The following is a 271,473-nucleotide window of genomic DNA, read 5'->3' as shown; positions in this document are numbered from 1 at the left end:
AGTTTCAGAGAGAAATAACTTCCTCTTATTGTCATTTTGACTTTGAAGTGTTGAATGGGATTTACATATGTTCAATATTATTTATATATATTACAGGATCAATTGCCCATAATTTTGTTAAAAAGTTCAATAAAGAAATTTTATAAGTGTTGAAAAACAATGTGAAACATAAAGAAGAAAAAAAAGGAAGCAATGCTTTTAATTATTCATCACAATGAAATATACATTGCTATAAAAATATACATTGTCAACGTGCTTCATCAGATACACCAATCCCAGCTAAATTTACATGAACATTAAAATATATGCATTGTCAACGTGCCCCATCAGATACACCCAACACAACTTATGGTACATGGCTATAAAAATAAACATCGTCAACGTGCTCCAACAGATACACCCATCCCAGCTAAATGTACATGACTTGAAAAATATGTATCGTCAACGTGCTCCATCAGGTACACCCAGCCATCCAAACACAACCAAATGTTTTCAACGTGCCCTATCAGATACGCCCAACCAAACTTACATTGCTATAAAAAATAAACATCGTCAACGTGTCCTTACAGATGCACTCAGCCCAGCTTACAGTACATGGTTATTAAAATATGTATCGTAAATGTGCCTCATCAGATAAATCCAACCCAGGTAAAATTACATGGCCATTAAATAAGAGGTGGAAGATAAAAAAAACCAAGATTTATTAGAATGATAAGTTGAAACGAAATGACAATGCAATGGCAAAAACGTAAAAACTAAAGGACAATCAGATGTCTACAAAACACATCATAAAAATCAACAAACAGAGGAACAAGGAACCCACATTAAACCGGGTATGATCTCGGGTGGCGTCCACAGTGTTTATCCTGGTATCTATGAAAAGTTTATTGTTATTTAATGTTCCGACTTATTAATGTTTGATATCCCTTTCGCAACTCTTTCATCAAATCCAAAGACAATATTTATCGTGTCAATTCATGTTATTGTAAATCTGGTTATAACATTTTAGTATGTTTGAAATCAAAATAACATTGTTGTATTTGATACCTAAGCTTTATAAAATTCCGGACACGCAAAGGTACATTGCCGGCTCATCTGCATGTTCGACTTTAAAAGTAAAAGGAACATTCAAAACGGAAAGTCTCTAATCAAATGGCTAACTCGATCAAAAGCTCAAACTCAAATTTATAAATAATAATAATAATAATAAAATTCTTTATTTAACGATGGTAACACATTTAACAATTACATGTTAATCTTCCATGAATCCTTCAAAAACTATTAATACAAATAGAAAACGGACAAAAATACATACAAAATAAAATACATAATACAGTTAAATATAGCAGCTTAAATATTGAATAAGCACATACATTGTATATGAATTCAGTAGAAGAAAAAATATGCATTAGTCTCATGCATCTTTATTCTGTTCAGTTAGAAAATAGTTTGAACAGTTGGTCTTAAATGTATCTAAATTATCTATTTCTTTAATATTATTTGGTAAATTATTCCCAAATAATATTAAAGAAATAGATAATTTAAATACATAAATCAACAAAGTGAATACAAATCAGAGGGATGCAAAGTTTGCGAGTCAGGAACTAATATTTATATTAAACGTTGACCACCTAGGCTATATTGGCTCTAGGTGGTCGAGTGGTATAGTGCAAGGCGATTTGGTGCCAATATATATCAGTAGCATGAGTTCGAATCCCGGCGAGGGAAGAACAAAATATAAGTTCTTGTCCATTCGTTTTTGATGCGTTTTGTTTTTTGATTTTGCCATGTGATTATGGACTTTCCGAATTGATTTTCCTCTAAGTTCAGTATTTTTGTGATTTTATTTTTTGCAAAGCAAATTTACAGATCTAACATTGTGGAGCTAATGTCTACCTTGTTTGATCTATGATTTACATTGAAGTTTACAAAATTATCTACCTTGAGAAAATTGAAGCCTGAAATCACATGACAGTATTGATAGACCTTTCGTATGACGAGAAGTTATTCAGCCGAGTGATATACATACCTATGACAATATTTGTCAAGTTACAGGTATCTGTATTTTTTTAATTGATCAATCTGAATTTAATGTCTCGTTTTATTTTACGTTAATAATGTACTTATTCAAAACACATACGCAATAATTTTACCCTAACAACGGTTTCTATTTACCAACGTACTTCCTTGTTTTGAAAAAGAACGATAATTATTTCTACATATAAAATTTTCTACAAATAAAAAAAAAACTAGAAGTAAATATTGAAATAGTAAATTTTTAAGTCATTTTCTTCTGCTTATTTTATCCGCAATCTCTGAATTAAATATATTGGACCAGTTTCATCTTTTGTTCTCAATCGAAAGTTCTGCCACAGCCATCAATAAGGAGGATGCCGATTCAATATACACATTATTGTGTTATTACCAATATGCTAATTAGAAAATGGTAATTATTTATCAGCTGAGCTGAGGAGGTCGGTTTAAAAATTTCACACCCAAAGGTTATGTTCCCCCCCCCCCTTTATAATTTATTTTTGTGAACAACATAATGACACCCTTAGAACTATGTTTCATTAGTATGACCCCCCTTCCCTCGGCCCCCCAAAAAACCTATCCCCATTGATTAACAGTGGGAAGAAGATGATGACTGCGGGCTACACAGTGACAGGCAAATAACTATAAGAAGTATGTTCATTCTTGAAGGCCGTACGGTGACCTATATTTCTTAATTTCTGTGGCACGTATGTCTCTTGTGGAGAGTTATCTCATTGGCAATCATACCACATCTTCCTTTTTTTATATTGACACTATCTGTTACAGAGTATGGCAGAAAGAGATTTTCCTTGATTGCAGTCATTTTCTTTCATTTTTTATAACACATTCTACATTAAATTTGTATTATTTCATATATGTTGCTTGGACTGATTAATTTGAGAAAGATAGTAAAAGTTTGTCTGGTTAGCAGTCATTAATAAGTGATATTCAAATATTTATATATATTATTTTTGGGCAGTAAGAGCATATGAAATATAAGGTAATTATTATATTGCCTTGATGTCCATCATGACCTCCAAAGTTCTTTGTTTTGAAGCTGCTGGAAATGATTTTGGTTAATATTTTTTAGTCTTTATTCTGCTTTGAGAAAACCATGAATGAATTAAATGTAACATCGATTTTTTTTCTGATTTTTTTTCTGCAATATGAAAATCTGACACATGCAAGAAGAATAACAATAACAAAAAAAGGATTTAAAAGAAAAATAAAGATGAGTATGTACTAAAATCAATGGAATGACGTAGAAATAAAAAAAAAAGTAAACCTTTTAGTTCCATTTCATTTGACTGCAACCCAAACTTTTACAAAATGTTAAAAATTTCCATGTCGATTTTTACTATATGTTATGAATGAATGTGCATTTAAATGCAGTCTGACTGATAATTATTTGTGAATGAAAAAAAAAACCATAATAAAGAGGGGAAATGTCTCAATTCATTAATGCCTTTAGTAAAATTTTTAAAGTTTTATAAATGTTTCGTGGACTTTAATTTTCAAATTTTACAGTTCTAAATGTGTAACTGAAAATAGCACAAATCAAATATCAGTGATTTTATGGTTGTGGTCCTTCATACATCAAATATTGAGCTTTGTTTGATCTTATCTATATAGGTTTAAAACATTATGACAAGGACATTTAATTTCAATTCAATATGCAAATGATTTTAAAAATCCCCGAGTTTATTGTTTTGTGTGTATAAATGCAATGCTGCCTTACAAAATAGACGGCCCTTCATTGAAACATTACATATTGTTTTTCGATATCGACATCTTTGTAATAATTTGATCAATTAATGATATCTATTTACACATGATTTTTAAATAGAATGTTCACTTCTTTTACAGTCATACATATATCCCAAGAAATACCACCGAACTGATTTTTATCACGTAGAAAGTTGGAATACAAATGTTCCACTGCAGGTTCAGACACTCTTTATGTTTTATACAGTTGTTTAAGATAAGTCGGGTTTTAATTTTTCACATCCCATGGACAATGAACCGTAACAAATGAGTGATTATATACACTACCTTGAAAGATATTCTTCTAATAACAATTTCTATTCAACTTTCATTGTTTCTATAGTTTGGTTCTAATAAAAATCCTACAATTAATGTTCGTCTTTATGGAATTTCAAACATGAACCAGTATAATAACAAATACGTTGTTTTAGGTGGTAAAGTATGTCATCCGACGACCTTCTCTGTGGACCCTGTAGCCATGTCAACACACAGAAACATGCACAGAAATGGTGTACCAATTGTGAAGAAGGTTTCTGTACTGACTGTGAACAGGTTCATAGATCAATGAAGGTCACTAGAGATCACACACTGATATCAACCGACGATTATCTTAAAATCGAAAATGTCCACGTCAGTTTGAAATGTGATACCCATGGCAAGAAGTTTGATCTATACTGCAAATCACACGACGTAGCTATTTGCGTTGCCTGTTTTCCCTCCCTACACAAACGTTGTTCTGATGTCATTCCCCTCGACGAAGCAGCAAAAAATGCAAAGAGATCGACAGCCCTTGACGACTTAGAAAATGCAATCAAAGTCGTTTTAGAAAACTTGAAAGTTTTTATCAACAACCGCCACCAGGCTATGAACAATCTTAAAATAGAAGAACAAAGCGTCAGAAAATCAATCTGTGAAATGAGAGCTAAGGTTAACAAGCATTTGGATGGACTAGAAAATGAAATGTTAGATGATTTGTCTCAACGGTATGAACACTGTAAATCAAAATATGGAGAAGTTCAGAAGTATTTGAATAAAACAGAAAAAGAAATCAAGTTACTACAAGAACAAACATCCCAAATGAAGTGTGTCGGTTCCGAGCTACAGGTATTTCTTGGCACTCGTCAGATCAACAAATTAATCCATAACGAGGTACAAAGCGTCAAAACAATGACGAGCACATTACAGGATTACAATATAGGGGTTGAGATTCATCAAGGAATAACTTCGTTATTAGAAAATGTCGGTAAATTCGGCAAGGTTAAAGTTGAAGAAAACACTATCAGTTTACCATTCAAAGATGCAAAGGTCGACCAAGCTCAGATAGTACATACACCAACCGGTGAATCTTTTGATCGAACTAGGCTTCTATTGCGACAAAAATTCAAAATCAAAGACAAACACAAATACACGAGTGTCCGCGGATGTGGGATTTTACCTAACAGTCATTTATTGATTGCCGATTACAATGGAAACAAAGCAATAATGGAGTATAGTGATGATGGAAGACATATCCGAAACATCACAGTCTCTGACAAACCGTTCGATTTGGTGATTATAGACAGCGATGGCCTGGCAGTTTCATATGGTAACAAAGCATATATGGAAATTATAAACATTATAAACAATACAGTTTACACGAGAGTAAAGTTCGAATGCTTCCAGAGTTGCTATGGAATTTCATATCAGAATGGAAAAATGTATATGTTAGTAACTAATGAAGGTATTGTGGAGATTGATATGTCAGGGAAACGACTACGTACAATAGGTGGGAAATATACTAAAGGTGGTATTTATCATCTCACTACAACAAACGACAGAATATATTGTACCGACAGTATTAGAAACTCAGTATACTGCTGTAGTATGATGGGTGAAGATATCTGGACATTCACTGACCGATCTCTTACTGATCCCTGGGGAATATCAGCTGATGGCGATCAGAACGTGTTTGTGGTAGGGAGTGATTCTAACAACCTGATGATGATACAACATGATGGGAAAGTCAGTAAGACATTACTTACTGAAGCCGATGGTCTGGACTATCCAGCCCCAGTATATTACAATAGCCACAAGAAATTACTGTTGGTTTGTAATGTAAACGGAGATGCCTTTCTATATAATGTGTTATAGTAAGAGACAGAATAATCATACATGGACTGAAAACGCGCCTTTTACAACTTGTATCTCGTTGTAAAGAAAACTCTTTATTGACTTAATTTGGATTTATGGAATGGATGTTGAAATATTTTAACAATTACTTGTAGTTTACGCTCGATAGGATTTAACATAATGTAAGGTATGATCAATGTCAAAATAAAAAAAAAAACCAATCCAAATCTAATTATATGTTTTACACTAGTCTTTTTTTTTATCAGAACACTGTGTAACACTTAAATCTAAAATTAATATTTTTTATATAATGAAGTTGCGCATACGCCAGCCTTCGTGTGATTGGTAATGACCAGCACAGAATCGTTCGTCACTACGAGGGAACTGTATTCCGTATGATAAAATTTTTTAGATCTTGATGTATTTGTTAATGGTAAAATATTAAAATTTTTTCTAATTTAGTTGTGATCTCACTCAGTACTAAATGTAAAGGTTATATGTGCCACTGACACACACATCATTCCATCGATAATAAGAAAGGATCCTTGTAAAAAGTAAAAAGAAAGAGAAAATAGATAATAAACAAAAACTTCATTACTGATAATCTATTACACTATACTTAAAATATTGATAGTGAGTTTGAAAGCTACAATGATCAATTTTCTTCTTTGGAAAACAGCTATTGATACAACATCAATATTATGGTCAACCGAAAGATTATCCGTTACAGAAAAGTGTCATTGAATATACCAATCTGCTTATTTGATAAATCAAACGCACGTGTCATCTACATAAGGCATATCAATGTCGCTTGAATCAATTTAGTTTGAAGACCAAACTAAATACGGACTTTACCATAATGTGTATCAACCGATAAGTCTTACAAAGTGGTGCAAAAATTATCGACGGCGATCTATGTATCGGAGATGAGCAAAAGGAAAATCTAGGACTTGGCTTTTTGATACGGATATCGTGTCGTTCTATCAACCTATGTATGCAAGAAATATTCAAATGATAATTCCGTTATTATTTGTTTGCTTTATAAATAACAGTAAAATGAAAAACTTGGCATTGGGTTACTAATTTAGATAAGCCAATCCATTTGAGTCATGAAACTATTGCCTTTTCTTTGCGTCTGCTATCATCGTCCACAATCGGAACAACTCGGCCTTTCTGGTTGCACGAAGAAATAACCTCGTATGCATTAGGCGGAGGAATCATTGTCCGGAAAATTTTCCGATTCGATTCAAAATTATATTTTTTCGACTGGACTGGTACATTTTTTTTACCACTACTGATTGAACTTGCTCCTGTCCGGAAAATTTTCCGATCCGATTGAATTTTATATTTTTTCGACTGGAATGGTACAATTTTTTTACCATTACTTATTTACTTTGCTCCTTCTTTCGCGCCAAAATATTTGGCAGAGTTAAAGTTCTTGATTACTGTGATATGTAACCAAATTATAGCGCCACCTGGAGGATAGAACTTCTTTGTGTCGCGGATCACTACAATTCCGGCCAACAAATTAAGAAGAATTTCTCCGTAGTGCATACGAGGCTATTGTACTGCGTAGCGAGAATGGCCGAGTAGTTACGATTGTCATCGTCCATAGTCCTTGCAAACTTAAATCATCTGGGAAGATACTTGAGGGTATCTTGTTTTTGTTTTGAATTTTTGTTTTAGTCGATTGCTGTTATCTATTTATAGCCAAGACAATTAAAGTATTGACATTCCTATCTACAGCCTGGCATTACTGAAAGTATCATTCGTTTCCTTATAAAAGCTTTCATCATTTTGACTAAATCATACCAGTCTTTATATCGAAATTGTGTCCAGTGTAATTTAAATAAATATGAAACAATTCAAAAGAAAAAAAAACACACATTGACATTATGCATGACAAAATAATAAACGAAAAACAACTATGGAATAAAATAAAATTAACGGTATTACCAATTTTCTTGCACCAGATGCGCATTTCGACAATACATGTCTCTTCAGTGATGCTCGTGGCCAAAATATTTGAAATCCAAAGCTTATACTAGTATACAAGATGAAGAGCTATAATCCAAAAGGTCAAAAAAGTATAGCCAAATCCGTGAAAGATAGCAATGAAGAACAAGATAATGTCTTTGAACATGCATAATTAGAATAACGTAATAAACCGATTTGTAAGCGTTCAATCCATCCAGTGAGTGTGATGTAACAAATTTGAGAATATTTGCAAACATAAGTTCAAAATATCTTGACATATATCAGATCGTAGTAAACAAAAACACGTAACAAAGGGGCAAACGATATCAGAGGGACATTCAAACATATTAATCGAAAATACGTACTGATCTGGGAGCACTCACAGTTATAACATTTTGTTCAAAGGTGATGTAGATCAACGGTGATTGACCTAATGGGTTCTCAAAAGTAAAATGTGTTGTCAGTTGGTTCTAATTTGCATTATCTCCAGTTTCAGCAAAGAATTGCTAGATCTATATTATATCATTTTTTAGGCAAGGAAAATCCTGGATAATCAAATGTCGGTTATGGAATTTCAACCAAAGATAAAGAACTGGATCTTTCGTCACTGCATTGGATACCTAAACTACAAAAGTGTCCTCACAAACAACGGTATATTGCTGGGTCTTCTATGTGCTCCACGAAACATCTTTCTAAATTATTAACATCTATTTTATTAGCAAGTTATTGTGAAACTGCCTATATTAGAGGTGGCGTGAATCAGATGTGGATATCAGATAATTTCAAAGATTTTTTGGAGTACATACAATCTAACTCTCTTTTATCTTGCGATAGTATTAAAACATTTGACTTTTCTACTCTTTACACAAGTATTCCACATTCCAAACAAAAAGACAATTCAACAGAGGTCTTGCTTTGTTTCATAATAAAGAATGGCCAACGTAGACACAAGTATCTTGTCTTAAGGAGGAATAAATCCAACCTTGTAAAGGATCACTATGATGCAATCAAACAAATCTCTGAAACCGATATTATCAAGATGTTTGATTTTTTAATTGACAACACATTTGTTAAGTTTGAAGGACGTGTTTTTCAACAGACTGTCGGCATTCCAATGGAAACCAATTTTGCCTCTCTTCTTGTCGACTTGTTTCTTTATCATTATGAGGCTGACTTCATACACGAACTTCTTAGGAAATGAAAGATAAGAAGTTAGCATTATCCGTTTAAAAGAACTTTACTGTCCACTATATAGACGATTCTCACTTAATACATTAACATTTGGTGACTATGTTGAACACATCTATCCAATCGAACTAGAGATATAGGATCCAACAGATACTGTTAAGTCGGCCTCATATCTTGACTTACATCTAGAAATTGACCATGAGGGTCGATTGAAAACAAAATTTTACGACAAAGAGATGATTTCAGCTTTCCAATTGTGAACAGCAACATGTGAGATAGTGGAGCAGGATCAGCGTATCCCTCCGGAGCACATGAAATCACCCTCAGGTTTTGGTGGGGTTCATGTTGCTTATTCCTTAGTTTTATATGTTGTGTCATGTAAACTATTGTTTGTTTGTCTTTTTTATTTTTAGCCATGACGTTGTCCAAGGTTTTTGTTAATTTAACTAAATTATTGTCGTATTTATAGCAGATATACAAAATGCAAATGTGAACCTATCAATTATTTCTATTAACAACTGTTTATTTATATCACTTGATTGAAAAATATTGAAATGTTTAATTATCAGTTTTTTGCAGTGTCATTTTAAAATATATGGTCCCTTAGGTCTGTTATTTTAATTTGTAAGTAATGATATAAGTATCGGTCATGAAGGTTGCTATATGTGTCCTATTTTGTCATGATTGTGGCAGAGGTGTATTTTCAAAGTCTTTAGTTTTCTATGTTGTGTTTGAATTCCTTTGTTTGTCTTATTTTCTCATTTTGCTTTGTCGTTATCAGCTTATTTTCGACTGATGAGTTCGAACTTACTTATGGTATCTTTCGTGTAACCAGCAGTGGCATTGACCCAGTGGTGTAAATAGTTATCAAAGGTACCATGCTTATAAAAGAAGACTCATAAGTGACGCTCAAATCAAAATAGTTATAAAGCCACAAAAGTAAAAAGTTGACGAGCATTGAGGACCCAAAATTCTATAAAAGGTGCCAAGTACGGTTGATGTAATATATGCATGGGATAAGAAACAGGAATTTTTTAAAATTAAAACATCCCCATTAAAACCTTTAGCTTAGTAGTACTACCTACTACATAATAGTAACAACCGAAAACATCATATGAAGTATCAAAATCTTTACATAAAAACTGTCAGAATAATAGAATAATAGAACCCATCAGGATTATCAAAATAGAAAGACATATTCCAATAATATACTGTAACCATGGTAACAAACAACCTGTTAGAAACTTTACTTCATATGTTTTATTTATAACAAATATTAAATGATAAAATGGAAAAAGGCTTCACAACACTTCCAGTGGCGGATCCAGGTTTTAGGTTATGGTGGTTCATACTTAAATTTGTTTTATGTAAATGTATCGAAATATTCTTCTGGACAATACATTTTTTGCTAATTTACCTTTTACCCAATTTAGGCTATTATAAAGAAGCAATAACATTTTGTTTTTGAATTTCCAAAATTCTTATCTAAACAAGGGATTGATTCCAAGAGGTTATAAAATTTATAAAGACAGAATAAAAATAGAAACAAAATCTGCATAGCCAATTACTTGTAAAAATTATGAATAGAAAAGTAATCTTTAAACAGGAAATCTAGAAAAATTGAGGGTATGTTCAAGGATTCCAAAAAGTAAGCAGTACCTCATAAGAAATAATGCCCATCAAAAACGATAGAATTTGTTATACTTGACTAAGATAATAATGACCAACGATGGTTTGAATCCTCGACAATCGTAAATGTTTAACATTATTCATGCTAAACATGTCAAAGTTCTACCCTTCCGGAGCACTTGAAATCGCCCCGAATTTTTGGTGGGTTAATCTTGAACTTTCTATACTTTAGAACAGAAAGTCCCTGGGTTCATGTTGCTTAGTCTTTATTTTTCTATATTGTGATTTCTGTACTATTATTTGTCGGTTTGTAGTTTTATTTCTAGCAATCACGTTGACAGTCTATTTTCAATATATGAGTTTGACTGTCCGTCTGGTATCTTTCGGGCTTCCTTTCTAGCTATGACCTAATTTTACAATCTGGTTTGTCATTTCCCATACTTAAAAAATAGTGTAAAAACTTCAAATATATTCAATAATGTGATTAAACATTCAATTTTAAAATTTCTTATGAAAACTCAATTATGCAGCCTTTATAAAACATTAAACTTGGACTTGTTTTGATACCAATACATTTGTTTAAGGTACTACAGAATGTCATCCAGTATGATTTGTGGACCCTGTAGTCGTGTCATTTGTTTAAGGTGCTACAGCATGTCATCTAGTATGATTTTTGGACCCTGTAGTTGTGTCAACAGACGTAATCCTGCACAGAAATGGTGCACCAATTGTAGAGAAGGTTTCTGTGCTGACTGCGAACAGACTCACAGGTCTATGATGGTAACTGCAGACCACACATTGATATTAACTAATGCAGTACACGACACTGAAAATGTTGCTGTCATTATGATTTGTGATATTCATGGCAAGAAATTTGATCTATACTGCAAAACACATGACTTAGCCATTTGCGTAGCATGCCTTCCGGCAAAACACAAACATTGTTCTGATGCCGTTATTTCTCTTCATGAAGCAGCAAAGTATGCAAAGACATCGTCAGCCCTGGATGATATGTATGATTCAGTCAACGTCGCTCTAGATAATATGAAATATTTTATCAACAATCGAAATGTAGCTATGCAGGATATTGAAGTACAAGAACAGAGCATCCGAAAATCAATCGGAGAAATGAGAACAAATTTAAACAAACATTTGGACGAAATTGAGAAAAGTTTATTGGATGAGCTGTCAGAACTGTACACGAGCTGTAAATCAAAGTATGGGGAAGTCCTGAAAACTTTTCATAAAACTGAGAATGAAATCAAGTTGCTACAAGAAAAAACTTTACAAATGAAACATCTTGGATCCGACGTACAGGTAAGTTTTGGAACTCGTCAGATCACCAAATTGATCAATGTTAAGATACACACCGTCAAATCTGTGGTGGGTGTAATGCAGGATAAAGATAGAAATCCACCCAAGAATCACTTCTTTGCTTGAGGGTATCGATAACTTTGGAAAAATTAAAGTTGAGGAAAAAAACTCCAGTTTACTATTCAAAGAGGCAAAAGTTGGCCAAGCTCAAATAGCTCATACACCAGCCCGTCTTTTGTTTAATAGTACAGGGATACGATTGAGAAAGAAGTTTAAAATAAAAGAGACAGAAGATGAAATGAAAATCTACGGATGTGATATTTTACCGAACAGTCATATAATATTTGCCATATACTCTGAAGACAAAGTCGTAATGGAGTACAGTGACGATGGAAGACATATTCGTGACATATTAGTCTCTGACAAGCCTTACGATTTAGCAGTTATAGACAGTAATCTAATTGCCATTTCATACGATGATTTTATGGAAATAAAGAACATAATAGACAACAACGTTCAGACAAAGGTTTCTTTTGATTCACCATGTTGGGGAATTTCATATCAAAATCGAAAAATTTATGTCAAGGTCGACGATGAAGGAATAGTGGAGCTGGATGTGTTAGGGAACATATTACGTACAATGGGAGGGAAGTTTGCTGACGCCGGCTGGATTTTTCATATAACTTCAACAAACAACAGAGTCTACTGTACAGACTTCTAGAAAGATGCAGTATACTGTTATAGTATGACAGGTGAAGATATCTGGACATTCACTGACCCATCTCTTATTAATGCCAGGGGATTATCAGCTGAAGTGGAGAGAAACTAATAGTCTGGTTATGATTAAGCATGATGAGAAAGTCAGTAAGACGTTACTTACTGATGATCTCGATGCTCCAGTTTCTTTGCACTATACCAAAGATAAAAAAAATACTGTTGATTTGTAATCAATATACAGGAAAAGTATTCCTATATAGTGTTACAAAGGAATCGTGTGTCTAAGTGAAATGGTAAAATGATCGACTTAAGATACGATCGTTTTATGCATCTCTGTCTCGGGCAATTCAAATCATATCGAAAAAGTAAAATCACAAAAATACTGAACTCAGAGGAAAATCAATTTGGAAAGTCCATAATCACATGGCAAAATCAAAAAACAAAAAACAAAACGCATCAAAAACGAATGGACAAGAACTGTCATATTCCTGACTTGGTACAGGCATTTTCAAATGTAGAAAATGGTGGATTAAACCTGGTTCTATAGCGCTAACCCTCTCACTTTAATAACAGTCTCATCAAATTCCGTTACATTTACATGATGCGTTAAATAAACAGTCACAATCAATAAAATAGTCAACATATGGGAACATCAGTCATCATCGTATAACAATTTAACAGGACACAACAACATCTACTATCTACGAACACATGGATTGATTTGAGTGTCTGACGTCAGAAAAATTATATACGTCACATAAATTTGTCGTTCAATGTGCATACAATAGTTATCCAAAGTACCTGGATTATAAACAATTTTAAATTTTACATAGGCAATGAGCGCAGACAGGGTTAAAAAATCTAAAGTATGTAAGAATAAATTACAGAAATCAAACTAGTCCAAAAGTTATACATAGAATTTATGAGAATCCAAAACTTTTAAAAGGAACAATTTAACAGGACACAAAAACCTATCCACGAACACATCGATCTACTTGAGTGTCCGACGTCAGAAAAATTATATACGTCACATAAATTTGTCGTTCAATGTGCTTCTTTTCTAATTGGTGATTTGAGAACGGTTATCGATTTTTACAATTAAAATTGACTCGAGTTATGTGTTGACAGCCTCCGAATTCTTCAATTTTTCCCTAAATGTGGTATTTTCATTTTATTTAATCAAAGCCCGCAACATCTATTTTTCCATTTCTATTCTTAACGGGGGAAACAAGGTGATAGAATGTGAACGAGAAAAAGTTTATAATTTTTTTTAGAATCAACAGCAAATTCAACAGCATACAGTTAAAATAAGCATTTAAATAAAGACAACAGTAGTATACCATTGTTCAAAACTCGTTAATCCATAGACAAAAAACAAAATCGGGGTAACAAACTAAAACTGAGGGAAATGCATTAAATATAAGAGGAGAACAACGACACAACATTAAAATATAACTCACACAGTGTTTATGCTTTAGAGGTGAAGGTATTCAATATTTCAACAATATACTTGCTGGTAACTTGGTGGTTATGATTTTTGTTTGCATTCTATGTTTCCGTAAGCTACGAGAAAATATTAAAATGCTTAAAAATCATCCAAATAAGGAAGGCTAGAATGCATATAAAAAGGTGAAGGATTCTCACCTTGAAAATTTTCCTTTCCATATTTGATGACATGGCATGTGACCTCGGTAAATCAGTCTCAGTGAAAATGTCCAGGTACAATCATGTACTTCAGAGAAGAATAGCTCGATTGTTATTTAAGAAAAAATTCCAAACTTTAAAGAAAATTCTAAACCGAAAGTACCGTATAGCGGGTTATTTTCGCGGGGTGTAAATTTTCGCTTATTTTCGCGGATAGAACAAAATCGCCAAAATAACTTCCGCCAATTTAAAAGTGTACATGCAAAGGTAATGTTAAAAATGTTGAATCCGCCAAAATAATAACCACCAAAATTTTTCGTATACCATATTCAATGAAAATCGCGAAATTTTACACCCGCGAAAATAACCCGCTATACGGTACTTTATTAAATGGAATAAAACAGAAGCTCAAAACACATCAAACGAATGGAAAAAAACTGTAATAAAAACCCACTGTTATAGTATGAATAATTCAATTTGCCTGGTATGAGTGGATACGTATATCAATGACTGGACTTAATATGCTTAATTGTTTTTCATTTGTCGTGTTGGGAAATTAGTAGCTAACCATGTTGTATGGGCTATGTTCATTGTTGACGGCCGTACGGTGACCTATAGTTGTCAATTTCTTTGTCAATGATTTGGTCTTTTCTAGAGAGTTTTATCATTAGCAAATTAAAAAGTTATTCCTGACTATGCATAGTCAGGAATATATATACCAGTTGTAATTCACTCGTGTGATGTGTTTGAACTTTTTAATATTCTCATTGATAAGGAATTGTCCGTTTTGAATTTAACTCAGAGTTTGTTTTTTTCGTGTGTTTTTTTACTTTTGATGGAAACACTGTGACGTAAAAAGTAAATAAATGACAGAATCGATATTTTAAGGGGTATTTTACTACATGTTCTTTGAATTTCCAGATTTCAATAACTTGAAATTTAAACGAACAAAATGAAGTCAGAAAAGAAACACAATTAACAACGAAATGACTAGCAAGCTTAAAACTAATTCTATTTAATATAAGGACAACAATGTTTGAAAAAAAAACCATGCATTATAGGTAACAATTTCAAAAAAGTCGAGATAGTGTTGATATATTAATCATTATAAACACAAATACATATGTAAATGATTATCAAAGGTACCAGTATTATAATTTAGTACGCCAGACGCGCGTTTCGTCTACATAAGACTCATCAGTGACGCTCATATCAAAATATTTATAAAGCAAAACAAGTACAAAGTTGAAGAGCATTGTAACAAAGAAAACAAAAAGGCATACAGACAAAGCACATCAGCAAAAATGCAAAGCAAGTATACAAATATTCACAATAGCACAATACAATAACGGGATGTAAAAGAACAGAGCCACGTCATATGTAACACAGAAACACAAAAAACATATAGACAAAGCACACTAGCAAATCATGAGAGACAAGAACACAAACATTATACCACAGAACAATATCATAATGACGGGGTGTATATAAGCACAGAGCCACGTCACATAGATATCATGTTTATTTTTATTTTGTCCAAGAACACACCCGTGATATCGCGGGTCTGAGTCTGAATATAGATATGCGTAAATAGATATAGGAAGATGTGGTGTGCGTGCCAATGAGACAACTCTCCATCCAAATAACAATTTAAAAAGTAAACCAGTAAGCCTTATTTTAATATTGGTATTGTCATCTGATAAAGTCATGCCGATTATAAGATGCACAGTTTTCTCTGCTTTTATCATCTTTCTGTTTGAACCCGTCGACCTGGAACTTATCAATTATTGGTATTATTAATTTTAATTTGGAAAACAAAAGGGCCTGGAAAGTTTTTTAATCAACACCATTGTCCTAATGAGTTAAAAATAAAGTTGAATTCTTTGATTCGCTGTTTGACTTCATTCCGGCTAACAAATTGAAAACTGTATACGCTGTACCTATATGCCTTATTCTAAGTCCAGATTTTTATTATTCGTATTGTCATCTTAAAAAGTCATACTGATTAAAATACTACAATCGGGAACAATGTGACAACGATTGAATTTAGTAGTGTCAACCCTGTGATTACGACTCGTGTATATAGCAAAATCCTAAATACAGCGTTTGGTGGTGCGCCTGTCAGATACAGAACGTCCAGATAAGGTAATAGGTAACAGGTGAATATACTATTGGTGTCGGTATCGGACTCGACTCGGAACTTCTCAATTATTGGCAATATTAATTACGTGGAAAACAAAAGGGCCTGGAGTGGTGTAATTTTTAACCAACAGCATTGTACTATATTCGTTATCTATAAAGTTGAATTCTTTGATTCATCGTTTTACGTGATGACGGCTGACAAATTGGACCTCGTCATTTTAGTATTATAGATGTTTTATCTGGTATTCTTCCTTCGTCCCTGTTAACTGTCATGGGTTGTATAGTTTAACGTGCTGCATTTACTTTATATCAAGTAAAAATATTCAGAAGTATTACTTTACAATTTAAAAACTCATTTTACATAGATAATATGATAGCAAAATAAATGCACAACTAAGATTAACAAATGTGATAACTATTTTAAACAAATAATTTTATATTGAATTGGATGTTTATGCTTTCTATTAATTGCATAATCAGTATAATACATGTTTTTATTATGTAATCGAATGATATATTCTTATGTTTAAACTCACATCTGGTGCAAGAAAATTGGTACCGTTAATTTCATTACTACCACTGGGTCGATGCCTCTGCTGGTGGACTATAAGTCCCCGATGGTATCACCAGCCCAGTAGCCAGTTCTTCGGTACTGGCATGAAAATACGGATTTTTTGTGTTATTCAAATTTACTGTTTAAAAATATTAGAAAATTAATATAAATTAAGGAATGTATCTCCCTCATGCAAAGCTCTGATTCCTTTCACGGATTTGGCTATACTTTTTGGACCTTTTGAATTATAGCTCTTCATCTTTTATATAAGCTTTGGATTTCAAATATTTTGGCCACGAGCATCACTGAAGAGACATGTATTGTCGAAATGCGCATCTGGTGCAAGAAAATTGGTACTTTTAATTTTATCATGACAATGCTTCGTATTAAAGATGACTTGCATAAACAGTAGAACATATTTCATATTTCATAATCGTTTGTTTTAGTTCTGATTGAGATTGTGACACGGTGATGACTGAGGTACCCCTATTTTGAAAATTGTAACAATTGTATCGGTTTTGTTCACGCATCGATGTACATATAATAGAATTTGATGGGACGATCTTATAAGTGAGAGGTCTAGCGCTATTAACCCAGGTCAATCCAACATTTTCTAGTTTTAAAAATGTATGTACGAATCAAAAATATGACAGTTGTTATCCATTCGTTTGCTGTTTTTTATCATTTGATTTTGCCATTTGGTTAGGGACTTTCCGTTTTGAATTTTCCTTGGAATTCATAAATTTTGTGATTTTACCTTTTTTTTATAGACAAGGAAAATAAATTAAGCAAGGAACAGTTCTCACAAACTCAGAATATATTTCACCAGATTAATATAGGAACACATTTTTCAAAAAGTAATATCACAAAAATACTGAACTAAGTGGAAAATCAATCCTGAAAGACCATAATCACATGGCAAAATCAAATAACAATACGCATTAAAAACAAATGGACAAGAACTGTCATATTCCTGACTTGGTACAGGCATTTTAAATGTAGAAAATGGTGGATTAAACCTGTTTCTATAGCGCTAACCCTCTCATTTTAATGACAGCCTCATCAAATTCCGTTATATTTATATTGATGCGTTAAATAAACAGACATATTAAATAAAATATTCAAAATATGGGTACATCAGTCATTATCGTATGATATTTTTGAAAGGGACAATTTGATAGAACAAAAACATCTTCTATATACGAAACCCTTCATCAAGTAATTTGTGGAACTTATTTCAATGTGATTGAAAAAAAATATATAAAAAATAGATGAGAAAAGAGTTCTACTAGAAATAATTTCCTGTGATATTTATTCCACTGAAACATCCTACATAGAAATAAATTTTGGCTCACAATGGCTTTGGCTATACCTCATTCTGTCACCAACAGCACGACACAAATACTAAGCGCCATGTAGAAGACATATGTTTTTAATCTATGTATGACCATTATAATACTGTGGCTTTTATGAAGCACTAAATAAAAAATCTATAAAATAGAAATATCTGAAGGCAATCGAGATTTGGTATTCATCAAATTTTCTTTGGCAAATCTCAATTTTGGTTAAAGTGTAAACAATACACTGAATTTACATATCGATCGAAAAAAACAATTGTTAGGTCGTCACTAAAAAAAAGTGTGAAAAAATGTTCACAAAGGCAATCTTATTATGTTTTGAGCGAGCAGTATTTCTTTAATTATTTTAGAAACGGGAATTTGAAAGGAATGCATCTATATTTATAAGTTTTAAAATGTAATATATATGTAGTAACGATTGGTATCAGTTAAAGTCATTATTTGCGTCGTATATGTGTCATATAGTAATAAGTATATATTTACATGATCATGAATAATTCTAATTGTCGTTATTCATTACGAAGTCTTTTAATTTGGAATACTACATAGAACTGACTGGCACATACCCAGTAATATTCCAACTATACTTATATATAAAAGGCTGTATTTACCAGGTAGGATGGGAATGTTTTTTAGTTCTTAATGATTAACTTCAATATAAAAATGTGTGTGTATATTGTATTTATCTATATTTATTTTATTATGAATTTTTTGTGTTGGGAGGAGGGGGGAGGTTAAGGGGTCTGTACCTTATTTATCTATATTCAAAAAGACTCTTGCCATTTCTTTTAATATCAATACACGGAACATATTTTAACTTTAGTTAGCAGGTCATTATTCGAGGAGAAATGTCGAAATACATTTTATGCACCGCTACGACATGAAAAACAATTGTTTATCTTAACAAATAAAATCAAAATAACAATTAGGTTTGCAGTTTCATAATCTGATATTTTAATTACAATACGTCCCGGTAAATGTAGTAAATGAAGTCAAAATATGTCCGATCTGTCTCTTTTAGACATCAAAATTCAACTCGACAGCTCTCGTGCCACTTTTATCTACCTCACACAAATTCGTAGGCACTTTACATGCAGACAGTCGGTTGTTATAATGTAGGACGTTTACACTAGTCAATTTGAAGGACCTTTATAGCTTGGTGTTCGGTGTGAGCCAAGGCTCCGTGTTGAAGACTTTAATTTGACCTAAAAAGGTTTACTTTAACAAATTTTTGCTTGAATTGAGAGTTTTTTCATTGGCACTCATATCACATCTTCTTGTGGTAAGGGTTAGTGTTAGGGTAAGGGTAAGAGTAAGGTTTAGGTTAAGGGTTAGGTTATAGTCTACGATTTTTGCTGTCGTATATTGGTATCGCGTCAGCGAAGACATATGATTTTCGGATAACAACTTTAGTATAAGTAAATTGAAATTGATGAAATTTATATACAAGGTGTTAAATCACAAAATGAAAGTTGTTTCTTTATTATAATGAGGCTGACTTCATGCAGGAACTTCTTAGGAAGAAAGATCAGAAGTTAGCAATATCCTTTAACTCTACTTTCCGCTATATAGATGATGTTCTTTCAATAAACAATTCAAAATTTGGTGGCTATGTGGAACGCATCTATTCAATCGAATTAGAGATAAAGGATACTACAGATACAGTTAAGTCGGCTTCATATCTTGACTTACATCTAGAAATTGACAATGAGGGTCGGTTAAAAACAAAACTTTACGACAAAAGAGATGATTTCAGCTTTCCAGTTGTGAACTTTCCATTTCTAAGTAGCAACATTCCAGCAGCACCTGCATACGGGGTATATATCTCCCAATTGATACGATATTCCCGTGCTTGCATAATAGAGGGTTGCTGCTCACAAGGAAGCTATTAAACCGAGAGTTCCAAATGGTGAAGTTGAAATCATCCCTTCGTAAATTTTACGGACGCCATCACGAGTTGGTTGACCGTTATAGAATAACCGTTTCACAAATGATATCGGATATGTTCCTTACGTCGGAACTACAATCCTTTCCCTTCCATGAATGTGACCTACCGAATTAGACTATTTACCGGATTTGTAATCACATAAGCAACACAACGGGTGCCACGTGTGGAGCAGGATCTGCTTACCCTTCCGGAGCATCTGAAATCACCCCTAGTTTTTGGTGGGGTTCGTGTTGTTTATTCTTTAGTTGTCTATGTTGTGTCATGTGTACTATTGTGTTTCTGTTTGTCTTTTTCATTTTTAGCCATGGCGTTGTCAGTTTGTTTTAGATTTATGAGTTTGACTGTCCCTTTGGTATCTTTCGTCCCTCTTGGAAATGATTTTTGGGGTTATTATCTGAACAGTTTAGGTATGAGGGTCCAAAAAAGGGATCTTTCTGCAATTAAACTAAAAGGTTGTTAATCGAAAGGGAAGGCAGGGATAGAGTTTGGGGTTAATTGCCTTAAACGTTCAGGAATTAAATAATTAGTGTTTAAGTGTATGGACCTCTCTGAAATTGTACTGCTAGGTACCATATCATAAGGAAAGCTGGGATTGAGTTTGGTGGTAATTACAAAAAAGAGTGGTTAAAAAAACTGTGGTGGGGAGGGTTTTTTTTCATATGATTTAATTTTTTTTCTTCAAATTTTCCTTTTTCACATTTATTATTTTTGATTAATATATAAAATCAAAACAATACTCAGTCTAATATGGCAGGAGATACATATATCAAACATGGTGTGTAAATTATTGAATGAAGTATTGTGCAATAGCAAGAAATCTTCAATTGCATAGTATTGTTCTATATAACAGTAATGCGCAAAAGCAAGAAATCTTCATCTGCACAGTATTGCACAATAGAAAGAAATCTTCAATTGCACAGTATTTCGAAATAACTAAAAATATCCAATTGCACACTATTGCTATATGACACAATACTGCCCAATATCCAGAAATCTTCAATAGCATAGTATAGCTCAATAGCAAGATATATCAAATTGCACAGTATTAGTAAATAGAAATGAAATATATAATTAGCACATCAATGTGCAATAGCACAGTTTTGCACCATATTACAGTATTGCGCAATAACAAGAACTGTTCAATTTAGAATTGATACAAATGTATAAACCCATCTAAAAAAATTTAGATCTTATACCAATTTATTTTCTGTCAGAAACCTATATTATGTCCAAAGTTTTATCACAATCCAAATTCAGACAGTATCATTCTTATGTCTAAACTTGAACACACTGTTTAAGGTTCGACCTCTGCGGTCGTATAACTTTCCACTCGCCGAAGCATTCAATAACCATTATTATTTCTAAAATATTAAAGAGGCCAAACATTGTATAACCTTTGCCTAAGCCATGAATCGTAAACAATTCAATATATTTACTATGCATAGATATTTATCTATTAGTAAATGCCATTTAAATGAACATATTTCAACAAATATATAACAATATTATGAATCTATAGATCGTCGATTAAAACATTTACAAAACTGCTTATGAATAACGGGACATAAAAAGATATAGGGTATTCGCTATATTAAAATGCAATCCAATAAATTTAAGCCCAAGTACAAATTAACAAAAGAAAATAATAAGAAAGAAACAAGATTTAAAGTCAATGTATTTCAAAGGTTTAAACAACTCATCAAAGAAGGATGACGTTGATCCATTATTTTGTTAACCCATCAGACACATTAATAGTTATCCCACAAGGACGCGGTGTGTCAGTGTAAGATCACCCCGATGGCCAGAGGCCAGAGGGTGATCTAACACTGACACATCAAGTCCGAGTTTACATCCCAGCTGTTTTAGATAAGACTAGAAAACATTTACAATTCTAAAATCTAGTTTAGAACGCCACACAACCATTATAATATACTTAATATATTACTATATTATCTATATTCTTTAAGACCCCCGAACACGATGAGTAGATATCAAACGATGTCAACTTGCCCCACTTGCCACTTTATAAAAAAATTCGCTCCACTCTTGTTTACCGACCCGACAAACTTTTGATAAAGTGAACAATCAAATTGAACAATCATTCTGACAACTCACTAATTAACGAAAAAGGTTTAAACCCCGCTGAATAAAGGTCAGCCAACTTGCCCCACTTATAGAAAAGATCTTGCTTCCTTTAACTATGTTAAATTACTGTTAGTTCGAATCCAGTCGTCATGTTTTAGTGGTATGTTTTGTGGCTCGATATGCTAAAGGTCTTGAGTTCGAATCCCAGCATATACGCTGAATTTTTCTACGTGAATTTTGATTGATAGTCTTTTCTGTATTAGAAATTATAAGTTTTACAGTGGATTTGATATTCGCGCCAAAATGTTACAGAACAAAGGAAAATATGCATAAGAAAGAAACTCAAACTAGGGTGATCTGGTAGGTCGACTCATATCACCTCTGTTAGAACAAAGGAGCTGGGATATAATGGTTAAAAGGTGAGAGCGCCATTTTGAAAGTCGTGCGAATCCAGTTTGAATATTTTGCACGAACTAAAATTCTTTCACACGATTATTTCAAACGGTTGCAATGTATATGAAATCTACGACATTTCTTAAGGGGCTTCGTTATTTAATAGTTATCCCACAAGGACGCGGGGTGTCAGTGTAAGATCACCCCTATGGCCGGAGGCTAAAGGGTGATCTTACACTGACACACCAAGTCCGAGTGGGATAACTTTTTTACATCCCAGCTGATTTAAATTAGACGAAAAACCATTTACAAGTAATAAAATCTAGTTTAGAACGCCACACAATCATTATAATATACTTTATATATTTATCACTGAACTAGTATATATTTGTTTAGGGGCCAGCTGAAGGACGCCTCCGGATGCGGGAATTTCACGCTACATTGAAGACCTGTTGGTGACCTTCTGCTGTTGTTTTTTTATTTGGTCGGGTTGTTGTCTCTTTGACACATTCCCCATTTCCATTCTCAATTTTATTGATATATAACTATATAATGTTTATCCTTTATGACCCGAACACGATGAGTAGATCTCAAACAATGTCAGCTCGCCCCACTTGCCAATCGGCCCACACTTTATCGCCACTTTATAAATAAATCGCCCCACTCTTGATTACCGACTCCAGATCACCCCTGTTAGAACATAGGAGCTAGGATGTAATGTTATTTATTATACATACTCAGTGTGTATCATTGCCATCGGAAATTGGTAACGAACGGAGCGGAGAAAAATGAAAAAAGAAAACAAGGAAAGATTTCATTCAATTTAAATCATTTCTACTGGTGTGACGAGGGTAGCGCTTACAAAACGATTGTTTTTAATATATAGTTCTTTAAATTATTTGGCCGATAAGTACAAAATTATGACAATATTTTGTGTTATACCCAAAACTTGCCCTTAGTACCGGAAAATTTCGAGGTCGATCGTCGTCTGTCACCTTATTGGCAAGATATTCCTCTGTTTTTCATTATTTTCAAGACACACTTTTTGATTATTATAGTTGGGCATCATATTTACTGCTATTTGTTGTTAAAAAGATTTTTTTTAAAGAACATAGACCATACATGAAAGTCTAGGGTATGACAACTTGCTAATTTTAAAATATTTATTTGCCGTACTTTTAAAGAAAATAAAGTATTTTTTAAAAGTTCAAATATCTGATTATGCATTTGATAAAAATACGATTTGCTGACAGCATTTAAGATGTATACAGAATATAAGGCTAGAACACAGTCCTATTACATCTTTTATGTATACAATAAGAATACGGCATTTACAAAAGCTGGCAATTGTGAATCAAATGTTTCAAAATACGAAAGGCATGTCACTGTTTTACTGACGTTATATTGTCTCTCATTGATCAACATTTAAATTAGCGGCAGTCGAAGGTTGCTGTATGACATTTGTTCATGTATTGTGACAGATATTTGACATACATTTTTGACATAGCTGACGTTACAATTATTATTAGCAGAATTTCTACTTATATAGCAATTATTTAATTGATGTTATGCCAACGTGGCTTTCTTTGTCACTATTTAATTATAAATTACCTACTATGGTTACTTTCCGAAATAAGGTCAAAATGTTGTATTAGTTAATGTCCCATATATAATAGAGAGATCACTTTGACATTGGTGATAATAAACAATCTTTAAATGACCGGAGAACTGTTTCAATTATCCAACGGTATACATAGTGATTAAAAAAATCATTATCTTTCTTATCTAAATAAAATTTAAATAATAATTGTAACGTCAGCTATGTCAAAAATGTATGTCCAATATCTGTCACAATACATGACTTTGTCATAAATCAGACAACTTTGATACGGTATATGGGTTTTGATCATTGTGAAGTGTGTATTGACCAATAGTTGGTCAAATCCATTTCATTTGGACTTTGTTGGATAGTCCTGTCATTGAAAATCATTCAACATCTCCTCATTCAATTAATGTTATTAGTCTTATTTGTAAGAGCGTTTATGTTGTCATTTCAATGTTATATTTAACTTTGCCATTAAAGTGCGAGGTTTGGCATGCCACAAAACCAGGTTCAACCCACCATTTTTATTTCCCTTTAAAAATGTCCTGTACCAAGTCAGAAAGATGGCCATTTTTATATTATTGTTCGTTTCTGTGTGTGTTGCATTTTAATGTTGTGTCGTTTGTTTTCTCTTATTTTTGAGGTATTAAGATAAGACGTGGCACGGTACTTGTTTATCCCAAATTCATGTACTTGGTTTAGATGTTATATTTGTTATTCTCGTGGGATTTTGTCTGATGCTTGGTCCGTTTCTGTGTGTGTTGCGTTTCGGTGTTGTGTCGTTGTTCTCCTCTTATATCTAATGCGTTTCCCTCGGTTTTAGTTTGTTACCCCGATTTAGTTTTTTGTCCATGGATTTATGAGTTTTGAACAGCGGTATACTACTGTTGCCTTTATTTACATCCAATTTATGAACAAAGTCGAATAGAGGTATACGCAACGACGACACCTGAACGAAATTAACGGCATATAAAGATTTTGTATACTTGGAAGCCGGTAAGGCTTTAATATGGACAAATTATCGTTACTGAAGACTTTCTAAACAGTGAATACTCTTTATATTAAAATATATTGTTTTGCAATTCGCCGTACAATAAACAAACACTATTTTGGTCCATATACTTTAAAAAAACATCTTTTTGACAACAAATTTCAGTAAATATGTTGTCACATCATCTAAATCTAAAAACGTGTCTGGAAAAACAATGAAAAACTGTTTAATATCTTGACAATCGGGTGAGAGACGACGATCGAACTCGAAATTATCCGGTACTAAGTGGCAAGTTGTGGAGTATAACACAAAATCTTGTCATTATGTTTTACTTATCGGCCAAATAATTCAAATAAGCTGTACCCTTGTCCCACCAGTATAAATGCTTTAATCTAAATGAATTCTGACCTTGTTTGCTTTTTCCCACTTTTCTCTGCTTCGTAAGTACCCAATTTCCGGAGTCGATGATACACAGTGATACTGTAATAAACTTTTGTTGGCGTGTTTGTTTGTTTTAATTGTAATTGTGTGTTGAACGATGAATTCTGTGTTGTATATATAAAAAAGAAGATGTGGTTTGATTGCAAATGAGACAACTTCCCACAAGAGACCAAAATGAAACAGACATAAACAACTATAGGTCACCGTACGGCCTTCAACAACGAGCAAAGCTTATCCCGAAAAGTCAGGTATAAAAGGCCCTTATATGACAATGTAAAACAATACAAACGAGAACACTACCGCCTTATTGGATAAAAAAATAAACGAAAAACAAATATGTCACACATAAACAAACGACAACCACTGAATTACAGGCTCCTGACTTGGGACAGGCACATACATAAATAAAGTGGCGTGGTTAAACATGTTACCGGGATGTCAACCCTCCCTCTAAACTGGGACAGTGGTATAACAGTACAACTTAGGAACGAACTATATAAATCAGTCGAAAAAGGCTTGACTCGTCGGATGGACAAATACACAAGTGGACGTGGCAGGGTACTTGTACATCACGACAACAAAAAGAAGCTAGGAACAGATCTGAAAGAACTCGCAGTTATCTGAAAGCTAGTTCAAAGCCACTAACAACTTATACAAACAATCATGTATCTATTAATAAATACTAGACTGTGTGTGTTTATACAGTATTTGGCTGCTTAAGCTAAGATATATAAGTACGTTAAAAGAGGGATGAAAGATACCAAAGGGACAGTCAAACTCATAAATCTTAAACAAACTGACAACGGCATGGTTAAATATGAAAAAGACAAACAGAAAAACAATAGTACACATGACACAACATAGAAAACTGAAGAATAAACAACATGAACCCCACCAAAAACTAGGGTGATCTCAGGTGCTCCGGAAGTGAGTTGTTGACCGATTATGTTTTATTTTTCCAATATTTGTTGTTATAGTTCAATGATTTAATATTGGATGTAACGCGTCTGCTGATTGGCTGGTGTCGTTTTGTTTATCATATCATTGACACAATTGTGTCATGTTACCATGACGTGTTCATGGTTTTCGCCAGTTTAAAATGTAATTTTCAATTAAATTATATTAAAATATTTTGTCAGTCTATTCAAAATAACCTACAAATGTGGTGCGAACTGTTAATTATATTAACGGTACCAATTTTCTTGCACAAGATGCTCGTTTCGACAATACATGTCTATTCAGTGATGCTCGCCGCCAAAATTTTGAAATCTAAAGCTTATATAAAAGATGAAGAACTATAATCCAAAAGGTCCAAAAAGTATAGCCAAATCCGTGAAAGGAATCAGAGGTTTGCATGAGGGAGATACATTCCTTAATTTATAATAATTTCTAAAAAAAATAACCCGCAACGCGCGTTACTCAGTGTGCACTACATTTTTAATGCTATTTCTTCATAGACAGAAAAAATATTACAGTCATTTCTTAAAAAAAACTAGATTATGTACTGACGTTCAACTTGATTTCTGTCTTCCCGATAATATTTCCTTCACATTCTCATACAAGATCATTCACAATTCAATGGCTGTAATTGATGACCGTTACCTATTCTTTATGATTATTTTCCCCAATATACCGAATAACGGCCTTGTTTAAAATGAATGGTAAGGTGCAAACATGTGTATTATAATTAGGACTGAAAAAGTGTTAACATAAATTGAATAGAAATTGACAATGATAACAGATACAAATATCGCAACATTAAGAATTATTTTTTGTTTGTAGACAGATCCTGTAATATTCTGTAATGGATGCACTGAAATTACCGGAAAGCCGCTCAAAACTTTTTGATAACTTTGAATATGTTGTGGCGATAGATATTGGAACTATTTACTCTGCCTTTGCATTTGCTCATAAAGATGACATCAACTTTGATACAGGTGAAATGAATATAATATGCAATCAACCATGGCATTGCGGGAAAGCAAATCTTATTTCGTTGAAAACCCCGACATGTGTGTTGTTAAACGATAACGCTGAACTGATGTCATTTGGTTTTGACGCAGAAAATAAATATGGCTAACTAGCGGAGACAAAAGAAAAGAATTATTTCTTTTTTAGGAGGTTTAAAATGAATTTATATCAAAAGGTAAGCACTACATATGTTCGTTTTTCTCCCAGCTAGGTATCTCACATATCAACTCATTGAAATGGCTACCATTCTGGACGCCTCCAGGTGCGGGAATTTCTTGCTACATTGAAGACCTGTTCGCGACCTTCTGCTATTGTTTTTTTATGGTCGGGTTGTTGTCTCTTTGACACATTCACCATTTCCATTCTCAATTTTATATCATTCAGTCCAATCCAATTGTATACGGTGAATAAAACAAAGATTGTCAAAATAAAAGGACGAAAGAAGATTCAGAATAAACCACAAGGATAATCAAATGACATTATAATAAAAAAGCAAACTTGTGGTATCAAAAGTAAAAAATATCCATTGACGGTAAAATCTTTCCAAAAAAAGGAAGATTAAGTTGCTCTCCTGATCAATGGTATCAAAAATGATGATCTTGTGGTTGTTGTATTCATTACGTTTTAACAAATATACCATTCTTAATTGCAACAAGTACTAATATCAAATGAAATCTTGTTTTAATCAACACAAACGAAACAATAAATATCTATATTCTATTGTTATTCCCTTTTTATTGAGAAAAACACTCAACTAATCAGGTGGTAATAAATGGGTTGAAAAAATAGGAAAACTATTTTGTAACTCTTATAATGCGGACCTACTTAAGTTATTCTTTTTTCTCTCGTATTGTTTACATTTTATCACAAAACAAACCACTCTGACATACAAGTATTTTCATTGATTGATGACAGTTTATGGTTTTAATTACATTTAATGTACCACTTATTAATTTAAACCTAAGAAACAATTCTTATTTTATTAACACTTTAAAAAAAATAACCCATTTAGCGACGCTAAAAACAAATAAAAGACCTCAATTCCTAAAAAATAATATGACAATTTTTTACTTTTTAACAATGCTGCCCAAAATATTAATACTTGGTTTTGATAATCACCATGTGTAAGGTAAATAAAATCCATTACGATGTACAGCAATAACCAAATGTCCAATTTCCAGTGAAATGAAGAAAAGACTGCATTTGTAAACAACAGAAGAACATATTGAATTTTAAACTCTTTTGTTATACAATTTTACGAAAACAAGCGAATGTTGTGTAAACAAAAGTTTACAACCCAATATAGTACTGCAACTGACATCGAAAAAGACGCTTAGTTTACGAGTTTAGTGGTCCGGAATAACACACGGCTGCAAATTGTTTTAAATGTTAGAATAATATCTATTTTTAATTTTCGTCGGGTCGTAAAAAGTTTCTATGGTCACATTTTTGTATTTTATCTCTTTAATGGGGGTACCTCTTAATTTACGGTTTTGGGTAGTTACCTTAAAATCCAAAAATATGTTTTGGGTTAATTTTCCCGCTATTTTCGTAAATATGTTCTATGCACATATCATCAAGGATCATCGGAATGATGAAGACATAAATATAATACCATCTCCAAGTAAAACTTTCAAACTTAAGGTTGGCTGTTTTTTTAGATAGAAATTTAACGCGTTTTTCTTTGAAAACGAGAAAATGTATAATTCAAAAACAGTATTTGACATTTGAGAGGATAAATCATATTAATGCGATACTGCATGCACATTTTTTGGGTCAAATTCTCAACTATTTTGTCAAAAACTCAAAAATAAAAACATCATTTGTACCTTTTTTAATTACGGAAATTTCTTATCCGTCAATCAGCTCCACCATTTATTTTTTCCTTCACAATCAATTTGATATTTTAGATGTGATTATGTAGATTTTGTAGAAGAAGTTACTTTATTTTTGATTGATTTGAATATATATAGTAGGTCTTTTGTGTTTTTTCTGTAATTAAGTTATAGTTTTGTTAATAAAAGTTGGACTTTTTATAAAAGTTAACCAAATCCTTCGGATAAGATTTTTTTCCGGATAATGACTATAGTTGATATTGTGTGAACATACATATGTTTGTCAATGTTTAACCTCAGAGCAACTATGATGCATGCAAGTGGTCGGGGAAAAGTACTATTGAAGTTTCGCTGAGATTTGGCGTTTGGCAAGGGTATGCTAAACCCAACTTCATCAGTGATGTTATGAGACTTGCACCAGAAGGCAAAATTGGTGCGTCTTTAAATTAGATTGATTAATTGATTGTTGATTGCGTAACGTCAAGTGGCAAATAATTCATGCATGTTCAGGACGAGAACAAGTTAACAATAAAAACAATAGGTTGGTCTTGTCATAATAGAGGCCATTCGGGGTGATGGTCAGGAAAATTAAGACTGCCACTGGAAAATGATGGGTATACTGGATTGGAACAGAAATTTTCCATTGATACAGGCCACCTACGGACCCCTCAAAGAGTTGTTGCAAGAAGGGGTTTTACGTGCAAAGAACGTAGCACTCCCTTTACACAAGGCATTGGAATTAACGTCCCCATTCTGACCGGACGTGACTGCGAACTTGATACATCCCGCACAGTCAAACGGATGCCCCACTTAATTTTCTTGCCGGTCGGGAGAAGACCAAGTGACCATATTTCGTTTCCCCAGTCACCCTTGGGGAACTTTAAATAAGAAACAACAGAAATCCATATATGTGATCAAACTGAACGACATGTATCTCACAACCTGAGACTTTTATACAATCTCGCGCTCAGCTTGGATTTGGAAAAAAGGGTTTTGTATAAAAGAAAAGCCTTTAAAAAACACAGAAAACTACTCAAAACTGAGTCCTCTAAACGTGTTGACAGTCTTTTAAGTTGTGCTTATTATTGTAAGTAATCATTTATCCATGCATAACCAAGTACTTATTGAAGTCAACACTGTGCAATTAAGTAAAACAGATACTGAAAAATTCGAATTTGAACTTACTGTCAGTTCATTTATAACGATTGTTTGAGATGTGATTTGTTCTTCCATAAGAAAAGGCCTTTCTCATGTAGCACATCCTCTACATATGCCGATTACTTTTACCCAAGATTGTCTCTGATACTTACCAAACTCCAGAACTAACTAGATATTGGAACACCTTAAGACACAGGGAGACCAAGGAATATGAAATATAGAGTATAGCTCTGAACTCAATATAGGGGATGCCATATCTGCTGCAGGAAAATTGAAGTCTATGTTAAGACTTTCAGAATAACACCAAGGTGTGTCTGAAAATATCAAGGATACATTAAAAGAAGAACAATTACTCAACCCTGCCCCCAGTGCTCTTATGCGCTATGTCCTAGTTTTGGTTTTTCTATGGAAATGATGCCCGCATAGCTTCTTAATATATATATGAAGATGTGGTATGAGTGCGAATGATACAACACACTATTCAAGTCACAATTTATAAAAATAAACAAATATAGGTCACGGTCCGGTCTTCAACACGGAGTCTAGGCTCAAAAGTTCATTTGTTAGTTAATTAATGAAAAATACCACAAAGGCGCTTCTCAGTGAATCGTATATTGTCCCTAAAGATAACAAAAATTCGGAAATGTATGGCTATTACAAAATCAATCGTTTCTGTAGCAACATTCGCCCCATTACATTTGGGATTGGCAGTGCAGATGTATCATGCATATGCATTTGGGAATATGGGTCACGAACATTGATCGAAACTTTGTACCCACATTGCTTTTGTGTTTCCTATGCAAAGGTAAGACTTTATCTGACGATTTTGAACGAATCATGACGGTATTTTCGCTCCAGATAGCATGTGTACAAAAAAAAACTGTGTTCGCTATGAACAAACTCTGTCCTGCGCCAAACTTTTTCTTATAAAAAAAGGGAAGTGTCTTGTAATGCTAATACGCGTACTGAATCCGCATATATGATGACTAAGAGATTGATTCATGTCCCTATTTAATGAATATTTGAGCTATTGTGTGTCACTTTTATATAAAAGTTATATAAGGATCATGACTGATTTTGAATTACATCATTAGAAAATTGGCATTGCATTGTATAATTTTTCATCCTAAGTTCCCTTCAAAAATTAATGAGTTTTTTACCAAGATTGTCCCACTAAAAAAATGTTATGCACCAAACTTACTTTGTTTTACACTTTTTTAAAACTCGCATTCGCCTCGGGTGACTATAGTATATTTTGTGTTATAACTGCTCTGTCCAGACTTTGCAAATACACAATATGTATATATCTATAACTAGAAACTAATTTCCACAAAATAAACAACCTCTAAGATGCAAAAAAAAACCTTTTTCAGCGCTTGAATTTTGTTTTTTTCAAAGATAAAAAAAATATTGAAATAATTTGATAAACTAGTGTTTTATAGTTTAGAAAATAATTCTGTAATATACTATAGTGAAACACTATAAAAAATATGAAAGTTTATGGATGTGAAAAGGTCAAGGCCACTTCTTCTTTTGCTGTTTCTTAAATGTAAAAAAATCAGAAGGTTCCAAATCAACGCCATTTTGTAATGGCAGCTCTTCATATAAATAGTCAAATTTATCGTTTTAACATCGTTTATAGCATATGCTTATGAGTGAATTGTTTTTGTAGCATTCTCTGGAACAAATATCAGAATATTTCTCCTTTTTTTCCTTGTGGTTGAAATATTGATATCTGACCTTTGACCTCAATTTCACAAAATTGTGACCTCTGGATTTTTACGACCCAGCTTTTCTTATTGTACACGTTTTCTTCTTTCCATCGATATATAATTTAGGTGTGTGTTCTTCGGGACCATTAAAGTTAAAAATGAACTCTGGTTGCAGTACTAATACGGGTATATTGGTTCTATCATAATTAAACGTTATTTCGACTCCAATTAATGACAACACTCTATATGTGCTGTTATATATATATATCTTAAACCCCACTCTATCCTTCTACAAGGGTTACTGTCCACTAGTGATTGTTATGTAGACGATACGCTAGTCTAAGCTAACAAATTATAAGCCTGATACTTTAATCCCTTTTTTTCTTATCTTTTTTTCATGGTTATTATTGAATCATATTAATTGATTAAGTCTTTGTTATTCTCCATATACATAGCTATAAAAATATATTTGCTTTACAGTTATTTTCTAGAAATAACTATTTTTTTTTAATTCAACTCTTATATCCACGGTTTCACAATAATTGTTGTTAGCAAAAGCTTTATTTTCACAAATACTGTGACAATAACATGAACACTAAAAGGAACAAAAAGTATAAAAATATAACAATCTTCAAGAAAAAATCCAAAAAAACTGACAAATGCAAACGCTGTCAATGGAATAATTGGAATATTCCTAAGTTACTACAGGCCGCATCATCGACAGCATCCCCGTGAATGAGAATAAAATACATGTTATGTTGTACGGTATTATTGCCAATTATTGATTCAGAAAAAAGTGATTAGATACTGTTCCTTTGTTTTTTAGCCGTGCATATACTGGCTGTGTGTCATGAATTCATACCCCACATCCTTTGTTTTTATGTCTTATTTTCAATGAAACAATTTGTTCTGTATAGAACACTGATACCTGTGCATACGGATGCTATTCATGACTAACCTGCAAACTGTAAAATAAATTAAAAAAAAAAACAGCTGTTAGGAACAGAAAAATGTAATCGACTAGCACGGAAAGAGATGATTTAATATTCAGGAAGTTGTGAAATGACATCTATTTTTTTTTTTGTAGATTCCATCGGAAGGAATGGACTTATCTGATGTAAATGGTAGAAACTGTATTCTCAAGGTCAATTTTGGCGTTAAAGATTAAATTTTTCGAAGAAATGAAAGGTGAAGCCAGTGTAAAGGATGAAGACGTTCAATGGGTCATCACAGTTCCAGCTATATGGTCAGAAACAGCAAAGCAGTTTATGAGGAAATGTGCAAATGTGGTAACAAACATTATTAGCATATTTATTATTCACCAATGATTTTATTTCTTACATGCGTTCATTTGTTCCAAGATGCACAAAGTAGCTAAGCTTTTGCCTCGAAGACGACCAGTTTTAAATAACTTATTTCAGTATTATAAACTTTTCTATGGGATTTCTTTTTTCGCAGCAGTAATTAGCGGTTTGGGCTTTGCTCATTGTTGAAGGCCGTACTGTGACCTATAATTGTTAATGTTTGTGTCATATTAGTCTTTTGTGGATAGTTGTCTCATTGGCAATCATACCACATCTTCTTTTTTATATGTATCATCCACCCATCATATGCTCTTACATATCGCAATTAATGCGTTACATTATTGAATGTTTGCACTATACAAATTCCTCAATGATCTACCTACGAACACACTGCTCTAACAGAGTTATGGGAAAAAACGAATGAAATCGATCGTATAAAAGTCAAATCGTAGACCGAAGCGATGTGTCTGTGTCTCAAAATACAAACGACTTATTTAGGCGAACATTCTATCTGTTGATACCAGCACAGTTGTCTGATACATAAATACAATCAGCTATAATCTATAAAAAAAGGATATGGTATGATTGCCAATGAGACAACTATCCAGTAAAGACCTAAATGACACAGATATTTACAACTAGTCTGGATTAACACTACGGATGATACATGCACAGCAAGAAACGCATACCCGTTTACACATCCTGTTTCGCATCTTATTGCAATCAGTTTTTTTCTTCGTCCTAGATAAATCTTGTTTTACCAATTTTGAAAATGTAAATTGGGGGTTATTCTAGGTGCGCCTGAAGAGTAGGTAAAACCTTCTCCATATATACAAATATCCAATAGTTATTAACACAAAAAAACAAACGTTTGTAATTCCAGTTTTTTAAATTTATGTAACACTAACAAAATATACCAGATAATAAGAAGATTTATTTCCAACTTCAGCAGATCATTTTGTTGTTCAACCACTATGTATCAAATTTATTCGTTCCGTTTATGTTTACACGTTCACTCCAGTATTATCTACATTAACAATGCCTGTACATAGTCATTAGTATGACAGTTGTTATCCATTCGTTTGTTGTGTTTGAACCTTTGATTCTGCTAGTTGATTAGTGCTTTCCGTTTTGATTTGTTTGTGATTTTTCTTTTTGTTAATATTGTTATGCCCCATTTATGGGCATTATGTTTTCTGCTCTGTGCGTCCGTCTGTTCGTTCGATCGTCCGCTCGTCTGTTCTTCCCGTTTCTTGAAGAAAAAAAATTGGTCGAAGTAGTTTTTGATGAAGTTGAAGTCCAATCAACTTGAAACTTTTCTATATTGTTTATTAAAAAATTTAGATAGTAGTTTAGTTATAGCAAAAAGATTGAAACAAGACTCACATTAACAGTGTTCTACTATAAGTTCTACTTGAAAGGAATAAGACCTATCATAATGTACTACATACTAAGGAGAGCTGTGCTTAAGTCGTGAGCTCACCGGACAACTATTACAAATATTCTTGGTTCGATCCCCGTTACGGGGATAATATTTCAGGGACTGAATTTTCGGCTCTCTCTTGACACCATTTGCGAGTATGGTCTTTAGAAACGAAAAAAGTCCGTCCGAAAGGGAAGATACATATCAGACCCATGTTAAGAGATACATACACTTAAAGGACATCCTTGTAGATTTCGAAAAAGAGCGGGATAATGCCGCAAGGCAGCTCTCGCATCGCAAACTTGTTACAGAATCCACTATAAATAAATACGTAAAAATTAAACTGCAGATTATGAGTATCAACAATATGGAAATAAAACCATAAAAAAACAGCAGCGCGTTTGCTGACTAGTAATTGTCAAGATATATATTCTGTGGTTTTATGGTATAGTCAATTCTTCGTTTCATGATTTACTTTACTCTATCTGACCTTATAAAGGAGGGGCGAATTATATCAAAAGGACAGTCAAACTCATAGCTCGAAAATAAACTGACAACGCCATGGCTAAAAACTGAAAAAAACAAACAGAAAAATAAGAGTATAAAGACACAACACAAAACAATAAAGACTAAGCAAAACAAACCCCACCAAAAGCTATCATTGAAGTGATTGATAATGTTCACATTCTATTGTTTATTGCATTTCTCACTCAATAATAGTATTTGTCGCAAATTACGATTTTCAGGCTGGAATAACTGACAATCACTTGATAATTGCTTTAGAACCGGAAGCTGCGTCAATTTACTGTCAGTATGTAAAAACAAGAGGAACTGATGATACTTTCAAAGTGTCAAAACCTGGAACTCAGTACATGGTTGTAGATCTTGGAGGTAAATTTAATATGCAAAGAGAACAATATCAATCAGAAAAAAACAAGATAAATGGACATTTTAAAATAGTCACAAACTTGTGCAATCCTAAAGCCTCGGTCACACCCTATCGGATAGCACGAACGGACGCCTAACGGATGAACACAAAAGTTATCCGTTGACAAAATTATAATCTGTTTGGAGTCCGTTGATGTATTGACCGAATAAAACGGACGTGTAACGGATGCATAACGGACACACACCGGACAGAACGGATGTCGAACGTACATGCAACGGACGAGTACCGCATAAAACGGACATCTAACGGAAGCGTACCGGATAAAACGGATGAACAAGATATACGGAAAAATCAAACGCGACAATAATAATACATGTATATCGCATGAATATTCAAAATATTTCTGTGCAACTGGTTTTGGTTTGTTCTTCAAAATTCCACCAAAGGGCAGTGTCTGGCCTGAATAAAAACTGCTTGATTGTGAAGAATTCATATACTCTAAGATCGATTATGAAGATAAGTATTAACGAACCTTAAGAAATCTGACATACCAATAATTGGCATTTCTGACGCTAAATTTTCAATTGACATTTATCCGTTTCAGATCCGTTCATCGTCCGTTTTATCCGTTATACGTCCGGTAGAAGTCCGTTTGTCATCTGTTCTACATCCGTTTTATCCGTTGAACGTCCGGGAAAAGTCCAGTGGTGAATTCATCTTCCAGACCTCTAACGGATGCATAACGGATACAAAAAGGAAACGAAACGGACGAGTACCGTACAAAACTGACGCCTAACGGACGTTCAACGGACATTTTATCCGTTGGACGTCCGTTCAAAGTTTTGAACATGCTCAAAATTTTCCAGCGGACAAAACTAACGTTGACGGATAAAAGGTGCGATTAACAGACATGCAACGGATATGGACGGACGTCTAACGGATAAGAACGGACGTCTAACGGACATGAACGGAGTAAAAAAAGATATCCGCTAGGCATCTGTTCGGTCTATCTGGTAAGGTATGACCGAGGCTTATCGAATCCCCATAGCGGTGCTTTCAGATTAAAATGTAATTTGGAGAAAAAAATTCTCCAAACGAAGATGAGAATAACATTGCAGGGTATATATGAAATCTCGTAGAATTCTATCTTAATGTATTTTTTTTAATTTTTTTTAAAGTTTAATGCATTATTTCTTTTTAGTTATATATGCATTTTGATAGAAACAACTGTTATGTATTTCTTTTTCAATCTCAGTTTACTGAAAATTCCTGGAATCCTGCATGCAATAGTATCTCACATGTATAGAATTGACAAATCCATTTTAAGTTTTTATAGAAATGCAAAATAATGATCATGTAAGAATTATATACTAATATCAAGCTGTTATTCATGTGATGTGCTTCAATTCTCTCTGTATGACTGACCATTTGTTCTAGAATTCAAATATAGCGATTTCAAGTACGTTTTCTCAGGAAATAAAAGTTCACAAAAGAAAAGACAGACAACATTACATATAGAAGAACATAAATAATAAGCACTGACCTACTCAAAAATAAAAAAAATAATGTGATATGATTGCCAATGAGACAACTCTTCAAAAGAGATTAGAGACCCCGAAATGACAAATGTAAAACATTAAAAAAAAACGACTTCAATTCCAGGGTTATCTCATAAAATCACAAAAATACTGAAACCCGAGTATATTCAAAACGGAAAACCCCTAATAGATAAAAATAGACTTAGTTCATGTGTTTATGTTGCTGAAATATTGCTAAATAAAAATGAAAAGTTCACAATAAGGAAGCTGAAATAATTCCTTTTTCGTCGTGTTTGTCAGCAACAGACCCTAATTGCAAATATATAGATGTTTGTAAAATCTTGAGACAGATTTAACAGTATATGTCATATCATTTATTTCTATCTCAATACAATTAAAATACAGTTGTTTGCTTTATAGGTGGAACTGTGGATATAACGGTACATGAAAAATTGAGCAACGGTCACTTGAAGGAAATTCACATCGCAAGTGGTGATGAATGCGGTGGAAATTCACTAAATCAAAGTCTAGTTCAGGAAATGATTCGCAATTTTGGTGGACCTTTTATCAAAGAAATTGAGAAAAACTATCCGAAAGTGTATTTTGATGTCCATAGAGAATTTGAAGCTGCTAAGAAAGCATTTGATCTAGATTCAGATGACATGTCGATAAGTTTGCCAACAATCTTTATCGAAGCTTTGTGCAAAGCAATGCATTTAGAAAGTTTACAACAAATATTAAATCAAGGTCCACATATAGGCGGATTACATTTATCGGCTGGGAACTTCCTTCATATAAGTTCTGAATTAGTGAAGGAGAAACTGTTTGACCCAACGGTTGAAAAAAATGAACAATTAGTCTCGACAGTAATATCAAGCACAAATAATGCTAACATAACTAAAATTCTTTTAGTTGGTGGACTAGCAGAATCAAAGTATATACAGGATTTTTTTCGTTCAAAATTTCCTCTTCAGACTGTTATCATTCCGAGAGAAACAGATTTATGTGTAGTCAAAGGAGCGGTTATGTTTGGACATACACCAACACGGATTTCACATCGCGTTTCAAGGTATACCTATGGATCAAACTTTTCGCCTACATTTGACAATTCAGTCCATGATGAAAAAAGAAAAAGAGTTATTGACGGAGTAGATAGGTGTATTGGTGTATTTGATATATTCTTCAAAATGGGAACTGTTATAGAAATTGATACAAATGTCAAGCGGACATATGTAACAGTTGACAAATTTCAAAAGAGCCTTGATTTGTCTTTGTTTGCTTCAACAAAGGAAAACCCGACTTATACAAACGAAGAAGGTTGTACTAAAATAGGAGATTATGTTTTAGTTCTGCGGAACCCGACTGAGGAACTAAAACGAATAGAAGTGAACATTGTATTTGGAAACACTGAGATATCAGTACATGCGCATGATGCATCAGGGAAACTCTGTGGCATATCTTTTCACTACCATGACAATATTCCATAAAAATCGGAAGAAACTTCAATTATTACTATGTTATAACTATAATTGTTTTTTAAAACAATTAGCATTTAAAATCGGAGCAAATTTTCAAATATATCTATGCGTCTATGTAATAATATTTTTTATTGGAAATAGGGAGAAATATAATATAAATAAAAAAATAAATTTTGTAAAATTGAGGCAACAGTAGTATACCGATGTTCGAAATTGATAACAGGGGAATTTTCAAAAGAGTCGGGGTTTCAGAAGCAGCAAATCTGACGACCGAAGAAAATTCAGTTTATTTTTATCGTTTTTAAGTGGCCAGTCCCTTTAGAGAAGTTACGAAAGGAAGTTAGAAAAATTTGTTACAATATCTGATTTTTTTTTACATGGCCTTCTTTGTTTATGAAGATATCGTGACTTCATTTGGACAACGGGTCGATCTCATCATCAGATAATACCATTTTGACAATTTTCCTGTATTTGCATATTTCTTTATCATGGTTGCAGATGATATACATCTAAAAATAGCAACATTCACTGGAACAGATTAAAAATAATATTAAAAGACAAAAAGAAAAAGCACCTTGCTAAATTCTTTAATTTTACTTTCCGATATATTGATGATGTTTTATCATTGAACAACCCATACTTCAGCCAATACTTACATCTCATATATCCCAGTGAACTTGAAATTAAGGATACTAGTGATACTAGAAGGACTGCTTCATACCTTGATCTTTTCCTCAATATTGACGTAGATGGACGACTTCACACAAAAATCTATGATAAACGGGACGATTTCAACTTCCCAATTATCAATTTCCCATTTCTCAGCAGTAACATACCCTCTGCCCCTTCGTATGGTGTTTACATATCACAATTGATACGTTATTCACGTGCTTGTTCACACTATACGGACTTCATATACAGGAGTGTGCTCCTTACGCAGAAACTGCTCCAACAAAGTTATGAGGAGAACAGATTAAAATTGACACTCCGTAAATTTTATGGACACCATCACGAATTGGTGGATCCATATGATGTCTCTTTAGCCAAACTAGCTAAGGACATTTTTACCACATGGTAGATTGTGGTTTGTCATTATGTCGTCTAATCTTTTAATTACCAAACGTGACTTATTCCCGATTGTGACTGTTTTGCTGAATGTGAATTCGCATTACTATAAGACGTGTTTCTGTACTTGTTTATCCCGAATTCATGTATTTAGTTTACATGTTTTATGTTATATTTGTAATTCTCATCAGATTTGTCAAATGTGTTGACGTCTTCTAATTATAGTTAGGTGTGACGGATAGAAAAAATAATCACCTCCTCTTTATTAATTATATTAAATTCATAACAAACTGGACATATATATATTACAGTTAATTGCTATTAATAAGTATTGCAATATGCATTTTGTTTAAATGAATTATCAGTATTTAGTTCTAATGCAATCTTAAATCAATTCTAATTCTACCTCATTTTTGAATGATAATTTTTCATATGTGACGTCATGCTGTTTTTAAATTTCATAAATTCAAATGTGGCATAACGTTTCTGCCTTTTCGCCATCGTATGTGACGTCACATTTTTTAAATTACGTTGACGCCTGGACTGATTCGGATGTGTGTCTATTTTGTGATCAACTCGGGTTTAGTTTTCTGTAATTAGTTAATACTTTAGTTTTATTATGCATATCTCTTTCATATTCATTTGTTATATAGTGTTCTATATAAAAAGGATGTTCTTATCCCGTGCATAAAAACAACGCCGTATTTGTCAAAACCCTTTCAACTTTTGATCTTCAGTGCTGTACAACTTTGTACCTTTTACACGTTCGATCTTTTATATCTAGGCGTTATGTATTCAGGTTTAGTTTTCTGTAATTAGTTAATACTTCAGTTTCTTTGTGTATATATCTTTCATATTCATTTGATAAAATTTACTGTTTGCAATAGCATGAATTGTTCTATATAATAAGAATGTTCTTATCCCGGGCATAAAAACAATGCCGTATTTGGCGAAACCTTTTCAACTTTTGATCTTAAGTGCTGTACAACTTTGTACTTTTTTCACTTTCGATCTTTTATATCTGGGCGTCACTGGTGAGTCTTGTGTGGACAAGGCGCGTTTTTGGCGTATTGAATTTTAAACCTGATGCTTTTTGTCATCTATTAATCATGTTTTTCTTTGTCTAATATGTTCTCCTATTTATTTGTATTGTAGTCCTGTAATATTATGTTGTCATTTCAATGTTATATTAAACTTTGCCATTAAAGTGCGAGGTTTGGCATGCCATAAAACCAGGTTCAACCCACCACTTTTATTCCCCTTTAAAAGTGTCCTGTACCAAGTCAGGAAGATGGCCATTGTTAAATTATTGTTCGTTTCTCTGTGTGTTGCATTTTAACGTTGAGTCGTTTGTGTTTTCTCTTATTTTTGAGATATTGAGATAAGACGTGGCACGGTACTTGTCTATCCCAAATTCAAGTATTTGGTTTTCATGTTATATTTGTTATTCTCTTGGTGTTTTATCTGATGCTTGGTCCGTTTCTGTGTATGTTGCGTTTCAGTGTAGTGTCGCTGTTCTCTTATATTTAATGCGTTTCCCTCGGTTTTGGTTTGTTATCCCGATTTTGTTTTTTGTCCATGGATTTATGAGTTTTGAACAGCGGTATACTACTGTTGCCTTTATTTAACAACTATTTTGATTTCAACTCTCATATGAGCTTATATGTTAGGAAAACAAAAAACAGGTATCTGTATACATACGAGTATACAATGTACAGCTTTGCAGAAATAAAATTGAGAATGGAAATGGGGAATGTGTCAAAGAGACAACAACCCGACCAAAATAAAAAAAACTCAACAGCAGAAGGTCACCAGCAGGTCTTCAATGTAGCGAGAAATTCCCGCACCCGGAGGCGTCCTTCAGCTGGCCTCTAAACAAATATATACTAGTTCAGTGATGTACACCGATGAATCTCTTGTCTACTCAAGAGGAATATCAGTTGACCGTGGTCAAAACGTGTTTGTTGTAGGAAGAGATTCTAACAATCTGATGATGATACGATACGATGGGAAGGACAGTAAGACCTTACTTACTGAATCTGACGGTCTGAACAATCCAGTCTGTATACATTACAACCAGAAAAAGAAATTATTGTTAGTGTGTAACCAAGAAGATGGATATGTGTTTCTGTATAATGTTTTATAGAAAAAATATTCATTTGAAGACTGAAAATGTGCCTTTTAATGTGAAGGATGTCTATTTCCTGTACATCTAATTTTAATTGCTGCTGTGGTTTGACAAATGGGATGGTATTGAAACGGTGATTTCTTTTTTTCAATGTTCAGGATTGTTTTGGCAAAAGACAACTATAAATAATGAACTGTGAGGCGTGGTTTGCTTTACTAGACATGTCGTGTCAACTTTCTATAACTTACAATAGTTTTGACAGTTGTTGTCCACTTTTTGGATGTGTTTGAGCTTTTAATTTTGTCGTTTGATAAGGTACTTGTCGTTTTGAATTTTCCTCGGAGATCAGAATTTTGTGATTTTGCTTTTTACTTTCAGTCAGGACGTGGTTTTACGATTTATGTGACTTTTTGTGTTATTATCTGTCCATACCGAAGCTCCGCTCCCGCTCGAGAAGGCTGGATTCTTCTAACCCACAATTCGAAATCTGAAGCTTTGCAGAAGTCGTTCGGTAATTTTTGTGATTCATGTCGACAGGTGAACTCTAATTGCGACAAAAAGACTACAGATGGTCGCCTCTAAATCTCAACATACAGTACAGTTATCTCATAATTATACGATTCACATTCAATCAATATACAGATGACATCAAGCATAATTTTTTGTTGGGTTTGATTTTCTCGCTGGGTTTCCTATGGCAGTTTTTGCATACTAGTGTTTTTCTTTGTTCTATTCAATTTTTTTCAATGGCGTTGTCAATTTTATCTTTATTTATATTTTAAATATCCCTTTGATATTTCAAGCCTCCAGCTTTAATGAGATGCCCGCGTAGTTTTAATCACTGTAAAATCCGATTAAATAATGTGAATATGTATCTTTGTAATTTGTTGATATTTCGATTTTCCATGGAACAATTTGAATATGAAGGGAACATGTCAGCAGGTTTTTAATTTTTTTTTACACAATTTCTAATTCAAACAGTCTATTGATATTGAATATATATATATATATATATATATATATAAACAAGTCTAAATTGAAAACTACGTTCAAACCTATGACTGCGTTGGATAAAAACCGCAGTTTTTATACGTGTGCATGTCAAACAAATTTCGTTGTAGAAGGGTCTAAAAACAGCACAAACAACATTTTCCAAAAGACCAAAAGAGTGAAAAAGTATATTTAAACAAAACGCATTTGACTAACAGGTCGAACAACTGATGTTCTTTAACCCTGCTGACTGCCATTGGCGATTGCCAAATAAAATTGATCACAAGATGTAACAAAATGGATCCTAATATAAATTTAATACGTCACAGAAAGAAAAAAAATTGTTAACTTGTGGACAGGATGTTGTGCCACAAACATTCGGTGTCAATATTTCTTTAGTACACCATATCCGGATTTCGACAATAAATGTCTCTTCAGTGATGTTAGGGATCGAAACGGTATTTGGAAGGCCACATAAAAAGTACCCTCATTTTTAGAATAACTCTTGAATTTTAAGAGTCAATATATAGGATGAACGGATCATATAAACCGGAGGGAAAATATGATACATGCCCAAACAAAAAATATAAACAAGTCTAAATTGAAAACTACGTTCAAACCTATGACTGCGTTGGATAAAAACCGCAGTTTTTATACGTGTGCATGTCAAACAAATTTCGTTGTAGAAGGGTCTAAAAACAGCACAAACAACATTTTCCAAAAGACCAAAAGAGTGAAAAAGTATATTTAAACAAAACGCATTTGACTAACAGGTCGAACAACTGATGTTCTTTAACCCTGCTGACTGCCATTGGCGATTGCCAAATAAAATTGATCACAAGATGTAACAAAATGGATCCTAATATAAATTTAATACGTCACAGAAAGAAAAAAAATTGTTAACTTGTGGACAGGATGTTGTGCCACAAACATTCGGTGTCAATATTTCTTTAGTACACCATATCCGGATTTCGACAATAAATGTCTCTTCAGTGATGTTAGGGATCGAAACGGTATTTGGAAGGCCACATAAAAAGTACCCTCATTTTTAGAATAACTCTTGAATTTTAAGAGTCAATATATAGGATGAACGGATCATATAAACCGGAGGGAAAATATGATACATGCCCAAACAAAAAATATAAACAAGTCTAAATTGAAAACTACGTTCAAACCTATGACTGCGTTGGATAAAAACCGCAGTTTTTATACGTGTGCATGTCAAACAAATTTCGTTGTAGAAGGGTCTAAAAACAGCACAAACAACATTTTCCAAAAGACCAAAAGAGTGAAAAAGTATATTTAAACAAAACGCATTTGACTAACAGGTCGAACAACTGATGTTCTTTAACCCTGCTGACTGCCATTGGCGATTGCCAAATAAAATTGATCACAAGATGTAACAAAATGGATCCTAATATAAATTTAATACGTCACAGAAAGAAAAAAAATTGTTAACTTGTGGACAGGATGTTGTGCCACAAACATTCGGTGTCAATATTTCTTTAGTACACCATATCCGGATTTCGACAATAAATGTCTCTTCAGTGATGTTAGGGATCGAAACGGTATTTGGAAGGCCACATAAAAAGTACCCTCATTTTTAGAATAACTCTTGAATTTTAAGAGTCAATATATAGGATGAACGGATCATATAAACCGGAGGGAAAATATGATACATGCCCAAACAAAAAATATAAACAAGTCTAAATTGAAAACTACGTTCAAACCTATGACTGCGTTGGATAAAAACCGCAGTTTTTATACGTGTGCATGTCAAACAAATTTCGTTGTAGAAGGGTCTAAAAACAGCACAAACAACATTTTCCAAAAGACCAAAAGAGTGAAAAAGTATATTTAAACAAAACGCATTTGACTAACAGGTCGAACAACTGATGTTCTTTAACCCTGCTGACTGCCATTGGCGATTGCCAAATAAAATTGATCACAAGATGTAACAAAATGGATCCTAATATAAATTTAATACGTCACAGAAAGAAAAAAAATTGTTAACTTGTGGACAGGATGTTGTGCCACAAACATTCGGTGTCAATATTTCTTTAGTACACCATATCCGGATTTCGACAATAAATGTCTCTTCAGTGATGTTAGGGATCGAAACGGTATTTGGAAGGCCACATAAAAAGTACCCTCATTTTTAGAATAACTCTTGAATTTTAAGAGTCAATATATAGGATGAACGGATCATATAAACCGGAGGGAAAATATGATACATGCCCAAACAAAAAATATAAACAAGTCTAAATTGAAAACTACGTTCAAACCTATGACTGCGTTGGATAAAAACCGCAGTTTTTATACGTGTGCATGTCAAACAAATTTCGTTGTAGAAGGGTCTAAAAACAGCACAAACAACATTTTCCAAAAGACCAAAAGAGTGAAAAAGTATATTTAAACAAAACGCATTTGACTAACAGGTCGAACAACTGATGTTCTTTAACCCTGCTGACTGCCATTGGCGATTGCCAAATAAAATTGATCACAAGATGTAACAAAATGGATCCTAATATAAATTTAATACGTCACAGAAAGAAAAAAAATTGTTAACTTGTGGACAGGATGTTGTGCCACAAACATTCGGTGTCAATATTTCTTTAGTACACAATATATATATATATATATATATTCAATATCAATAGACTGTTTGAATTAGAAATTGTGTAAAAAAATATATATATATATATATATGTTGTCCAACTGTCAACATACTGCGTTCTGCATTAAATGTGATTTAATTCCACTGCATATATTACATTACTTCGTTGTAATAATCAATATTATTTTTCACATTCAAAACTTACTATTCCTGTAAAGTATGAAAATTAGGCCATCAAAATGTTTAAACAGTTAATTAACCACTTTTTCCTTGCATGTAACGTTTGGCGATATTTCCATTTAAAGGTTGTGTACTTTGTTCATGCGTTGATCTGTTTTCATAATTAAAATATTTTAAATTACAACGTTAAAACTGTTTGGGGATTGACTTTTGAAAAATTATACCAAAAAAAAATTATTCATGATATTGTGGTTTTTATATTTGTATATGTAACTTTTGTATCAAATAACTTTGGTAATACTGAACAAAACTTTCATTGTACATAAGTTAAAATAGTTTGCAATATGTTTTTAAAATACGCCATAAAATCACTTTATGATAATATGATAATTTGTTGACTACGATAACATTATGCAAATGTGACTTTTAAAGGAAAAACATGTAAATAAATTATAATTTGTAATTATATATATTGTTATTTCTTTAAAGAATAAAGTAATATGTGTAGATAGTAGAATGGAAAAGAAATATATTTTTATGGTGATTATAATTTTCTCGGAATTTACCGTAATTCCTGGAGCCTTACGTGTGTACAAGAAAAGTAAGTCAAATTAGTAAAAAATCCCACCAGAAAAGAAGTTATCACAGTTAAGCAAATTTGTCTTATTTCCAACGCCTTTTTCAAATCTGATTATAGAATGTTAATTTGTGATGGGGAAAAGAGAGAGGGTTAAACGTACATTCGCTCTTATGTTGTTACACTACTGTCCAAGGTTAGGAGGAGGGTTGAGATCCCGCTATCATGTTTAACCCCGCCAAATTCTCAATGTATGTGCTTGTCCCAAGTCAGAAACCTGTAATTCAGTGGTTGTCGTTTGTTTATGTGTTACATGTTTGTTTTTCGTTCATTTTTTTGTAAATAAATAAGGCCGTTCTATTTCTCCTTTTAATTGTTTTACATTGCTATTTCGGGGGCTTTATTACTGATTGCGGTATCGGCATTGTTGAAGGCCGTACGGTCACCTATAGTTTTTAATTTCTGTGTCATTTTGTTCTCTTGTGGAGAGTTCTCGCATTGACAGTCTTACCACATCTTATTTTTAATATCTTGTTTCTAAAAATACCTGTAAAAGCCTATCTTGTTTCTAAATACCTGTAAAAGCCGAAATTAAATGAAAGAACAGTTATTTAGTGACCAGATGCAGTTCTTCAAGGGTTTAATTTGGCGATAGTTGAGACAAATACTCGATAATAAAAGCTTATTAACACGTTTCCATTGGAGATAATGCTAATATGATTTTTATCAAGGACAACGAAAACAAAGCTACTATACTAAGACGAAATAACATCTTGCATGGTTTTATGTCAGAACAATTTTCTAAAATTGTCACATTTTTAAAACTTTCAGTTTTAAACTTCCTTTCATTTGAAAAGCTAAAATGCTTGAAAGCAGTGTTTAGATTTCCACATTGACTGTCTAATTACACATTTCAGTTTTAAAGTGTAAAAAAAAATCACTATATTATTTGAACTCATAATGACTACCACATTCCAGGAAAATGTCTGGTATATAATGATTTTTTGTAAAGTAGATATATTCTTTGAAGGATGTTCAACACAATTTGTGTAATCAGACAGTCATGATGGAAATCTAAATACTGTTATCAAGCATTTTAGCTTTTCAAATGAAAGGACTTTTTTTTTGGTGTAATGGAAAATAAAATAAGTAGTCCTTTACATATTTTGTTGCGATTATGTTTTTATCTTTAACAGAAATACTAATGTTCCATATTAATCTCACATAGCATTTTTCTTGTAGTGAAATGTAGATCCAATGATTACAACCCCATTCGTCAGACTTGCTGTAATGGCGTAGTATCTACTCCTGCTGGATGGTCATGCTGCAGTACACAAGCTTATAATCCAGAGTTGTCTGTCTGCTGTCAGGGTGTTGTTCATTCCAAGAATGGCTCTTCATGCTGTAAAGATCAGGCTTATTATCCAATATTAGAAACATGTTGCATTGATGCGCTGTACCCGGTAAGGAATGGTCCTTGCTGTGGAAATAATATTTATGATCTGACTACCGAGAAGTGTTGTGAAGGATCGATAAACCAGAATGTAGAACCAGAATACAAATGTTGCGCAGACAAGGCGTATAGTCCAGCATTAGAAACATGTTGTTTTGGTAAACTGTTTTCACCAGAAGGATTGAGTTGTTGTGGAGACCAGACATACATCCCTCAGGATGAAACCTGTTGCAACGGCACAGTTACTGAACCAAGAGGTTCATCGTGTTGTGGTAAATTTTCATATGATCCAGCCGACCAGACGTGCTGCAATGGTGCCATTAAGGGTGCAAACTTTGTATGTTTCGGAAATACGCAGGAAATTATATCAAAATACGTTTTACCATAGATTTCTATTATTTCCCTTTAGTAATATCAATTATTTACTATTTGTTGCAAAGCCTAAGACTTTCCAGTCTGTTTTGCAAATATATGATTTATACTAAAACCGTATAAATCTAAATTGATGTTAAAACACATTATTAAAGAAACAGTTTTTTTTTAATTTTGTTATTTGAACAATTATATTTATCTGGAAATCTGGAATTTACATACAATTTTGACGGATAATAGCAGACTGAAAAGGATACTTTTTCAAATTAATTCTAGTAACATGCATCTGATGTTCAGTAGTTGTCGTTTGTTTATGTAATATATACGTGTTTCTCGTTTCTCGTTTTGTTTATATAGATTAGACCGTTGGTTTTCCCGTTTGAATGGTTTTACACTAGTAATTTTGGGGCCCTTTATAGCTTGTTGTTCGGTGTGAGCCAAGGCTCCGTGTTGAAGGCCGTACTTTAACCTATAATGGTTTAATTTTTAAATTGTTATTTGGATGGAGAGTTGTCTCATTGGCACTCACACCACATCTTCCTATATCTATTTGATTAACATGTAGATATCTAAATGTTTGAGGCAGCTATGAATAAACTAGTATATCTTTTTTGTTGACACTGAAGTTGTTTATATTATTCATAATAATTCAAATACTTTGTACACAACAAATGTACTTGAAGATGATGATAATTTTTTTTTGCATTTGACCCCTTTTCACATTATTATACAGGAAACAAACATTGTGTTTAAGTTTGTTTGATATATAGACATGGCACAGACACTTGACTAAATATCAACAAAAGGACGAATTATGCGACTCTTTGTTTGGCTACTAGTATTTTCATTCAATGAATTGGCAATGTTTAAATGAAGTCATACTTATTTATCATCATCCGATGTTTTTGAAGAACATACAAATACCAATACAATTTTTGTCTGATGCTTGATCCGTTTCGGTGTGTGTTACATTTCAGTGTTGTGTCGTTGTTCTTTTCTTACATTTCATGCGTTCCCTCGGTGTTAGTTTGTTACCCCGATTTTGTTTTTTGTAATTTATGAGTTTTGAACAGCGGTATACTACTGTTGCCTTTATATATCATTTTTTGGGTTATCAAATTGCTCATTAAGTATCTTAACATTCTGTATGATATACTGCATATTCAGCACAATATTTGGGGATCAAAATAGATGGATAAGTCAGATTATTATCTTTACAATACCAGTATGACGTAGAATCGAGCAGTTCAGTCAATGAGACCAATAAGGTTGATCAATATTATTAAAGTTGATGCGACTGTTGTATAAGTGAGAGGTTTAGCGCTATAAAACCAGGTTTAATCCACCATTTTTTACATTTGAAAATGCCTGTACCAAGTCAGGAGTATGACAGTTCTTGTCCATTCGTTTTTTATGTGTTTTGACCTTTTGATATATCTATTTATTCATTACGTATTAAAAAAATGTGTATCTCACTAAGTTATTTCTCAAATAAAATTCATATTAGTTTTTCATCAGATTGACAGAAAAATTATAATGGACTCGGTGGTAAGTGGTGTCATCCATTCCATCAGTCATAATTTCATTGATCAATCTACTGGGGTCACATTTGTGTATAAATTAAAACTTAAAAATATTTCGTCAAGAAGTATTCATAAATCATATAATTGTAGGTTTACATTACCCACATAAGATCAGGTACAACATATAAATTGTAAATTGAAATTCTTTTAAAAGAAAGTCTTGTTCCAAGTCAGGAAAATGGCCATTGTTATATTATAATTCTTTTCTGTTTGTGTTACGTTTTAACGTTGTGTTTCTGTTGTGTCATTTGTTTCCTCTTATATTTGAGTGTTAATTCGCATTGCTATAAGACGTGTCACCGCACTTTCTATCCCAAATATATGTATTTAGTTTTGATGTTATATTTGTTATTCTCATCGGATTTTGTCTGATATTTAGTTCGTTTTGTTGACAACCAAAGTTGAAGTGTACTGAATGGACAATAAAAATTATTTCGAATACACTAATAGCAAGAGAGAAACTGTGAATAACATTAAAACAAATTCATGGTCCATGAAAACAATTAAAAAACAAAGTAGTTTCATATTAGATCTATCTACGGCAGAAGTCTTTAAGAATATCAGGTAATTATTTTTCATTAGAATACAAATTGACCAAACGAGTTGATTTTGTTGTTTTTCTTTAATTTCACAATATTGTTGTCTATTTGTATACAGATTGTTATAGCTTATTTATCTTAACAACGGTTTCTGTTTACCAATTTTTACTTCCTGGTTTTGGAAAAAAATTGAACTTCGTCTTTTGAAACTGTTTTTGTTTCTGATAAAATGTATCCGGTTAAGCGCTTGAAATACACTTCTTTTTTGTTTTCATTATCTTCACTTTTCATTTAATTTGAAATATCTTTGTCTAAATTATGTTCTCCTATTTATTTTGTATTGTAGTTCTGTTATATTATGTTGTCATTTCAATGTTATATTTAACATTGCCATTAAAGTGCGAGGTTTGGCATGCCACAAAACCAGGTTCAACCCACCATTTTCTTCCCATTAAAAATGTCCTGTGCCAAGTCAGGAAGATGGCCATTGTTATATTATTGTTCGTTTCTGTGTGTGTTACATTTTAGCGTTGCTTCGTTTGTTTTCTCTTATATTTTAGTGTAAATTCACATTGCGATAAGACGTGTCACGGCACACGTCTATCCAAAATTCATGTGTTGGGTTTTGATGTTATATTTGTTATTCTTGTGGGATTTTTTCTGATGCTTGGTCCGTTTCTGTGTGTGTTACATTTCAGTGTCGTGTCGTTGTTCTCCTCTTATATTTAATGCGTTTCCGTTGGTTTTAGTTCGTTACCCCGATTTTGTTTTTTGTCCATGGATTTACGAGTTTTGAACAGCGGTATACAACTGTTGCCTCTATTTAAATGTTAATTCATGTTTATGTATTACCTAAAATTATTACACCAGGTCTTTCGATATCTCAAACTATAGTCAAAATATTTACTATAGTGGAGAAGGTTCACGAAGGGTCAAAATTGGCCCTAAATTGTTTATGTGTTTCAAATCGGGCCAAAAAAGTTACAAATTTCAAATAAAAATACTTGTGATAATACTATTAAGACACAAATATACTTTTCTTTACATTTTTTGAAGATATGACTCCTTAAGCATGTTAAATATGATGACTGTGTGCAATTTCCAGACATAAATGCTATAGAAACACTTTGGCCGCTACTTAAGATAAAAAGAAAATCGGGATTGTGCTTGATGTTCATATCATACGGCTTATGTTCTCCGCATGGAATAAGAAAATCCTTAGTATTTAGAAAAATTTATACTTTTGCAAACAGTAAATTTATAAAAATGATATATAACTAACTAACTACAGAATGAAAACGAATATGTAAAACAACCTAAATCAGCACATAAAAATGGCAAAGTCGAACAACGTATTACATGTTAGCCTCTATGTTATTGTTGGGTCTTTTTTGCATGCTTTGAACGACAAAATTATTGTATATTTCTACCTGTGTGACGTGTACATTCTGACATCACGTCAAACACGCAACTCTACACCAGAGTATATGTAAATCTAGCCATTCAATTACAGGACTTAACATATTTCAATCTTTCTGCGATGATTAAGCATACATAAATAAAATACAAAAATAAGTAATAGGCGATGAACGTGGTTGTTAAATTTGATATATGCTTCTTTGTTAAATATTTGTTTGTTTTGTTCTGATTGGGATTGTGACACGGTGATGACTGCTGTACCCCTATTTTGGACCATTTTACTTATTCTATATTAAAAAGAAGATGTGGTATGAATGCCAATGAAACAACTTTCCACAAGCGACCAAAATGACACAGTTATTAACAACTGTTGTGTTAACACATCGTTGTCAATATAATAGACGTTGATGCGACTGTCAAACAAGTGAGAGTTTTTGCGCTATATAAAACCAGGTTTCAATCCACCATTTTCTACATAAGAAATTGTCTGTATCAATTCAGGTATATGACAGTTGTTGTCAATTCGTTTGATGTGTTCTATCTTTTGATTTGCCATTTAATAAGAGACTTTCCGTTTCCTCGGAGTTCAGTATTTTTGTTATTTGACTTTTTATTGAAACATGGAATTGCTCATTAGTACAGGGCTAAATTAATAAAATGTCGGAATGATATAGTACAATAAGAAACCTAAAGAGTAGATCATTAGTCATTTTCATAACATCTTTTGATATGATCCTTTAGACACTAAAAATGCCTTGCTATTCTTGTCAACGTTTTGATTTATTTGGCATTCTATCACTCTAAAGAACTGGTAGTTATGAATTTATTCCAACTAGAGTCAAAAGTCTAACAATGATTTTGCTATACATTGTGGTTTGTGTAGGTCGTTTGTTATTTGAAAATATATAACATTTTTTCATTCCCAAAAAAAGAAACATATATTTTTTTAATAAGGCAACTAAAACAATATCAGAACATATCCGAAGAAAAATCTGCTAAGCTTATCATCATGTTTTATAATAACACAGCGTTTGCTACAAAAAAGGTTTCATAAGTTCAAATATATGTATTGAATATTTATTCTCACAGGAATTTTAAAACGAACAACAAGATAACGGATTTTATAAAGTAAAATTAAAAAAAAATGAACTCCGAGGAAAATTCAAAACGAAAATTACATGTAGATGTTATAAAAATGATTTTAATACTAAGCAATTTGTTTTAGGTTATACAGTATGTTATTTAGCATTTTTTGCGGACCTTGTAGTCCTTAGAACTTACGTACCATTGCACAGAAATGGTGCACATATTGTGAGAACGGTGTATGTGTTAAATGCGAACTTGCTCGTAGGTCAATGGAGGTGAATGCAGACCACACACTGATATCAGTCGACCAGTATCGTTACATTAGAGATGTACCTGTTAACTTAGTATGTGATCAACATGACAAAAACTTTGATCTTTACTGCAAAATGCATGATGAACCTATATGCAGAGATTGCTTTTCCTCACAACACAAAAAATGTTCTGATGTCGTTATGTCATTTGATGAGGCAACGAAAAATGCAAAACAGTCAACAGCCTTTGAGGATGTGGTTGATTCAATCGATGTCGCATTAGTTAACATGGAATATTTCATCAATAATCGCTATGAGGCGGTACAAAATATTGAATTAGAAGAACACTCTATTAGAAAAAAGATAAGTAACATTCGTTTTAACGTAAACAAACATTTGGATGAACTTGAGAAACACCCTGTTTGATGAGTTATCCAGTTGGTATGAAAAATGCAAATCAAAATATGGAAAAATTCTGAAAAATTTGAATGAAATAGATATAAAAATCAAACTACTACAACAAAAAACCTCACAGCTGCAGAGTGTGGGGTCCGATTTACAGATATTTCTTGGAACTCGTCAGATCAACAAATTGATCCATGAAGAGATTCAAACTGCCAAAGCAATGACGAGTTTGATCCAGAATTATGCTTTAGAGGTAAGAATGCACCCGGGAATCATATCATTTTCTAGAGAATATCAATATTTTTGGAAAAAAATAAAGTTACGGAAAACACCACCAGGTTAACATACAAACACGCAAAGGCTGACCAAGCTCAAATGATCCCTTTCAATTTTCCAGTGCTTCAATTGCGACGAAAGTTCAAAATCAAAGGAAAAAAGAATGAGATGAATGTTTGCGGATGTTCGATTTTACCAAATGCTAATGTGTTGTTTGCCGATTATGATGGAAACAACGTCATCATGAAGTATAATGAAAACGGAAGGTACATTCGTGACATTCGTTTGATTTGATAGTTATAGACTGCGACCGTATTGCAGTTTCATATAGAAAATATGTTGAAATATTAAACATAAAATTCAAAGTTCTTCCAAAGGTACCTTTCAAATGGGCCTGTTCGGGAATTTCATATCAGAATTGAAAAATTTACATATTAGTCGTAAAAGAAGGTATAGTGGAGATAGATATATCAGGTAGCCGACTTCGTACAATTAGTGGAAAATATGCTGACCCATGTGTTAACTATATATGCACAAAAAAAGACAGAATTTATTGTACGGACAGTGACAATAGCTTAGTATACTGCTGTAGTATAACCGGTGAAGATATCTGGACATTCACTGACCAGTCTCTCGACGGTGTACAAAAATCAAAATCTGTTTGTTGTGGTTAGGAATTCTGAAATCCTTATGATAATTTAATTTGACGGGAAGTTGGCAAAACGTTACTAACAAACTCTGAGGGAATTGAAAAACCAATCCCTCTGGACTATAATAAAGATAAGAATGTATTGCTGATTTGTAGCCAAGTCAAGGGAGAAGCATTTCTTTATAATGTTGTATGAATATGTTCATACTAAATACTAGTATGACAAATATGTGTTCTCCTCGAATGGACTTCATTCCTTGTAAACATCATTTGTTATATATGTTTTTCAGTATTCAGAGGATAAAGTAAGAAATCTTTATATTGTCAAATGACCTAGTTTCAAGGATTGCATATATCCATGTTGTACTTATTTTTTCTTACACCTCGGCACATTATGAGTATTATTTTTAATATTGTATGATGGCAATTAATCCTATGAATTAATTATAATATTAATTATTTAGTAATTATTATTGCATAAATTCAGTCATCTTCACATAGTAAAATGTTTACTGCGAGTACTCTCAAATCGTACTTTCTTGTTAATTTGACCTGTTGATACTATTTGTTATTTAATGTTAACTTGTATTTAGTCTATACACCAGCTTTGATTGTTTTGAATTACTATTAATTTTACTTCTTCGTACTTTTAACGTCAAAATTGTCTCCTTGCTTCTTTTATACTGTATTTACATTATACTTACGGCACCTGTCAAAGTTGATGTTTTTTTTCTGAAATTGTTTAGCATTACACAGCGGTATATTACTTTAACTTTAATTTGTAAACCCTTACTTTTATTAACTTTTTATTTACTTTGTATCGTAAATCAAATGTATTTGTTCAGTTTATGCTTATTTGTGAAACTACGTTTTTTTATTGAGTTAAGCCATTCTGTTTCTTTCTATGTTGTGATGTTACACTATAGTTTCAGATAAGAGAGAAGGTTCTGTACCACTGAAAAATTTAATCCCGCTGCAATTGCTTGCACCTGTCAGGAATCTGATGTTAAGTAGTTTTCATTTGTTGATATATATATATATATATATATAGGTACCAGGATTATAATTCAGTACGCCATATACGCGTTTCGTCTAACGGCTAAGGTAATCTATGCCTGGGATAAGAAAATCCATAGTTTTTCGAAAAGTTCAAATTTTTGTAAGCTTTCATAAGTGTTTCTCGTTTTTTTAAAATAGATTAGACCGTTGGTTTTCCAATTTAAAGGGTTTTACATAAGTAATAATTTGTGGTCCTTTTTAGCTTGCTGTTTGATGTGAGCAGAAGAAACCCGTACCCTGAATTATAATGGTTTACTTTTATAAAGTTTGACTTGGATGGAGAGTTGTCAACATACAGTCCCTTTTGTTAAGTAAGAACAGTAAGAATTATTTATGTGACTCATTCGTTTGAAAGTAATCCGGTTTGTAGACGATACTACTCTATTATTGATGTTTTTGTCAAACAAAATAAAACCGTGTTTCTGTTTCATGCTCTATTGAAACCTATTTAAATCTTTAAACATTATATTGTAAGAATATAAGTTAAATTAAAGTTATTTTTACTATCAACAACAAAAAACTATTTTATGTCAACAAGGTCCTGTTCACATGATATTATATGAATATTAATTCATTCATCCTATATCATAAAATGAATGTCGTCAAATGAGTGATATTATCCGACTTACGAAAATTCATAGAAACTTAAGGAATATTAGGTCTAGGTGACAACTAAAGGTAAGATACAAATTCAGTTTTATGGCTACAACGGCTTAAATTGTGTTATGTTTATTTATTAGATTAGATGATACCAATTTAAAATAAATCACTGATGTTTATTTAATAATGCGAACATATATTGAAATATAGTGTGGAATCGCATTCCCATATTATTCCGAATGTATTCAAAAAAGTAAATTCACAAAAATACTGAACTCCGAGGAAAATTCAAACGGAAAGACCCTAATCACATGGCAAAATTAATTGACACAACTGCCATAATCCTGACTTGGTATAGGGAAATTTCAATAAATGAAATGAAATTTAGTTTGTGTTGATTTTGTACTTTCTGGAAAGGATGAACGCAAATATTACCACCAAATTCATTAGAAGATATAAGATTTAGACATAACGACCATGTCATATTTAGATGTGCAGATGTTTGAAGACGAATGATTATTTTGTCAAATAGTTTCAAATTGGGAGGTGTTTTCGAAAATGATTAAGACTGACGAACGTCTGGCAATGAATGGACATATCTGGGAAAATCTCAAATCGACCCCGATGCATGTCTAATCACATATACCAAAGACAGCTTTTTAGCTCACCTGGCCCATCACTTTGCGTCCGTCGTCCGTCGTCCGTCGTCGTTAACTTTTACAAAAATCTTCTCCTCTAAAAAAACTACTGGACCAAATTAAACCAAACTTGGCCACAATCATCATTGGGGTATCTAGTTTGAAAAATGTGTGGCGTGACCCGGCCAACCAACCAAGATGGCCGCCATGGCTATAAATAGAACATAGGGGTAAAATGCAGTTTTTGGCTTATAACTCGAAAACTAAAGCATTTAGAGCAAATCTGACATGAAGTAAAATTTAATATGAGGTCAAGATCTATCGGCCCTGAAATTGCAGATGAATAAGACAACCTGTTGTTGGGTTACTTCCCCTGAATTAGTGATTTTAAGGAAATTTTGCTGTTTTTGGTTATTATCTTGAATATTATTACAGATAGAGATAAACTGTAAACAGCAATAATATTAAGCAAAGTAAGATCTACAAATTAGTCAACTTGACCGTAATGGTCAGTTGACCCCTTTAGGAGTTATTGCTCTTTATAGTCAATTTTTAACCATTTTTCGTAAATCTTTGTAATCTTTTACAAAAATCTTCTCCTCTGAAACTACTGGGCCAAATTAAACCAAACTTGGCCACAATCATCATTGGGGTATCTAGATTAAAAAAGGTGTGGTGTGACCCGGCCAACCAATCAAGATGGCCGCGATGGCTTAAAATAGAACATCGAGCTAAAATTCAGTTTTAGGCTTATAACTCAAAAACCAAAGCATTTAAAGCAAATCTAATATGTAGTAAAATTGTTTATCACGTCAAGATCTACCTGCCCTGAAATTTTCAGAGGAATCGGACAATCTGTGTTGTTGGGTTGCTGCCCCTGAATTTGTAATTTGAGGGAAATTTTGTTGTTTTTGGTTATAATCTTGAATATTATAATAGATAGAGATAAACTGTAAATAGCAATAAATGTCGGCAAAGTAAGATCTACAAGTAAGTCAACATGACCGAAATGGTCAGTTGACCCCTGTATGAGTAATTGCCCTTTAAAGTCAATTTCAAACAATTTTTCGTAAATCTTAGTAATCTTTTACAAAAATCTTCTCCTCTGAAACTACTGGGCCAAGTTTATTATAGATAGAGATAATTGTAAGCAGCAAGAATGTTCAGTAAAGTAAAATGTACAAACATATCATCACCAAAACACTGTTTTGTCATGAATCCATCTGCGTCCTTTTTTAATATTCACATAGACCAAGGTGAGCGACACCGGCTCTTTTTTTGGGGGGGTTTAATTCGTATGCCTGCACCTTAACGTATACTATTACTTTAAATGCTACGTTTTATCAAACTATTACACTGTAAGGAGTCAAATGTTTGTTTGTTAAAGTCGGTAAGTAAAACTATTGAAGTGATAATATGATAATATCATTCATTTTTAACACATATAAACGTGTAAATTCTTCTTAAATATTTCCTGTTTACAACTACATTGGTCGTTAACTGAACAGGCTAAGGGATCCTGTTAAAAATAAAAACCATATTTTACCTTTGATCAACAATTAGTTTTCAATATATTTCCAAACTTTAAAACCATCTAACTCTATACATGAAAATCAACCTAATTAGTAATCAATAGGTTACACTAAGCGTTTGCATTGTACAAAACACATGCGCATAATAGATTTAAATTATTATAACAATGTTTAATATTTGTACATGTCAAAATATGTTATTATTTTGGTGAAGAAATCACTTAAACAGTTTTCATTTAGAAAAAGATAAGAACGTGTACGAATAATCATTCTACCTTCGCTATTTGATCTAGTATTGATATTTACCTACTCATGTAAGTCGCAAAGACTCCAAACATTTTGACAGGGGATGATAATGGTGGTACGATAGTATTTTTTGGTTTATTGGCATAATAGTAGCTTTAAGAATGTTCATCTCTTTCTAACACTGCTCACAATTCTTCATATACAGTTAGTACTTTCGATACATATTCCGAGATTTATTTGCATATATATTATGACCGTTTACAGTTTGGGCTACTTTTACTTTGTGTTGAGTGTTCTTGTGAAGGCCGTACGGTGACCTATAGTTGTTAATGTTTGTGTCACTTTTGGTCTTTTGTGGTTTGTTGTCTCATTGGCAATCATGCCACATCTTCTTTTTTATATATTGTGTTTGTTAGCTTCGAGCATAATGAAAGAGACACTCATTTTAGAAATAGGTATCTTGTTAAAACAGATTGGTAACTTTAGTGTTATACTTTTCTGTGCGGTTTTTTGTTGTTTTGTTTTGAACACGATTGAATTTTCATGACCACTTTTGAGTTTGAATATCATTTAGGTATATTGCACCGCTCTTTCTTGCACCTTCTCACTTATTTGACGTAAGAGATCATCGATAGGTTTGACTGTTTGTGATGCTTAGTATTTGTAGTGTTTTGTATATTTTTGCCTTTTCTTTATATTTCCTTTCCACCATGATATTGTAAATTTCTCTACGACTTTTAGGAGTTTTGAATGTTCGATGGATATTTTTCGCCTCTTCTTTAACTGAAACGCAACTCATCATAGATACCTAACATAACATCGGGTACGCAAGGCGCTCGTTTCGTCTCCATGAGACTAATCAGTGGCGCTAGATTAAAAAAGGCATAGTCGAGACAGTGTTTTTAGATTTTTATCTGCTGATTCAAGAATGTTATTAGTTGTAATATAGATACGGATTCTCCCTTATAAGAAAAGAAAACAGTGGTATAAAGTAAAAACACAAAAATACTGAACTCCGAGGAAAATTCAAAAAGGAAAATCCAAACTCAAAAGGCAGAATCAAAAGTCCAATCAAAAGTATACCGCTGTTCAAAAGTCATAAATCAATTGAGAGAAGAAAAAATCCGTGCTACATGTTAAACCCAAGGGAAAAACATCTCCTTTAAGAGGAAACCCTAGGAACAACAGAAAACTGAAGTGCAACAATTTTTTATAACAAATGCCATATTTCTGACTTGATACAGTACATTTGAAAACAAAAATGGTGGGTAGAACCTGGTTTAATGGCAAACCAAATCTGCTGCTTATATGGCAATGTTAAAAAATATCGCTAAAATTACAACACTACGTGACAGGAATACAGCACAAACAAACGCAAGAATACTCATCACAGAGAAACGAACAAATACGTAATATAATGTTCATAATCACATGTAAACCACAAAATAATAACGAATATCTTCCATTGACGACATACAAAACAGGACATCACAAACAGTGAAGTATTTTAGTAAGGAATATTTAATCTGGAAATCTATACAATTAATTGTAAAAGGTATTTTCACGATACTGATTCAAACAATTATAATGGTATAGAATAAACTGATGAGTGTTTTTTATCAATTAATCTTAGATCTTTTAAGCAATGGTGTGTGGTTGAATTTCAAAAAATGTCAAGCGGTCTTGTGTCATTTAACATTTCCAAAAACATTCTTTTTTATTCATTATTTCTTTATGTTTTATACTTTTCATACAATAATACAAAAGTGATTCAAATTTCGATATGGTTGCTTTTTAATTTTTAATTTTTTTTTTTACATATGATACGATCGAATGCATAATACGCATAAATATGGACCACTTGAATATAAGTAGGTATTTAATAAACAAATATGTTTGAACTTCATGACGCAAGCGGGACGGGATGAATGCATTATTAACACATCACGCGTTATCAAAGTTGCCTTTTTCCTATTAATGATTTATCGTGTTTTCATTGCAAATTGGAACCTAACTCTTATAATATATGAATCCACAAATAAGGAAGAAAATACTTTCGTGTTATATAGCTTTAATTTTACAAACGCTTTAATTTACATATCTGTCGATGTTATTATCATCTTTCAAAAGGTGGTATAACTATCACGTTTTGGTTCTTTATCTTTTGTATGAGTTAAATACCCAACTTATATTACACTTGAAATCATCCAGATAATGTTGTCACAATAAAGTATTCCGCAATGAAGTTAATATTTTGAATAAAGATGTGGCATAAATCTGAATTCTGTGATTAATAGTTGATAGAAAGTCATCATTTGAACTAATTTACCTGGCTTATGTTAATACTGGTAATATTGTTTTAGGTAAAAAAGTATGTCATCAGATATTCTTTGCGGACCCTGTGGTCGTACCGACAAACATGGAAATGCACAAGAATGGTGCTACAATTGCATGGAAGGTTTTTGTCATGACTGCGAGCAGGTTCACAAATACCGGAATGTCACTAGAGATCACAAATTAATACCAATTGACGACTTTCATGAAATAGAAAATGATCGTGTCAATATCAAATGTGATAAACATGAAAAAGTGTTTTACCTTTATTGTAAAACACACGACGTTGCTATTTGTGTTGACTGCTTGCCCTCACAACACAAACATTGTAATGCTTTTGTCATTTCTATACACGAAGCAGCAAAAAATGCAAAGAGATCTACAGCATTTGAAGATTTAGATGATTCAATAGGCAATGCTTTAGATGCAATTAAACATTTCAACAACAGTTGCAATGCAGCTGAGCGTAGTATTGAACTGCAAGAACAGACTGTCAAGAAATCAATTCGGGAAATGCGATTTAAAATAAACAAAAAGTTGGATGAAATTGAAAAAAAAATGTTAGATGAGTTGTCAGAGCAATATGGAAATTGTAAATCAAAATATACAGAAGTCCTGAATCAGGTGAATAAAATGGATAAGAAAATGCAGGGACTCCGAGAACAAACATCCAAACTGAAACATATCGGATCTAACATAAAGGTATTTCTCAGAACTCTTCAGCTCAACAAATTAATCCAGAACGAGGTACAAACCGTCAAATTGGTGACTACCACAATAAAGGAATACAAGTTCGGTGTTGAAATACATCCGAAACTTATTTCATTAGTAAATGATGTTGATAACTTTGGAAAGATTAAAGTTGATGAAAAAACCATGAGTTTGTCATTCAAGGATGCAAAGGTTGGCCAAGCTCAGATGGTACAAACAGCTGCGGATCAATCTTTTAATCGTACAAGGCTACAGTTGCGACAAAAGTTCAAACTCAATCGAAAAAAAAATGTTTGTGCTTGTACAGTTTTACAAAACGGACAGTTATTAATTGCAAATGTCCATAGCTACGTGTATAGCGAAATAATGGAGTATAATGAAGATGGAAGGCATATCCGAGACATACCAGTACCTGGGAAATTGTTCGATTTGACAGTTATAGACAATAATCGCATAGCAGTTACATATGGTAATCATATGATGATAATGGATATCGAAAACAACAGGGTTGACACAAAAATAACCTTCGAACGGAGGTGTTTAGGAATTTCATATGAAAATGAAATAATTTATGCATTAGTCGTTAACGAAGGAATCGTGAAGTTTGATACGTCAGGGAATCGATTATACACCATGTGTACAGAATGTAAGTTTATTGATACGGGAAATGTTTTCTGTATAACTACAACAAAAGACAGGATATATTGTACCGACTATTACAATAATGAAATCTATTGTTGCAGTATGACAGGAAAATACATTTGGACATTTACTGACAAATTTCCTTTCGATACTCAAGGGATATCAGCTGACAGTGAGCACAACCTGTTTGTTGTCGGGAGAAATTCTAACCACCTGATAATGATAAAACACAATGGGACAGTCAGTAAGGTCTTACTTACTGAATCGGACGGTTTGAACAATCCAGTCCCCGTACACTATAATAGAGATAATAAATTACTGTTGATTTGTAACGAATCAAATGAGGATGCGTTTTTGTATAGTGTTGTATAGATATTGGAAAGGAAATATGCATTTAATCTAATTTAATTTTTTTGTACGTGGCAGAATTCATGTTAAATGTGTCTGTTAAAAAAACATATAGAACTATTCAAACCAATCATTGTACGTTGGAAAGGAACATGCAACACTATAATCAAATCTTAGAGAATGTAGCGAAAAATAATCTGTTATACATACATTATGATATATCATTCAATAAATTATTTGTCTAAACAGTTTTTGTTGCAGATTCAAGAACTTGGTGTTTAGTAGTGCCGTTTGTTGATGTGTTTCTCGTTTCTGTTTTTTTTTATATATAGTATACCGTTGGTTTTCCTGTTTAAATGGGGATTTTTGCGCCTGTCCCAAGTCAGGAGCCTCTGGCATTTGTTAGTCTTGTATTATTTTTAATTTTAGTTTCTTGTGTATAATTTGGAGTTTTGTATGGCGTTCATTATCACTGAGCTAGTATATATATTTGTTTAGGGGCCAGCTGAAGGACGCCTGCGGGTGCGGGAATTTTTCGCTACATTGAAGATAGATATAGGAAGATGTGGTGTGAGTGCCAATTAGACAACTCTCCATCCAAATAACAATTTTAAAAAGTAAACCATTATAGGTTAAAGTACGGCCTTCAACACGGAGCCTTGGCTCACACCGAACAACAAGCTATAAAGGGCCCTAAAATTACGAGTGTAAAACCATTCAAGACAAGACCTATTTGTGACTTTCTACTGTTGTCTGTTCTATGGTCGGGTTGATGTTTCTTTGACACATTCTCCATTTTCATTTTCAATTTTATTACACTTTTTTTCATTTTTTTGGGGCCCTTAAGTGTTTAAATCCGGTGTGAGCCAAATTCCGTGTTGAAAACCAATCATAGTATACTTTTACATATTGTGACTTGGTTGGAGAGTTTTTCCATTGGCATCATACTACATCTTAATATATCTATTAAGCTTGTTACAAATTAGGAGACGTAGTGTGATTACCAATGAGAAAACTATTCACCAGAAACCAAATCAAGTAAATGTAATCAATTGGAAAGAACCGTGCGGCGGCAAAAAATGAAAGCTATAAAAAAACGCCATGACGCAATTCCAACAAATTACATCAAAACCACTTACGTAAAAATATGAAAATATGAAGATGTGGTATGATTGCCGTTGAGACAACTCTCAACAAGAGACCAAATTACACAGACATTAACAACTAATGGTCACCGTGAGGCCTTCAAAAATGGGCAAAGTCCATACCACATAGTCAGTTATAAGAGGCCACGAAATGAAAAATGTAAATTATTTTAAACGAAAAACTAACGCCTTTATTTATGTTAAAAATAATGAATGAAAAACAAATATGATATACAGCAACACACAACAACCACTGATTTACAGGCTTCAGTCTAGGGACATGTACATACAAAATCTGTTGGGTTGATATCGTTTGAATGGGCACAAGCTGAAGCACATATTATAGACATGAACCAATTACAATCACTGAAAAAAACATTCTCCTGACTTGAATTAGGCTCATCAAGAATGTGGCGGAGTTGAACATGGTTATGAGCGCTCGAACCTCCCAGTATTTTAATAGTAAGAAAAGATAAGAAAGAATTGTAAAATAGTAATTACAATTGGCTAAACTTAAAAGATCCGAAGGAAAAAATGTTAACACAAATACCAATTCCAAATGCAAAGTCTACAAAAACGACAAAATCAAACTTTATCAACCAACAGAACGATTGAAAAACAATTGCTATATTCCTGGCTTGGTACATGCTTTTTCTGAAGAAATGTGTGTTAGATCTAGTTTAAAGATAGCGGAATCAACTTTGTGAATAGTTCGATGCGAAATTAGATGAGCAACTCAAACAGACATATAAGATAAATTCGACAACAATTGCGATCCAGCAGACAAAACTGTGTATACATAAGTCACAGACAAGAAGCACAAATGACTTGAAAATAAAAAAAACCTATAAGGATCCTATAACTAATCTAACAAAAATATTGCTGTAGTTAATCTGACATCTAGTTGATTGTATATTGACAAAGAAGTCAAAAAAACACATTTGATAGTACAAAAGAGGTCAAAAGATACAACAGGGACAGTACAACCGCATGTTTTATACACTGTATAGATGAAAATTAAAATAACAAAAATACTGAACTCAAAAAATCAAATCGGGAAGAATCTAATTATGGCAAAATTCAAATTACAAAACACATCAAAAACGAATGGACAACAATGTTCATTTTCCTGACTTGGTACAGGCATTTTCAAATTTAGGAAATGGTGGATTTAACCTGATTTATAGCGCTAAACCTCTCACTTTGTATGACAGTGTCATCCAATTCCGTTATTTTTACAGTGATGCGTGAACTAAATAACATAATAAATAAACTAACCAAATATTGGTACAGCAGTCATCATCGTGTTATAATTAAAAGGAACAATTGCTTCGCTTGTCTGACGTCAGAAAATTTTATACTTCACATATTTTTGTCATTCAATGTTTATACAAACAATTAAAAAATTTCCCATAGGCAAGCTAGCATATATATATACAGGGTTTATACCACTGTCCCAGGTTAGGGGGAGGGTTGGGATCCCGCTAACATGTTTAACCCCGCCACATTATTTAAGTATGTGCCTGTCCCAAGTCAGGAGCCTGTAATTCAGTGGTTGTCGTTTGTTTATGTGTTACATATTTGTTTTTCGTTCATTTTTTTACTTAAATAAGGCCGTTAGTTTTCTCGTTTGAATTGTTTTACATTGCCTTATCGGGGCCTTTTATAGCTGACTATGCGGTATGGGCTTTGCTCATTGTTGAAGGCCGTACGGTGACCTTTAATTGATAATGTAGTGTCATTTTGGTCTTTTGTGGATAGTTGTCTCATTGGCAATCATACCACATCTTCTTTTTTATATTTAAAAATTAAAATATGTAAGAATTAATTTCAGAAATAGAAATTTCCGGCCAAACAACTCGTGATGGCGGCTGTACCGTTTTCCAAGGGATGACCCCAAATTGACCATTAGAACTTCCTGGTTTATTATATGACTTGTAAGCAGTAAACCTCTCAAGAAATCATGATAGAAAATACCAGCTCTCGAATAAATTATAAACTGGGAGATGTATGCTACGTTTATAGCACTGTATTTGTAGTTATAGATAAATATATGATCGTGCAATGACATCCAAATGACTAATAGATGATAGTGTAACTAAGGAAGGAAATGTATATAAGTCTGTACAATAACATTCCTACAGGCAATTACTTTTAAGATTGCTTACTCCATATCCGTTGATCAAACCACCTATTTTAATCCTTCACAGGACTATGAGGAAATACTTCGATTCCAGTACACTACTTGGGGGAAAATATGTATACAAGAGTTTGAATAATGTCTTAAATGAATTACATTTAATAGATAAGTTTTTACATGAGGCTTATGAAAATTAACAGACAAAGTTTTATTATATTCAATACGACGATAGATGAAGAAAAATGAACAATTGGAGGAATAAATTAATGAACACCCCAAATTAATTCTACAATCATTTGAAGGTTTTATAAACGTACAATGTAATGAAACTGATAAAAAGGTCAACACCGCAGCCGGCACCATGGAACTCCTTTTCTTTATCAAACGCAATCAATATACTGTACTATCTCTTACCACTTCTTCACAAAATCACTTATAGACGCTAGGGAAATATAGAACCTTTAATAACTATTGACATTTGCTCCACCTTGCGTTCAGATAACTTGTTTCACATATGTGGCATTTCAAATTCATCACCCCTAGTTTTTGGTGGGGTTCGTGTTGCTTAGTCTTTAGTTTTCAATGTTGTGTCATGTGCAGTATTATTTGTCTGTTTGTTATTTTCATATTTAACCGTTGTCAGTTTATTTTCGATCTATGAGTTTCACTGTCCCTCTGGTATCTTTCGTCTCTCTTATTTTATGTATTACAGCGACCTGTTTCACAAACAAATCGACGAAAGGGATCGAAAGTTATAAGTTGACTTTTAGGGAATATTTGTTTCAAAGATGATAGCAGATATGTTACTTATGACGTAACCACAATCCCGTATCCTTTTCCATAATGTGACTAATTATACTTATTTCCGCGTGTGCGTTTACATGAGCAACACAACGGGTGCCACATGTGGAGTAGATTCTGTTTACTCTTCCGGGACACCTGCAAAAACTCCAAGTTTTGGCTTTGTGTTGTTCAGTTTTTAGTTTTCAATGTTGTAATTTGTTTGTCTTTTTTAGCCATGATATGGTCATTCTATTTTCGACATACCACAAAAATGCACCGAGTATCTATTCTTTTTAAAATTTGATTAGATAGTGACGGCTATTGCTTACGCTCATATCTAGATGAATGAGTTTCTGTTCAACCAATGACCAGTTCCTGGAGAGTTCGAATCAAGAAACCCGTTTTGTATGAGAAGTAATTATATTTTCGTTTGAAAACGAGATGCACTGCGTCAAATTCATTTCCTTTAAAAGTACAAAAAAATATTTCTTCTGTAAATAATCTGTTTTCCTCTTTCAGACTGGGAAATATCTAACAGAACAGCTGTCTGCTAAATCACATGGCAAAATCAAACGACAAAACACATCAAATACGAATGGACAAGAACACTGTCATATTCCTGACTTGGTACAGGCATTTTTAAATGTAGAAAATGGTGGATTGAACCTGGTTTTATAGCGACAAACCTCTCACTTGTACGACGAAATGATTTATGATTTTGTGGTTTCCCTAGCATAATTAAACTTTTACCAAAACTGAACAAAACTTTCATTGTGTGAAAGTTAAAACAAATTGAAATAATTCTATAAAATCACTTTGATATGATAATTTGTTGACAGCAATTACATGATGCAGATGTGAATTTTAGGTTAAAAACATGTAAATAAATTGTAATTTAACATTATATATAATTATTTTTTTTAATATTAAAGAAATGTGTGTAGATGTTAGAATGGGAAAGAAATTGATTTTTTGGAGATTATGATCTGCTCGGAATTTAAAATTGTTCCTGGAGCTCTACGTAAATACAGGAAAAGTAAGTCAACTTAATTTAAAACATAGTAAATTGTCATCCACAGTTAAGCATATTTACCATATTTCCCAACCTCGTATTAATAAGTTCAAGTTCGTTATAGAAAGGTGATTTGGAGAGGGAAGAGAAAGCGAGAAGATTATAAACGTACATCTTGTCTTATTGATAACTGTAAACTTGAACCGAAATGAAATGCAAGTACGAGAGACGAGATGCAATTTGTTAATGGTTTTTTTAAAGGTAATATTTATTTGAAACTTGAGAGAGAAAAAGTAGTGACTATTTCCTTTCAACTAATTGGCAACAGTAACTCTACAAAAGAAGTTTAAAAACGCCTCCATTTGAATTATTGCCAATATATGTTTTTTAACAAGGAAGAAAACTATACCTAGGGAAACAACATCTTGTTATATCAATTTCCCAAAATTATCACATTTAAAAAAAATAGTTTTAAAGTAAAAAAAATAATCACTTGATTATTTGAACTCTGGTCTGGTATAATAGTAGTTTTCGTAAAGTAAATATTTTCTTTACATGATATTCAACACATTTTGTGTAATCATTGTTATCAAAATGAGACAGTCATGATAGAAATCTAAATACTACTATCAATCATTTTAGCTTTTTAAATGTAAGAACTCTTTGGTGTAAAAATCTCATCTCTAAAAAGATTTTATGCAATATTTCTCGTTAAGAATAATTTAATCGGTATTGTTAAAGAAACCGATACCACTTACAATTTCTACCTCATAATTTTTTTTATTGAGGTATTATGAATAATCATCCAAACCGATCTTCCTCCGTACAAAAGTTAACTTTTTGATTGTTAAAGAAATTTTTTAAGGGGGGTCAGTGAAACTTTTTTAATTGATAACAAAATAAGTAGTCCTTTACACATTTTATTATGATTGTGTTTTATCTTTAACAGAATTAATGATGTTCCATACAAGTCTCACAAAGTAATTTTCATGTAGTGAAATGTGGATCCAATGATTACAACCCCATTCGTCAGACTTGCTGTAATGGCGAAGTATCTACTCCTGCTGGATGGTCATGCTGTAGTACACAAGCTTATAATCCAGAGTTGTCGGTCTGCTGTCAGGGTGTTGTTCATTCTAAGAATGGCTCTTCTTGCTGTAAAGACCAAGCTTTTTATCCAATACTCGAAACATGTTGCGTTGATGCGCTGTACCCGGTAAAGGATGGTCATTGCTGTGGAAATAATATTTATGATCCGACTACCGAGAAGTGTTGTGAAGGATCGATAAACCAGAATGTTAAACCAGAATACAAATGTTGCGCAGACAAGGCGTATAGTCCAGCATTAGAAACATGTGGTTTTGGTAAACTGTTTTCACCAGAAGGATTGGGTTGTTGTGCAGATCAGACATACATTCCTCAGGATGAAACCTGTTGCAACGGAACAGTTACTGAACCAAGTGGTTTATCCTGTTGTGGTAAATTGTCATATGATCCAGCCGACCAGATGTGCTGCAATGGTGCTGTTAAGGAGGCAAACTTTGTATGTTTTGGAAATAAGCAGGAAATTATATCAAGATATTTTGTGAAGTGAAGGCATATTCACGGACTACGTTTTATACATAGCTTTCTATTATTTGCATTTTTTTATAATTTTTTTTATGTACTGTCAAAAACATAATAACAATTTAAATATACAATTCCTTGGTCAGATTGACAGATATATTATAAAGAAATCTGTAGTAAGTTGTGTCATTCATTCCATCAGTCATCCTTTGATATATCAATCTACTGTGGTCATATTTGTGTATAAATTGAAATTAAAATCTAAAAATATTGCTTCAAGTAGTACTTATAAATCATATGTTTGTATTTTTATATTACCCATATTATAGTTACGGAATTAAGTACAGTAAAAAATATAAAATCATCTGGTAGAAAAATTAATTGCCTTGGAAGAAATTTAAATCGTTTGAAAGGATTCGCCATGTAACTAAACTAGATACCAGAATTGAAATTGTGTATATACGCCAGACGGGCCTTTATTCTACAAAAAACTCATCCATGACACTCAAACCAAACAAAATTAAAAGGGCCAAATAAACTAAGAAATTGAAGAGCATTGAGGAACAAAAATTCCAAAAAAAAAAATGCTGTATACAGCTCAGGTAATCTATTCCTGGGGTAAAAAAGCCTAAGTATTTCTAAAGTTGTTTTTTTTGTAATCATTTAATGTATAGTTATGACCATATTAATGATAGTTTATGTCAACATAGACGCACCGACTACTGGGTTCATGATACACTCGGGGAATAAAAACTCCATAAGTAGTTGCATCGACCAAGTGGTTGTAACAACAAATCAGATAACAGGATTGAAATGTTCTATATACATCAGACGCAAGTTTCTTCTACTCAATACTCATCAGTAAAGCTCATATAAAAAGTTGAAGAACATTGAGTGAGGACAAAAATCATTCAGATCTTCCTAATTATTCCTAAATCTTTTGTATAAATGACCTGTCTCTATGTGTATTATTTTATTACTGTTTCAGTTCTGTCTCACATCTCTTATTATCTATAAATGATGATAATAAACAAATACTTAAATCGAAATGAAACAAACTGAAGTTATGCACCAAGCCAATATGGCTACCAAAGTAGCGTAAAAAAGTATAAAACTGCTTAATTACAAGTTGAATAAATAAAAAAAACACCATAAAACTAAAAAAAAATCAAACACTATCACTCAGCCAAACAAGAGAAAATAGTGAAAAAAATCTGTCAAATTTATGACTTAGTACATGCATTTTAGAGTTAAAAGCTAGCAACACCTCCAACTTATATATCATAAAATTGAGAAAGGAAATGGTGAATGTGTCAAAGCATGGAAGTGGCTCAAATATTTTGGTCGCAACGTCTGTTTATCTAAGGTAGGGGTTTATACGAATACGTTAACAAAACCACATTGCCCACTAAAATCAATGAGTTTTCTCTGACTTTTCCTAAATAAAGTGGAGTTTTACAGCAGAGCAGAACTTAAGTGCTATTTGATTATTACCCAGGCTGTTTGCAACCATTCTGTAGCTATTTATTGTGAATCGCTTAAATAGTTTGACAATAAAGTACCAACAGGAAGTGACTGACATGACTGTCATAGATTCTAGAGAGTATGATAAATGCTGAAAGTTGTTACAAAAAAGCATACATCTACGGCTATAAATATGTTGCCATGGACTTGTGCTACAATTGGATATCAATTTTTATAGTTGGCTCCAATATTTTGGTTGCAACGTATGTTAATCTAAGGGAAGCATTTATACAAACATGTTAACTAACTGACATTGCCTGCTAACGTCATTGAGTTTTATCATTTTCTCCAAGGGGAATCATCAGTCCAGTAGTCATCACCTCGGTGTTGACATGAATATCAATTACATGCTCATTTTTATACATTTCCTGTTACAAATCTTTGAATGTTTTGAAAATCTGAGGATTTTCTTATCCCAGGAATAGATTACAGTAGCCGTATTTGGCTCTATTTTTTTTGAATTTTGGGTCATAAATGCTCTTCAACTGTGTACTTGTTTGGATTTATAACTTTTTTGATCTGAGAGTCATTGATGAGTCTTATGTAGACAAAAGGCACGTATGGTGTATTAAATTATAATCCTGGTATTAGTTTTTCAAATTGATGTATTTTTCCTTTCAGAATCGAAATAAGACATGCAAGGCGTTATTTTTTGCAATTCAATTAAACAATTCATATTTGTATGTTTCTTTTATTCAGACATTCACAGACTAATGAACACACATTCAGTGGCACTGTTGAGTTCTACATTTGTCTCTAACTATGTACATGATGTAACATCACATCATTATTAACATGTCACATGATACTTAATAACCAATAACATAACAACTATAACAAAGTCACTGTTCTTCAGAAATGTAATGTTAATCTGTCAATGTCCATCAGATCATCTGTTAACTGTAAAGAGAAAAGGGAGGTAATTCACTATAATGATAGTAATTAAAACATAAAAAAAAGTCAAACATAGAATTTACTTACAAATTTGTTTTCAAAACTCAGATAAATGATTTATACGCATATTTACGAAAGTGGGAATCCCTAAATGAACCCATTACATATTTACAAATTTCTTCAGACATTCCAAAGTTCAAAAGTAGATTGCATTATTGAGAAATATTTTTGTAGTTTATACTTCAAATAGTAAATTGTATTTTACCTGTTCAAGAGATGTTCCAATACGTTTAGCAATCTCAGTTTTCTCCATCATACTGAGATGTAAATACTTCCATAACAAATCACCATCTAAAATATTCTTTTGAGGATTCCTCAACTCTTGTCTGATACTCTGTACAGCTCTAAAATATTAAAAAAAAATACATTCTAAAATTTCAAATGAACAGGTACAACAAAGGTTTATACCTTACTTACTTTAATCTTCCACTATGTTGATTGTGTAGACAACATCAAAAGTTGTAAAAACAGAAATAAATAAATGGAAACTGCTATGATCCTGCTTCCATATGACATTAAAAAGGGACATAACTCAAGAACAGAAAGGTGCAAACTCAAATTCAAACTCAAATTTTGGATTGTACAGACACACCTACATAGACAAGGGTTACACTTAATGCCCCTATCACTTAGCTGCATGGGCATAAAAAAGATAAAAGAATAACCTCCAATGTCCACCACTGTTACACATATGCTATCTGTCCTAATTTATTAAGTTATTTTAGTTCATTTTAGTTTAAACAATATTTATTAATAAACAATTTCAAGACAAATATTACAATGTTACATAAAGTACAAATATGGGATTCGGAAACAAGTTTGGAAAAACTTTTATAAAGTGAAGTGAAAGGGTGAAAGCAATTTCATGATAAAATGGAGGTCCAAATTACTAAAAGTTGCTATTTGTGGGGGAATTTCAGAAGTCTTTTCCTATACTATGACAAACATATTTGAAATAGACCTCATTATGTCTCTTTCTGTTTAATGTATATTTATGCCATTGTTGTTGTTTTTTTGTAACTTTACCTATAGGTCCTTGGATTAAGTCCTGCTATATGTTGAATTTGTGTCGTCATGGCATTCTGTAACATGAGTAAACGTCTATATACTTTCTCTGAGATTGGCAGAACGAACCCAAGTGTTCCATCTAAAGAAGCTGAAAAATAAACAGGAAATATAATTACTTATACATCGAAAAATTATTCTAGTCAAATATTCAGAAAAGGATTATTGTAATCATTTTTTTTTAAACTAGATATAGGCTTTGTAAAGTATTACAAAAGTCAACCATTTTCACAATAACAATACACTTCTATACCATCTGTCCTTTAGGAATAATTCATTTTAATTTTGAAGACATCATTGTACACTACTCATGATTCACTGATGTAATAATAGTTTTATTTACAGCGCTTTGGTTATTTTGAAGACATTATTGTACACTTCTCATGATTCACTGATGTAATAATAGTTTTTTTCACGGCGCTTACAGTGCTTTGATTATTTTGAAGACATCATTGTACACTACTGATGATTCACTGATGTAATAATAGTTTTATTTAGCGCTTACAGTGCTTTGATTATTTTGAAGACATTAATGTATACTTCTCATGATTCACTGATGTAATAATAGTTTTATTTAGCGCTTACAGTGCTTTGATTATTTTGAAGACATTATTGTATACTACTCATGATTCACTGATGTAATAATAGTTTTATTAACAGCGCTTACAATGCTTTGATTATTTTGAAGACATTATTGTACACTTCTCATGATTCACTGATGTAATAATAGTTTTTTTCACAGCGCTTACAGTGCTTTGATTTTTTTAAGGACATCATTGTATACTACTCATGATTCACTGATAATAGTTTTATTTACAGAGTTTACATAAAATATCAGCTTGCTGCATGAGGATCATTATAACCTATTTCAGAATTGCCAAAGTAGCATATGTAACCTACTTCAGATTTGAGGGAGAAACTGGCACATTTAACACAGGTAATAGTGTAATGCTGGCCTCCCCCTTTTTACCCACATATTTTGTGTGTATTGTTCTTAAACCTAATAAGGTGGAATAATTGCTAGTGAGATTTAATAACATGTATTTTAGTTCATATGACTTGAGGATTGTACAATAATTGATTGTTTTGGGTGGTAAAAATATTGTGTCTAGTTCGTACAACGTTGTTTTGGTAGCCGGGGCAGAACGGAAGTTTATCTGTACTTCCCACAAGAGCTTGAAATCGGTCTTTTATATAATTCTGGGGGGATAAACAGTTTGTTGGACAATTATAGCATTGATAAGTATAATAATATTAAGTCCTTTATTTTGTAAGGATAAGGATTTACTTGCGGTGACAACTTGCCAATTGGTCACCGTAGTGTTGATATCGATATTTTGGTTGTTAATTTAGAATAATAACCTTTGTGGTTCAAGTATTATGTTATCCAATAGGTGTAGATATCACCAAGAGTATAAAACATGTTGGTTCTAGTTATTATTCCGCTGGAAAACATCTTTATTCTGTGAAAACATCGTGTGTTTACATTCTCAGTTGTTCTGAAGGGAATTTCCCTAATCAGAAACATGGCTGCTGATTGGTCGTTCGCTAGTAAGAACGTTAGTGATTGGCTGATATTGGTATAAAACTAAAATCAATAACAAAGGGAGGCAGTCACTAGATAGATTGTTAAGTAGAGCGGTAACTTCAAAAGTATAAAAAGAATGTCCGAAAACACAGTAGATTTAGGAAAAGTTAGTAAATACTAAATTGCACCCACTATAGACTTATTGTCATTTATTATATATATATATAAATATTTAGTACCCTTATTGGTGCAAATATTTATTGGTGCAAACTTTAGGTGCCAAATCGGGAGCAAATCCTTGGTGCAAATATTTATTGGTGCAAACTTTAGGTGCCAAATCGGGAGCAAATCCTTGGTGCAAATATTTATTGGTGCAAACTTTAGGTGCCAAATGGGAGCAAATCCTTGGTGCAAATATTTATTGGTGCAATTGATGGTTTAGGTGTAATTCCTGGGTGTAAATATATTGCTTGGAGCAAATAATGTTTTAGGTGAAAATCCTTGGTGTAAATATTGCTTGGTGCAAATAAATATATAGTTTTGTGCAACTCGTTTTGTTAGGTGAAATTCCTAGGTGACAAACTTTAAGAAAGTCAAGTATTTAATATTTATTACGGAAGCTTTATGGTAGGAACGATTTTGTGATTACCTATAAAGAATTGTTGATTGTTGATTGTATTTATTATGTCTTAAGGAATTGAGACTTATTATAAACTGTGGGTTAGTGAATCTGGTTGATTTACTTTAATGTGATCGAGTTTAGCGCTACACATTGGTAGTTTAATAATATTTAGATAGTGACAGAGTAAAGTCTCTGTTTAGGTTAGTTATAGATAAGACCAACCATACTAGGAACCGGACTAGGCCAGGAACAGAGCTGTACCACTACCAGTCCAGCATTTTTATAAATAATAATAAAGCATCTAAACTGTTCTATTTCATGTATTTTATTTCACGAATATTTAGTAAATATACAGTAATAACAAAACAAATATAAAATCAATATCGGTAGAGTGTTTTGGTCGACGGTAAACCAACTAGACGTCGACCCTAATATTTTATCCTAATATACATACACACAATAAAAAGATCCCTTTACTTTATGTTCATTGTGTTCTCTGGTGTCCGACTCTAGCACCCGAGAGGCAGTGTTACAATAGATGCTTGTCCCAAAAAACTAAACAGAAGGTGGACAATGACATTCAGCATTCTTATTACCTGACATTTCTTTAAAATGCAGTCACTTGTTGGCAGATACATGTACTGTGAATTCATTTATTTTAGTGGGTATCAATTTTCGTTGATTGCTGAAAATTTGCATTTTTGTTGATATTTGATTTCATGGTTTTGCCAATCTCTGTATACAAAGCATATTGAAAATATGATATTGGTTGAATATTGTAATTCCTGGTTCACCTCTATCCATGAAAAATTGGTATCCAACGAACAATAATGAATCCACAGTACAAATTTTGGATCCAAAAAAAACTATTAGAATACAATAGATATAGGAAGATGTGGTGTGAGTGCCAATGAGACAACTCTCCATCCAAATAACAATTTAAAAATTAAACCATTATAGGTTAAAGTAAGGCCTTCAACAAGGAGCCACAAACCTGTTTCAGAAAACATTTCAAGTACCAATGAAAGTATGATTAACCTATATAATATCTTACCAAAGTATGTAATATGTTTCCTGTCAGCATTGTATGCCCTTTTATCTACAGCTGGATCACTACGACATAGTACTCTAAACATGCTGTTGATGTGTGAGCCAACATTAAAATCAGCCTTCCGAAGCAGACGTTGGCCTCCTATACTCTCTCTAGCTGTTAAAACAAGCAAAATATATCTGATAGATAATATAATTAAAATCAGCCTTCCTCAGAAGACATTGCCCTCCTATACTCTCTCTAGCTATTAAAACAATCAAAATATATCTGATAAATAATGTACATTAAAATCAGCCTTCTGAAACAGACGTTGCCCTCCTATACTCTCTCTAGCTGTTAAAACAAGCAAAATATTACTGATAAATAATATTTTTAGAAATTCAATGAATTTGAAATTATAAATTTGACAAAAAATGTGGCCAGAGTTTTTAAAAATAAAAAAGATGTGGTATGATTTTGCCAAAACCCGTATACCAAAAAAAAGACATGACAGACAGCAACAATCTTATTACAACAATTCTTATTGCAAATCTACTAATTTCTTGTGAAAAATGATGCATTCATGCTGTTATTGAAAACTTAAATTGAAATCTGTCTCATGTTATTATGAGATATATCTACCTTTTATTTGCAACATGAGTTTATATAAATAACAAGAAAACAACTCCAATGAAAAAATATGTGTATATAAATGTAAATCAGCCCTTATTACACATACCAGTAGCGTGTGTGACTATGTAATTACCATATTCTTTTGCTTGCTATTCTAAATGGAATATGTAACATTGTAATCAAACATTAGTTATAACATCATAATTTTATCTCTTCTATTTGTACTATCCAAATCTCTACCAATGAGATTCTTTATAATGCCGAATCACTTGATATTATACTTATCAATTTATTTCATAAGAGTACCATGACAGGTGTTATATGTGAAGCAGGAGCTGACAACTCTTACAGAGTACAATTAATTGGTGGGGTTTATTTTTCTCAGTTTTTTAGCTTTCTGTGTAGTGTTAAATGGACTTGTTTAAACTTTTTGTCATTTCTAGCCATGGTGTTGTCGTTTTCTTTTCCACTTATAAATGAGTTCAGAATTACCCATGATATCTTCCCCTATTATTTAATGTTTTTTTCCCTTTTTTTAATTAGGTTTTAAATTAACATTACATATACATACCTTCAGGATGATATGCATACATTAATATGTTCTTCATTTTGTCTGAAACTGTAAAAAATATAACATCAAGATACTAAGCATTTCTTGCAATTATCAAGGGTTCCATTCCACCAATATTTTTGGGATAAATCTGGTACTGAATGCATAATTTGATTGGAATTACAATGTAGATATCAGATAACAAAAGCTATCTTAAAAATGATAAAATTTCAATCACTAAAGTAATAAAAAATTTAGTTAAACTTCAGGGTTTGATGGGGTCCCAGACTCATGAGAATAACTTCTAAATTAAAAGGAATTTATTTGATACGGTTAGCATGTGACATGTAATAAGATTGTGTATCATACTAAGAAACTTGCATTGTGATTTTATAGTGTTCTCACTATTCATTTTTTTTGTGTACATGTACTGGAATTAGAAAATGCATACTCAGCTTGACATAGCTGGAGATTAGAAAATCCATACTCAGCTTGGCATAGCTGGAGATTATCCCACAGAGAGATCAATGCAAAATTTAAAAAAAGCTTAACAGTTGTTTATAAAATAATCCAAATTGAAAAATGTTTGAAAAAAGTAAAATCACAAAAATACTGAACTTAGAGGAAAATCAATTTGGAAAATCCATAATCACATGGCAAAATCAAATAACAAAATGCATCAAGAACGACAGGACAAGAACTGTCATATTCCTGACTTGGTACAGGCATTTTCAAATTTTCAAAATTTTGAAGAGATTTTTCCTGATATTATCCCATAATTGTTTTTAAAATATGTTTTAAATGGCATACTAAAAGTATTCTACTAATAAACATCAACAGTAGCAATGTTCAAAGCACCTGAATTAAAGTTATGACATAATAAAATTTGAATGTACAAGGGGAGATAATTCAGATTTCAAAAGATGTCATGGCTAGAAACTTACCTAAGAAACATAGCTGTGAATTATCCACCATATATTCTGCTGTATATGTTTCTAAGGGCTTTATATCCTATAAATTATATAGATGTCAATTTATATATTTTAACATCATGACTACAATAGTGTAATTCAACTGAGTGGCTTGTACTTAAACTTGTTTAAATAAGAACTGTTATGGAAAGTCAAGAACACAGAATATATGTGTTGTTAGGACAAGAAAATATAAGTAAAGATTATTTATGCTCTGAGTGAAATAAGACAATTTATACAAATAGTAAACTTTTATTTGAATGCATAGTGAATTTGTGGTATATATCTATTCTTTGGATTCTGAGAAACTCCACAGGAGATTTTGCCACATTCCTACTTGTATCTGTACAAGACATTTGAAACTTACCCTACTGACAAGTGACAGAACTTTAAGTTCCTCCTGATATCTATATAAAGCGATACTTTTGATGATATCCCCTGCTAAGATGATATTTTTAACTGTACTTAATGTGTTGATGTAAGTGAATGTGTCAATGAAGGCCACACCTATCAGATCATTGTCCTTCAACTGCCATATATAAAGCTGAAATGTACAGGAAATATTACAGTGACGATGTTTATAGAGCCCATAAATTTAGATATGATACATCTAAACTCATTGATTCTTTGCATAAACTTATTCTTAGAGGTTATTAATTAACACATAGTTATAAAAATGATTAATGAATTGTGCGAAAAACAATAAAAAAAAAACCAATGACAACCATTGCATTATATGCTCCTGGCTAGTCAGGCACATTAGATATGGCAGGGTTAAACATGAATGTGTTTTGCACATTATGGAATCTGGAATTATTAAATATAACTAGTTGTACAAACAAATCTTACTTTAAGTGTAGATAAAAACTATGGGTATAACAAATTAACAAATGTTATGACCACATCACGACATGTACCTTTTGACCTATTGCTGTAAGTAGAAATCCCTGTATCTGTGCTAGAGCTGTAACTGGTCCCTTCTGTTCCTTGTCATACAAAACCTGAAATAAACAGAACAGGGTTTCAGTCTTATAATAATAATAATAATAATAATCTTTATTTCAAGATGGTATGCTCATTTAGTACAAAGACTACTATTATGGTCTTCTCGTTTAATAGTCTAGATTTCTTTGATTGATTGATCGTTGTTTACTTGATGTGGCAAAACTACATGTATCTTAGATATTTCCCTTATAAATTATCATATCACTTTTGTGTGAATCATTTATGCCTTGTGTGGTAAAATAAGAATGGGACAAATAAACTATTAATTAATGGTATAGGTATACAGACATAAAAATAATCTAAAACTAAGTAATACATATTTCAGTTTTTGTTATAAATGTGTAAGACAACAGTGTATAAAGTTCCATGAATTATTCCAATTAGACAGACATCTGTAACCTTTTTGTCTATTTCACCTTACTCAAGGTAATATCCCAAAAGACAAATCTGGTTACTCTAAAATAATCAACTTAAACGAATTAGCCTTTTACCTTAATTTTGTGTTTAGTGAGAGGCATTCCCGGTTCTGGTACAACTTCTATAACATCCAGTATTAAAATCTGAAACCAGGACAAATACAGCATATTATTCATCTATATATAATATCAAATAAAATTTATTATAAATAAAATACATGTCATAAACAATTCAGTAATAAATAAAATTCTTTCAATTGGAGTTAATAATTAAAAATGTTTAACTTGAATTTGCAGGCTTTCAAAATTTTTATACAAGAAAATCTTCAATACTGAAGCTCTTTCTACAATTATATAGATATTTTTAAAAATGTTTTTAAAACAAAACAAAAACCCGTTTCAGGCTTTAAAACCCACCATGGAGGATGACGGTTGGCTGCTGAACGTTCCAGCGACAAATTAATATGCATATTCAGGACAAGAACATGTTAATGTAATTTGAATATTTACCCTGCTTTTTACGAGACGGACACACTGAGACGTATTTTTGACATGCTAGTTCACAAGGCAGCAGTCTATTTGAAGACATGTCACCCTACATGGACACTTATTTCTGACTCCGAACAAAATAGTCTTTGATCTTACACCATAATGCTGCTTGCTAAGTGGAGAAGCAGCAAATATCAATTTCAAAGTCTGGTTCAAACTTCAACCTATTCAAGGTTTTCTAACTCACAACCTGATGCACTTGAGGTGAACAAGCTACTACAAGACCACTGAGGCAGTCAACACCATGGACACTTACCCTGCCTCTAGAGATATTCTCCTCCCCCAGTGATAAAGTTGTCCCCATACATAGAAATGATTTAAAACCATGTACATTTTCCTCTGACCTCAGCAGAACATTCTTCATGGTGGTACATACTTCCCATTCCTGAAGGACTACACTGTAATGTTACAAAAATAAATCTCAATCATATATTTTGATAAAAAAAAACAAAATAGCATAGAACTAATAAAATGTACAGCTGCATAATGCAAAAAAGCAGTGGTGGTGTTTTGATGTGATGTTACACTACTATTTCAGAAGAGGGTGAAGATTTGTACCTATCAAAGTGTTCAAAACCTGCTGCATTTGTATGCACCTGTCCTAAGTTAGGAATCTGAAGTTCAGTAGTTGTCGTTTGTTGATGAAATTTATTAGTGTCTCTTGTTTTCTTTTTATGTTTATTACATCATTGGTTTTTCTGTTTAAATGGTTTTATAATACTTATTTTTTGGGGCCTTTACAGCTTGTTGTTTTTAATGTGAGCTAAAGATCTGTATTGAAGGCCGTACTTTGACCTTTAATGGTCTTCTTTTATAAATTGTGACCTGAATGGAGTTGTCTCATTGGCACTCATACCACATCTTCTCATATATGGCTTACTTTAATATGAAAATAAAAATTTACTTTTACAATAAGGGGAGAGACTTTAAAAAAGAAATTAAAATCTAGCGTTTTCATTTTTTACCAATTTGCTCTGAAAAAACATCTTGAACAATTGGCTACAAAGGAAACATGTGAAATAAAATTGTAACCATGTTTACCAATAATAACCCTTTACCATCTACTAACCTGGTGTTAGGGACAACTTCCCAGGACGTAGGACTGTACAATTGTAAGGCGTAGGTGTTCAACTGTGGATAGATAAATCTTTCATCTGAAAAATAGGTCAGAATATAATTACCATTCTTAGCAGCATTTGAAGAAGCTTGAACCAACTTGGAAACAATGTTTTTGTTTTTCTAACATTCTTCATATATTCTCGTTTTGATATTTTTTACTCAGTTGCTAAGGTAAAAACATACCTTTTGTTATTAATTATATATAGAGAAAATAACCATGATAAACAGTTTAAAAATAATATTGCAGTGGTTGTTTTAAAATAATTCTAAGAAGGTATGAAGCACAAATATTACAATAGTTTTGACAGACCTTTTTCTAATGTATCCCAGTCTCTTTCTTCAGATGTTGTTTTTGGAAGTTTGTTGCAGTTTTCTGGAGTACTGGTGACAACTGCATAGGTCTAGTAAAAACATAATCAGTTATAAATAAATTTGATGAATTTACTGTCTTCTGATTGGTTAAAATTACTAGTTTTATTTTCAATGTTGTAAATTTTGATGGCGACACGCCCACTCTGACGTTTAGGATTCATACGCCAACATATGTGTACATTGTTTTAGTTAATACAACTTATATAATAAGTTCTTTGAGCCTAATTTTTGATAGAAATTTATTTATAATGAATAGCAATAATCTATTTTGATTTTATTGAATCATAAAACTAATTTTTGACTCTTCACATTTTACATAATCCGCTTTGCGGATTATTCAATGTGAAGAGTCAAAAATTAGTTTTATGGTTCAATAAATTCAAAATAGATAATAGCCATTCATTGAATAACATATCAAATCTGCTTTAGATAAAAAAAAAAAACACCAACATAATAACCTTGCTTTTTTGGTAATACCTGATATTATTTCTTTCTTACAAGTTTGTTTAAAAGAGTCTTTTATTAACTATTTGTACATAGGAGTCACTACCAATCACAATCAGGTTCAGGGAGTTCTAAACAGGATAACTATGTCAGACTTTTACACATAATAAACTTTTTGTTTAGATGACTTCAAGATAAATCACATATTTGTACATAGGATTGGACTGGTAATTTTATTGAATTGATTTACATTTGTCATTTCAGGGCCTTTTATAGCTGACTTTGCAGTATGGACTTTTACTCATTGTTAAAGGTTGTACGGTTACCTATAGTTGTTATCCTGTGTCATTTGTTTTTTTGTTGGGAGTTGTCTCATTGGTTATCATATCACATCATCTTTTTTTTTATAAACAAAGCTAATGACATAAAGAATTATAACTAAATTAAGTATTTTAACACATTACCTTACTGTCTGGATGGTAAGCTACAAAATGTGGGGTGCATCTCAAAGGTATTTTCCTCACTGCCCATGGTGCGTCATATGTTAAATGTGTTGGTAATACAGTGATTCTCAACTCTCCCTGCAATCATAGAAACATTACATCTTTAGAATACTGTAACAGTAAGATAGCTTTATTTCATATCAGCCAATTAAGTATTCTTAGTTCAGGTTCAGTAACTAGGATAATTTTTTGACACAGATTTTTTTACCATTGTTCGCTTGTAATTTTTTTTTATTATTCAATATCCTAATAGGGCTGTTCCAGATTCCATGGTATGGGAGGGAAAGGGGAGGCATATTTTTGTAGAATTGAACTTTTTTTCATTTTTCTTCTTTTCCTCAAAAAAAAAGGAAGAAATGTAACTACCCACAATACATTAAATTGATTCCATGCTTTTCAATCTGAAACAGTCATAATAACAGTCATGATTTCTTTTGTATGTTTGTCTATATACCTTTTCTTTAAATCATTGATGGATATCAGAAGGTATCAATATACCTGTTTAAAATCAAGTGTTTTCTATATATGAGGTGTGTCTGATAGAAAACAACCTTGACATTTTATAGCCTGTCTCTGACCTTGACATTTTATAGCCTGGCTCTGACCTTGACATTTTATAGCCTGTCTCTGACCTTGACATTTTATAGCCTGTCTCTCTAAGTTGTGATGTAACACTATTATTTCAACATAAGTTTATCTGAACTTGGAACCTTTATTTACCAGTTTGTTGAAGTAGAGGAAACCTTTAGGACAGTTGACATTATGGAATGATGAGAAACATGTGATAGGACCGTCAACGATCATGGGATGGATTCCTAGACTTACCAGTTTGTTGAAGTAGAGGAAGCCTTTTGGACAGTTGACATTATGGAATGATGAGAAACATGTGATAGGACCGTCAATGATCATGGGATGTATTCCTAGACTTACCAGTTTGTTGAAGTAGAGGAAACCTTTAGGACAGTTGACATTGTGGAATGATGAGAAACATGTGATAGGACCGTCAACGATCATGGGATGGATTCCTAGACCTACCAGTTTGTTGAAGTAGAGGAAACCTTTAGGACAGTTGACATTGTGGAATGATGAGAAACATGTGATAGGACCGTCAACGATCATGGGATGGATACCTAGACTTACCAGTTTGTTGAAGTAGAGGGAACCTTTAGGACAGTTGACATTGTGGAATGATGAGAAACATGTGATAGGACCGTCAATGATCATGGGATGGATTCCTAGACTTACCAGTTTATAATAATAATAATAATAATAATCTTTATTTCAAGAGGGTATGCTCAATTAGTACAAACACTATTCTCCCTTGAGGCCCTCACACTCCACTCACAATGCAATTCACACAATTTCTTCATAACAAAGAAAAACATTAGAAAACATAAATCAAAGTTGATACATAGTCATTTAAATATTTCCTGGATTTTCAAGTAAAAACTTAAAGCAGTTTGTTTTAAAAGTATTTATGTTTGACATGTGTCTTAGTGCTTCTGGTAGTTTATTCCATAAAGTTGGGCCAGAATATGAAAAAGATCTTCTAAATGTGTTTGTTCTTGCCTTTGGTATATTAAGTAATTGGGTAGTATTTGATCTAAGTTGCATTCCATTTTTATTTGAAACATAGGAGATTTTGTTAGACAAATATTCTGGAACAGATCCATATAAACATCTATGAACATATAAGGCCTTGTGGTAAATCACACGATCAGTAAATCGAAGCCATGATAACTTTTTAAACATTGTATTAGATGGGGTATCATAAGGAAGTTCAAGAATAATTCTAGCTGCTCGTTTTTGAAGTTTATCTAATCTATTTGTATTTTGGTCACTGGTGTTTCCCCAAATTGTACAACAGTAATCCAAAATAGGGAGAATATAACCATTAAAGTATAACTTTCGTTTTTCAAGGGGTAGGGATTTCTTTATCCTAGACAAAAGATTTAGCCTTGTACTGATTTTTGTGCACAAAGTGTCAATTTGGGCTGACCACTCAAGATTTACATCAATAAAAACCCCAAGGAGCTTTTCACAATTAACATCTCTAATGTGTGAGTTACCAACACTCAAATTTAGAACATGGTCTGTTTTTGCTAGTTTCTGTCTAGACCCAATAACCATAGATGTAGTTTTTGTTGGATTTATATACATCTTATTTCCCTTGCACCATTCTTCAATTCTTTCTAAATCATTTGTAATGCTGTCCTGGATGGTATTGAGACTATGACCTGTGCAGTAAATGGTAGTATCATCTGCATAGAGGTCTGCTTGAGATGAGGTTATATGAAGGGGCAAATCATTAATGAACAATAAAAATAAAAGGGGGCCTAATATGGAGCCCTGAGGTACTCCAGTTTTTATTTCTAGTGCCCTTGACTTAATTGTCCCATTTTCCACTTGTTGGAATCTATGAGATAGATATGATTTAAACCAGTTACATGATGAATTTGAAATTTTGTAGCACTGCAGTTTTTGAAGAAGGATAACGTGATCTTCCAGATCAAATGCTTTTTTAAAATTTAGGAAGATAATACCTATAATTTCTCCATCATCAATTGCTTTCAACCACTGATCAATAAGTTTTAGTAAAGCAGTATGACAAGAGTGGTGGCTTCTAAATCCAGACTGACTTGCATGAAGGAGCTTATATTTTAATAGGTATCGGTATAGGTGTTTGCAGACATGCTTTTCAAAAATCTTTGACATAGTAGGCAAAATAGATATTGGTCTATAGTTGTCGACAGTATCTTTATGACCCTTTTTATGGCTTGGCATGACACGGGCATTTTTAAGCTCTGAAGGAAATATACCAGCAGTGATACTCCTATTTATAATATAAGCTATTGAAGGTGAAATAACTTCTGATGATAATTTAAGAATGCGAGGACTTATCTGATCAATGCCCGTTGCTTTTGCAACATTTAAATTGCTAAGGCAGTCCTTAACTTCTGCAACTGTTATCAAGGGGATGTAAAACCAAGTATCTTGAGGTACTTTTGCTGCTACCTCCTCATAAATCTTATTACTATCAAATTTGTATGATTGAGATGTTGATAGGCTATCTTTTGGGGCAATATTTATAAAATGTTTGTTAAAAGCATAAACTATATGCTGAGTTTCTGTGATAACACCATTGTGTGTCTTAAGTTGGGATGGAAAAGGAGAACTTTTTGTTTGGTTGAGCCCCTTGACATATTGCCATAATTCTTTTGGATTTTTAGCCTGTTCAATGGATGTTTTATAAAATTTGTTTTTTGCATCATCTATAAGTGATTTGCTTTTGTTCCTCCAGAACCTGTATCTGTCTAAATCATGCTTTTTATGGTAATAATCCCTGTTTTGTCTGGCAGTTAATATTTCAGGGGTTAACCATTCTGGCCTTTGAACATTTTTGACTCGCTTTGTTTTTATTGGAGCATGCTTATTTAAAACATTATTGAAAAGAGAATACCAGATATTTAAAGCTTTGTCTGTGTCATGTTCTTCTATCACATTATTAAAAGGTTTACATTGAAGTTCCTTTATAAAATTCTCTTCATTAAACTTTTTAAAACACCTATAAGTTATGATCTTGTGGCTAGAATCAGGTATTTCTTTAACATTTGTTTTTCTTGTAAGGCACACTGGGTAATGGTCACTTAAAGCCAAATAAGGAACATATGTTTCAATTATATTATCGAACTTATTTGTATAGATATGGTCAATGATCTTTTTACTTTTATCTGTTACTCTTGTTGGATTATCAATAAGTTGTGTAAGACCATGGCACTGTATCATATTGGACCATTTGTTGTTACTACATCCTTGAGCATAGTCAATATTTATATCACCCATAATAATAATTTCTAAATCTAAGCTTGATGCTTTACTTATTTCTAATTCAAAAGCATCTATCCAGTCTACTTTCATATCTGGTGGTCTGTAAACTGAACACAAAAGAAAAGGTTTTGTGGATGGAAAATTGATCTGAAGCCAAATTGATTCAACATTACCAATCTCTAAGTCTTTTCTCCTTTCATATGCCATTAAGTTGTTTATATAAACTAATACCCCACCCCCTGTTTTGTCTTGGGTTTCATGTCTATCTTTTCTTATTGTGTCATAACCATTTACTTCAATTAAATTATCACCTAATTCTGGATTTATGAATGTTTCACATAGACCCAAAATGTGTAAACTTTTCTTTTCATTAAGGGTGAGTCTTATTTCCTCAATTTTGGGCAATATGTGCTGAACATTGAGATTAGCTATTTTTAATCCCCTTTTTTGAAGACCAAATGAATTAAGCAATTTAGGATCATTAGTGTGTTTGCATTCACTTTGCAGTCCACTTCCTTTCTTACCAACTATTTCACTCTTATTTGCATTGACACATGCATTAGCCTCAGGGAGAACTTCCATATTGGTAATAACACATACAGAGTCTACATTATTGTTAATTAAGGATTTAGAACATGTTTCATAAATGTCAATTAAAAGATTATCATAATCACAAGCACATGCCACTTTGTTACATTCATGACAGATATTACTTAACACCTCAAACCTTGAATATGTTTTTACAGTAATTTCGGCTTCCTTATCTTTGCCACATCCCTAATTGTTTTTGCAATTTTTTAATTTATGTCCCAGATAACCACATTTATAACACTCAATTTTATGCACAATCTATCCTTGGTGTTGCTTCTGCTATGAAAACTTTTGTCTCTGGTGACCTATCATGAATATTCATAACAATTTCCTTTAAATCCTCTTGAACGGAAACCAGATCTCTCTTTTGACTTGCATCATTTCCACCTGCTTGTATTATAATCTCACTGCAGTTTTCAATGTTGGTATTTTGTAGTTTGGTTCTAATATCCCTTAAAATTGCACCTCGGTTTGTTGAGACTTTAATACTACGATCCAATCCTCTCAAATTAATTCTTTGCAGGATAGAACTGCCAATTATAATTTTGTTCTTTATTCCATTTTCATCTGTACCTTTTGAAGTTCGGACCGATTGACTTGGTACTGATTTATGTTGCTGTTGAGGACTTTTGATTCTGTTAACATTTTGTGCTTCCTCAATTGTATGCTCAGTTTGCACTGATATTTCATGCCTACTCATCATAAATAAGTCTTTGTTAGGCTTTTCTATTTCTGTTTGAGTTGATGAGTCTCTCATTTCATTTGAACACTGAATTTGCTTATCAGTAAGAGTTGGGGTGTTATTAGCTTTCTCCATAAGAGTCGAAACCAGTTCTTTTAATTGATCTATTTCCGATCTTAACATTAGTTCCAAAGACTGCTTAGCACAGGGTGTTGAAGTCAGTTGAAAAGCAGCACTAGGATTCAATTTGTTGTTCTCTACTTCAGATTCATTAAAAGAACTTGTAGCTGACACCATATTTGAGTGTTCACTTATGTCGAACTCTAAATGTTTCATTTCTGTTTGGGAACTATCCAATTTGAGCTCTTGAGCATTATTGTCTTTTGGTTGAGATGCAGCTTCAAACATCTCTGTGTTTTCATTTACTTTTTCAATCAACATTTTTGCAATGTTGTTGAAATAAGTGTCAATCCACTGTTTGCAACCTTTTCCTTGGACATGAAAAGTACATGTTTGTTTGTATATATGAAGAACTGTCTTCTGTCCATTTATAAAGGTGTTAGATACAAGACCATTATTTTCCCTGTCTTCAAAAAGTGTTTGGTCAAAACTTGTAAATAGAATATTTTGGAAAATATTGAAGATTGCAGGAGCTTTAAATGTAATGACATATGAGCATGATCTGTCTGTACAATCTCTAAAGTCATAGTACTCACAATCTTTTGTGTATTCATTAACTTCCTCCAGATTAAATCCACTAAAATCTCCAATAAATGATGAAATGTTTTGGAAAAATGATGTAGTTATATCCATGTTTACTTAATGTTATTAATTTAAATCATGATTTGATCCTTAATATCTATAGTAAAAGCACTTGTACTGGAGCTCTAAAAACACATCTGTTCACCTTGACAGTCACAATAAACTTTGTTGAAGTAGAGGGAACCTTTAGGACAGTTGACATTGTGGAATGATGAGAAACATGTGATAGGACCGTCAACGATCATGGGATGGATTCCTAGACTTACCAGTTTGTTGAAGTAGAGGGAACCTTTAGGACAGTTGACATTGTGGAATGATGAGAAACATGTGATAGGACCGTCAACGATCATGGGATGGATTCCTAGACTTACCAGTTTGTTGAAGTAGAGGGAACCTTTAGGACAGTTGACATTGTGGAATGATGAGAAACATGTGATAGGACTGTCAACGATCATGGGATGGATTCCTAGACTTACCAGTTTGTTGAAGTAGAGGGAACCTTTAGGACAGTTGACATTGTGGAATGATGAGAAACATGTGATAGGACCGTCAATGATCATGGGATGTATTCCTAGACTTACCAGTTTGTTGAAGTAGAGGAAACCTTTTGGACAGTTGACATTGTGGAATGATGAGAAACATGTGATAGGACCGTCAATGATCATGGGATGGATTCCTAGACTTACCAGTTTGTTGAAGAAGAGGAAACCTTTTGGACAGTTGACATTGTGGAATGATGAGAAACATGTGATAGGACCGTCAATGATCATGGGATGGATTCCTAGACTTACCAGTTTGTTGAAGTAGAGGAAGCCTTTAGGACAGTTGACATTGTGGAATGATGAGAAACATGTGATAGGACCGTCAATGATCATGGGATGGATTCCTAGACTTACCAGTTTGTTGAAGTAGAGGAAGCCTTTAGGACAGTTGACATTGTGGAATGATGAGAAACATGTGATAGGACCGTCAATGATCATGGGATGGATTCGTAGACTTCCTCGAGTGGTCATGAAGATCCAGTGGGGGTAAGGTCCACACACAAATACCTGTAATTAAAAATATACACAAAATTAATTTTTACATAACAGAAGTATGCTGAAGAATTAACGACAAATTTAAACAAATCATTTTTTTTTTAATTCTCTCTCTGTGCTTTGGTGATATATAATTATCATGTATTTTTCTTAAAAAACCTTCTGGATGTATTCTTTGTTTTTTATTGGAAGTAAGATAAATGATATTAGTCCAGTATCTTTTTGTCCAAAGTTCATAAAATTCCATAATATTTAACATATTTGTTGATGCTTACAAAAATTTAACAAAAGACTGAACCAAAATGTTGGCAACACAGTCAACAGATTCTTGGATCCCTTAGTCTAGATTCTGTAACATTATATATTGCAGGCTTGTCAAAATAGTAGTTCTATCTTACCCCACTGTAACCTGCAACATCTTCAAAATATCTGAGCCTAGCAACTCTTTGTTGTCGTATCGTCTCGTCAGGCAGACCCTCGTCTTCTATACGTTTCTTCCTGGATTTCCTGTCTTTCATTATCAGATTATGCTGCACTTTTTTAAATCGTAACTTTAAATGATTATCTATTGATGCTTGGAAGTATGGAAATGCTTCATACATATAAAAGTCATCTTCAATTCTGGCCTAAAAGCAGAAAAAATATATAAATTGTCTTCACTTCTTTACAACATAGATGTCATTTAATCAATGTGAAAACTCATTTAAACCCTAAATAGTTAATTTACTTTGTGTGAATATTTTATATTTGTTAACAGCCAAGCTATATATTCTGACATTGGCAATCATACCACATCTCCTTGTTTTTAGATCATTTAAACTGCAGGTAATGTCAACTAATTGAAATACTTAAAAACCAAGTAGTTAATATTTGTGTCATTTTGGTCTTTTGTGGATAGTTGTCTCATTGGCAATTATACCACATCTTCTTTTTTATAAGATGATTTCTTCTATTTTCTACATCTGTGTAAAGTTTCATTAACATCTGTCTAGCCACGAAAGAGGTGTTGCATTAACAAAAAGACTATTACAACATATTGTAGTACCAAGTATTCACAAAGTGAATTCTATTATCTCCCCTTTTTTCAGAAAAGCCCTTGATTTTATTCCTTTTTCCTCCTCAAGTAGTATTCTACAACTGTAAAGTTTCAACAATATCCATTTTTCCTTACTTTGATTCTGATCAGTAGAAAACACCATCTGTCTCACAGAAGATATGTTTAGGTTTTTTTTAAGTCCCAATAAACATCTCCATAAATACCAACTAATTAATACAAACATGACAAATAAATGAAATTTTGACACAAATTTCACCAATAATTTGAATCACATGGCCATTCAATAATACTTTAGAACTATTCTGATACAGATGGAGATATACTTACCATTAAATAAGGTCTTGTTTTACGATAGCCCAAACCAACCATTAAAATTTCTTTTAATGCTGGCATCTCTCCAAGTAATTTATCACTTCTGTCTGCAAAGGACGATGATCCTGTGCTGTAAATACAGATACAAACATAATGGTTATTTATACTAATTGCTGAGAATCAATTATAGTCCTATCAGAAGGCAAAGTTTCATTTTACCCTGTCATTTATAATATTTAAGTCATTATTTCCTATAATTGTTAATTATTTTTTATAACTGTCAAGGCTATCTTTCTAAAATATAAGTGTTATCTGAACCCTATCACACAAGCAATCAATTGCAGAACAACTCTCAGTCAACATACAAAATGATGACAGAGACAGAAAGGTTAATCACTATTTTAAGACAGCATTTGTAAACAGAATATTCTACCAATAAATTTTACACCCTCCATGGTGATCTTTAGATATAGACCATCTCTTACTTAGATAGATACCTGTAACATAGTTTATTTGATATATTCTTCCTTGTTTTCAAAATTCCAATAGGGAACATACTTTATATAATTGTATAAATAAACCAATTATATGAAACATTTCGGCCTGGCATTGGAAACGTCTCATAAAATTGATTTATCAATACCTTTAATATATTCTTTTCAATACTGTTGTATTATCATGTATTCAAATTCTAATCAAAACTGCAGAGTATATATCTCTGGTACAAAAATTATCAGCAATTACTGGGGTACTATGTAAATCTTACCTGAGTTTGTCTTTAACCTGCACACTATCTACCAGAATCTTCTGGCCCATAGGGAAATTCTTAACATAATAAGATAACTTAAAGTCAGGCATACTGTATATCTGAAAATAATAATACTTATATTTACTTTTCTTCAAAAGATTAGTTGTCAATTCCATAGTGTATTTCTATATATAGTGATGGTAGTAAGAGAAATTGCTGAAATCTATGTCATATGAAGGATAGTTGTGTAATTGGCCGTTTCAGAATCTAATGCATTCTGGGTAATATTTTCGAAAGCATACACCAAAATGTTGTGATTGGATAAAAATGTTCCAAACTATTGAAATTCAACAAATGATGTGACATTATTTTCATTTTGGTGTACGAACAATGAGATTACCCATAGTCCTTCAGTTTCTGAAAAGGCAAATTGGCAATTATACAAAATCTCCTTATTCTATATTGAATATATCATGCTAAAATAATCAGTCATTTTTTTTTTAATTATTTTCAGATTAATTTAACCAGTAATTAGACATTGGTCCTCATCTTTATCAAACTTAAAATTTGAGATTTTTCATCAGCATGTATTAAACATGTATAAGATCATATGACACGGTACCTCTAAGACTCCATTTTCTCTACAAACTAAGGCCCAGTATGTTGGCTTTACGTCATTCTGGAGACGGGAAGACTTTGTAGGACTGAAATAAAGATTTAAACAAAAAATAATGTTAATGAAACAATAAACAAGAGTAGTTTATATTACAGTATAAAAGAAAATTCAGGAAAAGTTTAATGAAAAAATTAAGGTTTAAAGGTTCATAATCTGAATGCCAAAATGTAAGATTTTGAAGTAAACACTTTCTAAGGATTTGAAAGTTTCTGTAATTTTATCAAAATATCAAATTATTGGTCGATTGATTGTTGTTAGCTATACATTAAGTGCATATTCAGTACAAGAACAAAACTGGGCCCAAACTATGCCTTGCAACAGGCCACATATCTTTTTCTATGTCCATCTAAATTTTCTGACAAAATAATTCCAAGACAATTAAGTCTGTTAATAGAATTCATTAAGAATTCACCTAACCTTTTGACCTCTGTCTGTGAGGTATCCATTGATGAGGAGAAAACTGATGTATCTGTATCACCATACAATAACTCATCTTCATCATCAACATTGCTGTAAATATAAATTTTTAACTCACATTTTGATGCAAGTATCTTCCCTTCCATATATCAGAAATTATTTGTATGTGTGTCTTATTTTCACTATATTTGAAGGCATTTTATCTCTAGATTCTTGTTATCAAAAACTTGCTCTCAGGTATCCTAGCAAGATGGTGCCATAATATAACTTCTACTGTAAACCAAAAGTTTTTTATGTGTACTTTTTTTTAGCCTATATATATCTATTTTAAGTCGATTTTTAAGCCATTTTTAATTGTTATTTTATAACTTTTTATGCACTCATATAAGAAAAGATCCATATTGATATTTCTGACTGTTCATATTCATAAAACTTTTCTACTTATGAAAATAAATAGCTAGCAAAATATAAGTTAATTAACATTGTTCTGTTTGTACCTGGAATCCATATTATAGACCTTTTCAATGGAACTTCTATTAGGTTTTGTCTCAACTGGTGCTGGCACCTCGTTCTCATTGACAGGTTTGGTTCTAAATAAACCGCTTCTATCTTTATAAGTACACAATGTTAAAATCTTGGAGTGCTGAAAAGAAAGAAGTATACATTATTGTTTTTTTATCACGTTTCATTCACATAAATTATATCCATAAAATCAAATCTTGATTTTTTTTATAGGAATATTGTCAGTACAGACATATTACAAAAATGTTTGTACTATTTTCCAAGATTCCAAATTAAATGAAAAACTGTGTTCTTCAAAAAAATTACCAACTTATCTCATTTTTATATCTTCGAGATATTCAAAATCAATTGATTCCTTCCTCCAAAAAAATAAAACACAAAAACGATAATTTAATAGTTGTTGATCAACTTTTTTAAAGCTTAAAAAAATATTAAAACCTTCTTCTACTAGTTTGTTGTAAATACCTGAGGAAGTAAAGGCTTTGTCATTGAGAGGCGACTGTTCCCACTAACTGCATCTTGTTTTAAGGTCAACAAGAAAATCATGCCTGCCTCTGTCATTAACAGTGCATAAGGGTCAGATACACTACAGTGACAAATAGTTGATGTCTGTTCTACTGTCAGGTACTGCAGCTGTTTTACTGTAAGTAGAGAAAAAGTGTGTTATACTACATGTACAGATTTACAGAATAAAATAATGCTGATACTACCTATACTTGCAAATAACTACAAATTCATTTAAAAGAGTGGACACACTGAAATGCCTTGCCTGATTTAATTGATGTTTAGTCTTTATGATAAAGGTATTATTGCTACAGGTATTACATAAATTGTTAATTTCAGAAATTTCAGTAATATATGACAAAAGTTTACACACTGAAATGTCTTGACTACTTTACTTATCATAATTAAACTCATCTAAAATATGAAGGTTCTTCTACAAGTATCACTAAACAGAACATTATCCACGATTCAGGTCAAAGGAACCCCACCAGACAGACATGTACACCTTACAATCATACACTACATTAAATTTAGTTATTCTATTAATTGTAGTTTCTGAGAAATAGACCTAATTATATATTAAATAAAAAAAATAAAATAAAATATAGTTACCTCCCTCTAACAGTCTCACACCAGATGGAGACACTTGTATGATGTATTTGTCGTCACCAATGTTTCCAGCAAAAATTGTAGCTGTCTGTGTACTAAAACCACTGTGATCTAATTCCATAATCTCTTGACCAGTCTGTAAAATCTATAAATAAACCAAGAACCATTTTATTCTAACTTTTAATGCTAATAGATGCAATTAGTAAATATATCTTTAATACTGTATAGCAGGGTTATTTCCATGGATGTAAATTTTTCGCAGATAGAACAAAATTGCCAAAATAAATTCTGCCAATTCAATAATGTACATGTATACAAAGGTATTGATATAAGTTTTGAATCAACCAAAATAATAATCGCCAAAATATTTTGTATACCTTATTCAGTGAAAATCACGAAATTTAACATCCGCGAAAATAATTTGCAATACAGTATTGTCCTTACACATATGGAAAACATTTAATTTATAATATATCTTTTTCAAATTGCATGCGATTGATTGATTGGAGATTAATGTCACTCACAGCACTAGAAAGCTATTGCACAGTTAATATTGGTGAAGGAAGCCAGAGTGTCTGGGGCGAACCACCGACCTGATGTAGAAAAAACAGCCGATCCTAGTCAATTGCATGTTTGAGGACGATGACTTTTTTTTTCAAAGATTAAAATGTTATCTGTTTGCTAACTACCCTTTTTAACATTTTCATTTGTATAATTTCATGTCTGGAAATCATAATTGTGTAGGAAACTGACATTTATTTGCTTGTTTAGAAAACAACAGTTTTTAAACAATTAGAAGTCAAAGTCTATCACATATTGATAGATTTAAAGTACTTCTAAATATTTCATAAGTGACCAAATTGTTTTCATCAAATTCTAGAGCCAAGAAAAATGATGATTGACTAACTTGGCCATCTTAAACAAAACTTTAAATGGTTTTTTTTTCTTTTTTGAGGATTATCTTACTATACTTGAATCTTCACGACTGAGGATTAAGAAAGCATGACATAGGATTATCTTACTATACTTGAATCTTCACGACTGAGGATTAAGAAAGCATGACATAGGATTATCTTACCATACTTGAATCTTCACGACTGAGGATTAAGAAAGCATGACATAGGATTATCGTACTATACTTGAATCTTCACGACTGAGGATTAAGAAAGCATGACATAGGATTATCGTACTATACTTGAATCTTCACGACTGAGGATTAAGAAAGCATGACATAGGATTATCTTACTATACTTGAATCTTCACGACTGAGGATTAAGAAAGCATGACATAGGATTATCGTACTATACTTGAATCTTCACGACTGAGGATTAAGAAAGCATGACATAGGATTATCTTACCATACTTGAATCTTCACGACTGAGGATTAAGAAAGCATGACATAGGATTATCTTACTATACTTGAATCTTCACGACTGAGGATTAAGAAAGCATGACATAGGATTATCGTACTATACTTGAATCTTCACGACTGAGGATTAAGAAAGCATGACATAGGATTATCTTACCATACTTGAATCTTCACGACTGAGGATTAAGAAAGCATGACATAGGATTATCTTACTATACTTGAATCTTCACGACTGAGGATTAAGAGAGCATGACATAGGATTATCTTACTATACTTGAATCTTCACGACTGAGGATTAAGAAAGCATGACATAGGATTATCTTACCATACTTGAATCTTCACGACTGAGGATTAAGAAAGCATGACATAGGATTATCTTACCATACTTGAATCTTCACGACTGAGGATTAAGAAAGCATGATTTAGGATTATCTTACCATACTGGAATCTTCCCGACTGAGGATTAAGAAAGCATGACATAGGATTATCTTACCATACTTAAATCTTCACGACTGAGGATTAAGAAAGCATGATTTAGGATTATCTTACCATACTGGAATCTTCCCGACTGAGGATTAAGAAAGCATGACCATCTTTGACAGAATCTTTGTCTTCCTGTTCTGTGTTTGTTGTTTCTCCTTCAATACTCGTCTGAAAATAGTTCTTATTTCATTACAATATAGGTATTTATGTTTGCATGTAAAATGAATTAAACTTTTTATTTCATTTTCAAAGTCCAAATTGCTTGGCGCTCTTTTGACTTAACTATAGATCCTTATACATGTTATATATGTTATTTTTATTAGAAATAAAAATATCATTGAATCTATCACACACTTTTTATTCTTTTCCAGATTTAATTTGTCTGTCTCTCTTTAGTTTCAGTTATATACATACAATACATAAACAATAACATACATTGCTCCATGGTACATGCAGTAAAGTGAACAACCTTTTCATTATTAACATTTTTTACTACTGCCATTTCAAATATATTGTTAATTTATCCCTTAGTAAACAATGTGCTATCTACTTTTATCCCTTTTTATTGCCTTAATTCAAATTATGATGTTATGTTCTTATGTTTCTTATTTTTTTTTTCTAGCCTTTTTTAAATGTTTTCAATGATACCTAAAATTACCTGCATTATAAGTTCTTAAAATGTTTTAAAATCCTTTACTAATTGTGACCTACCCTGCTTCCCCCTTCTTCCTCAGGTAGCTCTCCCTTTACAGTCCACATGTCTATACAACCTGGAAGTTCAAAGGTCGTCACTATCTGGGGCCTGATTGTTCTCTGTAGGACAGACAGGGCACCATTCTTACTGTAACCTGATGTTGTAACCAGTTCTATATCTGGATTATCTGTACCACTGAATTCCTCTGACAGAAAAGCTGGTTCCCCCATTACAATATTGGCACATGGTGCTATGTTCCAAATGTTATCACATACCTACAGTCAAATTTTGTCTAAACTTTATATTCAAACTCATTTTATACAAACCCCCACATTAAAGTTTTATACATTTTAATGGAAAAATTTACAACCCTTGAAAATATACATGATTATTAAAGGGTTAAATGCCTTTTTAAAAGAATATTATGTATTATTTGTGTGTGACTTGGTACAGTTTAGACACCTATAAACTCCTTTAAAAAAGTGTTTAATCCTTATACGAAAAAATATTCTAAAAATGGAGCCAGTTCGAGTTGTTATTATCTTTGACATTTTACATTGGTTACCGATAGCAGTTCTGTCAATATCATCTATTGAAAAATAAAAGCCTTCAAGAGCAACTACCCCAATCATATCAATTTTAAAGTATTCCCTAATATTCAAATTATTTCAGTACTGTGTCTATGTTAAAATGTTGTAATAAAATCATATTAGTATTCATGTATCTTACCTCAAAGGAGTAACTTGCAATAGTTGTTCCTTTTGGGTTTTCAGCACTACCGTAAACTTCTAACTCATATAAATTTTCAATCTGTGAAACATCTGATGCTATAAAATTCAAAAAGATCATATCAAATCAGTTTTTTTTTCATTAGATTTTTGTCGAATGAAGTTATTATCTGAAACATTTTTAAAAATTCAAATGCAATACAAATGTGTAAAATGTTTTATTGGTTATTAATTAATAACTTTAAATTGCTGAATCTTCAGTTCTCTGTGAAGAGTTTTCTGGAATGTATTTCGTCTTTGATTTTTTTTTCACACAGTAATTTCTGTTTATTTTTTTAATTATGGATTTTAATCAACACCTTGGTATTTTGCCTCCACTCATATTTTGACACAATGAATAAAAAATAATGGTAAGGAGTGGAACATGTTGTAAGTTACTGAAAGCTTGTGTATTCTCTAATATATTTTATTAATCTACAAACTATTCCTCTAAACAACATATGTAATGAACATCTTACCCACTTCTGATTCCGTTACTTTCTTTTTCTTAGTTGGTGGTTCTTCCTAAAATTCAAAGAAATGAGGATAGAGAAATGAGACAAAGACTGAAAATAACAAATAATAAACAGAATTATTACCAGAATAAAGATTGATAACTTGATTTATGTTTAATACCCTCTTTGAGATATATGGCGTTTTTCATGGCAGTCAGTCTATAATGATGAAGAAAGTAAGAGTGACCACTGATCTTTGGTACGAAAACTGTCAATTCTAGCTATATACTATACATTGCTATAGTCAATTAAGATTGGAGTCAAACGCACCTGTCATGTGCGGGATTCAATTTGACAACCTTAGTGTTGACAGGTTAGTGATATAGTAAATGAACTATTTAGATATCTGAGCCACCTTACCATCAAAACTTTAAAAGATATCATTTTTTTATCCAACATATATAATATACAACAGTACAGTTATCAAACAGTAAGTTCATATATATGAATGTAATATAATACAACCTATTAGAAAATGTATAGAACTTGAAAATAACATTTTGTTTGGATTTTATAATTGTATCTGATTAAAAAGGACATACAAAAAAATTTATAGAGAATTAATAAATAAAAGAATTAAAAGATGATTAAGAAAAAGAAAAAAAAAAAAAAAAAAGAAAAAAAAACAATATAAAAAAAATAAAATTCAGTTTGATGTCTGCTGGTTTTTTTTATAGTTGCCAAATTAGCTTGATTAAACTTGTCAAAACATTTATTTTTAATTGATATCTTCTTCTCCAAAATATAATGATGCTTTATTTTTTAAATCAATGCTGTTAAACTTAATTCTCCTTTAAAATATCGTGTATTATATATATATTGTTTAATCCAGAGAAAAATATTGTTTTGAGGGTCACCTTTGTACATTCGTGATAGATTTCCAAACAAAAAAATATTCTGTGTAAATGGTATACTAATACCATTATGGAGAAACCACATTTCAGTTTTCTCTATAAATTGTTGTACATAATAACAATCCCACAGTATATGTTCAATTGATTCAAGTTCAGTCTTACAAAAAGTACAATATGGGTTTTGCACAATCCCAATTTTGTTTAAAAACGTATTTGTTGCAAGAATTTTATGATTAATTCTATACTGAAGCCATTGTAGCTTAGTATTTTTTGTAATAGCAAATGGTAGTTGAAAAATCTTTTTCCAGTTTTGATTTTCTAAAACTAAAATTGCTTCCCATCTTTTTACTCCTGTAAGAACAGTGTTTGGTGACAGGTATATTTAATTAACGGGCACAATTTTTTCTTGATTAAGTATAATTTGTTAACTTAATGGCCATTTTATTTTATGGTTATAAATTCTGTGTACAAATCTGGGGTTGTACTTCCTTGAAGACTGAAATCTATAATTTGCCTGTACCTTTGAAATCCATGAAAATTAGTTAATAATATAATCAAGTCTACAGCAATTTAATTTATCTTCATTTTATTTTTTATAATATATCTACCTTTTTTGGTTCTTCTCTTAATTCTATTATCTGATCCTGTGCTTTCTCTGTATATTTGAGCAATAAAGAATTCCCAAGTCTTGATCCAAGGAACAAAAACCCTTCCTCACAAACACAAATCTAAAATATATAAACAGAATTATCAATACAGTCAAATCTAAATATTATTTTTATCTTTCGTATTCATTTAATAATATATCTTCATCTTACTGGTAAATGGTTATAATCTCTAATTACATTTAACTTTGAAATTTGAAATACTAAGGCTTTTCTAACTCAGGAATAGATTACCTTAGCTGTATTTGGAAAATTTTCTAGGAATTTTTGATTCTCAATGCTCTTCAACTTTGTACAATATTTGGCCTTTTTAATATTTTTGATTCAAGCGTCACTGATGAGTCTTTTGTAGACGTAACATGTGTCTGGCGTATATATAAAATTTCAATCCTGGTATCTATGATGAGTTTATTTAAATAACTCACTGATAAAGATTTTTATAAAGTGAAAGGTTCCATTTGGATACAAATTATAAGATCAAATCCCATAATCTCAGTGTTTCTGATTTAGACTAAAGAGTTGACTCTGAATTTGCGATTCTTTACACATAAAAATTTTACGATTAAAATTGATTGTAAGTTAGACTGAAATGTGTATGACTATCAAGTATTTTTATGTTGTCATCTCAATGTTATATTTAACTTTGCCATTAAAGTGCGAGGTTTGGCATGCCATAAAACCAGGTTCAACCCACCACTTTTATTCTCCTTTAAAAGTGTCCTGTACCAAGTCAGGAAGATGGCCATTGTTATATTATTGTTCGTTTATGTTTGTGTTGCATTTTAACGTTGAGTCGTTTGTGTTTTCTCTTATTTTTGAGATAAGACGTGGCACGGTACTTGTCTATCCCAAATTCATGTATTTGGTTTTCATGTTATATTTGTTTTTCTCGTGGTGTTTTGTCTGATGCTTGGTCCGTTTCTGTGTTATGTCGTTGTTCTCCTCTTATATTTAATGCGTTTCCCTCGGTTTTAGTTTGATACCCCAGTTTTGTTTTTTGTCCATGGATTTATGAGTTTTGAACAGCGGTATACTACTGTTGCCTTTATTTACACTTAAGATTTTTGTGAACAGAGCTGCTTACGCCAGATTAAACCTTTTTGAGGCCTTTTTTTATGTTTGATAGAATTCAGATTCTTGGCTATCTTGTAGGAGGCATCTTGAAGAGACGTTACTTGTTTTAAGTAGGTAATCAAATTCGTAATCGTTAATGATACTTACACATGTAGTTAGGACGCTAGCTGCTGATTTATCAAAGTGGAAACTTCTAACACTTCTCATGCCATCAACAACTAATGTCAGGACATAGCTAAAAATAAAAAAGTTACATTACAAAATCCTATATCAGACTTTAGAAAACTTAATTATTAGCTGTCAATGATCTCGTCCACTCAGTTCACAAACAAATGCAAAAACAGATGTCTTATTCATCATGTCTGTTTACAGTTTTTATAACAATCCTACACTGTCTTTGAAAAGGAAGCCATTTACTCTAAATTACATTTTTATAACAATTCAGTTTTATCAACCCCATCCCATCTCTGATTCAAAATGTTGATAACTTTACTTAAGTTTATATCCTATAAATTAACTTTTCTGACCTGAGTGATTTATTTTTTTCTATTCATCTATAACACACATGTACATTGTCATATCTATTCAAATGAGGTAACCTGAGGGATTTATTTTTTTCTATTTATCTTTAACACACATGTACATTGTCATATCTTTTCAAATGAGGTAACCTGAGGGATTTATTTTTTTCTATTTATCTTTAACACACATGTACATTGTCATATCTATTCAAATGAGGTAACCTGAGGGATTTATTTTCTTCTATTTATCTTTAACACACATGTACATTGTCATATCTATTCAAATGAGGTAACCTGAGGGATTTATTTTTTTCTATTTATCTTTAACACACATGTACATTGTCATATCTTTTCAAATGAGGTAACCTGAGTGATTTATTTTTTTCTATTTATCTTTAACACACATGTACATTGTCATATCTATTCAAATGAGGTAACCTGAGGGATTTATTTTTTTCTATTTATCTTTAACACACATGTACATTGTCATATCTATTCAAATGAGGTAACCTGAGGGATTTATTTTTTTCTATTTATCTTTAACACACATGTACATTGTCATATCTATTCAAATGAGGTAACCTGAGTGATTTATTTTTTTCTATTTATCTTTAACACACATGTACATTGTCATATCTTTTCAAATGAGGTAACCTGAGTGATTTATTTTTTTCTATTTATCTTTAACACACATGTACATTGTCATATCTATTCAAATGAGGTAACCTGAGGGATTTATTTTTTTCTATTTATCTTTAACACACATGTACATTGTCATATCTATTCAAATGAGGTAACCTGAGGGATTTATTTTTTTCTATTTATCTTTAACACACATGTACATTGTCATATCTTTTCAAATGAGGTAACCTGAGGGATTTATTTTTTTCTATTTATCTTTAACACACATGTACATTGTCATATCTTTTCAAATGAGGTAACCTGAGTGATTTATTTTTTTCTATTTATCTTTAACACACATGTACATTGTCATATCTATTCAAATGAGGTAACCTGAGGGATTTATTTTTTTCTATTTATCTTTAACACACATGTACATTGTCATATCTATTCAAATGAGGTAACCTGAGGGATTTATTTTTTTCTATTTATCTTTAACACACATGTACATTGTCATATCTATTCAAATGAGGTAACCTGAGGGATTTATTTTTTTCTATTTATCTTTAACACACATGTACATTGTCATATCTATTCAAATGAGGTAACCTGAGGGATTTATTTTTTTCTATTTATCTTTAACACACATGTACATTGTCATATCTATTCAAATGAGGTAACCTGAGGGATTTATTTTTTTCTATTTATCTTTAACACACATGTACATTGTCATATCTATTCAAATGAGGTAACCTGAGGGATTTATTTTTTTCTATTTATCTTTAACACACATGTACATTGTCATATCTATTCAAATGAGGTAACCTGAGGGATTTATTTTTTTCTATTTATCTTTAACACACATGTACATTGTCATATCTATTCAAATGAGGTAACCTGAGGGATTTATTTTTTTCTATTTATCTTTAACACACATGTACATTGTCATATCTATTCAAAGAGGTAACCTGAGGGATTTATTTTTTTCTATTTATCTTTAACACACATGTACATTGTCATATCTATTCAAATGAGGTAACCTGAGGGATTTATTTTTTTCTATTTATCTTTAACACACATGTACATTGTCATATCTATTCAAATGAGGTAACCTGAGGGATTTATTTTTTTCTATTTATCTTTAACATACATGTACATTGTCATATCTTTTCAAATGAGGTAACCTGAGTGATTTATTTTTTTCTATTTATCTTTAACATACATGTACATTGTCATATCTATTCAAATGAGGTAACCTGAGTGATTTATTTTTTTCTATTTATCTTTAACATACATGTACATTGTCATATCTATTCAAATGAGGTAACCTGAGTGATTTATTTTTTTCTATTTATCTTTAACACACATGTACATTGTCATATCTTTTCAAATGAGGTAACCTGAGGGATTTATTTTTTTCTATTTATCTTTAACACACATGTACATTGTCATATCTATTCAAATGAGGTAACCTGAGGGATTTATTTTTTTCTATTTATCTTTAACACACATGTACATTGTCATATCTATTCAAATGAGGTAACCTGAGGGATTTATTTTTTTCTATTTATCTTTAACACACATGTACATTGTCATATCTTTTCAAATGAGGTAACCTGAGGGATTTATTTTTTTCTATTTATCTTTAACACACATGTACATTGTCATATCTTTTCAAATGAGGTAACCTGAGGGATTTATTTTTTTCTATTTATCTTTAACACACATGTACATTGTCATATCTATTCAAATGAGGTAACCTGAGGGATTTATTTTTTTTCTATTTATCTTTAACACACATGTACATTGTCATATCTTTTCAAATGAGGTAACCTGAGGGATTTATTTTTTTCTATTTATCTTTAACACACATGTACATTGTCATATCTTTTCAAATGAGGTAACCTGAGGGATTTATTTTTTTCTATTTATCTTTAACACACATGTACATTGTCATATCTTTTCAAATGAGGTAACCTGAGGGATTTATTTTTTTCTATTTATCTTTAACACACATGTACATTGTCATATCTATTCAAATGAGGTAACCTGAGGGATTTGATTGTGAACTGTGTTCTCAGTTTTTCTATTTACTACTTACAGTTCTCCTCCTTTGAGTGACAGAACCAGTCTATCGTTGGTCATAAAAGCTGCCTGTGAACAATCTAGGGCTATTCTGATGCCTTCTTGTGTTCCTGGGGAAAATGTCAATGTATTTACATTAAAATAGTAATTTCAAATGAATACAAATCACAATAAATATGATAAGTTAAGAGGTTTCCATGGATGACAGGTTTCCAAGTACATCTCATGAACACTAACCTTTTCATTGAATGTTTCTGCTTTGTTTTTACTAAAGATTATAATTAGATAAAACTAAAGTATAATTCTAATTATAGTAAGTACGGGCAAATGTCAAACAAATACCTATTGTCACGATGAAAATAAGGAATAGTTTCAGGTATATACCAATAATAAGTTTATTTAAGAAGACTTTCTCATTTGTACTATACATAAATCTGAGTGTCAGCTTTGACTAAATAAGGGTATGAAGATTCTAATGTAAAGGGTATAAATCATTTTTTTTATCTAATATAGGATTTCGCTATATTTTTTATAAATGAACTTTATCTTGTACTTAATAGAAAAATGAAATTAAAAAATGGGGTCACTGTTCATTTAAGCTCACAATCTGCCTCAGGAAGAAGCATACATTTTTGTTAATGTCCTTTTTTTCTGTTGAGCTAATAGGAGAAATAGAGGTAATAAAAAAACAAATAACCTAATTACAGAAATCGTTTAAATTTTAAAATTATTTAGTTTATGTATAGCTTATTTGAAAAAAAACCCAATAATAAACAATAACAAAAAACATAGGTCACCAATGAGTTAAAAAAGATATTTCAAATTTAATGCAAAAAAATTGCATTTTTTTCACCAAAGGGAGATAATTTGGAGCATTTTCAATGATATAAACATTTTAAAAGTCATCTGGGCCCAAACTGAATCGATTTTTGGGTTGATTTTTGTAACATATCATAAAGTAATTAAAGAACCTTAGTGAGCACGCTCACATACCCCACGTCCCCTCATTGTCATTGGAGAAATTAAATAAGTGTAAGAAAAAAAATTGTATAAGAAAAATTAATTTTCTGCCAATATGCACATCTAAATAGTATGTCCTTATTATCTACAAAATCTCATGAAATTCTGTTTTGAGGTTTCAGAGGAGTTGCAATGACAAACTGTTGCAGAAGTACATTGAAGCAAATAAGTTCAAAGGGGCATAACTCCTAGAAAAAAAATTGAATCGCAATTTCCCGTGGATATGCACAACCACATAGTATGTCCTTATTATCTGAAAAGGTTTTGTGAAATTCTGTTGTGTGGTTTGATAGGAGTTGTGAATACAAACTGTTGCAGTAGTACATTGAAGCAAATAAGTTCAAAGGGGCGTAACTCCTAGAACAAAAATTGAATCACAATTTCCAGACGATATGCACAACTACATAGTATGTCCTTATTATCTTAAAAGGTTTCGTGCAATTCTGTTGTGTGGTTTGAGAGAAGTTGCGATAACAAGAAACAGGACTGACGGACGGACGGACGGACTGACAGACGGACAGACTGACGGACGGACTGACAGACGGACGGGTCAAAAACATTATACCCTCCGCAACTCGTTGCGTGGGGTATAATAACTAATAGTGTAATAAATAAAATTTGTAATGAAAAAATAAAGGTTTAATTTTTAGCTGAATTTTTTGTACCCACGAGCCACCTAAAGTGTAAAAACTACTTACTCAATGGAAATAATGTACTTGATGATGCGATGCTGTTGAGGGCTACACCGTAAGGTGGCACACTCTGATTGAGATATAACAATGAGTTAACAGCCACAACCATTACACCACCTAAAATATTTACAATAAATAAATTCAAAAGAAATCATTAGACTGGCTTATCTAAAATTTTAATACAAAAAATGTCATAAGTTTTATATGCAATCTTGAACAAAATATTTAAGCAATTTTATTGGGTTTGCATCTCGCAAAAAGTTTAATTTTTTAAAAAGCATCGTAAGTATGAGAATTCTCTTAGTTTCAGAAATAATTCCCATTTTTTCAAACTTTTTATAAAAGTAGTGTCAGTAGAGCGATGTACAAAATAATACCATCATCATTTCGCTTCAATTTATAAAATGTCCTCACTGTTCTATTCACATGACTACAATGGCTTAGTGCAATGTTTTCTGAAGTGTAATTGTGTGAACTGTTTGTGTCATTTTGGTCTTTTGTGGATAGTTGTCTCATTGGCAATCATACCACATCTTCTTTTTTATATTACTTTATATAACTTGTTACACTGTTACCATAGTAACTTACCAATAGGTTTAGGTACAGCCATAACTTTACAACAATCAAATGGTAGATTGTTCATAGACCAGATGACAGGATTGACTCGCTCCTGTATGTTCAGAGAAATAGCTGCAATACAACATGTGTCTGCTCTGACTGCTGTCCTCCTAAAAATACAAATAACGTCAGATTAAAAACATTAACAATTTTAAAACAAGCATCTTTACAATATCAGAGCAAAGTCTCAGTAAAAACATTAGCATGCAGGAAAACAATTATCACATATCTTCTTTCAATTTGTTTTTTCTTCAAACTAAGAAACAGTGTATTAGTGTATTTTTTTTTATCAGAATGTCTTAACATATATATTTGATTCATTAATTGATGATAGACAAACTACATACATTTTCTGAAGATAATCTGCATAACAGAATAAGTTTATTAAAACTGTATCAAATCATATACATTTTTTTTTAGGGATCCTTTCTGATCCTGGAAAGATTAATATAAAAGCTGTGCCAGTGTACATACCCAGCCCATGTCTGGAAAGATTTATAGAATAATAAGTTATATAATATGCTAGTGTACATACCCAGCCCAAGTCTGAAAAGGTTCATATAACATAAATACAGTTGGTTCATAATAACCATGCAGAAACTGAAAATCTTTAACATTGGTGATCTTTTCATCAAAACTTTTGAGATCAATGATATAGGATGACATGATAGGTGATTTCCCTCCTCCTGAGATATCTGAGTCCTCTATGACAGCGTCTCTACGGAATGGCAGAATAACAAGTCTTGTTCCATAAATTAACATTGCTGCACATCGCCCATCTGGATCAACTCTAATTTCTGGAATGCTGTATGTGACTGCAAATCCATCCTATTCAAAGAAAACAAATATTGACATGTGTTTTAGTAGCCATTTCTTAGGCATAATGTAACCAAATCTAAGCCTGTTATATCAGTCCAGATATAAAACATCTTGGATGTACCTATCTTCGATAACAGTCCCTAAGACCTGAATCTGATCAAAAGTAATTCCATTCTAAAAGCCATGACGCAAGTTATTTACCCTCATAACATTTTTATATTGTATCCATGGAAATAACATTTACCTGGAAAAAGGTAACATTTTAATCTCAATCTGAGACCCTTCCTACAAGCTATTTTTTTCTGTAATAACTTCTCATTCAAAACAACTATGAGTTTAGTAAATATATTAACTTATGTTTGTAATAATTTACCACAGCTACCGTATAGCGGGTTATTTTCGCGGGTGTAAAATTTCGCGATTTTCATTGAATAAGGTATACGAAAAATTTTGGCGGTTATTATTTTGGCGGATTCAACATTTTTAACATTACCTTCGCATGTACACTTTTAAATTGGCGGAATTTATTTTGGCGATTTTGCTCTATCCGCGAAAATAAGCGAAAATTTACACCCCGCGAAAATAACCCGCTATACGGTATTACAAAGGACTAATACAATGTATAATGGTGAAGAAATAAATCATATAAAAAACAAACTGCTAACTACATCCTTTTTTTCTCAAAGACATACAAAAATTCTCTAATAAGACTCACATAAGGGACTATAGAATGTCCTTCTGTGTGGTGAATTTCTCTAATAAATTATATAGAATTACCTTCAGTGCAGGTTCCTCAAAATAATGTAGAGATGTTGTTTGGAGATCATGGGTACTAGGGTCATACTCAACAACCGATAACTAAAATAGAAAAATTATTGGCTAAATAAAACAATGAAATCATAGTGGAATTAAACATTGCAAATACTGATGACTGAAATAGAATGATCGGCTGAATAAATCACGTTCCAGATCTTACATTAACCTCTCATGATTAATTTATCCCTTTGAGAATATAATGTTTTATTAAAGAATATTCACCATGATTTTAGCAGATAAATAAAAAAGTCATATAGTCATATAATAAACTTATTTATACTGGAACTAGCTGTCTTTATTTCCTACATATAGAAACATAGCTTTACTTTGTATAATGTCAATTTCGTCATGGAACACTTTCTCCACAATAAGGGGTCCATTAAAGGATGAAAATAAGTTTGACATTTGTTTTACTATTAAAAAAGCTATCAATGACGTATTAATTTAAGTTGCAGTATAAAAACAATATTAGGCCAATGTCATAAAAATATAATCTTTTTTGTATTCGGCGCAAAACTAGAGAAGGGCTCGGTGGAACCTCACCCTTCCCCAGTTTCTCAGCCTCGTACAAAAAGTTTTTATTTTCCTGACATTGAATTAACCCTTTCAACTCTACACAAAAAAATAGAAAAATGGCTGCTGCTGCTGCATTTTTTTTGTGTTCATTCAATAGAACAGTATTTTCCTTTTCAGACTGCTGTATCTTTTTTATTATATGAGATACAGAGAAAGTTATTGCATGAAAAATGCTCAGGAGAGCATGAACTTTAATGTTGGGCAATTATTTTAGTGAAATTTTTATCAGGTTACCTGCATTTTCAGGTAATTAACAGGTAAAAGGTGTAATTTATTACATTTGTGTTGAATTTTGAATAAAAAACTACTTTTAGTCTTCATTTATTTCGTTGTTTTATCTGCCATATTATAAAATAATTACATTAGATGTATGTTTCATTATAATACGTTATTCTGATTGGCTAATTGCACATCACATGTTATTCCGTAAGCAATTGCATGAGACAATAACATTTCATTCATGATGACACGAGGTCCCACAATAAAGTGCACAGGTGAATTTAAAAATTAAACTTCATAAAAATCGTGTTTTTATAATCCTAGCTAAAAAATGTAATTATAAGTATTGAATGCTTCTTTTTGTAACTTTATAGGGTTGTAAAAGCGTTGACCGTGCGTTCATTTTTAGCGCTTCATACAAAATGTACTTCGGTCAACGCTTTTACACCCCAATAAATTTACAAAAAGAAGCATTCAATTCTTAAGAAGACACCAGTTGCCCGATTCCATAGTGTATTGTACCATATATAACGTTTTATGTAATCAGGGCAAAAATAAATAGCTCTGTCTTAAAAAAAATCAGTCAACCTCTGTTTCCCCCCCCTTTTTCTACGTCTCATATTTCCCACACTAATTAAATGTAATAAACACATTGAGTTAACTAATCCTCAATGTTAGTTTCGCTATAGAAATGCTGAAATTTTTCCATATTTACAGCTTCGTTTCCGATTTCTGCCATTTGCATTTGTCAAATATTTGTTTTTATTTTGCTTCTATTTTCCTTCTACTGCATGATTTTGCTATGAAAATTGCCAGGATTTCAAGCGCAAATGAGACCTTGCATATCCTAGATATAAACAACGAAAAATTAGGGAGATCCCGAATGAAAACCCAATAGTTTAAGAGTCCTAATGAAAAATCCGTTTTCATCGCGGCATATGCCGTGAATAGCAGTGGCGAACGGCGTACGTCATCGCGGCATATGTCGTGTATAGCGTTGAAAGGGTTTATATTGTATATATATTTACCTTTGCGTCAGAAAAACTTAGTAGAAGTGCATCCCTGTTAGCTCCTGGTAACTTGACAAACTGTAGAGACATAATGTTACCAAACAAACTGAAAGTGGCCAAGCATTCAAGTTTCTGTTTTTTTCTTGTCTCTACAAATAGGTTAAAAGAAAATGTATAATTTCATAGAATTTATTGACAATTGTATCGTAACATTCTTTCCTTTACAACATTACTTTCATCAACATTTATGTGTAGTACTTAAAAGCCTAAATAGACCATTGGTTTTCCTGATTGAATTGCTTATACTGGTAATTTTGGGTCCTTTATAGCTTTCTGTTTGGTTGGAGCCAAGGGCCCCCAGTTTAAGGTAGTACTTTGACCTATAAGTGTTAACTTTTAAAACATTGTGACTAGGATGGAGAGTTGTCTCATTGGAATTCATACCACATCTTCTTATTCAAATAAATTCCATTTCAATCTCATTTCATTTTTTTTCAATATCAATGTGTTTGAAGATTTTTTTTTATTATTATTAATGAGGTACTGACAACACCTAAAATCTGTATGAAAAATTTTCCACATATTTGTGCCATTATTTTGTATGTTTGGAGCTGCTATTTTTTCATTGTATAAAAACAAATGGCAAACAAAAAGGGATCAGAATTTGGTTACATTTTTACTCATTTATACTTTTATCTAAAAAGTAAAAACACAAAAATACCGAACTCCGAGGAAAATTCAAAAAGGAAAATCAAAAATCAAAAGGCAAAATCAAAAGTCCAAACACATCAAACGAATGGGTAACAACTGTCATATTCCTGACTTGGTACAGGCATTTTCTAATGTAGAAAATGGTGGATTGAACCTGGTTTTATAGCTAGCTAAACCTCTCACTTATATGACAGTCGCATCAAATTCCATTAAATTGTCAACGATGCATGAACAAAACAAACATACTCAAAGAGTAAAAATGTCAAAAATAGGGGTACAACAGTCAATATTGTGTTATCATCTTAATATCTCTACATAAACAACAAATGTAACAAAGAAGCACAAAAAGGCATACATTAATTTAACATTCTCATTTTGCTTTTCTTATACGGCTGAATTTATCTATGTAAAGTCTACCCATAATGATAGAAGGTTTCATAACTTATATGACTTAATATATGTCATAATTGATATACCTACCCTGATTTTGATCTGTAACATTCTTTCCAGTATCATCCTGAAAAATATGAACTTCAAATGTAAATATAACAACTTAGAAGATTAAAATGGTTTACTATTTACACAGTTTGTGCCTGTACCAAGTCAATTTTTAAAACAGAACCATGTGTTGTTTGTTGTTTTGTTTTATTGTATGTCTTTTTCTCAGAGGTACCAAAGAAGTCAGTTGTTTGTGTTCTATGTTATTGGTAATTCCTGCATTGTTATACTTTTTTTATTGTAATTAAAAGATTCATACTTTCTATTCTGATGTACTAACATTGAATGTTTTACTACACCCCCCCCCCCCCCCCCCCCTCCCCAACCCAACACCAAACAATACCTGGTACAAACCTCAGTATCTGGATTAAGTCTGTAAACATTAAGTTGGTTGACAGCTGCTATAACTAAGTTTCTCTCTGATGTGTTGAAGAAGTTGCAATAGACACAATGTTCTATGCCTGTTGGTGGGTGAGTCTGTTTGTATACAGAATACATGATCTATTGATCTGAAAAAAAGGAAAGTAAAAGCATATGAACCATTATCAGATTATACATTGATTATACTTGAGCAATGAAATCACCCAAACTTAAAAAAGTATTGTATAATACTCTCTGGGCCAATGTTCTACTCCAAATTTAAAATAATAACTTGGAAAACAACTGACCTGTCATATATAAAAATTATACATCATACAAAGATAGAAGGCAGCATTCTCAGATATTTGGCAAGAATTTAATCTTCATTACCCACTTATATGTGCATGTTGTGTGTTTTAATGTTAAGTTTATCTTATTTATATTCTCAAGAGCTTATGTTTGTATTAAGATATGTGAACTGAATAAAAATAAAACTTTTGTATGCATATAAAACCCCTCCTGTTACAATTGCAATACACCATATGGCTATTCCTGGCTGACCCAAGAATCTGTTCAGCTTGAACTATTGACGTCATACAACAATCAATTTTTCATCATGGCGTCAAAAATTTTGAATTATAATGTCAAAGTTTTACTGGAACCTGTGTGATTTGTAGTAATGGCGACCAAATACTGTAAATTCAGAAATTATTGTGAGGTTTTTATCAATGCGAATAATGTGACTGAGTATGCTGAATGAGTATCGAAATAATAAGAACTTGCATTCTTACATCGGATTGCAAATGATCCTGTCATTGCAATAATTAATCACATGTATTTGTCAATTTTACTAAAAATCGTAATATAAGGACAAAGTCCCCTATTACAGAAGAAAAATCAATAAATAATTTTTTTTAATAAAAATCGGGAAAATTTCCTTGGAAATGTTATCATGGTTATGGTATTTACGTTTCTTTTTTTTTTTTGCAAATATTTAAATTACAAAAAAAATCATTCATACAGACTTCGGTCCCATTCACAGGTACTACCTGCCTCATGTTCATAAATGCACCCAATTTCTGAATTTACAGTAGCAATAACGTGTTTTGTTAACGTGTATTGTTCGTAGGTCCCCCCCCCCTTTTCAGAATCCTGGGTTCACAACAGCAATATCGCAATGCTATCATTGAACTCCTTCATAAACACCTCATTTCGAGATTGTTGCCCTTCTAAAGGTTGGATATACGCAAATTACACCCAATCGCCTTTATACAGTTTTAAACTGAGCTTGCCGGGTACACAACAACCATATTTTTTTATTATTTGTACATGATGTTCTTCGAAAAAACACGTGTCATAGAAATGACCTACTTGAATGAAGTTGTGGGGCACTAAGTTTCCATTTTATTACTCAATATTGAAGTCTGTGTCCCTATTTTAAACACAATTTGTGAAGAAATTTTTTTTTCATGGAGGTCGCCATTTTTTGTATAAAAATTGTTTCGAATTTAGAGAAAACAAACTTTGAATTCTAAAGATTTCCCGCAGATCATCTAATTATTTAATATACAAAACATTCTTTCTTTGTTTAATTACTACGACTTCTGAAAAAAATACGACAATTCGGTTTAGCGATAAGCTGCTAAAATTTTTAATAATTTTTGGGAGCCATAAGAAAAACTTATGATCTGAATCTGAACTTGAAGACTGTATAGTTTTAATCAGGTAAATTATACGACAATCGCTTAAATGACATTTAAACAAAAAAATCATTATTTCATAACCATGCATGAAAGTAAATATCACAGTGGGAAAGCCTAATTTGGCAGTCGTGTGACAAAATCTATTCTAAAAATAATGAAAAATTAACCTAAAAAACTGATGGATTATAAGTTGTTTTAATAAATGTAATTTATGAAGCACAGGCTACGGTTTTGTTAACACACGTTACAGGGCCACCACGAAATTTTTAGATTATGTCCCCTTTCCCGCATGACCCGAAGGAAGTACATGTAACTCTTCAATGTCACTGGCTTTCCCACTGTCAGTATGGGTATCAGATCCGTTCGCGCCCAATATACTTTCGCACCCTACATGTTCGCACCTCGCACGTTCGCACCCAAGGTCCGTTCGTCAGTATGCATGGTATGACAGAATACACCTTATCGCTATTACCCTAATCGGCCGACTGACCCAGCCGCTTGACCTTTAACGTACACAATTGTAAAGCAAAATTATATCCGGGTGAAACTTGATCCGGAGGAAAAAATGTCACAGGAGTTGTTGTTATTTTTTTATCCTGAGGAGAATATTTCCATGGGATATTTTTTCCTTTGCCGTGAAATTCTATCTGGGTAGTTAATCTATTGAATAGTCCTTAGCAAAAACTTATTTTTTACAAATACTATGAAATAATAATAGTGTATTTGAATTAAACATATATTGTAAAAAAAAAATGTATTATAATGGGATTCATTTTACAAATTATCATTGAAAAAAATTCATGAAATATTCAAGTAAATATCATTCTTTTAAACCATAGATGGGTATTGCATCTATGATTAAACATAAGAAAGAAAACCAGAAATAATTTCGAAGATCGTTATTGTGAAATAATATCATGATTAAATAAGGTAAGCGAAATACATGTAAAAGTCAGTTGTTTTCAGATCTCAGTACAATTATAAATTAAAAAGTAAAGGTAGAAATATAGTTGCATTACTACTGTTAACAGTAATTGAAGAATCTGATTATGATAATATTTTTGTCGAGCCTTCGACTTTTGTCGAAAAAGCGAGACTAAGCGATCCTACTTTCCGTCGGCGTCGGTGTCGTCATCGGCGGCGTCCACAAATATTCACTCTGTGGTTAAAGTTTTTGAAATTTTAATAACTTTCTTAAACTGTACTGGATTTCTACCAAACTTGGACAGAAGCTTGTTTATGATTATAAGATAGTATCTAGAAGTAAATTTTGTGAAAATAAAATTCCATTTTTTCCGTATTTTACTTATAAATGGACTTAGTTTTTTCTGCGGGGAAACATTATATTCAGTCTGTGGTTTAAGTTTTTAAAATTTTAATAACTTTCTCAAACTATCCTGGGTTTGTACCAAACTTAGGCAGAAGCTTATTTATGATCATAAGATAGTATCCAGAAGTAAATTTTGTAAAAAAATAAATCCATTTTTTCCGTATTTTATTTTTAAATGGACTTAGTTTTTCTGCGGGGAAACATTACATTCACTCTGTGGTTAAAATTTTTAAAATTTTAATAACTTTCTTTAACTATCCTGGGTTTGTACCAAACTTGGACAGAAGCTATTGATGATCATAAGATAGTATCCAGAAGTAAATTTTGTAAAAAAATTAATCCATTTTTTCCGTATTTTACTTTTAAATGGACTTAGTTTTTCTTCCAGTTAACATTACATACAGTCTGCAGTTAAAGTTTCCAAAACATTTATTAGATTCATTAACTATCCTAGATTTTTACCAAACATGGACAGAAGCTTCTTACAATCAAAAGATAGTATCAAGAGGAATATTTTTATTGATTTTTTTCCTCAAATTTTGTTGAGTCTGCGATTTACAGCAAAAGTAGGCGAGACACTGGGTTCCGCGGAACCCTTACAAATTTTTAACTATATAAATAGTTTTGTCTGAGGACATAGATGTTGCATATGGAAATCAAATAAATCATAGCATAACAATATATTGGAACAAAAGCAATTTTAACAGCTGGATGGTATTTACCTGTTAAGTTTTATCTGTTTTCTTAAAAAAATATGTTGTAAGTCATCTTTTTATATAAATGAATATGGACCATAATTTGGTATTCGGCCTTTGGTTTCTTTTTGTATCCTTTTTTATAAGTTCTAAAATTTTAACTTTTATTTTATGGGTTGTGTTGGTGTTAGAATAGTATGAATGGAACAATTGAGTTTTTCGAGAAAAAATTAATACATTTTGATTCACCGTTTAACGACAGGAACCAAACAGGAAACCAATCTTTATTTTCTTTATTTTGCACAATATAATTCAAAAGGCATAAATAAACACCATTACTAGTGTTACTTGCTTCATGTTAATATTTAAAATCTATTTTCAATGTTATATTAAAGTTTTTTTTAAAAGTGACAGGAAACCATAAGAAACCGAAAGCATATTTTTAGTTTTATTTTATTGCAAAATCTGCTTAAAATAATCTGAACAGTATACTTTTTCTTAAAATCCATCTTAAATGTAACAGTATTACATGTATTATAAAACTCCTAAATATGTGCTTGTTTTGAAAACAATTAGTACAATTTATTCAGAATTTTCCATATTTTCTTCATTGATACAGGATACCATAATCGTTGTATCTTGATGTTTTGGCCAAAAAAATATATTTATATTTGGTTTTGAAATTCCAGTTATATAAAATTTATTCCAAATCATTGGCAATGTAAAATTCTTTAAATCCAGTAAAGAAAAAAAGTTTTAACTTTGAATTAAAATCTTTAAAATAGGCACCATGTGATATTTGTGACCTGTACACAATCTACATGGTTTCCACATTTTAACCTACTTAAGTGGGCTAAAATCAATAAAGTACTTCCTTTCAAGTCATGCCTGGTAAAAGTTTACTTTTCCTTTGACAAATTTATTGCGTTTCTGAAAAGTGTTTGCAGAACATGAATAGAAAAAAATAATTATAAATTGTGACAAAGTTACCAACTTTGTACATTCCAAGTGTAACGGTATATTAACATGCATTTTTCATTTAATTATCTTTATTCACCTAAAATATCCAGTAATATTTACTGCTGAAGCAAAATCAATCCAACGAACATCAGCACCATGATAAGAGACGTAATTGCGATTGAATTTTCCAAGGACCCTTTACATCGTTATTGGGAAACGTAGTGTGTTTAAACGTCGGTCAAATTTGAAATCGATTTTGTCAAGTCATTGGGCATTTATTTTCACACAAGATCGTATGTAACATTATGCACATAGGAAAAATAATAGACCCCCGGCGCAATCTCTTTGAAAATTGTATTTTCCTCTTTTAAACAAGACGAAATACGTCTACAGATTATGTTTGCTAACATCCCGTTGGAAACAAAAACAATGTTTAGACCTAGTATTTCGTACATCCGGCCGTAATGGTGTGATCACATGTTAGTCACATGTTTCACGTATGACCGAAAATGATTAGAACTTAAGGACAAAAACAATTTTAATAAATAACTGGACTTCTGTTTCGTGTGAAATGTAACACATAACGATAACGTCATTTTCTTACTTAATTATTACGAAGATCAAAACAAGAATGTAAATCATCTCTGATTTACCTGTTTGAACATCTCGCGAGAGTTCATATTTGCATATTGTTTTTAAGAATTCTATTACAACAAAGCAGATTACATCATCTATATAAAATTTGCGTTATGAAATCGGTCACAAAAGTCACGCCACTGTTCTTACATCTGCTACATAAATACTTATAGTTCTCTGCATTTTCTTCTCACTATTCTTATTGGTCGATGTTCTTTGTTATTTGAAAGCAAAAGTTACGAATTTGCCAGTGATGATTATCTATAAATCAGTCAGCGTTATGCTCTTCCAAAGCAAAAAGTAGCGCGAGAAACGACACAAAAATACGGTTGTAGAATCTTTGAAATTCGTATATTTCAATTTTTTTTCTAGGGAAGAGTAGCATACACTTGTATGTTGATAAAAATAATGGCATCTTTAGATGTAGTTACAACTTTTCTTACAGTAATTCACATTTTATCACTTTTCTATAGTTATAGGAAACGGAGCCCAATAGCAAATTATGATCCAAATACAAAAAATAAGATTCAAGGAAACAATTTCACTATGAAATAGATTCAGGAATATAATTATATTAATATCTTCCAAATATAAATTGCTCATAATTACCTCCCTTTGATAAATTATGCAAATTTGTTCTACCTTTTTGAAACATTTTATAATTATAGTCAGGTATATATTGATTGTGAGTAACTTACTTACTAGTTCATTGGACTATATTTCACAAGGTTCTGTGAAATATTGTACGGCAAATATATACCGGTAGATACTATCCGCATCACACAGATAGATTTTCACTCCTCTGGAACAAATCTACCTGTGAAATACCATGCCTGGAAAAAAATTACTGTAACAAATTATCCTCAGGATAAAATATCACAGAGGAAGAAATAAACTGTTACACAATAATCACTTTTCGATTGTGGCGTCTGATGTTTTGTTTAATGACGTCAAAATTTAATGGGAACCTGTGTGATATCCAGTAATGGCGGACAAATAGCGATAAGGTGTATGGTGATGGTTTTCTGTACATACATGTATCATTTTTTTTCTCAAGAACTATGCATGATGTTACAGCTTCAACAGATCTGCTTCATTGATTTTTTGTTGAAAAAATAAGTCATTAAACATAATGTCAGCTAATTATAAGCCATGTAAGCACTTTCAGACCTTCTTGCAATCTTCAGGCAACACCTTATCACTATTTTCGTCATATATAAAACAATTCAAAATCTGTTGTCAGTTTTATCCTATAATAAAATTAAACATATTTTATCAACATGATCATGATTCATGATGATCAAATAAATGAATTTATATTCTCATCACAACCACCATGACCACAGACTAATGAACAATGACAGACCAGTTCTGGTCTAATGGTTGTTCTAATTGAAATTTATCTTCACTGTCCATTTCATCATCTGAATAATTTTTATAGACTGCAAACAATTATTTTGCATTGTATACATTGTAATGCTATCAATCATGTCATTGTCTGTTTGGTCGTCTGCATCATCGTCCGAAGACACATTTAGTTTCTGGACATAACTTGTCAGCAGCTTTGTTTTATTGAATGGATCTTTATAAATTTTTACCAGAAGGTTTAATACCACTAAAGGAAGGTTGGGATTGATTATGAAGGTTATGGTCCCAATAGTTTTGGAATTAGGGGACCAAAATAAGCATTTATTAAGTTTTCAAACAATAACTTGTGTTTAAGTGCATGAATCTCTCTGAAATTATACCACAAGATTCCATACTATAAAGGGATAGTAAGTTTTGATTTTGGGGGTTATATATGGTCCAAATAGTTTAGGAGTGAAAGGCAAAAAAGGGGGCCCAAAAATAAGCATTTTTGTAGTTTTCAAACAATAACTGTGTTTAAGTGTATGAATCGCTCTGAAATGAGACCACAAGATTTACCTCCCTAACACTGCTTGTAAATTATGTATAATGAAATGTCAGGTTTTTGTCTAATTGCAAAAAAAGGGTGGTGGTAGTAGTTTTCAATTTTTTTTCTTTCAAATTTTTTAAATAGATTTGTAAGATCTTGACATTTGTTTTGTGTAAGAAACCCATATAAGGTCAAAAATTTTATCACAATCCAAATTCAGAGCTGTATCAAGCTTGAATGTTGTGTCCATACTTGCCCCAACTGTTCGGGGTTAATCCTCTGCAGTCCTATAAAGCTGTGCCCTCTGGACCACCTGGTCTCAGTTGTGACAGTAATTGTTGGTTTCATCAGAAGGCTCCACACGGATGGCTCATTGAAAAAATTATATGGCCATCTGTAGCTCCCCATTTTGGTTTGTTTATATATATATATAAATGTATAATAAATTTCATAAACCAGTACAAAATAAATAAGCTGCACATAAATCTGATGACCAATGTAAAAATGTGCGGACATCAGGGGTGGATCCAGCCATTTTAAAAAGGGGGGTTCCCAACCCAGGATAAAGGGGGGGTTCCAACTATATGTCACCATTCAAATGCATTGATAGGCCGAAAAAAAGGGGGGTTCCATTCTATTCATTCTATCCATAAACATTTCCAGAAATTTATCAATGTAATATATGTCATGTATGTTCAGATATTCAAGACAGAAAAATAATGTTATACTTATCAAGAAAATACATAACTGTTGCAAGGTGCAGGAATATAATATCTATTAAAATATCAATTCATATGTCATTGTTAACCTCATCTTTAAAAATTGGAGTTATCATCATTTGTCTAGAATACATGTAGCTGTTAAATCAACTACAACCAATGCAGCAATCTTTACTGTTCAGTGCTTTCAAGCACATTGGTCATCGGGACCACCACTAGCCTTCAAAGTACTGGTCAGATTCTCATTTCCGCAGTCTGGACTGAGAGGACCGAAGGTTTTCGTGAACTCAGCACATTCTTTTCCAATAAAAGCTTGCCAGATTTTCTTGCTGTGTTGAAGACCCATTGGTGGTATTTGGATGGTTTCTGCTGTTTGCTTGGGTTGTTGTGTCTCTTTGACACATTCACCTTTTCCATTCTCAATTTTATTGTCAAACATCGTTAATTTATGTAAATCTTCTTTGTCCACAATTTAACTTTTTTTTACAAACTATGGATCAGAGGCAGGATTCATCGGGATGAATCCTATAAAGATGATCAGTCAGAGCTCAGACATAAACTAGTCGATTATTGATTTTGACTTCAATAAGCAATGATAAGTGGAAACAAGTATTTATTATAAAAATGTAGTTTCAATTTTAGACTTATCTAAGTCAGAAAATGACAGACTTGTTTAGGTCTATTTATGTTGGTGAAAAAACTTTAATGTTACTTTGTGGCCAAACTACACCACCTATGACAGCAAAAACCTGTATGAGAGTTCACAAGGACTTGAGCTATCTATATTTAATTATCTAATTGAACATCTTTACTAAACACAGATGTTTTACCTCATTAAGTGTGATTCCAGGTGGTTGCATTGTAAGGTTAATTAACATTATCTCCGATTTTTTAGACTCTCATTCATATTCATAAACATTGTATATATACATCATTTGTACGTCTGTCTGTACATCATGTACTTATTTTATCTTAGATTTTACTCTAGTAAATGTAGTACATGTACTAAAAATAATTTCCATTTTAAAATGACTTACACGTATTTTTTTCAAAATAGTCACTGCATGCTTTGTGCTGAGTCGGTTGACACCACTAAATTTAGATTGCATTAATCCACCATGTAGACTCTTACTCATAGTTTTATGCCAATTATTATTTTTCATTATTAATTTCTTACAAGTAGTCAAATTTGCTATGTTGCTAGCTAGATCACTTAACGCTAAATGTAAAAAAAAAATCTGTAAATTTGTAAATTTATTTTTGATAGAACAAGTAAAGTTTGATTTATTATTTGGTATCATTCACCTTACTATGATTTACAGCCTTTTTCAGTTGTTTTCAATTTCAAATAGAGTAATTAATTAAAGTTTGTTTTGTATTTTTGAGACAAAACATCACAAATGTATTCGGAAATTAATTACTGTAACATGTGTAAATACTAACTCTTATAAATCTATGACATGTATGATAAATTCTTCAGAAATCTCAGCTGAAAATTTTGATATATGAATTTGATATCAGTGAGGAAATGTGGTAAACATATGAAAAATTGCTACTTCAAACTTTTTAAAATATGTTATTATTGATCTAAAGATAATATCTAACAATTAGATGTATGTTAATTTTTACTATTAAGATTGATTTAGGATCACCTGTAGATACATCTGTAATTGTATTGAGAACACCTGTATTTATTGATTTATTCCTATGATATGGATGTTGACTTTCATAGGTAAGGTTATCAGGCTAATAATATTGATACATTTATATTGACCTTGTAAACAGAATTCAAAACCTCCATTTGACATGTTTGGATTTAAAATAATTCAAATGAAAATGACTTAACTTTGATATTCAGAAAAAATCAGGTATTCTCTATCTTTTAGTTGTATTTAGGTTGGATTGAAGGAAGATTCACATCATCAACAATCAAAGGAGCATGGCCTTGATATTTTTATTTGAAATTTTGGTTTAAAACATGTGAAATTTGAATGTTTAATCCTCATTTTATTTTTAAAATGATACCAAAGCCTTGAAATCTCAAAGTGATCCAAATGTATAGTTCTTTCATTTTGTAGAAAAAATTGGATGATAAAAATTCCATAAAAATGCCTCAAGTAAATACATCATGTACATGAGCTTGTAAGTTTTATTCAGGTCATCTGCATAAATTGTTAAGATTGGTAAGAGCACTTGATCTAAAGGAATTTGTCAGACCAGCTAAAATGTACTGGATATTCAATGTCCATTTCTCCATGATAGAATTGGACATAATCATGATAACGGAACGTTATAAAGAATGAGGAGAGCATGATCTCTCATATATATTATATTGATCATATCATTTGGACTTTCTGATTCCACAGTGACATCATATTTGTTGCTGCCAATTTTCAATGCATTTCTATGTAAAGTAAGAAGGTACACTCTCTTGTCTAATGGTTTATTGTCATTCTCAGCTGTCTATCAATCTTTTAATTATTTCTCAAGATGTGGTGTTTTTTACCGGGTAAAAATGTCCAAGATCATCCAGGCTAGTATAGATTTTTGTTTAGGTGCCTTGCTGCATTGAAGACCTAATGTTGACCTTCTGCTCTTGTCTGTTCTATGGTCGGGTTGTATTCTTTTTGACACATTCCCCATTTCCATTCTCAATTTTAGTTCAATTTTATTATGTACAACTTTGGAATTGACTCCTATAGATATTTTCTGTTGCATGTAGCCATCTGATCATGTTGATGGTACAACAGGTTGTCAATTTAGAAATGAATTTATATTGATCCAGTATTCTATCCTGTGAAATATGATTACAGAAAATGACATCTCTAATTAAGTGAAAAATTAAATTACTTTCAGTGAATTACTGGGATATCATGATGATTAATTGAGGGAGAGTGCTTCATTGATTGTGACCATGTCAGAGAAACTTCAGAATATATCCATCAGCTCACAGCATAGCTCTAAAGGTAAGGAGTAACACTCAGATAACATGATGATTAATTGAGGGAGAGCGCTTCATTGATTGTGACCATGTCAGAGAAACTTCAGAATATATCCATCAGCTCACAGCATAGCTCTAAAGGTAAGGAGTAACACTCAGATAACATGATGATTAATTGAGGGAGAGTGCTTCATTGATTGTGACCATGTCAGAGAAACTTCAGAATATATCCATCAGCTCAGGCCATGGAAAATTAATTGTTAGTTTCCCCTAACATGGGAAAATTTTAAAGACCCGGCAGGCAGGCTTTTTTTTTTTTTTTTTTTTTTTTTTTTTTTTTTTTTTTTTGTTACCATGCATAATTTTATATCTATATGTATTGTTTCTAAAGCGGAATTTAAACTTGCATACTTCCAACACACTTTTAGTTGTCTCTGCAAAATTTTTTTTTTTTTTTTTTTTTTTTTTTTTTTTTTAATTTTTTTAAATTTTTTTTTTTTTTTTTCACTTAAAAATTGAATGACCCGGCAGTAAAATAGTGACCCGGTCGGGTTAGTGGAAACCATGAATTATTTTCCCATGGCCTCACAGCATAGCTCTAAAGGTAAGGAGTAACACTCAGATATCATGATGATTAATTGAGAGAGGGTGCTTCATTGATTGTGACCATGTCAGAGAAACTTCAGAATATATCCATCAGCTCACAGCATAGCTCTAAAGGTAAGGAGTAAACACTCAGATATCATGATGATTAATTGAGGGAGAGTGCTTCATTGATTGTGACCATGTCAGAGAAACTTCAGAATATATCCATCAGCTCACAGCATAGCTCTAAAGGTAAGGAGTAAATTATTAAAGGTAAAAAATAGCTGTTTTCTAACATGTTAAAAAGGATGTGGTATCATTGCCAATGAGAAAACCATTCACAAAGATGAAATGACAGAGAAATTAACGATTATACTTTATATAACAAACTTGAGATTAAGTAATTTCAGGATTTTATTGTAACACCAAATTATAGATAATTTAATTTTGTAATTTTAATTTTTTTTACATATTTTTGTAGGAGGTACTCCTCTCCTCCCCTTCTCCCTTAAATCTACACTTGTCTTTGATTGATCTTTGAAACATAAGGCCTAAGTAGAACTGTAAATGCTGCTTTTGATTCCACACTGTCTTCAGAGGACATTGTACATTTAAGAGAAGACAATTATTTTAAAGTTTATGAATACATTAACCAAGTTTAAATGTGTTTGTCTTGTTTTAATAATGTGGTGTTATGGTACTTGACAGTAGTATAAGGACTTTAACTTTAGACTAAAGTGTCTATAAACATGTCACATGCCCTGTGTTAAGTCACTGTGCATGATTTACCATACTATTTCACCATTTAATAGAATTACTCAAGTCAAATAAATGTATGTCACATTTTTTTTATAAAATTCTCAGATTTTGTGATTTTAAGATATATATGTTCAGGACTTACGTAATGAATGAAGTCAAGGTCATAGTAATAAGTCATCTCTATAATGACATGACTATTTACTCTTAATATTTTGTCAAATACCATTCTGTCACTTTTAATGCACTGTCTAGTAGTATTAACTATTATTTCATGTCTTCATAAAACCGGTATATATATCTAGAATACAACTTCTTATTTATCCACTGAAAGCAAATTAAATTTACTTTGCTTTACAAAACAAAACAAAAAAAGGAAATTTGCAAGTTATCAGTTATTCAATCCATTATGTTATATTTATATCCCAGCTTTAAAAAAGAGGGGGTATACTGTTTTACCTCTGTCTGTCCTTCCGTCAGTCCATCAGTCCGTCAGTCAGTCTGTCCGTCCCATGAATATTTTTCGTCGCATTTTTCTCAGGAACTGCAATACAAGGATTTCTGAAATTTGGTTTCAGGGTTTATCTAAGTCAGCTATACTGTGTGATGCGTTTTCAGATTGATCACTTGACAACTTCCTGTTTTCCGATCACTTGTATGATTTTACACATGATAGCCAAGTTGAAAATTTTCGTCACATTTTTCTCAGGAACTACAATACAAGGATTTCTGAAATTTGGTTTCAGGATTTATATAAGTCAGCTATACTGTGTGATGCGTTTTCAGATTGATCACTTGACAACTTCCTGTTTACCGAACACTTGTATATTTTTACACTATTTATATTATCCACTTGCGGCAGGGGTGTCATCAGTGAGCAGTAGCTCGCAGTTTCACTTGTTGTGTCTGTATCAATAGTTATTTTGATTACATTTAACTTATTTCATTTGGTATTAATTTCACACCAATTCAATAAAACTGACTAGCTGAGAGTGGAAATGAAAATTCAACATACAGGTTCAACGAAAAGCAAGAACTTTAACTTCAAAAATTGATTTGCCAGAAATAAAATGTTAACCAAGGTTAAATGTTATGGATGGAATTCTCCTATCAAATATATACCAGTGCTATCTCTTTACATATTGGGTCCTTATTTAGATCTTTTAAGTATTGTACTTTGGGTTCATTTGTTTTATTTTCATTGAATTGAGATATCAACTCAAAATAGAGCCTAACCAAGCTTCAATGTTTGGTATTATTTTACACAGTTGTTGCAGTGTAGGAATCTATATTTACATCATTGCAGTTTATTCCAAATATGTAACTGAACATCAAAAATAAACATGATGCTGATGAAACTAGTTTGATCTAACTAAAGGTTAAACTATTCTGATCCTAGTATATTTAGTCAACATAAATTACTGTAGGTCATCATTAATATGACATTTATATGACCCTCGTACTCGTTAGATTCATGTAAAATTAGATGATTATCTGCCCTTAGGCCTGAAGGTGTGATGACCAAGATCACAAAATTATATACAAATCAGTTAAACTAATTGACAAATTATGTTGTTCTAATTGAATGTGTGTTGCAGTTAAGGAATTGATATAGTAAGATATAAGTTTTGAAGGAAAATACACTGTAACTGTAAAATATATGATTTAAAGGAATTATATTATTCTATATTAATACCAGGTAATTTTACAAGCTAATATTTAAAATGGTAGTTTCAAATCAAATAATCATATTGCTAGACACAATGGTTTAAAATTATTATTATATATTACCCTCATTCTTAATTTATCACCCTCAATATAAATGTATTATTTTATAGATGAACCCTACAATAGAATGGAGGAAGAGTTGACCTGTCCAGTATGTTTAGAACTATATGCTGACCCTTTAATGTTACCATGTTCTCACAGTCTCTGTAAGAAATGTTTAGAAGATATTATACAATCCAGAGTCAAATCAGGACAGGAAGGTACACATTTATTAATTGTTCCACTAGCAAAAAAAATAACAATATTCATGATCATTATAAAATTTATTCAACAAATGACTGTAAAAAAATAATCTGTCAGTGAAAACATAACCATAAAAATGTGGTGCACACTGAATAGCCTCGTTGCGTGTTATTTAAAAGTGAACACTTAGGTTGTTTTAAAAAAATATAAGTCATTACTTAAATTTTTAATTTAAAATTCCATTTTCAAGAAGGAATTCATAGACAAAACACTTTCAAGCGATAAGAAGACGTTTTACTTCAAAATTTAATTATTCCTTTATACATGTTATAAGTCGTCAATTTGAATAAAAACCTATCTGTGTTAAAACTCTAATATTACTTCCTTTACAAAGATTTGGCAATGCTTTGATTTACTTGACTGTTTCAAAAACCTTTTTATGACCCTCTGTGATTATCATGATTCTCACACAAAGTTTAAGAAAAAAATTAAAGTGGTTGAAGTCATAATTATCTAAAGAGAAAATGTCAAAATGTCTATGTTAATAGACATCTTAATAATCTATGAATGTATTTTATCTGCTGTTGTAAATGTTTATTTATTTATTTAGGATTAGATTGTCCCTCATGTCGGAAAAAACATCAGGTGTCTAAAGAACAACTAACCAACTTGCCTAAAAATCTTGCCCTGGAAAATATTGTGTTCCGTTTCCAAGAAATCCAAAGTGCTAGTCTATCACAGTTTAAGAGCAACAGTCTATCACTGAACTCGTCCCTAGGGAGTCAATCATCAGATAGGGATAGCCCTGTATTCACCGAGGATGTTAATGAACTCTGTGGTCTGTGCGACGGAAAATCTCCAAACAAAGCCACATGGTTCTGTGAACAGTGCTCTGTCTTATATTGTGAGAGATGTTTAGAAAAATTCCATCCTCGCCGAGGAACTTTATGTCACCATCGTATACGTAAACCAAGTCACATGGAAGGTGAATCTAAGCCAGCATTCTGTGAAGATCATACTACAGAGCAAGCCACTGTGTTCTGTGATCAATGTAAAGTCTTAGTGTGTCATTTATGTTTATGTGATGGTCTGGGGAAACATACTGGGCACAAGGTTTTGGCTAGAGAGTCTGCATGTCAGCAGGTCAAGGTAAATTAAGCTTACTGTAAATTCAGAAATTATTGTGATGTAAATATTGCGATAAATGCGACAGGGTTATATTTGCAATAATTTAAACTTTTTTTTTAAATACTTTATATGAATTAAGGAGGATTTTACTCAATATCGCAAAAATTAAAATCACATTTTATTCTAAAATAACAAAATCACAATAATAAATGCATACAATAATTTCTGATTTTACAGTCATGACAGTATTCAAATAAAAAAAAAAACAGAAAATATTGTTTCTTGAAAACTAAAATTTTTTTTTTTATAAGCAGCTGATCATAAGTTTCTACTATGACAAATGTTTTTAAGTAAGCCTATGATGCAGAAAACTATGGTATATATGTCATGTATGTAATTAATTCTATATATATTTATTGTATATTTCTTGAAGAAAAAAATCTGGTTATAAGATTAATGGGCAGTATAATATGCATATATTTATATGTAGGGTTTGGTTCATCTATCTTTCACTGTAAATTAAGACTAATGTAATTGCATGAATTTCTGTTTTATGTATTAGACAAGTTAATAAACAAGAATCTAAAAATACAATCTTTATACCAATTTTCACCTGTAGAAATTTGACATGTATATATGTTAGACATATGATTTGAAAGTGATAGAAAATTTGTCATCTGTATGCCCCATGGTGAAATGCACATTTTTTATATACTTTTACAATGTAATGTTACTTGTAAATGTAACTTGCTGTGATACTAAACAATGCTAAAGACAGCTAATAACTTCTTATTGTTAACATGCTTTTACACATATCTAAACAATGCTAAAGACAGCTAATAACTCCTGATTGTTAACATGCTTTTACAAATATCTCTCCCAAGCTGTAATTGAGAGAACATTATTTTGATGTGTTAGATATTCAATGACATACCTGCATTTGTTTTAATTATTCGTGTAAGGACAATTTAATTACTGTCTGCAATTTATCAAATGCAATAATTCAGATTTTCAGAACAACTATAAATCAGGATTTTTCTGACTTCTTGGTGTTGCCCTGTAAAGTTATAACACCCCAGTCAGAGAAACAGTACCTTAAAGAAGATTTGATACAGTTACCATGGTTACACATTTTATTGTTATTTTGCTGATATTGAGATATGTTGTAGACCAAGAAGTATTCTTTTAAGAATCAAAAAGAATGTTACCAGGCATGTTTTTCTTGCGAAAATATTAGTATATATTTTGGTAATTTTGAACATAAGCCAAATGAATGTTTTGAATGATTTGCTAAAGAATAGAGAAATGTGACAGTGCAATCACTGCATGGTGTTCTATTGACACAAATTCTTGTTTTTTGTCAACTTGAAATATTGTAGAAGACTAATTTTAATACAATCTGATCTTTTGTAGGAGACAGTTGAGTCAACAAAGAAGTCTTTAGAAACAATGTCTTCTGTAGTCCAGGAACAAAGTCAGAAAATGGAAGATTTAAGTGAAGAATTAGAGGTAAAAATATTGATTGTTTTTATTTCCAATAGTAGATTAATTTAAATATTTGAAATGTATGAAATATTACCTTTTCGATTCCCATAAATATTGACACAAAGAAGAATTTATTTGTGTTAAAGTTACATTATGATTATTTTTATATCGATTATTATACCCCCACTTTTTTAAAGGATATACTGTTTTACATCCGTCAGTCCGTCCATCCTTCAGTCTGTCCATCCATGACATGAATAGTTTTTCATAGCATCTTTCTCAGGAACTACATAATATGGATTTCTGAGATTACAGGTTGTATATATATATAAGTCAGCTGTGTGATGCGTTATGACCCGTTGTCCAAACACTTACATATTTTTACACTATTTAAATTATCTAATTGCAGCATGGGTATGATCAGTGAGATACTCTAGCAGTTTCACTTGTTTAAATTTGCCTATATATTTTACAGGATGTTCATCGCCAAGCATGTCAGAAAGTAGAGAATCAGTACCGCAGGTTATTAGAGGACACGACCTCTGCTTTACGTCAACAGAAACAGGCTCTCATCCAATCACTGACCTCTGCCAAATCAAAATCTGTATCTCAGCTGCACAATCATCTGGACGTTAACAGTAAAACCTCTAAACAAGTAGAAGATCTGTTGGAGTCTTGTAAGAAGATTCTAGATGAAGATCATACGAAAGGTTTACTTAGTCGAGCAACTGAAATACCTCCATTAACAGAACAAACTCAGGAGATTGAAGATTGGTAAGGCATTATATATAACTTAGTCAGGACTTTTCTAAAAGAAAAAGTGTCAACAGAATAGGGTTTGACAGTTCAAAATATATCATGAGTAAAATGGAATGTTAAGATACATTGTATGTACTTTACTGAGGCAGCAACACATATAAACAAGTAGAAAAACAAAGATATTTAGAGGTCAACATAAGATCTTTAACAATTAAGTTTCTTTCATTTATAATTCTAATGCAATTTGGATGTAACAATTTTTTTCATTGGCTAAAAGTTGCCGTCAAATCCACAGTTGACCAGGCGTAACTAAGGAGGGACCCGCCATTTTGAATTGATGAATCAATAAATGTTCGATTACTACTATATAATCGAAAATAAAACAACACCTACCTCGAATTCGCTGTTTTAATGTAATTTTATCCGAATTTGAAGCGTACATGTAACGTCATAACCTCCAGTTTGTAAGTTTTCATTTGTATGACGTCACGTTTAGCCATGACGTCTTTGTGCGAAAATCATTCATGAAGATTCGCGGATTTTTTTTTATTTGACAAATTTAGACATTTTTTCAAGTTTTATCATATTTTTTCTTTTTATAATGCATTAGAATCGGAATAACAGTACTGTAGTTGAAGAGTTGCCACCGTCAATTTTGATTTGACGGTCGCAAATCTCCGTTTTACTGTCTCCGCTACGCGTCGCCAGTAAAACTGCATTTGCGACCGTCAAATCTACAATTGACGGTGGCAACTCTTCAACTACAGTACTGTTATTCCTTAAATATCATGCTTATTGATGGAGGGGAAATAGTGAATTTAAGTTTAACTCACACAGTTAACACTGTCAGGGAAACAAAACCAACATGTTGGTGGATATAAGTTATAAGCAGATAGGTGTTATAGTTTCAAATAAAGAAAGCATACTCAGACTGTCAACATTTCCATTATCTTCTGTTGTTTTAGACTGTATTGTTTTTTTGTTTTGTAAATCTTTCATTTTGCAAGATTTTGTTTTCAATTTTTAATCGTTTTGATGCTCAATTATTTATTTAGATATAAATGAAAATGTCTTATTTTGCAGTTTACAGAAATCCAGGACACATTATTGTGAACTAGTTCGGAGCTGTTCCATTCAACAAGATTTAAAAAGGGCTGTGACAAAGTTTAGAAGTGCTTCAATGTCTTGTCTACAGACAATGGCTAGTAAGTATATTTAATGTTATTTGATGAAGTGGATCTTAAATGTATCTGTTTGATTGTCAGTGAATGAGACCTACATAATACTGAAAAGACTTATTATACAACACACAATAATAAAATCAACAAAGGGGATTATCTCCCTTTAATTAGTGCAATATTTATGCATAAGCAGAATATATTTAAAATAGAATTAGATTTATCAATCCATTGAGTATGAGAAAGGATTTGAATAGCCTCTTGTCGAATCCACTTGTGTTAATGTACAAATATGACCAATGACATTTAAACAATAAAAACTTTGAATTTGCAAAACAGCAAAAAAAAAACAACAACAAAAAAACTCAAAGAAATAAATTGTTACAATGACTTACTTCTTTATGTCATGAATAGGGTTTGCCAATTTATTTCTAAATTATTGTGATAAGTTATTTGTGTGATAATGAAAATGGTTGACATCAATTAATAATATTCGAGTGTTTTTTTTAAAGAAGATATTCCTATATCATGATATATATTGGTAGGAAATGAAGTAAAAAGTTCTCCAACATTATTTTGTGAAAGATTTAAAATTTAATATATATATATATAGCATTGAACTTAAAATGAAAATAAAAACCATTGTATTTCAAATTTCAGCTGATGAACCTGGTAAATGTCAAAGCATAATACCTCTCATTAAGTCCCCGTCGTCTGCTGGGAAGGAGGCCCCTCGTGTACAGAACAAATGTTTGACAACCTGGGGATTTAATTCTACAAGCTTTACGGCAGAATCTCTGGACTCTAACTCACTCTGGTCTGTGACTATAGAGAAGAACTCAAGTCATGTGGGAGATACCAAATCTGGATATTTGTTTGGAGTAGGGATAGCATCTAATCAATTAGGGAACAAAGAACTTGTTGGAATGAATGGGAAATCTTATGGAATAGCTTGCTCCAATGGGAATCTTGTTTACTGCCACAATAGCAAGATAGAACAGTTGATGCCATTGGACGGATTACCATTGTCAATCACAGTCTGTGTTACAAATGACCAATCAGAAAGTGTGATACTATCATTTACAATTACAAACTCTAGTTGGGGTGATACCCTCAGTTGTAAGAAAGTGTTAATGGATTTTATACATGGAGACCCTATATATCCTGTATTTACAGTCAGTCAGAGAGTTAAAATGCAATTCCCAACCCATGTGTAATAATGACAATGAATTACCTATTCTCTATGGCATACAGATCATTATGTTAATGATGTTGCAATCGAAGATAATAGGAAAGGATTGTGGTTTTGACAATTAGAACATATCATATTTGCCATGTGTATCTTGATTTTGTAAAGTTCAGTACAGAAAAAAACAAGTAGTATTTCACGACTGTTGTCTTACATAAAACAACATTGATAAAAAATCCAGCCTTATTTTCCTGGAATGCATATCACTGTCATAAAAAGCAATCAGATTTGTATTTTACTCTTAGTTTTCATGTCTTGAGTCTGAAAATGCTGCAATTTTTCATATACTGTAAGTTTTCAAATGATTGATATTGAAATAATGACAATCTTATGAATGAACATCTGATTTTTTTTTCTCATTTCACTTTACAATGTTTTAGATGATGTTAATTTCATCAAAATAAGACCACATGTATATGGTATATGATTTGCCCTTGTCATCTGTAACAGGGGAACGAAAAATTAGTGTATTTCAAAATAAGGAATAAAATAATTGGATTATTTAAAAATTTCAATAAAGCCTTATGATTTACATGCACATTTTACCATGCTATTTATTAAAGTTTTAGATATGATATAATAAGATGTATTAGGATTTAGATGAAGGTTAAGTGAAGGTATTTTAACTTCAAAACTCCTAAAGAATAAAAAGTGCAATTGATCAAACCTAATCATAATTATAGGGCAATATTTATTTACTTTTGTATGTTTTTATGAACCATCAATATACTAGAGAACGTCATCATTCATATCACAGTTTTAAGGATGTATCTAGTCCATATAATATGTCCTTTCTCATGGTTACATCGTTTTAAACATAATATTGTTTTGGGTTCACGGTTTAAGTGTCTTTTTGGTGTGCCCCTAAACTTTCTAAAGTGTGTGACCACATGTACATTAACTAACATTCCTTGTTCTGTTGAACATGATATGATTTGGTGTGTACAAATGTTTTTATGAGTGTCTGACTTGCTGGAAAATGATCATCTTAGATTGATATTTGCAACTTCAAAACTTATATTAAGATGATCTTATGTCTAAGTTTAGTTCTGCAATATTTTGTGTCTCTATTTAAAATGATTTAAGGCTGCAATTGAGCTTATTTCCAGACATATATAGGTCAAAATGTACACAAAAATTCATGCAAGTTAATTGATTATATGGTAATTTCTCCGATACTTTGTAACCATCATGATAAGCTTTATTTTGGTTTGTAAAGAAACAGATTGGTTTTCCCTCAATTATTTTTTAATGACTTTTGAACAGTTGTATACTTTAGCTACCTTTATTTCTAATATAATAAGCCTGCTGGTATGTAATAGTATATTTCAGAAATCTGGATGATTTTTTTTTCAAATTGAATAACACATATAAGCAAGTGATAAAGTGATATATTCTCCTTGGAGCCTCTTGTGCTTATGCTCCAGTTGTCAGCATTATTTCTTAACAATTACAATCAGTCAAATTATTTTGGAAATTTTAATTTGTTTTCCTATATTTGTTACTTCTTTTTTGTCTCCCCTGATGCAGAGAAACATAGGAATGCTTGTTAATTAATGTCCTTGTTAACTTTTTGTATAACATTTGACATTTCTGAAGGTAGGAGAGTTGCATAATCCTTATCTGGTATACAGATTTCTTTTTGATCTGAAGATTCTTACTTTTTATATGACCGCAAATGTTAGGCATTTCCTTTTGACAGGAGTCATAAATTATTAATCAGCCTTACATTTTCATGATAATGTCTTTCACAGATCCTATAAATACCTTGTATGCAAGGTCCACTATATTTAGTGAACAGAATAATTGGAAGGGTTTATTTGACCTTGACCTAATTCTCTCAATGTTAATTTTTCATGTTTCAGTTTCTTAGATACTATAAATATGTGGACTTTGAATAATTGTAAGATCACATGTATCATGTCCCATTGACATCTGACTTTGTATAATTTTCATTATCTGTGAGACCTTCAACATAAATCTAAATCATGAAATGTAAAGGGGCAATACAATTGGCCGTTTCCGAATCTAATGCATCCTGGGTAATATTTTCAAAAGCGTACACCAAAGCGTTTTGATTGGTTTAAAACGTTATAAACAATGGAAATTCAACCTATGACGTAACGTTATTTTCACTTTGGGGTACAAACAATGAAATTACCCATGATGCTTTAGTTTCTGAAACGGCCAATTCAAAGTGTGTATTTTAGATATTAAATAACATATCCAACATATCCACATATCTAATAAAACATTTCTCTTTTTTATAAATTTGAATTAATAAAGCTGACAAGAACTCTAAAGTTTTGTTGTAAGTCTTGTTCAATAAAGTGTGTTTCTTTAAGTTTGATACTCATGTATGCTTGTAGTGAAGTATGTTTGTACTATTTTTAAGGTTGTGATTTATTTATTGTTTATATTCTTGTTTAACACTCTTCTGCAATAAATGTGAATCTCTTGGTGTGTGATGTTTTCTTCAAATATTAAGCTCATCCTTCCAAGTACTTTAATACTGTAAACCAACTAATTTTCGCGACTTTCGCGAGTAGAAAAATAACGCGAATATAAATCGTCCCGAAAATGTAAACCTTGGATCTTTCCTTATTAAACTTCATGAAGTAAATAAGAAAATCGCGAAATAAAATAGCCGCGTTGTAGTTGGTTTACAGTAATCACTTTGCATCTGCTGTCCTACTGTCAGACAATTCATTGTTTAACTCTGAAACCTTGAGTCAATTAGAACCATAGTTGGCAAGAATACTATATAAATTGGAAGATGTGGTATGAGTGCCAATGAATCAACTCTCCATTCAAGTCACAAATTTAAAAGAATAGGTCAAATTACGGCCTTCAACACAGCACCTTGGTTCACACCGAACAGCAAGCAAAATAAGCCCCAAAAATTAGTAAGGGTAAAAACATTAAAAAACCAATGTTCTCGTCTATATAAAAAGCAATAAATACCCATGACCCACACCAATAAACAACAACCACTGAACAATAGGCTCCTGACATAGGACAGGTGCATACAAATGCAGTGGGTTTATGCTATATGGAGGCTCTGCACCGCTTTTTGTTGATTTGACCTGCAAGTATGACAGCATTAGAGGTAAGTGTGAGTCCCCATGGAACAAAATGGAAAATATAATGGTCAAAGTCTTCTCAGAATCTAATTGACATATATAAATAAAGTTTGTACCATGATCATACATAAAAGGTTTTCTACAAATAATGTGAACTGACAGCTTCAGTGTTGACAGGCTATAATAACTAACATCTACTTCAATTTGGCCTCTGATAGATATTTGACACATTGACAATCATACCACTTCTCCTTATTTTTATTGTGATACAGGGGACCAATCACCCACTGAGGCTTCACAAATGCAAGATAAGAACTGGCAACTATAACTTCACAGATTAATTGGTGTTTAAAGCTTCTTTCAACACTATTGTGCAATTTCATAGCATGATAGCAGTGAGTTTTTAAGGGAAGAGGAAGCTAGAGTGCCTGGCAAAAAACACTGACTTTCGATAGGAACCGACAATCCTTGTCAATTAAGGTGGTACCTAACACCTGAACTAAAATTAATTTGGCTCGTTTAATTTTCTTAAAATTTTGACAAAAATATAAAAATTTCAAAAAAAAACAACCAACCGTTTAATCAGAAAAATTACACTGGTTATATAGCAGTTTGACAATAACTTATTTTGATCATTGAGAAGCTTAATATTCCCTTAAGGTCAAGTTACAGTAAATGGGCTATATCACCGATTTCAGTAAAATTTGGCATACAACTCTGGCTCGATGAACTTCAACTGAAAATCGAAATAATATTGCATTTATCTCAATTATCATTTGAAATATTACTGATTAAATTCTTACAAAATGGGTGAACATTTGTATAGAAAGCACATAAAATCGGCGAAAACCCTTCTAAAATTTGTCTTAAAATCGCCAAATCTCTAATTATACTCCATAGATTTTTCTTAAAAAACTATATGTTGTTGATACATAAATTTCCGTTATAATGATGCAAAATAAAGATGGGTCACCGACTTCGTTTTTACGGTATACATCATTCAAAGTTGCGTTCTTTATGAAAAAATCCAACAAAACGTTGAAATAATCGTAACAATATCGCGTTGCAGGCCGTAAAACATTGATTTTTGACGTTTTTCACTACCAACATGGTAAAAAAATAATTTTTTTTACAAAAAACGAAGTCCGTGACCCTATGATTATTTTATAACATTAAAACAGAAATTTATGTGTCAACAACATATAGTTTTTTGAGAATGGAGTATGGAGTAGAATTAGAGATTTGACGATTTTAAGACAAATTTTAGAAGGTTTTTCACAAATTTTATGTGCTTTCTATACAAATATTCACCAATATTAAAAGAAATCAATCTGCAATTTTTCAGATAATTAAAGAGATAAATGTATTATTTTTTTCGATTTTCAGTTGTAGTTCAACGAGCCAAGGTTGTATGCAAAATCTGCGACATAGCCCATTTACTATTCCTTGACCTGAACAGCACAACGTCATTAAAACGTTCTGCTGATTTTACAGAGTTATCTCCCTGTAGTGTTAGGTACCACCTTAAGTTTAGAGTTGATTGCACCAGCATGAGCAGGATTCAAATTCACAACCTCAGTGTTGACTGGCTGGTGAATACTAAGACCACTTGGCCACCTAGGCCTCTACTAAAACTTGAAAAGTTATGTAAATGTATGGAATGAAATTACACGCTATAAAATTGTGTACTAAAGGTAATAATATAAAGAAATAATGTTAACCATGAATTTATTTACAACCACAGAGCTTTTACATTGCACATATTCTGTAATAAAGACTGAGTTCATGTATCAATTATTGATGGATTGTGTCCTATCACTGGTCAGCTGTCAACTGTCTTTCACTTAAGACCACTTTCTCTCCAGGTTTAAAAGCTGGCATTCCAAGGTAAGGACAAGATGAGCAACGAAAGGCATCACCAAGGTAACACTGAAAATACATAAATTGATAAATAATCAGACAAAGTATGAGAACATAAAAAGTCTGTGATATAGCACTGACTCAGGAGACAAGATGTTCTTTTCTACATTGGCTAGAGGTATATGGGAGGGTTGAGATCTCCCCTAAAAAAAACATGTTTAACTCAGGTGCAAATTTGCGTCTGTCCCAAGTCAGGAGCTTCTGGCCTTTGTTAGTCTGGTATGATTTTAAATTTTAGTTTCTTGTGTATAACTCTGAGTTAGTATGACATCCATTATCACTGAACTAGTATGCATATTTGTTAAGGGGCCATCTGAAGGTACACCTCTCGGTGCGGGAGTTTCTCGCTACATTGAAGACCCATTGGTGGCCTCCGGCTGTGTCTGCTCTATGGTCCGGTTGTTGTCGCATTCCCCATTTCCATTCTACATTTTATCTTTGTTATGTCCTCAGATAAATATTTAATAGATGGCAGATTTCTTTAAAATAGTTTAAACCTAACATATACTCAAATCAAAGCCTGAAAGGCTGTAAAAGCAATTGCTGCCATGTTTATGTTTTGGGGACTTTTTTTTCATCCACATATATTTAAGAATTAAACATGACAGGAGTGTTGTCTAGTGAGAATTAAGAAGGTTTTAACTTTATATCAATTAAAGACTTTAGCAGAAAGTCATTTTTAATATGTTTTATATTTCACAAGGAGACAACACGTTTACCAGGCTAAAGTTGGGGTCAAATATACATGTGCTGAAACATATAACTCCAAGAGAAATTATAATGGATTATCCCCTAGTAGTGTTTGTAACTGGGCGATAATTTCCTTTATTGATTTAATTTTCATAATTAATTTAAATTTAACACTTCAGTAAAAACATTTCAACTTTCCAGACGCAAATGTTGAAAAACTGGAAAGAAACAAAATATTTTACAAGACATAAACATGTAAAAAATAATTATATTTCAGCTGACTAAAAATATTTTCATAATGTTACTTTGTCATCATTTCTTAAAAACTAAGTCCCAAACATTATTGCTCAGTTGATATGTGTCATCCTCATGCGGTACGAGATAACTATAATTCTCGTGCAATCCCGAAAAGAGGGGCCATCACAGACAAACATGACATTAAATCGTCATTAAACGAACAAGAACAAACAGCTCTAAGTTGCTTTGATATTTATCCAATTTTCAGGAAACATTGTGAAAATGATCTTCAATATTTCGAAACTGACATGTGACTGAGTAAAATTGCAAACACGGTGGACCGTCGAGGGTCAACAAACGTAGTAGACTCGTCCATTGGAAAGACGAGGATAATGGTTTTATCATTTGTCATGCATACCCAGTTATGAATATGATATCCAAAAAGGATGTACTTTTTTTAATCTATGAAACTAGAAAATTCCAAATTGTAAATATCTCTTCATCTGGACTTAATTGGCATCTATCACGTTTGGACGGGTCCATTTCATTAGTAAGGTGATCGATAAATCTTACGGAGTTATGACAAAAAAGGAAAACAAACTTATTGTTATGTGTTTTTAACAAGGGTTTCGTTCCTCTAAATTATTTGCGCAAACAAATCAACAAAATAGGTCAGTTAACTTTGTCTATTTTTAGATTACAGGTAATCATTTGACACTACGTATAACCTGAAACAACAAGACTGGCAATTAAATTAAAATTAGTAACTGGCACTTATATATTACAGAATAAAAGATTTAGATATACAGAAAACGAAACTCCGATCTGTAAATTATGTGATCAAGGCGATGAAACTCTCTGTCACTTCCTGTTGGACTGTCAAATTCTAGAACCTATCCGACAAAAATATTTTCACCTGATCGATGAAATATTACATCTAATATCGAAAGACAACTTTAGAACACTTTCCAGTCATGATAAAATCCAAATAATCCTGGACTGTACGTTATACTATACTGGACTAAAAGGAAATAGTGAAAACATTGTTAAATTAGATGCAATATGCAGGCAAATGTCGTATGCGTTACATATAGCAAGATACCGATCCTTAGATATTAAAAGGAAATGAGGATATTTCATTGTTATGAACTGATAACATGTTCCGAACATCGATACTCCCGTATTTATACTGTTGTTGTGCCGAGAGCATACCTGTCAAATAGTGTACTGTATATACTCGTATAATGTGGAAATTGTTTTAAACATTGCTAATTCAATGATGCATAGAGGATAATATGAAACATTGATATATCTCCATGCTCAAGTGTATTATATAATTACCGATAATGTGTGTAAAATAGTGTACATAGATGTGGTGGTGGAATATCGACTACTCAAATGAGGTTGTCCCGAAGTGGACGGAGAAAGATTTCCTGGTAAGGTAAGGTAAGATAACCTGTGTAGTGATTTTGATTTTACGATAAATTTATGAATGAACGACAATTTTATGAATGAACAAGAGCACCTGACCTCTTTCTTAAAAAAACACCAATTAAACATATAAAACCGTATATTATAAAAGATAATTCAGTCAAATTTTCAATACTAAATCAACAACTGAAATGATTCCATATTTTGTTGAAACATCGTACGAACGGAAAACGGAATCGCAGGTATAAAAATGCATTTTTTTCACTCGGACGTCTATGTTTTTTGATAGTCAAACGGTTGTCCCCCTAAATACAAAAATACATCTACAAGAACGTATGCTGAAACTTCTTAAATCCACTAACGTTTTTCAGAGGTTTCAAGCTATGTATTGCATTAGAAAACATACATTGGTGTTTAAGAATGACAGACCAGGAGCCTGTTTAACAAAATACTATGGCTTGATCTGGGCGGAGTCTCTGATCTGGGTCACAAAGATGGCCATACGCGACGGCATGAAAGCAATTGCTTTAAAAAATCAAGACAAAAACCTCTTCTGACAATTATTGTGTAACAACTTTTTTTTAGACAGTTTGCAATTGGATTTGGTAGATATTTAAGAGACTTCTAAATTTATTCACAAATTCTTTAACTCTGGACAATTTTGAGCTTTGGCAATAAGGGTTGTAATATTAAAACATACATTGAACCCAGGGGAGGCACTTTGAAATTATGGTTGAAAATGTAAAGATAACCCTATTCTGATAGTGCCTTCCCTGTGTATCATGTCTAATTGAATAGAACAGCACTGAATGATAAATTAGTAGGATAAAAAGATTTAGCAGCCTTAGCCTTAGGCTTCTCATTCTCGAGTTCTTCAGCTAGACCACACACACAGTTTTTACAGAGTTATCTCCCTGTAGTGTTAGGTACTACCTTTAATAATAATGTGTTGGGAATACTTACACTACCACATGAAGATGTAGCAGCCTTAGCCTTAGGCTTCTCATTCTCCAGTTCTTCAGCTAGACCACACACACAGTTTTTACAGGCCTTCTTTTTCTTAGGACCAGTTCCACATTCAGCTAAAATAAATAGTAGCTACAGATCAAGGGTCAGGAAACGGTCATATTTGCCAGTCATGTCCTAAACTGAAACTATAATGTCCTAAACTTTTAATTGGGATTTAGGTCAAATTTTATTTTTCAACCGTAATAATTTTGGTCATTTCTTGAGATCGACTTTCAAAATCGCCATTTTGACAATATTTTTGATTTGTTATTGACTTCCTGTAATTAGACTGCCACTTCAATAAAGTGTTATAATCCTGAGGGCCCTCCTAATAACTATATTAATGCCTCGGGGAGCTATTGGCTAATGATTGCTAATCTCTTTACCTGTGTTTTTAATTCACACCTGACAATTAATCACAAGCTCCAAACTATTATTATAAAGAAATAAAAATTCCATACCAACTGTCTTCATTATTTAATTACTAAACAGGTCTGACAATGGTCAATTATGATTTAAAATTAAATTAAAACTTGGTTTAATTTACGTAGAAAAAATATATTTTTACTTCTAATACACTTGCTTTGTTTACTATGTAATACGCATGCTTGAAATTCTCTTCCACAGATTTAGACAATTAATTGTAAATTTAAAATAATTTTATCCTAGATAAAGCTAGTGCAACTATTTTAATTAATATTCTTACACTATTAAAGGTAAAATATTAAAAAGCCGATGATTTCCTGTGATTTGGATAATCAAAACTAATCCCGGAAATGAGTCCGGAATTGTTCGTTTTAGTATTGTCGCAGTATATCCGGTTTGAATTTTGACTTCAGAATCAAAGGAAATGTAAGGGATAACTGAGAATATTATCGTTTTGAGACATTAAAAACATTTTATTTTTAAACTGTTGCCTTCCCTTAATTGCTCTTAAACGATTTTTGGAAAATAGTAGGACAAATCATGAAGTAAATGCGATGCAACAGTGAAACAAGTTTGTTGATGCTACGAACATGACAATCGAGTATGAGCATATTCATAATGAGTCTCATGCAGTAATGTGATTTTGACAATCATTTTTTGAAAAGGGGCATCAACTTTTAAGTTGTATGAAAATGACCGAAATTAGATGAAAAAATTCCGGATCCTTGCTACAGATACACAACATGTATGGTTATTTCTGTTGTATCATGGGACTTACCAGTGTAATTTAAATAATAGGACTTTTAAAACCAATATTTGAGTATTTTGATACCATGCAATTAACTACAATATGAATAAAGAAATAATGTGTAAATATCAGGGAAATAACAGTAACCAACATTTAAACTTGACAAAACTTTCAGAGGTTAACATATGACCTTCAACATTTAACACATGCAAAAAACGGAAAGACAAGCTATTAATCCACAGGGAATCTTTACAATAGGTGAACAAATTCAACAATCAAAGCTTAAGGTGTCTCTTTTCATTCTGCCTAGTTTTGAGGATACAAATAACCATTATCATCTTACCGATAAATTCACTGTAGGAGTTGCATACATTATTTTACCTTCGATATAAATTTTAAGTGAAAGCCAGGTTTTCCCGTTTGAATAGTTTTACACTAGTAATTTTGGGGCCCTTTATAGATTGTTGTTTGGTGTGAGCCAAGGCTCTGTGTTGAAGGCCGTACATTGACCTATAATGGTTTATTTTTCATTTTTTAAGATTGTTATTTGGTAGGAGAGTTGTCTCATTGCCACCCACACCACATCTTCCCATATCTATGTATATAAATATCTGAAGTAGTACATGTACTATTGTTAACTGATACATTCTGAACTGTCCCCTAATATTATATATTTCTGTACCTCGTAGTGTTGAAGGATCAGGTTTCTTTAAGTCGTCAGCATCCAGTAATGCATCGTCATCCACCAGATCATCATCCAATATGTCGTCTGCTGATAACTTCCATACTTTAGCTACATTGTCATCTACCTTTGTTGGTTCTATAAAACAAATATAGATTCTTACATTGATACCAGTGGATTATCGGATTTATCCAATCGAGATAGTTAAATTATCAATTTAAAGTCCAAGCCGCCTCGGTGAGGATTGGATAACTCCGATAATCCACGAGTAACTATGTAAGAATCTGTTTCTCTAATGATTTAAAAGACATTTTTTTTGGTTAACCGAAAATCCCCTTCGAGTGCCTTTCACATTGCACGAAGTTGTCAATTTCATTGACACCTGTTAGCATATTTTGATTCATCCAGTTAGCTAAAAAGGTCATGACCCTTAAAACCATCCAATGATCTTTTGAGATCACCAGCAACCACACGTTGATTAGATTTTGTTATACAATGGGTTCGGAAAGGTATAAATTTCCATAGAATTAGAGAAACAGAGTTATTCAACATGTACTAAAAATGAGTTAAATACCACACTATACTGGAAAAGGAATAAGTAATTGGGTTATCCTTGCAAAATCACTGGAATACGTCCATTAGAATTTCACTGTTCATTAGATTTCCTGCTGTAACTGACATATATTAAAAGTAAAGTTAAACTTTAAAATTTTACATGGTCAATACAACACAATGTAAAATTCTTGGGAAACTCTTAGTAAACATATTACATAGAAACAGAGCTAACCCAGAAATCTTGACATTGGCCAATCAACCTTCAAAATAAGGTCAAGGTCATACAATACCTGCCAGATAGACATGAACAACTTACAATCATTCACTACACATAGTTGACCTATTGCATATAAGCAGAAATAAGGATCAAACAACAGAAACTTTACATTTACCAATGAACCATGAAAATTGTAATATATAAATAGTATCTAAGAAACAGAAATAACTTGTATTTGATAAATTATAAAATCAGATTCTAGGTTTGAGATGGGAGTTTCAAGAGAGGAATGTTAAAATATCTTTGACTGCTAATAATAAGGGGAAATATTTACCCACCTGGTTTCTTTGCAAATGAGAGTTTAAGTTGAGTAGATGCTCCTACTTCATAGTCTGGCTTTTTACACTTGCATTGAAGAATTGTTCTGTTAGAATCATCACTCTTTGTTGGCTGGTAAAATAAAAAAGTTAGTGAGTGCAATGAGAACTCATCCTGTTCCTTCATGTTTTTAAGTGCCATTTAAACTTAAATCCTAATTATTTCTTTTTTCAATTTTCAGTCCTATTTTGATGCATGTTTTTATTTTATTTTTTATGTAGACTGAACTTATGGTTATACAGAGCTAAGGGTGCATATAACCCCAATCTTACATGGTGCATAGGATTTTTTCATATTCCCTGAGAATTTTTTACTGTCTACTGATATTAACTTTCAGCAATGATTCATTGCTTTTGTCTTAACTTGAATGGGCTTCATCCTCAGCAGCTGCTTCAGAGAGGAAACAAATTTAGACCAGTGAAGAAACAATTATACAAAAGACATGATACATGTCATGATGTGATAGTGACTAGATCTATAACAATTATGGTTTTACAGTAAAGATGTTACTTTTGATAGACTTGCACCTAAAATAGCTCAATTATATTTGTTAAGATTCAAGTTTCAACTGAAAAAGAACTTGAAAAGTACCATAGCATTTGATAATCTAATTAGTGATGTCATTTATCTAATGCAAATTCCTAAGAATGATAAGGAGTATAGAAATAAGTTGAGATACCTGCTCTACTTGAACAAATCCAGATAACTTTAACAAAGACACCATTTTCTCAGTCTCTGGTGTTCCTCCGTTGGACCCATTATCCACAGCCTGTTGTATAACAAGTGTACCTCCGGGTCTAAGTAAGCGACACACTTCACCCAGCTGATCTATACTGTGCTTTGTACTGTAGGGAGGTACAATGCCGGACACAATTACATCAAATGCTGAATTTGAATATGACGCTATAATAAAGGACAAAATGCAATTAGAATAAACATATAACATTTAAGATATTATTAAACATGTTAAATATTTCTGTTATTCCTACATTTTATGTTAAGGTCCTGGTGCAGATCGTCAAGATTATACTGGTCAGTAATCTTATTTTGGATAATATTTGAATTTAGATAAAGTCAGTAAAAATGACAATAATTGAATGTATAACTTTAGTTAACTATTACTTTTTGGTTGGAACAAATTTATCTGACAAATATGTAGACCTTGCAAGGATCATATAATAATGTATACCAAATACATTGAAATAAAGTTATCCTATTACACATACATATATAAGCAAAATATTCACATGACAAAATATTTCTTAAAGTAAATATTAAACCATGAACAATGGACATATATATATTATTAAAATATAAAAAAGAAGATGTGGTATGATTGTGAATAGGAAAACTTTCCACAAGAGACAAATGACACAGAATATAGGTCACATGGCAGACTGTACATGGTAAGAGGTCTTCTTCCTCCTGTTATATAAAGCTTTAAACAAATAGTTCCTGATATAAGCTTGAACATGTTGAAACAAATTGCTGATGCCACTGATGTCACCAGATTTAGACACCCCATCATGACTTACATTCTCAAGGAAGAGAATTTCTGTTAACAGTGCTTGGATTTAAAAGAGAAACTTTCTATTTATACAAAGCCTGAATCATTATTCTAGTGTAAAAATTTAGGAAAAGCAATAAAAAGTGAGCATGTATTGCTTTGTTTACATGAGTAATTATCACACAAATATGAGCAAGTAGACTCATGGTGACTTGTCTGGTTTTTTTAGTGATCAGGTATTTAAAAAAAGTCATGAAAATAGAATGTAAATTACCTATTTTTCCAAACAACATGAACAATAAATCTTTCAGTCTTAAAATACATTACTGCTTGATTAAAATGCATATAAACTAAAGTAAATAAAAATAAAGCTTTATCTTTGTTTTAACTTACTGATCTGAAGTCTGTCTAAATTTTCCACTTTAATAGATCCTGCCTCAGTAACCTTATCTGACAAAGTCTTTACAGTTTCTTGTAGATGGTCACCTTCTAGATTCCCAGACCACAGTAACAGCACATCATTTTTCTGAGAAACACAGTCTAAAGCCATGATCTGCAAGTATTTCATATTTTTACAACTATAATCAGACAATAAAATTGAGAATGAAAATTAATACATATTAAGGAGATGTGGTATGAGTGCCAATGACACAACTCTCCATCCAAGTCATGCAAGTCACAATTTGTAAAAGTAAACCATGTATTTTCCCAATACACCTAATCGCTATTTATTCCATTCCGGATAAGTTCTAAAATTACACAACTTTTTCATCCAGTTCAAGCTATCTGGGACCCCGTTTAAAGGGGGTCTCATTGGGGCGTTCCGATCCCGGATCCCGCTTACTGTTTTGTCAGATTCCCATATCCCGCTTACACTCTATATGTAAGCAATTCTCATTTTTTTGTCATTTCCCGGGTCCCCCAAGACCTCATTTCCCGTTTTCACGCCACAATAATTTGACTTTCACATGTCACGCTTACAAAAAATCGGCAATCGCGCTTCACGCTAAGACCCCAATGAGACCCACTTTAAACAATTCACCATGCATGATACTTTTTAATGAGACCTGTTTAAACTACCGTAAATACTTCAAACAAAATATTTTTTTACTTTAATTTTAATTTCGTAAAAAGTAGATCAAAGTTTCTTGATGATCACTTTCTAAAGTTTTTTCTCCCTAAGCTCACTACTGATGACCTCCATTTTTCGGCTGGTGACCCCAACAGGAAGTTGTATAAATGACTGTTTATATCGGAATGGACTAAATAGCGATAAGGTGTATATGGACCATAATTTGCTATTGGGCTCCGTTTCCTATAACTATAGAAAAGTGATAAAATGTGAATTACTGTAAGAAAAGTTGTAACTACATCTAAAGATGCCATTATTTTATCAACATACAAGTGTATGCTACTCTTCCCTAGAAAAAAATTTAAAATATACGATTTCAAAGATTCTACAACCGTATTTTTGTGTCGTTTCTCGCATTACTTTTTGCTTCCGAAGAGCATAACGCTGACTGATTTATAGATAATCGTCACCGGCAAATTCGTAACTTTTGCTTTCAAATAACAAAGAACATCGACCAGTAAGAATAGTGAGAAGAAAATGCCGAGAACTATAAGTATTTATGTAGCAGATGTAAGAACAGTGGCGTGATTTTTGTGTCCGATTTCGTAACGCAATTTTTAGATGATGTAATCTGCTTTGTTGTAATAGAATTCTTAAAAACAATATGCAAATATGAACTCTCGCGAGATGTTCAAACAGGTAAATCCGAGATGATTAACATTCTTGTTTTGATCTTCGTAATAATTAAGTAAGAAAATTACGTTATCGTTATGCGTTACATTTCACACGAAACAGAAGTATAGTTATTTATTAAAATTGTTTTTGTCCTTAAGTTCTAATCATTTTCCGTCATACGTGAAACATGTGACTAACATGTGATAACGCCATTACGGCCGGATGTAGGAAATACTAGGTCTAAACATTGTTTTTGTTTCCAACGGGATGTTAGCAAACATAATCTTGTAGACTTGTTTTGTCTTGTTTAAAAGAGGAAAATACAATTGTCAAAGAGATTGCGCCGGTGGTCTGTTATTTTTCCTATGTGCATAATGTTACATACGATCCTGTGTGAAAATAAATGCCCAATGACTTGACAAAATCGATTTCATATTTGACAGATGTTAGAACACACTTTGTTTCCCGATAATGACGTGAAGAGTCCTTGTAAAAGTCAATCGAAATTACGTCTCTTATCATTGTACCAATGCTCGTTGGATTGATTTAACTTCTGCAGTAAATATTACTGGATATTTTAGGTGAATAAATATAATAAAAAATACATGTTAATATACCGTTTCACCTGGAATGTACAAAGTTGGAATCTTTGTCACAGTTTTTAATTAATATTTTTTATTCATGTTCTGCAAACACTTATCAGAAACGCAATAAACTTGTCAAAGGAGAAGTAAACTTTTACCATGCATGACTTGAAAGGAAGTACTTTATTGATTTTAGCCCACTAAAGTAGGTTAAAATGTGGAAACCATGTAGATGGTGTACAGGTCACAAGTATCACATTGTGCCTATTTTAAAGATTTTAATTCCAAGTTAAAAGTTTTTTTCTTTACTGGATTTAAAGAATGTTACATTGCCAATGATTTGGAATAAATTGTATATAACTGGAATATCAAAACCAAATATAAATACATTTTTTTTGGCTTAAACATCAAGATACAACGATTATGGTATCCTGTATCAATGAAGAAAATATGGAAAATTCTGAATAAATTGTACTAATTGTTTTCAAAACAAGCACATATTTAGGAGTTTTATAATACTGTTACATTTAAGATGGATTTTAAGAAAAAGTATACTGTTTAGATTATTTTAAGCAGATTTTGCAATAAAATAAAACTAAAAAAATGCTTTCGGTTTCTTATGGTTTCCTGTCAGGTTTAAAAAAAACTTTAATATAACATTGAAAATAGATTTTAAATATTAACATGAAGCAAGTAACACTAGCAATGGTGTTTATTATGCCTTTTGAATTATATTGTGCAAAATAAAGAAAATAAAGATTGGTTTCCTGTTTGGTTTCATGTCACGTAAACGGTGAATCAAAATGTATTAATTTTTTCTCGAAAAAAACAATTGTTCCATTCATACTATTCTAACACCAACACAACCCACAAAATAAAAGTTAAAATTTTAGAACTTATAAAAAAGGATACAAAAAGAAACCAAAGGCCGAATACCAAATTATGGTCCATATCCACTTTATGTTATGGAACTAGTTCTGAAGTCCCACGGCCCCAGCTTGCTGATGGAGTTTGGAGTAATCTTAGAAACTATTATTGATTTGTTCTGTGGTCGGGGTTGTTGTCTCTTTGACACATTCACCATTTCCATTTTCAATTTTAGTTTTATTTTAAGATTCCCTTTGGGGTGCAAGAATTTTTTTCTTGTAACAACAGAATTCTAAAAATTGTGGCAGTGATGTCTTGTAATGAATGATAGACAAAAAGCAATAGGGTCTTTCACAAAATCACATTCTAGAATTTTCTTCGAGAGCTTTTCCCAAATAAAAGGTTGTATAATGTCTTATTCGAACTGAACAACAACAGTATAACTTACTTGATTACCATTTATAGAAAATTAAGGGGCAAAAAATCGATAATTTTAACCTCTTTTATACCACTTTGTCCATATGGTAATGAAAAACACTAATAATTCAGAACAACCTACTTTCAGTTTGTTACTACTTTCTTCTTAATGACCTTCACCTTGGACAGGAAGTCCGAAACATAATTGCAATCTATTGAAATCTAAAAAGGAAAATATATTTTTCAATTCCTTTGATAGAAACATTATTTCTTAATTTATTTTCTTTCAATTTCATAATTGTTTCATTTGAAGTTTTAATTAACTAGACTGGTTTCTTGTAATTTTTCTGTTTAGCTCATAGTCCTGTATTTTGTAAAAGGAATACCAGTCTAAATTGGAAATTAATTGACCAATCGCAGAGACTTTTTCTGACTGCAACACCTTTTATTTTAGTACGATTTTGATTGGTCAAAATTGAAAGTGCGGGTAGATTGAATGTTGAAGGGAAAATCAAAATAGGAATGGAGGATCCTAAAAATATGGATTGTAGTTGGGAATTTAACGCGCCTCAGTTTGTTGATTTCTCAACTGCATGTGACGATGAAGATGTTGATCGTTGGTTTGGTAAATAAATAAGCACCCATACACAATGCACCTGTCCAAATAGTGACATATTCGATATTAATTATAATTTTGTGTGCCATTACATTCTTGGACTTAAACTATACATGTTATATCAAATTATGTGTATTATAAAATCAATAAGTAAAAAGTTACAAGAACTTATCTTCCTACAGGCATAGGCCATATTTTGAAAGTCCAATACATAAGAAACATATTGTCAAACCTCGGTTGCTCTAGCTTGCCATTTGAAAATTGAAGACATTTTTAATTTTAAAGTATAGTAAGTCTCATCCAATACTGTACCCCAATTACGATTCTCTTCTTTTAAATCTGCTCTCTCGAGACGTCACCCTGTTGTATTAAAGCCAGAATTGGTAGCTACGTGGTAACCATACAGATGTCATTTGATGAAGATATTCTTATTATTCATACCGTGTCAGTACCAAACTGTTTTAGGGTTTATTTGACCGAAATAATATGAGACAGGCGTTACTTGTAAATGGGGACGAAGTGTGTATGAAACAGAATTATTTTTTTGTGACTTAAATATTTGTTAAAAAAAGAAACGGAAATACCGTTGCGTTTCTGATTTTGGTTCTGTTGTTAGGGATTTTAGTTGTGACGTTATTTAAGTTATGACGTCATATGCAATGTAAACAAAGAAACGCTATCATCAGGTAACGTTTTTTCATATCAAGGAATTATTTTTAAAAATGAAATTGTTATTGCGTTCCTTCCTATTTATACTAGACTGATAAATATATATTTTACTCAAAGATTCATACCGGATAAAGGAAGTTCATTGTCGATATATACGCAGGTCCGGGATTTCAAAACATGACATAAAAAAAATTGAACGATTTTGAGTTCATTAGTACAATGAAAAATTTGGGAAATTTTCCCGCATTTTTTTTTATTGAATTTTCTACTGTTATTGGGGACTTCATCCCCATATAAATTTGAACATTCAACTTAAAAAGTCAAAAAGTTCTGTCTGACCGATTTTATTTTTGGTCTGATATTTTGACAGTGAGACAAGAGTTTGGGATACATGTATTTATTGTGTCTGAGTGATCAAATAAAGTCTTATATTTAAATTATATTCATATTCATTTAGAGTAATCATCTTATTTTTATATGATGAGAAATAAATACTTGTAAGTCTGTTGGTCCCATGCGCTTTTCAGGATTATTTTCAACCAATCATTCCAATGTACGCCCCTTGACTGATTTTAAGACTAACAGTGGAATCCACCATGTCCACACAGTCAGTGATATCGTGCATTTTTGAAAGAAAAAAAATTGCTTTCCTACTGACCCTTATATTTTACAGCTTGTTATATAAAACCTGTTATTTTTGGCCTTATCATTAATTGATTATAAGAGAGGGTTTATTTATTATGATTTTCAAATTAGGTCCCCAGGGGGCCTACAAACATATATAACATGTATAACAAATATACATACAACATACATTATTTTACCATACAAAGATATTAAACAAATATAATTTTAACATGAATACATGTATACTTATATAGTGAAATTATTTTTATTTTAGATGTTGATCATGAAAATGAGAAAGATGATGATGACATATGTAATGGAGTGGATGTCATTGAGGATGCTGAACAAGAGATTGAAAAACTTGAGGATACACCAAAGCAAGAGGCTAGACGTCTTACAAGATCCATGTGTCACACTCCTGTAAACGAGAAAGGCCTACCTGAGGTCTCAGGTAATATAAGATATAAGTGTGCTGTAAGCAGTGAGAAACTTCTAGCATGTTCATCAATGCTATTAATTAACATAAACCCCATATATAAAACATTTTTTCTTATTACCCCACCCTACCATGTCAGGTATGGGTACACTGAAGACTGGAAGTAAAAGTATTTGTTTTTTTTTACAAAGTCTTAAAATTTGATTGCATTTGTACATATAACGCCTTAATAGGTGTCCAATCACTGGAATATGTACATGATGTAAGTGATGTGTTTCCAAGAAAAGTAACATTGATAGCAAAGAAAAGGATACACAATACACACACGATACATACGTTCAACAGCTCATAGTTCAATGCCAGACATTTTTGCACCATCAGCATTTAGTAAAATTTCAACATAGTTTTATTTGTTATAATGCAACTGTAAATATATATATCACCTACTAACTAGTCTTGGGAATATACCTCTTTTTGCCAGTGGTGATTTAATATTTGCAACTAAGATTGACCTTAACACCCCAACTAACAGAAATGTTTATAGAGGTATCATTTTTTATATGTATTCAAATAAAAATCGTCCACCATAAAATTAAATATGCTTCATGTTGCATTTATATTTATATGTATTCTGTATATTTTCAGATGAGAGTAAAGATCAAACAGAAAAACAAAAAACAGGTGAGTACTGTTCCTGTGCATTACTATTCCAGGACTGCAGAATAGTGCAGATTGTCATTGCATGTATCAACACTACACTTGTGAGCAAAAAACCTACACATGCACTTACCAAGACACTTCAGGCATGTGACTGTGAGGTTAAGAATGAGGCTCAATGACAATACAGCATGTTCATACAACCTGACAATGCTTACCAAGACACTTCAGGCATGTGACTGTGAGGTTTAGAATGAGGCTCTATGACAATACAGCATGTTCATACAACCTGACAATGCTTAAGGCATGTGACTGTGAGGTTTAGAATGAGGCTCTATGACAATACAGCATGTTCATACAACCTGACAATGCTTACCAAGACACTTCAGGCATGTGACTGTGAGGTTTAGAATGAGGCTCAATGACAATACAGCATGTTCATACAACCTGACAATGCTTACCAAGACACTTCAGGCATGTGACTGTGAGGTTTAGAATGAGGCTCAATGACAATACAGCATGTTCATACAACCTGACAATGCTTACCAAGACACTTCAGGCATGTGACTGTGAGGTTTAGAATGAGGCTCAATGACAATACAGCATGTTCATACAACCTGACAATGCTTACCAAGACACTTCAGGCATGTGACTGTGAGGTTTAGAATGAGGCTCTATGACAATACAGCATGTTCATACAACCTGACAATGCTTACCAAGACACTTCAGGCATGTGACTGTGAGGTTTAGAATGAGGCTCAATGACAATACAGCATGTTCATACAACCTGACAATGCTTAAGGCATGTGACTGTGAGGTTTAGAATGAGGCTCTATGACAATACAGCATGTTCATACAACCTGACAATGCTTAAGGCATGTGACTGTGAGGTTTAGAATGAGGCTCTATGACAATACAGCATGTTCATACAACCTGACAATGCTTACCAAGACACTTCAGGCATGTGACTGTGAGGTTTAGAATGAGGCTCTATGACAATACAGCATGTTCATACAACCTGACAATGCTTACCAAGACACTTCAGGCATGTGACTGTGAGGTTTAGAATGAGGCTCAATGACAATACAGCATGTTCATACAACCTGACAATGCTTACCAAGACACTTCAGGCATGTGACTGTGAGGTTTAGAATGAGGCTCAATGACAATACAGCATGTTCATACAACCTGACAATGCTTACCAAGACACTTCAGGCATGTGACTGTGAGGTTTAGAATGAGGCTCAATGACAATACAGCATGTTCATACAACCTGACAATGCTTACCAAGACACTTCAGGCATGTGACTGTGAGGTTTAGAATGAGGCTCAATGACAATACAGCATGTTCATACAACCTGACAATGCTTACCAAGACACTTCAGGCATGTGACTGTGAGGTTTAGAATGAGGCTCAATGACAATACAGCATGTTCATACAACCTGACAATGCTTACCAAGACACTTAAGGCATGTGACTGTGAGGTTTAGAATGAGGCTCTATGACAATACAGCATGTTCATACAACCTGACAATGCTTACCAAGACACTTCAGGCATGTGACTGTGAGGTTTAGAATGAGGCTCAATGACAATACAGCATGTTCATACAACCTGACAATGCTTACCAAGACACTTCAGGCATGTGACTGTGAGGTTTAGAATGAGGCTCAATGACAATACAGCATGTTCATACAACCTGACAATGCTTACCAAGACACTTCAGGCATGTGACTGTGAGGTTTAGAATGAGGCTCTATGACAATACAGCATGTTCATACAACCTGACAATGCTTACCAAGACACTTCAGGCATGTGACTGTGAGGTTTAGAATGAGGCTCTATGACAATACAGCATGTTCATACAACCTGACAATGCTTACCAAGACACTTCAGGCATGTGACTGTGAGGTTTAGAATGAGGCTCAATGACAATACAGCATGTTCATACAACCTGACAATGCTTACCAAGACACTTCAGGCATGTGACTGTGAGGTTTAGAATGAGGCTCAATGACAATACAGCATGTTCATACAACCTGACAATGCTTACCAAGACACTTCAGGCATGTGACTGTGAGGTTTAGAATGAGGCTCAATGACAATACAGCATGTTCATACAACCTGACAATGCTTACCAAGACACTTCAGGCATGTGACTGTGAGGTTTAGAATGAGGCTCAATGACAATACAGCATGTTCATACAACCTGACAATGCTTACCAAGACACTTCAGGCATGTGACTGTGAGGTTTAGAATGAGGCTCTATGACAATACAGCATGTTCATACAACCTGACAATGCTTACCAAGACACTTCAGGCATGTGACTGTGAGGTTTAGAATGAGGCTCTATGACAATACAGCATGTTCATACAACCTGACAATGCTTACCAAGACACTTCAGGCATGTGACTGTGAGGTTTAGAATGAGGCTCAATGACAATACAGCATGTTCATACAACCTGACAATGCTTACCAAGACACTTCAGGCATGTGACTGTGAGGTTTAGAATGAGGCTCAATGACAATACAGCATGTTCATACAACCTGACAATGCTTACCAAGACACTTCAGGCATGTGACTGTGAGGTTTAGAATGAGGCTCAATGACAATACAGCATGTTCATACAACCTGACAATGCTTACCAAGACACTTCAGGCATGTGACTGTGAGGTTTAGAATGAGGCTCAATGACAATACAGCATGTTCATACAACCTGACAATGCTTACCAAGACACTTCAGGCATGTGACTGTGAGGTTTAGAATGAGGCTCAATGACAATACAGCATGTTCATACAACCTGACAATGCTTACCAAGACACTTCAGGCATGTGACTGTGAGGTTTAGAATGAGGCTCAATGACAATACAGCATGTTCATACAACCTGACAATGCTTACCAAGACACTTAAGGCATGTGACTGTGAGGTTTAGAATGAGGCTCAATGACAATACAGCATGTTCATACAACCTGACAATGCTTACCAAGACACTTCAGGCATGTGACTGAGGTTTAGAATGAGGCTCAATGACAATACAGCATGTTCATACAACCTGACAATGCTTACCAAGACACTTCAGGCATGTGACTGTGAGGTTTAGAATGAGGCTCAATGACAATACAGCATGTTCATACAACCTGACAATGCTTACCAAGACACTTCAGGCATGTGACTGTGAGGTTTAGAATGAGGCTCTATGACAATACAGCATGTTCATACAACCTGACAATGCTTACCAAGACACTTCAGGCATGTGACTGTGAGGTTAAGAATGAGGCTCAATGACAATACAGCATGTTCATACAACCTGACAATGCTTAAGGCATGTGACTGTGAGGTTTAGAATGAGGCTCAATGACAATACAGCATGTTCATACAACCTGACAATGCTTACCAAGACACTTCAGGCATGTGACTGTGAGGTTTAGAATGAGGCTCTATGACAATACAGCATGTTCATACAACCTGACAATGCTTACCAAGACACTTAAGGCATGTGACTGTGAGGTTTAGAATGAGGCTCAATGACAATACAGCATGTTCATACAACCTGACAATGCTTACCAAGACACTTCAGGCATGTGACTGTGAGGTTTAGAATGAGGCTCTATGACAATACAGCATGTTCATACAACCTGACAATGCTTACCAAGACACTTAAGGCATGTGACTGTGAGGTTTAGAATGAGGCTCAATGACAATACAGCATGTTCATACAACCTGACAATGCTTACCAAGACACTTAAGGCATGTGACTGTGAGGTTTAGAATGAGGCTCAATGACAATACAGCATGTTCATACAACCTGACAATGCTTACCAAGACACTTCAGGCATGTGACTGTGAGGTTTAGAATGAGGCTCTATGACAATACAGCATGTTCATACAACCTGACAATGCTTACCAAGACACTTCAGGCATGTGACTGTGAGGTTTAGAATGAGGCTCTATGACAATACAGCATGTTCATACAACCTGACAATGCTTACCAAGACACTTCAGGCATGTGACTGTGAGGTTTAGAATGAGGCTCTATGACAATACAGCATGTTCATACAACCTGACAATGCTTACCAAGACACTTCAGGCATGTGACTGTGAGGTTTAGAATGAGGCTCAATGACAATACAGCATGTTCATACAACCTGACAATGCTTACCAAGACACTTCAGGCATGTGACTGTGAGGTTTAGAATGAGGCTCAATGACAATACAGCATGTTCATACAACCTGACAATGCTTACCAAGACACTTCAGGCATGTGACTGTGAGGTTTAGAATGAGGCTCAATGACAATACAGCATGTTCATACAACCTGACAATGCTTACCAAGACACTTCAGGCATGTGACTGTGAGGTTTAGAATCAGGCTCTATGACAATACAGCATGTTCATACAACCTGACAATGCTTACCAAGACACTTAAGGCATGTGACTGTGAGGTTTAGAATGAGGCTCAATGACAATACAGCATGTTCATACAACCTGACAATGCTTACCAAGACACTTCAGGCATGTGACTGTGAGGTTTAGAATGAGGCTCAATGACAATACAGCATGTTCATACAACCTGACAATGCTTACCAAGACACTTCAGGCATGTGACTGTGAGGTTTAGAATGAGGCTCAATGACAATACAGCATGTTCATACAACCTGACAATGCTTACCAAGACACTTCAGGCATGTGACTGTGAGGTTTAGAATGAGGCTCTATGACAATACAGCATGTTCATACAACCTGACAATGCTTACCAAGACACTTCAGGCATGTGACTGTGAGGTTTAGAATGAGGCTCTATGACAATACAGCATGTTCATACAACCTGACAATGCTTACCAAGACACTTCAGGCATGTGACTGTGAGGTTTAGAATGAGGCTCAATGACAATACAGCATGTTCATACAACCTGACAATGCTTACCAAGACACTTCAGGCATGTGACTGTGAGGTTTAGAATGAGGCTCAATGACAATACAGCATGTTCATACAACCTGACAATGCTTACCAAGACACTTCAGGCATGTGACTGTGAGGTTTAGAATGAGGCTCTATGACAATACAGCATGTTCATACAACCTGACAATGCTTACCAAGACACTTCAGGCATGTGACTGTGAGGTTTAGAATGAGGCTCTATGACAATACAGCATGTTCATACAACCTGACAATGCTTACCAAGACACTTCAGGCATGTGACTGTGAGGTTTAGAATGAGGCTCTATGACAATACAGCATGTTCATACAACCTGACAATGCTTACCAAGACACTTCAGGCATGTGACTGTGAGGTTTAGAATGAGGCTCAATGACAATACAGCATGTTCATACAACCTGACAATGCTTACCAAGACACTTCAGGCATGTGACTGTGAGGTTTAGAATGAGGCTCTATGACAATACAGCATGTTCATACAACCTGACAATGCTTACCAAGACACTTCAGGCATGTGACTGTGAGGTTTAGAATGAGGCTCTATGACAATACAGCATGTTCATACAACCTGACAATGCTTACCAAGACACTTCAGGCATGTGACTGTGAGGTTTAGAATGAGGCTCTATGACAATACAGCATGTTCATACAACCTGACAATGCTTACCAAGACACTTCAGGCATGTGACTGTGAGGTTTAGAATGAGGCTCAATGACAATACAGCATGTTCATACAACCTGACAATGCTTACCAAGACACTTCAGGCATGTGACTGTGAGGTTTAGAATGAGGCTCTATGACAATACAGCATGTTCATACAACCTGACAATGCTTAAGGCATGTGACTGTGAGGTTTAGAATGAGGCTCAATGACAATACAGCATGTTCATACAACCTGACAATGCTTACCAAGACACTTCAGGCATGTGACTGTGAGGTTTAGAATGAGGCTCTATGACAATACAGCATGTTCATACAACCTGACAATGCTTACCAAGACACTTCAGGCATGTGACTGTGAGGTTTAGAATGAGGCTCTATGACAATACAGCATGTTCATACAACCTGACAATGCTTACCAAGACACTTCAGGCATGTGACTGTGAGGTTTAGAATGAGGCTCTATGACAATACAGCATGTTCATACAACCTGACAATGCTTACCAAGACACTTCAGGCATGTGACTGTGAGGTTTAGAATGAGGCTCAATGACAATACAGCATGTTCATACAACCTGACAATGCTTAAGGCATGTGACTGTGAGGTTTAGAATGAGGCTCAATGACAATACAGCATGTTCATACAACCTGACAATGCTTACCAAGACACTTCAGGCATGTGACTGTGAGGTTTAGAATGAGGCTCTATGACAATACAGCATGTTCATACAACCTGACAATGCTTACCAAGACACTTCAGGCATGTGACTGTGAGGTTTAGAATGAGGCTCTATGACAATACAGCATGTTCATACAACCTGACAATGCTTAAGGCATGTGACTGTGAGGTTTAGAATGAGGCTCAATGACAATACAGCATGTTCATACAACCTGACAATGCTTACCAAGACACTTCAGGCATGTGACTGTGAGGTTTAGAATGAGGCTCTATGACAATACAGCATGTTCATACAACCTGACAATGCTTAACTAGGCATGTGACTGTGAGGTTTAGAATGAGGCTCAATGACAATACAGCATGTTCATACAACCTGACAATGCTTACCAAGACACTTCAGGCATGTGACTGTGAGGTTTAGAATGAGGCTCTATGACAATACAGCATGTTCATACAACCTGACAATGCTTACCAAGACACTTCAGGCATGTGACTGTGAGGTTTAGAATGAGGCTCTATGACAATACAGCATGTTCATACAACCTGACAATGCTTACCAAGACACTTCAGGCATGTGACTGTGAGGTTTAGAATGAGGCTCAATGACAATACAGCATGTTCATACAACCTGACAATGCTTACCAAGACACTTCAGGCATGTGACTGTGAGGTTTAGAATGAGGCTCAATGACAATACAGCATGTTCATACAACCTGACAATGCTTACAGGCATGTGACTGTGAGGTTTAGAATGAGGCTCAATGACAATACAGCATGTTCATACAACCTGACAATGCTTACCAAGACACTTCAGGCATGTGACTGTGAGGTTTAGAATGAGGCTCAATGACAATACAGCATGTTCATACAACCTGACAATGCTTACCAAGACACTTCAGGCATGTGACTGTGAGGTTTAGAATGAGGCTCAATGACAATACAGCATGTTCATACAACCTGACAATGCTTACCAAGACACTTCAGGCATGTGACTGTGAGGTTTAGAATGAGGCTCAATGACAATACAGCATGTTCATACAACCTGACAATGCTTACCAAGACACTTCAGGCATGTGACTGTGAGGTTTAGAATGAGGCTCAATGACAATACAGCATGTTCATACAACCTGACAATGCTTACCAAGACACTTCAGGCATGTGACTGTGAGGTTTAGAATGAGGCTCAATGACAATACAGCATGTTCATACAACCTGACAATGCTTACCAAGACACTTCAGGCATGTGACTGTGAGGTTTAGAATGAGGCTCTATGACAATACAGCATGTTCATACAACCTGACAATGCTTACCAAGACACTTCAGGCATGTGACTGTGAGGTTTAGAATGAGGCTCAATGACAATACAGCATGTTCATACAACCTGACAATGCTTACCAAGACACTTCAGGCATGTGACTGTGAGGTTTAGAATGAGGCTCAATGACAATACAGCATGTTCATACAACCTGACAATGCTTACCAAGACACTTCAGGCATGTGACTGTGAGGTTTAGAATGAGGCTCAATGACAATACAGCATGTTCATACAACCTGACAATGCTTACCAAGACACTTCAGGCATGTGACTGTGAGGTTTAGAATGAGGCTCTATGACAATACAGCATGTTCATACAACCTGACAATGCTTACCAAGACACTTCAGGCATGTGACTGTGAGGTTTAGAATGAGGCTCTATGACAATACAGCATGTTCATACAACCTGACAATGCTTACCAAGACACTTCAGGCATGTGACTGTGAGGTTTAGAATGAGGCTCTATGACAATACAGCATGTTCATACAACCTGACAATGCTTACCAAGACACTTCAGGCATGTGACTGTGAGGTTTAGAATGAGGCTCAATGACAATACAGCATGTTCATACAACCTGACAATGCTTACCAAGACACTTCAGGCATGTGACTGTGAGGTTTAGAATGAGGCTCTATGACAATACAGCATGTTCATACAACCTGACAATGCTTACCAAGACACTTCAGGCATGTGACTGTGAGGTTTAGAATGAGGCTCTATGACAATACAGCATGTTCATACAACCTGACAATGCTTACCAAGACACTTCAGGCATGTGACTGTGAGGTTTAGAATGAGGCTCTATGACAATACAGCATGTTCATACAACCTGACAATGCTTACCAAGACACTTCAGGCATGTGACTGTGAGGTTTAGAATGAGGCTCAATGACAATACAGCATGTTCATACAACCTGACAATGCTTACCAAGACACTTCAGGCATGTGACTGTGAGGTTTAGAATGAGGCTCTATGACAATACAGCATGTTCATACAACCTGACAATGCTTAAGGCATGTGACTGTGAGGTTTAGAATGAGGCTCAATGACAATACAGCATGTTCATACAACCTGACAATGCTTACCAAGACACTTCAGGCATGTGACTGTGAGGTTTAGAATGAGGCTCTATGACAATACAGCATGTTCATACAACCTGACAATGCTTACCAAGACACTTCAGGCATGTGACTGTGAGGTTTAGAATGAGGCTCTATGACAATACAGCATGTTCATACAACCTGACAATGCTTACCAAGACACTTAAGGCATGTGACTGTGAGGTTTAGAATGAGGCTCAATGACAATACAGCATGTTCATACAACCTGACAATGCTTACCAAGACACTTCAGGCATGTGACTGTGAGGTTTAGAATGAGGCTCTATGACAATACAGCATGTTCATACAACCTGACAATGCTTACCAAGACACTTCAGGCATGTGACTGTGAGGTTTAGAATGAGGCTCAATGACAATACAGCATGTTCATACAACCTGACAATGCTTAAGGCATGTGACTGTGAGGTTTAGAATGAGGCTCAATGACAATACAGCATGTTCATACAACCTGACAATGCTTACCAAGACACTTCAGGCATGTGACTGTGAGGTTTAGAATGAGGCTCTATGACAATACAGCATGTTCATACAACCTGACAATGCTTACCAAGACACTTCAGGCATGTGACTGTGAGGTTTAGAATGAGGCTCTATGACAATACAGCATGTTCATACAACCTGACAATGCTTAAGGCATGTGACTGTGAGGTTTAGAATGAGGCTCAATGACAATACAGCATGTTCATACAACCTGACAATGCTTACCAAGACACTTCAGGCATGTGACTGTGAGGTTTAGAATGAGGCTCTATGACAATACAGCATGTTCATACAACCTGACAATGCTTAAGGCATGTGACTGTGAGGTTTAGAATGAGGCTCAATGACAATACAGCATGTTCATACAACCTGACAATGCTTACCAAGACACTTCAGGCATGTGACTGTGAGGTTTAGAATGAGGCTCTATGACAATACAGCATGTTCATACAACCTGACAATGCTTACCAAGACACTTCAGGCATGTGACTGTGAGGTTAAGAATGAGGCTCAATGACAATACAGCATGTTCATACAACCTGACAATGCTTACCAAGACACTTCAGGCATGTGACTGTGAGGTTTAGAATGAGGCTCAATGACAATACAGCATGTTCATACAACCTGACAATGCTTAAGGCATGTGACTGTGAGGTTTAGAATGAGGCTCAATGACAATACAGCATGTTCATACAACCTGACAATGCTTACCAAGACACTTCAGGCATGTGACTGTGAGGTTTAGAATGAGGCTCAATGACAATACAGCATGTTCATACAACCTGACAATGCTTACCAAGACACTTCAGGCATGTGACTGTGAGGTTTAGAATGAGGCTCAATGACAATACAGCATGTTCATACAACCTGACAATGCTTACCAAGACACTTCAGGCATGTGACTGTGAGGTTTAGAATGAGGCTCAATGACAATACAGCATGTTCATACAACCTGACAATGCTTACCAAGACACTTCAGGCATGTGACTGTGAGGTTTAGAATGAGGCTCAATGACAATACAGCATGTTCATACAACCTGACAATGCTTACCAAGACACTTAAGGCATGTGACTGTGAGGTTTAGAATGAGGCTCAATGACAATACAGCATGTTCATACAACCTGACAATGCTTACCAAGACACTTCAGGCATGTGACTGTGAGGTTTAGAATGAGGCTCTATGACAATACAGCATGTTCATACAACCTGACAATGCTTACCAAGACACTTCAGGCATGTGACTGTGAGGTTTAGAATGAGGCTCAATGACAATACAGCATGTTCATACAACCTGACAATGCTTACCAAGACACTTCAGGCATGTGACTGTGAGGTTTAGAATGAGGCTCAATGACAATACAGCATGTTCATACAACCTGACAATGCTTACCAAGACACTTCAGGCATGTGACTGTGAGGTTTAGAATGAGGCTCAATGACAATACAGCATGTTCATACAACCTGACAATGCTTACCAAGACACTTCAGGCATGTGACTGTGAGGTTTAGAATGAGGCTCTATGACAATACAGCATGTTCATACAACCTGACAATGCTTACCAAGACACTTCAGGCATGTGACTGTGAGGTTTAGAATGAGGCTCAATGACAATACAGCATGTTCATACAACCTGACAATGCTTAAGGCATGTGACTGTGAGGTTTAGAATGAGGCTCAATGACAATACAGCATGTTCATACAACCTGACAATGCTTAAGGCATGTGACTGTGAGGTTTAGAATGAGGCTCTATGACAATACAGCATGTTCATACAACCTGACAATGCTTAAGGCATGTGACTGTGAGGTTTAGAATGAGGCTCAATGACAATACAGCATGTTCATACAACCTGACAATGCTTACCAAGACACTTCAGGCATGTGACTGTGAGGTTTAGAATGAGGCTCAATGACAATACAGCATGTTCATACAACCTGACAATGCTTACCAAGACACTTCAGGCATGTGACTGTGAGGTTTAGAATGAGGCTCTATGACAATACAGCATGTTCATACAACCTGACAATGCTTACCAAGACACTTCAGGCATGTGACTGTGAGGTTTAGAATGAGGCTCAATGACAATACAGCATGTTCATACAACCTGACAATGCTTACCAAGACACTTAAGGCATGTGACTGTGAGGTTTAGAATGAGGCTCAATGACAAAACAGCATGTTCATACAACCTGACAAGGCTGAAGTTGGCAAATGAATTATAAAAATCAAAATTATTTTAATATGAGGACATCATACAATCTTCAACAATATTATAAAAAGATCCATAAAATATGCTCTTAATTCCCCTCATCTCATAAATATTATAAATGATTGTTTCCAGCAACTATATGTTTGTAGGTTATGAATCTATCACAGAACTACCATCAGAATGTCAGATTTAAAAAAGAAATCAATGCTCTCTATATAAAAGAACTTTTACTATGACCATATTCACCATTGCTTTAAAGGAATGTTTTTAAGATGTTTACCTTTTGTAGATTTATACTGACATCTTAAGTGGTTAGCTGTCTCATCCACCTCTTTACAGATAACCAAGATCTCTACTCTCTTATATCATGTATATAATCGTTTGTCTATGTGTATATTTATAGGAAAGCTAAATGATTCCTTGCCATCAAACTTATGTACACTGAGTGGTTGGAAGAAAAGGACAAAGTCCAGAACAGACCAACAGCCTGAAGTGAAAAGGTACATTTTGATATTAAATTGTCTTCCCTGAGTCAGGTTTTATTTTATACAGTTACTTATCACATTACTTCAAGTTTGCAACCTGTAAATAAGCTAAATAACGCTAATAGATATGCAGTTTTCAAATTATATACTCTGCTACTTGCATTCATTTCTGTGCACTTATCTGAAGTGAATCTTAACTTTTTTTAACATTTTTGAATTAGTGCTTACTAATGCAAGAACGAAATTGTTCTTGATTGATTCAAATAATGACATTGGCCAGTTTGTTCTTGCCAATTCGTCTGATAAACTGTCAGTAAGTAAATGTACATTGTAAGTAGAGAGAGAAATGCACTTCATAAAGAAAAATCTAAAACGGACTTTCACTCTTTCCCACAAGGTTAAAAGGTTACTTCAAAAAAAGTAGATTTATTAAAAAAAAAAATGTGGGACTGATAAACTACAAGAATATTTTGGTTTAAATGTGAATGATTCCTCAATCAGCAAGTCATTGGAAACATATTTAGGTAAGTCCTCTATAAACTAATAATCAAGCTTAATTTGTTTTTTAAGGTTCCAGTCAAATCATTGTAAAGAAATAATTAGTTTATGCAGCAAATGCCTTCTGTGAAGAAGGATTAACAACATTTTTTTTTTACTTTATTACAGAAAATCACCTCCTCAGTTGAAGAAAGGATTACAAGACTCAAAACAGAAAGCTGTAAAGAGACAGAACAGATCTCTAGAGGGAACACAGAAGTAAGATTCAGATAACATTTACCATGCTATTTTTGTCTTTATGACAAAGCCTCAGAGTTTGCAAAATCTTTTTTTTTTTTCAGTGATGGTCCTTGAAGTAAATCTGCTGGTCGTTACTATTATTTATTGTCAAAATATCAAAGTTGTGTTTGTCCTTTGTCATAAAATTTTATTTGGCAAAACTTTGGACCACTACTTCTCGAGAACAAAAAGTTGTACATGTATTTCTTTGTAAAATGTGTAATATGCATAATAATACATGTTGTAAAAAAAAAAAATTAAGATTTACACACATCAAACCTTTGCAAGATATGTTTCAACATTCTTCATACAGAAGTATATTTCATTTAGGAGTAGTGCCTTATTTTTTTTAATTCATTTTATAAAACAGGAGTGAAGTAGATCCAAAGAAACTACGCCGATCTGTGGCCAACATCCAGAATGGTAACATCAAACGATCAGGATCTTTCTCTAGATTACCTGCTCCTAATGGCAAACCTATGATAGGTAAAGCAGGTAATCCAACTCTCAATACTAGTGCAGGGGCCAAGAGAGTTCCTCAGAGGACAAGATCAGTCTCTTCCATACCTGTTCCAAACAGCCCTCGCAGATCAGTGGACACAAAAGAACCAGAACTGAAGAAGTTAACCATGCCAACCACACCCACCTGCTTAAAGTAAGTTATATGTATTCCCAAAGGTGGGGAAAGTATTAAGTATATTCATGTTTTCAGATGATACACAACAATGAAGTATGTATTTTCAATACTAAGTAAAAAAAATAATTGGAGGTTTTCTATTCAAGTTTTATCATGTGCAGAGGATTGAGAAACTTGGAGATCGTTGATATTTTATGTTACTCAATTGGCTATTGTATAGAATTAGTTTTTACTAATTATGGAAAATGGAAAATATTGAGTACTTTTCTTGTATTATATTTTAAGCCCTTTATCTTACAGACGCAACCCAGTTATCAAAGCTGCAATGGTGAAAAACACAGAACAGAAAGAATTAGAAACTATTGCACAATTTAGACAGAAACTTTCTAAACAATTGAAACAAAACCAAGAGAGCTACAAGAAGGCTGTAGAAGCTCCAAGTTATGCTCCTGCTCATTCTAAATCTAAACCTACACAACCACATGAGTTTAGATTTCAAACAGATAACAGACTAAAGAACCAGCAGACTGAAATACAGTCTACCAGTCCTGTAGATTATGTTAGAACACTCCGGTCAGAAGCAAATAAACCTACTGTAAGCACATGTTTTTATTATCAGCTGGTTTAGTTGTAAATATGTCTGTAATATACACTACAATACACATCTTTACAATATAAGAATAGAATAGTAATATATAATGTGCATTTTTCAATTTATGTATTTACTTTTAATAGGGTTTATATAAAGATTATAATTAAGTTAGTTTGTTTAATATTTCTCATCTATACATAAAAACTAAGGCCTTATTTGCTCTAACACATTTAGATTGTCTAAATTTAAAAAGTGATTACACATTTTGCAATTGAATGCACCTCTTTATAATGTGTTAGGTATTATTTTAGTTCATATAATGTTTGTAACTGAACCATTGTATTGCTGTTGTAACTAAGCACTCCATACCTTTAGCTGTTGCGTTATATCTATTTCAGACTCACCAGTCACAAGTCAATAAGGGAATCACATGTCCCAAGCCATTCAATCTAACAGAGAGCAGGAAAAGAAAAATAAGTCAGTCAACCGAAGCTTTAAATGATTCCTACCATTCAACAGCAGAAAAACTACGGGCATTTGAGAAACAAACTCCAGACAGATTTAGGTCAAAACCAAGAGGTATATAAAAACACTCTGTTATTGTAAAAATATTCCTATGTGTGTTTTAAGGAAAACATCAGCAAATAGCTTCAATTGGAGAATATCAGTATGATGACATAATAAATTGAGAAACATAAAGCATAAAAGTTGTTTACAATGAGAAGTATTGCAGTTGTTCAATTTTATTTTACAGGTGTACAAAAACAATTTTAGATGTAGTTTATTTGTTCTCTCAAGAAGTAATGAAAAGTATACATGCTTTCTTTCATACCTAAACCTTCAGTGCATTACATTTTTATTCGGACAGTTCCATGAAATAAACATCTCAAAAAGTCACATGAAAATAACATTTAGTTTTAAACTTGAAAATTATTTTTAATTGGTAATGTGCAAGTTTCCTGTCACTATGTTTTATCAAACAGCCTTTTTAAATTATACAGCAGGAAGAGAACCAGTGACAAAGAAAGGATCTACTCCCGTCATGACGGTACCAGTTACTCCACAGCTGGTATCCCGTTCTAGATCACGTCCACAACATATACCTAGTCAACAAGAGATAGAGGAACAAGAAGTGGAAGAAATGAAAAGGTATATAAATAGCAATTAATCTATATTTATGCATGGGAGAGAGAAAAATTATTTATAGGTTTCAACCAATGCAATGAATTATGTGTTTTCCTTACTAGGTTTAGTCTCCCTTGCGACAACAACATACAGATACATAAAATAAAATGTCTGTCAGGCAGGTTTTGTCTGATTCTGACCTCATTTTCATGCTTAAAGTTAATGTCGGTATCTCATGTACAATATGCAATAGGTTAAATATATAGTGTGAATGTATGCCATGGGTAAATTTCTTATGGCAGAGCTCAACTGAACTTGACATTATATGCATGGATTTTTTTTTAATGTTAAGTTAAAGTGATACTTTGTGGTTGATGTCTGTTTAAAGTCCATCAGCAAATAAGAAGCTATTCAAGATGTGAACATGTTAATGTTATTTGAATACTAATTGTGTTTTTTCTTGACAAACATGTTTTTACTTCACAAGGTCACAGTCCACAAGAAGATGTGTCACTGTACCCAGAAACATTATTCTAACTACAAGTCGATTACTCTTTGCTTTTAATCCTTAATGTAGTGTGCGTAGACCATGTACGAATAGAAGAAACAAAAATATGTCTTGGTGTTTGACCCTTGAACGCTAGACACTTGAATGTGTGCACTTTGATTTATTGTCAGTGAAATTTATTCTTCTTTTAGAAATCAATTCAAAGCTCATCCTGTAAACCAGAAAATCTTGCAGAACCCAGCAACAGGGGTTAGAAAAGTTCCCTCTAAACCAACAACACAAATAGAGGAATTTAATCTAGAAGGTCTCAAACGTAACCAAAACAAGTCCATAGAAAAGAAGGAAGAAAAATATGAGTTTCATGCACAGCCTGTTCCTAAAGATATACTTGAAGGGCCTGTGGTAGGTCTTTGAAAAAATACAGTATGCTGGGGTTTGACATATATCTTTTTTTAAACATTGTTAAATATTAAAACTAGAACATAAAACTATTAAATGATTGATCACAAATAGTTCTTGTCTAAAAAATAAAATAATAATTTTAGCTAATTTAGAATAAGAGGTTTAGTTAGTATTTCCTTTCATATTTCATCTTTTGTAGAAATAGATTATTATTTTCTTTAATAAAAAAAGTTGATTTCAAATGGTTATTGTTTATCCTTAATTTTTTTTATAAAAGAGACCTATAAATAGTTCTGTTTGTATATTGTAGGGATTGAAGGAAGTGAGGGCTAAACCAGTGACAGTACCTCATTCTCCAGCATTTGCTTTAAAACACAGAGTAAGAATGCCTATAGAAGTTCCTGAAGAACCAGAGGTATGAAGTAAACAATAATATACACAATATACATAATCTATAAAGTGTTGCATTTAGGAATAATTTACATTGTAACCCACAGATAAACCCCAGTCTTCACAGGCCCAGAAGTCAATTTTTGGTAAAAATTTAGAGAGATTCTGTTGGCCTGTAGACGTGGTAGATATGATTTTTACAGACACAAGAGCAAATTTACAATGCTGGGCCTGTGGGTCCATTAAGACTATCCATTAAGGGCTATTCCATTTAAACATACATCAACCCCCAGGAAGGCACTATGACTATAGGGCAGCCACCCAGAGAAGCATTTTTACAAATTTTGAAGGATTGTCCTCATCAAAACTTTGAAAAGGGCACCCACCACTAGAAGTGGTTTCAAAATGCCTTCCTGGGGGTTGATCTATGTTTAAATGGAATAGCCCTAAGTGGGTTTTATTTAAGACTTGATGCAGCCAATCCTTTTCAGATTCCATAATTAAAATATGATACCAATTTTTTTTTAAATGTAAATACATATACAAGGTTTAAATAAAGATGAGTTCATCTATTTAATTTTATACACAAAAAAAACACAATAAACTTTAGTTTCTGATCTTCTTTATTTTCTGATCTTGAGTTATACAGTTCTACACATATTTCCTGAGACATATGATGACTAATATCAATACATAAACCAATTTTATATACTATAATGAGACTAGTATGTCAAAAAAACAACTACCATAAATGAAGTTAACATACACTTAACACTCGAAATTAAATGGAGATCTGACCTTGCGGTCATAAAACTTTCAAGTCAGTTTTTTGTACTCTTACTCCAAAAACAACCAATCAAAATGCTGGATTTCATGTTTCAAGCATGATTTTGGAGTATGAGTACAAAAAACTGACACGAATGTTTTATGACTTCAAGGCAAATTGTATATCTGTTGCAGTTCTATCTGACTAGGTAAAAAAAATTAGGTATAAGATGCTTACATTTGTCTTACTATTAAAAGACAAATATTAAGTGAAAAAAATACACATGATAAAAAAAAGATCTAAAGAAGAAAAAGACATAATAAACTGAAACTAGAAAACCATACATACATGACATAATGATGAGTGTCTTCAAAGGATGAAAATGTCCTGCAGATGTAATGTAATGTCTTATCATGTGGCTTCAACTGACAAAAGTTAATTTTCAGACAAACAAATCATACAGTAGAAGGAAAATTCCCCATAGTGGTATACCATTCCAACCAGCATTGAGTCATAAAAGTACCGTTCCTGAACCATTTGGGTTTGAGGAACGGGACAAATCACGTATGGCTGAGAAGGCAGCCAAAACAGAACAGGTTCTGCATGAAGAAAGAATGGTTAGATAATAAACACTTGACTTAAAGAACAAACTGCACTGGATATGTATGGGAACTTTTTGGGAATAATTAATTCTGGCTTGCTTTATTGCGTTCAACTTCAGAAATTTATTAGAAATGTGTAACTTCTTTTTAAAAATGGATGCCTTGATGGTTTAAAGGCCAAAATTTATTTTGTCATATCAAGACATTCTAATAATGAAATTCACGAAATTCAATCTGAAATTTTCTATACATACCAGTTCAGTTTCATCTTTTTTACATTATATATTCATATTCACCTATTAAAAATGTAAATGTTGTTAGTTGTGCATCATCAGATAAGTAAATTGCTTATTCTGCTATTATGAAAAGGTCATTTAGAAATTGAAGCTGTACAACTGACAACATTACATTTATAATGGTTTTCTGAAATCAATAAGAATTGAAATTGATTTGACTGTTTATACTAATTTAGGAAGAACATGTAAAGAGTCGTCCTGTCCCTTATGTGGGTGTGCCATTTCAACCCAAGCTTAATCACAAAACCACTGTTCCTCAACCTTTCACTTTTGAAGAACGTGACAAGGAAAAATTACATAGAAAAGAAGAGAAAATAGCTGAGATTTTACAGGAAGAAAGACAGGTAGAATTAAAGCAGTCCTAACAATGATTGCATGGAAATTCATATTTAAAAAGATCCAGATTAAAGCAGTGGTGCCTAGCATGATTTTGTGTATAAATCTAATTCTATGCACTAAAAGTTTAAGCATGTCAGATTTTAACTTGCTTAATTGTTTTTTGTTAATTGTTTATTTGCTTAGTTCAAGTGTTTGTTAGATACTGGTATTAGATATGATGTATGCTTGTATTTTTTTTTATGTTTTACTATGGTATTGCCATATCATTATCTTAAGTAAAAACTAAGTTTGTCTGTCACTTTTTGTGTCTTGTTTTTATCTGGTCTACCCCTATGGTGTTAATGAGATTTACTTGGAGTGTAAAACTTTCAGGTTAGGTACATAGCTTGAAAGATTTAAATCTCTAGCTTAACAATCAAGGTCACAAACTTAGTTTAGTTTAGTCCCTGTTGTCCATATAGATTCTTTGTCCCATATCTTTTACATTGTGTAAAAGTTGCTCTATATAGTATTCAAATACAAATACTTTCTTTGTTTTTATGCCCCATCTAGGATGGTAGAGGGGCATTATGTTTTCTGGTTTGTGGGTCTGTTCGTCCGTCCGTTCGTCCCGCTTCAGGTTAAAGTTTCTGGTCGAGGTTGTTTTTGATGAAGTTGAAGTCTAATCTACTTGAAACTTAGTACACATGTTCCCTATGATATGATCTTTCTAATTTGAATGCTACATTAGAGTTTTTACCCCAATGTCACGGTCCAATGAACATAGAAAATGATAATGCGAGTGGGGCATCCATGTACTTGTGACACATTCTTTTTCATTAATGCATAGTCTTTATTATAAGCCTGTAAGTCACTAAGTTTTTGCATATATTGGATTTGAAGCATGTGGCTAAGATGCAAAGTTGGCCTGTATCTTAAGCAATTCTATTTTGATTGTTCTACCTTTTGAGTCTTTTTACTAAAAAAAAAAAATTAACCAGATTTTAATTTGTATTGCCTTATTTAAGAGGTAAATAGAATATAAATAACCATCTTTTCACATTTATAGTGAATTGTGTATTCTGTAATAATAATCTACAAATATTTTAGTTTGAATATTTATATAAAATCTAGAATTTCCAAACACATTTCAACCCTTAGAAATCAATAATGACATTAATTTATTATCGACTAGATAATTGAAGCGTATGTTTGATCCTTGTTTTACATTCAGAATAATTAGAAGAAATATTGTTTGTGTATTGTAGGCTAGAGAGTTTAGAGCTAAACCTTTACCAAACCCATCCCCTGATAATCTACCCACAAAACAAACTAAACCAGCTACAAAACTGGAACCCTTTCACCTGGACACAGATTGCAGGTTAAATAGAAGTGAAGAGAGAAAAAGACAGGTAAGTGGATTGATTAGGATCAGTTTAAAGCTAAAAGTCTTGTACCTTAGTATAGTTATAAAGAGAAATTTAAAATAACATGTATGATAACTTTTTAATTTGAAAGAATATTTGAGTCCTTTGACTCTGATGTCTAACTGTAACGATTACTTTCGTTGGGCCTATGACTTTTGTCGCTAAAGCTAGACATAGTGATTCGACATTCCGGCATCTCCTGCTGTGGCTTCCACTAATATTTACTCTGTGGTTAAAGTTTTTGATAATTTTAATCACTTTCTTAGACTATCTTGGATTTGTAACAGACTTGGATGGATGCTTGTTTAAAATCAAAAGCTGGTATCTAGAAGGATTTTTTTTTTTTATTCTATTACTTATAAATGGTCTTTGGCATCACATACAGTCTGAAGTTAAAGTTTTGAAAACATTTATTAATTTCTTTAACCAGTGTTCTCCCCAGGCTGTTTTAGCACAGAGCTATTGCAATTCCCTGCTGTCCTATTGCACTGACCTCGTCGCTATCCAAAGCAACCGCATCGCTATATTTTTTTCCGTATTTTTCAAATTTCCCGCTTATTTTTCACTTCGTATCACGTGATCGACTGGTTTACAATTTTTGAATGAATTATTTCCGCTTTGTTAAAGTAACTCTGGGGGACCAGTCTAATAAATTTTACAAAATGGCGTATTTTTCAAATTTCCCGCTTATTTTTCACTTCGTATCACGTGATCGACTGGTTTACAATTTTTGAATGAATTATTTCCGCTTTGTTAAAGTAACTCCGGGGGACCAGTCTAATAAATTTTACAAAATGGCGTATTTTTCAAATTTCCCGCTTATTTTTCACTTCGTATCACTTGATGGACTGGTTTACAATTTTTGAATGAATTATTTCCGCTTTGTTAAAGTAACTCCGGGGGACCAGTCTAATAAATTTTACAAAATGGCGTATTTGACAGATCAAAATAAACAAAGATTTCAACATTGACATCTATTTTTTTAATTTAAAGAAAATATAGAGGCATATATGAATACAATGAGATGAAATGAATTGACCGCATTTCCCGACATCACTCACAAACTTGTTTTATGAACTTTGAACAAACAATGATTTTAAAAACAATCAAACACAGGGGTTTGTTCCAAATTATTTGCTGGGTTTACTATCCATACAAACCCTGAAAATGAGCAAGTCTTTTAGGTATTAAATATCCCCTATTCGAACTTATAATTGTTTAGTCAGAAATTCTACCATTTGATAACAATTTGAGAGGATATGATTAGAAAAACAAACCCCAAGCTGATACGACTTGAGAAATTTACTTTCTCGATGTCCAGCTTGGATGAAGCCATTTAAATATTATAAAACGTTTAGTTCATAAAAATGTAAAATCTTTATGCTAAAAAAATGTCAATTCCTGTCAAACGTCGTAAGGTTAACAGTACACTGCTACAGTTGGTTACAAAACCAAACAGAAACTGACAATGACTTTATTGTTGGTCCTACATGTTCTGCAACATTACCTGATGGTGCTAAGAAATCTTGGCACAGGCAGTTTGGTGTAGATCCATCATGGAAAAAGACTTCTCCTTCAGTTTTATACATAGATAGTATGAGGATTTAATATATGAACTTACAATGGAGAAAAAAAAACTCTTCTTCTATATCCAGACAATAACATGTCATAAACAAATAAAGCCTCATTAAGGGGTACACTGTAACTTCCATGAGCATGACAATGACATCATAACAAGAGGAAACATCAACAGCATGATATAATAAAAACACATAACAAATTGATAACAAACAAACAGCACGCCGCGATAAAGTTACTGAGAATTGTTAAAAAATACGCTCTTACCACAGCGCTATCCAAAATTCCTGGGGAGAACACTACTTTAACCATCCTGGATTTTTACCAAATTTTGATTTAAGCTTCTTACAATCAAAAGAAAGTATCTAGAGTAAATTTTCCACCATTTTGATTGAGCATACAACTAACAGCAAAAGTAGGACGTAGGACACTGAGTTCTGTGTAACCTTTACATTTTTTTTCTTTAAAGCAATATATTATTGTTCACAAAAATGATAACATCAAATAGTGTTTTAATGATAGCCTACTAATATTAAAATGTTTACTATTGCATCTAGATTGAAGAAGAATTGCATCCCAAAGTACAGTTTAAAGCCAGACCACCTGAAGTTCTTAGAAAAGAGCCTTTTATACCAGAAAAATCTACCAAACCTTTAACAGGTAACTGAAATTTTACATATTCTAGAATGATACATAACACAAAAAGAAAACTTAAAAATTTTGTATATATATCTTCACTAAAACACCTCAGAAAAGGTTAATAGTCAATAACTGCCTCCAGTCAACAATCCTCTAAAAAGCCGGGACATCAGTGTAAAACTAAATTGTACACAAATATTAATTTGATTCAATTTTTTATTAATAATTTGTTCATCAGATATTTTATTGGTGAATTTACACTCTGGAAAGACTTGTAAGCCACTAATTCACAAATTATTTTACATTGTTTAACAGATCATCATAAAAAAGATCTAATTCTATTTATGTATAAAGATTTAAATGCTGAAACAATGAACTAAAGGCCTAAATCCAGCTTTATCTTTGTGTTGTTGTTAAACAAATACCTCTTGCACATGATTGTAGCGTATCATTGAGAAGACATACATGTGGTAAAAAATCTTGCTTTTTATTGAAACATGAAGCATCACTTTTAAAACACCTCATATAGTTGTCTGCCAACTAAATGGTTGAATCGTTTTAAAACATCTATTATTCTTTGTTACAGACATTAGTGAGTTTTCCCTTAATACTGAGAAAAGGGCTTACAACCGAGAAGGTTTTGAAATGCATAAGAAGAGCAAAGAGGCTGAGATAGAAGCTGTGAAACGAAGAATAGAAAAGGAGAAAGAAGAGGAAGAACAAATGGCCATAGCTAAACTAAGAGCAGAAATGGTACATAAAAGTAACCCTGTTAAAAAATATACAAACGTTGAAGTTCAACCAAGTGATAAACCTGTTACATATGCAATGTCACCAAAGTTTGAGACGGACAGACGATTACGTAGCAAAGTGAGAGTATAATAGTGTGTATCATGTGTAATGATTGTAAATGTGTACATAAGAACGATTTTATACATGTGTAAATTGTAACACATTTTAATTTTTTATAATAATGCATATAAGAATGTGTATTAATGATACTTATATTCCTCCCAATATTTCTATGTATATAATCTTAACTTTTATATTTAAATGAATTCTCAAAAAAAATCTTTAAATATGTACAAATGCATGTAAAGCTGCTTCTAGCAGATAGTTTAGTCCTGTCGCATACCCAAACATAGAGCATCGTTCTAACACTAATACATTGAAACATTACACATTTCAGGAAGCCAATCTTATATCAATTTTATACTTATATTGCTTTGAAAATTTTCTGTACGTGTTGTTCAGTATTAAAACTGAAAGCTCTGTGTATACCAAGATTTCTATCCTGTGTTTATATGTGTGTTGTATTTCAATATAGATACAGTTTAATGGTAATATGTTAACATGTAAATATATTTCAAGGTTGATTTATAGCAATCAATCAATAAAGTAAGAGAAGGATTTAGGGGATGTGGGGTGTTAGCCCTATTTATGGAGCTTTATGTATGGTTAATGCAGACTTTCAACATGGTCTAGCCAACGAGTCCCCTTTTTCTAAAATCCTGGATCTGCACTGAAAAATATCAGTGTATGATTGTTAAGGGTCAACAACTTACTTTATAAACTGTATTTGTATTGTCTACAAAGAGCTCTAAAAATGTTTTCTCTTGGTTCATTTTTTCTTTCTTTACCTATTGCAAGCATTAAATCACCTGTTTATTGTATTATAACTATTACAATGTATGCATATAGTACATATTAACAGTTTTGGTTCAAATGATTTCATAGTCATATAGTGTCGGCATTTTTTTATGCCACCACCCATGATATAAAATGTTCATGTAATCACTCACAATTAATTAATTTTGAATGTCTGCCATACCAGTTGTTAAAATGCTGTTCCAAAATTTTTGTAGACCTTAATTCAACAGTAGAATAAAATTTCATATCACTAAAAATTCTACTACTAGGACATGCAACCCCCAACAATTAATTGATATGAGTTCTTCCCACCCCTCACCATGATAAATTTTGCAATAACTCCTGTATAGCTACTGATAAGTTATATTGCATCCTGAGATGTACTCATTGGAGCCATGAAATTTAATAAAATTTCTATTTAAATATAAAAATATTGTTGTTGGTAGACTTGTACAATATATCAAGTTTTTTTTTATGGTGCCTGATATCTGTACACTTTGACAAGCTGTCATATTGCTGTAACGGGGAATAAATGCAGTGTGTATTATTATTATTTTAAATTGATTGTTTATGTTTGTTTTAAAAGTGTTTAAATTGTTTTAATTTTTTGTTTGTAGATCACTATTTATTTATGTAAAAATTGTGTACAAGGATATAACTTTATAAAATACTTTAGTTCTCCTTCTTCACAGAAATGTTTACAAGTTATAATTTTGTTGGACATATGAAGTAAAAGGTTGGAACTTTTTTTTTAATTTTATTTTGGTGACAAGGTGTCAATTCTAAATACCACTCCACTTTTAAATCAAGCATATGGGTGAAAAGCCTACATATAATTATTTTGGATACTTAATTCAGAATACAAAGAAATATCAAAAGCTACCTAAAGTTTTGCTTTAACTTCTGTGAAGGGAACCAACTTCATTTTTTTTTCTCAAGAAAATGTACAAGAAAAACCTTCTCTTCATGAAGTAAAACTTTATAAAGGAAGGGCAATTTTAATGTAGTTGTCAAGTACAGATATAGATTTCTAATTTTATAAAATGTCCTGCCCATTTATGTAGAATATGAAGTAATAACAAACAGAATAAATCTCACTTATGAGGTGTCAATATTTTTCATATATTGAAACCCCCCTATATTATGTACTTGAATTGCTTTTCATTTGATTCTAATTTAACAATGAATTTATAGTTTTTAGCACATTGACTTTTGTGAGCTGTCTATTTCAAATCTAATATATTCTTCAATGTTTTCCCTTTATTTTGTTTGCTCTTTCTGACATGGTCTTACTTTTCTGTTCTTTCAAGATTTCACTGTCGGTGTTGTATCATATTTCTTCCTGAATTCACATTGAATTTGTTTTGTCCTGTTCTATAATACATAATTGAAAACATGGATTTCCAATGTTATCTATTTTAATATTTGTGTGAATTCTATTAATTATTAGTCATAATTATAAGAAATGAAAGCTGCTTTATTTTTTTTCAATGTTATGTGTGGCAATGATTATTATTTTGAAAAAGATTTTGACAACACATTTGAAAAATCTCCTACAGTTAACAGCAGAATTATAATTGTAAAAAGATTGTGTGGATATTTTAAGTTTTTTTTTTATGGTTTTAAGTTGCTACTCCTAACAGATGTGGTTTTATCCATCCACCGATACTTTAATTGATAAAGAGGAGAGTCTTGCAAGACAAAATGTGTATTTTACAATCAACAAAATCATGTTATTTCATTAAATACACAATTAGAAGTAATGGCAGATTGTTGGCAGAGCCATTTATAAAATGTTTGTTTTTGAATCAAACTTGGGAGTAAGATAAGTGTATTTTTTGCCAAGCTTCTTTTTTTAAATGGGTTCTGCTTAATATGTGTTACAAGTGATATCAAACAATGGAATTATTGTATTTGCTATACAGTCAAGAATATACATAGATGAGGAAACTTTACTTGAGTTTTGTCTAAATATTGAGAGATGGTCTAACTGTTTATGTAATATAAAGAATACTTATAAAACTTCTCAGTAAATTTGGTGTAAATGTAACCACTGCCAAATCATAGAACATCATCACACATATATATGTGAAACTTCTCTCAATTCAACAGAACTGTAACACAGGATTGCATAAGTTTTACGATCATGACAAATGACATAAGGCTTAATGGTAATGAAAAAGACAGGATTCCTGTTAAATAAGGATTTATAAAAAGATGTTAATACTAATGTAAAATTTGGCAAACAAGTATTTCTGTACCAGTTTTACTTTATATGTGATAGACTGAGATAAAATATGAAATAAAATTATAATAATGTCACATTGTTGTTATATAACTTTGCCAAATTAATTTGTTTATAACGTGTCTGTCATTTTCACCATGTCAGTGAGACAGCAGGCAAATGATAAGACTTTTTTTTTATTATCTTTTTGTTATCTTTGTTCAAGTTCGGGGTCACCCTGTTGAAGGCTGCATTGTTTATATTTCTCAAGTCATATTGTCTAAATAGTCAAAAGGGCCAGGAGACTTTTTACACTTAAAACTGTTTTAACCCATATTGTTTGCCTGTACCAAGTCAGGCTTTCTGGACTGCTCAGTGTTTAAAAAAAATTGTGTCTGGTGCAGTCTGTTGAACTGTGCAATTTTTGTCTAACTTTCAACATAAGTCACAAAAAGAGACACCAGGATAACAATATGGCAAAGGCTTAAACTATTGTATTAAGCGTTATATTCTAGAAGGTATTAAAAGACCTGAATATTTCATATCTTGTATGCAGATGTCTTATCTTACAAATTTCTGTCCATCATATATGTCTCTTGTACTTAAACCTTAGTTTCATGGTTGAGTGCTTTAAAGAAATGTAAAGGTATTTTGTCATGTGAAATACTTTGAGTAAAAGGATATCAATGTTTTATGGCCTCACAGCAAAGTTGTCTTGCCATATAGTTTTGTACATCAGCTTCCTGTTTGCCGATTGTTTGAAATTAAACTGCTCATTGATCAAGGAAATTTTCCATCAAACTAGTATTGGTCTTGAGACTTGCATAGTATCCATGCATATTTGTGTTCACATGTGTTGTTCAAATTGCAAATTTTTCAACTTTTTCAGACGGGGCCATTCGTGTCGTTTCTACACATCTAGTTTTATATGGTATTCTTGCAAGTTCTTACATACAGGGTTACCAAATCTTCACTTTATATTTTGGATTAATGACCAAGGTTAAGTAAATTAAAGTTTAATGGAAAACTCAGAATCTCAAAAACTTAATACTATATTTGGTGTATTGAACAAATGTCATATATAATACATGTACAACTACATGACCTCATTTTCATGGGTCATTAGTCAAATAATTTTGTTTTTGTGGTGGATCTGTTTCTCTGCTATACTTTAATGTATAAGCAATAGATCAGCTGAATTTGTTTCACAGAAACTTTTTTTAAATGGATTCATTGCAAGGTGGAAATGTCAAACAGATTTCATCTGACCTTGACCTCATTTTTATGGTTTTGTACATTTATCAGATACTTTAAAAGTCAAGTATATTTGGAGTATGGAATGATTATAAGGTTTACATCTATATAACTAAATCAATATAAACAGGTAAAAAAGGTAATTTATTATAAAGTTAATGAAACAAAGTTCTATCGACTTGAGATCCAAACATCAGTTTCCAGGAGTACGGTACCTTCCATGACAAGCCAGGCATCTTCACTGATTTACCATCAATACCCATCACTAGTTTGGGCTGTGAAAAAAAAAGTAAGTTCTCATTAAAGGTATGTCTTTCCTATTGGTCAGCAGAATGTTGAATAGGCTGATATATTCATTTCAGTATGATAAAATGTATGAATCGTATTATACATTGATAATGAAATCTTACTTGGCAATACTGGCAATGAGAAAAAAGAATACCATAAAGGTAAATAACTCATTGTCTTACATTCCTAGAGGAAAAGTTGGCAAACATTTCTTTTAGGTGACAAAGAATACACAAATTGACAATGGCATGGATTTTGTGAGATTTTGCAAACCTCTCAATCATGCACAACTGCATACGAATATCTAAACCTTAATTTATATAACTGTTTTACTTTCCAATGTATAGGTAATTTAATCTAAAAATTAGGTAATTTAATCTAAAAATAACTTAAATACAAATGTTTAGAATACCTGTAAATATGGTTAAGGAAGAGTAATATAATTTTGGCTAAAATGCTATTTTACAAATGTTTGAAGAAACACTCCTACATGTATATAGTTTGTTGATGAAAAATTACCAATGGGAGTATAATAGGCTGAATATGCTCTTCATATACCACAAAACATACCTTTTTCACTAGATTTGCAACATAAAGAAAAACATGTTTTTCATAAGATTTTCAACAGCTGTTTTCATATGTTTTTCATATACATGTTTCAAAACACACAGAAAACATATGATTATCATATGTTGAACAAAACATATGAAAAACATATAAAAATGATATGTTGCAATTTTTCCGGTATACATAGTTTCTTGATGAAATATTAACAATGTTATTACCACTAACAATTCAGTTATAACCTTCAGTATTATAACTTACCTCCATATCAATTATATTTAGCCAGCTGTTGGCATGTTTAGCCAGCTGTAAGGCATCACTAGCATTGTCTCCCTCAGAACAAAACAATAACAGGATACACACTTTCACCTCATCAGAACTGTAAATATAATAATAAACAATAACAGGATACACACTCACTTCTTCAGAACTGTAAATAATATCATGTAGCATCAAGATTTAACCGGCTATGTACAACGCATGTAGTGGGTTATTTAACAGTGCACCACATTTTTTATGTTATTTTGAATAGACAGAAAAAGTATTACAGTCATTTCTTATAATTTAATTCTAAATTCCATTTTCAACTGTAGAAAACCATGAAAAAACGTTGATGACATCACGGTCACATGACTAAATTATGTCTATGGGCTCATAACAAAGTAATGTCAACCAATCAGAAGACGCATTACATCCAAAATCAAATTATTATATAATGTCAGTAACTAGATCTCTTAGTGTTGACATTTATTATCTGGCTATACTAATGGAATAATAGTAATAATTATAATTTCATTACTTCATTCAGTTCGTGAAGAAGTCCACTGAGTTTACACATAAAACACTCCTGTGTGGAGCAGGAGCTGCCTTCCCTTCCAGAGCAGCTGACAAGTACACTCCTGTTTTCAATGGGGTTGGTGTTGCTCTGTCTTTCTTTTTTGAGTTTTGTACACTGCTGATTGTCTTTGGTTTTTTTTTTATCAATTTATGTTTGAATATCCCTTTGGTATCTTTGGCCTCTCTGATAGGCTGTCAAAAATCTATAACCAATGTCAAGGTGACAGAATTACCTATACACTCCTAGTGTCATAAACTTACCAATCTTTAAACAAAGATTTAGCTATTCCTCCACCTGGAATGTAAGGTGATGAGATTTCTTCTGTTTCTCCGTTCTCTGATAATCTTTTCTCTAATTCTTGCCATTCTAATCGAGATTTCATGTCTTCAATTTCATGTTTCTCAAATTTTGGACTGGCTACAAATCTAAACTGAGATCTACAACACAAGAAAGTATGATGTAATATGGATCATGCTCAATATTTTTATACAATACATTGTCATGTTGTGTTTCCATTTTCTAAGAAATAGTGTATGTATAAAATTGATCTTCTTATATTGAGTCATAAGCATGATAAGGATTGTGTTATCTGCATTGATGTATTAACTACAATTTTAGTCCACATTTTGTATTTCAACAATTTTGTGATCTTGTATAGTGGATTATTTTAACTTCATATGAATTTTGCAATTACCACGACCAAACCTATTCCCTATTTATTAATTTTCAAATTTTTCTTGCCTATTTAAAGATTAAAGAAGGGCATAATTTTAAAATTCTTTATAAGAATTGTGATATTAGAGGGGGTAGGAGGGTCCTGATCCCGAAATCCCAGGCTTAAAAACACAAAAATCCAGAGGTCCTGAATTTAAATAAATTTAATCCTGACATCCCGGGATTTGAACAAAGAATTCCCATATCCTGAAAGGGTCAATCCAAAATCCCGAGCTTAAGAACACCCGCTTACAGAATCTGAATAAAAGGTCCTATCCCCTGCCATGTTAGTTAAAATAAACTATATCCTGAAAATTTTAAATAAACTAAAGGAATGCATAGGGATTTGATACTTGTGGAATTACAGATTTATTCTGAAATGACTACTTGTTAAGAGTTTGGATGATTTAGAGTTTGACATATTGTAAGGACATTTGTCCAATCAGTATTTTGGAAGAATGCATGGTGCCCTGTAGATGTCTTTTGGTTATTTTTGTCAATTTGTAATTTCTAACTGAGTCATATGCCAAATCTCCTTCTATTGATCACTCCACAACAAGATTTAGGGACCCTGTCATATAGGGAACTTTGTAGTGACCATCTCCAGCATTATAGTGTATGTCATTACGTTTATTACTCACCCCTGTAATTGACTGTCAATTCTTTCATGAGCATGGCTACTTGTTAGAATGACTAGTTGTGATATTTTCATTTCTACCATCCATTTCCTCAGCCACTGTTTAAAAGAAGCCCTTTTCCCCTGAAAAATATTCACAAATGTCATTACCGGTAAATAACAAAGGTTCAGATTAATTTGGACTTTACATCTATTCTTAAGTGACAGAACAAATCCAAAATTGTTTCTTTTTGATTGAAAATTTATATTCTGCGTAAAGTAAATGAAGTAAATTGTACGTGTCTATTATTTTGCAGTTACACTTCTACCTCTGGCCCAAGTTGGAAAGGGTTTAGCCCTCATAAAAATGTTTTACCCTGCTACATTCTTTATGTGCTTGTCCAAAGTCAGGATCCTGTAACTCAATGGTTGTTGTTAGTTCCTATTTGTTTTTCTTAAAATGCTTTGTCATGAGTTATGCCGTTGTTTAAATTGTTTCACATTTTTTCATATTGGGGCTTTTTATAGTTGACTTTAGAGTATGGATTATCTCATTATTAAATGCCTTGCAGTAACCTATAACTGCTTACATCTTCAGCATTTAAACTCTGGTGGATATTTGTCACATTGACATATATATATAACATGTGATATGACTACAATTTCATTTTAAACTAACAGCCTTCAATTTCATCTGAGAGGTACTAACAGATTGAAAACATAAATGTTTCATTCTATCTTGTCGGGATGTATTTGTTAACTTCTATGTGTTTTGGTCCCTGTGGAGTCTTGCTGGCAATCATATCACATCTTCTTATCTTAAATCAATTACAATCCAAGTTAAAACAAAACTACATTTTTTATTTGGTATTTTATATAATACTAGAAAAGCATAGCCATACATAACTGAGTACATACTCAAATTATTACTTACTTGAACAAAAGGAGATCTTTGTTGTATTATTATTGTCTTGTTTTCTGTATTCTCATAAACTGAAATAGTCATCAAGACAACATCTAAGTTTAGGAAATTTGCCTAAATTTATTGTAAATTACATACTTATTAACTTTGTCTATCTCTACGTATAAACCTTTATACTAAACAGTGGATTCTTTAACTTTAAAGTTACTAAAATGTTTAATGTGTCTAATATGTTTGTGGGAATTTTTGAAGAAGACATTTGTTTATTTTTATTATCAATCTCAACTCAAACTTAAAAAACACCTCATGTTTACATAATAATTTTAAAATGCTATCACATTTTACTATATATTTAAGATGAACTTTATTACCTTCACAATTTGTGACAATTTTACAGGAAATTGATTCAGGATGAGCAAAAGGATCATTTCCAACTAATGGTAAAATACTGTCATGATAAATATAACCAATTCTCTCCATCCATAATGTGGAGATAATCATATCAACTGCCAACTGTCCAACATTTCCTACTGATACTGCTGGCTGTAATAAAAACACATATGCATGTACTTAATGTAGAGATAATCATATCAACTGCCAATTCCACTGTCCAAGATTTCCTACTGATACTGAAGGGGGGGAAGGGTCCTGATCCTGAAATCCCGAACAAAAAAAACACAAAATCCTGAGGTCCTGAAATTTAAATAAATTAAAATCCCGACATCCCTAAATTCGAAAAAAGAATTCCTGGATCCTAAAAGGGTCAATCCCAAAGATCCTGAGCTTAAAAACACCCGATCCCAAAATCCTGATAAAGGTCCTTTCAGGGGCGGATCCAACCTCCAGCCATTTAAAAAAGGGCGGGGGGTACCCAACACAAGTCAAAGGGGGGATTCCAACTAAATGTCCCCATTCAAATACATTGATTGGCCAAAAAAATGGGGAGGGAGGTCCAGCCCCCATACCCCCCCTGGATCTGCCAATGCCTATATTCTAGTATGGTCTTTTAAAAAATTGGCAAGAGTTATACCCATGAGAGAGCTAACAAGGCCATTTTCCATACATTTTTTTTTAAAAGTTGACATAGGCGGATCCAGGGGGGGGGCCTGCAATTTTGTGGGGGAAATTTGGTTAATTATATAGGGAATCACTGAAGCATGACTGGAGTGCCCCCCCCCCCTTTTTAGGTCAGTCAGCTGGCCCCCACCCTTATGAACAGATCTGGATCTGTCACTAGTTGAGCGGTCACAGTTTCAGAACTTGTCTGAGATATTGCTGATATTAACCTGTAGTAAAAAAAAAAAATTAAATCCGGCAAGACTGTCTCCTTGATAGTGGTAAGGAAGCCATTTTCCTTACATTTGATATAATCAAGGTGCATAAAAAAGTTGTCAGAGCTATTGCTGATATTAACCTATAGTAGGGCTCTATAAGTTTTTTATAAAATCTAGGAAGATCGAATTATACCTGTGAGAGCAGAGTCTACAACTCCATGGATGAGACTCCGTTATTTCCATGTACCCCCACAACTCATTACACAGGGGATAATAACTATTACAGCAAACTAATATTTTCATCATCTAAACTTTAACAATATCTAATAAATTTTGAATGCTCCAGAAACATTAGTCCAAATAATTATGACATCTGGCAAGGCTAGTTATTTGGACTACAGAAACATCAGAAGTCTGAATTTTAATTTTATTTCCATTCATGCCATTGTAGACTTTAAATAATATACATATTATATCGGGACGTAGTCCCCTATTACAGTAGAAAAATCAATAATAAAAAATAAAAAAAATATCGGGGAAAAGTTCCTGAAATTTTCATTGTACTAATCATGCAAATGAACTCAAAATCGATTTTTTTTGTCGCTTTTTTTTATTCCCACATTTGTGCAGAACGCAGAAATCTACATCCTTCTTCAGGTCTCTTTGTCATGAGACTTTGAGTAGTCTAGTAAAATATAGGAACTCAAGGAACACAATACCAATATTTCATTTTCAATATTTTTTTGTCTTTGATATGAATTAACGTTACCTGATGCATTGCGTTTCTTTGTTTACATTGTACATGCAACAGAACAAAATCGGAAACGTTACTGTATTTCCCTTTCTTTTTTTAACAAATATTTAAGGTTCATCATAACCTTTTGGCTAAAATGGCCGTATTTACACACCAAATTATACTCGGAGTACAGACTAACCTATACACCTGCAACAGTTTTAAGGGATGGCAGGAACTAGATATATAAATTTTAAATGCATTTTATGTTTCAGTAATTTATAAACTTTTCTAGATTTTGCTATCCATTTTTTTTCGTTCCTGCAGAAGGTGCAAAAATTAACTAAGTAGTGAAAACGATTGAGAAGCTCCCCTCGTATAATCAATGTTGTGAGTAGTATTGATTTAAATGGACAATAGATGGACAATAGACACCTGTTAACAATAGGTGATTTAACAGGTTTAAACTGTGTAACTGAGTGGACCATATCAAATGAAACTCGGGTGTTTGTTTATTTTGCTATCTTCTGCAGACTGGAAAAAAATGCACATCAAAATGCAGGTAAGTTTTTAATTTTCTGAAACGTAGACTTCATATAACTTTTATATATCAAGTTCCTGCCATGCCTTAAAACTTTCCTAGATGTACCAGTTTGTTTGTACTCATAGTAATTTTTGAGGTGTAAACACGGCCATATTTTTCAATTCCTTATGATGAACCTTAAGTTAAAAAAAAAAATTCATACATATTTCTTCCCCATTCACAGGTAATGTCTGTCTCTTATTAAAAATTAACCTTACAAAAATCAATGTATATCCTTCAAAATCCTTCTCTTTACTTTCAGCTGAAATAAACATTATTTGTTTGTTATTTTTTCCTTTAAAAAAATATGACTTTTTTTTTCATGGAGGCTGACATCTTGGATTGTACTCTGCAGTCGCAACGAATTCGTACCATAGAGAAATTTAGATATTGCTTTCCATAATTTACAATATCCATATTTGATAAAATTTGAATTTAAAAATGAGTTATTTAATAGTCCCTGAATTTTAAAAAGTTTTCAGAAAAGATGGAGTTCAATGATTGCCTTTAAATTGAGACCACAATCGACCGAAGTGTGTACTGCTGTTGGGTACTAGGGTGTGTTGTTTTAGCATTTTTATTGTACTATGTTTTAAAATTCAAATAGTAAATCGTTTTAACGAATTGTCATCTCCATTCATATTTTCATTCCATACATATATTGATATTAATAACTGATTGTCTTAAATAGTTTTCATTTAAAGCACTGATGGTTCAATGAAAAATATTCAAAAGTCGAACAGATTCCATATTACGAAACAGCTGATTGCGAACTGACAGGATCTTAGAGAAAGGTAAAACTTATAAATACGCAAAATAATTTTAGGAAAACTGAATGACATTCAAGTTGAAGAGCGTGGGATTAATTAAAACTGGCAGAGAACGTAAAATAAAGCTAGCTAAATAGTAACTAGTCCAAATAATTATGAAGTCTGGCAAGGCTATTTCATTTTTTATTTGGACTAAATAGCAACGATAAAAATTAAGGTTAGAATAATTGCAATCCTAACTTTTATTTATCAAGCATATTTAAATTTCGAAATTAAATAAGCTTTATTTAGAGTCGGTAAAAAACTAAGATAAAATTAGCTCTAATGACCCACTTGTACATGTATCAAATTATCTGCTAGTTAAGTACATGTCTATGTAGCGTTTGGCTTCATAATTAAATACCTTGCATTGCATTTTAAGTTATACTTTAAGAATTTACAAAAATAATATAGTTTTAATCCAAATTTAAATCAGTCATTGCCAGTATTCATTTTCTGGACGGAGTCAATCTTCATTATAAACCAATATTTACTTATCATGCTTATAGAATCCGGGTCCGTTCGCGCCCATTCATGTTCGCACCCACTCATGTTCGCCCCCTTTCACTTTCGCACCCTACATGTTCACACCCGAAGTCCGTTCGCACACTACATGTTCGCGCCCAATTTTAATTGGTCTTAGGTTTAATAACTTTGTAATCAAGTTTTGGCAAGTAGTATTCTTATAAATATTATTGTTTTCGTTGTCTCAAAATAAAGTGAGACACTATTTTTTATTGTGTTGAATAAATCTTAATTATGTTTTGGATAGTGTATTGTTAAAAAAAATATATTCCTTTCTAAATAAAGCGGGATTCTGTCAACATTTTATTTTGTGTTAAAAATAACTCTTAATCATGTTTTGGTTAGTGTATTGCTATAACTTTGTTTCATTGACTTGTTTCAAAATTAAGTGATATTCTGACTACGTTTTTTTTTTGTGTGTTCAATAAATTTTATCATGTTTGATCATCATGATCATGTTTTGGTTATAATAGTGTGTTGATATATTTTATTGTTTTATTGTTTCAGATCAAAGGGACCAAGCTGTTAAAAACATTTTTTTTTGTGTTTTCATTTAAAATCTTCAATCTTTTACTCATACCAAGTTATAATTACATTCAGTATTTACACGAAAGAAATTAGAAACAACAATTATCATGATTTTCCAATTATTCAACTGGAATTTGAATTAAAATTGGGCGCGAACGTGTAGAGTGCGAACGGACCTTGGGTGCGAAAGTGCAAGGCGCGAACGTGTAGGGTGCGAAAGTATATTGGGCGCGAATGGACCTGATACCATGCTTATAGCAGTTAAGGTTGAGCACTTAAGAAATACTGCTGTTAGCATGGACATTGAAAGAAAATAAATATTTTGATAAGCTTGCCTTATGCAATATTTCTTTGAACATGTTGAAAGATATACAAACAGTCTCCAATATCATGAATATCAAATCTCTACTGTCATTTACTTTTCCCACCGAAAAGTTGGACCTTAGTTGTTGTCAAGCCCTGTAAGATCTGACATTCTGGAAGTATTGAGCTCATTCATACTGTTGTTGACCACCCTTGTCTCGCTCTTTTTGGAAATCATTGCATTCCCTCAGATTTTGTTTATTACATGTACCTTGAGATTTAAACATTTGTTACATCATGAACATGGTAAAACTACTACAATGACTGCATGTTGGCTAAAATAGATAGTTGCAATGTAAAAAAATACAAGATAAAAATCTAAAGACTGATCAACACAAACCCCACCAGAAACTGGGGTGATCTCAGGCTCTTCTGAAGGATAAGCAGGTCCTGGTCTGGTCATAACCCTATACCATGTCACAGATTTTAAAGACACTCTTTTGAATCCTTTCCAATCACAATTATGTTGTCTAAATATAAAACTACCACATTTGAAATATCCAGATCTAAAGATGTGAATAACGAAGGATATTCATGATATTTAAACAGTCTTAAATGCCAGGGATTAGATATGCATCTGTCATAGTTTTGTCATTCAGTTTTCAAAAGTCTACACATAAAATCTGATAATATTAATGTTAGATAATTTTTTTCTGTAAAATATTAAATTTTGTAAATCAGTGAGTACAATATTCTCTATAATTTTTTTCTATTCCAAAATATCTTCTATTTCTGTGCAAGTTATTCTTCTTGAAAAAATGACACTCCTCATGGGGACCCTTTTCCTCTAATTCATGCATTCTGAAAAAATGTCACTCCAGGTTTACAATCATGTTCTGCCAAATTGAATATAAATTATTAATCTTCAATACTGTTTTAAAATTATCAACTTTATTATCTCCTACAAGTTATATACCTTGTTGGTGTTCCTATATATATCTTTCCCTTTTACATTATATATTTATGCATTTGTTTCTATTTGAATTGATTATGATACTCACCTCTTGAATGATAAAGTACCATACTTTGAGTTTGAATGATGTGATTATTTTGTTTTCTGATGTGCATTATATTATGGCTATAAAAGTAGCTGTTATGTGATTTTTATTCTTTTTATTGACAGAAGATTATGGCTATAAGAGTAGCTATTATTGGAGCTGGTGCTGCAGGGCTGTGTGCTGTAAGACATCTTACTGCTCGTCCAAATATTTTCCATACTGTGTGTTTTGATAAAAACCCATCAGAAGGTGGGACATGGATATACACAGAGGAAACAGGCAGTGATAAATATGGTCTTCCTGTACAATCAAGCATGTACAAGAACTTGAGGTATATAAAATCATATACATGTATATGAAATGTAATGATAATCTTCCTTTTTATCAGGAATTTTATATGGAAATGAATTAAAAAAACATTCCTCTGTAAGGGGATATATATTTGTCATTTATACAAACAAACAAATATTTTACAAATCTGTTGAAAATGATATGATAGAAATCTATATGAGGAACCTCTACCACACTTTTTTCTCTGCTTGTGGAAATTTATTTCTGGAGGGTATCACCAGCCCAGTAGTCAGCACTTCTGTACAGTCTAGAGTTATCATTGATATATTTATAAATATAAATTAATGGTTAACAAAACTTTTGAAATATTAAGGCTTTTCTACCTCAGGAATAGATTACCTTAGCTGTATTTGGCAAAACTTTTAGGAATTTTTGGTCCTAAATGCTCTTCAACTTCATACTTTATTTGGCCTTTTAAACATTTTTTTTAATTGAGCGCTGCTGATGAGTCTTAAGTAGACAAAAAGCACATAAATATAAAATTTTCATCCTGGGGTCTTTGATGAGTTTATTTATTCAACCATATTCTTTGCACATTCAGACCAATTAAACAAATGAGGATTCAAGATTCTGCAAAATGGAGACTATTTTTTTTGGGATACCCTTTTTCGAGTAATTTTTTTCTGTCAGTACTATATCTTTCAACATTTTGTATGAATATGAAAAGTCACAGTAATCAAATTAACAAGTTATTTAAGATATTTTGTTGTTAATCAATATGAAAATTACATGAATTATAGAACTTAATTTTAGTCATATTCTCACAGAAGAAATGAATGTTCAGCTTAAAGATGCCTGTAACCATGGTAATTATTATTCAGTAGGTTTAATTGAAAAAGAATAAAGAGATGTGATTTGATTTTGTATGAAACAACTATCCAAAAGAGGCCAATGGATGTGAAATAAACATTTACTATCACAAAAGGTTAACACTTCGGTCAGAAAACAGCTTTTCTATATATATTTTCAGGACAAATCTACCAAAAGAAGTAATGGCATTTCCAGGTTTTCCATTCAGATCCTCTCTTCCTTCATTTATAAAACATGATGATGTTTTAGAATACCTCCAAGAATATACAAAACATTATGATCTCCACAAATGTATAAAGGTATATATTTATATTTATATTTATTGAGCACTTGTATAGATTACATTTAGGTAAATAAAATTGGTATGACTTCACATATATATATATATATATATAACTTGTCTAAACATCAACCCAACAATGTTAGATCTGTAAATTTGCTTTCGCAAATTTTTGGTTCTTCCCTCGCGGGGATTCAAACCCATGCTACTGTGATATCGTGACACCAAATCGCCTGCACTGCAGCCGTCCCGCTAGACCACACGACCACCTGGGCTCTCATAAAAAGAGCTTTCGGTGGGCATGTGTTACCTTTCCACGTCAGTCTTAATCTAGCGGCGTAGTTCAGTACATGATATATAAGGCATGGAGATGTATATATATATATATCAGTTATTTTACTACTTTGAAGATAAAAAAAACCCATGTTGAGCTCAACATAGTGCACATCCCACCCATTCAAGAAATATACACTTACATATTCTGGGTACAAAATTATGGACAGATGTATAAATGAAAGTAAATTATAAGCATTGTATTCCTCAGTCAATGCAACTCAGAAAAATTTCATAAATTGTGCACAGTGCATGAATCTAGTGTCGATCTAAAAATTATGACATTGTTAAAGAAATAGTAAAATTTGTTGTCATGTTCTATTTTGGACCCCAAAAAGGTCTAAATGTTGGTGTTCCTTAAAATTTGACTTTAAAAAAAAAGTAGTTAAGAACTACTAATTTAATTGTATTTGATGAATTATAAAATTTGAATTCATTGTTGCTTATATTTCATGGAAACTAAGAAAATGTTTATATATATTTAAAAGCAAATTCTATTACATGTATTGAATTTGAAATATAATTTATTTGATGTAGTTTGAGACTTTGGTACAACATGTCCGTCCAGAAGTTGATGGTGACAAAACACAATGGCATGTGTCATACAGTAATGTAGGACAAAGAGATGAAATAAAAACAGAAATATTTGATGTTGTTATGGTTTGTAATGGGTAAATTTTATTATCTAAATTAACAGTATATTATGGTTTGTAATGGGTAAATTTTATTATCTAAATTAACAGTATATTATGGTTTGTAATGGGTAAATTTTATTATCTAAATTAACAGCATGTTGTATATATAGGGGATCTCTCACTACAAAAACATCATAGTGTCTAATGATCCTATCTGAGAACTGGTGGGATTTATAGGTTTAATACCAAACAGGTTACAGCTATTTTTCCGAAGGGTATTTGATGCCTCTCCAACTAGTTTACTGTATTTAGTAGTAATACCTTAGTTAGTATGAAGAGCAGGATGTGTTGTCTTGTCTTCCTCTAGAATGTTACCTTTTGAGCTATACTGTTATACTAGTAAAGTTATTTTTACCTTTTTCATGTTTATATTTAAGTTATCGTAGATTATTATGAAGTAAACACATCTCCTTATCCATATAATAATATGTAAATTGAACTCACATGTAAAATTATATCAGCTCAGAAAATGTGTACTTCTAATTGCAAACATTGTATTATTGTGTATTTTAGAAATATTAACATTTTTAACCAGCAGTATGATTAGATTCAAGATAATTTACATGTCATGCACTTGCTCCAGTATAAATAAACCAGTTAACACTTTGTTTATGTTGATGAATGTTTTTATACCTATTCATTTTACTTACTTCTTCAATACTGTAAACCAACTTATTTTCGCGAGCAATTTATTATAGTGATTTTCGCGAATAGAAAAACAACGCAAATATGTTATACATGATTCGTTCCATATTGAACTTCAGAAAATTGCGAAATTAAATAGCCATGAAGTGGTCTAAAAGGAGTAAAACACGAAATTAAGTACACGAAAATAAGTTGGTTTACAGTATTTCATTTTATAGCATATACATGAACAGAATATGATTCATTGTTCTTTCATACCAGCAGGAAGTTAGCATGACAATATTTAGAATATATTTTTTTTCCATACACAATGTTTTGTTATGATTATGTATCGCCAGTTTACCAATACATACATTGATGTGCACTTCAGAGATTTTTGAAGAGATATCTTTTAGACAATTGTCTGATTATAAATCATAAAACCAATGTATATCATGTTTATTATATATTTTTCAGGCATTATGAGGTACCGCTTTATCCAAAAATTCCTGGTCTAGATGATTTTAAAGGGGAGGTAATCCACAGTCATTGTTATAGACATCCTGAACAGTTTACTGGTAAAAGAGTTGTCTGCCTTGGTGCTGCTGCTTCTGGACAGGACATCGCTGTTGATGTGTCTTCTTGTGCTAAATATGTAAGTTTATTAACAGTAAACTTAACCTCATCTCTTAATTACAAAAGCTTGCAATAAAATTCACTGTAGCTTAATAGTTCTGTTTGTAGTGGTACCACCTATAGCATAGTATTTGAAATTTTGACAAATTTGGTCAGACATTTTAACCAACTGGGTCAGTATCCCAAAATTTGAGGAACTCAAAAGTTGTGTGTAAACAAAAAATCTCTGTGTATTGAAATTGGACATATTTTTGATAAGTCACTGAGCTTAACCATTTGTGTTGATTTGAAAAGTAGAGGAACATAGAATAAATGTGTAAAAACTATGGAGCTATTAAATGTGTTCGAAGTATTAAATTTAAAAAAAAAAATTACCATGAGTTGCCTCATCACACAAGGATTTATGGGTATACTAATTTACATCAAAATGAATCTCACTTGGTACCCTGAAAAATTTAACCACACAACTGATAATGTCTCAGCTCCAAAACAAGTTATCATGCATATCCAAGTTTAAGATATGGACAGAGCTGCTCCAATTGTATATAATTGATTATTATCTCACAATAAAGCCGTGTTACAGACAGTTGACATTATTAATAATAGTATTATATCCTATATTTTCAGTTATACATGAGTCACAATAAAGCCGTGTTACAGACAGTTGACATTATTAATAATAGTATTATATCCTATATTTTCAGTTATACATGAGTCACAATAAAGCCGTGTTACAGACAGTTGACATTATTAATAATAGTATTATATCCTATATTTTCAGTTATACATGAGTCACAATAAAGCCGTGTTACAGACAGTTGACATTATTAATAATAGTATTATATCCTATATTTTCAGTTATACATGAGTCACAATAAAGCCGTGTTACAGACAGTTGACATTATTAATAATAGTATTATATCCTATATTTTCAGTTATACATGAGTCACAATAAAGCCGTGTTACAGACAGTTGACATTATTAATAATAGTATTATATCCTATATTTTCAGTTATACATGAGTCACAATAAAGCCGTGTTACAGACAGTTGACATTATTAATAATAGTATTATATCCTATATTTTCAGTTATACATGAGTCACAATAAAGCCGTGTTACAGACAGTTGACATTATTAATAATAGTATTATATCCTATATTTTCAGTTATACATGAGTCACAATAAAGCCGTGTTACAGACAGTTGACATTATTAATAATAGTATTATATCCTATATTTTCAGTTATACATGAGTCACAATAAAGCCGTGTTACAGACAGTTGACATTATTAATAATAGTATTATATCCTATATTTTCAGTTATACATGAGTCACAATAAAGCCGTGTTACAGACAGTTGACATTATTAATAATAGTATTATATCCTATATTTTCAGTTATACATGAGTCACAATAAAGCCGTGTTACAGACAGTTGACATTATTAATAATAGTATAATATCCTATATTTTCAGTTATACATGAGTCACAATAAAGCCGTGTTACAGACAGTTGATATTATTGATAATAGTATTATATATCCTATATTTTCAGTTATACATGAATCACAATAAAGCCGTGTTACAGACAGTTGACATTATTGATAATAGTATTATATCCTATATTTTCAGTTATACATGAGTCACAATAAAGCCGTGTTACAGACAGTTGATATTATTGATAATACTATTATATATCCTATATTTTCAGTTATACATGAGTCACAATAAAGCCGTGTTACAGACAGTTGACATTATTAATAATAGTATTATATCCTATATTTTCAGTTATACATGAGTCACAATAAAGCCGTGTTACAGACAGTTGACATTATTAATAATAGTATTATATCCTATATTTTCAGTTATACATGAGTCACAATAAAGCCGTGTTACAGACAGTTGACATTATTAATAATAGTATTATATCCTATATTTTCAGTTATACATGAGTCACAATAAAGCCGTGTTACAGACAGTTGACATTATTAATAATAGTATTATATCCTATATTTTCAGTTATACATGAGTCACAATAAAGCCGTGTTACAGACAGTTGACATTATTAATAATAGTATTATATCCTATATTTTCAGTTATACATGAGTCACAATAAAGCCGTGTTACAGACAGACAGTTGACATTATTAATAATAGTATTATATCCTATATTTTCAGTTATACATGAGTCACAATAAAGCCGTGTTACAGACAGTTGACATTATTAATAATAGTATTATATATCCTATATTTTCAGTTATACATGAGTCACAATAAAGCCGTGTTACAGACAGTTGACATTATTAATAATAGTATTATATCCTATATTTTCAGTTATACATGAGTCACAATAAAGCCATGTTACAGACAGTTGACATTATTGATAATAGTATTATATCCTATATTTTCAGTTATACATGAGTCACAATAAAGCCATGTTACAGACAGTTGATATTATTGATAATAGTATTATATCCTATATTTTCAGTTATACATGAGTCACAATAAAGCCGTGTTACAGACAGTTGACATTATTAATAATAGTATTATATCCTATATTTTCAGTTATACATGAGTCACAATAAAGCCGTGTTACAGACAGTTGATATTATTAATAATAGTATTATATCCTATATTTTCAGTTATACATGAGTCACAATAAAGCCGTGTTACAGACAGTTGACATTATTAATAATAGTATTATATCCTATATTTTCAGTTATACATGAGTCACAATAAAGCCGTGTTACAGACAGTTGACATTATTGATAATAGTATTATATCCTATATTTTCAGTTATACATGAGTCACAATAAAGCCGTGTTACAGACAGTTGACATTATTAATAATAGTATTATATCCTATATTTTCAGTTATACATGAGTCACAATAAAGCCGTGTTACAGACAGTTGACATTATTAATAATAGTATTATATCCTATATTTTCAGTTATACATGAGTCACAATAAAGCCGTGTTACAGACAGACAGTTGATATTATTAATAATAGTATTATATCCTATATTTTCAGTTATACATGAGTCACAATAAAGCCGTGTTACAGACAGTTGACATTATTAATAATAGTATTATATCCTATATTTTCAGTTATACATGAGTCACAATAAAGCCGTGTTACAGACAGTTGACATTATTAATAATAGTATTATATCCTATATTTTCAGTTATACATGAGTCACAATAAAGCCGTGTTACAGACAGTTGACATTATTAATAATAGTATTATATCCTATATTTTCAGTTATACATGAGTCACAATAAAGCCGTGTTACAGACAGTTGACATTATTAATAATAGTATTATATCCTATATTTTCAGTTATACATGAGTCACAATAAAGCCGTGTTACAGACAGTTGACATTATTAATAATAGTATTATATCCTATATTTTCAGTTATACATGAGTCACAATAAAGCCGTGTTACAGACAGTTGACATTATTAATAATAGTATTATATCCTATATTTTCAGTTATACATGAGTCACAATAAAGCCGTGTTACAGACAGTTGACATTATTAATAATAGTATTATATCCTATATTTTCAGTTATACATGAGTCACAATAAAGCCGTGTTACAGACAGTTGACATTATTAATAATAGTATTATATCCTATATTTTCAGTTATACATGAGTCACAATAAAGCCGTGTTACAGACAGTTGACATTATTAATAATAGTATTATATCCTATATTTTCAGTTATACATGAGTCACAATAAAGCCGTGTTACAGACAGTTGATATTATTGATAATAGTATTATATATCCTATATTTTCAGTTATACATGAATCACAATAAAGCCGTGTTACAGACAGTTGACATTATTGATAATAGTATTATATCCTATATTTTCAGTTATACATGAGTCACAATAAAGCCGTGTTACAGACAGTTGATATTATTGATAATACTATTATATATCCTATATTTTCAGTTATACATGAGTCACAATAAAGCCGTGTTACAGACAGTTGACATTATTAATAATAGTATTATATCCTATATTTTCAGTTATACATGAGTCACAATAAAGCCGTGTTACAGACAGTTGACATTATTAATAATAGTATTATATCCTATATTTTCAGTTATACATGAGTCACAATAAAGCCGTGTTACAGACAGTTGACATTATTAATAATAGTATTATATCCTATATTTTCAGTTATACATGAGTCACAATAAAGCCGTGTTACAGACAGTTGACATTATTAATAATAGTATTATATCCTATATTTTCAGTTATACATGAGTCACAATAAAGCCGTGTTACAGACAGTTGACATTATTAATAATAGTATTATATCCTATATTTTCAGTTATACATGAGTCACAATAAAGCCGTGTTACAGACAGACAGTTGACATTATTAATAATAGTATTATATCCTATATTTTCAGTTATACATGAGTCACAATAAAGCCGTGTTACAGACAGTTGACATTATTAATAATAGTATTATATATCCTATATTTTCAGTTATACATGAGTCACAATAAAGCCGTGTTACAGACAGTTGACATTATTAATAATAGTATTATATCCTATATTTTCAGTTATACATGAGTCACAATAAAGCCATGTTACAGACAGTTGACATTATTGATAATAGTATTATATCCTATATTTTCAGTTATACATGAGTCACAATAAAGCCATGTTACAGACAGTTGATATTATTGATAATAGTATTATATCCTATATTTTCAGTTATACATGAGTCACAATAAAGCCGTGTTACAGACAGTTGACATTATTAATAATAGTATTATATCCTATATTTTCAGTTATACATGAGTCACAATAAAGCCGTGTTACAGACAGTTGATATTATTAATAATAGTATTATATCCTATATTTTCAGTTATACATGAGTCACAATAAAGCCGTGTTACAGACAGTTGACATTATTAATAATAGTATTATATCCTATATTTTCAGTTATACATGAGTCACAATAAAGCCGTGTTACAGACAGTTGACATTATTGATAATAGTATTATATCCTATATTTTCAGTTATACATGAGTCACAATAAAGCCGTGTTACAGACAGTTGACATTATTAATAATAGTATTATATCCTATATTTTCAGTTATACATGAGTCACAATAAAGCCGTGTTACAGACAGTTGATATTATTGATAATAGTATTATATATCCTATATTTTCAGTTATATATGAGTCACAATAAAGCCATGTTACAGACAGTTGATATTATTGATAATAGTATTATAGATCCTATATTTTCAGTTATATATGAGTCACAATAAAGCCATGTTACAGACAGTTGATATTATTGATAATAGTATTATATATCCTATATTTTCAGTTATACATGAGTCACAATAAAGCCGTGTTACAGACAGTTGATATTATTGATAATAGTATTATATATCCTATATTTTCAGTTATACATGAGTCACAATAAAGCCGTGTTACAGACAGTTGACATTATTAATAATAGTATTATATATCCTATATTTTCAGTTATACATGAGTCACAATAAAGCCGTGTTACAGACAGACAGTTGACATTATTAATAATAGTATTATATCCTATATTTTCAGTTATACATGAGTCACAATAAAGCCGTGTTACATACAGACAGTTGACATTATTAATAATAGTATTATATCCTATATTTTCAGTTATACATGAGTCACAATAAAGCCGTGTTACAGACAGTTGACATTATTAATAATAGTATTATATCCTATATTTTCAGTTATACATGAGTCACAATAAAGCCGTGTTACAGACAGTTGACATTATTAATAATAGTATTATATCCTATATTTTCAGTTATACATAAGTCACATTAAAGTCATGTTACAGACAGTTGACATTATTAATAATAGTATTATATCCTATATTTTCAGTTATACATGAGTCACAATAAAGCCGTGTTACAGACAGTTGACATTATTAATAATAGTATTATATCCTATATTTTCAGTTATACATGAGTCACAATAAAGCCGTGTTACAGACAGACAGTTGACATTATTAATAATAGTACTATATCCTATATTTTCAGTTATACATGAGTCACAATAAAGCCGTGTTACAGACAGTTGATATTATTAATAATAGTATTATATCCTATATTTTCAGTTATACCTGAGTCATAATAAAGCCGTGTTACAGACAGTTGATATTATTAATAATAGTATTATATCCTATATTTTCAGTTATACATGAGTCACAATAAAGCCGTGTTACAGACAGTTGATATCATTAATAATAGTATTATATCCTATATTTTCAGTTATACATGAGTCACAATAAAGCCGTGTTACAGACAGTTGATATTATTAATAATAGTATTATATCCTATATTTTCAGTTATACATGAGTCACAATAAAGCCGTGTTACAGACAGACAGTTGACATTATTAATAATAGTACTATATCCTATATTTTCAGTTATACATGAGTCACAATAAAGCCGTGTTACAGACAGTTGACATTATTAATAATAGTATTATATCCTATATTTTCAGTTATACATGAGTCACAATAAAGCCGTGTTACAGACAGTTGACATTATTAATAATAGTATTATATCCTATATTTTCAGTTATACATGAGTCACAATAAAGCCGTGTTACAGACAGTTGACATTATTAATAATAGTATTATATCCTATATTTTCAGTTATACATGAGTCACAATAAAGCCGTGTTACAGACAGTTGATATTATTAATAATAGTATTATATCCTATATTTTCAGTTATACATGAGTCACAATAAAGCGGTGTTACAGACAGTTGATATTATTAATAATAGTATTATATCCTATATTTTCAGTTATACATGAGTCACAATAAAGCCTTGTTACAGACAGTTGATATTATTAATAATAGTATTATATCCTATATTTTCAGTTATACATGAGTCACAATAAAGCCGTGTTACAGACAGACAGTTGATATTATTAATAATAGTATTATATCCTATATTTTCAGTTATACATGAGTCACAATAAAGCCGTGTTACAGACAGACAGTTGACATTATTAATAATAGTACTATATCCTATATTTTCAGTTATACATGAGTCACAATAAAGCCGTGTTACAGACAGTTGACATTATTAATAATAGTATTATATCCTATATTTTCAGTTATACATGAGTCACAATAAAGCCGTGTTACAGACAGTTGACATTATTGATAATAGTATTATATCCTATATTTTCAGTTATACATGAGTCACAATAAAGCCGTGTTACAGACAGTTGACATTATTAATAATAGTATTATATCCTATATTTTCAGTTATACATGAGTCACAATAAAGCCGTGTTACAGACAGTTGATATTATTGATAATAGTATTATATATCCTATATTTTCAGTTATACATGAATCACAATAAAGCCGTGTTACAGACAGTTGACATTATTGATAATAGTATTATATCCTATATTTTCAGTTATACATGAGTCACAATAAAGCCGTGTTACAGACAGTTGATATTATTGATAATACTATTATATATCCTATATTTTCAGTTATACATGAGTCACAATAAAGCCGTGTTACAGACAGTTGACATTATTAATAATAGTATTATATCCTATATTTTCAGTTATACATGAGTCACAATAAAGCCGTGTTACAGACAGTTGACATTATTAATAATAGTATTATATCCTATATTTTCAGTTATACATGAGTCACAATAAAGCCGTGTTACAGACAGTTGACATTATTAATAATAGTATTATATCCTATATTTTCAGTTATACATGAGTCACAATAAAGCCGTGTTACAGACAGTTGACATTATTAATAATAGTATTATATCCTATATTTTCAGTTATACATGAGTCACAATAAAGCCGTGTTACAGACAGTTGACATTATTAATAATAGTATTATATCCTATATTTTCAGTTATACATGAGTCACAATAAAGCCGTGTTACAGACAGACAGTTGACATTATTAATAATAGTATTATATCCTATATTTTCAGTTATACATGAGTCACAATAAAGCCGTGTTACAGACAGTTGACATTATTAATAATAGTATTATATATCCTATATTTTCAGTTATACATGAGTCACAATAAAGCCGTGTTACAGACAGTTGACATTATTAATAATAGTATTATATCCTATATTTTCAGTTATACATGAGTCACAATAAAGCCATGTTACAGACAGTTGACATTATTGATAATAGTATTATATCCTATATTTTCAGTTATACATGAGTCACAATAAAGCCATGTTACAGACAGTTGATATTATTGATAATAGTATTATATCCTATATTTTCAGTTATACATGAGTCACAATAAAGCCGTGTTACAGACAGTTGACATTATTAATAATAGTATTATATCCTATATTTTCAGTTATACATGAGTCACAATAAAGCCGTGTTACAGACAGTTGATATTATTAATAATAGTATTATATCCTATATTTTCAGTTATAGATGAGTCACAATAAAGCCGTGTTACAGACAGTTGACATTATTAATAATAGTATTATATCCTATATTTTCAGTTATACATGAGTCACAATAAAGCCGTGTTACAGACAGTTGACATTATTGATAATAGTATTATATCCTATATTTTCAGTTATACATGAGTCACAATAAAGCCGTGTTACAGACAGTTGACATTATTAATAATAGTATTATATCCTATATTTTCAGTTATACATGAGTCACAATAAAGCCGTGTTACAGACAGTTGACATTATTAATAATAGTATTATATCCTATATTTTCAGTTATACATGAGTCACAATAAAGCCGTGTTACAGACAGACAGTTGATATTATTAATAATAGTATTATATCCTATATTTTCAGTTATACATGAGTCACAATAAAGCCGTGTTACAGACAGTTGACATTATTAATAATAGTATTATATCCTATATTTTCAGTTATACATGAGTCACAATAAAGCCGTGTTACAGACAGTTGACATTATTAATAATAGTATTATATCCTATATTTTCAGTTATACATGAGTCACAATAAAGCCGTGTTACAGACAGTTGACATTATTAATAATAGTATTATATCCTATATTTTCAGTTATACATGAGTCACAATAAAGCCGTGTTACAGACAGTTGACATTATTAATAATAGTATTATATCCTATATTTTCAGTTATACATGAGTCACAATAAAGCCGTGTTACAGACAGTTGACATTATTAATAATAGTATTATATCCTATATTTTCAGTTATACATGAGTCACAATAAAGCCGTGTTACAGACAGTTGACATTATTAATAATAGTATTATATCCTATATTTTCAGTTATACATGAGTCACAATAAAGCCGTGTTACAGACAGTTGACATTATTAATAATAGTATTATATCCTATATTTTCAGTTATACATGAGTCACAATAAAGCCGTGTTACAGACAGTTGACATTATTAATAATAGTATTATATCCTATATTTTCAGTTATACATGAGTCACAATAAAGCCGTGTTACAGACAGACAGTTGACATTATTAATAATAGTATTATATCCTATATTTTCAGTTATACATGAGTCACAATAAAGCCGTGTTACAGACAGTTGACATTATTAATAATAGTATTATATATCCTATATTTTCAGTTATACATGAGTCACAATAAAGCCGTGTTACAGACAGTTGACATTATTAATAATAGTATTATATCCTATATTTTCAGTTATACATGAGTCACAATAAAGCCATGTTACAGACAGTTGACATTATTGATAATAGTATTATATCCTATATTTTCAGTTATACATGAGTCACAATAAAGCCATGTTACAGACAGTTGATATTATTGATAATAGTATTATATCCTATATTTTCAGTTATACATGAGTCACAATAAAGCCGTGTTACAGACAGTTGACATTATTAATAATAGTATTATATCCTATATTTTCAGTTATACATGAGTCACAATAAAGCCGTGTTACAGACAGTTGATATTATTAATAATAGTATTATATCCTATATTTTCAGTTATACATGAGTCACAATAAAGCCGTGTTACAGACAGTTGACATTATTAATAATAGTATTATATCCTATATTTTCAGTTATACATGAGTCACAATAAAGCCGTGTTACAGACAGTTGACATTATTGATAATAGTATTATATCCTATATTTTCAGTTATACATGAGTCACAATAAAGCCGTGTTACAGACAGTTGACATTATTAATAATAGTATTATATCCTATATTTTCAGTTATACATGAGTCACAATAAAGCCGTGTTACAGACAGTTGATATTATTGATAATAGTATTATATATCCTATATTTTCAGTTATATATGAGTCACAATAAAGCCATGTTACAGACAGTTGATATTATTGATAATAGTATTATAGATCCTATATTTTCAGTTATATATGAGTCACAATAAAGCCATGTTACAGACAGTTGATATTATTGATAATAGTATTATATATCCTATATTTTCAGTTATACATGAGTCACAATAAAGCCGTGTTACAGACAGTTGATATTATTGATAATAGTATTATATATCCTATATTTTCAGTTATACATGAGTCACAATAAAGCCGTGTTACAGACAGTTGACATTATTAATAATAGTATTATATATCCTATATTTTCAGTTATACATGAGTCACAATAAAGCCGTGTTACAGACAGACAGTTGACATTATTAATAATAGTATTATATCCTATATTTTCAGTTATACATGAGTCACAATAAAGCCGTGTTACATACAGACAGTTGACATTATTAATAATAGTATTATATCCTATATTTTCAGTTATACATGAGTCACAATAAAGCCGTGTTACAGACAGTTGACATTATTAATAATAGTATTATATCCTATATTTTCAGTTATACATGAGTCACAATAAAGCCGTGTTACAGACAGTTGACATTATTAATAATAGTATTATATCCTATATTTTCAGTTATACATAAGTCACATTAAAGTCATGTTACAGACAGTTGACATTATTAATAATAGTATTATATCCTATATTTTCAGTTATACATGAGTCACAATAAAGCCGTGTTACAGACAGTTGACATTATTAATAATAGTATTATATCCTATATTTTCAGTTATACATGAGTCACAATAAAGCCGTGTTACAGACAGACAGTTGACATTATTAATAATAGTACTATATCCTATATTTTCAGTTATACATGAGTCACAATAAAGCCGTGTTACAGACAGTTGATATTATTAATAATAGTATTATATCCTATATTTTCAGTTATACCTGAGTCATAATAAAGCCGTGTTACAGACAGTTGATATTATTAATAATAGTATTATATCCTATATTTTCAGTTATACATGAGTCACAATAAAGCCGTGTTACAGACAGTTGATATCATTAATAATAGTATTATATCCTATATTTTCAGTTATACATGAGTCACAATAAAGCCGTGTTACAGACAGTTGATATTATTAATAATAGTATTATATCCTATATTTTCAGTTATACATGAGTCACAATAAAGCCGTGTTACAGACAGACAGTTGACATTATTAATAATAGTACTATATCCTATATTTTCAGTTATACATGAGTCACAATAAAGCCGTGTTACAGACAGTTGACATTATTAATAATAGTATTATATCCTATATTTTCAGTTATACATGAGTCACAATAAAGCCGTGTTACAGACAGTTGACATTATTAATAATAGTATTATATCCTATATTTTCAGTTATACATGAGTCACAATAAAGCCGTGTTACAGACAGTTGACATTATTAATAATAGTATTATATCCTATATTTTCAGTTATACATGAGTCACAATAAAGCCGTGTTACAGACAGTTGATATTATTAATAATAGTATTATATCCTATATTTTCAGTTATACATGAGTCACAATAAAGCGGTGTTACAGACAGTTGATATTATTAATAATAGTATTATATCCTATATTTTCAGTTATACATGAGTCACAATAAAGCCTTGTTACAGACAGTTGATATTATTAATAATAGTATTATATCCTATATTTTCAGTTATACATGAGTCACAATAAAGCCGTGTTACAGACAGACAGTTGATATTATTAATAATAGTATTATATCCTATATTTTCAGTTATACATGAGTCACAATAAAGCCGTGTTACAGACAGACAGTTGACATTATTAATAATAGTACTATATCCTATATTTTCAGTTATACATGAGTCACAATAAAGCCGTGTTACAGACAGTTGACATTATTAATAATAGTATTATATCCTATATTTTCAGTTATACATGAGTCACAATAAAGCCGTGTTACAGACAGTTGACATTATTGATAATAGTATTATATCCTATATTTTCAGTTATACATGAGTCACAATAAAGCCGTGTTACAGACAGTTGACATTATTAATAATAGTATTATATCCTATATTTTCAGTTATACATGAGTCACAATAAAGCCGTGTTACAGACAGTTGATATTATTGATAATAGTATTATATATCCTATATTTTCAGTTATACATGAATCACAATAAAGCCGTGTTACAGACAGTTGACATTATTGATAATAGTATTATATCCTATATTTTCAGTTATACATGAGTCACAATAAAGCCGTGTTACAGACAGTTGATATTATTGATAATACTATTATATATCCTATATTTTCAGTTATACATGAGTCACAATAAAGCCGTGTTACAGACAGTTGACATTATTAATAATAGTATTATATCCTATATTTTCAGTTATACATGAGTCACAATAAAGCCGTGTTACAGACAGTTGACATTATTAATAATAGTATTATATCCTATATTTTCAGTTATACATGAGTCACAATAAAGCCGTGTTACAGACAGTTGACATTATTAATAATAGTATTATATCCTATATTTTCAGTTATACATGAGTCACAATAAAGCCGTGTTACAGACAGTTGACATTATTAATAATAGTATTATATCCTATATTTTCAGTTATACATGAGTCACAATAAAGCCGTGTTACAGACAGTTGACATTATTAATAATAGTATTATATCCTATATTTTCAGTTATACATGAGTCACAATAAAGCCGTGTTACAGACAGACAGTTGACATTATTAATAATAGTATTATATCCTATATTTTCAGTTATACATGAGTCACAATAAAGCCGTGTTACAGACAGTTGACATTATTAATAATAGTATTATATATCCTATATTTTCAGTTATACATGAGTCACAATAAAGCCGTGTTACAGACAGTTGACATTATTAATAATAGTATTATATCCTATATTTTCAGTTATACATGAGTCACAATAAAGCCATGTTACAGACAGTTGACATTATTGATAATAGTATTATATCCTATATTTTCAGTTATACATGAGTCACAATAAAGCCATGTTACAGACAGTTGATATTATTGATAATAGTATTATATCCTATATTTTCAGTTATACATGAGTCACAATAAAGCCGTGTTACAGACAGTTGACATTATTAATAATAGTATTATATCCTATATTTTCAGTTATACATGAGTCACAATAAAGCCGTGTTACAGACAGTTGATATTATTAATAATAGTATTATATCCTATATTTTCAGTTATAGATGAGTCACAATAAAGCCGTGTTACAGACAGTTGACATTATTAATAATAGTATTATATCCTATATTTTCAGTTATACATGAGTCACAATAAAGCCGTGTTACAGACAGTTGACATTATTGATAATAGTATTATATCCTATATTTTCAGTTATACATGAGTCACAATAAAGCCGTGTTACAGACAGTTGACATTATTAATAATAGTATTATATCCTATATTTTCAGTTATACATGAGTCACAATAAAGCCGTGTTACAGACAGTTGACATTATTAATAATAGTATTATATCCTATATTTTCAGTTATACATGAGTCACAATAAAGCCGTGTTACAGACAGACAGTTGATATTATTAATAATAGTATTATATCCTATATTTTCAGTTATACATGAGTCACAATAAAGCCGTGTTACAGACAGTTGACATTATTAATAATAGTATTATATCCTATATTTTCAGTTATACATGAGTCACAATAAAGCCGTGTTACAGACAGTTGACATTATTAATAATAGTATTATATCCTATATTTTCAGTTATACATGAGTCACAATAAAGCCGTGTTACAGACAGTTGACATTATTAATAATAGTATTATATCCTATATTTTCAGTTATACATGAGTCACAATAAAGCCGTGTTACAGACAGTTGACATTATTAATAATAGTATTATATCCTATATTTTCAGTTATACATGAGTCACAATAAAGCCGTGTTACAGACAGTTGACATTATTAATAATAGTATTATATCCTATATTTTCAGTTATACATGAGTCACAATAAAGCCGTGTTACAGACAGTTGACATTATTAATAATAGTATTATATCCTATATTTTCAGTTATACATGAGTCACAATAAAGCCGTGTTACAGACAGTTGACATTATTAATAATAGTATTATATCCTATATTTTCAGTTATACATGAGTCACAATAAAGCCGTGTTACAGACAGTTGACATTATTAATAATAGTATTATATCCTATATTTTCAGTTATACATGAGTCACAATAAAGCCGTGTTACAGACAGTTGACATTATTAATAATAGTATTATATCCTATATTTTCAGTTATACATGAGTCACAATAAAGCCGTGTTACAGACAGTTGATATTATTGATAATAGTATTATATATCCTATATTTTCAGTTATACATGAATCACAATAAAGCCGTGTTACAGACAGTTGACATTATTGATAATAGTATTATATCCTATATTTTCAGTTATACATGAGTCACAATAAAGCCGTGTTACAGACAGTTGATATTATTGATAATACTATTATATATCCTATATTTTCAGTTATACATGAGTCACAATAAAGCCGTGTTACAGACAGTTGACATTATTAATAATAGTATTATATCCTATATTTTCAGTTATACATGAGTCACAATAAAGCCGTGTTACAGACAGTTGACATTATTAATAATAGTATTATATCCTATATTTTCAGTTATACATGAGTCACAATAAAGCCGTGTTACAGACAGTTGACATTATTAATAATAGTATTATATCCTATATTTTCAGTTATACATGAGTCACAATAAAGCCGTGTTACAGACAGTTGACATTATTAATAATAGTATTATATCCTATATTTTCAGTTATACATGAGTCACAATAAAGCCGTGTTACAGACAGTTGACATTATTAATAATAGTATTATATCCTATATTTTCAGTTATACATGAGTCACAATAAAGCCGTGTTACAGACAGACAGTTGACATTATTAATAATAGTATTATATCCTATATTTTCAGTTATACATGAGTCACAATAAAGCCGTGTTACAGACAGTTGACATTATTAATAATAGTATTATATATCCTATATTTTCAGTTATACATGAGTCACAATAAAGCCGTGTTACAGACAGTTGACATTATTAATAATAGTATTATATCCTATATTTTCAGTTATACATGAGTCACAATAAAGCCATGTTACAGACAGTTGACATTATTGATAATAGTATTATATCCTATATTTTCAGTTATACATGAGTCACAATAAAGCCATGTTACAGACAGTTGATATTATTGATAATAGTATTATATCCTATATTTTCAGTTATACATGAGTCACAATAAAGCCGTGTTACAGACAGTTGACATTATTAATAATAGTATTATATCCTATATTTTCAGTTATACATGAGTCACAATAAAGCCGTGTTACAGACAGTTGATATTATTAATAATAGTATTATATCCTATATTTTCAGTTATACATGAGTCACAATAAAGCCGTGTTACAGACAGTTGACATTATTAATAATAGTATTATATCCTATATTTTCAGTTATACATGAGTCACAATAAAGCCGTGTTACAGACAGTTGACATTATTGATAATAGTATTATATCCTATATTTTCAGTTATACATGAGTCACAATAAAGCCGTGTTACAGACAGTTGACATTATTAATAATAGTATTATATCCTATATTTTCAGTTATACATGAGTCACAATAAAGCCGTGTTACAGACAGTTGATATTATTGATAATAGTATTATATATCCTATATTTTCAGTTATATATGAGTCACAATAAAGCCATGTTACAGACAGTTGATATTATTGATAATAGTATTATAGATCCTATATTTTCAGTTATATATGAGTCACAATAAAGCCATGTTACAGACAGTTGATATTATTGATAATAGTATTATATATCCTATATTTTCAGTTATACATGAGTCACAATAAAGCCGTGTTACAGACAGTTGATATTATTGATAATAGTATTATATATCCTATATTTTCAGTTATACATGAGTCACAATAAAGCCGTGTTACAGACAGTTGACATTATTAATAATAGTATTATATATCCTATATTTTCAGTTATACATGAGTCACAATAAAGCCGTGTTACAGACAGACAGTTGACATTATTAATAATAGTATTATATCCTATATTTTCAGTTATACATGAGTCACAATAAAGCCGTGTTACATACAGACAGTTGACATTATTAATAATAGTATTATATCCTATATTTTCAGTTATACATGAGTCACAATAAAGCCGTGTTACAGACAGTTGACATTATTAATAATAGTATTATATCCTATATTTTCAGTTATACATGAGTCACAATAAAGCCGTGTTACAGACAGTTGACATTATTAATAATAGTATTATATCCTATATTTTCAGTTATACATAAGTCACATTAAAGTCATGTTACAGACAGTTGACATTATTAATAATAGTATTATATCCTATATTTTCAGTTATACATGAGTCACAATAAAGCCGTGTTACAGACAGTTGACATTATTAATAATAGTATTATATCCTATATTTTCAGTTATACATGAGTCACAATAAAGCCGTGTTACAGACAGACAGTTGACATTATTAATAATAGTACTATATCCTATATTTTCAGTTATACATGAGTCACAATAAAGCCGTGTTACAGACAGTTGATATTATTAATAATAGTATTATATCCTATATTTTCAGTTATACCTGAGTCACAATAAAGCCGTGTTACAGACAGTTGATATTATTAATAATAGTATTATATCCTATATTTTCAGTTATACATGAGTCACAATAAAGCCGTGTTACAGACAGTTGATATCATTAATAATAGTATTATATCCTATATTTTCAGTTATACATGAGTCACAATAAAGCCGTGTTACAGACAGTTGATATTATTAATAATAGTATTATATCCTATATTTTCAGTTATACATGAGTCACAATAAAGCCGTGTTACAGACAGACAGTTGACATTATTAATAATAGTACTATATCCTATATTTTCAGTTATACATGAGTCACAATAAAGCCGTGTTACAGACAGTTGACATTATTAATAATAGTATTATATCCTATATTTTCAGTTATACATGAGTCACAATAAAGCCGTGTTACAGACAGTTGACATTATTAATAATAGTATTATATCCTATATTTTCAGTTATACATGAGTCACAATAAAGCCGTGTTACAGACAGTTGACATTATTAATAATAGTATTATATCCTATATTTTCAGTTATACATGAGTCACAATAAAGCCGTGTTACAGACAGTTGATATTATTAATAATAGTATTATATCCTATATTTTCAGTTATACATGAGTCACAATAAAGCGGTGTTACAGACAGTTGATATTATTAATAATAGTATTATATCCTATATTTTCAGTTATACATGAGTCACAATAAAGCCTTGTTACAGACAGTTGATATTATTAATAATAGTATTATATCCTATATTTTCAGTTATACATGAGTCACAATAAAGCCGTGTTACAGACAGACAGTTGATATTATTAATAATAGTATTATATCCTATATTTTCAGTTATACATGAGTCACAATAAAGCCGTGTTACAGACAGACAGTTGACATTATTAATAATAGTACTATATCCTATATTTTCAGTTATACATGAGTCACAATAAAGCCGTGTTACAGACAGTTGATATTATTAATAATAGTATTATATCCTATATTTTCAGTTATACATGAGTCACAATAAAGCCGTGTTACAGACAGTTGATATTATTAATAATAGTATTATATCCTATATTTTCAGTTATACATGAGTCACAATAAAGCCGTGTTACAGACAGTTGATATTATTAATAATAGTATTATATCCTATATTTTCAGTTATACATGAGTCACAATAAAGCCGTGTTACAGACAGACAGTTGATATTATTGATAATAGTATTATATATCCTATATTTTCAGTTATACATGAGTCACAATAAAGCCGTGTTACAGACAGTTGATATTATTGATAATAGTATTATATATCCTATATTTTCAGTTATACATGAGTCACAATAAAGCCGTGTTACAGACAGTTGACATTATTAATAATAGTATTATATCCTATATTTTCAGTTATACATGAGTCACAATAAAGCCGTGTTACAGACAGTTGACATTATTCATAATAGTATTATATATCCTATATTTTCAGTTATACATGAGTCACAATAAAGCCGTGTTACAGACAGTTGACATTATTAATAATAGTATTATATCCTATATATTCAGTTATACATGAGTCACAATAAAGCCGTGTTACAGACAGTTGATATTATTGATAATAGTATTATATATCCTATATTTTCAGTTATACATGAGTCACAATAAAGCCGTGTTACAGACAGTTGATATTATTGATAATAGTATTATATATCCTATATTTTCAGTTATACATGAATCACAATAAAGCCGTGTTACAGACAGTTGATATTATTGATAATAGTATTATATATCCTATATTTTCAGTTATACATGAGTCACAATAAAGCCGTGTTACAGACAGTTGATATTATTGATAATAGTATTATATCCTATATTTTCAGTTATACATGAGTCACAATAAAGCCGTGTTACAGACAGTTGACATTATTGATAATAGTATTATATCCTATATTTTCAGTTATACATGAGTCACAATAAAGCCATGTTACAGACAGTTGACATTATTAATAATAGTATTATATCCCATATTTTCAGTTATACATGAGTCACAATAAAGCCGTGTTACAGACAGTTGACATTATTAATAATAGTATTATATCCTATATTTTCAGTTATACATGAGTCACAATAAAGCCGTGTTACAGACAGTTGATATTATTGATAATAGTATTATATATCCTATATTTTCAGTTATACATGAATCACAATAAAGCCGTGTTACAGACAGTTGACATTATTGATAATAGTATTATATCCTATATTTTCAGTTATACATGAGTCACAATAAAGCCGTGTTACAGACAGTTGATATTATTGATAATAGTATTATATATCCTATATTTTCAGTTATACATGAGTCACAATAAAGCCGTGTTACAGACAGTTGACATTATTAATAATAGTATTATATCCTATATTTTCAGTTATACATGAGTCACAATAAAGCCGTGTTACAGACAGTTGATATTATTAATAATAGTATTATATATCCTATATTTTCAGTTATACATGAGTCACAATAAAGCCGTGTTACAGACAGTTGATATTATTGATAATAGTATTATATATCCTATATTTTCAGTTATACATGAGTCACAATAAAGCCGTGTTACAGACAGTTGACATTATTAATAATAGTATTATATATCCTATATTTTCAGTTATACATGAGTCACAATAAAGCCGTGTTACAGACAGACAGTTGACATTATTAATAATAGTATTATATCCTATATTTTCAGTTATACATGAGTCACAATAAAGCCGTGTTACATACAGACAGTTGACATTATTAATAATAGTATTATATCCTATATTTTCAGTTATACATGAGTCACAATAAAGCCGTGTTACAGACAGTTGACATTATTAATAATAGTATTATATCCTATATTTTCAGTTATACATGAGTCACAATAAAGCCGTGTTACAGACAGTTGACATTATTAATAATAGTATTATATCCTATATTTTCAGTTATACATAAGTCACATTAAAGTCATGTTACAGACAGTTGACATTATTAATAATAGTATTATATCCTATATTTTCAGTTATACATGAGTCACAATAAAGCCGTGTTACAGACAGTTGACATTATTAATAATAGTATTATATCCTATATTTTCAGTTATACATGAGTCACAATAAAGCCGTGTTACAGACAGACAGTTGACATTATTAATAATAGTACTATATCCTATATTTTCAGTTATACATGAGTCACAATAAAGCCGTGTTACAGACAGTTGATATTATTAATAATAGTATTATATCCTATATTTTCAGTTATACCTGAGTCACAATAAAGCCGTGTTACAGACAGTTGATATTATTAATAATAGTATTATATCCTATATTTTCAGTTATACATGAGTCACAATAAAGCCGTGTTACAGACAGTTGATATCATTAATAATAGTATTATATCCTATATTTTCAGTTATACATGAGTCACAATAAAGCCGTGTTACAGACAGTTGATATTATTAATAATAGTATTATATCCTATATTTTCAGTTATACATGAGTCACAATAAAGCCGTGTTACAGACAGACAGTTGACATTATTAATAATAGTACTATATCCTATATTTTCAGTTATACATGAGTCACAATAAAGCCGTGTTACAGACAGTTGACATTATTAATAATAGTATTATATCCTATATTTTCAGTTATACATGAGTCACAATAAAGCCGTGTTACAGACAGTTGACATTATTAATAATAGTATTATATCCTATATTTTCAGTTATACATGAGTCACAATAAAGCCGTGTTACAGACAGTTGACATTATTAATAATAGTATTATATCCTATATTTTCAGTTATACATGAGTCACAATAAAGCCGTGTTACAGACAGTTGATATTATTAATAATAGTATTATATCCTATATTTTCAGTTATACATGAGTCACAATAAAGCGGTGTTACAGACAGTTGATATTATTAATAATAGTATTATATCCTATATTTTCAGTTATACATGAGTCACAATAAAGCCTTGTTACAGACAGTTGATATTATTAATAATAGTATTATATCCTATATTTTCAGTTATACATGAGTCACAATAAAGCCGTGTTACAGACAGACAGTTGATATTATTAATAATAGTATTATATCCTATATTTTCAGTTATACATGAGTCACAATAAAGCCGTGTTACAGACAGACAGTTGACATTATTAATAATAGTACTATATCCTATATTTTCAGTTATACATGAGTCACAATAAAGCCGTGTTACAGACAGTTGATATTATTAATAATAGTATTATATCCTATATTTTCAGTTATACATGAGTCACAATAAAGCCGTGTTACAGACAGTTGATATTATTAATAATAGTATTATATCCTATATTTTCAGTTATACATGAGTCACAATAAAGCCGTGTTACAGACAGTTGATATTATTAATAATAGTATTATATCCTATATTTTCAGTTATACATGAGTCACAATAAAGCCGTGTTACAGACAGACAGTTGATATTATTGATAATAGTATTATATATCCTATATTTTCAGTTATACATGAGTCACAATAAAGCCGTGTTACAGACAGTTGATATTATTGATAATAGTATTATATATCCTATATTTTCAGTTATACATGAGTCACAATAAAGCCGTGTTACAGACAGTTGACATTATTAATAATAGTATTATATCCTATATTTTCAGTTATACATGAGTCACAATAAAGCCGTGTTACAGACAGTTGACATTATTCATAATAGTATTATATATCCTATATTTTCAGTTATACATGAGTCACAATAAAGCCGTGTTACAGACAGTTGACATTATTAATAATAGTATTATATCCTATATATTCAGTTATACATGAGTCACAATAAAGCCGTGTTACAGACAGTTGATATTATTGATAATAGTATTATATATCCTATATTTTCAGTTATACATGAGTCACAATAAAGCCGTGTTACAGACAGTTGATATTATTGATAATAGTATTATATATCCTATATTTTCAGTTATACATGAATCACAATAAAGCCGTGTTACAGACAGTTGATATTATTGATAATAGTATTATATATCCTATATTTTCAGTTATACATGAGTCACAATAAAGCCGTGTTACAGACAGTTGATATTATTGATAATAGTATTATATCCTATATTTTCAGTTATACATGAGTCACAATAAAGCCGTGTTACAGACAGTTGACATTATTGATAATAGTATTATATCCTATATTTTCAGTTATACATGAGTCACAATAAAGCCATGTTACAGACAGTTGACATTATTAATAATAGTATTATATCCCATATTTTCAGTTATACATGAGTCACAATAAAGCCGTGTTACAGACAGTTGACATTATTAATAATAGTATTATATCCTATATTTTCAGTTATACATGAGTCACAATAAAGCCGTGTTACAGACAGTTGATATTATTGATAATAGTATTATATATCCTATATTTTCAGTTATACATGAATCACAATAAAGCCGTGTTACAGACAGTTGACATTATTGATAATAGTATTATATCCTATATTTTCAGTTATACATGAGTCACAATAAAGCCGTGTTACAGACAGTTGATATTATTGATAATAGTATTATATATCCTATATTTTCAGTTATACATGAGTCACAATAAAGCCGTGTTACAGACAGTTGACATTATTAATAATAGTATTATATCCTATATTTTCAGTTATACATGAGTCACAATAAAGCCGTGTTACAGACAGTTGATATTATTAATAATAGTATTATATCCTATATTTTCAGTTATACATGAATCACAATAAAGCCGTGTTACAGACAGTTGATATTATTAATAATAGTATTATATCCTATATTTTCAGTTATACATGAGTCACAATAAAGCCGTGTTACAGACAGTTGACATTATTAATAATAGTATTATATCCTATATTTTCAGTTATACATGAGTCACAATAAAGCCGTGTTACAGACAGTTGACATTATTAATAATAGTATTATATCCTATATTTTCAGTTATACATGAGTCACAATAAAGCCGTGTTACAGACAGACAGTTGACATTATTAATAATAGTATTATATCCTATATTTTCAGTTATACATGAGTCACAATAAAGCCGTGTTACAGACAGTTGACATTATTGATAATAGTATTATATCCTATATTTTCAGTTATACATGAGTCACAATAAAGCCGTGTTACAGACAGTTGATATTATTGATAATAGTATTATATATCCTATATTTTCAGTTATACATGAGTCACAATAAAGCCGTGTTACAGACAGTTGATATTATTGATAATAGTATTATATATCCTATATTTTCAGTTATATATGAGTCACAATAAAGCCATGTTACAGACAGTTGATATTATTGATAATAGTATTATATATCCTATATTTTCAGTTATATATGAGTCACAATAAAGCCATGTTACAGACAGTTGATATTATTGATAATAGTATTATATATCCTATATTTTCAGTTATACATGAGTCACAATAAAGCCGTGTTACAGACAGTTGATATTATTGATAATAGTATTATATATCCTATATTTTCAGTTATACATGAGTCACAATAAAGCCGTGTTACAGACAGTTGACATTATTAATAATAGTATTATATATCCTATATTTTCAGTTATACATGAGTCACAATAAAGCCGTGTTACAGACAGACAGTTGACATTATTAATAATAGTATTATATCCTATATTTTCAGCTATACATGAGTCACAATAAAGCCGTGTTACAGACAGACAGTTGACATTATTAATAATAGTATTATATCCTATATTTTCAGTTATACATGAGTCACAATAAAGCCGTGTTACAGACAGTTGACATTATTAATAATAGTATTATATCCTATATTTTCAGTTATACATGAGTCACAATAAAGCCGTGTTACAGACAGACAGTTGATATTATTAATAATAGTATTATATATCCTATATTTTCAGTTATACATGAGTCACAATAAAGCCGTGTTACAGACAGTTGATATTATTAATAATAGTATTATATCCTATATTTTCAGTTATACATGAGTCACAATAAAGCCGTGTTACAGACAGTTGATATTATTAATAATAGTATTATATCCTATATTTTCAGTTATACATGAGTCACAATAAAGCCGTGTTACAGACAGTTGATATTATTAATAATAGTATTATATCCTATATTTTCAGTTATACATGGGTCACAATAAAGCCGTGTTACAGACAGACAGTTGATATTATTGAAAATAGTATTATATATCCTATATTTTCAGTTATACATGAGTCACAATAAAGCCGTGTTACAGACAGTTGATATTATTGATAATAGTATTATATCCTATATTTTCAGTTATACATGAGTCACAATAAAGCCGTGTTACAGACAGTTGATATTATTAATAATAGTATTATATCCTATATTTTCAGTTATACATGAGTCACAATAAAGCTGTGTTACAGACAGTTTTACCAGATAATGTAGAACAAAGACCTGGAATTAAACAACTGAACAAACATTCTGTGATATTTAAAGACGATAGTGAAGAGGACATAGACGTTTTACTCCTATGTACAGGCTATCTATATAACTTCCCGTTCCTGTCAGAAGACATAGGTTTACAAGTAGAGGAGGAGAGAATATGGCCTCTTTATAAACATGTGATACACACACACTATCCCTCACTGTCGTTCATAGGTATATTAAAGACTATTTGTCCTTTTCCAGCCTTTGATATGCAGGTTAGGTTTGTTATAGCTGGAATTGATGGGTCTATGCCACTCCCATCTGAAGAAGAGATGAATAAGGACATTGATAAGGATTTCAAACTGAGACTCTCAGAAGGACTACCTGTTAGATATGCCCATAATATGGGTCCAAGACAGTGGCGTTATAATGATGGACTGGCAGAAATGGCCAAAATTAAACCCCTTCCTCAAGTTGTTGAAAAGCTGTATGATTATGTGCATGAAACTCGTGTGAAAGATATAGCTGGGTATAAATCTGTTAACTATAGTATTGAGGGAGACAAGGATATGTTTAAGGTTGTCGAAACATAACAAAAAGTGTCCAACAGAAATAAATATATATAATGTGTAAACAATTGTGCAATATTTAGATTTATATTTATATAAAATATATCAACTTGGTATCTGGATGATTCGTTCCAACTCCGATTCGTCCCAACAAATTCGTACCAAGTTGCTTGGACAATTCGTTCCAACTTTTTCCAAAACTGGTCAGTTCGTTCCAACTTATTCAAGAACAGTATTAAACAATATTATCTGTTTACATAGCCTTATTATTTTAATTTATAATGCTGTACTTATATATATAATGTATATAAATACTTAGCTTTAAACAAAATCTATGATTTATTAATTGGGAAGAAAGATATATTGGGTATGATATATTGATAATAATTAACTAGTAAGGATTTCATGACAATTTAATATTTTATAAATGAATAAAGTACTAACTATAGTGTTATTTTCAAAATTCGTTATCATTATAATTGATTATTGTATTTCATATGATAATAGTTGTTTATGCAGTCATCAAAAGAATAATATCGTACTTAGCTTGGGTCATAGCTTGTTAATAATAAGTGAAGCCATACCACAATCGCTTTGTTTTTCCTACGTGCTTCTAAATATTGTACATATAAATCTGCGTTTTTCAACATAAATATTTGTTAAAATCGAACCATAAAAGCCTTCAAAGATATTACTGAAAAACGATCTTTTAATATGAAAATATCAAATATATAATAAAAATTGACAAGAAATTGATGATTTTTGCCGTGAACTATAGGTTGATTTACACAAATACAGTGATAAACGGACATTACTTACTTATAAGAAAGTTGGAACAAATTGTTAAGACTGATTGAAAAACGATCCATTATATGAAATATACATAAAAAAAAATTACAAAAGGAATTGACGATTTTTGCCGTGCACTGTGGGTTGATTTACACAAACACAGTGATTTACGGACATACACATTATAAAAAAAGTTGGAACAAATTGTTAAGTCTGATTAATAATAAAATAAATCAGTTGGCACGAATTGACAATTGACTTGGTACGAATTGTCCAAATCTGGAACGAACTGGTTTGGAACGAATCGGACTTGGAACGAATTGACTAGCATTCATCAACTTCAGTACATGTGTATTGGTAGATCTCATCTGCTGTTATTCAAAACGAAATTAAACAGTTTTAACAGGAGATTGAGTTTATATGCTTTGCCTACAAAAGTAACATTTAGTTTTCAAGATAATAATCAAAAGAGAATATAATGTGGAAAATTATGATTGAAGGACACTTACTCATGAAAGATCATGAAACAGTTGATTATCATTTTTAGCAATGTTTACCTATTTGTAGACATTATTTGCTGTTTTTAAAGTTTCCCCTATCTATTACCATTTCAAAATAATACACGTAAGTGCCCCCAAAAATTGGCAAACAAATCAGTAATGAGCAATAACACCAATAAGGAGTTGATCATGAAATTTAGTATTTTGTCTTTTTTGTAGATCTTGTCTTGCTGAATAATTTAACTATTTAAACTGTCTTGTCATTTATTAATTAGCAAAACTTGTCTTTTTTTTTAAACACTTTCCAAAACATACTGATAGAGTTATGCATTTTCAAGTTCAAAATTAGAGCAGTGGTCCTTCCTTAAAACTCCAACATCTGGTCTTTGTTAGTCTTGTATTATTTTAATTTTAGTTTCTTGTGTACAATTTTGAAATTAGTATGGCGTTCATTATCACTAAACTAGTATATATTTGTTCAGGGGCAAGCTGAAGGACGCCTCAGGGTGCGGGAATTTCTCGTTACATTGAAGACCTGTTGGTGACCTTCTGCTGCTGTTTTTTCTATGGTTGGGTTGTTTTCTCTTTGATCCATTCTCAATTTTATTAAGTGTTGACTGAAGTATATCAATAGGATTCAATGGATGTTCGATCTATCACTAATCAATTATCAAAGATATCCTTGCAACAGTATGTAGAATGTTAAAAATATTGTATCTGCATTACATAACTTTTTATTTGTATCACTAAATATATGCCTCAGTCAATAATCAAATTAAAATGAATTAGCAAGTTGTACCATTTTAAGTACATTTGTATGCAAATTACGAAATAAAAGAGAGGATGAATTCAATGCATATAACTTATTAATCACACACCACTTTTTATGACTGTATCTAGTAAATATGTAAGCGAAGAAGATATTTTGGTTGATGTAAAAATTTTAAGATGGGATATGATTGCCAATGAGATAACTCTCCACCAGAGACCAATTGAAGTTAGAGTTTGATTATGTGTTCTGTTGTAATAAAATTGAGAATGGAAATGGGGAATGTGTCAAAGAGACAGCAACCTACCTGAACATGCCAGCAGTAGTGTCTTGGAAATCACATATAAGATGTTTTAATGTTTTATGGTATAAAAACAAGGAGATGTGGTATGAACTATCAACCAAAGTTCAAATCAAGTGTCCAATTCTGCCTGAAGCTCTTTGTTCTGACAGTCAAACTCATAGATCAATCATATACTGATAGGGACCAAAGGGAGGGTGTGTGTATTAAGGCAACCTAATAAACACATTGTTGTATAAGTAACTATATTTGGTATGTGCGTAGCTTGCAAGGCCCTTACGCCTGTCAGATAGTTTTCACTTGACCTCAAACTCATTTCATGTATCAGTGAACAAGGTTAAATTTTGGTGGTCAAGTCCATATCTCAGATACTATAAGCAGTAGGTCTTGTATATTCGGTTAATGGAAGGATTGTAAGGTGTACATGTCTAACTGGCTGGTGTCATCTGACCTTGGTCTCATTTTCATGGTTCTGTGGTTAAAATTAAGTTTCTGTGTTTTGGTCTGTTTTTCTTATTCTATAGGAGTGAGGTCTACTATATTTGGTGTATGGAATGATTATAATGTGTACATGTCTAGCTGGCTGGTGTAATCTGATTTTAACCTCATTAACATGTTTCAGTGGTCAAAGTTGAGTTTTGAATTTTGGTCTTTTAATCTAATACTTTATGCAAAAGGTCTACTATATTTGGTGTATGGAAGTATTTTATGATGTACATGTCAGTCTCGCAGGTTTTATTTGACCTTGACCTCATTTTTACGGTTCATTGCTGTATGTTAAGTTTTTGTGTTTTTGTGTTTTGGTTTGTTTTTTTAAAAACTATAATCAATAGGTCAACTATATGTGTTGTGTGGTAGGATTTTAAGCTGTTCATGTCAGCCTGGCATGGTTCATCTAATCTTGACCTCATCTTCAAGGTTCATTGGTCAATGTTTAGTTTCCTTGATTGAGACTGTGTCTACTGATCTATAAGCAATAGGTCAATTATATTTAGTGTATTGAATGATTGTACATTACATGTACCTTGTATTTCTTGTTTTGTTTATATGACCTTGACTTCATTTTCGTGGATCTTGTTAAGTTAATGTGATTTATATTTAAGACTATCAACATAAAATAAATGATTAATAAGGAAGGCGAGACATTTCAGCGTGTGCACTCTTGGGGTTTAATGCTTCATGGTTGCAATGACAATATTAAAGGAGTAGGAAATTTGTCAAGTCCTGCCTGCAGTGATGTTAATGTGATGGGTTTATTTAATACTACCTTACGACAACAACGTAGTCATGGGCAAAAACATTACCATCGGCCTAATGTAAAAAAGTCTTCCAAATCTAGATCACCATCTGGGAGCTTTGATGACCTTCTTTCACATCTTCATCATCCACTAGGGTTACATTACATAAGAACTATTCTCTTTTCACTGCCAAGTAATTTTCTTAAACGTTTGAGAGATTATGCACTTGACAAAGGAGGCACCAATACATTTTCTGCAATATACAGACTAGTCAGTATTATTTGTGATGTAGCTCTTTTCCGTCTTTTCAAACCAGTAAGATCTGAAGCTTTACATGAAGAAAAGAGGAGATTCCTTCCTGTTTTTGCCAATAGAGGAAAAGTAAAATCACAAAAATACTGAACTCAGAGGAAAATCAATTTGGAAAGTCCACAATCACATGGCAAAATCAAAAAACAAAACGCATCAAAAACGAATGGACAAGAACTGTCATATTCCTGACTTGGTACAGGCATTTTCAAATGTAGAAAATGGTGGATTAAACCTGGTTCTATAGCGCTAACCCTCTCACTTTAATAACAGTCTTATCAAATTCCGCTACATTTACATGATGCGTTAAATAAACAGTCACAATTAATAAAATAGTCAAAATATGGGTACAATCGATGCAATCAATATCTGCAACGTTCTACATCACAAGGAGGTAACATCTAAAATTCCTATTTATTTTCAAAATCAGTCTGTTCCTATTGTATCCTACAGTTACACCAAAACCATTGCACCTAAAATATTTAACTATAAACAGGCATTGCAGGACCTTGACTTAGAACAATACCTTAAAAACTCTCCGACATGTGACTGTTCCCACTCGCCTTATAATTACAGCCCCTCTGGTCATGTTATAACTGGGGATCTAAATATAATTCAACATGAAAATCTCCGAAAGGTGATTTCTCATGGTCCCAAGTTTAGAGAACCCCAACACATCAATTGGAACCATAAAACGTCGCATTCACAAGTTGAAAAACTGTGTGAACGATCGACCAAAGTCCGTTTTCAGAGACAAAGAGGTCATGAAATGTCTATCAACTCTTCATGATAAGTATGTTGTTGTTCCTGCGGACAAAGCTTCAAATAATATTGTCTTTGTATGTAAATCGTATTACTACGAATGTCTTGTAAAAGAATTGGGTATAACGGAGCACTCAGGTAATCCCACATACAAAGACATATCATTTGACAAGGATGAGATTTTAGCAAATCATAAGTCCTTCATGGCTTCAATAAACATTACATTGAACACCAAATCGGAGGACTTACCTTGTTTGTATTGGATACCAAAGCTTCATAAAATTCCGTACAAACAACGGTATATTGCTGGCTCATCTTCATGTTCCACTAAAGAATTGTCTATTAGATTGACTAAAATTCTGTCCGCAGTGAAAGAGGGTCTTCAGAAATACTGTGAAACTGTTTACTCGCGTAGTGGTTTTAACCATATGTGGATTCTTAAAAATTCTAAAGAACTTCTAGACAATTTCAAATCTCGGTCTCTTTCTGAAATAAGTTCCATCAAAACGTTTGATTTTTCAACCCTGTATTCCACCATTCCCCATGTAAAATTGAAAAATCGCCTAAAAGAATTATCCACAATGCCTTTCAACATAAAAATGGTAGCATACGCTATAAATTTATTACTTTGGGATTTCATAAAGCATATTTCGTTAATAGTGAAAAACAAAAAGGTAAATCATGCTACACAGAAGAACAAGTAGTCAGTATGCTGGAGTTTCTTATCGACAACATATTTGTTGAGTTTGGAGGTAGACTTTTCCAAAAAATTGTCGGCATTCCTATGGGAACAAACTGTGCGCCTTTTCTTATTTTCATATGAATCGGAGTTCCTCCAGACACATGTCAAAAACAAGAGGATCAAAGAAGCCAGATTATTTAATTTCACTTTCAGATATATTGATGATGTTTTTTCCATAAACAATCCGAACTTTTCTGATTGGGTTCCATTAATATATCCCCCCCAGAACTAGAGATTAAAGAAACAATAGACACGGCTTCCTCCGCCTCATTTTTAGACTTATATCTCGAATTTGACTTACATAGTCATCTCAGTACCAGAATCTATAACAAAAGAGACGATTTTAATTTTGAAATTATAAATTTCCCCCACCTTAGTAGCAATATACCAACTTCACCTGCATATGGGATATATATTTCCCAACTTATTCGATATTCAAGAGCTTGCAGCTCCTACTCAGACTTTATAAAACGTCATCAGTGTCTGAGTAGAAAGTTGATGAACCAGGGGTATGTCAAAGAACTTCTCGTCCTTTTTCTAAAAAAAGTTCATCGGAAGGTACCAAGACCTTGTTGATAAATATTCCGTGTCAACTTCTCAAATAATACACGATGGTCTTGATGTATACTGATGTTGTGGATCATCTTAACATGTTTTATTGTTCTTTTATTTGTTTTTGTTCTATTATTAAGATTACTTTTACTGCTGAATGGTTTTATGTGATATCCGTTTGACGTGGCTCGGCACTTATGCATCTCGTCAATGTGTTTGTATTGGCTTTCATTTTTTTATGTTTTGTATATGTGACTCTTTGTATTTCTTTTGTGCTTATAACGTGACTCTGTTCTTTAAAAGATCCCGTCAGTATGATATTTGTCTATAATATGTCATTATGATATATTTCTATTATGAATTACTATATACGTTGAACCACAAACGTCAAAATCATTTAATGGCGTAGTGGAATTAACCATTTTTGGATTCTCATAAATTCTATGTATAACTTTTGGACTAGTTTGAATCACATTGAACGACAAATTTATGTGACGTATATAATTTTTCTGACGTCAGACACTCAAATCAATCTATGTGTTCGTAGATAGTAGATGTTTTTGTGTCCTGTTAAATTGTTCCCTTTTAAAAGTTTTGGATTCTCATAAATTCTATGTATAACTTTTGGACTAGTTTGAATCTCGGTCTATTTCTGTATTTATTCTTACATACTTTTGATCTTTTAACCCTGTATGCGTACATTGCCTATGTAAATTTTAAAAATTGTTTGTATGCACATTGAACGACAAATTTATGTGACGTATATAATTTTTCTGACGTCAGACACTCAAATCAATCCATGTGTTCGTAGATAGTAGATGTTTTTGTGTCTTGTTAAACTGTTCCTTTTAAAAGTTTTGGATTCTCATAAATTCTATGTATAACTTTTGGACTAGTTTGAATCTCGGTCTATTTCTGTAATTTATTCTTACATAATTTTGATTTTTTACCCTGTATGCGTACATTGCCTATATAAATTTTAAATTTGTTTGTATGCACATTGAACGACAAATTTATGTGACGTATATAATTTTTCTGACGTCAGACACTCAAATCAATCCATGTGTTCGTAGATAGTAGATGTTTTTGTGTCCCTTTTAAAATTGTTATACGATGATGAGTACCCATATTTTGACTATTTTATTAATGGTGACTGTTTTTTAACGCATTATGTAAAAGAGGGACGAAAGATACCAAAGGAACAGTCAAACTCGTAAATCTAAAACAAACTGACAACGCCATGGCTAAAAATGAAAAAGACGAACAGAAAAACAATAGTTCACATGACACAACATAGAAAACTAAAGAATAAACAACACGAACCCCACCAAAAACTAGGGGTGATCTCAGATGCTCCGGAAGGGTAAGCAGACCCTGCTCCACATGCGGCACCCGTCGTGTTGCTTATGTGATTACAAATCCGGTAAATAGTCTAATTCGGTAGGTCAAATTCATGAAAGGGAAGGGGATTGTATTTACGACGTAAGGAACATATCCGATATCATTTGTGAAACGGTTATTCCATAACGGTCAACCAACTCGTGATGGCGTCCGTAAAATTTACGAAGGGATGATTTCAACTTCACCATTTGGAACTCTTGGTTTAATAGCTTTCTTGTGAGCAGTAACCCTCTATCAAGAAAATCATGATAGGAAATGCAAGCACGGGAATATCGTGTCAATTGGGAGATATATACCCCGTATTCAGGTGCTGCTGGAATGTTGCTACTTAGAAATGGAAAGTTCACAATTGGAAAGCTGAAATCATCTCTTTTGTCGTAAAGGTTTGTCTTCAACCGACCCTCATTGTCAATTTCTAGATGTAAGTCAAGATATGAAGCCGACTTAACTGTATCTGTAGTATCCTTCATCTCCAATTCGATGGGATAGATGCGATCCACATAGTCACCAAATTTTGAATTGCTTAGTGAAAGAACGTCATCTATATAGCGGAAAGTAAAGTTAAAGGATATTGCTAACTTCTTATCTTTCTTCCTAAGAAGTTCCTGCATGAAGTCAGCCTCATAATAATAAAGAAACAAGTCAGAAAGTAGAGGGGCACAGTTTGTTCCCATTGGGATGCCGACAGTCTGTTGAAAAACACGTCCTCCGAACGTAACAAATATGTTGTCAATCAAGAAATCAAGCATCTTGATAATATCGGTTTCAGAGAATTTTTTGTTTGAATCAGAATGATTCTTTACAAAGTATGATTTATCCCTCCCTAAGAAATGTAGCGGAATTTGATGAGACTGTTATTAAAGTGAGAGGGTTAGCGCTATAGAACCAGGTTTAATCCACCATTTTCTACATTTGAAAATGCCTGTACCAAGTCAGGAATATGACAGTTCTTGTCGATTCGTTTTTGATGCGTTTTGTTTTTTGATTTTGCCATGTGATTATGGACTTTCCAAATTGATTTTCCTCTGAGTTCAGTATTTTTGTGATTTTACTTTTTACAGCATGGCAAAATTTAATCTCTTTGTGCATTTTATGTTATGATATAGTTATTGAATGCTCTTTAATTAGTTTCATCCAGCAGCATTAAGCATTGGTTTAGAACTCTCACATAGGGGTTACCTCCGAATTCATCTTCCGTTACGGGAAAGAGAGGCACAATTATTGTTGGGAAACAATATACACTGACGCCATTCCTCTGACCAAATATTTTTATAGCTCTTTTCAATATTCTGGATGTCCAAACTCTTTTGTCCGTATCATTCTGTGGCATCTGCGTCCCGTTTTGTGATGAAAACTTGCAAATACGTTTATCTATCAAAGAATACGATAATATTGGATCAAGCTCATGGAATAGAGCGTTTTTTAACATGTATGATGTTACTAATTCTGGTTCTACTCCATCTGTTTCGGGTACACGACTAAGTAAACTTTTTGCCAAGGTATACGCGTCTTTCAGTTCGGGAAATATGTTTCGTAATATCAACTTTTCTACACAGGAAAATGATAGCCGTGCATTTTTCTGTCTAACGATAATTTCCCACTTAAGATCCTCTGAATTTTGTACAAAATGTACAACTTTTGGGGGTATGAGATCTTTCATTCCATCGGGTAAATCGTCCAATACGATTTCGGGGACCAAATCGATACTGATGTCCAGGTCTAGGTCGGTCGGGGTGCCGATGTATGCCAAATGTAAAGGTGCAACCAAGGTTTTAGGAGGCGAGGTTCCTTTGTAATAACAGGTTCTCCAGTAAAACGGGAGATCTTCCCAAAATAAGCTGTGTTGAAATATGTTATAAACGGTAGTATTGAATGAGTTCATAAGCGCTTCATTTAAAGTTTGGTCATGTTCTTGCAATTCTTTTACCTCTTTCCCAAATTCACTTTCTTGTGTTTCAAGACATAATTGAACTTCGTCTTGTACAGTGAAACAGTCAGGTCTGATGCACTGACTTAAAGTCGTCAACTTGAACAGATAATCAAACTCATCCTGGGGGTTAATTTTTGTGCCCTCACCCGTGCTTCCAGCTAATTCAATAGTAGAAGTAAATAAAGGATTACGTTGCTCCAATTGATTCTTGAGCCTTTCAACAAATTGTTGAACCTTTTGCATAATTTCCTTAACGAATTTGTTCTGTGTGTTGACTGGTTCTCTATTTTTTTGGGATTTGTTTTTAGACTCTAAGTAAGCCGTACAGATTTCAAACAATAATTCTAATTTCAGTTTGTCTTTCTTTGGTATTTCTCTACTATTTAAGATAAAAATTGACAAATCAAGTATATATCTCAGAGTTGACAAGTTTTCAGTTTCGGGCCAGATATTCCGGGCTGGTTGAGTCATTGCATAAAATAAGCATCCCCTACCGAATTTATCTTTCTGAAGTAAAGGTAATTTGGATTTAGCTAATATATGTTTAACTACATCTGTATACCTTAACCAACAAGAAAAGTGTAGAATAGTCATACCGTTGATATCTTTTGTGTTGATTTCAATTTTATGCATCTCAATTACTTTTAATTTCTCGATGATATCATTTTGAGCATCCCGTCTTATCTTCAACACGTCTTTATCAAGCATAGAATTTTGCTTAATAGATGCTACAGGATGAATTAGCAGTCCGTGGGTGAAAGGAAACGGCATAGTTTGAATAGATGATTCAATCAACCTAGCATACTTTGTCAAAAATTTATCTAACTCTACTGGATTTAAGTTTATTATGATAGAATGAAGAGCTGTATAACCCCTTTGATGTTTCTCACTTTTCAACGAAGCTCCATTATCCACTAGTATTTCTACTATTTCAAGAATTCTAGGTTGGCCTTTAATGTCGCGTATTATGTGAAGGGGTGAGCCATTAAAGAACCGATCCAAACAATCGGCATTAGCACCATGTTCAAGGAACAAATTTAAGAGTAGCACGTTAGATGTGGTGACAGCCCAATGTAGTGGACAATATATCGTAGCACTGCTATTGAGATTGACCTTGTAATCTTTGATCAGCTCTACCGCTAGATCCTCAACGTCATCCGCCGATGCATTTATTGTAAAGATACTTGGTATAACTCTACAAAGTTCACATAGAAAATGTAGCCTTAACTTTATGACACTTTTCTCGGTACGTTCTTTCGTTAATAGTAACCAATATCTAACTTTCTGTATTTGACATAAATGTGTCTCAGCGGTTGTAACGTGTGCGTGCGAATATAAAAAACATGGAGCTTGTAACAGTTGTTCGAATGATTCCAAAACGGAGTTCTCGCCCGCTAGTGTTTTCTCGTCAGCATGTTTCAATAGCAGCTCCCATATGTCAAGTTGCACATCCTTGTCGCTAGCAAGATCTATGCTTGATTTGCCATTTAACTTGGCGTCGATGAAAGTTTTAAGGTTTGCGTTGTCGACCAACTGTTCAACCATTCTAATGTTATTTTCACGAACGGCTTTCTGGAGCTTCTTTGTAAGCAGTTCTTCATCATAAATCCTCCGCTTTTTGGGGTTTTCTTCTGTAAAATATATATATATATATATATTCAAACCAACATTTAAAAAAAACATTTATATCATTCCTTAGAGAAAGCAGGAGAAAAAGTCCATATGTTCTGTTTGAGAAACTCCTCTGATAACTCCTGGCGGATGAGAATATGTTTGTTGTTGCTACATGTATGTCATGCTTTTTACAATAAACGAGGCATTCAGTAAAATTGACAACGAAAATGAAGAATGTGTCAAAGATACATCAACCCAACTGAAGAGCAAAAAAACGAAGCCCACCAATGGTTCTAAACACAACGAGAAAATATCGCTCCCGATGGCGTGTTTAAGCGTGTTTTAACTAGATATAAACAAGAATGTGTCCATGGTAAACGGATGCCTGAATCGCACTATCATTTGCTATGTTCAGTGAACCGTGAAATATGGGTCAAAACTCTAATTTGGCATTAAAATTGGAAAGATCATATCACAGGAAACATGTATACTAAGTTTCAAGTTAATTGAACTTCAACTTCATCAAACACTATCTTGGGCAAAAACTTTAACATGAACGGGACGAACGAACTGACAGACGAAAAGACAGACGGACGAACAGACGCACAAACTAGAAAATACAATGCCCATAAGAATAGGCATAATAGAATTAGTGTTCACCAATTTCATTCGTACAACCAGGAACATATATTGTATATCAAATATACTATACCCGGATACAAGATGTATATGATATGTACATGTTTAGTTGTTATTATTATGATAGTTTGATGGATTAAGTATTGGTTGCTTAACGTACAGTTGCAAATATATTTGCATGTATGTATATACAACGAAATATGTCAGTTTGAACGATGAATCTTAAAAAAAAGAAGTAAACTATGTAACCTATGATATTCTGCACATAAATCTAAAAACAAAATTGCATACCCACGTTAGCTTCCATTTTCTTTCACTTCATTGCATTGAAGTGTTGATCGATGAATGGCATGTATTTTAAATCATAACATCTGTAAGAATCCATGGCAATTGGATCATTTAAAAAAAATATTTTCAAATAAAAGATATGATATTATCTGCCTTCTTAATATTAGTAACAGTGTGCACATTTTTTATGAATGTAAAAGTATTAATTTTGTTTACCTATAAAGTAACTTTACGCTCTACTAAGTAAGTGGTCACTTGGTGGTGTATTCATGGTATTGGAATTCGATAAAATAGAGGACAATAAATAAAAATATTTTATGTCGATTTACATAAACGTTATAAACATAAGATCTGTAGATAATTTTGTCGACATATATATCAATTAAAACACATATAAATACATATAACACACACACACACACACACACACACACACACACAAATGGTAGTTTTTTTTAGTAGTATGAAATCTTCAGTTATTTAAATTTTAAACTTAAATGACTTCATTGGTACACAATTCAATGCACGAACTTAATACTGTATTGTCGCTTTATTCACGATACATCTTTCGGATCACATGATAGAAAAATAATGTAAATTATAAACAAATGGCAGATAAAAATAAATTTATTTGGCTTCTGTCATCGGAGGATGATTCTGTAATAACTTACTCTATTTGAATGATATAAAAAGAGATCAGAAATATTAAATATTATCATCATTAGAACAATATGATATAGACATTTGTCACCGATGCAAAAAAGTTTCATGACTTAACACATTATAAAAACTTGATAGTTTGTTTTAGTTTGTATATGGAGTGGTTGTTTTTGAAAATCGGTGAGTCTTGTATAACATTGCAACTAACTGTGTTTTCAAATGATCTTATGTTGATCTAACACACATATGTGATAGATGAAACAATCATATTTTGTTACCCGAATTTGTTTTTTCTCTCAATATTTACGAATTTCAGCGGTATACTACTGTTGCCTTGGTATATTACCTACAGGTTTTGTGCTTTATTAATTTGGGATTGCAGCAGGTATATTCTCGTTTTTATTTGCCGTAAAGAAAGAACAGTTTTATTGTATATCTCCATTCCTTTCGTATGAGTGATTCTAAGATAAAATTGAGAATGGAAATGGGGGAATGTGTCAAAGAGACAACAACCCGACCATAGACAAAAACAACAGCAGAAGGTCACAAACAGGTCTTCAATGTAGAAATTCCCGGAGGCGTCCTCCAGCTGGCCCATAAACAAATTATTTTAATATGAGTTTCTTGTGTACCATTTGGAAATTAGTATGGCGTTCATTGTCACTGAACTATTAAAATAATACAAGACTAACAAAGGCCAGATGCTCCTGACCTGCAAAAATGCGGCGGGGTTAAACATGTTTGTGAGATCTCAACCCTCCCCCTATACCTGTAGCCAATGTAGAAAAGTAAAAGCATAACAATACGCACATTAAAATTCAGTTTAAGAGAAGTCCGAGTCTGATTTCAGCAGATGTAACCAAAGAAAATAAACAAAATGACAATAAAACATAAATAACAAGGATAACTGACATTCAATGACGATTTATTCACGGGAATTTTGCTTCTGCCAGAAATTGTCATTTGGTTGAAATCAGCAATGCATGGACACCTATAGGAGTTATAGAACCTAGGTGACGATATGTTTACTGTCTTAGGTTGTACCAGTTATTTTTAAAACTATTACAATCGACAAAATAAAATTATGCGGAAGTATAATATTTACCAAAATGCTTTTTGATCAGGAAACATCTATTGGCCCTTTGTAGATCTAGTGGGAGCAATAGCGCTTATCAATGTTTGATGCGATACTCCAGTTACAGTTTCAAAAGAAGCAACTCATTTGGGTATAAATAGAAGGTGGAAAAGGGAAGGAGAAATAAATGTGGTAAATCAAATAAATCTTGCAAGACGAACTTTGTTTGCGCTAATGGGCTCTTAGGTGCATGAGACAAATGGCTTAGATCCAGTAACATCTTACAAAATCTACAACACATATGTTCTGCCAAGACTTCTTTGTGGTTTGGAAGCCATTTTTCTAAAAAATAAAAATGACCAATATAACCCAACTGGAATCTTTTCATAGAAAGAATTTAAGACATTTTCAATCTCTTCCTTAACGTACGGCTGTAGCTGCAATATACCCTTTTATAGGTGGACTGCCAGTAGAAGCTGAACTTCACAAAAAGCAATTGTCTTTTCTTCATATTTTACTTTCGTCAAACGTTCAAAGAGTTAATGATATCATCATCAGACAAACGTCGGTTAACTACGATAACCCGAACAGCTTTTTTTCTACAATTCGAGAAATCCTATTAACGGACGATGCTGAATCTAAATCAATTATAAAATATATGGAAATTAAATATTTTCTTAATGGCAAAAATCATCCAGTTTGGACTATATTTGACAAAACTAAAGCTGAAGTTCGAAAAGATATTATCAAAAGAAGAATAGTTTCAGGAAAATTTATACTAAATTCTGATAGACCGAAATTTAATCAATCACCTTCTCCACTCTGCCAACTATGTAATCTTTTTGAGAGAAATATCCCTCATTTTCTTCTGGAGTGTCCACTGTTATCCAAAACTAGAATTACATACTTTGAAAAGATCACGGACTATGTTACTCAACATACAAGTCTGGCACAGTGTCTTTCAATTCAAACCAAACATTGTCAGGCTAAATTATTATAGACAGCAGACATTTTTCATAAATATAAACAGATATCAATATTATAAACACGATAGAAGCCAAACTAGGGAGATGTGCTATAAACTATATATAAAGCGCATAAAGTTGCTTGAGGCAATGAATGGTTGACCCTCTGAAACAAAGAGTTTCTATTCTGTATATTAAGTAATTTGTGTTGTATCAATTACAAATGACAGTCGGATTTTATGTGGACACTAACTTTTAAGGTATATCCATTATATTTTAATGTGTAAAAAGTAATTTTACTTGGAGTTAAGAAGAAGAAGAACGAAACACATGAACTATAAGAGGAAAACAACGAAACGCTGAAGTGATAAAAAAACCGAAAATGCAACAAACACAGAAAAAAACTATCAGATAACAACTGCCATTTTCTTGACTTGGTAACAGACTTTTTTCAGAAAAAAAATGGATTGAACTTGGTTTTGCGTCTAGCCAAACATCGCACTGCTATGGCAATGTAAAATAGTACACGAAAATGACACCATTACAATGACAGGACTATAGTACAATTCAATGCAAGAACATTCAAGACAGAGAAACAATGATAATACACAAATAAACAATACAATAGCACATTTTGCGACTAATAGTTATCAAAGGCACCACATTTAATACGTCAGAAATTCATTTGGTGTACATAAGACTCATCAGTGACGCTCAGATCGAGAGAATAGTAATCAAGCAAAACATGTACAAAATTGAAGAGCATTGAGGACTCAAAATTCCAAAACGTTGTGCCAAATACGGCTAAGGTAATCTATGCCTGCGATAATCCTTTGTTTCTTTTTATCAGGAATTATTCTCTGTTAACAATAACCAAATATAATGGGATACATAGGTCAATCAGTATATTTGATTGTTCCAGTGAAATTTCAACTGCACAATTATAACATTATTTTGTAAAAAAAACCAATTATAAAACAATATAATGCCATACAAAGCAAAATAGGCCAAGATAAATAGATGTGATAATTACAATATCACAACAAAGGGAAATGAAAATACCATTATCTTAGTTTCAGTGTTCTACCATTTCTTTTTTCTGTTCATTGTCATGATTAATGCTGCTAAAATTATCGGCGATTTTTTTGGAGGGTAATGCTTTTTTAACTTTTGTTATGATTAATTACATATTATTGTTTTTTTGTATTTTTGTTTTCATGGCGACATACTTCCAAAAGAGGGAAGAAAGATACTAAAGGGACAGTCAAACTCATAAATCTAAAACAAACTGACAAAGCCATGGCTAAAATTGAAAAAGACAAACAGAAAAACAATAGTACACATGGCACAACATAGAAAACTAAAGAATAAACAACACGAACTCCAAAGCTGCGTTGTTTGTGACCCGCCAAACGTCACCAAAACCATCCATCGTCTGGTTTACAGAATGCGATGAAGGACTATGTCAAAAATGCCAATTACACCACAGGTATCAAGAAACCACAGTACTCTGATGTTATGAAAATCAGCCAATGCTGTAAACACAATGAAAAGTTCAAAATGGATTACTGACACCATGATTGTCCTCGTAGCAGCAAATATATTGTTGAGAACCATTCAAAATGCAGGGGTGTCGTTAATACAGATGACGTCATTCAAAATGTCAAAACTGCTAATGCCCTGTACGAGATGGAGACACCATTGATGAAAAGCAGAAAATATACAGAAAATTTGCCAGCATCAACAAGATAAGCTTTCGACATTGTAAGAGAAAAGAAAAGCTATTGTAAAAGAAATCAAGAAGACAAGAATAAAGATCAATAACCATTCCGACAAATTGCAGGAAAATTTAATGAAACAACTCTATGCAGTCGAAGAAAAATAAAACTCGAAACTTTGTCAGCTGTTGTCATCATTCCAAAAAAAGCGAAATCGCTGCATGCCAAAGAAACATTGGAAACATCAAACAATACGCGACGGACATTCGGGCGTTTTACCCAGTCGATAAACTCGGTCGCGCTGCTTTTGAAGTTTATAATTTTGTATGAGTTTATTTGCTTTTTTTTTACCTCCACTCGTTTGTTTTAATATGGTATTTTTTTTTATAAAATTCTGGTTACAAAACTTTGAATTGTTCGAAAAACTAAAGATTTTCTTATCCCAGGAATAGATTACCTTAGCCGTATTAAGCACAACTTTTTAAAATTTTGGGTCTTTAATGTTTTCAACTTTGTACTTCTTTGACTATATAACTATTTTGATCTGAGCGTCACTGATGAGTCTTATGTATTCGAATCGCGCGACTGGCGTATAAAATTATAATCCTAGTACCTTTGATAACTACATTAAACATGTTAAAAGGTTTTAACATCGGTATACTCATTTTTTTTAATTTTTTTTTTATATATTTGACTCTGTATGACAAGTTTTTGCTCCATATGGTCTTATAGCTCCAAGGTATCTTTACATCCTACGAATTCCGAATGTTTAGGCACTATCTTACCTGGTGAAGTAAATACAAATAAGCGCTTTTGATGCACGAAATTTATAAAGTTTATTTTTTTTATTTTCGTTTCTTTTTGGTTGATCACTGGCCTAAAATAATTTAAGGTAACGCTTTTGCTATGTTAATGTAGCCTACAGTTTCTGTTAGCCAATTATTGCTAGATAACGTAAAAAAACAAACCATCATCATGATTTCACAAACAAATTAAGTCTTTAAATATACCTTCATTTGATAATTCGACTTTTTCAATTTTTTTTTTGCTACGATATGTTTCATCTGTAAATGTTATCACATATAAATAAAAAAAAATCTATTCAATAGCTATCGCATATAAGCAAAACTTTGGCACATAATAATATACATATAGAGAGTTATCACATAAATAGATAGTTAGCGCATATGAATAGAAAAGCACATATAACTAGATAGATAGCACGTATAAATAGATTGTTAACACATATAAATAGATAGTTATCGCATAATAATAGATCGTAAACACATAACTATCTATTTGTATGTGATAACTATCTATTTGTAAGTGATAACTAACTATTCATTTGTGATAACAATCTATTCAGATGTGATAACAATCTATTCAGATGTGCTGCACATCTGAATAGATTGTTATCACAAATGAATAGTTAGTTATCACTTACAAATAGATAGTTATCACATACAAATAGATAGTTATCACATACAAATAGATAGTTATCTCAAAGAAATAGATACTAGTTAGCACTTACAAATAGATAGTTATCACATACAAATAGATAGTTAGCACTTATAAATTAAAAAAATATTGATAAAAAGTAATCACATATATAATAATCATAACGATCTATAAAAATCATCAAATATTGTGTTATCAAAATATCTATTAGCGTGTGATTCGTCAAGAAAACTTCCACAATTTATACAGCCTCACATGTAAGGTCAAAAAGGGCATTAACAGCAAAATTATCAGGTAGAGGTAGTATTCCTGGAGGTAGAGGTAGATTCGTGGAAGTGGTTGTATTTTAGAGGTATTTGTAGAAATCTTTGAGGTATTTGTAGAAATCTTTGAGGTATTTGTAGAAATCTTTGAGGTATTTGTAGAAATCTTTGAGGTATTTGTAGACATCTTTGAGGTATTTGTAGAAATCTTTGAGGTATTTGTAGACATCTTTGAGGTATTTGTAGAAATCTTTGAGGTATTTGTAGACATCTTTGAGGTATTTGTAGAAATCTTTGAGGTATTTGTAGACATCTTTGAGGTATTTGTAGAAATCTTTGAGGTATTTGTAGAAATCTTTGAGGTATTTGTAGAAATCTTTGAGGTATTTGTAGAAATCTTTGAGGTAGGAATTATCATCAATCTTCGGTACATTGCTACTGAAAAGAAGCAACTATTTTGTTGCACGTGATAATAGCGGTTAGTCGCGGTCTAAGGTTTTATATAGTATCGGGTGTGAACAGAATGCTCGGCCAGTTTGTTCTATGGTCGAAACTAAAATCAGTCAAAGCATATGTTATAATTGTTGGTTCTTTATCTGTAGACCTTTGTGCATTAACCGACTTAATAAAGTCTATTCCTTTCTTTTCCAGAACAAATTTACATGTGGGCGACAGAAGAGCATGTGTATCCCAGGGACTTGTGTCTGCATTGTTGATGATGATACAAAGCCCACAGCTCATACATTCGATCACATGTTCAAACCCGTTGCGGTAAAATCCAGCGTCAGCAAACTTCTGAAAATCTTCATCGCCATCATCTTCCGTGGACAGATCTGAATTATCAAACTTCTTATGGTGTACTCGATATGGCGGGAATCTCTCTGGGTCTAATGTTTGTTGCACATAGGGACATAGCGGCATGTAGCTTGCATGATATAACATTGGTTCAAGGTCCATAGCTGACAAAGGAATATGCCATCCACATTGAAAACACTGCATGCGGTCAGGTTCAGCTATGCATACAAATCCTGCCAGGGCAATCGTCTCTCTTCTACTATGGTTGTCTATGTTCATTAAAGTTTCTCTTCTCTTATCTATATCTTCAAATTCAGGCAGAAATGGAACTTGCATTTTACTTGCTGCTTTGTTCAACAGTGCATAAACGACACTACCAAACATATCATTAATGTAGTAGGCATGTGACGGCTTGTATTCCCCACTCACTGCACAAGACACAGACCACAAATTACTTTTAGAATGGGGGTTATACGCATCCATAACACACTTCATCAACTCCAGTAAACCGTTACTCATCTCACTATCACCGAACTTTTCCTCCTCAGTTTCGAGAAAATCATCAGTAAATCCTAAACTAATTGTAGTATTCAGATCACATAGAAATCCACAGTCTTCGCAAGCTTGTGGAATATTCAATTTAGTATGTTCATTAATATGTTTATAGAATTCAGGAAGATCGATTAGAAAGTTCTTATTCCTGGCTGTAATCAACACTCCATACAGGTCCATGTCCATTTGTTGCAGGAGAAGGCCTTTTGATGAAACAAAATTAGATGCTCCGGTATTTGCATGTAAGATGGAATAACTTGGTATTATTGTCAATAGTTCAGTTTTAAGATTTGAAACCCAGTTCGTGTTATATCTTATAATTGATGTGTCCCTAAGACAAAATAACCCGTTGACGGATGAAACTTTGCCATCTGTAATCAGTGTGATGATTTTTCGCCTTATACTTGGTTCCGTGCAGGCGGACTTTATCATATGGCTGCATTTTTTGTTTACAGATAGACTTTTAGAAAAAATAATCAGTACTTTTCTAGACTTTGCGACGAGACTAAATGCAGTATCGAAAGTGTACATGCCTGGCATGCCATTTTCTTGTAAAGAACTAAAGGAAATATTCTCTGTTTTTAAGCCTGGAAGTATATCATCCCTAGCTTGTTCATCACTGTCGTCATAAAACACAAATAATTGATAATGTTCTGGTCTCCGTACGGGACTAGCAGTCATGCTCTATCACGTGCATTAAAATCAGCTACATGTGTTCAATCCATGTGTTGACGAACGCATTTATATAACGTTCACGCAATCATCGACACCATGATTGGAATCTTAAAAAAAATTTAGAATAAAAAATAAAATAAAAAAATAAAAATTGAAATATGTCAGTCATAAGTATATACATGATTAATTTATTTTATTACTTGTTATTTGCTTTGAATTAGCTGTCAGCTACAGAGAGTAGTCTCAGATCTGTACTTAATGTCTGATTTATTTTTGAGATGTATAAGTCCGGTCTACGGCCACTCTGTGGTTTTGTTAGATGTAGTTCTGTTTGTATGCATCTGATAAGTTATACCTTTTTCAACTGATTTTTATAGTTTGCACTCATGTTGTATTGTTACACGACTATCCCAGATTAGGAAGGAAGGGCGCCCGCAAACATATTTGACGCTATCTCATTCTGTACATGTATGTGCCTCAACCAAGTCAGGAGTATATAATTAAGTGGTTATCGTTTGTTGCTGTACATTTTTATTTTTCCCCATTGTTTTGTATACATACATCAGGCTGTATGTTTTCCTGTTTGAATTGTTTTACATTAATTTTGTCATTTCGGGGCTTTTATAGGTGACTATGCGATATGGGCTTTGCTCATTGTTGAAGGTCGTACGTTGGTCTATAATTGTTAACTTCTATGTCATTTGGTCCCTGGCGATTAGTTAGAGTTGTCTCATTGACAATAAAAACTTGCTAAAGTCCTCTTTTCTTTATTATACATTAATGTATCTGTTCGAAGTAATAACATCTTCTGAATCAGTAATCATTTTCGTTTGTTCTGTTGCAGATCTCCGATGGTCTCATAATTCACCAGAGGTCAAGAAAAACGGTGGTCCGGACGTTTTGACCACCACAAGGACTGACACATTTTTTGTATTTCGCAAATTAAATAAAAGTATGATAGAGAAGACCAGCAGATTATATATATATAGTGTCTATATCTGTGGAATAAGATGCAAACATTTGTTTCGGGCTGGTTTTCCTCTTAACGTGAAATAATATCACACTAATGGAGATGGAGAAGAAAGTTTGATAACGGATGTGGTCCGAAAATGATAAAAATGTACAAAAAATGCATATGATGACGTAAATCGGTCTTTATTTTTTGGTTTTGGTTTTAAAAAGGACGAGTTACGCAGTAAAACCATCTTACAGCAAGAACAAATTAGACTCTGTTATTATAAATTTGCTTACATTATAACTTATAATTTCATGAAATACATCATTACATGTATCTATAGAACCGTTGTAATGTGTTCGCGTGTACTAGAAATTCCCATTTCTAATTATAGAAAAATAACCCCCCTTTTAATTTCTCTATCATTTTAACCTTAAATTGAGAGGGAAGTGATAGATTGGATAGAAACGTGTTCTAACAAAATCAAAAACAAAATTTGTATAAATAAATAACTATCTTACCGTTTCATGCCACAAAGTGTGAGGACAAAGCCATTTTGTTTCTTTCAATGAGCATGCCCAATGTATCAATAGAATTACTCTTGCATTAAATTCTGTATGATATATTTATAAACTTATTTTTTCCAATCAATAAAAGATAAGTAAATATTTATTTTGTTTCTTATTTTGACGAATGGATATTTAAAGTTTAAATCACGGACATGTATCTGATCAATGTGGTTGGATTTAAAAAAAAACATCATCTATTTACTAACTTAAAGTGTTTTTTAGAGCCATTTATCACACCGTGAGAAAGCGACGGCTGATTAAACATATTTAATAACATTAAGGTACACTAAAAACTTGATTCAACTACATAACATGTGTCTAGTATAAGAGCGAGACACAAATGTGTATCATTAATGATTATACATAACTTGTATTTAGTTACCTGTTGGGTAATTTTTAAATTTCCCATTTTTTTGTCCAAATTCAGTCACCCATGTATAATACGCCTGATGACTCGACACATCATACAGATTTTTAAAACAGTATATATAATATAGTTTGCTTTAGTGTGTCTATGGAATGTTTATTTTTGTAAATGGGTGAGTCATGTATATACTTTGCTACTTACTGTATTTTCAAATGTTCTTACACTAGTCTAACAGATCATAACATACTGTGTGTGCCCTGTGGGTTTTGATACATGTAGGTGATTGTAGTATAACTCTCCGTAAAGAACAAAATCAATATATTTATACATTCTTCATTTCTTTCATCGCTATTCATTTCATGTAGATAAGAAATAAGGAAAGTTGATAAGTTGGCAAACCAGACACAGGTCTTTCGAGTCTTGCTACTCTTTTTTAACAAGGAAACACGACTGTAGTTAGTTGCGCCTTCTTGACATGTTCCTTAAATTTTCCTTAATTAAGGCGAAAATACTAAAGATAATCAACCCTGTGAAAAGTATGTAACAACATTATTGTTCCTGATTCGACTCATCATTCGAAAGAGAACAACCAATGTCAAAGCAAAACTTGACAAACGTCGAAAAGGCAGTATACAAAAAAAGGCAGAAGACATTTCGCCTAAATCATATACATGACGACGATATCATTTGGGCTAAACTATAAGCGAAACCACGGTATCACTTGGGCTAAACCATAATCGTGACCAGTTTATCATGTGGGCTAAACCATTAGCGAGACCACGGTATCACTTGGGCTAAACCATAATCGTGACCAGTTTATCATGTAGGCTAAACCATAAGCGAGACCACGGTATCACTTGGGCTAAACCATAATCGTGACCAGTTTATCGTGTGGGCTAAACCATAAGCGAGACCACGGTATCACTTGGGCTAAACCATAATCGTGACCAGTTTATCATGTGGGCTAAACCATAAGCGAGTTGTTTGGTCTATAACTTCATCAAAAACTACCTTGACCAAAAACTTTAGCCTGAAACTCACACTTTCATTCTCAATGTTCAGTGGACCGTGAAATTGGGGTCAAAAGTCTAATTTGGCTTTAAAATTAGAAAGATCATATTATAAGCAACAAGTGTACTAAGTTTCAAGTTGATTGGACATCAGCTTCATCAAAAACTACCTTGACCAAAAACTTTAACCTGAAGTGGGACGAACGAACGGACGAAGGAACGGACGGACGAACGGAGGCACAGACCAGAAAACATAATGCCGCTCTACTATCGTAGATGGGGCATAAAAAGAAAGGTTAGAACAAAATTCATAAATGTTAATATCGAACTAATAGGAGATCAGCATATTTAGCAATATAAGTCAAAATAGTCAGACAAGAAAGGTCACGTGCGTTTCTATATGCATGGTTAGGGGTAGATCATGTATGTATAAGAATGTTTGAACCCAATGGCTGTCAAGAGATCAATTTCTATTTTACTTCGATAGGACTATGCCCATATATATACGAATGAAAAGTTATGTTATAAAGTCTCTATTTATTCAGCACTTTGTTCAATTATTTGCAAACGTACGGACTTTAACAATGAAAAAAACCAACAATACCTTATTATATTTGGCTATAGATTTTAAAAGAAACCTTTTCAAAAATCAAATAAATAATATTAACTTGTATTAAGTAATATCACTTAGGCAAATGTCTACATTGTCGAGCAGCGGTTCATTAGTAATTTTAAAAGTCAGTACGTGTATGTTAACACTAATATTGACCTAAAAAAACAAGAATATTTTTGTAGTTATTTTTTCACATTAAACCACTGCCACGTTATGGATGGGACTAGTCTGTATTCACCATAAATGAACCTCTATAAAGGGAGAGAATGTCCCTCCTTAATCTACAGAGGTATACCCTATACGCTCATATCTATTATAAGGCATGAATGAATACAATATATATAGTATTGCCGATAGCCCAGCAAGCATAGTGGACAACGGAATTTATTAATTTATTTACATACATGTATCTCAATAATGTGTGGTCTAGCGGGACGGCTGCAGTGCAGGCGATTTGGTGTCACGATATCACAGAAGCATGGGTTCGAATCCCGGCGAGGGAAGAACCAAAAATTTGCGAAAGCAATTTACAGATCTAACATTGTTGGGTTGATGTTTAGACGAGTTGAATAAATATATATATATATATAAACATTGGAAAACAACAATAACCACAATGACTCCTAATAGCAAAAAACCTTGAAATATCCTGTTAGGTACAACTTAGCTAGAAAAAGTAAACCTTGTACCAACGAGAGCTAAAATATAGCCGACATGAATGTAAACATGTAACTAAATACATACATAAATAACTCGATCATCAACGACCTCGCCAGCCAGGAACAACCAAACAAAACCCATTAATGGGGTAAACTGGAAACCTGGGTCCGACCTCATGCGACAAGTCATCTCACGAGACATACTCAGACGAATATATTGTTTTGAAAAATATATATAAATGCATGTATCAAATTATATACATAATTTTACTGGAACTTGAATGTTGCCCTGTCTGCGGCGGGCTAGAAAGTGATAATATCAGGGAAAAAATTTCCCGCTATAAAATTAGTCACGTGTCTTATACCTAGTGACTTAAACTTATAAAATTACTACGCTAGTACCGTATATACAATAATTTCTCCCTATACTACGAAACGTGAGAAATTATACTTAATCGTTTGTATCTCAACCAATTATCCCCAATTAATGTAATTGTGGGTCTGTAAATAAATGTTGTGTTTTGTATTTCTTATATGACTAGAAAAAAAATATAAAATTTGCTTATGCACCAGCAACTTGTGTAATTGGTTTGTTTTTTCTAAAAAACTAGTAATTACGATGCGAAATATGTTCTAGTTACCCCCCTTTGGCCGATCATTTGATATTCTCGCATAACTGATTTTGAATTGTGTTCACTCCACCTTTAGTTTTAAAGTGAATTCTTTTTCCTAGTCATTACATTAGAATACGTTAGAGTAATCAGATCGAAATTTACCCACCCGCCCTCTCCTTTTTTTTTTATTTTTGTCAAATTTCTAGTTTATTTATTTTATTTTATTTTTGCATTTTATGCATCAGTAACTTATGTGGCGGATATTTAATTTTTGTGGCCCGCCTTAATTTATATTATTCTAGTTTAACTGAATAAGTATTAATATTTGTATATGTATTGGTAATTGTTCTTTATATTATTGTAATTCATGTATGTAAAGATTTATGTTTTCGGCCAAATAAATTTATATTATTATTACAGTCTTTTATGAAGCCAAGAAGTAATTTTCCTCACATATGTGTAATGCAATAATCGGGTGGTATTAAAATGAATTTTCAATACACTCTATAACTATAAAAAATAATTTCACCAAAGTTGTGATAATGTTTTGATAAAAAAAAAACCTACTTAGTACAGAATAACAATTATATTTTTTTTTCAGTTGCAAAACCTCATCGGTATAATTTGAACTAAAACAAATCCTAATCATGACCAAGAAAAAGAAACAAAACAATAACCCAATGAAAGGGCAGGTAAACAAAGGAATGGACACGTCCAGTGTGTTCACGATCGAATCGAGTGCGTCCAATTGGCGCGAGTCAAGGGAAACGCTCACAACAGATACACACACGCCAGTTCAAATGTCTCGAAGAAATTCCTTTTCGTCCGCTATGGAGAGTGGAAGTATATTTTCTGGCAGTATTGGGTCCGTGCCATCAAAGGCGAGTGCAGCATTATCTACGGACGCATTGTTATTGAAGCAGAAAACAGAGGATATTGAAGGACAATCTACCGAACGTGAATCGTGGGATAATAAAGTACAATATCTCTTAGCCGTCGTCGGGTTCGCTGTAGGACTTGGAAATGTCTGGAGATTTCCTTATCTAGCACAGAAAAACGGAGGAGGTAAGTCAGGCTACATGAATTGTCTAATAATTGTTTTTTTTTAATATGGAAAAAAGAAGATATGTTATGATTGCCAATCATTGAGACAACTCTTCACAAAAGGCTAACTGACACAGAAATTAACGACAATGAGCAAAACCAATGCCACAAGACTAGATTCACAAACTTTGATAGTGATACTATTCCTCCCTTTTGTAGATCATAATCATAAACATGATAGTCCTATGGCATCGGGAGCAATATTTTCTCTTTCTTTTTATTTTCTCATATGTGTATTTTCTTTTTTCTGTTTTTAATTGACCCTGTTACATCAATGCAAATTAAAACAACATGATTCTTAGCATAAAACGTTTCAAAAAGGAATAAAATGCGAAGTCATATATTATATGACTAATTTGATGGGTGTGTATAACCTGTAAAATATATGCTTATTATCTTCTGAGAGAAGTTACAAAGAAGGCGATATCACATAATAGTTTATAATAACCAGTTTTGGCAACCACTTTACAATGCTCTTTACAATGCTCATCATCTGAAAGGAAAATATATGACAGAGCAAATGTTTAGAGACCCCAAAAAGTATTATAAATCTTTCAAATAACACCCTTCATGTGTTCAACAGCAAGTTTTCAGTATCATTTATATCTTATTTACTTATTGGTTGTGTTCAGTGATTTTATACAACACTGTGAAACTCAATTTGAAATTTTTCAATAACTTTTAAAATGAGCACACAGAAGAAAATACCAGTGTCATATTATGGTGAACTCAATGTCATAGAAGACATAGTTATGAAATATATGCAACTGAACCATCAACAATTTTACAGTTCACCTTTTCTGTTTATTTTTTAGAAAGTTTACAATTTTAAAAATTATTAGTGATATTCATGCTTTCCAAGTTTAACAAATGTAAGGTAATTTCAGACTAATACCTTTTAATTACAGGTGCTTTTCTTATTCCATATGTCATAATGTTGGCAATCGAAGGCATTCCTTTGTTTTACCTTGAACTTGCAGTAGGTCAAAGGTTACGGAAAGGAGCCATAGGAGCATGGAATGAAGTTAGTCCCTTTTTAGGCGGGATTGGAATAGCTTGCTGTTTTGTCTCGTTTTGGGTAGCGTTATACTATAACACTATTATTGCCTGGTGTCTGTATTATTTAGTGCTGAGTTTCCGAGCTACCTTACCATGGGCAGCATGTCCAGATCCGGTACCAAAGGAGTGCAATGTAAGTATGGTATAGGTATACATTATTGTTAGAGGCCAGCTGAAGCTTGCATCCGGGTGCGTGATTTTCTAGCTGCGTTGGCGACCCATCGGTGGCCTTGAACTTTTTTCTTCTCTTCTGTCGGGTTGTTGTCTCCTTGACACATTCACCGTTCCTGCACAACTAGATTGATATTAACCTGAGTGTACGACGGTGCTCCAGTGGCGGATCAAGGGAAAAAAGGGGGTCCGAGTGTACGACGTGGTGCTCATAAAAATACCAACAAACCGAAGTAGATATTCGGAAATAAAATTGATTTTTATGGTGCATTTACTATTAAAGGTGTAACTATTATTAATGGACAAGTAAGTTTGTAATCAAGAATTTCTTGGTTGAGTTTTCAAAATCGACTTCGCCCAGAATTTTTATTAACTTACAATTATTGCGTCCAGATTAATAAATAGAAATAAAACTTAATGTTGGATGTACGAAACACAACACCACACCATCTGAACAAATTGTATGGACTTGCATCAAATGAATTTAAAGCTGAAATTGCGCTATGTGATGTCACAATAGGCTCCATGTAAATATCGCACAACTATTGTGTAATATCAACATCAAACCAATTTGTTTCCTTTAAGCATAGTTTGTAGACCTCTAATAAAGGAACACAGAAGAACTAGCAAATTGAATGCACAACTTCACAAAAGTTGCAAACCGACTGTAAATTTAAACATCATTAAAGGGATCCAACTTCACTTATTAAAGGATGTGCTTAGTTGAGGTTTTGGAATTTGTGTCAAATGTTCGGACTCCTTGGTGTTTTTCCATACAATACAATGTAAAATATTTTGCCCCATAACACACATTATTTGTTCATATAAGACTTAATAGCTCATGAAAGGTCATTTACCAAAGTTTTATAAGGTTCTTGATTTTCGTTCTTTTGTTTTGAGACCCAAATATTACCAATGCAAACATAAGGTAAAAGTCCGAGTCAGACTTTTCCTGCCATATTTTAAATCTCAAATATCTCGAAAAGGAGGTCCATGACCTATTAATATTTTTAGCCTATCTTTATCCTTAACTGCTGCTCTACCAGCTTATAGTATCAATTTTGATTTCTTAATTTCTTAATTAATTATTAAAACATAACAAAATATGTTTTTGACTATGAACTAGCTTTCTGAAACTGCGGGTTCTCCTTGAGATTTGTTCAATAGTTTTGTTTCAAATATCTTCTAGGAAGGGCATTCAAACCGGAAGCTTATCAACACACACTTTCTTTTACGATTTTTCTTTTACTCAAGTTTACTTAGTTCAACAGCACTATAGAAACACAGGAAATAACCTTGAACTATACCCTTTCTGTCACGAGACATACTTGAAAAAATCCAAAGCGAACTTTATTGCTGTTCTTCATCTCAAAACCACTATGATCCTTTAACATGAGAAAAACGTTTACTATCTGAATTTCCTGGCAAACCTGGCACCGGTTTAAGCGGAAGTCTTAGTGTAGATGCGTAAGTTTTCAGGGTTTATGGTTTACATTTTACATATATTTATGTACTGTTTCGGTTCTTTTCTGTGACTTTTTGTTCGTCAACTTTTGATTGAGACTTTAACGGTATCGTCTTATTATTTTCTATTAATGAAATTTGACAAATTTATGTTGACCCTATAATTTCCGTTTTATAGATGAGCAGTCCAACAACTTATTTCTGGTACAGAAAGACTTTAGATATTTCGTCTTCTGTAGAGGAAACTGGAAACCTGAACTGGTGGATATTGGTTTCGTTGTTCGTAGCTTGGCTTATTGTGTTCATGTGCATGATTAAAGGGATTGCATCTTCCGGTAAAGTAAGTTACTACAGAAAGACTGGACGATCATTTTAACTTTAATCAAATAGATATAGGAAGATGAGGTATGAGTGATAATGAGACAACTCTCCATCCAAGTCACAATTTATAATGGCAAACCATCATTTATCAAGGTACGGTCTTCAACACAGAGCCTTGGCGCACATGATTCATCGAACAACACGCTATAAAGGGTGCTATAAAGGGCCCCGAAAATTACTACTGTAAAACCATTCAAATGGGAAAACCAACGGTCCTATCTGTATAAAAAAGACCATTCCTCTTCAGTATTTTCCATATGATTTTTTTTTTAAATTGTAAATCTTTTCGAAATTTTTTTCCTTTTATTGCTGAATTATTTTGGAAGTCTTATTTTATAAAGTAACTACCTTTGTTTTACTTTCAATATTTCTTAAATAGCCTAAAATGCATCAATCATGCATAATCCATCTCTAGCTAAGGGAGTAAATTGAAGTTCACACGAATACGGATTCAATGGGTCAAATTATTCACTTACAAGTGAATAATTCATCATCTATGTTTCTTTCTGTTTCTTAGCTTATTTTGACAGAATTGAACTATACTGGCTGCAATAAGCGAATCATTATCAATATTAAACTTTCAGTTGGTTGAAAAAAATATGTATATTGTAGCTAGTGCCCCTTTAAATCAGCTGTACCAAGTCAGGAATATGACAGTTCTTGTCCATTCGTTTTTGATGCGTTTTGTTTTTTGATTTTGCCATGTGATTATGGACTTTCCAAATTGATTTTCCTCTGAGTTCAGTATTTTTGTGATTTTACTTTTTACTATTTATCCAGTAGCTTGTGCCCCTTTAACGCAGCTTTACTATTATCTAGGTTGTGTATGTTACTGCAACATTTCCATATTTGGTTTTGATCATCTTTTTCTTCCGTGGAGTAACTTTAGAAGGATTCCAGCATGGACTAGAATATTTCTTTGTACCGGATGTAAGTATTTACATAGATAAGTAAGTAAGTAATACATACGTAATGACTTAAGTTAAAGAGGGTGACTCAATTAACAATCACTAATCTAACTTCAGATATTGCTGTTAAGGCGAAAGCATGACTTAATTTGTACTGGTTAAATTTAAATTCATATTATGTCTTTTCTATGTGTTTGTTCGTGTTGTTAATAAAATGCAAAGGAAAACAATAAAGGGACGGCATTTAACATCCTATGTTCATTCGTTTTTAAATGTATGTTACTATATCGTGTACATTACTCCAAACAATGATGATATTAATTTTTTTTTTAGTTCAAACAAGGTAATAAAAATACACTACATTTCTTATATTTATATGCAAAATTAATTTTTGTGAACTTAATCAATAAATATTTTATTGGAAGGAGGACATATAATATTTCTAATGTTGCGTCATTTATGTGTACAACATATACAACATGATAAAAAGACGTTAAGCTTTTACATAAAACATGCTAACCTTGATCTATAAAAAAGAAAAGCGTTCAGTATAATAATGTTGAACATGTATAAGTCTTTTGGTTTATTCTTTTTTTGTCATAGCGTTGTCGGTTTCATTTCTACTTATGAGTTTAAATGTCCCTTTTTAAGGTATATGTCGCCTTTCTTTGTGATATTTTATACTTTATGTGCGAATTCCCCAAAAAGTGTAAATACTTCAATTGGAGACCATATCAAAATGCGAAGAGGCAAAGACGAGATTTTACTTTAAAAGTTAAAGGGGCGATAACGCTATGATTGTGAGCAACTATAATTCAATGTGGCCCTTTTTCTTTCATTCGTCTATGGTTTCACCACTCAACTACCCCTTAAATATTCTAAAATACGCTACGGAATAATGTTCATTTAAAAACATTAGATAACCATTATACGGAGTATCTGTTCAAATGCGTATGCATCAAAACTTTATACGATTTAGAAACAGTTTAACATACATCGTTTTCATCTTTCATTTATTGCAGTTTTCTAGATTAGGAGATCCACAAGTATGGTTAGAAGCTGCAACACAAATTTTCTTCTCATTAGGATTAGCTTTTGGTGGACTGATCGCTTTCTCCTCATATATGCCAGTGAGAAACAACTGTTATGTTGACGCCATCTTGGTTTCGGTTATCAACTGTGGCACATCCGTTTTTGCTGGAATCGTCATATTTTCTATATTAGGTAGTTATTAACCTAATTAAATGCATAGCATTTATGTTTTTGCTTGACTGGTCATTTTTTTTATTTATGTAACAACACTGCGTGATTTTTCAAAATATAGGTGATTAATAAAATTGTTTGGAAGGACATTGCTTATCAAAACCAAAGTTTTGGAGGAAATTAGTATGGTTCGTTTCCCTGTCAGTCCTTCACAACATTCTGACATTGGCTGTTTCTGTGCAAGGTACGCATCATTTGAGATGAAGATAAAATACTGATTGACTGTAACCTTGTGGGGATCATATTTATAATCAACGGAGATAATATGTACTCATCATTAAAAAAAAAACCTCCTCGTAACTTGCCACTGGACGTCTTACGGCAACACTCTTTCTTCATCATAACTAGTTTATCTAAGTTACTCTGCACGATGCAAAGTTTACCAAGAATCGAAACAAAAACAATATGTAGCAATGAAAATCGTTTTGATAATATTGGAAACTATAAAAGTATTGGAGCTGTTCCAGACCATATGAGTATTTGGACATATGCATAGGGTCGGACCGTATGAGTATACGCGTACGGTCCAGCTGATCATACATGTTTTGGAATCATATGGGTTAAATTTAAACAAATATTTATCAAAATCCTTATTTTTAGTTATACAAATTGTTATTATTACAAAATAGATAGGTAAAGTGAATAAGCGAACAACTGAAATTAAATATTTGTTTAATTGTATATCCGTGAATTCTATTTTGTTACTCTGGCCAAAGGTGCTTGCTTCTAGAAAGAACGTCGTATGTTATGCATGTTCCTTTGCGTATGCATTTCTTTTGTAAAGTTTATAAATATTCTAAAACAATTGTCCTCCTACATAATGTTTACTTCCGATAACTTCAATTTCAATGAGCATACTGAGCTGCGATTAATGAATTACCGGCCTGCAAAATATAGAAGATTAACAGATTAAATAAGCGTGATCTTTTTAGATAGTTAAAATATTAAGTTTTTATGTCAAATGCTGTTGAACTTTTTATATTAATTGGAGATATAAGTTATGTTGTCTTGATCTGTTATATACATTTGTATCTAATAAACTTTACCAACTTCTTAATATCAGTCAGACCATACGCGTACGATCCGACCGTATGCGTATTTTGAAAAAGTACACATACGGTCCAAATACTCATACGGTCTGGAACAGAGCTATGTTTAAAAAAAAATTAGAATAGGTTCCTTTTTATAAAAAATGAAGTGGGATTTGACACTTTGAGATTTCTTATCTGCTCATTTAGGAGAAATTGGTCCTGCTCTTTACAGTATCATATTGTTGTTTGCTATAGGTTTCAAGGCTAACAACTCATACAATGATTGCTTAGCAACAAGGAATAGCCAGCTGATAAGTCTGTTCAACACAACAGACCTGACAGTACCAAAAGCTGGAACACAAACAACATTTACCCAGTTCGAACCATCTATTCAACGATGGATACAAAGACAAGGGATAATGCCGGAACTTCCAGTCTGCGATTTGAAGGCAGAGCTTCAAAAGGTAAAATGTACCAAGTCATGAATATGACAGTGTTATTCATTCGTTTGATGTGTTTGAACTTTTGATTTTGCCATTTGATTTTGGACTTTCCTTTTTGAATTTTCCTCGGAGTTCAGTATTTTTGTGTTTTTACTTTTAAGCAAACTTTTGCTTAGATGCCAACTGAAGCCCGCCTCCTGCGATAATTTCTTGCTCATTGGTGACCTTAAGCTGTTTTCTGCTCTTTGGTCGGGTTGTTGTCTCTTTGACACATTCGTTGCTAAATGTCGTTGCTTCTTTTTTCTCTCAATGTTTAATAATATGACTTTGTCACTGTTTTGGATCTATTCTGTTATAACTTCGATATCGAAAAACATGTGTGAATGTTGAATGTTCAAAATGAAACAATTTAAAATGAAAATAGAGACAAAAAACAAATGAGGAATTTATGTAGAAAATATTTATTTTTCCTCCACGTTCACACCATTGAATACAATACGAGATGTATTTTGCTAAGTTGTCTTTGACATTCCCGCATATTTTTATAAACCTATGTATATTATCTTTTTAGTCGGGTTCAGGAACAGGACTTGCCTTTATTGCGTTCACAGAAGCCATAAACCAATTCCCAGCAGCACCGTTCTGGTCGATCTTGTTCTTCCTGATGTTACTGACACTTGGGTTAGACAGCATGTTTGGTACACTAGAGGGCGTGGTGACATCTATAATAGACATGAACCTCATAACAAACTTGAGAAAAGATGTATTAGCAGGTAATTATATTTGCCGTTTAGAATCACGACAAATATTACTAGATCTCCATGTAATTTATTGTTAACCTACACCATTGGAGATGCTAAAACAAACAAGACTGAATATTAAGTTATGTTGATTTATTTTTTTACGTGTCATAATAATAATTGCACAAAATAATCTTATTGACAGGTTTCTAAAACAATCAACACAATTCGGAATTTATTCGATTTATTCAACTCTTTAAAAGTCGTATTTTGTTTGGCCTTCGAACAGTGCTGATTCGATTGAATACATTATATTTCAGATCTACTATGTGCTGTTTCCCTATACTACTGATGTTTAGTGAACAACTATTTCGTGTGTTACTGTTTCGTTTGTTATATTTCAGGTGTACTATGTGCTGTTTCCCTTCTGATGTCCTTTGGTTTTGCCACACAGAATGGACCATACATTTTTGTTATATTTCAGGTGTACTATGTGCTGTTTCCCTATACTACTGATGTTTAGTGAACAACTATTTCGTGTGTTACTGTTTCGTTTGTTATATTTCAGGTGTACTATGTGCTGTTTCCCTTCTGATGTCCTTTGGTTTTGCCACACAGAATGGACCATACATTTTTGATATATTTCAGGTGTTCTCTGTGCTGTTTCCCTTCTGATGTCCTTTGGTTTTGCCACACAGAATGGACCATACATTTTTGTTATATTTCAGGTGTACTATGTGCTGTTTCCCTACTGATGTCCTTTGGTTTTGCCACACAGAATGGACCATACATTTTTGATATATTTCAGGTGTTCTCTGTGCTGTTTCCCTACTGATGTCCTTTGGTTTTGCCACACAGAATGGACCATACATTTTTGTTATATTTCAGGTGTTCTCTGTGCTGTTTCCCTTCTGATGTCCTTTGGTTTTGCCACACAGAATGGACCATACATTTTTGTTATATTTCATGTGTACTATGTGCTGTTTCCCTTCTGATGTCCTTTGGTTTTGCCACACAGAATGGACCATACATTTTTGTTGTATTTCATGTGTACTATGTGCTGTTTCCCTTCTGATGTCCTTTGGTTTTGCCACACAGAATGGACCATACATTTTTGTTGTATTTCATGTGTACTATGTGCTGTTTCCCTTCTGATGTCCTTTGGTTTTGCCACACAGAATGGACCATACATTTTTGTTGTATTTCATGTGTACTATGTGCTGTTTCCCTTCTGATGTCCTTTGGTTTTGCCACACAGAATGGACCATACATTTTTGTTGTATTTCATGTGTACTATGTGCTGTTTCCCTTCTGATGTCCTTTGGTTTTGCCACACAGAATGGACCATACATTTTTGTTGTATTTCATGTGTACTATGTGCTGTTTCCCTTCTGATGTCCTTTGGTTTTGCCACACAGAATGGACCATACATTTTTGTTATATTTCAGGTGTACTATGTGCTGTTTCCCTACTGATGTCCTTTGGTTTTGCCACACAGAATGGACCATACATTTTTGTTATATTTCAGGTGTACTATGTGCTGTTTCCCTATACTACTGATGTTTAGTGAACAACTATTTCGTGTGTTACTGTTTCGTTTGTTATATTTCAGGTGTTCTATGTGCTGTTTCCCTACTGATATCCTTTGGTTTTGCCACACAGAATGGACCATACATTTTTGTTATATTTCAGGTGTACTATGTGCTGTTTCCCTACTGATGTCCTTTGGTTTTGCCACACAGAATGGACCATACATTTTTGTTATATTTCAGGTGTACTATGTGCTGTTTCCCTATACTACTGATGTTTAGTGAACAACTATTTCGTGTGTTACTGTTTCGTTTGTTATATTTCAGGTGTTCTATGTGCTGTTTCCCTACTGATATCCTTTGGTTTTGCCACACAGAATGGACCATACATTTTTGTTATATTTCAGGTGTACTATGTGCTGTTTCCCTATACTACTGATGTTTAGTGAACAACTATTTCGTGTGTTACTGTTTCGTTTGTTATATTTCAGGTGTTCTATGTGCTGTTTCCCTACTGATATCCTTTGGTTTTGCCACACAGAATGGACCATACATTTTTGTTATATTTCAGGTGTACTATGTGCTGTTTCCCTACTGATGTCCTTTGGTTTTGCCACACAGAATGGACCATACATTTTTGTTATATTTCAGGTGTACTATGTGCTGTTTCCCTACTGATGTCCTTTGGTTTTGCCACACAGAATGGACCATACATTTTTGATATATTTCAGGTGTTCTCTGTGCTGTTTCCCTACTGATGTCCTTTGGTTTTGCCACACAGAATGGACCATACATTTTTGTTATATTTCAGGTGTTCTCTGTGCTGTTTCCCTTCTGATGTCCTTTGGTTTTGCCACACAGAATGGACCATACATTTTTGTTATATTTCATGTGTACTATGTGCTGTTTCCCTTCTGATGTCCTTTGGTTTTGCCACACAGAATGGACCATACATTTTTGTTGTATTTCATGTGTACTATGTGCTGTTTCCCTTCTGATGTCCTTTGGTTTTGCCACACAGAATGGACCATACATTTTTGTTGTATTTCATGTGTACTATGTGCTGTTTCCCTTCTGATGTCCTTTGGTTTTGCCACACAGAATGGACCATACATTTTTGTTGTATTTCATGTGTACTATGTGCTGTTTCCCTTCTGATGTCCTTTGGTTTTGCCACACAGAATGGACCATACATTTTTGTTGTATTTCATGTGTACTATGTGCTGTTTCCCTTCTGATGTCCTTTGGTTTTGCCACACAGAATGGACCATACATTTTTGTTGTATTTCATGTGTACTATGTGCTGTTTCCCTTCTGATGTCCTTTGGTTTTGCCACACAGAATGGACCATACATTTTTGTTATATTTCAGGTGTACTATGTGCTGTTTCCCTATACTACTGATGTTTAGTGAACAACTATTTCGTGTGTTACTGTTTCGTTTGTTATATTTCAGGTGTTCTATGTGCTGTTTCCCTACTGATATCCTTTGGTTTTGCCACACAGAATGGACCATACATTTTTGTTATATTTCAGGTGTACTATGTGCTGTTTCCCTACTGATGTCCTTTGGTTTTGCCACACAGAATGGACCATACATTTTTGTTATATTTCAGGTGTACTATGTGCTGTTTCCCTATACTACTGATGTTTAGTGAACAACTATTTCGTGTGTTACTGTTTCGTTTGTTATATTTCAGGTGTTCTATGTGCTGTTTCCCTACTGATGTCCTTTGGTTTTGCCACACAGAATGGACCATACATTTTTGTTATATTTCAGGTGTACTATGTGCTGTTTCCCTATACTACTGATGTTTAGTGAACAACTATTTCGTGTGTTACTGTTTCGTTTGTTATATTTCAGGTGTTCTATGTGCTGTTTCCCTACTGATATCCTTTGGTTTTGCCACACAGAATGGACCATACATTTTTGTTATATTTCAGGTGTACTATGTGCTGTTTCCCTACTGATGTCCTTTGGTTTTGCCACACAGAATGGACCATACATTTTTGTTCTTTTTGACGAATTTAGTGGCAATATTCCACTATTAGTTATCGCATTTTTCGAAGTCATTGGAATAAGTTACTTTTATGGACTTAAACGGTATGATATGATTTATTGCTTAAAGTGTCGAATCTGTATTTAGATGATTAAGGGTTGTCAATTACTAAATAATAGAACTTGAAAATATACGACACCGGCTTATGATATGGCAAATGGCCGTCGGAATTACAAGCATGCAGGTCATAATTTCAAGTTTCTGCACATTCTTTTGAACAAGGAAACTTCACAAGTCTTCACCAAGCTGTGCTTTGTTATACCATATAATGATTAAAGGGTCTGGAGGTAAAAAAATAAGGTCAAAGCGGCCATTGACAGGTTAAAATTTGTGTAAATCTTTGGTTTCGGATGTGATCTTTTGAACCATAATTTCGACTTTTATCTAACAAGATGCATCGATGCCCCATTACGTGAGTTTTTGATTTTGGTGTCAACCTATCAAAAGTCAAGGCCACAGCAGTTATTTATAGACAGAAATTTTGTTAAAAAAATAAGCATTTATAAACTGAAATAAATACGAAATATGTGTGTGTTTGATAATATCTTTAAAGCCTATGTCCAACTTTTACCAAACTTGCCTTGGTAAAACTGCATGAGATTGAGAATCATAAACTAGATCTTCACAGTCTTATTTTTTAAGCTATATTAAATTGCAAAGTCATATAATGATATAGGAAGATAGAACGAAACACTGAAATGCAGATCCCGATAATTTTGTTTACCTGGCAATCATACCACATCTTCTTTTTATAATGATTCGTCTTTTTGAATAAGATGAATCATGTATACTTAATTCCTTCATAATTCTAACCGGTTTCATTTTAGATTTGGAGATGATATATCTTTAATGATTGGTTACAGACCAAATTATTACTGGTTGATTATGTGGAAATATGTATCACCTTTAGCAATCATCGTCATATTCTTAGCGAGTGTGATAAAAATGGCAGTTACCGGTACAACTTACGATGCTTGGGATTCTACAACGGTAAGTGAATAAAGATTCAAATTACGTTTGCTCACATTACCAGATGTCCATTTTGGCCAAAGTATTTAAGTAGTCCTCTACAATTTATCACTAGCCCGTAAAAACTGAGGTTGTAAGTTTGAACCCCACTCGTGGTAGGTGCCTTCATCTATCTAATGATTGTCATTTTTTCCCAGCCAAAAGTCGGTTGTGGTTCTTTTTAAATACCACGGCTTTTTCAGCCAACAAATAAAAACAAATCCAGGTTACAAACTAAAACCGAGGGAAACACATCAACTATAAGAGGAAAACAACGATTTAACAGAAACACTGAAATGTAACAAAAACAAACGACAATTCAACACACACAAAAACAAACTATAAGATAACAACTGCTATTTTCCTGACTTGGTACAGGACATTGTAAGAAAAAATGGTGGGTTGTACCTGGTTTTGCGGCTAGCCAAAAAACTTATCTCCACAATATAACCAAAAGTACTGAAAGTGGCGTTTTACATCAAAAATCAATCAATCAATCAATCCAAGTACCAGAAATTCCAAGGAAATCTACAAGTGGAGGCAATCTTTTTGGGACAAATCAATTTAAGAATATACAACTATACATACATGTGAACCTCCCGATTGGCGTACAATAATTCCGTTTTCAGGTGTCTCAATATTTCATTGGCAGCATCAATGTTGTTTAGCTTGTGATGAGGTCATGCACACAAAACATATCCACAGTTTTATCCTTTTTAAATGAATATTAACTCGAAAGTGGGCCAAGTGTTCAAATTAACAATATTTTGAATAGTATTGATCTCACTTTGGGAGGGATTAATTCTTTTGCTTGGGGTACATATTAATGACTTGAATAATATCAACAATTTAGCCAGAACACGAGCATACACTTGAAAATGTTAAATTACTTGCATAATTTAAAAAGTGTTTGCTATCATATTGTAATTCCAGGCAACAACGACAGCTTTATCATGGCCGGGAGGACATAAATTTGTTGCAGCATTTTTAATTCTTACTGCAGTTCTTTGGATACCAGGTGTAGCTTTAGTAAAGTATTTTCGGTTGATAAAATGGGAACCTGAAACACCAGCTTATTTTCCTGAAGAAGAACTGAAAAAAGAAAAGGAACTTAAAATATATGAGCCTTCAGATATGGAAAGAAAATTCTTCTACTGGAGAGAGGTTTTGGATTGATGATAACCCCAAACGTAGTATAATATTTAATTTAAAAATGTGATCTCATATTGCAGCATTTTAACATTTTAAAGTATATATTCAGAATCTTCATATTAAAAGAGGACATTAATTTTAATTGCAGTAATGCAATCAGGATTTTATACGTAGATTTTTTTTATAAGTGTGAATAAGTACAGTGATAGTGCTAATGACAGATTTTTTACAAGGAGCATTATATATGTCTGAACAAGTACAGTGATGAAAATTGGATATTGTAAATATAAGAAATAAACAATTCATTTCATGTCAATCATGTAATCCGGTGCTTTTAGGATTCATGTAATTTATATTTTACTTTTAATATTCTAATTTTAGTGCAATAAAACTTATTTTTATTTTGTACAATTATTTGTTGTGATATTAAGATAAAAAATAAACCAAAGGATTAAATAAAACCACAAATATAAGACTACCTTTATTATATAGCTGCAATTTTACCTCCATTGCTTATGAATAATCTAAAAAAGTGTTTTACAGTGACTTGACTGTTAGTGTTGCTATCCACCAATTGCAACTCATTCAAAATTTTGACCAAATTGCAATTTGTTTTATTAAACCAAATTGTTCAACTGGTCAGAAATTTGAACCAACTGCTGTAGAAAACCACAGTCAAGTCGTGAAAGTGCAAGGGGATAAAATAAAACATACTTACAATCCTATAAGACTGTAACTCCACTTTAATGATGTTGTGACAATTTCAGTCTATCAGTTTGTATAGGTATATTATAGTCTTTACCATGCTTAAAGTGAAATTGTTATTTTGAATTGCTATAAAAATGTCCAAACTAAGCTTTCATATAGTTTTTCTTTCGAAAAGTCTTTTATATTCATAAGAATCAGACATTATGTGAATTAAAACATTTCATATTCAGTAAAATATGTGTAAAATTGCAATATGTTTGTAGGAAGTTTCCATGGGGAGATAATATTTTTTTCTTTCAAAAAGTCTTTATTCAAAAGAATAATATTTTAGGTTTTTCTCCCCTGAAAACTTATCAATAGCATATTGTTATTTCACACATATTTTCCTGAATATATGATGTTTTATTTAAAATGATATCTGGTTCTTATGAATATAGAATACTTTTAGAAAGAAAAACTATATGAAAGCTTAGTTTGGACATTTTTATAGCAATTCAAAATAACAATTTCACCTTAAGGTTTATGTACCCTTCTGTAGCCATTTTTGTACGAACTTTTCAAACTTCAATTGTATCAAAACTACAGATATAATGAATGATAGAGACAGACCATTTTGTACATATTACAAGGGGAAACTTGATGCATAACATTATTTTTTACTGTTCCATTGCATTTAATAGAAAAAGAGGACTTTGTGGCAAATAAATTAAGATTTTTATAGAAAATTCACGGCCTTTATCCTTGTACTCTCATATTTGGCGATTTGATGACCGATAGATAAAGGATTATTGCATGCAGTGCTAGCATTGATTTTCTTAAAACGAGTTTATAAATGTAGTTATTGGTTAAAACAAATATAAATATGGCCAAAATCAAGTACACCTTTTATGGTGCGCTCGACTTTAGTGACTCAGCACGAGGTGTTTTGGAATTTACAAGTTTCTTAGAACTTTTTGTAAAAAATAAACACTAGCACATCATAGAAAATCAAGTGAGTAATTTATGTTTCAAATTTTATAACAAAAATCTCTGTATTAAAGGCTGTGGATTTTCTACAAAAATCTTGATTTATTTGCCACAAAGTCCTCCTTTTCTATCAAATGCAATGAAACAGTAAAAAATAATGCTTTGCATCAAGTTTCCCCTTGGAATATGTATTAAATGGCCTATCTCTATTATTCATTATATCTGTAGTTTTGATACAATTGAGGTTTGAAAAATTCGTACAAAAATGGCTACAGAAGGGTACATAAACCTTAAGCATGGTAAAGACTATAATATATCTATACAAACTGATAGACTGAAATTGTCACATCATTAAAGTGGAGTTAAAGTCTTATAGGATTGTAAGTATGTTTTATTTTATCACCTTGCACTTTTACATTTTGACATTTTGCAATGAGTTGCAATTGGTGGATAGCAACACTAACAGTCAAGTCACTGTAATACACTTAGGTTGTTCAAAAATCATTAAAATTTAGAGGGAATCATTCGAATTTAACCATGCTTGTGACATCACTATATGTTTATAACTAAAGAGACAGTACACCTAATGACCACTGACGAATTGCATATACAATTAAAAATGAAAGACACGTTAGCTGCATATGATAACAAGATTCAGGCTACACCGGCTGAAAAAATTATGTTCAAGATAAGAACCTGCCAGGGAGTCATGAGTAAACTTTGTGCATCTTACTTGGATATCTTATCTTTGTAATAAGCAAACTGTTTTTTTTAAACACTTACTTTTAAAACGTTTTATATACAGTCTCCTTATAAAATATAATCAAAAGATAACTTAAGCTGTCGTACTATAATTATTTAGTGTAAACTGCATTTTGTAAAATATATCACATACACGAGTTTTACATTTACAAGACATTTTAAGTCAAATTATCAGACTGGTACCTTTTATAACTATTCTTTAAATCATTTTAAGTTTATGGCGGGTATGAAGAAAACACGATTTAGTAAAACAAAATATGCATTGTAGTTGACAGAAGGGCAACATAAAGCGTGTCATTGATAAGTGGTAACTTCACCTTTTAATATATGTTTAATAATGAGGATTTTATCGACAAAAGTAAATATCAGTTATGTTTGAAAAAATAGGTTATCAGCTAACACCAAACATAATTACAGTATAATTGATTTATAGTTCAAGACCTTTGCTCAAAACATATGTTTATTCAAATTAATCTGTCACATTTAGCAAACATGCAAACATTACCAAAGTTTTTAGTTCTTACGAATCAGGAAGGCACAAGTATAAAGTTTACAAATTGAGAAGTACTGCATCCATTGGTTTTAATGCAGATTAAGCAAAAGACTTAAAACTCCAGTAATACTGGTAATGCTGTCAAGTACTATGTATGTCTACAACAGACCAGGAAGATACGTATATTGATAACAATCACCTTGGATATATCAGGAAGGGTTTTACTTATTGGCAACAGTTACCTACATTCTCAATGAAAATGTATATAAAGATGCTCTTGTTCAATCGTCTGTTATTCCTAACCAACGACAATGAAAGTTTTAGCTTTTGTATCCCTGATTGTATTTGACTTTGCAGTCGGTATTCCATTGCACATGTTTTATCCATATGGTCCTGCAAATGGCGATTCTCGGTTACCTACAGTGGACGATGGAAGTTCTAGTGAGATTTACATCAGTACACCATTTAATTTCTTCGGCAATCGTCACAGATCGCTTTTCGTAAGTTTTTATGTATCCCCGTGCGTACATTTTTAGAATGCAGCTCTTTTGCTCTTCATACAAAATGTAATTTGTTCAACGCTTTAACACCATAGAAAGTGACCACCGAATAAATAAAAGTTAAAAAGGCAAAATTAAATACGAAAATTTGAGGAGCACTAATGGCCAAAAACTACTATAGGTTTTCCAAATACAGCTTAGATAATTTATTCATAACGGTAGAAAACGCCTTAGTATTTCAAAAATGTAGTTATGTGAACAGTTAATTTATAATTATGAACATAATAGTGACAATTTATTTCAACACAGACTAGCTGACTACTAGTCTGGAGATATCATCGAGAAATAAAAATGCACCTGCAAATTAAATAGATGTAGTGGCATTTAGGACCATAGGCATAGGGCACTCTTCGGAAACAGACATTGGAGAGCATAGCTCGTAGAAAAATGATGAAATGTGTGTAGCAATAGGCCTTAGAAGATCAAAGTAGCAACTAGACTGATTCAGCCTCAGTAAAATTATAAAAACGACGAAATAAAGTCCATTTATTGGATGTGTATTTATATATTTAATCTAATTGTAAATGTCGACATTTTCTCGTATATTCTTTATAAACTTGTAACAATTGTAGGTGAACACTAATGGTGATATAACTTTTCTGTCACCTCTAATAACATATTCCCCTGAAGCATTTCCATATCAACAAAATACACAAATTATAGCTCCGTACTGGGGCGATGTTGATATCAGAAATGGAGGCGATATTTGGTTCAGGGAAACACGCGACCTGGGTTTACTTCAACGGGCATCGACAGAAATTCAAGCTGTATTTCCGGAACAATTGGAGTTTAATGCTACATGGATATTCATTGCAACTTGGAGCAATGTTGCTTTCTATGGTGCTAACCGACATGGAAGATACAGAGTAAGAATAAATTTTCAAATGACCAATTTTTGTTACATAAAAGCTGTATTAAAAAGTAACATCTTTACATAAAATTCTCAAGAACAATCGATGCTTGTTAGTAGTTCAACAATGATCCGAATAAGTGACGTTGGAATATGGACTTTAGGATATACGATTAAATTTGCATACATGAGTATTTTTAATTTGTATTATATTAGATTTTATTTTCTTTCCCATATATGGTCTAAATGGATAGACGAATATTTGTGGTCATGTCTCTTCGTGCGCACCTTTTAGCAGGTAAAAATCAACATTTTACTAAGTCAAGTTAAGTCAATATCTGACGACGTGTTGTTCGTTATTTGTACCGTATTGGAGGGATTGTGTGCCTGAAGTTGATGTGAGTTATTTGTTGATGTACTAACTGTCCAATACCTTTGGTAATTCCAGATGCGCTTTTCTAATGTAATATCAAGTTATAAAGATTAAGCACAAAAGTATTTAATTGACAATATAATATTTCTATTATTTAAAAATTTCAAGAAGTCTCTAAATATACTGCTAAAATTTACAGAAAAAAACTTACTTTGAATAAATCATTTGAATTAATCCAACATTAAGAACAGTAACTATCCTTCCCTAGATTTATATATTTCTCAGTATTACAGCAGAAACACTACATAATTGTTATCAAAGTCACCAGAATTATAATTTAGTACGCCAGACGCGCGTTTCGTCTACACAAGACTCATCAGTGAGGCTATGATCAAAATATTCATAAAGCCAAACACGTAAAAAGTTGAGAACATTGAGGATCAATTTTTTTTTCTGAAACTGACTTTATCAAGATGCTTGATTTCGTGATTAAGAACATATTTGTTACGTTTGAAGGACGTGTTTTTTCAGCATACTGTCGACATTCTAATTAGAAACAAGTGTGCCTCTCTTGGTACACACTTGTTTATTATTATGAGGTAGACTTCGTACAGGAACTTCATAGGAAGAAAGATAAGAAGTAAGCGATATCCTTTAACGTTACTTTCCGCTATATTTATGATGTTCTCTCACGAAATAATTCAAAATAAGCTGACTATGTTTAACGCTTCTATCCCATCGAACTAGAGATAAATGATACAACAGATACAGTTAAGTCGACCTCATATCTTGACTTACATCTAGAAATTTAGTTTAAGGAAGCTGGAGTCCGAATAGGTAACAAAAGAAATTAGACAATATGAAAATAATTCATGAATTTACAAAGGACTTCTAGCAGTAACAGACATGCCAGCCCCAGACCTCAACCAAACTGATTAAAACATTATGTCTTCAGCATATGAATATCAAGCACAATCCCTTCTGTAAGGGGTTTAGTATCATACCATCATAAAATATATGAGAGGAATATAACACCGTGTCATGCCACAACTAGTTTAAGAATAAATGTGTTTAATTCCGAGGCACAGACTCTATACGTGATTTGTACTCATCGTGACTAAGATTATAATACAATGTTGACTGCTGCACCCCTATTTGTGACATTTTTACCTATTATGTCTGTTTTTTGTTCATACATCGTTGTTGTCAGTGTAATGGAATTTTATTCAACTGTCATAACAGTGAGATGTTTATTTACTTTAAAACAGATTTAATCCACCATATTCTCCATTAGAAAATGTCTGTACCAAGTAAAGAATATAACAGTTGTTAATCATTCGTTTGATTTCTTTGTGCTTTTGATTTTTCTATTTGATTAGGGATTGTCCGTTTTGAGTTCAGTAACTTTGATATTTTCCTTTTTGCTGCGTTACGATGAAAATTATAACATAAGATGGAAATTCTTATTGAAAGTTCATTTGAAAATACATGTACATTCGTATATTGACTTCTACTGTCGATAACTGTGAAGGGAAACATTATTCTATTTTTTCAGCGATGTACATTCCAGTGTGTATTGGTGACTGATGGAATTCACTCATTCGTTATGTTTAATTATTACAAGATGCAGTGGACAACCGGAACTGCTACTAGTGGGGACAGCTCAACAGGGCTTGGAGGCACACCTGCTCAGGTAAACAACTGTAGCAGATAACAATTAAAATCTGTTAAAAATATATATGTGTCTATAGGTTTTCAGATTCAAATCAAATTGAACAAAATAAAAAAGTTGAAAAAATAATGGCATTAAATTAAAACAACTGTAAGGATGGCTATACACCCATGAAGATGTAATAGTATGTTATATGAATGTCAAAAAGACATTAATCGATGACACCACAAGACGTGTATAATGTTTCCCTCGGTTTTAGTTTGTAACCCGGATTTTTTTTTCTCTCAATCGATTTATGGTCTTTAAACATCGGTATTCTACTGTTGCTCTCAGGGACTTTACATATTTTTTTTTATATTTGAAAAATAATTGCATAAAGTGTCGGTCACGCGGCTTTTTTAAAGCTTTGGATTGTACAAAAGTTCGTATAGTTAAACATTAAAAGCTCGGTTGAGTTAACCTATAGAACACAAAATGATAGTTTTAAAAAAACAACATCACATAAGATTATAGCTGTTTGAATAAATGTATTTACCGAAAAATGTCACTATATGTAAAAGTAATATCCTTTTGAGGTCCTTTTTAATAGATGAATAAAATATCAACCGGAGTAAAGTAAAATGTCATTTAAACTTTTTTGTTATGCTTTCTAGGTAGGTTTTGATGCTGGGGACGGCCAACATTATTATGCTGTACAGGGATCTAGAACATCTGATATCATAAACGTTCCATGGAAATCCAATATTGCAACTGCAGGAAAGTTTATATTTCGAGTTGATATGATAACAGTAGAACAGGCTACATGTGAGTTTTGAAAACTATGGTGCATATACTAGTTATTTAAAAAAAAAAAGAAGTTAAGAATCTAAAGTGACCACATTCATCGGTTCAGAAAAAAATAAGATCAATGAAAATAGTTACACTAATAGTACAAATAAAAATGGGCTTTTTGCCAAATAAATGTATCTTCTGAAATGATCGAGGACATAGCCAAAACGTATGAAAATTTAAACCGTAAAACAAACGTTGCAGATCTGATTAACCAAAAATTATATCCAATATCAAATAAAGAGCTGTGGTATGATTGCCAAATGAGACAACTGTCCACAATAGACCAAATTACGTATATCGTAGCAGTATGCGTAACAGCTGGGCATTCAATTATAAGTATAATCCATATTATATAGAAATTACAAAAATCGGACATGGAATCAAACTTTCGAATATTCCTTAGATTAGATAACCGGATGCGAAAGGTATCAAAAGTCGCAAATAAACTGACACAGCAATGGCAAAAAAAAAATACCGATAGACAGAAAAAAGTTCACAAAACAAAGCATAGAAAACTGAAGACTCAGCAAAACTAACCACTTTAAAAATTGGGTTAATCTCAGGTGGTCCGGAAAAGGTAGCCGATCTTGCACTAGATGTCTTAAATAATTTCCATAAGAAGAAAACGTGTCAGTTGATATAATGACAAATTTTATAGAGGATTCCAATATTTTCTAGTATCACACTCATAAATCTATTTTTCGTTCAAAGTAATCAATGAATGTGATAACGAGATATGTCAAAATGAAGGGACCTGTGAAGATTTAGACGGATTAAATAGGTGGCGCTGTAACTGTATTCCTGGATTTACTGGTAAACATTGTGAAACAGGTAAATATTGGAAACATAAAATATGTTAGCACCCATGCAGCAAATATTTAACCAAATACAAAAAATACTGAAACAACTGAACGCATTAGAAAATAAGCAATAACTATATACATAGAGTTTTACCATTATGCCGCTACAGTTGACCACAACTCATATATAGATCGAGAACTTTCGATATAGAGACCATTAATATTTAAAAAAAAATCTGTTCTATCGTCATCCACACAAAGGAAGATTTTTTAACTTTTTATTTAAACTGTGACGTTTTAAACGTAAATGGGATATGAGGGTTTTGTAAGTGTTTGATTAACTGTCTGCTGTTGTAGGCTAATATACAAACATTAGCTTCTCACGGAACACTAATAATTGCCAATTCTAATGTTTTCGTGGACTCTTAATTGCCTACTCGTATTTTTCTTTGATCTGTGTTTTTTTTACAGGATATATATATGAATGTTTGATTTTCATTTATAATGTAGACACTGTAATCTTAACTTTAAATTTCAGACATTAATGAATGTGCAAGCACACCTTGTCAACATAGTGGAAAATGTTTGGATTTGTTGAATGCGTATAGATGTCATTGCAGAGACGGATTTACTGGAAACAGTTGTCAGATAGGTTAACAAATAATACCTTGAACATATCCTTGTTTATTTTTTATCGTTTCATACATTCAAGGAGTGTCGAACAGAAAATGTTCGCCATTCAGTTGCTGAACTCTTGAGTCCTTAGTTCATAGTAGACATTAAAAATATATGTATATCATAAATACGCATCAAGTCGAACTGTGTTGCAAATTTGAAATTATCCAATCTTTTCAAATGATAAAATTATTTATGTATCCAGGTTCAAATCAACCTTTAATCTTCAGTGCTGTACAACTTTGTACTTTTTTCACTTTCGATCTTTTATATCTGGGCGTCACTGGTGAGTCTTGTGTGGACAAGGCGAGTTTTTGGCGTATTGAATTTTAAACCTGATGCTTTTTTGTTATCTATTAATCATGTTTTTCTTTGTCTTATATGTTCTCCTATTTATATGTATTGTAGACCTGTAATATTATGTTGTCGTTTCAATGTTATATTTAATTTTGCCATTTAAGTGCGAGGTTTGGCATGCCACAAAACCAGGTTCAACCCACCACTTTTATTCCCCTTTAAAAGTGTCCTGTACCAAGTCAGGAAGATGGCCATTGTTATATTATTGTTCGTTTCCGTGTGAGTTGCATTTTAACGTTGAGTCGTTTGTGTTTTCTCTTATTTTTGAGATATTGAGATAAGACGTGGCACGGTACTTGTCTATCCCAAATTCATGTATTTGGTTGTCATGTTATACTTGTTATTCTCGTAGTGTTTTGTCTGATGCTTGGTCCGTTTCGGTGTGGTGTCGTTGTTCTCCTCTTATATTTAATGCATTTTCCTCGGTTTTAGTTTGTTACCCCGATTTTGTTTTTTGTCCATGGATTTATGAGTTTTGAACAGCGGTATACTACTGTTGCCTTTATTTACTCATGTTAACCTATCTAATACTAAGATATTGTTAAATTGTCATTTTTATTAATACATTTTATGGTTTTATTCCATCAAGTTTCTTTTTCAGTCGATTTTTAAGATATCTTTTGAATCTTTCGGAAAGATCCTTTCCAATATATTTATATATAATATATATAAATGTAAGTGGTCATAAAGGTTGACTTGCATTTTATAAAAATATTCGTTTGATAAGATTCTACCATGAGTTCCGAACGAATCTCATTTGTTATCATCCTACCTTATGTCAAAGTGTATAGAAAAAATAGAAATACTGATAAATGACCAGATCTTCTGAAAGCAATACATTTACCAATTACATACCCTTATGTTATAGAATGCGATCAACTTTTCATTATTATTTGTGTTATATGGACGATTATAACAATTTAATATAAACTTTTCATATTTTCATTCTAGATATCAATGAGTGTGGGAGTAATCCATGTATGCATGGATCAACATGTAGAGATAAGGCTAATTATTATCTGTGCGATTGTCAGTCTGGGTACATAGGTGATATCTGCCAAATAGGTAAAATAGTTATGATGTCAAGGCAATACAAATATTACCTCTATAACACAAACAAAATTATCATTCCTGTGATGATTCCTTGGCAAAAGTAATACTTATTTGGTAGTAATAAAATAGATGTGAGGAGACTGTCAAACAGACAACTCTTATTTAGGATATTATGGCGTTTAATAAAACAACGTACATAAATAAATCTATATATAAAAATTTTTGTACTTAGGAGTACGGAGTACCTTTTTTTAACGAAAGTTATGAATTTGTTGTTCACAGTACGAGTAAAGAAGTGAACATTAATTGTCATACTAAATACCTTTAACATATAATGATACGTGATATAACACAAAGTCAGTAAACATTGAATTCGGAATTGCATTAAACATATGATGATAAGATTCACAGTGTTCGTTTTATTAAGTCTTTTGTAGACGAAACGCTGTTTTGGAAGTCACCATTTTAATTATAGTATCTATAGTAGGAGTTGTTTAGTCATACGATAAAACAATTTGACGCGTTAAATTTCTTCTGTTTTATGGCTTTATATTATCGTTTGCCTATATTCTATAAATAAATATTTTGGCAAAAACTCAAATTCAAAGGCAAAAAGAAATAGGTCCCTAGTACATTTTCGGTGTTAATGAAGGTCTTGAAGTATATATTATGGTACTGACGTTGTTTTTCATGTTAATAACGCGTTAAAGTATTTTTTTATTTGACTTTGTAAATTTTTACTTTTACTGTTTAGTCTTTTGTTTTGGCAGTATCCATTTGAAGTGGCTCGGCACTTACAAATCCCGTCATTGTGTTGTTGTGTCAATGTAAATTTTTGTTTTATTTTCTTGCGGTTTTTTTCTTATATACTTTGTCTATATGCCTAATTGTATGTTTTGTTGACATATTTGCTTAACTTTGTAGTGATTGGGATTAGAACTACAATTTTTAACTATTATGTCTTTTGTTTTGTTCACACATCGTTGTCAATATAAAGGAATTCTCTGCGACTGGTATAGAAGTGAAGGGTTGTGCTAGCTATCAAACTAGGTTTAATTCACAATATGTTACATACGAATATATATATATACCATGTTAGGATAATGATAGTTGTTATTTATTTGATTGAGATTTTGATTTTGCCATTTGCTTAGGAACTTTTCGTTTAGAATTTTTCTAGGAATTCGGTATTTTGTTATTTTACATTTTATATATTGATGGTATTCCGTCACTTTATAACCCACAATTAAAAGAATACTTAAACTTGATATGATCCAGTGAACTTTAATTATCGAGCTTATAACATTTTTGTTTTCGAATGGCGGGTGGTGCACGACCTGTGACCATTGTAAACTACTGTTTGCCTAAATTAACCATTCTATTTTATTTATTCTATTTCCTTTAGTTTAAGGGCTAGGTGATAGTTTCTGTTACAAAACATTTTTGATTCTTATTTACTTTATCTATACAGAAACAGCGCAGCATTTACTTTTAGTAGATAGTCTTCCTTTTTATATTAGAAAAAATGCCTTTGCAAAAATATCTAATAAAAGGAGGGAGCATATACTAAGAAATAACAAATAAACTTAAAACCGGCAGCACCATTATAAAAAAAACAGAATCAATTTAAAAAAAACACTATGAGGAGGAAGACGAACGATTGAACACAGATATTTTGAAAAACACCTTATGTCTATTCCTTATATAACTTGTCTAACACTAAGCCATTTTCTAGCTTATAAACCATGGGCTCTGTTCCAGTCTCCAATGAATTAAAACAACCAACATCCCATGAATTAAATAATGACATAGAACAAAGTTTTAAAAAAGTAATCGTACTAAAGACGATCATTAAACAAATCTAACTTTGAAACTTCAGATGTAGATGAATGTCAAAGCAATCCATGTTACAACAATGCTACATGTGTAGATAGAACACCCGGATGGAACTGTGCCTGTTTACCAGGATATACTGGAAACAGGTGTCAGACAGGTAAGTACCAATAAGAATAAGAACAACAATATGTTTAACGTTTTAAACTCGTTAAATGAAATGACTTAGTATTCACCTATAAACAGATTTTAAACGAGCATTTTTCTATAACAACTGTAAACAATAAATTAATATGATCGCTCATACACCAAAGGTAAAGGAATATATTTATTTTCCAAGTTTACCTAATGTTTGTGTATTTACAATTTTGTTAAATTAATTCTATAGATATTATTCACACATTATCAATTTTCAGATATAGACGAATGTCAAAGTAGTCCATGTGAAAATAATGGAACATGTGTGGATCTTGTCAATGGCTATGAGTGTCTTTGTACAAATGAAACATCTGGACTGAACTGTGAAAAATGTATGTAGCTTGGTCTTTTATTATTCCTCAGTCATTTTGATGTATTAGGTATAATCTTACATCTTTTTCTAATGGACACAAACTTGTTCAACTTTAAATAAAATACGACATTTTATTTATTATAACACTGACTAAATAAGTATCAAACCTACATGGCCACAACATTACCAACTAAAAACACAGGTTTGATAGCAGCAGACACTACATTAAACACTTAATGCCCGTTAAAAAGGTGAATATCTAAAGTATCAACACGAGAAGATTCTTTCAATGAGGGCACAGCCATAGGGAAAATAACTTTTAAGGGTTGACAATTTTGGATATTCATCGATTCTAAGGGACCACACTTGTTTTATCATACCAAACTTACAGGGGAAGGGACTTTTGAACACTTACTTTATTTTTTTACACAATCTGACGTTTGAAAATACATTTGTGTTCTAGAATTTCTCGAAGGTAAAATCTTTTTGTAAAATATAGGCCCTGCAAATGACCGGTTATAAGAGTTATCATCGACTGCTGACATTTTATACATATCCAAAGCATTATTTCCTCGTCTTTCGATAGACTTCCAGTGTACCCGCGTGTTTGTTTGTGTCTGTACCGACATTTTCAGGAGAGATAACTTAAAAGTGCAAATCTAGACACGCAAAAGGTTATTCGCCGGTGAATAATATGGTTATTCACCGCTGGCGTAAATTTTACGGGTTATTCGTCCTCCCTAGCGATTAGATGAAAATTAACTGAATTATTCCATGTCACGTGATAAGGTGTATCAAACGTAGTTTATATATTTAAAACTGATTTTTGATTGGTAGTATATATGTTTTCCTAAGGGATGGATCATTGTTCATCGAGTCCTTGTCTTCATGATGGTATGTGTACGAATCAGTATGGAGGATATACATGTAAATGTTTAGAATCTTGGTATGGTGAAAAATGTGAATTCAGAGAAATTAACAGAACTCAGGTAATGAAACAATGAATAAGAATTAGTAGTCTTTTTCAGAAATATCATTTCTACAGCATTTTAAAGATTTTTCCTTATTTCAATGCATTGTTAACATCCATCTTATGAATTTCATGCTCAACACTATTTTTGAGAAGGTATGGTTTGGTGAAACATTTGAAAAACAGAAATACACAACAACTGGCATTAACTTTTTCTGTACCTTTCTAAATTAGTCTAATCAGAATAACATTATACATAACAGAACTGAAAATTCATAAACACTCTAATGTTTCCAATGCCGGACAACTTACTACATTGTAATAACAACAAAAATGGTACCAAATGTTCTGCACCAGATGCGCATTTTGACAATCAATGTTTCTTCAGTGAGGTTTGAAGCCAAAATATTTGAAATCCAAAGATAATTAATGAGGAAGAGATATAAACCAAAAAAGACAAACAAATATAGCCAAAGTCGGGGAAGGAATCTGAGCATTCCATGAGTTTGACCATCCAAGCGATCAATTTATAATGAGAAATGTATTTTTATTTGCCAAGGATACAACAATTCACCAGGGACCAAATGAGACATATCTCAGCAATTATCTGCCAACAACAAAGAACAACACCTATAACGCATTGCAAAATCTCTGAAAAAGTTGTGCCATAAACCGCTTAAGCTAGCTATGTACCAAGGGGAACCTCAGTGTTTCAATTAATCAATTTGTGAATACAGTAAATCATCAATCGTTTATATTCACTTTCAACACTGTAGTCGTTACTAATAGGCTGGTAAAACTCTCAGGGCAGGAACATTCTCAAACCTTTGATAACTATATTGTATTTTTGATTATCGTGTTATGCACTTCATATTATTCATTTATTATATTTCAAAGCTGTGTACTGATCTGGAATATACCGAATGCTCCTGTTTTACTCATCAGCTGAAACCAAAACCAAAATCAAACAAAATATTAATTGGTAGTATAGGATCTTTAATAGGATTGTTTATGACTATTATGTTTTACACTACCTGGATGTTATTAAATGGAACGAATAATCAAGAGAATAGGGTTGACCCAGAGAAGACAAAAATATTTCCTGAAAACCAACCGAAAAAGAATGAAAATGCATTGGGACTTCTTGATAAAAGTAAATCACCAGTAGGGAGTGACATTCGGCAGAAGAAACATCACAACTGTTTTATGGATCATAGTGGATTCGATTTTTCTAAAATTTATGTAAACAAAGATGGCAGCAAGAGAATAATTAAATGCAGACATCAAAGAGATTCATGACAATGATTAACCTTACGGTAGCTAGAGTAATCTCAATTAAAATCTTTAGAGTTTTGTTTTAAAATTATTTGTCTTAATGTAGTATATACCATGCTTTTATAAAAAATATTATAAAAGATATTGGTGATTAGCATAAGAAAAAATGGGGTCGCCGAACTCTTGCTATATGATAAAATTGATTAATTCCCAACACATTCTTTTGTAAAAGTTACCTTATATAAATTATCTCCCCTTATATTTGAGTTGTATACCCTTAAGTGAAAAATTAAAAATAAAAGATGGTAATACTCAGTTTTTGGGGTTTTATTCACACCTTTCCAAAGGATAGATAAATAATAGGATGAAAATAAAAAAATTAAATTGTGTTATGCAATGTTTTAAAACGGTTAATAATGCATGGTGATACGTAAAAATAAGTTTACATGCGTACCATCAATTAAGGAATGGAACATTGTAATATGCCATCTACGAGCAACACGGCTGGTTCCACGTAAGGAGTAGGATCTTCATACCTTTCTGAACACCTGTGAGCGAATTTTACTGGGGTTCGTGTTGCTCAAACCTTAGTTTTGTATTTATTGTTTTGTTAACTTTTGTTTGTCTTCTGTGATTTTTGGTACTTTTGCCATGGTATTGTTGTTAATCTGGACTTTTTGTTACCAAAGGTTGTTCTCACGATGCAAAATATGAAGATCACGAATGGTTTTCTTAATACAACTGTATAAACGAGTTGCTGTTCACAAGGAAGCCTTTTAACACGCAGGGAAGCTGAAATCGTCCCTTCGTAAGTTTTATGGACGCCATCACTAGTTGGTTGACCGTTATGAAATATCCGTTTCGCAAATGATACCGAATATGCTCTTAATGTTGCAGCTACAATCCCATTCCCCTTTTTTG

At 32.2% G+C, this 271,473-nt stretch overlaps 14 protein-coding genes across 23 annotated transcripts; 9 read left to right on the top strand and 5 right to left on the bottom strand.

Annotated features, from left to right (window-relative positions):
• Positions 1–1,952: 1,952 nt before the first annotated feature.
• LOC134723124 (uncharacterized) lies at positions 1,953–5,928 on the top strand. Its single transcript, XM_063586764.1, has 2 exons — positions 1,953–2,055; positions 4,230–5,928. The coding sequence occupies exon 2, from the start codon at positions 4,240–4,242 to the stop codon at positions 5,926–5,928; it is 1,689 nt and encodes a 562-aa protein (XP_063442834.1). The 5' UTR covers positions 1,953–2,055; positions 4,230–4,239.
• A 27,819-nt stretch (positions 5,929–33,747) lies between these two features.
• On the top strand, positions 33,748–39,207 carry LOC134723122 (heat shock 70 kDa protein 12A-like). The gene is made up of 3 exons (XM_063586763.1): positions 33,748–33,855; positions 36,040–36,184; positions 38,141–39,207. Exons 1-3 carry the CDS (start codon positions 33,748–33,750, stop codon positions 39,205–39,207), a joined length of 1,320 nt encoding a protein of 439 aa, XP_063442833.1.
• A 2,953-nt stretch (positions 39,208–42,160) lies between these two features.
• Positions 42,161–69,908, top strand: LOC134723121 (galaxin-2-like). The gene is made up of 3 exons (XM_063586762.1): positions 42,161–42,361; positions 46,668–46,779; positions 68,974–69,908. The coding sequence occupies exons 1-3, from the start codon at positions 42,161–42,163 to the stop codon at positions 69,570–69,572; spliced, it is 912 nt and encodes a 303-aa protein (XP_063442832.1). The 3' UTR covers positions 69,573–69,908.
• On the top strand, positions 56,390–63,146 carry LOC134722202 (uncharacterized). The gene is made up of 2 exons (XM_063585795.1): positions 56,390–56,525; positions 61,227–63,146. The coding sequence occupies exon 2, from the start codon at positions 61,237–61,239 to the stop codon at positions 62,920–62,922; it is 1,686 nt and encodes a 561-aa protein (XP_063441865.1). The 5' UTR covers positions 56,390–56,525; positions 61,227–61,236; the 3' UTR covers positions 62,923–63,146.
• Positions 69,909–71,743: 1,835 nt separating the features above from the next.
• LOC134722200 (cleavage and polyadenylation specificity factor subunit 1-like) lies at positions 71,744–113,069 on the bottom strand. Its single transcript, XM_063585791.1, has 37 exons — positions 112,933–113,069; positions 111,556–111,710; positions 111,184–111,220; positions 110,011–110,141; positions 108,149–108,229; positions 107,088–107,380; positions 106,523–106,662; positions 105,941–106,051; positions 104,239–104,332; positions 101,143–101,230; positions 99,865–99,984; positions 98,367–98,412; positions 97,850–97,947; positions 97,138–97,395; positions 96,493–96,594; positions 94,578–94,719; positions 93,927–94,102; positions 93,437–93,582; positions 92,940–93,032; positions 92,469–92,550; positions 91,865–91,965; positions 91,114–91,228; positions 90,128–90,355; positions 89,589–89,741; positions 82,791–82,907; positions 81,821–81,911; positions 81,461–81,545; positions 80,648–80,789; positions 79,918–79,986; positions 79,339–79,422; positions 78,789–78,965; positions 78,395–78,461; positions 77,472–77,519; positions 76,292–76,444; positions 73,049–73,178; positions 72,228–72,366; positions 71,744–71,968 (listed from the first exon to the last, which is right to left on the bottom strand). Exons 2-37 carry the CDS (start codon positions 111,697–111,699, stop codon positions 71,921–71,923), a joined length of 4,329 nt encoding a protein of 1,442 aa, XP_063441861.1. The 5' UTR covers positions 111,700–111,710; positions 112,933–113,069; the 3' UTR covers positions 71,744–71,920.
• A 158-nt stretch (positions 113,070–113,227) lies between these two features.
• LOC134722201 (probable E3 ubiquitin-protein ligase MID2) lies at positions 113,228–133,482 on the top strand. Of its 3 annotated transcripts, XM_063585793.1 has the most exons (8): positions 113,228–113,286; positions 122,358–122,467; positions 125,622–125,771; positions 126,365–126,903; positions 128,296–128,391; positions 128,843–129,141; positions 130,210–130,331; positions 130,965–133,482. In XM_063585793.1, the coding sequence occupies exons 2-8, from the start codon at positions 122,416–122,418 to the stop codon at positions 131,519–131,521; spliced, it is 1,815 nt and encodes a 604-aa protein (XP_063441863.1). In that variant the 5' UTR covers positions 113,228–113,286; positions 122,358–122,415; the 3' UTR covers positions 131,522–133,482. The 3 variants fall into 3 exon arrangements, with proteins under 3 accessions (XP_063441863.1, XP_063441862.1, XP_063441864.1); XM_063585792.1 differs by lacking the exons at positions 113,228–113,286; positions 122,358–122,467 and adding an exon at positions 123,111–123,279; XM_063585794.1 differs by lacking the exons at positions 113,228–113,286; positions 122,358–122,467 and adding an exon at positions 125,166–125,428.
• A 2,865-nt stretch (positions 133,483–136,347) lies between these two features.
• LOC134722198 (anamorsin homolog) lies at positions 136,348–148,328 on the bottom strand. Of its 5 annotated transcripts, none has more exons than XM_063585787.1 (7): positions 148,193–148,328; positions 144,829–144,988; positions 143,608–143,831; positions 142,889–143,000; positions 141,779–141,916; positions 139,878–139,996; positions 136,348–136,565 (listed from the first exon to the last, which is right to left on the bottom strand). In XM_063585787.1, exons 2-7 carry the CDS (start codon positions 144,983–144,985, stop codon positions 136,452–136,454), a joined length of 864 nt encoding a protein of 287 aa, XP_063441857.1. In that variant the 5' UTR covers positions 144,986–144,988; positions 148,193–148,328; the 3' UTR covers positions 136,348–136,451. The 5 variants fall into 5 exon arrangements, with proteins under 5 accessions (XP_063441857.1, XP_063441858.1, XP_063441859.1 ...); XM_063585788.1 differs by having other exon boundaries at positions 148,132–148,208; XM_063585789.1 differs by having other exon boundaries at positions 148,082–148,206.
• Positions 148,329–148,454: 126 nt separating this feature from the next.
• LOC134722195 (targeting protein for Xklp2 homolog) lies at positions 148,455–176,981 on the top strand. Of its 2 annotated transcripts, none has more exons than XM_063585780.1 (15): positions 148,455–148,675; positions 150,237–150,413; positions 151,044–151,079; positions 162,871–162,967; positions 163,619–163,708; positions 164,100–164,384; positions 164,667–164,961; positions 165,357–165,537; positions 165,960–166,107; positions 166,783–166,993; positions 167,304–167,408; positions 169,224–169,391; positions 170,634–170,777; positions 172,928–173,030; positions 173,596–176,981. In XM_063585780.1, exons 1-15 carry the CDS (start codon positions 148,573–148,575, stop codon positions 173,889–173,891), a joined length of 2,439 nt encoding a protein of 812 aa, XP_063441850.1. In that variant the 5' UTR covers positions 148,455–148,572; the 3' UTR covers positions 173,892–176,981. The 2 variants fall into 2 exon arrangements, with proteins under 2 accessions (XP_063441850.1, XP_063441849.1); XM_063585779.1 differs by lacking the exon at positions 169,224–169,391 and adding an exon at positions 168,596–168,766.
• Positions 176,982–178,262: 1,281 nt separating this feature from the next.
• Positions 178,263–185,036, bottom strand: LOC134722197 (proteasome assembly chaperone 2-like). Of its 2 annotated transcripts, XM_063585784.1 has the most exons (8): positions 184,888–185,036; positions 182,451–182,622; positions 182,092–182,150; positions 181,183–181,301; positions 180,088–180,264; positions 179,410–179,419; positions 179,251–179,358; positions 178,263–178,412 (listed from the first exon to the last, which is right to left on the bottom strand). In XM_063585784.1, the coding sequence occupies exons 1-8, from the start codon at positions 184,942–184,944 to the stop codon at positions 178,293–178,295; spliced, it is 822 nt and encodes a 273-aa protein (XP_063441854.1). In that variant the 5' UTR covers positions 184,945–185,036; the 3' UTR covers positions 178,263–178,292. The 2 variants fall into 2 exon arrangements, with proteins under 2 accessions (XP_063441854.1, XP_063441853.1); XM_063585783.1 differs by lacking the exon at positions 179,410–179,419 and having other exon boundaries at positions 179,251–179,368.
• A 198-nt stretch (positions 185,037–185,234) lies between these two features.
• Positions 185,235–216,875, top strand: LOC134722196 (uncharacterized). Of its 2 annotated transcripts, none has more exons than XM_063585781.1 (6): positions 185,235–185,463; positions 188,018–188,223; positions 189,214–189,352; positions 190,204–190,337; positions 191,463–191,640; positions 216,164–216,875. In XM_063585781.1, the coding sequence occupies exons 2-6, from the start codon at positions 188,024–188,026 to the stop codon at positions 216,791–216,793; spliced, it is 1,281 nt and encodes a 426-aa protein (XP_063441851.1). In that variant the 5' UTR covers positions 185,235–185,463; positions 188,018–188,023; the 3' UTR covers positions 216,794–216,875. The 2 variants fall into 2 exon arrangements, with proteins under 2 accessions (XP_063441851.1, XP_063441852.1); XM_063585782.1 differs by having other exon boundaries at positions 185,395–185,463; positions 188,021–188,223.
• An 8,377-nt stretch (positions 216,876–225,252) lies between these two features.
• Positions 225,253–228,621, bottom strand: LOC134723120 (uncharacterized). Its single transcript, XM_063586761.1, has 2 exons — positions 228,607–228,621; positions 225,253–227,693 (listed from the first exon to the last, which is right to left on the bottom strand). The coding sequence occupies exon 2, from the start codon at positions 227,605–227,607 to the stop codon at positions 225,253–225,255; it is 2,355 nt and encodes a 784-aa protein (XP_063442831.1). The 5' UTR covers positions 227,608–227,693; positions 228,607–228,621.
• Positions 228,622–234,593: 5,972 nt separating this feature from the next.
• On the bottom strand, positions 234,594–236,861 carry LOC134723873 (uncharacterized). Its single transcript, XM_063587413.1, has one exon. The coding sequence runs from the start codon at positions 236,768–236,770 to the stop codon at positions 235,241–235,243; it is 1,530 nt and encodes a 509-aa protein (XP_063443483.1). The 5' UTR covers positions 236,771–236,861; the 3' UTR covers positions 234,594–235,240.
• Positions 236,862–238,716: 1,855 nt separating this feature from the next.
• On the top strand, positions 238,717–256,268 carry LOC134722194 (sodium-dependent neutral amino acid transporter B(0)AT3-like). Its single transcript, XM_063585778.1, has 11 exons — positions 238,717–238,827; positions 242,153–242,616; positions 243,564–243,847; positions 245,528–245,689; positions 246,550–246,660; positions 247,661–247,862; positions 249,188–249,396; positions 249,947–250,148; positions 253,588–253,747; positions 254,531–254,693; positions 255,645–256,268. The coding sequence occupies exons 2-11, from the start codon at positions 242,199–242,201 to the stop codon at positions 255,885–255,887; spliced, it is 2,154 nt and encodes a 717-aa protein (XP_063441848.1). The 5' UTR covers positions 238,717–238,827; positions 242,153–242,198; the 3' UTR covers positions 255,888–256,268.
• Positions 256,269–258,156: 1,888 nt separating this feature from the next.
• LOC134723119 (sushi, nidogen and EGF-like domain-containing protein 1) lies at positions 258,157–270,576 on the top strand. Its single transcript, XM_063586760.1, has 12 exons — positions 258,157–258,250; positions 259,150–259,292; positions 259,925–260,218; positions 262,131–262,268; positions 262,901–263,051; positions 263,790–263,909; positions 264,417–264,530; positions 265,862–265,975; positions 267,843–267,956; positions 268,213–268,326; positions 269,163–269,296; positions 270,175–270,576. The coding sequence occupies exons 1-12, from the start codon at positions 258,157–258,159 to the stop codon at positions 270,574–270,576; spliced, it is 1,932 nt and encodes a 643-aa protein (XP_063442830.1).
• Positions 270,577–271,473: the final 897 nt, after the last annotated feature.

Source organism: Mytilus trossulus, chromosome 6 (assembly GCF_036588685.1).
Source record: "Mytilus trossulus isolate FHL-02 chromosome 6, PNRI_Mtr1.1.1.hap1, whole genome shotgun sequence".
Lineage (NCBI taxonomy): Eukaryota > Metazoa > Mollusca > Bivalvia > Mytilida > Mytilidae > Mytilus > Mytilus trossulus.
Note: the sequence above shows the minus strand (reverse complement) of the source record. Positions and strands in the feature narration are given on the sequence as shown.

What these genes read in the sequence shown, in the direction of transcription:
- LOC134723124 (XM_063586764.1), top strand. Translation starts at nt 4,240, where the DNA reads ATGTCATCCGACGACCTTCTCTGTGGACCCTGTAGCCATGTCAACACA.
- LOC134723122 (XM_063586763.1), top strand. Translation starts at nt 33,748, where the DNA reads ATGAAAGGTGAAGCCAGTGTAAAGGATGAAGACGTTCAATGGGTCATC. An exon ending in TGAGGAAATGTGCAAATGTG is followed by an intron (nt 33,856 to 36,039) that starts GTAACAAACATT and finishes TACGATTTTCAG; the next exon opens with GCTGGAATAACTGACAATCA. An exon ending in CATGGTTGTAGATCTTGGAG is followed by an intron (nt 36,185 to 38,140) that starts GTAAATTTAATA and finishes TTTGCTTTATAG; the next exon opens with GTGGAACTGTGGATATAACG.
- LOC134723121 (XM_063586762.1), top strand. Translation starts at nt 42,161, where the DNA reads ATGTACACCGATGAATCTCTTGTCTACTCAAGAGGAATATCAGTTGAC. An exon ending in AGAAAAAGAAATTATTGTTA is followed by an intron (nt 42,362 to 46,667) that starts GTGTGTAACCAA and finishes ATTTCTTTAAAG; the next exon opens with AATAAAGTAATATGTGTAGA. An exon ending in CTTACGTGTGTACAAGAAAA is followed by an intron (nt 46,780 to 68,973) that starts GTAAGTCAAATT and finishes ATTTTCATGTAG; the next exon opens with TGAAATGTGGATCCAATGAT.
- LOC134722202 (XM_063585795.1), top strand. Translation starts at nt 61,237, where the DNA reads ATGTCATCAGATATTCTTTGCGGACCCTGTGGTCGTACCGACAAACAT.
- LOC134722200 (XM_063585791.1), bottom strand. Translation starts at nt 111,699, where the DNA reads ATGTATTCTGTATACAAACAGACTCACCCACCAACAGGCATAGAACAT. An exon ending in GTCGGGAAGATTCCAGTATG is followed by an intron (nt 94,720 to 96,492) that starts GTAAGATAATCC and finishes GTTTATTTATAG; the next exon opens with ATTTTACAGACTGGTCAAGA. An exon ending in GAAGTTGTCCCTAACACCAG is followed by an intron (nt 80,790 to 81,460) that starts GTTAGTAGATGG and finishes GTAACATTACAG; the next exon opens with TGTAGTCCTTCAGGAATGGG.
- LOC134722201 (XM_063585793.1), top strand. Translation starts at nt 122,416, where the DNA reads ATGTCAGAGAAACTTCAGAATATATCCATCAGCTCACAGCATAGCTCT. An exon ending in AGTCAAATCAGGACAGGAAG is followed by an intron (nt 125,772 to 126,364) that starts GTACACATTTAT and finishes TTATTTATTTAG; the next exon opens with GATTAGATTGTCCCTCATGT. An exon ending in TTGTCTACAGACAATGGCTA is followed by an intron (nt 130,332 to 130,964) that starts GTAAGTATATTT and finishes TTCAAATTTCAG; the next exon opens with CTGATGAACCTGGTAAATGT.
- LOC134722198 (XM_063585785.1), bottom strand. An exon ending in CTCATTTGCAAAGAAACCAG is followed by an intron (nt 141,917 to 142,888) that starts GTGGGTAAATAT and finishes TTTGTTTTATAG; the next exon opens with AACCAACAAAGGTAGATGAC. An exon ending in TGATCCTTCAACACTACGAG is followed by an intron (nt 139,997 to 141,778) that starts GTACAGAAATAT and finishes TATTTATTTTAG; the next exon opens with CTGAATGTGGAACTGGTCCT.
- LOC134722195 (XM_063585779.1), top strand. Translation starts at nt 148,573, where the DNA reads ATGGAGGATCCTAAAAATATGGATTGTAGTTGGGAATTTAACGCGCCT. An exon ending in TTCTGCATGAAGAAAGAATG is followed by an intron (nt 168,767 to 170,633) that starts GTTAGATAATAA and finishes TGTGTATTGTAG; the next exon opens with GCTAGAGAGTTTAGAGCTAA. An exon ending in ATCTACCAAACCTTTAACAG is followed by an intron (nt 173,031 to 173,595) that starts GTAACTGAAATT and finishes TCTTTGTTACAG; the next exon opens with ACATTAGTGAGTTTTCCCTT.
- LOC134722197 (XM_063585784.1), bottom strand. Translation starts at nt 184,944, where the DNA reads ATGTTTATTTCAGCTGAAAGTAAAGAGAAGGATTTTGAAGGATATACA. An exon ending in AAGGATATACATTGATTTTT is followed by an intron (nt 182,623 to 184,887) that starts GTAAGGTTAATT and finishes TTTTTATTACAG; the next exon opens with CCAGCAGTATCAGTAGGAAA. An exon ending in TAAATATAATTGATATGGAG is followed by an intron (nt 178,413 to 179,250) that starts GTAAGTTATAAT and finishes TTTTTTTCACAG; the next exon opens with CCCAAACTAGTGATGGGTAT.
- LOC134722196 (XM_063585781.1), top strand. Translation starts at nt 188,024, where the DNA reads ATGGCTATAAGAGTAGCTATTATTGGAGCTGGTGCTGCAGGGCTGTGT. An exon ending in ATCTCCACAAATGTATAAAG is followed by an intron (nt 189,353 to 190,203) that starts GTATATATTTAT and finishes TATTTGATGTAG; the next exon opens with TTTGAGACTTTGGTACAACA. An exon ending in GTTGTTATGGTTTGTAATGG is followed by an intron (nt 190,338 to 191,462) that starts GTAAATTTTATT and finishes TATATTTTTCAG; the next exon opens with GCATTATGAGGTACCGCTTT.
- LOC134723120 (XM_063586761.1), bottom strand. Translation starts at nt 227,607, where the DNA reads ATGGTTGAACAGTTGGTCGACAACGCAAACCTTAAAACTTTCATCGAC.
- LOC134723873 (XM_063587413.1), bottom strand. Translation starts at nt 236,770, where the DNA reads ATGACTGCTAGTCCCGTACGGAGACCAGAACATTATCAATTATTTGTG.
- LOC134722194 (XM_063585778.1), top strand. Translation starts at nt 242,199, where the DNA reads ATGACCAAGAAAAAGAAACAAAACAATAACCCAATGAAAGGGCAGGTA. An exon ending in AGCACAGAAAAACGGAGGAG is followed by an intron (nt 242,617 to 243,563) that starts GTAAGTCAGGCT and finishes TTTTAATTACAG; the next exon opens with GTGCTTTTCTTATTCCATAT. An exon ending in GGATTGCATCTTCCGGTAAA is followed by an intron (nt 245,690 to 246,549) that starts GTAAGTTACTAC and finishes ACTATTATCTAG; the next exon opens with GTTGTGTATGTTACTGCAAC.
- LOC134723119 (XM_063586760.1), top strand. Translation starts at nt 258,157, where the DNA reads ATGAAAGACACGTTAGCTGCATATGATAACAAGATTCAGGCTACACCG. An exon ending in ACCGACATGGAAGATACAGA is followed by an intron (nt 260,219 to 262,130) that starts GTAAGAATAAAT and finishes CTATTTTTTCAG; the next exon opens with CGATGTACATTCCAGTGTGT. An exon ending in TGGAAACAGTTGTCAGATAG is followed by an intron (nt 264,531 to 265,861) that starts GTTAACAAATAA and finishes TTTTCATTCTAG; the next exon opens with ATATCAATGAGTGTGGGAGT.